The sequence below is a fragment of the Vanellus vanellus genome (genome assembly GCF_965231255.1).
Source record: "Vanellus vanellus genome assembly, chromosome: 18".
Lineage (NCBI taxonomy): Eukaryota > Metazoa > Chordata > Aves > Charadriiformes > Charadriidae > Vanellus > Vanellus vanellus.
In genome coordinates, this window is record NC_138923.1 from 9966587 (window position 1) to 10251469 (window position 284883).

At 45.7% G+C, this 284883-nt stretch overlaps 11 protein-coding genes and 1 long non-coding RNA gene across 15 annotated transcripts; 10 read left to right on the forward strand and 2 right to left on the reverse strand.

Moving 5' to 3' along the window:
* Positions 1–485: 485 nt before the first annotated feature.
* Positions 486–31111, forward strand: SEC16A (SEC16 homolog A, endoplasmic reticulum export factor). Its single transcript, XM_082492460.1, has 31 exons — positions 486–576; positions 4676–8551; positions 9129–9274; positions 12173–12258; positions 13211–13346; positions 14127–14325; positions 15490–15667; positions 16436–16578; positions 17056–17117; positions 17349–17487; positions 17743–17985; positions 18290–18387; positions 19106–19187; positions 19381–19498; positions 19741–19852; positions 20135–20240; positions 20706–20846; positions 20962–21075; positions 21795–21999; positions 22208–22456; positions 23152–23240; positions 24485–24643; positions 24883–24960; positions 25249–25305; positions 25997–26108; positions 26446–26583; positions 26949–27049; positions 27458–27532; positions 28155–28214; positions 29138–29212; positions 29458–31111. Exons 2-31 carry the CDS (start codon positions 4751–4753, stop codon positions 29524–29526), a joined length of 7371 nt encoding a protein of 2456 aa, XP_082348586.1. The 5' UTR covers positions 486–576; positions 4676–4750; the 3' UTR covers positions 29527–31111.
* Positions 31112–32805: 1694 nt separating this feature from the next.
* INPP5E (inositol polyphosphate-5-phosphatase E) lies at positions 32806–42966 on the forward strand (the record flags this gene model as incomplete). The annotated part of the gene is made up of 10 exons (XM_082492603.1): positions 32806–33662; positions 35471–35594; positions 36320–36417; positions 37114–37238; positions 37388–37507; positions 37907–38014; positions 38990–39151; positions 39727–39842; positions 40294–40430; positions 41561–42966. The coding sequence occupies 10 exons, from the start codon at positions 32806–32808 to the stop codon at positions 41691–41693; spliced, it is 1980 nt and encodes a 659-aa protein (XP_082348729.1). The 3' UTR covers positions 41694–42966.
* A 181-nt stretch (positions 42967–43147) lies between these two features.
* Positions 43148–49184, reverse strand: PMPCA (peptidase, mitochondrial processing subunit alpha). The gene is made up of 13 exons (XM_082492450.1): positions 49131–49184; positions 48816–49018; positions 48540–48619; positions 48116–48198; positions 47715–47809; positions 47471–47571; positions 46812–47075; positions 46480–46572; positions 46087–46205; positions 45508–45598; positions 45322–45384; positions 44961–45105; positions 43148–44681 (listed from the first exon to the last, which is right to left on the reverse strand). The coding sequence occupies exons 1-13, from the start codon at positions 49181–49183 to the stop codon at positions 44512–44514; spliced, it is 1560 nt and encodes a 519-aa protein (XP_082348576.1). The 5' UTR covers position 49184; the 3' UTR covers positions 43148–44511.
* A 224-nt stretch (positions 49185–49408) lies between these two features.
* ENTR1 (endosome associated trafficking regulator 1) lies at positions 49409–53444 on the forward strand. 2 transcript variants are annotated; one of them, XM_082492451.1, is made up of 7 exons: positions 49409–49580; positions 49676–49960; positions 50528–50601; positions 51374–51485; positions 52089–52151; positions 52679–52818; positions 53266–53444. In XM_082492451.1, exons 1-7 carry the CDS (start codon positions 49467–49469, stop codon positions 53357–53359), a joined length of 882 nt encoding a protein of 293 aa, XP_082348577.1. In that variant the 5' UTR covers positions 49409–49466; the 3' UTR covers positions 53360–53444. The 2 variants fall into 2 exon arrangements, with proteins under 2 accessions (XP_082348577.1, XP_082348578.1); XM_082492452.1 differs by lacking the exon at positions 50528–50601.
* On the forward strand, positions 53428–73207 carry SNAPC4 (small nuclear RNA activating complex polypeptide 4; the record flags this gene model as incomplete). The annotated part of the gene is given in 24 exon segments (XM_082492567.1): positions 53428–53703; positions 53705–53912; positions 54926–54966; positions 55947–56105; positions 56651–56776; positions 57635–57713; positions 58363–58444; positions 59344–59448; positions 60048–60120; positions 60435–60599; positions 60854–61001; positions 62001–62107; positions 62394–62488; positions 63155–63249; positions 63883–63968; positions 64684–65076; positions 66139–66228; positions 66455–66695; positions 66800–66870; positions 67196–67294; positions 67556–67583; positions 68225–70320; positions 71665–71795; positions 72699–73207. Coding segments are annotated over 23 exon segments (4983 nt in total), but the record flags the coding sequence as incomplete, so codon positions are not given.
* A 3813-nt stretch (positions 73208–77020) lies between these two features.
* Positions 77021–86015, forward strand: CARD9 (caspase recruitment domain family member 9). Of its 2 annotated transcripts, XM_082492444.1 has the most exons (12): positions 77021–77262; positions 78357–78494; positions 78936–79261; positions 79676–79855; positions 80054–80203; positions 80682–80807; positions 80931–81122; positions 81687–81728; positions 82349–82394; positions 83801–83871; positions 84659–84741; positions 85635–86015. In XM_082492444.1, exons 1-12 carry the CDS (start codon positions 77079–77081, stop codon positions 85729–85731), a joined length of 1635 nt encoding a protein of 544 aa, XP_082348570.1. In that variant the 5' UTR covers positions 77021–77078; the 3' UTR covers positions 85732–86015. The 2 variants fall into 2 exon arrangements, with proteins under 2 accessions (XP_082348570.1, XP_082348569.1); XM_082492443.1 differs by lacking the exon at positions 77021–77262 and having other exon boundaries at positions 78451–78494; positions 80051–80203.
* Positions 86016–86296: 281 nt separating this feature from the next.
* DNLZ (DNL-type zinc finger) lies at positions 86297–87871 on the forward strand (the record flags this gene model as incomplete). The annotated part of the gene is made up of 3 exons (XM_082492661.1): positions 86297–86476; positions 86794–86933; positions 87588–87871. The coding sequence occupies 3 exons, from the start codon at positions 86297–86299 to the stop codon at positions 87757–87759; spliced, it is 492 nt and encodes a 163-aa protein (XP_082348787.1). The 3' UTR covers positions 87760–87871.
* Positions 87872–90667: 2796 nt separating this feature from the next.
* On the forward strand, positions 90668–95035 carry LOC309679375. 2 transcript variants are annotated; one of them, XR_014269831.1, is made up of 4 exons: positions 90668–91682; positions 91837–92304; positions 93822–93963; positions 94775–95035. It is a non-coding gene; the product is annotated as an uncharacterized lncRNA (long non-coding RNA). The 2 variants fall into 2 exon arrangements; XR_014269830.1 differs by having other exon boundaries at positions 90668–92304.
* Positions 95036–95194: 159 nt separating this feature from the next.
* GPSM1 (G protein signaling modulator 1) lies at positions 95195–175606 on the reverse strand (the record flags this gene model as incomplete). Its single annotated transcript, XM_082492449.1, has 14 exons — positions 95195–95499; positions 95939–96147; positions 99389–99548; positions 121577–121756; positions 125288–125358; positions 139782–139908; positions 142865–142973; positions 144738–144893; positions 145168–145283; positions 146472–146595; positions 148102–148244; positions 148543–148678; positions 149202–149423; positions 175548–175606. The coding sequence occupies 14 exons, from the start codon at positions 175604–175606 to the stop codon at positions 95311–95313; spliced, it is 2001 nt and encodes a 666-aa protein (XP_082348575.1). The 3' UTR covers positions 95195–95310.
* Positions 175605–236520, forward strand: CCDC187 (coiled-coil domain containing 187; the record flags this gene model as incomplete). Its single annotated transcript, XM_082492568.1, is given in 35 exon segments — positions 175605–175683; positions 192844–192874; positions 194642–194723; positions 195523–195616; positions 196751–196820; positions 197291–197779; positions 199149–199212; positions 199216–199267; positions 199683–199775; positions 202739–202867; positions 203605–204344; positions 204712–204803; positions 205292–205962; positions 206774–206873; positions 211788–211978; positions 218457–218563; positions 218974–219084; positions 220023–220126; positions 220787–220920; positions 221440–221585; positions 221720–221907; positions 222542–222629; positions 223414–223590; positions 223686–223864; positions 227009–227193; positions 227754–227866; positions 228308–228476; positions 229422–229543; positions 229738–229865; positions 230036–230115; positions 230560–233447; positions 234303–234644; positions 235342–235485; positions 235936–236061; positions 236365–236520. Coding segments are annotated over 35 exon segments (8664 nt in total).
* Positions 236521–240241: 3721 nt separating this feature from the next.
* Positions 240242–265921, forward strand: QSOX2 (quiescin sulfhydryl oxidase 2; the record flags this gene model as incomplete). Its single annotated transcript, XM_082492445.1, has 12 exons — positions 240242–240476; positions 245140–245240; positions 246510–246558; positions 247692–247797; positions 247988–248078; positions 250464–250609; positions 251602–251745; positions 253922–254051; positions 256400–256522; positions 257785–257935; positions 262035–262223; positions 264751–265921. 12 exons carry the CDS (start codon positions 240242–240244, stop codon positions 265299–265301), a joined length of 2016 nt encoding a protein of 671 aa, XP_082348571.1. The 3' UTR covers positions 265302–265921.
* A 5968-nt stretch (positions 265922–271889) lies between these two features.
* Positions 271890–278329, forward strand: LHX3 (LIM homeobox 3; the record flags this gene model as incomplete). The annotated part of the gene is made up of 6 exons (XM_082492623.1): positions 271890–271959; positions 274868–275039; positions 275292–275494; positions 275702–275853; positions 275981–276152; positions 277911–278329. The coding sequence occupies 6 exons, from the start codon at positions 271890–271892 to the stop codon at positions 278327–278329; spliced, it is 1188 nt and encodes a 395-aa protein (XP_082348749.1).
* Between the last annotated feature and the right edge of the window lie 6554 nt (positions 278330–284883).

Sequence of the window (284883 nt, forward strand, 5' to 3'; positions counted from 1 at the left end):
GCCTTTCTCCGCGGGCCTCGCTCCGCCAAACCCCGGCCGGTAGGAGCGAGGCCTGCGGCGGACAGAGGCTCGGCAGAGTGGGTCCCCTCCGGGGAAAAGGGCCCCGCCGAGGGTACAGCCAGCAGCGCCGTGCCGACCCGGGGAGCCATGAAGACCCAGGCGGGACTCGAACCAGCGATTCCCGAGCCCAGAGCCACCCCAGCCAGGACGCGAACCGGCGACAGCCCAGTCCGGAGCCGCACTGCGCCTGCGCCGTGACGCTACAAGGCCGGCGCTATCGAGACCGCTTCCGCCCTTAGTGTTTGAGGTTTTTTTACCCTCTGACACTTCTGCCGTCCCCCTTTTCCTTTTAAAGGGACGCGGAAGACCGGGGAGGAAGGGGGAGGCGGCGGGAGAAAAACACAAACAAGCGCGCGCGGCCGTGGCGTCATCGCGCGACGCGGCGTGACACGTCGGCGGCGGCGGAACTCCCAGCCGGATGTTCCAAGATGGCGGCGAAGTGGGCCGGTGCTGCGGCCGTGAGGGGGGGCGGCGCCCACTGCTGAGGGGCCTCCGTCGGCGAGGGGGGGCTGCTAGGTACCGCGAGGGGTGGTTGAGGGAAGGGGGGGCACCGGGCCGGGGGTAGGCGGAGGGCTGGGGAATGCCGAGAGGGCTGCGTGAGGAGCGGCAGGGCCTGAGGTGCGGGCCCCGGGGCTGGAGCTGCCCGGTGCCGCCGTGCCTCAGCACGGGTGGGCCTCGGGGCAGGAAGGTGGAGGGTCGCTGGCGATCCCGGGACTCGGTCCCTGCTCCCGGTTGGAGCAAGGACCGCAAGGAGGGGCGAAGCGGTGGAACGGTGCCGTAGTCAGTAGGGCTGTGCTGCCGGGGCGGCTTTCCTGCGGGGTTTGGGTTGTTCGGGGTCGCCTTCAGTGCCGCGGTGGGACAGGAGCGCACGCTGCAGGCGTTCCGAGTAAGATTTCATGCGGGGGCTGGGAGGGGAGAGGGAGAGAAAAAGTGCTCCAAAAGTCAAAAGTATCGTCTGACGTTCGTTATCGTGTAGTTCCTTTGTCGAGACACAATACTTCTCGCGTCTCGGGGCTGTCTAGTTGTCAGGTGTCATAGGTGTGTGCTTTGCTGGAGTAGCAACTGGTGCTGACTCAGTAGTACGGCTGCCTGAGAGTGTTCAGGACCTGCTGGTGTGATGGGCTGGTAGTCAGTCTCCTTTACAAAACAAATGGGAATGTTTTATGCTGCCGCTCTCTATGAATCATCTTAAATTCAGTGATTTTGATTCCTAAAGAGCTATTTGTGCTGCATAACATTTGTAACTATTGTCGCCGTTTCTGAGAAAGCCGGTGGGAAGCCATCGGCAGTACTAAAGATGTAGTGCCATCCACATGTGTGCAGGTGTGCAGCTGTCTGCATAGGAAAAAAATGTCTGAAAAACTAGTGTCCCAGATACTGACTTTAAAGCTGCAAATCTTATTTTCCAGCTATTGTTGTCTTTGGGATCACAGTGGGTTTTTTTATTCACTTTGTTCTCGTTGTTAGGAATCTGTGATTCTTTGATTCTGTAACACGTTATCTGTTGTTTAGTATGTGCACGGGTGTGTGCAAACATGTGTGTATATATGGGCACACATGAAAATTAATATTAGTACTCTGTAACCTGCTTTGTGGGCATACTTATTCTTGTTTAAGAGTAATTTATTTATCTTATGTCCCTTGGAGATAGGATTAAATTAATCCCCCCCCCAATAAATTATTCTTTTATGCAGATAAATTTTCAGAGGAGTTTAAAACTAATCATGGCTATAGAGTCGTCAGGTGAAATTTATTGATGGTCTTGTATAGAGAGTGGTTTTAATCTTTTTTTTCCTCTTTGGTAACATTTTCTTGGCATGGTTGGAAACACCTTCTGCAATTGTTATTTCTGGTGACTAATGTTTAGCAGGCTGCTCTGCATTATCTACTAATAAACCTGCTGAAAGTTATGAATTTCCAAGCTAGATAAAGCAGAGATGGATTGCTATTAACTTACATAGTTATTTCTCGTTTGTAAACTTCTTAATACCAGCTTTTCTGTTAATATTGGATTGGGGGCAGGGAGAATCACTATCACCGAGTTGATATCTTCTGTTTAAATTACCTGACATGGGCACATTCATTTTATTTGGACTCAATTCTTCAAATCTTGCATGCTTTTACTACTGTGTGCAGTCTGTTAATATTAACTTTCCTTCTGTAAGGAATCTGATACCTTCGTATTGAACTTCTGTAATGCAACATTAGAGATCTTGTTATAGGAATGGCAAGCCAGCACTTTAAAGTAGAAGTCTACACTTATTCTAATTGGTTAATTACTGCTACTGGTTGTTACAAAAATGTGGTGAAGTATTAGGATTTTTTTCTTTGTGTACATCTGATAAGACTGTAAGGAATGAAGTCCACATTAGAAATTTGGAAGTGGATATTTGAGTTGTAAAAAGAGTTGGCTTTTGTGCTCAACTGTATTTCAGAAACAAGTTTTCTATTGAGAACAGAACTGCTAGGTAGATATCAACATTTTGTTCAGTTAAGTTAGTGCTTTCCAAGAGGTAACTGGCTTGACATGTGTTTCAATTACCTTTTTTTCCTCCCCACTTCACAGTATGTTGTATAAAAGCACTAGTTTATTTGGAGGGCAGGGAGGATTTTTTGCAGTTAGGTTAATACAGTAAAGAACATGGTGAAAAAATAAATGGGGATGTCCAGAACAGCCTGGGGTTTCTTAAGGATGTGGAAACCCAGGTGGGTGTTAAGGCAGGGTTTCCTGGTAACATGGTTGACAGTAAGCGTGGCCAGCTGGGAAACCTTCACCTCGGTATTGTATCGGGAGAACAGATTGCAAAGCACTAAAGCCTTTTTGTGAGTATTTCTTGATAGGAATTCAACAGGCAGCTGTGTTTTTAAAAAGAATGTTGAAGACAAATCCAAGTAATGCATGAAACTAAGGAAGCATTCCATTTAATGCTTTTCTGTTGAAGTCAGTTTCTGATGTTCTGTTTTAACAATACACAAATTTTAACAAATTTACAAAGTCTTAACTTAAGATATGGCTAGGAAATATATGGACATGGGGGAGAAATTGAGAGACACTGTCTCTCTTGGCTGGTACTTCAGGCTCTCTGAAGGAGGGACCTGGATTACACATAGGACTGTTGGGTTCTGCAGTGATGAGTAGAAGAAATTTTTCCCTAGGGTAAGTTGTACTGATGTCTGATAAAGTCTGTATAGATCATGCTGTGGTACTGGTCAGTATGCTTTTAGTTGGATTTTTTTGTTTATAAATCTTTATGAAATACATGTAGTTATTCAGTGTTCACTCAATATGTATTTTTTGTTAAGCAGAAGTGTTTTGCATTTGAAGTTCTCTATAGCCATTAGAATTTTGGCTTGATTTACAAACATCTGACTTTTCTGGTTTCCCATTTTATTACTCTTACTGAGAAGATGCTGAATCTTAAAAAAAAAGAACAAACTAAAAATTGCACAACTTTTGTCTGTCTTCTATAAACAGAAGTGTATCTGGTGTGAAACAATTGCTGTGGGTACTTTACGTGATAGAAACCATATTTGTTGTGTACTATTAGAAAACAAAACGTATCACATGTTGCTAAAGCTTCACTGAGCTGAACTAGACAATTACTGAACAAGAACTCTAGTTTTGTCAGCTTCCCTCCTCCCCAGATTGTTAAGGGGTGATAAAATTGAAAAATACATGTTCCTGAATAATTTGCTGAACTACGTACCAAATTCCTAACTGGTATTGTTTGGAGTTCTTGCTGGCAATGTTGGAATACTTCTATGCCTGTCCTTTCCACCCTGAAATACAGATGTAACTCTGATACTGTGCCCAAGTCCTACTAGTGTTGAAGCAAGAACATTGATTAATTAATAGGTGGATGGAGTTGATTGTCTTTTATATTCTTACATGCAGTTTTACTATTATGCAGCATTCATCTAGAAGAGAGAATATTTGTGATGAAAACCCAGTTACTTTTCTCAAAATAAATAATACTGTCCTACAGAATATTTTCTTTATTAAAACAAAAATGCCCTGTGTTCTGTTGAGGGGAATAACATCTGATGAATTCCTTCTTGAGATGCTTGCTTCTCATCTTGCCTGTAAAAAAAGGTCCATTCACACCGAGCAACAGTGCAACAGAGCCGAAGATCGTCTCTAACCGAATTGGTTATATAATAATCTCTCGACTCTTTGTAATTGAATTGAGCTTGCCATAGTGCTTGCAGGTTGTATTGTAGGCTGACTGATGCTGTGTCTTGTCTATGATGCATGCTTCTGCTTGGAACAAATTTGGGGAAATGTAACACTAATACCATTGGTGCTTTAACAGTCTGAGATTTTAACATTTGTACAGGACTGAACTGTGTTTAATTACTCTTACTTGAAGCTATTTGTTAATGCAGTTGTTAAATAGTGTGCATTGTTACCACATGACATTAAACTTCATTAATACCGGACTTGGATTTAGAAATGCAATGTTATATGTAAATTTCTTACGTATTCTGGAGAATAGAGAGACATTTTCCACTTCAAGTTATTTGAGTATTTTTTTTTCCTAAAATAATACATGCAGCACTTAAGCATTTTTTTGTGAGAAAGGAAACTGACTTCTTGTCTTTTTTGCTTTAACAGGGTGGAAGAAGGAATCTGTCTACAGCATCCACTACTAGTTTGTCATCTAGCATCTGACCCTGCTAGAAGGCCATCATGCAGCAGCCTCCACAGACTGTTGCAGCAGGAGCAGCAGCTCCACCTCCTGCAGGCATTGCTCGGAACATGTACTGGAGAAACAGCTCGCTCAGTAAACGAGCAAATGCAACAGCTGCCCCAGTGCAGCCTGTGACAGACCCTTTTGCATTTGGCAGACAAACTCCACAGAGTTCCCCTTTAGATAATCCATCCAAGGGCAATGCATTGGTTATGCAAAGTTCTTCCCCAGCAGTGTTTCCGCAGCCAGCTGTCATGCATACTTCTCCATCACGTGCAGGGGACAATCCTCATGGACCACATATGTCTTTATCAGCTCCTGTATCTCAACCAGGAATAAATACAAGTACGTTTTCTAATGTTCCGATTCCTTCGCCGTCCCCAGGATATGTTATAAATAGTAATACAGAAGTGCATCCAAATGCAGATCTTGGACTCCGTGGGCCTGCAGTACCATTGCATTATAATACAGGAGCAGCAGTTGAAAATTCTTTCAGTGTGCATCCTGGAACAGTGTCCACGTCAAACAAACCTGGAGGTAGACAAGATGTTGTTAGAGATCCAAATGATGTTCCTTCAGGACCCACTGCAACAGCACTCTTGCCTCCACCTCCTCAGCAGCCTATGTCTCAGTGGAGGCCTGTTCAAGGTAACCTGCAGTCTCCAGTTCGAAATTTTGTGCCCTATCCTGAGCCATCTTCTCAGATTGACGTTCATAATGTTTCTCAGTCTTCTGTTAGCGCTACTCATCCACCCCCACAGCAGGGCCCTGTACACCAAGGTATTCCACAAAATATCGTGCAAACGCCTTTATCCGTTGGTTGTGAAAAGAATGGGAAAAATGGCTCTGCAAATAGCAGTCATCATGTGAACAGCATCCAGCCTGGAAATGTGTTTAGGCAGAACACAGAAATGACTAACGCTTGGTTAAATCAACCTTACCAGGAACAGTTTTACCCACAGCCACCATTGCAAGACTCCAGTTTTGTCATTCCCACAGCTCAGGAAAATAACCCCAAAAACCAGTCTCCAGGTATGTCTGAAACATCAAATAGACCTATTCCCACAGATCGAGATTCAGGAACTCTCTCCATGTTTTTCAAAGGGGATGAGACAGAAAATGAAGAAATACTTTCAACTGAAAAAAATTACATAGTTGAGAAAACGGAGTTTGATGCTTCTCAGCCAAATTCAGCATCCTTGTATCACCAGCCAATGCATCCTCAGCGGGTTGCAGCTAGTGTTCTCTCTCAGGCGCAGATTGGTACAGGTTCAGCCAATGAGATGGTACAAAAAGGAATGGATGTCCAGTACTTTTCTAAAATTGTCAGTCAGCAGGAGACACAGGCTGCTAAGCACTCTATGTTTGTTAGTGATGACAAAGCATGTATAGGTGACACGTCTGGGAATGGTGGGTCACAGTATGAAAATGTTGAGAACCTGGAGTGCATTCAGAATCAAGAAGTGCTGCCAAGTGAACCTCAGAATCTCAGTGCTTCATCCCCTGCTGCTGGTCCCGATCTGTACAGATACGGATCGTTTCCAGGTCAGATGCTTCCAAAGAATGCTGTTGTGAGCCATGCTGAAGGAGGACCAAATTTGGAGGCACCTGATTCATTACCTCATCCTGTCCGACCAGATAGTGTATCTTCAAACTATAGCAACATTAGCCACAGGAGCACTTCTAGCTCAGCAAGACTTCAAGAGCAAGTCGGTACGTTTATTCAGCAAGAAAGTGGGAAGCCTGATGAAGAATCTTCGGCTAGCTTCTTTAAACAGATTGACTCCTCTCCTTTGGGAGGCGATTCAAGTGAGCTAAACCTGGGCAAGAACTACCACCACAGTAATCTATCCCAACCTCCAACTCCAAGTCCTCCGAAGCCTACAGGAGTATTTCAGACAAGTGCAAATAGTTCTTTCGAACCTGTGAGGTCCCATGGAGTTGGTATAAAACCTGCTGAGATTGATCAAGCAAAGATGGTGGTTGAATTAAGAGAGAATCACTCAAACCAAAAGAATATCAAGAAGAATGCAGCTGTACCAGCTGCATCTCCAGGTAATCTTGAACAGCCACCAGATAATCTGGAAACTATTTTCATGCCTCAGGTACACCCACTGCCTCTTGCAATCACTGGTGAAGCTGGAAATGTGTTGCACTCTGGACCTGTTATGGAAAACATACAGTCAATATCTGAGAGAAGGTCCTCAACAAGATCTCAGGGAGCAGTTAAGAAGTGTGATAGCCCAGCGACAACTCTGTGGGCTCATAATGAGTTACCTAATTTTGGGGGAAATGTTCTTCTAGCTCCTGCAGCTCCTGCAGTGTATGTACCTGCCAAACAAACTGTAGAAGTCATTCAGCCACCAGAAGAAGGCCTGTCTAATCAGCAGCCAAGTAAAGCAGGGACTATTGCTGTGCAGCTTTCCCAAGATGGAAATATATCTTCGGAAAATCTTGAGAATCCTCCCAAAATGGGAGAAGAGGAGGCTCTTCAGTCTCAGGCAAGTTCTGGTTATGCAAGTTTGTTGTCTTCTCCACCTACAGAGTCTTTGCAAAATCAACCTATCCTGATTGCTCAGCCTAATCAAAGCTATAACTTGGCTCAGCCAATTAATTTTTCTATTTCTCTATCTAATCAGCTAAGCAGCAATGAAAACAATCAGCCAATGAAGGACTCTGGAGTTGGGGACAAGCCTGCAATGGGTCCCCAAACTTCACATGCTAGTGGGATCATTTCTGGGGAAAACGTGCCATTACCTGTGATGCAAGTTGGATCTCTGTTAGTTAATGCACTTCCAAATACTAATCTTTTAAGACATAATTTATTACAGAGCCCTGTTAATTCCTCTGATACTGCTTCTAATCAGCCTGCAAACTTGCTCATGAAAACTCCGCTTAATTTGGCTCCAGAAGGGCAAAAGAATGTTAATATGGAAAGTTTTGTTCCTGAATTTGCTAGCAAGCCAGGGTCTAATTCATCTGTTTCTCCTGGGACGAGTCTCCCTAGTGGAAGTGCAAGTGCACTAGTATCCCCTGTTAATTCTGTAGTACAGGCTAATAATTCTGCAAATCATTCAAATAGCAAAGAAGAAGCTGCTGGAGTGCTTGACTTCACAGTGTCACGGATGTTGGAGAAAAGCAGTGCAAGTAATTCTGTACAGGTGCATAATCAGTCGCTTTCTGGTGGTCCAGTATATCCTCAACAGTCAGCTGGTAGTGCTGGTCAGGTGGGTCCTGAGATGCATGACAAACAAAATTTTTATCAACAGGTGACAAAAGATGTACAGCATCAGGCTCTCTCAGACAGAGCTGTACAGGGAGCGTTGCCATCTCAACCGCAAATGCAGGTAGCTCAAATGCAACAACCAACATCATCTGGGCAGTCCTCAGGTCCTTCGAACTACCAGATTGCCCCAGGGACTAAAGCCATGCAGGCGTCACAGCAGCGTGAGAACCAGGTGCTGAGTAACCATCCTCAACCTGTGGGTCCCCAAGAGGCAAGTTCAGCACAGCTGACAACAAGGTACGACCAGATGAGTCCTGATAAGCCACCGGCATCTGGACAGCCATCAGGTGCTCCGGCTTCCACAGCCCCTTCGACCACCACCAGTCAGTCAGTCATGCCAGGTGTGCAACAAGACCTGCAGCGTCCACCCCTGCCTCAGACTCCTCAGGATGCCTTTGGTCCACCCCAGAACCCTTACTACTACTATAGACATCCTTACGATGCTTACCAGCCTCCATATCCGCCACCTTATCCTCCTACAGACCCTAGAACAGCAGCTCATCTTTATTACATGGTAAGTTTTTCTTTTTCCCTTCCTCCCCCTTCAGAATGTATTAGTAATTTTCATCTTTGAATTAGGGGTTTAAACAGTTGTCATGATCAATGTTCAATATATCATTGATGTTATGTATTTAATTGTAGGGAAAATCTGGATAGCAGTAACAAAACTTACATTACAGAGATTATAAAAACTTAAAGTAGTTGCTAATACTAATTCCGGTTGGCACAGATGTTGGCTGATAGCAATTTATTTGGTTCTTTGGAAAAAGTTGGCAGTTATAACTGTTTTAGCTGTCCAGGTGTTAAAATTTGGTTCCCATCTGCTGCCTGAATTACTGACAGCTGAGCAGAGTGGCCGGTGTAGTGGTTGAACTGCCTTTAGTCCAGATGTAATCTTTTTTCTTAAGTTTAGGATATTAATAGACTTGAATATAACTTGCCACAACAGGTATCGAAAGGTATACTGTAGTCTGTCGATGTGTATCTCTTCAGGTATCACAGCTGTGGTGTGTATGGTGATTTGTTTGGTTTTAAAGGTTTATTCTTGGCGGTGGGAAGCCTCTTACCTTACATGTCAATCTCTCTTCTAGGAGGATAGCTACGGACAGTATGACCCACGGTACAGACACTATGATAGCACCGGCACTGCTTATATGGAACCAGGGAGCTATCGGTATTCTGAGCCTGAACGTCCTAGTTCTAGAGCTAGTCACTGCTCTGACAGGCCTCCTTCTAGGTATGCAATTCTTAAATTGAGTAAAGATCTGGTACACCCTGAAGCAGTGAGTGTAATGATGCCTGTTGAAGTTTTATAGCATAAGCCGCGGTGAGGAAGTTCAAAAACTCATTGTGTGCTGCCATAGGAACAGATGGTATCAAATGCAGTGTCTGAAAGGGATACGATTCTGCAGTCTTTTCTCTTGCTAAGGCTTTATTACTCCTTTCATTCAGTTCTCTCGGTGGTTGTTGGCTTTTCTGCCAGGCAGGAAGTCACCACAGTGGACTCGGTGCTGAGGTTAGCTCTTTTTCACATGTGCTGTGGAATAGCAGGCTATGGGTTTGTTAATCAATAGCAGTTTAGTTTCTGGCTAGCACTTAAGTAGTAGCCCCCAGTTCTGTTAATAAATGGCACTTTTGCACATTGTTCTGGGATTTGACTAGCAAGCGTAGCAGTACGTGTGGCCTACTGATAGACAGTGTTTCAGATGTTCAGAAGACAGAGATGGTGAATGAAGTGAACACATCCTGGTTCTGTGTCAGATTAGTATGTCTGATGATTACTTTAACTGTGTGGATAAGCTTTCTCATAAAACTCCCTAACAAACAGTGGTCCTTGTAGCAAAGGTGCACCGTGGGCATGTTTTGCCCACTGACTTCCCTACAGGTTTTGATGCAGGTAGCACACGAATTAGGAAAACTTGAAAGCCTTGGTCTGTCTGATTATATGAAATAAAAAATCTGAGAGAGGGAAATAATGTGTTCAGATGCTACTTGCAAATACTAAATAAAAAGCAGAAATATCTAATATTTCTCAAGCAAGAAGCAGCAAATTACCTTCCAGGGATTGCTGCTTTCTGATGATTATTGCATAAGTGATTTGTATGAACTTCAAATTAATGACAAAAGGTTACCATTGCGTTATATGGTGGGTGGGTTTGCAGGTTTCTGAGAGAGAACACCGGTTATCTGTCTGGAAATGATGAAATCTTTTGCAGTATTTGTTGTTGTTGGTAGTTCGCTCATAGAGCAGCCTTCAAATTAAAAATACAACATTTTGCTTACCACCTCTAGAAGGTGATAGGAAGTCTATATTGGCCTTGAGGAGTACAAAACAATGGCTGTAACTGCATGTGATAACTTTTGTCATCTTCTTAAGGGAATCTAAGTGCACTGTGAGATCGTGTAATGAGATATTAACCTCTAGTAGCACTTCCTGGTGTGTACTCTTCTTACATACTTTTTTTTTTTTAAAGGAGGTTACAATTCCTAGAGGTGGCATTGGGCAGATCAAAGCCTGTTATGAGTGGCTGTGTCAGTGGTGTGTGATGTGACAGTGGAGTCGGATGTGGACTGTGGTATGGTACTGCAGGGCAGCAGAGCCTAAGAGTAGCAAAGTCAGTGTGATAGCACCTCTGAAACTCACCCTTAGTGTACCAGTATTGATGATGCAGCTTTGTAAACTCTGTTTGGTGAGGGGAAGGGAGTAACATTTTTCTGAAGGAGACTGAGAAGATTGGTTGGTCAGATAAACCTGATCTGATAAGATCAAATCGCCTCCTCTGCAGAGGGAGATGCTGTGTTAGCAAGCTTCCGACATGTTCCAGGGAGGAGCATCACTTGACTGACTTGGTCACTTTGGAGTTTGTACGATCAGTTGTATGATCAGTTGTAGAGGAGCATGAAAGCTCCTGTCATTCCATGTTTGCGTTAAATATCTTTACCTCCTGTGCATGTGTGTGTATATATACGTGTGTTCGTGAGTCTATGCACACGTGTATATACAAATGTGTAGATATAAACATACATGTATGTGCATACACGTGTAGGTACACACATATATGTGTACAGACATGTATGTAGACACACTACATTTTTCATCTAACATTCATCTTCTAGCTTTTTTCAGAAATTGAGGGATGGTGTCCTAAAAATGGCATATAATAAAGGTTCATGATTTTTCAAGTAGTGGCCACATCTTTCTTTTTCCATCAAAAGTATTCTAATTATCTTTTGTATATATCTCTGCACCGACTTCGATAAGAAAAGGGCAATAACTTAGAAGATGCCTGGAATTAGTTGTGTAGTGATGTGCTGTGTTACAGTTGCATCTCAGCGCTATCTCGTTTATTCACTGAGGTATTAAATGTAAGGATGTGCTAACACTCGAAACATTGCTGCATCTGCTGAAAAGCTGAGATTGAGAAACAGACTGAGTGCAGAATTCAAATAAAGCACTGGGATTATGGTACTGCTAGCCCTACAATGTTAATATTCTGTGTGCCTGCCAGTCGCAGATCGGCATCAGCTCTGTGTTGAACAAGGCGGTACAGTATTGAGTTCTTTGGCCAGGTACCAAAGAAAGGTGTAGTGCATTTCAGTTTTGTTTCTTTTCTGGCTGTATTTAACACTGGTGACAGATGCGACAATGGCAGCCCTGGAGGATGAAATCTATTATCAGAATTATCTATGAGGGTGCTAGTTCATGTGTTGACCCGTTTTCATGACCTCTTCTCCAGACCATAGTCCTCTTTTCATCACCATAAGTTGTATAACAGAACACTGTTAAAGCAGAGGGAACAATTATTTCATTACTTCAGTTACTAACTTCTCTGTTGAGACAGCTCAAAGGATGCTAATTATAGCATTAGTTTTTGTGATAAATTGCCTATAAGTAATTAAACTTATCACCAAAGCAGTTCTCAAAAACGACTAGATTACTGTATAGTAAGGGCTGTTAGCTTTTTATGACACATAACAATTTAGCGATGCATTGGTTTGTAAAGTCTTAACTTTATGATTCCTTGATTTCCTCTAAATGCATTACTTTAAATATGAAACTCTACCTTGTGGCATAGTTCTTAGAAGAGGTTGAAGGACGAATAATAACTATTTATATCTATGCGCTTTCTTTCAGGCAAGAGTATACTGAAGATTATTATACAAAAAGTGGATGGAGTGATTATTATCCAGGGTATTACCCAAACTCATATGATTATGGAGGTAAGGTGTCAAAATGAACTCTGAATTTTTCTATAGAAAATTGCAGGTTTAAACAAAGATTTATGGGGAAGAGGAACTTTGAGATCGGAGAATTATTATATTTTTCCATGTAAATAAAACTGATATCCTTTCCACAATCAGCAAGAATAAAGTTATGCTTGCTGAAAATTGATCTTTGGGCCTACTTCAGTTCTTAATACCATGCCATCCTTCCTGTATGTTTTTTTATTCAGTAGAAGTAGTAAATAGAAAATAAATTGTTTTTTCCTCACTCCCAGCCTTCAGTCTGCCTTTCCATTGTGCAAGCACACCATTGTAAGTCTACAGAATAGTTTTATTCAATGTGTTGCAAGCCTGCCATTCACTGGGCTGTATCCTTGGTGTGTAACTTGCAGGCAGACTTCTAAAGTAAATCTTGGGTGTAAACAGAAATTGACTCGTGACTAGAATTTGGTTTTGTCCATAATTATCTGAATGCTCACAGAGACATACTGGCATCGGTAATCTGAAGCTAATTGCTTGTATAGTGCCTGGGAGGATTTTAAGCAACATCTGTCCACATCCTGAGACGTTTAGCACAACACTCTGAAGACTGATCACAAAGATTCTTTTAATATTTATTATTATCATATCATGTTATGATCAAGTTTTAAAGTGGTTAGAAAATATCTGTCTCTCTGATGGTAAACACTGTCCCTTCAAGAGTTTCTAGCTAGCTATAATACACGTGTTTCTTTGAAAGGTGTGCAAGTGATTCTTTTAGTTGTGTTTTTGTTTTGGCTTTTTTGTTAAGTAAAATTTAGTAGAGATATTTATGTAGCTTTAAGTACATTACTTTAGTTTTGCTATAAGCTTCAGGACCAAATCATCATGTAATTAAAGAGAAAGGAGTAGAAAAAGGTTATAGGCGATGGCTTCTGATACCTACACTATTTCTTTTAATTTTCCAAAGATCCAAGTCGCTGGGAACGTTACTCATCAGCATACGACCCCAGATACAGAGATCCTAGAAGTTATGATCAGAGGTATTGGTATGATGCTGAACACAACCTTTACCAGAAGAGAGAAGCTTATCCATATGGCAACAGGTTTGTCCATTTGATTCATGTTCCCTCAATGCTCTTTCCAGATGTAGGCCAGCACGGGGCCCAGGTGCTGATGATGATCAGAGAACTAGTGCGTATGTCTGAGTGAAGGCGGAGAACCTGGTATTGGTTTCTTCAGGGCTGAGCTCCTCCCACAGCCAGAAAATTAAGTTACGGCAGTGAGTGTTAAAACAAAGGCTGAGGCTTTGCTTGTGCACTAACAGCAATACTACTTTATTTGCTGAAGATCTGCCCAAAGCCTTCAAAAATTATGAGCTGTTGTGACAGTTGTACCAGGCATCAGAATTTTAGGGTATCGTGCAGCTTTGTAAATAAAATATTTAATATTCTGTAGGAATGCAGATGCATCCTGTAACAGACTATTGAAAAACAGTATTACACATATTTCACAGGTATATGTTGCTAGTCCTTTCTGTAGCTTCAACATAGATCATTGAGAAAAACCAAATGAGCTGTCGTGTCACCCTTAAGAAAAGGATTTAAGGCAGTAGGACTTGTTTTCAGATTGGGTGAACATTATGTGTGTTTTCCTGGAACAGACTCTGAGTGTGATGTTGGTCTTGATCTTGAATATTCTGGATGAACTTCTTGAAGAAATGTCAGTTTGTTTACTGTAATAAAAACCTCAATCTAGGTAATAATCTAAAAGCCCGTCTGAAGTTAGGTGCAGTTTTCTTCTTGACAGGTATGCAGCGAAGTCACTTCCCTCAGGAATAGGGGTGGCTATGTTAATTTTTGCTTGTGTGTTTCTTTGTTCTTCAGACATGATCGATATGAAGATAACTGGAGATATGATCCTCGTTTTACTGGAAGTTTTGATGATGAATCTGAACCCCATAGAGATCCTTATGGTGATGAATTTGATAGACGCAGTGTCCACAGTGAACATTCTGGGCATAGTCTCCGTAGCTCCCGCAGTGTTCACAGTCACCAGAGTAGTTTCAGCTCTCGCTCTCAACAAGTGAGTTTCAAATGGTCACATCAAGTATTCTTTCAGCTGAGCTGGGTCTTTTTCTATGTTACGGGTGGGTGAAACATTAGAAATGTGGAAATATGTCTGGGTTTAGCTTGGGGAATATGTATTTTGAAAACTCTTATTCTGTAAGTTAAGTTTGAATTTAGTTAGTTAAGTTAGTTTTGAATTTAATATTTATCACAGTTGTCAAGAGTACTTTAACCAAAATCAGCACTCAGCTGTGCAAGTTGCCACACACACAGAAATGGAAAATTTCCTCTCTTGAATCCATTCGCTGTTTGTGAGAACTTTGCCCTTACTGTGCTTGGCAGTAGTTGATAATGTGCCTGGCTTTCAGTATTAGGTTGTTTTTTCTCATCACAAGCATGAATGCTATTACTGAACTTGGGATCCATTAAAAGACTAACTACATATTTGTGTGATGTTATTTTGACTTTAAAAGCAAAACCCAAATCGAACTGACTGCTCATCTACTTGCGCCATAAGTACAAATACCTGAAAAACAAAGAGAATATTTGGGTAATGGTTGAGGTGCAATCTTTGGACTGTGTCAGTTCCAGTTGGAATGGAAAGCGTCATTTCAGCTGTAGTCTCATGTGTTGGTTCATCATGTTTCTTGGAAGCTTAATTGGAGTTCAGACTGGAAAACCACCTAATTTAGGAATATTGAAAATAGTACTGGAGATCACTTAGGCGTTAATCTTCAGGCACCTGAAGTCATTTAGGCATTCATCAGGTTTAATCAGGTGAGACTTTCTGTCAGTGTTACAGCAGAGGTGAACACTGATTCCAATCTGTATCAGCAACACTTGAATCGATAACACATTTTACAATGTTATTCTTCATACAAGCACATAGACATTCTGTTGTGAGAGAACTGAACATACTTGGATGGGAACAGATCAAATGGTACTAAAAACGCTGAGGAAGAACACTTAAAATTTATTTATTATCTTCTATAGCCTATTGCTGCAGGTGTCTTGCAGGATAGCTTTGTCAAATGTAGTGCTGGTAGTAAGCCTGGTTTACGAACAGTGTAAAGAATTGAAGCCGGGAGGAATGTTTACTGTCTTGAGTCATGCTTGCAGTATTGCTTGCTTTGTGTAACTTCATGCTCTCTGCTAACAATTACTAATACGATCTATTTAGAGCCAGCTGTATAGAAGTAATCATGATCTAACGGCTAATACGTATGAAACTACTGCGCAGGCAGTGTCGCTCCACACAGATTATCCATATGGCGGATATGCTGCTAATTTTGATGGACAACAGCCTTTTACAGATTATGGCTACCCGACCGAAACTGGATGGTCAGCTGTAGAACAAGGTATTGGCACAACTGGGGAAGGAGGAGGGAAGGCACTGTGCTCGTGAGGTTGTCTACCAGTAGTAGTTTGCACTTCTTTTAGCATTTGTAGTGTATGAGATGCCTTTCATGTATTCATTGAGCCTGTTAGCAGGGAAAAAAACGATGTTCTACAGTGTATGTACACGCGAACAAAGTCTTGTTTCCTTTTCAGTGTAAGGATAACTTGCTTACTGAAACCTGGGTATGTCACAGAACAGTAGCAGCTAGACAGTGTTTGCTATTAAATACTGCATACTCCCATTTCTAAATGTCTTTTTAGATAGATTTTTAACTACACTGCTTGTGCTTCATGGGGAATGATTAAACTTTAAGTTAAACTTCAGATTTTTCCATAAATTTTTCCTACCCTTTTGGTTTGGAACAAAACACTGTTTCTCTGGAAAAGCTTTTGAGTGTGTATGTTGAGGTGTATCATTAACTCTTCAAAGGTGTGTCCTATATTTATACATGGATCACAGAAATGTGTCCGATACAAACAATCAAAGCCCCTGCATTGGAAAAATGAGTGGATTTTAAAGTTCTATACTCTAGTTTTGTTCTTGTTGCAAATCTTCAGAAGATCTTTGGGACTATAATGGAACTGATTAATTGTTGCTTATAAGGTTTATCCAAATTAAATGGCAGGGTTTTTTCCACTGGTACTGCAGGATTACTGAACTGTATAAATATATCAGCAAGTTTACTTAGTTGCAAGACAGGTTACTTGTCCTTATTTTATCTTTTCAGCACCTTTAAGGCCCTCAACGCCCGAGAAGTTTTCAGTGCCTCATATCTGTGCTAGGTTTGGTCCTGGGGGCTTCTTAATAAAAGTGCTGCCAAATCTGCCTTCCGAAGGACAGCCAGCTCTGGTTGAAATACACAGTATGGAGGTAAAATTTAAAAGAAAAAGGGGAGTTGGTGGAATACAGGCCCTTCTTTTGGAAGGGGAGTAGAGAACTTAGATCAATACCTTCCTGACTGTTTTTTTTCTTAATATATCAGCACATGTATCCATATATTTATCTGTTTGGGCTGTAATCATAAGTAAAGCAGTAACTTTAAAATTTCTTTTCCTCTGAGAGATGATGTAGTAGATCATCTAGCTCCTTATAATTTTGTTCAGGTAAAATCCTCCTTATTAAGGAGATGTGAGCCACATTTTTCTATTTTGCTACAGAATGCCTTCCCGTGTGAAGTAAATTTTGTCATTTATTACCCTTGTGCATATTGCAAGTCACCATATGTATTTTGTTTAAGAGCAATAGGCTTAATTATGTTATAGACTATGTTGAGGTGTGGGGGTTTTATTGTTAAAAAGCAAAATTCATAGTTATAAGAGTTTCCTATGGTTTCTATTTGTGTTGTAGACTATGTTACAACATTCTCCAGAGCAAGAAGAGATGAGAGCATTTCCTGGTCCTCTTGCTAAGTATGTTCTTACAGATTTCAAAAATAACTTTCATTCTTTCAGACTTCATTTCTTCATCAAACTCTTACTTCTCTGCAAATTACAGTATTTAAACTGGCTCAAAATATTTATGGCTTTTCACCTGCTTTAAATAATACATGAGTTTTAAATTTATTCCTCATACTAATCACAATAATGATCCGAATGTTTACATTTATTACATTAAAAACTTCATGGTTGTTTTTTTTTCAGGGATGACACCCATAAAGTGGATGTTATTAATTTTGCACAAAATAAAGCTACACAGTGCTTTAAGAATGAAAATTTAATTGACAAAGAATCTGCAAGTCTGCTTTGGGACTTTATTGTGCTGTTGTGCAGGCAAAATGGGGTATGTCTCACTGCTTCAGTTTTTGTCTATCCTAAAATATTTTATACACAAAATGGTATTTATTTAAAAGACACTACTATGTGTATAGTGGCATATCTTGGAATAGTTCACAGATTCATAGAACAGGTAAACTGGTCACTTGTCCTCAGGTGCTCAGAGGTGCTGATATTCATGCATTGTTGTTGAAGTGACAGATAAAATGATGGCAATGTTGAAATAACGTTTTTTTTTTTTTTTTTTTCTTAACTCATATAGACTGTTGTGGGAACAGACCTGGCTGAACTTTTGCTCCGAGATCATAAAACAGTGTGGCTTCCGGGGAAGTCCCCTAATGAGGCAAATTTGATTGATTTCACTAATGAGGCTTTGGAACAAGTAGAAGAGGAATCTGGTGAAGCCCAACTCTCATTTCTCACTGATAGTCTTGTAACTGCCATTGACAGTCTTGAGAAAGAGACAGAGAGATTCAGAGAGTTGCTGCTTTATGGCCGCAAGAAGGTGAATGCTTATACTATTATTTTGTTTACTTAGTTTTCACAAATCTTAAAGCCCTACACAGCAGTTAAAATCATTTTTGCAACTTGCAGTGTGTATAATATTTCATGGCACTGTACTGCACTGATACGGAAAAATGTTGTGCCCTACAGTTTATAATATAAACCAAAATTATATTCATGTGCTAGCATTTGATCTAAACAATCATTTTTTTCATTCAGACAGAAAGTACTACTGTAAAACAATCATTGTTTATTGGACTAGTATGTTAAGCTATCCCCAGAAAACTGATTTCTGTATTAATTAGGATGCTTTGGAGTCTGCCATGAAGCATGGTTTATGGGGTCATGCTCTGCTACTTGCCAGCAAAATGGACAGCAGAACACATGCGAGAGTTATGACCAGGTACTCTTTTGCTTGTTGCTTATTAGTACATACAATGTGACTGTCTGTTCTGCTAATAAGGCAGAGTTGGAGCTCAGAAATCTTAACGCCAAAATCATGAGTTATCCTTAGTAGCTTATGCAAGAATTATGCCTTAATTTTACCTGTATATTCAGTTGTCATCTGTTGCTCTTTATTCTGGGGCCTTCTGGCTGTAAACTTAAACCTGAGAAGTTTTTCTATGCTACTTGTTCTATTTAAGGGGTATTTCAACATTATCATCTGTGGGCTGGCTTGAAAGGTGCAATTAGGCTTTCAAAACACTGCGCAGAAAACCAGCTGTCAACTTTGTTAAAGCCAAGAAACATTGTGGTACCTTTCATTCTCTTTGCCTTGAAGAAGCAGATGTGTTCATGCGTGCTTTGTCTATAGACAGGAAACCTTTCTCAGCTTCCCTGAGCTTGTGGTACCATGTCCTGAGTCTAGTCAGCTGGTATGGGGAGAATCCTGAGGTTTTTCCCAGCTTGGACTGACCTGTGTCAGAGTGGTGGATCCAGTTAACTAGTAACGTTTTGCTTTTTAACATTATCCACCGGACAATTGCTTATTCAGTGTAGTATTTTCAAATAGCATTTCCTTCTCTTAAACTAGGCGAGATTAACTGCTACTGAGTGTTCAAGTATATTTTAACTGCTTACCCCTTGCTTCTGTTTTGTTTTTCTGTGTAATGTCTCTGTAGATTTGCCAACAGCCTCCCAATTAATGACCCTCTGCAGACTGTTTACCAGCTCATGTCTGGAAGGATGCCAGCTGCATCCACGGTAAGATTCAAGTGTGAGATGCGCTTGAGACTTAAAGAGGTACTGCAGTGAGCAGCGTAATTCACAACAGTAATCTTTCCATGTACCTTTCCTAGAATGTCAGATAAGTTGTTTTGGTCCTTTTTTGGGTTGAAACACTTACCCATGCAGAGCTCCAGTCACTGATTTGACTAAGTAATTCTTCTAATTTTAGTGCTGTGGAGATGAGAAATGGGGAGACTGGAGGCCTCATCTAGCAATGGTGTTATCCAACTTGACCAATAATGTGGACTTGGAATCCAGGACCATTGCTACCATGGGAGACACTCTTGGTAACTCTTGGGGGATGAACAGGGTGATGACTGAAGGAAAAGCTTTCTGAAAGATTTAATTACTAAGCTCATTGTTTTGAAAACAAGCAATTGTTGCGTAAAATATAAAGCGGAACAGTTTTGTATGGATGTGTCTCTATTGTGAAGGTATTTGAATGAAAAGCCAAAACAATACGGGACACTGAATTACAATGTGCCACTGTGAGGAAATATCCAGAGCTCTGTCGCTTATTTCTCTACAGCTTCTAAGGGCCTGCTGGACGCTGCTCATTTTTGTTACCTTATGGCCCAAGTTGGTTTTGGAGTTTACACAAGGAAGACAACAAAGCTTGTCCTAATTGGATCAAATCATAGGTTTGGCTTTCCTTTTTTCTTTTTAACACAGCTTTTTAGATGCAAAAATGAAAGCTTAATGGCTTGAGAGACTGAATTGCACTGCTCCTCTTATCATCACTAGCCACAGCTGGTTTTGAGATAACTATCTGATGCCCTGTCCTTATTTGAGGAGTAGGAGTTATTGATACTGTGTCTAACAGAGCTATGTTTTTTACTTTATTTCTGATTTACAAATCTGTATTATGAGCATGTATAATCTCAATGTTTAAATAATATTTTTCCTCTCACATTCCCAAATAGCTTACCATTTTTGAAGTTTGCCACCAATGAAGCTATTCAAAGAACAGAAGCCTATGAATATGCACAGTCACTAGGAACTCAGCCTGGCTGCTTGCCCAATTTCCAGGTGAAGCATTGTTTCATCTTTTTTTTATTTTGGCAAGTTTTATGTGAGGTTTTCATCTCTTATGTGCTGTATTCAGCATAGCAAATATTTTATTCATTGTAACATGAAATATTCATAGATAACGTAGTGCAAGAGAGATTTTTTCCTGTTGTCACTTAAATCTCCTTTTTGCGTTTTGCATCTATGCGTTCTGAACTTCTGAATTATAAATTTTGTTGTTATTGTAACTCTATATTCTGAAAGAAAAATCCAGCAGAATTTGTTGGCACTAAGTGTAGACAAATAAATAACTTTTATTAGATAAGAGAATTGAATGCTTTTTCCCTAACTTTTTTTTTTCCTGCCTAATGTAGATGTGATAATGGGATATCTGAGGTTTCAACTGAAATGAGAGAGTGCCTTTTGTTTGATACTTCTAAGAATGTTCCGATCAGTTGGTTTATTTCACCTGCTTGCATTCTATAGGTTTTCAAATTCATCTATGCTTGCCGACTAGCTGAAATGGGACTTGCTGCTCAGGCTTTCCATTATTGTGAAGTGATTTCCAGAACTGTCCTTAAAGATCCACATTACTATTCACCCGTACTTATTGGCCAGCTAATCCAGGTAACATAAGGAAGAATTAAGTATTTGTGGCTTCATGTTGTCGGTGGTAAGCTGTGGCTAACATTGCCTTTTGTTGGATGGTTAAGTTAAACTTTACAATGATTCCTTTCTCTAGATGTCATCACAGCTACGCCTGTTTGACCCACAGATAAAAGAAAAACCAGAACAGGAATCTTTTATTGAACCTTCTTGGTTAGTAAGGCTTCGACATGTGGATGGACAGATCAAGGTACAGAATGTACTTTTCAACATGAAGTATTCTCTATTAAGGATTAGTGTAAATCCCATTTTTTTAAATGGTTTTGTTGATACTGCTAATTACAGAAACATAAGAAGTGACCTTATGATATATTTGTGTTGTAAAGTGCAAATGGTGTGATTTAAACCAAGGGAATTTACCACACTTCAGTGCCGTAGGATCAATGCAGAATACTTAAAGGGTGGTGTACATTGTATGAGATCAGGCTTTTCTTAGTACCGTAATGCAAGGAGAATTGCAAGGCTCATTAGGTTGCAGTAACTCTTGCCGTAAGCAGAGGATCTGCTTGCCAGAAAAAAAGTTGTGTGTGAATTAGTGTAGCTAGATTGTAACAGAGTGGAAATAATTGCCATTTATTTATAGAGATCTGTTAGAAATTTGAACCTTGAGCCAATTAACTAAGCTTCCATTAAAAAAAAAAAAAACAAAAAACAAACAACCCACAACAAAAACACTGAACAACAACAACAAAAAAAAAAAAACCAAGAAGCAAAACCAATAAAAAAAAACCAAACTGTTAAATGTTTTGATTGAACGTGGCTTGCAAATGGCTGACAGCTCATTTTTTGACAAAACACTAAAAAAAAAATATGTGCTATTTTTACTCTTAAGATCTCCTTTGCTGTATGTTCCCTTGGTTATGAACTTCACGTCTGCTACAGTTAATAAGTTCTTGCTTTTTTGTGCAGGAGGGTGCAATAGCTTATAACGCAGACAGATCCACCCCACCACCATATCCATGCAGTACACCTAGCTCTGAATTAGACCATGCTAGTCAATGTGATGGAGCGGGAGCTGGCCGTGACGTGGGTCCAGGTGCTGAAAATGCATTGTTAGCATCCTTATTACCCAATATGGCTCAACAGATGCAAAGTGTGCAGCTGATGCCTTCAGGTTAGTGTTTCATATCCTTCTTCATGACAGAGAGAAAATAAACGTTTCAGGTTTCTGGTATAAGAAACCACTTAAGAAGATGGTAGAAACAGTGAGATTTCACTTCTGCATTGTATCGTTTTATTCATAGGGTAAAAGGTTCACACACTGGAATTTCTGTTTAGTTATAACTCTTAACTTGGTTTGTTGTTCTTTTTGTGTGCTGCAGTACCTCAGGCTGTCCTTGATGGGTCAGCTGCTATGATTACTCCTGGTGACCAGGAAGCTGCCCGAAGTGTCCCTTTCTATTCAGTGGCTTCTCAGCCTATTGGTCCAGGACCTGGCTTTGCACCTCCAGGATTTTCAAATCCGTATGGAACTGAACCGTCACCACTGTATTTAGGGTCAGCGCTACCACCAGGAGGGCCACCACAAGAAGTTGAACCACGGTCAGAAGAGCAGACAAACCTAGAAACAGGTCTGGGATCATAGTAAACAACTTTCCTTCCTTAAAAGGGGAATGAAGTATTTTGGGAAATAATGCAAAATATCTCAATATTTAGAAAGTAGTAAGTCAAGGGTAATGAAACTTAAAAGCACCATGTAATAGTACAGAAACATCTGTGGAAAGTTACAGTATTCATCCTGCTTACTTGGCTTAGTTTAAAAGAGAGGTCAGGCTCAGCAGATTATGATTTAGACCCTAACAGGTAATCACTGAGTGCACTGGGATTGGCAGTTCTGTTTGCAAGGTCTGTGATTGGAGCTTCAGGGATTTCTGCCTCTAGACAGCAGCTTCTAGGACCCTGATAAGTCTTAATTCTGTGACAGTAGAACCTGACACGTGTAGGCAGGCATACACAAGTTTGGCAGAGCTGCGTTAGAGATGTGAAAAATCTTAAACTGCCCTGTACTGATGGTTGCATCCCTCAGCCTGCGCTGACCTGTGTTTAGAAAAAACAAAATACCCATGCAGGAGAAAAAAAAAAATCTAAGCAACTGCAGTTCACATTCTTTAAAAGACCGTGTTCTTTCTAGCACAAAACTCAATTAGTGAAAACTTTTGCCTTAAAAGTGGTATTGTGGTGGTTGTGGGCTTTTTGTTGTTGTTACTGTGTTGTGTGTCGTGTCCCCCCCCCCCCCCCGCTAACATAATCTAATTTGTTTTTTAAGGAATGCAGAGAATTGCCCCGGAGTCTCCTTCACAAAACTCTTTCCCTGAACAGAGAGAGGAGGATTTCTATGGCAGAATGGCTAGCATGGTATCTTGATTTCATACATCTCTTCAGCACGTGTCAGCTGCATTGCAGATCTTTGCAAGCACAAGAGTGTATTGGAGCTCTGTCTTGCTCTTCAGCAAGACTTGAAGCTTAGTTTTTCTTCCCCACTGTCCTTCCGCTTCAGTGGAATAAATAATGAAGAGCTAGTAGAAAATTTTAGCCATAATTTTCTTCTCTAAAAAGATTTTCTTTTTTAAAGTGGGAGGGGGATATCAGGCTGTTGTCTGAAGAGTTTAATTTATCTTTTTCTTCCCTATGTTCCTTTCCCATCTCCCAGAATGATTCTTCATAGCCAGAAGAGCTTGTAGCATACATCAGCAAGTGAGGCAAGCAGGCCCTAAAGAACAGTTCTGTGACTGAGCTTTAAAAGCATAGTATTGACTACCACTTAGTCATGACTGGAAACATGGAAGGTGTTTATCAAAATCCCAACCCCCTCTTTAAAATACGTAGTATTTTCACTGTTTAAGTATTACTGGAGTTGGTATCTCCTTGGAAGTTAATTTAGTCTCCTGAAGTGACAATTGTTTGAAAGAATTAATATAAACATCTTTAATAGGGATACATTTGGCAACTGGTAAAGGACAGGAAGATTTTTTTTTTAACTAGAAGTTAGCCAGACTTATAGAAAAAACAGTGAATTTTTGTTATGCTTGAGTTGCTATGCAAACATTAGAAGAACAACCTAATGTTGGAGGGGGGAAAAAATGCAGCAACCGCTCCTTTGTGCAGCGTTTTTACATCTTTCCTCTTGTGGGCTGGTTAAGGCTGCACAGCAGTGCCCTGATTTAACACTTTTTAATGGACCATTTACACGATAGTGCAATTACTTGGCCAGACTTCAGCTCTATTTCTGCACCTCCTACATGTTGGAGGAGATAGAAATACCCAAATAACCAGCTTGAATATCTCGAATTGTGTGGGAGTTTTTGATGAAGAGTGAATGTTGTGTCAGATATTTAGCTACTTGTTTGTTAAGCATGTCCTGGCTTTATATCTAACCAGGCACCAGGACGAAGATCCAGATCTGCATCTCAGTCTTCACATATGGTATGCCACGAGCAGGCTGTTTCTTTTGCTAAATCTTCATTCTTCTTTATTTTTATGTGCTTTTTATCTCTTCCTATTACTAACTTTTCAAAGAAGGAATTTGTTTAGCAAGATGAAATTTAATCTATCACTCCAGCAGTGACAACTTTGTACTTCCCTGTATATTTCTACTATAGGGCTATGGGCGAAGATCACGAACAACTTCAGAGTCCTCTGCTCATTCCGTGGGACGAGAGAGATCCAACTCTGCAGCAAAACAGCCCTCTCCTTCTCCCTCTGCTCCTGTAGGGAAAGAGACTAAAAAAGAAACAAAAAAGGAGCCAGCACCTAGAAAGGTAAACTTTCTAAGGCAGGCAGCTATAGCTAGAGGAGATTTGTTAGTATATGTGGTAACATCTGGTCCAGAGTACTGATTTAAGAGGTCCTGATGAAGCTGTTTGTTTCTGTTTATTAGGTGCAACTCTGGGCTCAGAGTTGAAGTCCCTAACAGAAAATGAACTGTTGCATGAATGTTTCTTGTAATCTGTAAAGACCGTGTTGAGAGAATTAACTGAATAGATGAATTTATTTTTAGACTGGTGCAAACTGGTTTCGCTGGCTGATGGGAAAAGGAAAGAATGAAGCTCACCTTCCAGATGACAAGAACAAATCAGTAAGGCCCCTAAATCACAAAAACCTTTATACATTTTAATCATTTTAATGTGTTCAAAATGTTCATTTGTCATCCAGGAAAATGTTTTGACAAGTAAACCAACGTGTGTAAAACTTTCAATATTATGCTTATTCCAAGACTGGCTTTTTAAAACAAGTGTTAAAGGGTTTTTGGTTTAGGGTTTGTTTTTGGTGGGGTGTGTGGGGGGTGGTTTTTTTTTTTTTTTTTTTTTTTTTGGATTAACAGCTTCGTTTGAACTCCTAATCTTTGACTGTGATTTCCTTGTAGATTGTTTGGGACGAGCAGAAGCAACGCTGGGTTAATCTAGATGAACCGGAAGAAGAGGTAAAAGTCTGAAGACTCATGGTTTCTCCAAGAGAAAAACCGAAATCTCTAGTGGCACACAATTTTCTTTAATCTGTTACTGGCTCTTAAGAGTTGCCTTTTACTGAATTTGGATTCAGATGTGCAATATCTTGAAACTAATACACAGGTTACATGTTCTTACAGTCTACATCCTTATGCAACCATTTGTATCTTTAGTTGCTGGTGTGAATCCAGTAATTGTAATGGAATTTACTAGGGAATTTGCTTTAAACTCTGTTTGGTCTATCTATTCATAGAGGTTGGCATCACCCAGACAATTGCTTGTTAATTGATTCACTGCAAACAGAATATAGAGGGGGGGAAAGGTAGGAAGAGTCTATAGTTCTGAAAACGTAATACACCATACAGCAAAGAAGATCACACATCCTGTCCGTCCTTGTCATTTAAGGATCTGTCTCAAAACACAAACAAATGATAAGAACCACCATTGTAAATGTTTCCTTTTAGAGTGAGTGTAGGTGGGTTGTAGAAATGCCCTGACATTAGTTATCGTATGGAAGATGAGGAATATCGGTCTACACTACAAGATGTATGTCTGTATACACAATTATATGTGCTCTGGAATAGGTGAGGAAAAGAAGTTAGACAGATACTTGGTTTTAAACTCTCAGTCAACGATATAGTTAGATTTTTTGTGTTCTCCCTGCAGAGTAAGCCTCCGCCACCACCTCCAACAGGATTTCCTAAAGTTCCTCAGACTGCTCCAACTGGACCTGGAGGCCCACCTAGTGCCCCTGTCAACATCTTCTCCAGAAGAGCAGGTAACAGACAACATTCATGCTTGAAGTATGGAAGACTTCAGTTTTTCTCCTACCTAAAATGTGAAGGCAGAAGTCTTGGCTTTTCTGGAGTTGTTTGGGAACAGTTGGCAACTCAGTGATACCGTGAAGCTGTGGCTATTGCTGGCCATGCTTGTGCCTAGCTTCTGCACTGTGATTGCTGCCGCAACTGTATCGTGACTTGGGTGTTATTGTTTGTATCCCTGGTGCATTATTTTCTGATTCTGAAAGATGGCTTAACCTGCAGACTGCTCAAAATAGATATGAGGATCACTAACACAAGGCTTATTTCTGTTATTTCTTGATTTTTCTGTTTTAGCTGGAAGCAGAGCCCGTTATGTTGATGTCCTGAATCCAGGTGGAACCAAGTCAAGCGGTGCTGTTCCTGCACCCTCAGACCTATTTGCCCCCTTGGCACCAATGCCAATTCCTGCAAATGTATTTGTTCCGAACTCAGGTGTGTCATGAGTGGATAAAATTGTAAGGAGGTTGTATGGTTATTTATGGTTCTGTGGTCATCGTAAGTCACTTTTGCCAGCGTGTATATTAAGTATCCTTTAATGGACATTTAAAAATGTTCAATCTCATTAACTCCAATTTGGTTTAGAAGTAGAATTAGTCTGGGAACTGCAGTAAAACAAATGGGTTAGTAAAGCCCAGCTCCGCGTGCTGAAAACAAAGGGGTTCTCTTTTTTTTGCCCCCTTTTTTCCCCCTTCTCTGTTGCAGAGCAGCTATGCCATACAAATAGCAAAATTTGAACTGTGGAGTATTCCTGTGTTGCACAGTATCTCATGTTTGGCTAAATCCCATTTCCTTTGTAGTTCCAGGGGAAGTCCAGCCGATGGAAGGGAGTGGTGCAGCAGAGCACACACCAGCTGCAAATCAAGCCAACACAGATCCTGCTGCAGCTGTTGAACCAGAGGTGGGTTAGAAAGAATATCTTGTATATGCAATTAAAGCTTCTGATTAAAAAACCCTCATTCTGAATGGTAGTTTCATAGCCACCATATGCACAAAGCATGTTGTTGTTGTTGGGACTTACGTTTGTGTATAACATTTTAGTTAAAGAACTGGAGAAGGGAAATGCAACTGGAAATGGAAGTGGGAAGCCCATGTAAAGTTGTGTTTCCTAATTTGGCAGGGCTGCAGGTTCTGTGGGTGCAGTATGTGTCAGGAAAGGGACCAAGAACGTGGGAACAGCCATACACTGCACGTTTCACCTGGCTTGATGTATTGTAGTGTTGTTTTGCTTTGGTGGGATCAATATAGCAGAAGAGTGAAATGGCATCATAGTAATGAAGATAAACAAAAGTGCATTGTTTTTCTTTAGTATTTAAACCCTGCAATCCTTCCTCCTGGATCTGGACTTCCTGTTTCTAACCCTGACGGCTCCCAATCAGGCGAGGTAAGGCTTGATTCAAAGTAGTTAGCTAATGACTTTTGCAGCATATTTTAACCATTAATTTGTAGTGGATTTAACATGGGCCATCTAAAACAACAAGTAACTGATTCAGTTGCTGATGACTAGCCAAGATGGAATCCTATGACTGCCTCCAAGATTGTACAGGAAAGACCTCTAAGCCCACACGAGAAGTTCAGTCTCTGTGTCCTACATTCTGTGGTGTGATCTCCTTTTTCTGTATAAGTAGACTTTTACAAGCCCTTTTCAGAGTAAAATGTCAATAGCAGTTTGAGGATCTCTTGTTGCCTCCATGCATGCGTATAATTTCACTAATATTAAGTGCAAGACACAATGAGGAGAACAGATTGCTATGTGCCAGGCAGAGTAACATTACCTTTGTTCCTACTAAATGTTTTCTATATCTACATAATTTTGTGCTTTAAGAAGTCCTTTTGATTTAAACTAACTTCTGGCTTTACATTTTTTTTTAACTTGAAGTTGGTTTAACCTTTGGCAGTGAGACTTTTAAATTTAAATAAAACAACTGAAAGCTTGGGGCAGTGACATGCATGACGACTTTTTTATTTGTGTTTTTTTGTATTTGTGTGTTCTTGCTGTTTTGTAGCTTTCGCGCTCTAGTTCAATGAGTTCATTATCACGTGAAGTAAGCCAGCATTTTAATCAGGTACATGTGGCTGGCCATTCTCATTTATGTTAACTTATTTACTTTTCCCCTCCTTTATTTTGCATTTGCTCAAATACTTACTAATGCTACTTTTAGTCATTTTCCCCTCTTCTCATTTCACAGAAATAACATTAAAAGTAACTAATGATGTAGTGTTCCTTTTAACACTCAAACAGGGTCTTCAGAGTTTTTTGTATTTATGAGAATGCATGTAATCCAGGCATGCTTTTTGTTTATGTTCATTTTCCTAAGAGATTCACTTGATAATTTTGATCAGCTCTTTCCTGGGGTACCAAAGTCAGTTGATTTTAAACAAACAAACAAAAAAAAACCCACAAAAAACCACAAACTGCAGTCTGAAAAAAAACTCCGAAAAAGTCTCCCACAAGCAAAACCTTGTCATTCTACTGCCAGTCTCAAATCTGTAATAATACCATTGCCTGTTTCACCTGCAAAAGCCCCTGTAGGAATTAAAGGAATGCTTCATCTCTGCTGTAAGTTCCAGTACTGTGGGGTCACCATAAAGGGGTGACAAACTCTTTCTGCTATTTCTTAGTAAAGCAAAACTTGACACAGAATATTTATTTTGGGGCAAGTCCTAAGGTCTACTAACCAAAGCAGAAGGTACTAATTCAATGAAGTCGCACTGGTGTCTTGTTTTGGTTTTGCATGCTTTGGATTTTTAGAGCTATTTACAGTTTATGCATGTGACATTGTTTTGCCAATTCCTACATTAAGCAAGTAATATTAAAGATATGGATGCAAACTGTACCAGCACTTTTTGCAGTCGTTACAATATGCTGCGCTGTCCGTATTGTTGGCATTATTACTGTGAATATTTGCTCTGTATGACTAAGCAAAACCCCATTTGAGAGGCAGTGAAGCTTTGCAGTTCTGTAACTTGAGTATTGCCTGCTTTCTAGCCTGCCGCTGTACCACCTTCGGGGGGACCTTCAGCAGGAGCAGTACCATTCTACAATCCTTCTCAATTTGCACAAGTGAGTAACGGCCTTCTCTTTACTTTGAACAAAACTGTGGAACAAAACCACATTTCTGTATTTTACTAGCTTGATCTGGACTGTTGTTGTGTGTAGAGCGTTAAATGTGCACGTAGACCAGTCTAGCACCTGTTTAAGTTAACAAGTTTGCGTTCAAAACTTTGTTGCCAACTTTTTGTATTCTGTCTCCAGTATGACATGTTTACAGAACGTTTTTTTTTTTTATTCCTGTTTTCCTTTTTCAGTCTCCTGCAGTCACTGGAAGTTCAAGACTGGGAAGAATTGGACAGAGGAAGTATCCAACGTTGAAGTAGAGTACAATGGCTTTGTATTTGGAATTCTCACTCGTGTTCTGAGCATATGAAGAACTATTCAATCTTAGGGCACATGGTATCAGTACTAGCTGCAGTTGACAGGACAGAAATTCAATGATGGGTGATTTTTTTTCATGGGTCTCCCTACTTGCACCTCATCTACGCAAATCATTACCAAACATGAAACACATGTAACTTTTCCTTTTAAAAAACCTGGCTAGAAATAGCTTTGCTGTGATACAGAATAGACACAAGGGAGGAAATAGTTGCTGTCTGTTACAAAAAACTATTTGTCAATTGCATAGGCAGTTTATTTTAAACCTACTAGCGTGACCTTGGAAGAAATAGTTTCAGGGATTCCTTAATTTCTGAAGGATGCTCCTCTCCCAGCGGGGGAAAAAACATGTCCACGTTGTAACATAATGCTCTGTGGCCTTAAGAGGACCATGCACAATTGTAATGCTTATCAAACAGGACTTGGGTTGTCAGTGTGTGAAATCGAGGTGTTCGTCTGGGAAATGCCTCGTGCTGGTGTGGTTTTTGAATGGGGAGGGGGCCACAGCTCATCCAAATAAGTTGACCTATATTGAATGAAAACTGTGACTGTAATCTAATACTAATTTGATTTGGATCTTACCTAGTATGTATGTAGTTTGTGGTTTAGACTACTTGTAAAGCAAATTGTATAGTCTGAAAGAAGCTCTCTGTATAATAGCCAATGCTGTACTATTTGACGAGTGAGTGTTCTTTTAAGTGCAATACGGTTACTTGCTTTCTCTCAAACTGCCGGCACTCTACAATTAAGGTGGTAACAGCTTGACAGTTGTTGAAGTTTTTTTTTTTCCTGTTGAGTGCCAGAATCAGCATAATACTCTGTTCTTGAATTTCCATTACTAAAAAAACCCAAGGTCTTAAATAGCTAACAGCTGAATTTCGAACATACTAAAAGTAGACGGATTAGACCTCTACCGCTGGACTTTAAACTCTTTAGGCTTAATATAAGAAATCTTGGAAACCATGATATGCAACATTCATATTCACTGAAGAATCTGAATTATCTGCAAAGAGAGAAATAAACTTTAAATATTTATTAAATCATTAGGCCATATTTTATTTAGAATTTGCCACCAAACTATTTTATTTTACTTGAATTTCTGCCCAGGAGTAGAAATAATGTGAATGTGAAATTCCAGTTTTGGTCCCCGATTGTTTTTTCTTTTCCTGCATAACGCTACCTTTCTGAGATCTCGATAGCCTTACGTATGTTCTAAAAGGTTTGTATGTAACTGAAGTAAAATGCTCCTTGGGGGGGATTAGAAACCTTTGCATAATGGTCCATACTCAATTCCAGACGTGGTCAGCAGCAGTCGGTGTGGTTTACTTTTCTATAATTGAAACTTAGTCAGACACTTGGCTTTCCTCTAGTTCAGCCCGGCTGCTGATGATTTTCTCCTTTCAGTAGAGACTGCCAAACAACTTCATTCAAGAAGGCTTCCTTTGAGCTGGGAGCGGCTATCTTTCCTAAGTGTAAGATTTGACACTGTAAATTCTTAAATAAAATATTTTGCGCTCTGGAGCACTTTCACATTTTGCTACTTCTTGTGGTTATTGCTTTAGCAAGCTGGGTGCAGGAGCCTCTCCTGGACCTTTGGAAGTAACCCGTTTCAAGGCAGGGAGCGGGAGCTGCCTGGGCATAGGTATCTTCGCTGCGAGGGTCAGAATTGAAGCTGTAGATGGAACATGAAGTGTAAAATGCTTTGCTTTAAACTGCTTATTTAAAAGCCGCCTTGATCTAGAATGGATTGCGACAGTCGTGGGTTTATACGATTGATTTATTTAATTATAAATTAAAAAAAAAAGGTGCTAGTGGGAGGTGTCCCTGCCTATGGCAGGGGGGGTTGAAACGAGATGATCTTCAAGGTCCCTTCCAACCCAAACCCTTCTGGGATTATCGGGACAACCTCCGGGACGGGTGCTGGTGGCGGGGTCCTCCGGCCGCCAGGGGGCGCTGCCGCCCCGCGCCGCCGCTGCCCGCGGGGCGGGCCCAGCCCGGCCCAGCGCCGCCGCCGTTGCTACGGCCGGGCCGCGGGGCTGGGGCGGCCTCCACCGCCGCCCGCTCGGCCTGCCCGCCCGCTCGCCGGGCCGGGCGGTGGCCCGCCCTGCCTCCGAGGGCCCGCGGGAAGAAGGGCGGCTGCGGCCGCGCCCGGGTGGAGCCGGCGGGACCCGGGCCGCGGCCCGCTGAAGTACCGCCGAGACCAGCGCAGCGGAGCCCGAGGGTCAGTGGTCTCTCGGGGGCGGCCGGTGCCCGCGGCCGTGGGGGGGTCGCGTCCGTCCGTCAGGGCCGTCGTGGCGAAGCGGGGCGGTGGGAAGGCGGCGGTGAGGAGGTGCCGGAGCCGTCCCTCCGGCCCGGGCCGCGGAGAGGGCGGGCGGCTCCGCTTCGGGTGCGAAAAGAGCGTTCTGGTGCGATTTAACAGGATTTGGCCTTTCTAGTGTAGAGCTGCTGAGCGTACCGCTGCAGGTGGGAAGTCTGGGTGGCAATAACAGCAGAATAACGGGGTGCTTCCCCCGCCTAAGTAGGAATTTGCCTTCAACCCCAATTCCGTATCCCTAAAACTACTCCTCGGGTGTTTTCTCGGTTCCAGCGGCAGGGGCCGGGGGTTGGCCCAGAGCGGCGATCTCCCTGCTCTGAGATCACGGTAGAAGCTGAGATCGCTGGAAATTTCCTGGCCTCTGGCTGTGGGCAGCCTGGAGGCTGGTCGTACCGGTGACTCAGTGCACGGCAAGGAGAGCAAGCTGTGGTTTATGTGCAGTTTTAATTTCCATTCATGCTAACAGCATACATACACAAGCTTTTCTTAAAGAAGTCTGTATACAGCCGTCCGTGATGCCTACAGCAGTGAGGAAGTCAGTTTGCTGCTCTGCTTGTGGAAACAAAAACCCCCGAAACGTTGGGTTTCTAACAAGGTCACATTAAGGTTTGGATTGTCCTAGAGGAAGGTCCTGTGAGGAGCTTGCTCTCTGATTGAGCAGCAGAGTTTGCAGCTCTATAACTTTTCATTCTTACGTGTTTCTCTTGGGGAAATCCAGGTATCCCACCTCTTGAAATTTTGCAGACAATGCATCCTCCTACGTATACACCTGCCCTTCATTCTCAACTAAAGACTGAGCCATCTCCAATTTCCATGTCTTTCTGGCTTGGTTAAAGCCCTGTGAACCTACAGGGTAAGCAAGGGAAGGAAACTATGCTGTGAGGAAGTTTTTGTACGGAGCAGCGGGAGAATGAGTGCTCCAAATGGCTTTCCGCAGCACCCAGGGGCGTGTGTTACTCGGAGCACGGAGGGTGGAGCAGTACAGGACCTGCACGCTAAAAAAGCTGTCAAAGCAGCAAAGAAGGAGGCTGGTGGCAGTGGGGTGCTTACCTTTGAAGATCCTCCAACTGTAGGCACCTCTTTAAATGAAACCTTAAAGCTTCTACCAGATGAACTCAAAGCTAATGTGAAAATTAAATCGGTCACTCCAAGGCCTCCTCGAAAACCCCGGCTGGAGCGTGCCGCATCTCTGGATGAGAAAAGCTGGAGGAGGTGGAGGCGGTTTAGAACAAGTCAGGAAAGTCTGACTGATCCCAATGAGACAAGTTCCTCGAATGGTTCTCTGCAGGAAGCATCCCTCAGCCCTCCTGTCAGGGGCAGGGCAAGCCCCTGCCATCAGTGCTGCCAGCAGAATTCCTTGCACAGTTCACCAGATGCCTCAGAAGCCAGTACCATGGGGAGGAGCAGAGGAAGCACCTCCGACCTGGGGAAACGAGCCTCCGAGATCTCCAGTGCCTTTGGTGGGCTTCTGCGGGCGAAAGCGTTTGCAGGCGGTAAACCCCGACTGTCTCAAATAATGCCGGCTCGACCTCTGCCACCCATGGAGCTCAATGTGGCCTCTCACACGCTGAGGACAGCTAATAGGATTGACTCAGATTGTATGGATTATCGACATTATTCTCAGCACAAGTTTGGGAGGGTAAGCAGCAGCTTGAGTGATACCAGGCTACACGGCAACGGGATGGTCTATGATAATTGCTCCACAGACTCCATGAAATCTACGTTCAGCCTGCTCACTCCCATTCGCTCCAAGGATGTTCGAAGCAGGTATGTCCTCCAGCTTCTCGTGGCAAAGTTTGGGGTTTGGTAGCGGGGAGCCAGCTGCCCCGCAGAATCCTGCTGGGCTGAGGCAGGGAACTGCAGGCGGATCAGTAAAACACAAAAGTTGTTCTGTGTTGTTTAACCTTCTGTGGAGGCTGGAAACTGGAGATGAAGAGATTAGTACAGATACTGTATATTTGCTTGTTTCAGCTAGGTATTGTTTTTCATAAATATAAGTGTGATTTGCTGTCAGCTTGCTTGTAATATTTAAGTAATCTGTTTTGAAAATTAAGAAACAGTAGCTGTGCATGCTATCAGTTGGGAAAAACTTTTTTTTTTTAATCTAAAAGTACATTGGGCTTGAACTGAAATGTTAAACGGCAGAAAAAAAACCCAAATAATTTAGCTTGAAACTATCTTGCAGTACATGCAGTACTACGACAATCCTGTAAGGTGCTGAGGGTCCTCTGCAGATGTTGAGCTTGTTTGGCTTCTGGCAGGATCAAATCACGTACTGTGAAGTGCTTCAGTGTCCCGCAGGAGCTCCTCTGCCCCAGCTTTTCCAGAAATCTCTTGAGGAAGGGTGTGATTCCACTCAGATCTCAACTTTCTCCAAGCGTGGCCCTGACCTCTTGCTCTGGTTGCTCATTTATCTTCATTCTTAGCTAAGTTTAGATTATTGGTTGGAGGGAGCTGAGGTGAGCATACTAATCTGCTGGCTGGTGTATCGGATCCCCTTGTGCTGGCAGCAGACCTTCGTTTGTGCAGACCTGCCAGCGCGCAGCGCAAACGCTGCAGTGAGTGTGATTGGTAATACTGCAGGTCAGGAAACATGTTAAGACGTAAAAGGTATCGAGTATTCAGCTGAAGGTTGTACATTATAGACATACAACAGTCTGCAAGACCTTGAGGGATAAATCTGACCACTGATCCAAGGAGTGGAAGTCGGTGTTACAGGGGAAAGTAATTCTGAGATAAATTTAAGTGTTACTAACTGGTAAAAAAGCCCCAAAGAAAGATTGTTACTTGTTTGCTGTGAGGGGTTTTCTTTCACTTCCCTCTCCAAAGCTGTTAGGGTCGCTGGCTAGACCAGTGGGTTGTGCAGCATTCCCTGGCATCACGCTGTCATCGTGATTTGCAGAGCTTAAGCAAGATTAAAAATGCTTATTCAACTTGCAGTCCTTTTGCCAATACCCCTTGCTTTTGTAAGCAGCCTGTTCTTTGGAGAGGCAGGTGGTGTGGGGCAGATCTGTCCTTTTCAAATATGATACTCTTTTAGACTAAAGACTCAATAAATCGTTTACTTGAAAGCTGATTTGATGAGCTGAATTGAAGGAAGAATGTGAGTTTGAATCCTCGATGAGGAGCAACTTGGTGCCAGAACAGCGGGAATGGTGGAGCTATTTTCAGGTTTTAAGTAAACTGACCTGCTTCAGGACGCTCAAATATCAAACCAATCTCTTCATTTTGTGTCTGCAGTAAGTAGTAGGGGGACTGAAGACTTTGGGTGGCTTCAGTCATCTCATCACAGAACCCGTGCAGCATCAGTCTTGCTGTCATACTCAGGTCCTGGCTTTAAAAAGGCTGGTTTATGACAATCGTTTTGTTTTCTCGCACGCGATCCACGAATTGTCTATAAGGGCTGGAACTTTATAAGGAACTTCAGGCAAGCAGAACAATATATGAATACTAAATGCAATTTTCTTAAGCTAAAGGTACGTTCTTGATTAACTTAAGATTCGAGTGTTACAAATCATTATTCCAACTTTCATGCCTTTTACTTAGACGCTTTTTTGTTGGTCTTCTGTTCACAGAAGCTATTTGGAAGGCAGCCTTCTGGCAAATGGTGCCTTGCTGGGAGCAGAAGAACTTAGCAGATATTTCCCTGATCGGAATATTGGAATTTTTGTGGCCACCTGGAACATGCAGGGTCAGAAGGTATGTGCACATAAGTCTCCACAGGTCTTTTGGCAGTGGTAAAGTTACCCCATCTTTGCTGCAAGGACTGGTGCGATGTTTTTTTTTCTGTTCGTGACTATGTTCCTCGTCAACCTGAATTCATTGTCTTTATCAAATTACAAGGTACTCTCATACATGTTCGCCTTAGCGAGAGAGTCATCGTGACGGGGTACCGCAGACACTAGCTATGAAAACAGTGAGCTTGCGAGTGCCACTCTGGCTTTTTGTGGCAGCTCCATTGCAATTAGGGTCACATGAAGATGACTCACGATTTAGTGCTTATGACGAGAACATCTCTGATAAAGAACACGGCCACCTGCCTACATCTTTACGTAGCCTAGGAGTTCGGGATTGATTCTGCCAGGAGACTGAGAAGCTGTGCTTGGAAGAACACAAGCAGCTCCTGGGGTGACCACTGAATAGCCTACGAGCTCGGTAAAAGGTATCACAGGAAATGAGAAACACCACATTACTGGCCTGCATGGCTGAACTGTGGAATTTTGGTTGCTGCTGGAGCAGCAGCAGGTGAAGTCTGCCTTTGGGAAGGAGAATTTTTAGTATTATCACTTAACCTATTTTTTGAAGCCTGAATTGTTTGCATATGCTGTGGACCTTGTAGCTTAACCTGGCCTTTTCTTGTACTTTTCTATTAAGTCTTTGCATAACTAGTATTGCTATTTTAACTTTTTTTTTTTTAATAATAGGAACTTCCTGTGAACCTGGATGACTTCTTATTACCAACAGATCCCGACTATGCCCAGGACATGTATGTCATCGGGGTTCAAGAAGGCTGTCCAGACAGGTAGCAAAAACAATGTAATGAACCATCCTCTTTTATTGTTAACTAATTACTTTGTTTATAATTAGTCTGGATACAGTCTCCATCTTATTAATATTTTTAAGAAACCCATTTAACAAGACTCTGAATTGCATTGCATGAGCATCAGGGGAAATGGGTTTTAGAGAAAAATGTCACAAAAATCTGTAAATACAGAACTTGGTCCTGTTGTCAGGGCAGCTAATAGCGCAGTCCTGTCTGGTTTCAGTGGGCAGGTTACCATAGATCCAGGCTGGCTGTGAGCTGCCTCACGGGCCGGCTGTTGGCGTTAGCAGCCACCTACTCATTAGCAGCACATTGCTGCAAATTTCTAGTCTGTCTGAGACTGACCGACCCTAGAAGAGCAGGCTGAAGCCTCCTGTCAGACTCTGCTTTTTTAGGGTGTCTTCCCAGTGGGACTCCCTCTTCCTCAGATTTGCAAGCCGCTGGGCGCAGTGGCAGTAATAGTCTCTCACCAACATGCAGAGCCTGCTGCGTGGCACGCGTGTGACACGTCAAACTGCCCAGCCTTCACTGCAGCATCGCTGTGGCACTGGAGGTTTTGCTTATGCTTACGTGACACTGGCAAAGCGATTGCTCTGTTTTCACAATGCTGATTTCCTTTCCTGGTTATTGTCTCTTGTACCGTCCGTGTGATCCAGCTGTTGTTCTTTCCTGCAGAAGAGAGTGGGAGATCCGCCTGCAGGAGACGTTAGGCCCCCACTACGTCATGCTCTACTCTGCTGCACACGGAGTGCTGTACATGTCGGTCTTCATTCGGAGGGACCTGATCTGGTTCTGCTCAGGTGTGTGGTCCAGTAAGAGCTGGAGACTGGGGAGAGGAAAGGATTGCTGCCATCGGGTGTCTTGTCCTTTCTCCAGGATCTCCCTCACCTCACTTCCTGCTCGCTGTCTCTAGAGGGTTTTCGGTAACAGCAGCTTTTTCTCCTTCCAGAAGTGGAGTATGCCACGGTGACAACTCGAATCGTATCTCAGATCAAAACCAAGGGAGCTCTGGGAATCTGCTTCACGTTTTTTGGGACCTCCTTTCTCTTCATCACCTCCCACTTCACATGTGAGACATTTACAGTCTTGTTAGAAGTGTCCTGATTGAGGGAGGAGAAGGGATTGCTTCACAAAGGTAAAAAAGCTGCAGGGGGATAGAGGAGCGGCACGGAGTGAAGTCGAAGCTCAGGATCGCTGAGCTGAGAACAGTAAGGGAGGGGGATTTTTTTTTTTTGTAGCAAATTTACCGAAGAACAGCGTTTAGAAAAACAAAAATTAACTCTGCACGTTTGTATCCCTTTTCCCACGCTTTCTGTCATTATTTTTCAGTCTGTATGCTCCCTGGGTCAGTGTTACATTTTACACGTGGGAAATGTCTGGTATCCCTTGGAAGCCGCTGTTGTAACTAAAAATGGTAATTGAATGAAAATGATGCATCATTGGCAGTAATGGGATTTCTGTCTTTCAGCTGGGGACAGTAAGGTGAATGAGAGAAAACTGGACTACAATAAAACCATTCAAGCCCTTACTCTTCCCAAGAACGTTCCGGACACGAACCCTTATCGATCCAGTTCTAGTAAGTGTGAAACCATGCTTGTGTGGGAGCCCAAATGAACAGAGTTTGTGCATTGTCTTTCAGTCTACATGAAGGAAGAGAGAATGAGAGCGCTAATTTGAGACGGTACGAAAAGAGACCGCAGGTTTTTTGTCTGAGGATGGTTATTATTCACATGATTATTTTTTTAGGTGGGTTGTAATTTTGGGGAGAATTTGAGAGAAGAAGTTGAAATGGAGGGGGAGAGAGAAAATTCGAAAGGAATTTTCATGTGAAGTATTTTTTCTCAGAGCAGCAATAAGATAATTTTGGTGTCATTTTTATCAATATTATGGATGCGTTTCACTTTCCAAGTGTTTTCTAGAACAAGTAGAAATTATTTCAAAACTTACGAGAAGGAACATTATTTCAATTTGCATATACACAGGTCAGCGTATTGTTTGCCAAATTCCATTATTGTTTCTTAATGCTGTGCTGTTAACATGACGTCTAGATGTATAGCTGAGCCCTTTTTCTAGAAAGATTAATTTACTCTTTATCTGCAGTGTAGTGTTCGGTTTTTGTGTTTATACTATTTTTAGCTCCTATAGATAGTTTGGTCTCTTCACAGCTTTTTCTATGATTTTTAAAAATTTCTGTTCTATTTTCTACTGGTTTTTTTATTACCACATTCTGTGATGGTCACAGGCAGAAAACATGCTCAAGTATTATATCTCCTGGTAGTAAAAAGAAATAATTTCTGCCTGTTTCTTGAACATATCTAGCAGCACTCTCAGTAAGCTATGCATCATACAGCTCTCGCTTAGAAAGAATTCAGTGAGTTTCATTTTAATGAGCGTGTAGCTACATCATATACTTTAATTTTCCTTAAAAGTCAAAAGGAGACTCAGGGAAGAAAAGTTTGGACTATTCTTTTTCTTTTTTTTTTTTTTTTTTACTTTCAGAACTTTTCAGGATATTTACCTTTATACTGACACTTCTGGCTTGAATTTGCAGATGATGTCACAACTCGGTTTGATGAAGTATTCTGGTTTGGTGACTTCAACTTCCGACTAAATAAGGATCGTGAGACCGTGGATTCCATCTTGAACCAGAACCCAGAAACAGACGTGTCCAAGCTACTGGCATATGACCAGCTTACTAGTGAAATGAGTAGGGGTGAGGGACAGCTGTTTTTCTCCCTGGTTTCCAGGAACAGAGATAGCTACACAGAGAAATAATTACAGCCAAATCCCTCTTTCCTAGAGACCTGTCCTGCTTTCTCTTGTTAAGTGCCCTAAAAAAGGAAGTCAGCAGTTGTCACATACAGGGGCAGTCTGTACAAGGGACTTTTTGCTATAGCATTTTGCTATATTTAGTGTAAACTCCCAAGCCATTTTCTGCTCTGTTTCATCTTACTCCTCTACAAAGTGGACATCATTCTGTCACAGTGTCTAGGGCATTTAGATTTGAATAGCATTTGCAAAGCATTGTGAGCTTTCAGTGGAAGGGAAAGTGCATGCACCAAGTGTTCTTTCCTTAAATAGCCACTGGCTATTTTTTATCCTCTCTACATAACAGCTTGAGCTTGCTCCCTTTCTGCACCTCAAGCCCAGGTTTTTCTACTCATGTATGTACATGGCTGGTGTTTCTACCCAGCAGTAGTTAAACAGTGTTGAATAAATGCAGAAAGCGTGCCAGGTTCTGAGGAAGGAGGAATTTGTTGTTCATGCTGTTCTCCCCTTCCCTTACAGGGTCTATTTTCAAAGGATTCCAAGAGGCTGATATTAATTTCCGTCCTTCCTACAAGTTCGACATAGGAAAGGACAGCTATGACACCACCTCCAAACAAAGGACTCCTTCCTACACGGTAAGGGATGATCTCAGAGCAGCGTGCTCAAAGGGCCGCTCAGCCTCATACCTGCCTCCAAAGGGGATTCTCACCTGCGAGAAAAAGCTGCCTTCCACAGTTGGGCTGCGTGAGATACAGTCGTGCTGAGATTTGTTGCTTAAGAGCAACAGGGCATGTGGAACTGGTTTGGAGGAAAGGATTGTTGAATCCACGAGCACAGGGAGTTTGGCAGAGGCTGCTAATCTTATTTTCCCTGCCTTATATCCTGTTCAGTGCATTCTCCCCTGTGCTCAGAGCTGGGAACAGAACCATTATTGGATGTTCTTCATGAATGTATCCCCGCCCAAGACACTTAATTTCTCCAAGTGTGATAAACAAATGGATTTGTCTCTTGTGAACCAGTGCTTCTTTCCAGGTTGGACGTGCAAAGGGAGTTACCATCAGTCTCCCCTTTCTCTCTGCCTCCCAGGATCGAGTCGTATACCGCAGTCGGTACAGAGATGACATCCATGCTGTCAAGTACTCATCTTGTCCTGTGATCAAAACTTCAGACCATCGGCCTGTGTTTGCCTTGTTTCGTGTGAGAGTGAGGCCTGGCAGAGACAAGTTAGTACCTCCTCAACCACCCTGTACGATTGCACCTGGCTCCAGCGATCCTGAGGATGTGCTCCTGTTGGGAGTTTGTCCTCTCAGGAGAGTTCCTAAAATAGAGTTTATCCCATGTAGCTCTCTGCAGCCTCTTTGTTTTTTACGCAATATATGCTCTTGGTGGTGAGAGCAGTAAGAGCGCTTAAACCTTGCGCTGACATCTGAAATCCCTGCTGCCAGGTCCTTAATCCTCCCGAGGGAGACAAATAGAGTCCATTGCAATTGAGTATAAGTCTGTGGTTTAGCTGAGATGCAGCTGTCTGTTTTTCCTGTCAGCATGGAGATCTTTCCTATTCTGTTCCTCTTTCCCTCTTTGGGATCAATGCTGTTTTCTCTCCCCAGTGGTGGCTGCATTTCAACATAGCTGTACATCAGTGAAGTATTTCGAAATCCTCCAAGTTTCTTAATGTCCCGCTGTGGACTGCCATGCTAGTAGAACTCCTTAGAAAATTTGGTTAAGTCACTGAAATTTTGTTACTCTTCTGTGAGTAGCGTGCTCGGGGATTTCAAGACCCAGGTATATAGAAAATGGTGATTTCTCAAAGCACTTGATCAACAGTACAATTAGAATTGGGATTTTTTTTGTTTGTTTGTTTTATTTATGGGTATTAAATACCCATTAAATAGAAGTATTGCAGAGTCTGTGCAGCTGGGCTGCTAGGGTTTCCTTCTCGTCTCTGTAGAACAGACCAAGGTAAGAACTCTTGTGCATGACCCATACCAGTGAATACACCAAGTTAACAGTAAGCTACTTTACCTTTTCAAATGAGTGGGTTTTGGGTTAGGGTCGTAAAGAATGTCCTCCATGTATGCCCCTTATGAATGCAGGCATATTCATGCTTAAATTGAAACTATATTTGTCTTTTACAACCAGTATTTTCTTCATTTAAATTTATCGTGAAAAACGTTAACTTGTTGCTGTGGAAGAACAACTTTTTTGCCCATTTTCTCCCACAGCAGTAGCTGAAAGCCTTAAGAAAGTAAAAAATAGCTTTCTGGCCTTTGTTGTATGAACTGGTTGGGAAATGTTGGGCAAACAAGAAGATTCTATTTGTGCCCTGATCTAATTGCTTGTGTTTATATTATAGCATTCCGCTTGCTGCAGGGCAGTTTGACAGAGAACTCTATTTAATCGGAATAAAGAGGCGCATTACAAGGGAACTTCAGAAACGTCAAGAGCAAAAGGACCAAAAATCCAGCAGCATATGTAGCATTTCCTGAGCTGAGGACTCTGCAATGCTCGTGTTAGAGGTGCCCGGAAAGAGGATTTCAGGCCACGGCAAACTCTTCAGGGAATTGTCTGCCTAAGCACCTCTGGCAGTCGCTGTGGCTTGTGAAGAATGTCTTAAACCTCATCCTCCATTTGCATGAGCTAATCCATGTAGCTCAAGTGCTTTTGCTGAAGAAAATGGAGTCAGTTATTTAGGACATCCATCCTGACAGATGTAATTGATTTATTTTCAACCATACTATCTTTGGAAGCAACCAGGTACAATCTCTTGTTTCTAAGATGACTCCACACAGGGAGCACAGCTTCTGGAATTGGCAGGACCAGGGGCAGGGGACCTAAGGAAAACCTGCAGAAAGGTGAAAATTTTTGTTCGTCTGTTTGATTTGATCTGGCTGGCTTACGTACGTTGTGGGGTTGTTTTGTTTTCTCCTTATCTGTAGCCAAGTGTACGGTATTCTGTAAGATGCGCAACAGGGACCAATTAGGGGACGGTTTTGTGTAAGGATGGTGCTCTGCGTTGGGCATTTTTGGTCCTGTACAGCAAGGTCTGTGTGAATGTACTCCTGTACATTTGAAGTGCAGAAACATTGCCTTTCAATAATTATTCTATAGGCCTTCTGTTACTAAGGGGGTAAATATCAGTCTCTCACACCATATATTTGGCTGTTGAGACTGCTTGAAACAATCCCTTCCTTAACTCACTTGCCCTCCCCAGGGGTGATAAAACACGACCTGCCTTCAGCAGCAGGACGCTCGAGTTGAAAATAATGGCCTAAGTACAGCTGCTGTGTAACGCTTCACCAAAGTGATTACAACGTCAAGCGAGTATCCTAGGGAAGTATGCAGAGAAACTGCAGCACGACAGATCAGCGCAGTTCCATTACCTCTGATTACAGTTAATTTGGTTTGGTTTTATTTTCCCATTTCAGTGAACTGTGAATAACTTGCTATTTTTGAAGTAGGGTTGTCTTAAGGCTAAGCATACTACATGGACCAGTATGGCACTGGTAAAATGTTAAGTACAGCTAATACTTAAAAACTCTTCCTGGGCACAGATCGGCTGGATCATTAATCACCTTAGTACATAAAACAGTGTGCAAACGACTTGGAGGAAGTGCTGCTAACTATGCAACCTGTCTTAAGACAGAGCTTCTGTTCTGCGGTACAAACATTTATGGCACTGACCTGTCTGTAGCCATCAGGTATTTGGATTTCCTTTCTTTTTAAAGGAATAAAAATAAATTAATGCAATACCTTAAATGAGAACCAGCTCTTATTGCAGGGTTGTCAGAACTGGAGTTATTTGACTGTGTGATGCATGCTAACTGTTCAGGTGACCTGAGCCATTTGTCTTCAGCTGGAAAAGCGGGACATTTCGCCTGCCAGTTCAAGAAACCCAGCCCATTAGCTGAAGAATTTCAGAACTCTTACTACTTGCTCCAGTCATTTAGAGGTCTCTTTATTTTCTTACAAACATACACAACAACTGAATAGGACTTTCATACTGCGGGTTCCACAAGAAGCGACGCAACGTGTTTTCCTCTAGTTGCGTGAGGAAAGGTATGGGGGTAAAGCAAGGAATAGCTGCCCCACAGTGTTCTGCTCCCAGTTTGATTGCTTCTTACAATGCACATTGAGCCAGTCAAGTGCTGCAATGCAGCTGTCTACACTTTTTAGCTCATATGTTAGGGGATTATGTAAATCAGATGTTTTATTTCCTTTCTGGTCGTCAGTATATCAAATGCATGGCACTTAGCTTTGTGTCGGTCACTTAAGAGCTCATGAGCTTTCTGAACATCATTTTGTTATCTTGACTCCTAGCTGAGCTCCATCTCTGCTCTGAGACTGAACATTATGTCTTCTTTTTACAAGGCCTTCAGTTCATCTGCATGACAATTTGAAGGAAGTAGGATGCAACAGCAACACCTTTGATAACTTCCTGTTTGTATACCAACTCTGGTGTAAAAGAACTTTTATTCTTTAGCATAGTTCACTTGCAAGTGAAAAACCTAAAGAATAGGATTGCTTTAATTCTACAATAAGTGTCCACGTAGGATTATATGCAGTATCTCTGTAGATGAACTCCACAGAAACTCAGTTATGCCATAGGTCTATTTTCCTCTGAGCTCTAGAAAAATTATGAAGTTATTTCCAGACATGTGACTTCTAGTAATACTACAGATGGTAAATTACGCTGATGAAATGGATCCATGATGCTTGTAACAAAACCTGGACTGCAGGAAACTTGTTGCCTAACTTCACATGGATAATAACTTGTATTTTCCTAATTCAGTTTGACCAAGTCTTTGTTCACCTTGGTAAGAGCTATAAATATTCTTTGAATTCAGATACGTAAGCCAAGCTCTTTAACGTGCCACCACATCCCCCAAGACGGGCACACGCCAGGGCCTCCAGTGTGACAGCCCCACCTCTACTGCTGGTATATGATTAAGTGGTAACACAGCAGTGACTTACTTCTTCTCAGATACGTGCTTTCAGTTGTAGTGATGAGTATTTTGGCTTGCTATGTTCTCCCCAATGCCAAGAGAAGGCTGTATACACCCATCTTCTCTTGTAACCTACTTGGAGGGTCAACGTACTCATCCAGAGCCAGGGTGGGCCTTTAAGCCCAACATAACGAGCTCTTCACAGTTCAGTGTTGTGAAACAGCTTTGTTCAGCTGTAGCGTAGCTCCATGGTTGCACAGTATGCCTGGAAAGACTGGGGGGGAGGGCTTGCAGCAATATTATAATCTCAAAAACATATTAAAAAAGCAGCAAGTCTGTCAGACGTGCAGGACGCACTGCTTTATCGAAAGAGCCGGTACATCCGAGGGAGTCGCCCATCCTTACTGGAAAGTGCTGCCTGGATGTGTTCGTAAGTGGGCAAATCTGTTAAGTCACCCAGTGCAGCCACAGCTGGTTTTTTATGAAGCATCTTAGTGACCACTCTCTTGATATCAGTAGATTTCACCTGGCCTGCAGGAAAAAATAAAAAAGCCAGAGCTATGACAACTGTCACTGAGTCTAGAACTTCCCTACCATGCTTCTGTTTTTTCCTTCCTTCTGACAAAAAATAAGCATTGTGCTAGCTTGCGAGCGAGTGAGAAGACCGGTTTGAAATACAGACCTGTAGTATTTATGCCCCTGTGCTTTCTAAAGCAATTCATCTGTGCTACAAGAGTATGTTGTAAGTTGCTCCCCCGCCCAATTGTACCTACAGTTCAGTCAAGGCAATGGAAAGCATTGTCTACTCACTGATCAGGTCACAGAGCTCATGAGGTAGCTTCCTTGTGTTTGTTGCCAACACTTGCCTTCCCACATCTTCAAAGATAACTGGCCGAGACTCAAGGTTCATCATGAGCATGGACTTCAGCTGCGTCTTCGCTCGCTCGAGTTCTACCTGTAAATGAGCAGCAAATACAAATAGATGTTTAAAATAGCCTGGCCACTGCTCTCTAATATAAGATGCCATGTAAGAGTTCTGGAAACACCTTCCTCTTTGTGAATATTCTTTTACAGAAATACTTAACATACTTATCTACAAAAATACATTCTAGCAAGGTCAGTGCAATGCAGTATTTTGGCTCAAAGGCTGTCTGCAAGTTAGGCTGCTGACCTCTCCTACTGCTCCTGCCATTAGGATGAATTCTCTTGTGATGATTTCCACCATCTCTCGAACCTAGGAAAAACAGATAATTGAAGGAAGATTAGAACAACGCTTATTCTGTTAACATTTCTGTCGGGTAATAAGTGATGTGATTACTTTTTAAGGACAGCTGTCTTTGAATACCAGACTATATACCTGTTTTGGATCTGCACTGGCATGTATACACAGGAGACCTGTATCCTCATAACTGTGGTGGTAAGAGGTTGCATTATACATCCAGTGGTGCCTGTGTGTATATAAGCAGTATTTAAAAATTTAAACAATAGGATTTAAATGTAAAAATTAAACAAACATGGACAGCGAGTCCCCTCCTAGCACACATTCAGGATTCTCAGCAGTGCCAATGAGAATTGTCAATTTCTGCCTCTGATGTAACTTCTGCATGTGCCATCTACTTCTTTCTCTCCACTTGCATCCTTGAGACCAAACCCAGAACAATACAGAGCAGTATTACTGGTACCTACTGCCAATTCTGTTCTTATCCCCTGACTAAAGGATGGATTGGGCCAGTAGAGGAAGACAGGATTCCTGGTCATGGCTGTCCTTTACTTTCACTGTCTCAGAACACCCACTGACGAATCAGTCACGCTTGTTTCAAGCGGAATAAGCTTATGTAAAACCTGGGGGTGTTTGCTTTCAAAAGATGAAGCCATCCATGCTAACCTGCTAGAGAAGACTGCTTCTGCTATCCCTTAAACAGAAAGGCAAACAAACCTGTTGAGCACATTGAGATACAGTCGGGTGAACATGCCCTTGCCAGGCCCTCCAGCTGAAAAAGAGCCACCGCCTCCCATCATCATGTTTAATACCGCAAAGGGAATGAAATCTTCCTCCTGAATTGCAATGAGAAATTCAGTCAGCTAATAGCAGAGCTCTCAACAGTCTGAGACGAGTAAAGAGGGAGAAAAAGAGCCAGAAAGAAACACGGCAGAAGAAGAGTGAAAAGGTCAGTGCCTTCATCAAACCGTGAGTGAAAAAGCTGCTTGTCTGTGCGTGCAGCATCAGCAGCAACAGTGCCGCTGTTTACATAACAGTATTTACAGATAGCATTCTGGAATTTGTCAAGAACAGGGCACCCAAAACAAAGGATTTTAGGTTGATACTTACTAAAAACGAGCAGCTTTCTAACCCAATCATGATGTGGGTAAGCTCTGGGATGGGAGTAGGGCCCAGACTCACATCTGACATATCTTTTTCAACCTGTGGGAAGGGCAGACAAATTCTTAGGAGCGATTTTCACCTCTGTGGTATCCATCTTGATACATTCCCAATAATTAGCCTGTCGCCCAGATCATGGCTCTCATGGCCAGTTTTGGCTCTCATTCATGAACAGTATGTAATTTTAAAAAAGCAAAGCCCATAGAGAAATCAGTTTAAGTCCAAATCTGCATCTCCAACATACAGGAAGAGGCACGATGCTGCCGCCGCCTTCCTTTTACCTTGACAATGCCTCCTGTGTACTGAGCCACTGATCTGTCCACGTCCTTGGTCTGCCCGCTGCCCCACACTGGCTCCACGCCAAGTAGATGTCTCCTCGCACACTCCACTAACTGCTCGTGCTCTATTCCCACCCCAGCAAGCACCATCCTGTCTGGCGTATAATAGTTGCGCAGGTACGAATGCAGGACTTCTCGATCAATTTTGTCAGTATTTTCCACTGGGCAGAACCTGTTCAGTCCAACTGTATTGTCTCTGTAGGCTGCCTAAAAGGAAACAGATCCATTAAAGTAGCAAATATTACTTCACGCCCCTCCATCTGAACCTTCTCTTTCTGTTTTAGAACTATGCCTACTTGTTTGAGACATGCGAGAGAGGAAAGGCCGAGCATTATTTCACTAATGTCAGCATAACTCAACAACACGCTGTCACCCATGTCAACAAAGATAAGTTATAGATAGATAGTTAAAATCTTTCATGTGTGTGGAACGCAGGGTTTCAAAGTGGAGGGACAGCAAAATTCTCACTCTCACCACTGAAATCTGAGTAACAGAAAAATCTGTTTTCGGAATATTCTAAAATAAACCCTGAAGTTGAGGAGGCGAATACAGCATGTCTCGTACAGGGCACTGCACGCAAGGTAGACTTTTCAGTGTTTTACCGCATGGATCATTTCTGTGAGGAGAGGCTCTGGATCAGGTCTCATATTCAAGTCTTCAAGCTCAAATCGTATAGCTGTTCGCGTCATCTCAATTTCCTCATCTGTAATAAGAGAGAAAGCAAGACAAAATACTCAATTGCTACATAATAACTGCTCGATGAGCACGATCTAATGAAGAATTCTGAAATCTAATAGCAAGTCCTGCGTTGTGAGTCTTTTTGGAGACAGACTTATGTTCCCAGACCTGATAACCTGGGCTGTAGCGCTACATCAGCCAGCAAGTTGACCACTGTGTCCAGGCCTTTGGCATCAGCAGAAACAGCGTACATTATGGTGTCCCTGGAACACAAGCAGACGGGTTCGGCCCTGAGAAGTCATATCTACGATCATTCACTGAACATGCATCAGGAAATCACAGATAAAGCTTCTTGACTATTATCATTAAAGGAAATCACAAAAGGAAACAGAACTGACTTTTATAACCCTTTCAGGTTCACTTTTGTGGCTTCTTAGCAGTTGCCACAGACAGATCTCTGCTTAGAAGCAAAAACTGGCTTTTACTGTCACACACCAGAAAAAGCAACTCAGACTACTATCAGTGTTATAACCACTCCAGTAATGGAGCACAGAGAAAGAGTGTCATACCTTGATGCCTGGCAGTCACAAATGCCCCCATGCTTTTCTAAGGTAAGGAGAATTTCATCTTTGCTGCCAAACTGAGCTGTGGACTAAGAATGAAGATACCAGTATTATGAATTGGTAAAACCATAATTTTATAATCTTTCAGTGTGACCCTGAACAAGCATCATCTTCTACATTCTTTAAGTCAAATGGTTTGCAAAATACTCACTGACCTTGGAGGTGAAAGCACAACAGACTTTCAAAATATAAGTATGGTCATAATGACCTGAAATACCTCCACCATCTATTTAAAAAGATCAGACCCACAGTGCCACTGTGAGGAACGGGCCCTGCCCTCGGCCTCTCTCTCGCTTCCCCTCACTGCCGTGCAGATTTACAGGGTTTCACACAGGCTCCGGGACCCTGTTAGGACAAGAACGGTACTCACAGAGAAGGCCAGCTTTTCCAAGAAGTGAGAGATGCCGCTGAGGTATTTCGCTTCATGTCTTGATCCCGAATTTACGAGAACTAGCATTAAGAAGAGAAAAAGTTAGCGTGACTTTTACCCCCCCAGGTCCTTACACACAGGCCAAGCACCCGCGGGAGGTGAAGTGTCACCTCCGTGTCCCCGGCCAGGCCCGCAGGGGCCGGTGTGGCTGTCCCCAGCTCAGGCCGGTTCCCGGGCCCAGCCCGGTGCCCGCCCCCCCTATTGCCGGGTACTCACGGCCCACGGTGCAGAACTGCCCGAACTTCTTCTGGGAGGCGACACGCAGCCCATTCTCCAGCACCGTCACCCTCGTCTCGAACCGCTCCCGGCCCTCGGCCGCCGCGAAGACCGCCTTGGGCACGCCGGGCAGCGGGCAGGTCAGCGACACGCTGGGGTAGGCGCCGCCGCCGCTGTAGCTCCGGCCGGCCGCCAGCCCGCACCTGCGGGACAGCGGGAGTTCCGTCAGGGAGGCCGAGCGCCCCAGCGGCACCTACCCTCACGGTCGGTACCGGGCGCTGCATCCCCTCCCTCCACTCCCCGCCCATTCCTCACCGCCGGGCCGGGCCCCAGGCACCCCGCCGCAGCCACGCCATGGCGGCCGCCATCTTGCCGTCACCTGGGAGCCTCGCTGCCGCCCAGCGCGGGGGGAAGTGGCACTGCGCAGCCGCGGTGACCTCGGGAGTGGGTGGGCGGGGTAAGAGGCGGGGCTGAGCCTCCGCCGGGGAGGCGGGACACGGAGGAGGTTGCAATTGGGTGACGGTATGGTGGCCCCTCGCTAATTGGTCCGCTCTGAGGAGAGGCGGGGCCCGCTCTGAGGTGAGGGCCCGCCCCGAGGCGAGGCCCGGCCCCGCGCTCTGTGGCCACCCGGCCTCGGCTCGCTCCGCGACTATGGCGGCGGGGGGGCTGCCGGCGGCGGGCTCGGCCGAACCTAATCCTTTCTCGTTCCATGAGTTTGTCCGCAGCAAGGCCCGGAGCGGCGAGGAGGCGGGCAGCGAACGCCAGGTAGGGCCCGGGCGGAGGCGCGGCTGGGCCCCGCCGCGCTGAGGCGCCTGTCCCGCGCTCACCTCAACCCCTCCGCTCCGCTCTCCCCTCTGCAGGCGGCGCGGCCCGGCCCGAGCCTCGGCCCCCTCTTATTCCCGGATCCGGTGCCGCCCGGAGAGGTGGAGGACGAGGACGAGGAGGAGGAGGAATGGAGCGGGAGCTACCAGCCCTTGGCCGTGGAGCAGGCCCACCTCGCCGCCGCGGGCCCCTCCTCGCCCTCCGCCGGCTCCTTCTTCTGCGAGGGCGCGGGGCTGGCAGGCGTTGAGAACCCGAGCGTGGCCACCCTCGGAGCCCCCCCGGGGCCGGGCTTTCACTCCCTGCGGCAGCCCAGCTACGAGGAGGTAAGCGCCTCGGCTGCTCTCCCGGCACCTTTCTCGGGGCGGATACAAACGCCGCCTGCGGGCTCCGTCTTCTGTCAAGCGAGCTCTGAGCTCGTGTATCAGGTTGTTATAGAAACTTGGTGTCAGCCTCCAGCGTTATTAAAGCGTGCTGTCAGCAAGAGCTGCGCGGTACGTGGTAGCTTGTTAAGAGACGCTTACGGAAGAGAAGTAGCTCTGAAAAACTCTGTAGCATGAGTCAGATCCACTACCTTGTCTGTCCTACTGCTTTTGGCATGACCCAGGTGACTTCCTCATGCTCTTGCGCCTTGAAGTCATATTAATTTAGAATTAACAGCATTTGACTAGTCATATCGGTGCTGGTTGCTTGCTGCCACGTTTCTGTGCTCCACTGGGTTAGTGAAGTTAAATGGTTTTGAGAGGGGAAAACTAGGTGTGAAAGTAAGCTTGAATTTAATAGAAAGTGCAAGCTCTAGAGTTAAAGCTGAGTATTTATTCTGGTACTGGTGTTGGAGTGTTAGTGTTGTGAAACTACACCCTCATTTCTAATGAGAATTTTTATTTTTTTAGCTGAAAGAAGAGAATGCCAGTTTGAGAAGCAAGATCAATAAGCTTCAGATTTTCTCTGAAACTCAAGCAGACAAGTGCGTAAGCCACAGTATGGGGGAAAGTAACTGCATAAGCAAGGAGTTGTCTTAGAAGAGGTGCTCACTTGAAACAGTCAACGTCTTTAAAGAAGAAAAAAGTAGTTGAAATCTATGCTATTTATTAAAAAGCTTTAACAAACCCGGGTTTCTTATTGAAAAAGGCTTGGAAAGTAAGTAGCAAGCTGACATCTGATGAATGTGCTCGTGTGGCTTACGCTTCATGCAGTGTAGGTGGCTAGTGAGAACGAGGGTAGGGCTTAACAGGATGCATTTCATAAAGCTTCAGACTAACAAAATAATGAATCTTTGTCTCTCTCCTTTGAAGCAAGAAATGCATTTTTATTTTTGCTGGCGAGCAGCTTGATATTGGGGGAGTTGAATTTCCTGAGGCTAAAGAACCCAGTGACCAATCCAGCGTGTCGATTTCTTAAGTTCCTCTGCACTGTGCTGCTCCTTGCAGTGAGGCAGCTGGTATTTCCATGGTGATGGGGTAACCGTTTGTTTCTAAATTGCCCTTATCTCGGCTGATCCTGAACGGCCCTGTTTTCTGTACAGCCTTTCTGTAGTCAGCTGTGTAGTTCCCATTAGTGCTAATGGATGTTGAACAAAGAAATCCCCTGAGCCACAACCTGGAATTGTAGTTCTGTGGGAAGGCTCAATTTTTTTTATAACATGAAGGAATAAGTTTCTTGATCCTTCCATAGAATTTTCTTACTAAGGTATTTAATGCTACAAGTGCTTACTGAACGTTGTCTTTTGTTTTTTTAAGGATGAGGAAGCTTGAAAGAAAGCTTGAGGAAAATAAAATTAAAGAAGAAAAAGAAGCACAGGATTTGGAAGCAATGGTGCAGCATGTGGAACAAAATCTCCAGCTGATGACTGTAAGTGTTGGCATTTGCCATAGTAGCAGAAGCTTGTGTGGAAGCTGTGTAGCTCCATTCCTGTTCCTTCCTCCCCCAGGAGCAAGGGAAGCTGAAGTGATTCCTTCACCCATGTGAGCGCTAAACAGCTCTGGCATGGGTTTGAACTTTTCCCTCGTAACAAGACTGCATCCCAGTCTAGAACTCCTTTTGTTACTAGAGTAAGGGAGATCTTTGCAGAAATACTGTTTTCGGATTCATCAACACCTTCAATTGCTTTTTTGCAGCCTTCTGTAAACTCCTGTATGAACTAAGGGTTGTTTTTCCTGCTTGCTTATTTATACTGAGTGCTGTCCCTCTCGTCCATGGAAAAGAATTAATGGCTGGAGGTGAGGACAGCACTTGAAGGTCTCAGAAAGGAAAAATGGGGAGTGGAGGAGAGAGCTGATCAGACGTGACTGGGGGTACCATCCCCGTTTAGTATAGCATTTTGAACACAAGGTGGTGTAACACAAACCGTATCACTTCCAGTTACATGCTGGAATCGTGCATTCCTATGTAGCTTAAACTGCCTGCTATGTCCAAAGCGCTGCTATGGTATAAATAATCTTTATTCTATTTCAGAAACGGGCTGTTAAAGCGGAAAACAATGCTACAAAACTGAAACAGGAAAATGCACTACTTCAGGTACGAAGCAGTATTCTTAAGACCTTGCTGAATGTACTGGGACCGAAAGCATATACCTTGAAGTTGAGCCTATAAAAAGGAGATTGAAAAATTTTAACTACGCCTCACATCCTGGCGAATGCTATAGAAGACGTTCTAGTCTGGAACACTTCATCTCTGCACAGATGGTTAACTTCATCTCTGCAACGTGTCTCGCTTATGGTTTTGCTGATGTTTCGTGTGATGTTCAAACGCTGTGCAATATTTGGGACCTGCGAATGCTGTAATGTAATAGGGCAAAGGGGGGTTTGCCTGCAGGAAGGTGCTGGCTGGGGTGAAAATGCTGTGGATGTTTTCAGCTTTAATAAAGGCTTCTGAGTTGTAGTTTTCGGTCAGAGATGGCTCTGCAGAGCCGGGAAGACATTCTCTCTGGGAAGTCTGGTTACGGGATCTGCTCATTCGTTGCTGTACCCCGCTTAAGAGAGTAAAGTATCTATTGGAGTTTTGTGGTTCTTTTCGTACGAAGTTTCAGTCTGTTGCCTCTCTAGGTGCAGCTGAAGAATTGCCAGACGGAGAATGAAGCCTTGAGGTCGGGGCAGTCAGCCAGCCTGGCCGTGGTGAAGCAGAACGCAGACCTTGCCTTGCAGAACCTGCTCACGGTCATAACAAACTCCCGCACTTCCATAAAGTGAGTTGTGTTAAGATGACCCCCCCCTTACACTATCCCAGATGTTTGTCAGAGGTCACAACTAAATGTCCTCAGTGTTTTTTTAGGGTTGAAACTTGTGTTCTTGTATTCTGTGTGCCAGATGAGCTCGTCCATGTTCTTACTCACCTGACAGGTATTTTTCTCCAAGTTTAGGTAATAAAAATAACCAGAATTTGCAAGTCTTATTTTTTTACTTACTGTAAAATTGCTATACTTAGACTCTATAAGTCTCTTATGCTTTATTTCTCTACAACTCTTCCACCACTTCACTTCAAGTATTGAAGTCTGTGGTCCAGATAAGCAGCTTCTTGAAAAATCTTGGGTTATTTTTTTTTTATTTTTATTTTTTTAAAAACACCACCAAATGCTGCTGACTGCGTTGTCCTCTCCTCCTCGATCTAACGCTGTCTCTCTCCCCCACTCCAGGCAGCTGGTCTCCGGAGCGGAATCCCTGCAGCTGGTCGCCGATCTCCTGAAATCCATAGACAGGATTTCTGAGCTGTCGGAAGATGGACAGTGACTCAAACAAAACGGACTCAAAACGGACAACTTCGCTTTCATGCAGAAATTATTACTTAAAAGTTAATTTCTGATATATTCAATCTCCGGAAGCGGTCTGTAGTCCTGGTCCCGGGCGCTGTAACGGGTTTCGTGGCGCCTTTAAAGGGGGCGGTGCGGCCGGTGAGCGTGGACCAGGGACCCGGGGGAGCCCTCTTGGCAGCCCCGCCCCGCGGCGTCGGCGGCGGGCTCGATTGGCTGGGCGGTGTCACGTGCGAAGTGGCCCAGCTGACGGAAGTGCTCAGCAGTGATTGGGCGGAGGCAGAGGGGGCGGGCCCTGCGGCAGGGCTGTGCGGCCCGGGCCCGGGGAGTCTGCTGCGCCGCCATGTCCCGCTGGCCGGGCCCGGCCGGGGCCCGCCGCCTCCCCGGCACTGAGGCCGCGTTGTCCTCTGCGGCTCTCGACCTTAACGCGCAGCGGGAGAAGATCCGACGGGAGATCGAGGAGCTGGAGCGGAGCCTGGAGCCCGGCGGGGCCGGCATCGAGGTGGCTGTGTCTGACTCCAGCCTCAGCTCCGGTACGGCGGGGCGCGGGCTCGCCTCTCTTCAACCTCCCCCGGTGCTTCTGGTCCTGCACTGAGTTACTGCTCTGGCTCTTGAGATGCGCGCCTGGCCTGGCGGGGGAGAGGGTCGCCTCGTTTTAGTGTTAACCCCCCCATTTCTGCCAGGCCCTGCTGGCAACGAATTCTGGAGGACTTGAGGCGAGGCGTCACCTCGAGGCTTTCCTTAGCAAGCGTCCTTGCAGGAGAAGCCTCTTGCACCAGTGTTTTGCATATTTTCATGATGAAACCCACGGCAAGCTAGCGGGGAAGGTTGAGAGAGCCATCACGCTCCTGATGGAGGTCTCTTGTCAGAGCAGGTGGCGATGAGCTGACTCATAAAACGCAACAGTCCACCAAATACTATCAATAGTTAGTCGCAGCCGTTTGTTTCCACGCTGTTTGAATGCACAACACAGACTCTGCTGTGTGAGCCACTCCAGTTTGCAGCCTGCCTGTGCTTCCAAAAATTAATTTTTCAAAGCAAAGAGGGGGTAGTAATAGTTTGGGTGTTTATGGTGGCTGTCACAGTCACTTCGTCCACCTGTGTTTTGATCATGCGAGGCCAAATAATGTATGTCAGAACTCTGCAGCCACATTGAATGTAAAACCAAATATTGCTGAAGAGCGTGGAAGGTCTGTTAGGTGCTTACAAAGTTTACGGGTTTTACTGGGTTGGGGCGTTTACTTGGCTGCGTACACTGGAGACTATTTTACCAAGGCATGTAGGACCAAGGTGCAGCTTGATTATTGCTGTAGTTATCAGAAGCTGATTTTTTTTCCTACTCTAGAACAAAAATGTGCATATATGCAGTATAACTAAACATAATTTTTACTGGACAGTATTGGCAATACCTGAAACCTCTAATGGTCATGTCTAAGATAATATGTGGTGCTTTATTCTGTATGCTTCAATTGAAAATACCTTGGTTTTGAAGCTTGCTCTTTTTTTATCCCACCACTGTCAGCATTTTTTTTTTTTTTTCTAACAGATGATGGTGAAGATGATGACTCAGATTCTCATGCTGAAATGGTAACCATTTTCTCTTTAAGCGTATCTTTCCATCTGGCTATTGAAGGGAGTAGGAGGAAGGGGGATTTCACTCTGTTCTGGGGACATCTAGGCAGCTAGCTTGACTCTGTACCTTGGGAAAGATTAATAATACACCTGGAAGTTTGGTTATTCCTACCCAGGACTTTGTTATTTGCATGTAATAGAGAGGCTTCTTTTGGGTGAAAATAAATGACAGGGATCAGAGACCTCACTGCTCTAGTGCTTGCTGATCTCTGTCACTGGAAACACACCAGCTTCAGGGGAGGTCGCAGAGCAGTTGTTCATGAGAAAGAGATCATCAGCTTTTGATCAAGAAATCTTTTATTGCTTTGTACCTGAAGACTACTGAGTTTTGTATGTGAGAGGAAAATTACTTCTAAGACTTTTTCAAACCTGTTTACTTTGGTGTTGTTTTAAACGTAATATTTTCTCAGACTTGTATAAAAATATTCAGCAGAGAAATATTTTAGCAGCTGTACAGCACAGGAAAGGAGAAGCTAGTTTGTGAGGACAAATCTGCTGGTGCAGACTGGACACAGGTGCAGAGCACTTTCATGAAATGGTCCGAGCCCTGCTTTGTGTCCTCACGTAAGGGAAGAATTGCTTCAGTAGAAGGACAAATGAGGTGGAAATTTGAAGGGGTGGTTCTAAAGTACTGATTTAGCAGCTCAAAGAGCTGCAGTGTAAAGTACTTCTATTTTGCAGTTTACTTACAGGTTTTCAGTGGATGGCACAAGACCAGGTGTTGGCAAGATTTGGAGTCAGACTTGCAGTCTTGTTTGGTTCAAATAGCAGCAGGGCGAAGGGGAGGTAGGCGAGGCCGGTAACTGCCTCTGAGAGCATTCAAAACAACTGCCAGGGAGAGAGAAAGTTATGTGCCTCCAATTCTTTTGCAAATCAGTTTTGTAAGCAACTTTCTCTTTTCCCTCCTCCCTCTAAAATGCCTTATTTGCTTTAAGGAGATGGAACGAGAAGATGACAGTAGTGATGATGATATTGAAAGTAGCCTGCCACAGGATCCTGAAACATGTCTGCAGATGAACCACGTGTACCAGGAAGTTATCCAGGAAAAGATAGAGGAAGTCGAGCTTCTCATTGCACAAAACAAAGAACAGCAGGTGAGGGAAATAGGAGTAAAATGTTCATTCCTGTGCTTTTCTGGGTTGCTGTTTGCCATCTTCCCCTGCCGATCAAGCCCAGCAAAACTTTCCAGGACATCACAGGTACCAGTGGAATCAGCTGCAGCAGTCATAGTCCCTTATTCATATGCTGGTGTGGTGCTCAGCTTGCTTGGCCAGGAACCAGGTTCATTTTCTTCACGGCAGTTCAAACCGTTGTCACTTGACTGGCCTTTTGAATGGGTTATTTGACTGATGTTTCCGTGCTTTCTTATCAACAAAAACGCTACCGCTAGGGTATTCTGTATCTTTTATTTTAGCTTGTTGTAGCAAGTTAGTATTTTATTATTTTATTTTGTCATCTAGAGTGTACTATACAAACTTAGGAAGTTCCTAATCCTGTCTTTAACATGTACACTGATTTACAGTCTGGTGCTGCAAATTTGAACCCTGCCTGGGGTGTTTGTGATGGCTCAGCCACTGCTTTCTGAAATGAGGAATTTGAAGGAGACGCTGACACTATTTAATTAATTCTTGTATTGCAGAAGGAAATCCTCTGTGAGCTTGGTGGTCCAAAAATAGCAAAGGCAGGAGACGGTAGAAATCTACCAGCGAATCTATTTTTGGGTCATTTTATGAAGCCATACTTTAAGGATAAAACAACAGGAATTGTAAGTAAATATAACTAGGTTACATACTGATTTGTCTTGCAATGATAGATTTAAATTCTAACTGTGTTACATTTTAACTGTGTAACTGTGAATGTTACTCCTCAGTTTGAAACCTTTTTTTTTTTTTTTTTTTTTCCTCACTTGTTGCTTGGTTACCCTCTTTTGGAAAAGTTTGTTCAACTGGTGTCTGGCTGTGATGTCTGAAAGTGAGTTCTGAGGAGTGGCATTCCATCCATGGGGCACTTGGACATTCTTGTTTTCAACTTAGATTGTTTATCTTCATGTCCACAATCTAATTCCATCCTGTTGTTTAAAGTACTCATTGAAATCTGATTGTCTTTGAAACTGAGTTTTCTGAGACAAATGTTACTACTTTTATTCATGAGTTTTTAAAGGGTTGCTAGCAAAAAGAGATCTTGACTTTTTGTGTAGCTAAGATGTCAACTGTCACCATACATATTTAATACAATATTCAAGCAATGACTGGTAACTTTTCTATTAAATCCTACCCAAGTTGGTAGTGCATCTTAAATAGGTACAAACATGCGTAATATGTGTTCCCATGTTCAAAGTGCTTCTTCAACCGTCAGCTAATTGCGAGCAGGCCTGGCTTTGAGCTGAGGATGTGCTGTGTAACCATGGACAAACTTACTTGCTTGAAGTTTCTGTTTGTATTTGTTTTCTTATGTCTTCTGATGTATCTGTGAGCTAGTGCTAATAAAGGTGACTGTGACGTGTGACAGTTTGTACAAGTTTGAGTTCCCAGTCTTTTTTTTTAGCAGCTCATGCTAGAGTTCTAAGAAGAAAGGGCATTTTTTTTGTGTATCTGACTTTTCCAATGTATCTAATCTTCATTAGGGCCCTCCTTCCAATGAAGATGCCAAGGAAAAGGCAGCTCAGGGCATAAAATCCTTTGAACAACTGATTTCAACAAAATGTAAGAAACTGTATTTGCTGTTCAGTGTTCTATAAGAGCTATAACAAATGTGTATATTCATATTGTTAGGTGCCCCCCACCATTTTCAGTTAAACATCAACACTTCTGATATTTAATAATTGACTCTACAAAAGAGAGTAGTTAAAAGTAAAAGGGATGCTCTGTAAATTGTTTCATTGAGTGATTAACAACTTGCTGCTTTCATTTTCATTTGTTCTGATGCATCATATAACTCCTGTGAGCACTCCAAAACCGAATGAGATTGTGCAAGGGTATAGCGCTCAGATGAGAGAAGTTCAAGGGACTCTTACAGCTCTAGATAGATACAGACACCCAGGTGATGATCTTTATTGAGGTCTCTCTGGAACTAAAACTGAGAAAGAGGCTGCAACTTGCCCAAGTCAGACGTGACATTAGTCATTTTGGTGGAGGACAGAATCAATTTACCTAGCCTCTGTTAGCTGCTTTGCCTAACAAAATTGTGTAGCTAATGAAGATGAACTGTTATTGAAGACCTGAGGGACACTTTTAACAGTGGTATTGAAAGCAGTGGATATATCTTTTTTTTTTTTTTTTTTTTTTTTTCTCTCCTTCCTTGGCAGTGGTTTTGCACTAATGTCTGAATGCTCAATTACCCTCTTTTGTCTAGGGAAAAGCAGAGAGAAGACATTATTGCAGAAATCGGTAGTAAGTGACCGCTTGCAGCGCCTGCTTCAGCCAAAGTTACTGAAGTAAGTACTGTGCAAAAATCTTTCTCCTGGTGAGAACATTATATATGGAGGAAGGAGAGAATAGATGTGGAGAGAATATATGTGGAGATTCCACCTTCCTTCAGCAAGTTCTTGCATTAACTGTTTGCAAATCAGTAAGGTTACAAAACACAGCAGAGATACTTAGACTGTCACCGTTGGGCATGGTAGAGCCACTCTGTGAATCACAGCAGTGGTCCTCAAACTCCCCTGTTCTGTGGGCACCAGTGCAGAAAATGACACTGTTGTAGGTAGCAGTGTATTGCATTCTCTGTTGATATCTGTATTATCTGGGCGCGCACGTGGTACTGAAGGGTATTGGACTGCAATGCTCTGATCATAAGGAAGAGGTTACAGCATTCGAATTGGGTTGTAAATGCTTGATGATTGTTTTGTGGGTACCTGGCAGGTGGAGTGGTTTTGTTTTGGAGGTATTGTGGCATTTTATGGCCATTTATTTCTTCCCATTGACACAGTGGTATAACTTAAAATAGTCTACAGGGCTTGAAACTGTAATTGTAATGGGCAGTGAGTCATACTGGTGTGTCCAGCGAGAGATTTTAGTGCCTGGAGCTGGTACAGTCTGTCTGTGGTGTTGTTGCAGCAACTGTTGGTTCTCTCTGTAAATACCAAAACGATTAATCCGAGACCTATTCTGGGTCAATGATTTGCACTGAAGGGGCAAAAATACGACAATGAGTGTGCTGTGTGAGGAAAACCTAGAAGAACAACAGCTTTGTGTAGCGTGGAAATTGAAGGAAAGAATGATGGACTTGAATGAAAGCCTGCTGGGGAAATCATCTTTGCCCTATGTCTTCTGATGCCATTGACCTCATTCCCATCTAGTCATATTAAGTAATGATAAAAATGTCATTGAACAGGATGAATTATTGGAATCAGAAACTGGAAAAAGTCAAGACTGAAATGGAGAAACAGATCTTGGAAAAACAAATCAAAGAATTGGAGCAAGAAATAGACGCAATTAAGTAAGTCATCTTTTTCTGTTCTTGTTGAAAATCAAAGTCTGTTCTTGGAGTTTACCTCTTAAAATTCCCTCCTTTCTCTAGTACTTCTAGATATGGTGTTTGAAGACAGCTTTATTTGTGTTCGCTTGCAAAAAATTAAGTGCTGTTCAAACTTTGTAGAGCTCTCATCTCTACAGTTGTTTACTAGGAATTGTGTTTTGGGTCCTGATATACAAATGTAGTGTCTATATTGTGTATAGAGGTGCTATTTCAAATAGTTCTTGATTTATCAATAAGGCAACAGAGCTCAGTAGTTCTGAGCTTTTGCTCATTAACGTGTTTGGAGCAATGTATTTTGATGTTGGATTTATTGTTTCCCCTGCTAAACTAACATCATTTTGTAGGGGACTGTTTTTCAAGAAGAAATATCTTTTGGGGCAAAGTTACTATGCTAAAGAGCCTGATGCTTTGAGATAGTACGTGTTCAGTTCTTCCAGAAATCAGTAACAGGTGGGGAGGAGTAAGATGGAGTAAGATAAAGCAAGATCAGGAAGACAAAGTGGCTGTTGGATTAGCCATTTAATGTGGTTATTTCTTTCTCTTTGTACCTTCTGCTTTAGCCAACTCCCAGAAAGTGATTTGTTAGGAAACAGATTCGATGAGCATGACTGGGAGAAAATTTCAAACATCCACGTAAGTTGGGAGATCAGCTGTTTTATTACTTCAGATATCTGTGTCCCTTCTCTTGAGAATTAAATGACCTGGACTAGTTTGCATCCACTGTTCCCATCATGCGTTTCTCAAAGTTGACTGTTCTGTGATATCAACTTGATAGGCACAGAAGCACTGAAAATTTGATGTTACTGGTTTAATTTGATGATTTAATTCTGGAAAACTTAGTAATAAGACATCTGGAATGCAAAATATATTCCTTGTATCAGTGTTCCTGCCTGTCCAGATGTTTGTCCCAGCTACAATAGAAAACAGACTTTTGCTTGCTCTTTCAGTTTGATGGACAACGTAGTGCAGAAGAACTGAGGAAGTTTTGGCAAAATTGGGAGCATCCAAGCATCAACAAAAAGGAATGGACTGAAGAGGAAATAGAGAGGCTTAAGAAGATAGCTGCTAAACATGGTTATCTGGACTGGCAGACAATAGCCCAGGAGTTGGGGGTAAGGTCTTCTGAGCTCAGAAACAAGAGGTAACAAATCAGTTAATTCTGACTTAACTGTGTCTCATGTCAGTTTTCAGAAAATTACATTAATGTTAATTCATTGTTTATATATGCTTTGCTGTTTACATAATGCTTTTCTGAGAGGCGTTCAAGAACAGTACCAAAAAAGTTTGGTACTTCAGCTTTTTCCTCTTGCTTTTTGTCTCCGTGAATAACCAGGTATCTGCATATCTCTGTTTTCATTGTATTAAGACCAACAGAACACCTTTCCAGTGCTTGCAGAAGTATCAAGTCTATAACAAAGATTTGAAAAGGAAAGAATGGACCAAAGGTGAAGACCAGATGCTTTTAGAGCTTGTTCAAGAGATGAGAGTCGGAAGTCATATCCCATACAAGAAAAGTAAGTGACCTACAAGTGAAAATGCCTTCCATTCACCTGTACCTCTTTTTTCATTCTGCCAGGTTTATGTCTGTTAATGTTTCTGCATACAAGAGCACCCAGCCTGCTCTGATTCAAGGAATTAATGAAGTTTTATTTCCTATGAATGTTTCCATTTCCAGGATAGTCACAGTTCTGTGTTTTCACCTTACCGTTCTAGCCTGTGATCTAGACAGGACACAGCAGTGCTGTGGCTCATCTGAATCTGCAGATGTACGGATTTCTAAAAACCCCATGTTGGGGAGATGAATGAAAGAGAAAGGTTGAGTTTTCCCTCTCTTTCCTTGGTGGGAACAGTGACAAATGCCTTTTGTGTACCTACCTGGAAGCTACCAGCAAGAACTTAGTATCTCTTGGAACCTTTATCCATCTTTGAAATTTGGTTGAAACTGGCAGAGTTATTAACAAGTACTTACGGTTGTGTGAGCTTTCTTTCTTGTAGCAAAATCACCACAATTTTTCCCTAGAAAGCCTGTATTCATTCGTGCCCAGCTCTTTTGGCAGTTTTTGGTGCTGTGCCCAGAAGCCTTTTCTAGGGGGTCGGTACTGCTGCTTCTGTTCCTCAGAAGTGTGGGAGGCAGTATGACTAGTGAGGAGTAGAGCTGAGAATAGTGACCAAGTATCTGGGGTCCTAAATCCAAGCCTGTTAGTATAACATGTAGTGTCGTGAACCTGTCAGATGTATATTGGAGCTGAAATCTTTCCTAGTAGTTCTCTGTTGTAGCAAGGTGGGTTGTTGGGCCATCATGTGTCTAATATGGATAATGCCATTATAAATAGTAACATTTTGTGTATGCCACGCTCTTTCAATTCTTGTTGGGTACCTTTGCTTAAGTATTTAAACTGAGATTTAAATGCTTCTTATGGGGATCCACTGTTTAAAAATATCCCAGGTATAATGTAAGTAAAGGAAGAAACACTGTTTGCAACAGATTTTAAAATGCAACATTGCATTTCTAGTTGCTTATTACATGGAAGGAAGAGATTCTGCTCAGCTGATTTACCGATGGACAAAGAGCGTGGATCCCAGTTTGAAGAAAGGACCCTGGACACCAGAGGAAGATGCTGTAAGCTCCGTTCTCTGATGCCTAGAATTGCGGGGTGCAGAACGTGGGAAGGTTAGACTGTTGAGATGTTGCATGGCTCTATACATCTGAGCTTTAACAGTGGCCCAAAGGAATGTAAAATGGATCAAGACGGACAGTTTGCAAGTCAAGAGGGCTTAGAAGCTCTTAGACGCTTCTGTTCAGAGATTTACAACACAGTGGAAACAAATATAACTGCTTCTGTTTGAGGCCTATTAGGATTATTACTGATGAGAATTTCAACTCTTGCTTTATCCGATTAACATAGATGCTGTTGGCTGCAGTTAAGAAGTATGGAGAGCGTGACTGGTATAAAATTCGGACAGAAGTGCCAGGGAGGAGCGATGCTCAGTGCAGAGATCGGTAAGTACGCTAAATGTAGCAGCTGTGCTTTCAAGTTTATTACATAGAGCTGAGATGCAACTTATTTTACAAATATGTCTGATTTACTTAAGCTAGTGTCACCTTAAGGGCTGTTTTGTAAAAGTGGTTATCGTCTAAATATAGTCGCTAACGTTGTCTCCACATAACCCTGCATTTGCAGTTACAGAAATCAAAAAGTTGAAATAGAGTTTAACAGAGAACAGTGCATTGTTGCCTGTGGCGTGCTGCTCCCTCAGTATAGTTGTCTGTTAGCAGAAGTTGGGAAGGACGTTGTTCAAAATAAAGCAAAAGGGGTCACTAAACTTGAATGAGTGAATGTAGGGAGGGAAGGTTGTCATCCACTTATTGTCTATCAGCCTTGAACCCAACTTCAGGAGATTTAAGAGTACAGTATGTCCTAATTTCAGTGACCCGTTTTACAGCCGCTTGTTGTAATTCTTAATCGTGTGGCCTGATACTTTTGAGAACAAAGAGGTTGTAGCTGTGCTGTATTAAGGGAGTAGGGGTGGGACCCCTTAGAAAAAGGAAAGATCTGATAAGGAATGCTGATTTTGTTCAGCCTCAGAGTACACTGTGATGATCGGAACATACAAAGCAGGATTCCTTTGTTCCTAAGTTCCTTACTTTAATGTTTTCATTTTGAAGGTACTTAAAAGCATTGCACTGTGATGTAAAGAAAGGCAAGTGGAGTTTAGAGGAAGAGGAGCAGCTAATTGAACTGGTTCAAAAGCATGGCCTGGGTAAGTGTTTCTGTGGCTTAATCTTTAGAAGTTTAGAGAAGTAAGTATTATTAAGGAATTTATCATTGAAGTTTTCTCCCCTTTTATTTTAATCCCTGCAGCTGACAATAGCAGGTTCTGCTTTGTACTGATGACTGCAACCTTCCTTATATTGTGTAGTCTGTTCCTGGAGATTTGGCTATTGAGGGATTGTGTAGTGAAGAGTTCTGTAGCTGTGTTAGGAAAGTGTCAGAGCTATAACAGTTTAGAGGGGTGAGTTTCCCTCTAAACAGCCTGTGAAAGAGTTCTCTTATTTTCTTTAAGACAACTTTCCGTAACAAATAAAAGCTTTTCAGAATTCTGTTTAAGCTTTCTTCTAAGTGCTCTTATTACTGCTGCAAGGGAGTGTGTAGTTCTGCTAGGGTTTTCATCACCAGTTCATTTGTTGTAGTTTCTAACTTTAGCTGAGTGTATAGTGGTGCAAAGCCTGATTGAAGTAAGCAAATGAGTATTAAGGTTTTGAGATCCATTCGTACAGTAACTCCCTCTTATACGAGGAAATGTATAATATGTGTATGAAGTTCTGCACCAAAAAGGCCAAAAATGCTCAGTTTGTTGCATTAATAGGTATGCTCTATTCTGCATCCTTTTTAGGTCACTGGAGTAAAATAGCTTCTGAATTGCCACATCGGACTGGCTCCCAATGTCTAAGCAAGTGGAAACTCATGATTGGGTCTAAGGTATTGTACGAAATCCTGCTATGTCACAGTCCCATCTCTTTAATTAAAGATTTTCTAAATTTAAAGCAACATTCTATGAAATGAATGCAAAAATTGACATTGATTTCACATAATCAAGATTTTGTCATGGATGTTCATGGTCTAATTTTTTTATGTCTTAAAGCAGCCTTTGTTCTGAAGGTCTGAAGTTAATTTGCTATATATTTGTAAAATAACCGGAATTTCTTTTTTGCATTGAATGCCTGTAAGGATGGGATATACCTAAGTTTTCATGTATGTACCTCATGAGTTGCCAGTTTTGGTACCAGGCACTCCAGAAATTCTGGCTGCTTCAGACCATATTAAAGATAGTTTTGTTTCCATTGGCAAAGCACCTGCCCTAGGGAAGGGTTCATGGAAACTCGAATGTGTCGAGATGGGGCACCGTACTTAGTTTGTACTTCCATGTGCACCAGTTCTTAACACAAACTTGTCTCTGTAGCTTTTCCTTTGTGTGCAAGAATCTAAACCAATAAAAATCTGTGTCCAAAGGCAATTGTCTGTTGTACTGGATTTAGTTAATCTTAGCAGAAGTAAAGCAGAACTATCCATTTGGAAGTCACACCTTACTGGTAGGATACTGCCTCAAAACTTTTTAACTTACTGATTTGAGAGATTTGCAAATCAAGGGTGAATGCTGGCTATAACTTGTCTGTGCTTTTTTTTGACTGAGAAGAAAAGATCTAGGCCAACAAAACGTCGACACGTGCAAGAGAGTTCCAGCTCATCAGAGAGTAGCAGTGAAGACATAGAACTGGACTTGGCAGACAGTTCAGAGGAGGAGCCGACAAGCAAGGAAGAGCGTGGATTTCCCAGCATTGATTTGTGGATACCAACACGGACATATACAGAGGAGTCAAACCAAGGAAGATACCAAACTCCATCCCTTTTCTCACCTGTGAGTGCTGATGCAAAGAACAGTAGCAGTGAAGTTCCAAGTGCACTGTGTGATGGAGACAAGGACAGAGTTGCTGATAAATCATCAGAGTTGAACACTCTCCTGAGAGGCATTGCACGTCCACATTCAACGGACATCATTGTGAAGAATCCAGTAGAAGTAATGAACAAGGTGAATCCTGGGATTCTCAGTCTGTTCTTGATGGGATTGGAGCTTAGATAAGAAATGACCAGGAAGTGCAGTTGCTGCAGTAAAGAGAGTATGTGATGAGTTAAATGGCAAAATCTTTTTTGCGCCTCTGTTGGCTGCTTTCTCACTATGCCATTGGGGGGTGCTGTTGGAAACTGAGCTGTGGGATTAAACAGAAATTTCTAGCACTGCCTCCCAGAATATTCCCTGGAAAACAGCTGTGTTCTTTCCTACCCATAGTGTCACAGAAACAAAACTTTGTTTGGATCTTCATGAAGCAGAATTGTCCGGTGAATTGTGGTGTCTGTGTACCCTGGTGACTAGGGCATAGTGGCTGAGAGTTTGGAAGAATCAAGTTACCTATACATCTGTATCTGATTCTGAGCTGGGTTTTCACTCCAGGTCAGGTACTGAAACAGTACAAACCCTCCTAGGACGTTTTTGCAGAAAGATACTCCTTAGCAAAATACTAAATGTCTAAATTACTATTTAAGTTCATGTAAGCAAAATTGTTCTGACTCGTGTGCTAAGAATTGCACACGTGCCATAGACTGTGGGACCGATGGCACCAATGACAAGTTTGTTGGTTATAGAAGTGGTGTGATCTGGGGGTTATGGTATGCAAGGGTTGTAAGTGCTTATCTGGTGTAATGGGTCTTTAATTTTGATTACAGATACAGCATTATTTTACTAGTAGAAGTTTAGGGAAGAGTAAGTGGCTTTTCCAAACTTCTTCCTGTTCCTTCCAAACCTCTTCCTGTTAAGCCAAAAAATACAAAGAGAATCATCCAATAAATTCTGACCCTCAGTGTGGGTTTTTGTAGATACTTCACGCAAAGACTTTTATGAAATAGATATTTGGTGTTGTGGTAATGCACAAAAATATAAGGTCAATGACTGCACTTCAGGGCTGATTTCATTTAATAAGATACGTTCAACAGCAGGAACATTGAAAACTTTTGGACCTTCTGTGTATAATCAGTGCAAGTAATTTTCTGTGAGGTACTTTCCCTTTTATCTTTTCTTGTATGCTTTTGTTTTAAGGCTTCCAGATGTGGAAAGCAAGTGCTACGGGTTAGCCTGGAGAATGTGAGAAGAGCATTAAGATACAACACGTGCTTTCAGAGGAAACTTGTAGGTGCCTCTTCTGTCTTGTTTGCTCTTTTGATGCGAGTACTGCTAGGCTGTATTTAGTGGGAAATGGTTTTTGATAGAATTACATACTTTCTTGCACTGTGTTCCCACGAGGAAAAGCTCATGATTGTTTTTTCATAAGTACCCCATGAATAGTTTGTCCTGGGACTGATTATGGTAGAACCTTCCTAATTGGAACTCTAATAATGTATTTTTTCATGCACAGCAATCAAAGATACTAAAACCTTCTGCCACCGTTTTAACAAAAATATCTGGAGTTAGTACGTCTGGACAGAAGATTCAGGAGCTGCAGAACATCACAGAGAAAACTTACCGTCAAGAGAGAGAGCGTTTAAGAAGACTGAACCTTGACAGAAAGCTTCTAATGGCAGTGACACCTTGGGTGGGCAACGTGCTACTGCCTTGCACCTTGCAAACTGGGAAGATGGCTTTTCATCAGACAAAAGGTAGTGGTGACCCATCAGGGATAGTACTTCTTACTTTTTGTCCCTACTTTCTGATATCTTGTAAGTGAATGTCCAGCTGATTTTGATGTTGGACTTTTTTCTAGCTGATTCTATTCAAGAGAAGATTAAGTCAGTCAGTCTCACGAGCACTCCACTGTTCACGCTTTTCATTCAGGTGGGTTCTACTGTCTTAGTAGCATTATCTGCTTTCAAAGAGCGGTAATCTTTATTTCTGTATTTAATGCTTAAATAAATGGTTTATCTTTGTTTCTTAAAGTAAACATCTAATTACTGGATTATTCTGACCCCATGGCTTGCATGTGATGTTTCTTAAATAAATCCTGCATTCAAAATCTAATATTGTCAGGATTTTTTCTGTAAGTGTAAAAATGTCCCCAGAATCTTGCATGTGATGCCTCTCCCATCCGTCTTGTAGAGAAGTGACAGTACCAGAACATTTTTGTTCTTGATCAAATTTTAATGAAATTCGCATCTTGCAGCTCTTTCAGATTGATACCCAAGGCTGCATGAAGGTTATTCGTGAGAGAAGGCTAAGGCAGTCAGAGCTTCTTAGGGCGAATGCAAGAAAGCCTCAGCAGGTATTGTACATGGTCTGTTTCTAAGCTTTTCCCACTGAAGTCTTGACTAAAGTAGAGATTTTTCATTGCGTGTGGCCAGTGGTGCTGTTTGTGTGTGTGTGTGTTAGTTACCAGTTTCTTTTAGTTCAGAAGCATAATAAAATGCTGGCTGTGTGACCACTTGTATCAGGTCTTGGCAGATGTGGGTTTGATTCACATCTGTGCTGTTTTAATGATCTTTAGATATCTCAGAAGTATAATTTAATATAATTTTCTTGGCAGGCTTCCCAAAATATGGAGACTTCTTCAGGTACCTACCAGAACACTTATTTTTATGATGTGCAAGAACTTTCACTTAATTCATCACCGTTACATTAATGACCAATTTATCTGAAGGAGAACTTCTGGAACAAAACTACATTGTCATACTTATTTTTGCTAGCTCTTGGATCTTTCAGTTATTGGCTAAATGTGTTACCCTTTGGTAAGGACTGGAAAAAATACTGAAGGGCTGGGGAACCAGTAGCACTGGGCCACCAGTTCTGTAGACTATCACTGTTACGCTTTTCTACAGCAAGGTGCTGCCTGTAGTGAACATGCTGGCGCTCACCAAAACCCATTTGTTGTTGTCATCATGACTGGTGTGAATTGCCTGTGTGGTACTGATCAGTACAATTACTTGTGCATGTTGTTAAGGTCTGTTCCTGGCCCATCTGTGATTTCTGGGTAAATTACATCATTGCTGAACAAGTGGTAACCTACTGCATCAGAGTTATCTGAAGGATATCAGGATGGGGCTTGATTTAATCAAGACTATAGTGTTGTAGGAACTCTCACAAACGGGAATTTTGCTACTTCTTGTACAGGGTACTTGATACTTAATAGCTAAGGAATGGCTTTTGAAAAGACTGTCCAATCTTTTAATATTTTTTTATTACCCCTCCTCTATAGGCAATTCATCACAACCTTGTACTCAGAGGAACTCCCGAAGGGGTGTACCAAGGAATGCTGTCAGGAGACCTGTTGCCTTAAAAGCAAGGGAGACTGCTGCTGCTGTCTTTGAGAGCAGCACTCCTGCCATACCGGCAGCTCTTCCAGCCCAAGGGCAAAGGCAGAAGCCGAAAACTGTCTCAGAATTACTGAGAGAGAAGCGGCTAAGAGAATCACAGGCTAAGAAACCTATGCAGAGAACAGTATTTGTTGCCCCACAGATGCTGGTTTCGGGGCCTCTGATAATCCAGCATCCACCACAGCAAATCATTCCTTCTGCACAAGCAGGGAACAAACCTGCAGCAGTTAGTTGTACAAATAGTCAAGTACAGTGTGCACCAGCTCAGTTGCCAGCATTTACTTCTGGTGCAGGTTTAAATTCTGCTGCTATTGTGCTTGAAAACCATTCCTCATCAGTGCCAGAAACTGGGGAAAGCCCTGGTTCCTCACAAGGGACGGAACTACAATCCAATAAGCAACAAAAAGAGCAACCTTTGGAAAGTAGCCCTGAAGGAGGAGTTTTACCAGCTGCAGCAGAGAAGGCCCCAAATCAGGGAGGGTGCAATGGTCAGGTCCTAGCTGGTAGCTCAGCTTCAGTAGTGTTGCAAAACCAAGCTTTTGTGCCACATCAGATTACAGTGGTGCCTGTTGGTGTTGAGTCTGGAACCAACAGCTTGTCTCTTTCCACACCAGTTACCTGTGAGCTGAATAGTAATGGGCCACAACAGGGGCCAGTCAATCTGTTGCCTGCTCTTGTAGCTCCACAAGCTGGTTCGCATTTGATTCCCAACAGCATACTGCCTTTCACGTGGGTCGTAACGCCACAGGCTTTACTCCCCACCACTGTACAAACTGTGGTAGGTGTTCCCCAAGGACTGCCAGCTGGTGCTGTGAGAAGTCAATGTCAGACAACTGTGACTTCCAATGGCAATGTCTCTAGCTTAGGAGCGCCTTCTCTACCAGCTGGAGCAAATATGCCTCAGCCCAGCAGTGCAGAGACAAAAGCACCAAGTGCCCAGTTAGTAGAAGGAGTACCTCTGGGAAAGGCAGCTAACCATTCCACAATTCTCTTGCCTGTGACCTCAGCGAGTCCTGGGTGCACCACATCCAGCGTTTCTTCTGCAACATGTGCACGTTCAGATGGCTTCTCCAAGGCTTCTGACTCCTCTGCAGCTCAGACTCCTCTAGCTGATGGACCAACTGTGCATGCTGTGCTGCTGCCCCAAACACAGCTACCTGCAAGCACTCAAGCGTCTGATTCCCAACACATGTCAAGTCTCACTAGCTTGGGAAAGAGCCATGACTCCATTGCAACAAATGGATCACCTGCCAATCCAAGCGTCATCATGAAAGGGCTTGTTCTCCAGCCGGGAGATCCAGTTCCCCACAATAATGTCCCAAACAACTCTGATTGCTTTGCTGCAAGAGCATTGAAAAATAGACCTATTGCTTCCAAACCTCCAACTACACAGCCTGCTGACAGTCCCCCACAGCCAACGACTTCCAGTGCAGAAAAGAATCTACTTGACTTTAGCCTGATTTCCCTTGAAGATGAGGGGCTAGTGAAGGAGTGGCTGAATGGGAAGCAAGGTGTCCAGGTACCATCATTGCAAACTAAGTTGCCTTATTTGCCACCTTTTCTGTGCAACTTAAAAACCCTCTCAAAGCTACTTCTGCAGAAAGCAGCTCTAGAAGAGCAAGCGGCATGTCTTCTGCCTTCTGATGCCAGTCAGGATGAGGGCACTGGGGTTGACTTGCACGCTATCACAGAACTGGTGCAGCAGAAACTCGGCGATAACCCTGCTTACCTCCTACTGAAAGCCAGATTCCTAGCAGCCTTTACACTCCCAGCTGTACTAGCAACTCTGCCTCCCCCAAAAGTGACAACAACTCTGTCAGCCAGCAGGAAGCAATATGAAGAGAGTGATGAAGAGGAGTGGCAGAGTGAGAAGGAAGAGTCTGAAGAAGAGAGTTGTGGGAATGAATTAACAGGTGTATGGTTGGATGGGACGGTTGGTGATGAGCCTGAAGACAAAGATGCTGATTTACTAAATCAGGTAAAACAGAGGTACCAGGGACTAAAAGCAGACAGTTACTGCCAGCTAAATATTGCTCCCACTGGAATCCAGGGTGAAACTGCCACTGTTCTTAAGCGTAGCAGAAATTTGGTCCTTTTGAATAAGCATAGTTTTGCAGCTGATTAAAAAGCTCTCTAGCTCAGCTGGAAGCACTTAGTCCTCTCAAGGGTAAAAGCCTATGGTTTATGTAGCACGTTAAACTTGATATGATAGTTTCCAGAAGTGGGTATCAGAGCTCCCTTCCTCTTACAGTTTATAATCTGTTGCACTGACTCCTGTATTTTTGAAATCAGGTCCTTGTTTTTCATTGTATGTTGTCTTTAAACCCTGTTAATACCAAGGGAATTGTGTATGTTTGCTCCTACTTCCATTTAAAGTCTTCATACCAAATTGTTTTATATGACTAGAGATTATTAGAGTATATGCATCAATAACGTTAACCTAAAATTGGTCTCTAATTTTTAAGCTAAATCCATTAGTACCCAGCACTGTTTCTTACAGAGTATGCCAGGAAGTTGTGTAGCTCAAACTTGTCTTTCAGTTCATTGTGGCTTCAAAGTAAATAAACAAACCACTAATGAAGATGAATAAACAAGGTAACTGGCTCTTTCTACAGAAAGATGGCGAAGCTGCCTAAAAATCGGAGCTTTCCAGTAGTAAAAGCCAGCAGTTATCTTTCTATTCTGGCTCTGACTTCTAGGTCTGGGCCAAGTTCAATGTACTTTGGACTGCGAGCAGGTCGTCAGCAATTCTTTGCCACCTTATAGCCTTACTGCCAACCTCTGTCCTGTGTCATCTTCCACCAGGCTCCCTCCAACTCCTTTTATTAACGCTGTAGCCAGATTGTTTTCCTGGTGCTTTTCAGTGAAAAGTTTGTGGTAGGGATATGTTTCATGAGAAATCACAAGTTTGTGTTGACCTTTGTTGTTTGGGGCATTGTCTGGCTCCAGCAGTGAAAGCTAAAGCACCAATTGAGGCAGGCACGCTACCTCTCTAACGAACAGTTGTGCCCACAACATCTCTAATGAACAGTTGTGCCCAGACAGAAGCTACAGCAGGAATTTAGCTAGTTTGGTAGCAGTAGTAGAAGCGTACGTTGCAGGAAGAAATGCCAGTATTGGCTGAAGGTTTCACTCTGAAAAGTTTATGTTTGTGATGGTGCTTGCTGTGACATTGTTAATAGAATGTTGTTGTCCCATGCTTAATTTTGAAGATAAATGGAAATCTTGCTGAGCTCCCTAAAATAAAAAGATGGCTGAAGGGGTTCTTTTGCAATTATGCCAGCTCTCCTGGTGTTTATAGCCTCTTCTGCTTATGTTGCAGGGCATAGGAGCTGAAGAGATTGCTGCACAATCTGTCTTGGACTCCTGCACTGAGGTGACTGATGCCAGTGCTCCTCAAATCAGGAGAAGTGCCCGCTTCAGGAAAAGGAGGAGGCTGTGAGAAGGAAACGTGTTAGTAGCTACTCAGTGAATCTTGTATTTCTTGCCTGAGAAGAGAACCTGAAACGCTGTCTGTGGTAGAGCTTAGACAATGAATCATGATCCTAGGAGAGGACTGAAGTTATCTTGACTTTTGTTCCTGTAGGTCACAGAGTTCTACAATCACCCATTAATCACTACAATCACCCATTAATCACAGACTAAGGCTAATACCTTGACTTTCAGGGGGAGGGAAAGTTGATGTCTGCATGATAAAATTATATTCAAAAGTCATGAATTTCAAACATCTGGCAGCCTACTGGTATTATACCTAGTTGGTAGCACTCTACGGGCTTGGCTGCTAAAATGAGACTAGTTTAGTAATAGAGGGTCATAATTTGTGGGACAGCAAAGCCTGGGCAGCTACTATTGAAGAGAGGGTTTGTGTGTGTGAGTGCTAAACACGTGAAACAGAAGCCGAAGTAAATCCTTGCTGCAGGTTCCAGCAAGCTGGTGGGAAGATGTCCTTGCTCTGGGTTGTCAGGCAGTCCTCTAGATCCTGGACAAGTAGTGGCAGCTCTTTGTGTAGTTTGCCCTCTGTAGCCTGGCTTGTGAATCTTGAAGTAAAGAATAGTATTAAAAACTGGTGGGAAGCTGGTGCTTAAGATCAGTGGTACTTCATTAGAGTTTGTCTTTAACGCTTTATCTTTGAACAACTTTGTGGTATTCCCCCCCCCCGTATGGCTTCATTTCTATACATGTGTAACGGGACAGCTTCTATAGGGTACAGTTGTGTGATGTCTTAATATAAATTGCGTTTGATTTGCACAGTTGTCAGGCTGGTTTTTTCTTTAAAATTCATTTTAGCAACTCCAAAACAGCAGCTTCCCTATAAAAATGCTGTGACTGATAGGAGTTGTTTGTGCTTTGTTACAGGAGTCACTTGAATGAGGTCTGCCTTCCTACACAGCAGTAGGAGACACTCTTTGCACTATTCACTTTTAACACTTCCAACAAACTGACCAGATGGACCTGGGGAAGAAAGGAAAATGGCTGGACTGGTTTTCCCATTGCATAGCAAAGTATACATCTTTAGCCAAGTTGCAAAAAATGAAACAATGGCTGGAGGGAAGTCTTTCAGACCAATTCTGTTGCTTTTCAAACTAGCAGCTGCCATAGATGCTGAGGGAGAAGATTGCTGGAGATTTGGGGAAACCAGCAATGATGGTTATTTATTTCCTTTTTGTGATACCCCCTATTTATGTGAATGTTTATCCATGTTCAGAATATGTTGTTCATTGGGTGTTTTTTTTAGTGCTGTGACAGTGGTTTTGCTTGATAGCTAACTGACTGAGTACTGCTGAATAAGCAGCAGATTAATTTTGTATCAAAATGAGTCTTGAGTATTTGTTGAAATACAGATGTTTTATTTTTCTCAAAAATTACTGATGTATTCTGTGTGTGTGTTTTTTCTGGTAAATAGTGCTTTTAATAATGTGTGTATGAGTGTGATTGCTAATGAGAAAAATGAAGCCTGCAAGCTGCATGAAAACCAGGGAGAATTTGGAAAATGAATATGCATGTGACTAAAACTGAAGAACTGAATTGGGATTGGATTCTTTCTTGATTCTTTCACAGTTTGCCCCATACAGACATTAGCAAATCACTTAACAAAAACTTGTTTCTTCATTCATAAAACAGCAATTTCTGTCTTACAGAGAGGTACAAAGCTAGCTGAGTCAAAGCTGATAAAATCTAGTGGGAAAGTGCTGCAGAAAGCTTCATTCCGTTGCACTGGCAAAGCTTTCCAAGAGTGTAGCGGTGAGTTTAGAGCACTGTGAGTTGCAACTCTTCTAATGAGGGCCCTTTAGGCAGAGATGAGGTCAGGGGTCAGTGGGTACCAATGTTGCTGTAATTGTAATTGTGTGAAGACATTATGGAGCAACAGGAGTGATTTTGAAATGGCTTTCCTCTTGCAGTTTACTCTGTTTTCCATAAGCCAGTATAGATAACATTTTTTTCCAAGAAATTCAGATGTGGCAGAAGCTCTGCCGTACAGTTCTGTGTGCTGTTCACCACAGGGCTGTTACCGTGAGGAACTGGTAGTAAATGTGATCTGTGCTAGAGCTCACATTTGATTGTTGGCCTTTGCAAATGCTGCTCAAGATGCAGATGCTGCTCAATGCCCTTATAATCTTACTGCTTGTGGAAAAACTTTGTATAACTATATGAAGAAGCTGTCTTTGTTCTTTTTCAGGATTAAATTGATTTGTTACTATAGAACAAAAACTCCTAAGGCTAGATTGGTCAATTAGCAGACATTCTGATTACCTTCAGCAAGGGCACAGCTAATAGAGGTGCTGTATTTTTTTTAGTGTAAAGCTTATTTAATGCCTAACAAGAAGCACAGGCTTAAAGAATCTCTGAGCATCTCTGCCCTACTCTTAATGATAAGATGGAGAAACTCTCCAGAAACTTAGAAAGCAGAACAAAGAGTAGAGTGGGAAGCTAATGAGAAAATGTGTCATGCTGCCATGGTATCAGAGCGTGTATGTTCTTGAGACTTTTTTAAAACAGACTGTTAGTGAGGTCTTGTTGCAGCTACAGTTCTAGGACTGTGGGAAGGCGGGGAGGCAGTCAAAGGTATGATGTTGGTGCTTCACATCATCACAATGCTGCTTGCTGTGCTGCTCCTTTAATTACTGTTAGAGCCACAGCCTGTAATTTGGGAATCGTGGGTTATGTTCCTTGCTTTGCCAAGACTTGACTCCCTTTCCCTCAAAATACTGAGTTGTCATAATTATGCTTGAAGCTTAAGGACATCCAAAATTAGAGACATCGTTATAGAAATCATCCTTTTCAGCTGAACTCTAAACAAGAGAGTTCTTGCTGCCACCTGCTTTCCTGTATCAAGATATTATGTTAACAGCTGAAAGACTATTTGAAGACCCTCTTTCTTGTACCTCTAGTTTGTTTTGTCCCCTGAAATCAGCTGGACAGACCTATGCTTGTGACCTTCACTCTTTTTAGTCTTTCTGATGACTACACAAATAAACTTTCTGGACCCTAGCTGGTACTTCAGTGGTACAGATTGGAAAAGAAAGCCAGAATGAGTCTAAAATTACTGCATATGTAATGCTGCTGACTTGCAATGTGACTAACGTTTTTCTCCTCCCCCATCACCCATTCTGGCTTCCCCTTTTTTTTCAATCTTACCCCCCCCCCCCCTTCCATTTCCTGTTCCAGAGTGTAGCTGAGTAGTTCCCCCTTTTCTTCTCTTAAACCAGTTTTGCTCCTGGAATGATCTTTACTCTAGCCAGAATATAAAAGGAAGCTGCATCTAAGACAAGTTTTCTCAGAGACGGGACACAGACGAGCATTGCTAGACCAGGAGAGGAAACAAGGAGGCTTTTGACTGCACAGACTCAGGTTTGTCCATGTAATGCAGAACGGTTTATATTAACAGGGATTTTTTTTTAATTTATTTTACAGCTCTGAAGTAAGGTGTTTATCAACAGGGGAATGCATTTCTTGTAACCTGCTGGGCTTGTCTTGATGTAGCAGAGTATTTTCTCCATGATAATAATACCTAGTTCTGTGTCAGTCCAGCTCATTAAAGTTAACAGACAGTGTAATGTGTAACAAGTATGCGCTGAAGATGTTTGGAGTCTTTCTCTGTGCTGGAGCAGAAAAACAATGAAGGTTTGAGATGACCTTGGAGAGAGATGCAGAAAGATGTGTGTGAAATATCAGCCCCTGTATAGCTGCTGATGGTCAGAACTTTGTTCCCACTCTCCCTGCCCCCAAATAAGATGACTGAAAACGTGAAGGTTAGGGTTTCTGGCAGCCTTTCTGAGCCACTGGAAATGGCAATGGCTACTGCAGTCAACTCATACGTGTGATATGAGCATAGTAATTAATGACTGGGGTTTCAGAAGGTACTCATTATGGAACAGTCTGACCACAAAGGGGCAAAGAAAAATAATGCCAGTTTCTTGTTTGAAAGGCAAAGAAGCCTAGGCATATAAGTGTTGGGTTTTCTGCATCTGTTTACCTGCACACTTCCCAACTGATAAGACGTGGTTTTCGTAGTTAATAGCAGTTTCTTGTCAGGAAACGGGTAACTGGTAACTTCGGAGTACAGCTGCTGCAGGGGAGCACCACAGCAAGCTCCCACCAAACAAACACAGAAGCACTTTTCATCAACGGGAATGCTTCCACAGCCTCTCAGTCTGTCTCTGTTAGTTATGCAGTTGGTGTTTGTGAGCTCAAATTACCGATGCTGCACAGGTGGAATCAGTGAGGTGGCTGTGAGAGGCAGCTGACTTCATGGTTTCTTGGTGCATGATTTGCACCTCTGTTTACGGTGAAAATCATATACAGCTGTATGTTCTCCTTCCTTGCATGTGGATAAAGTCCAGCATGCAGAAAAACAGCTTTTGTATGATTACAGCTGAATGCAGTTGAAGGCTATCGCTATTGGGGGTTTTCGTAGAGCTTTTTGTGGGTGTTAGATTTAGTGACTGTGTGGTCAGATAGAATACAGGGATCTCTTGGATGCTGGGAGGTGGAGGAGGAAGACTGTGAACTGTTGGTAAAGCAGAGGTAACAGCTAATTAGGAGAGTTTTAAAGATGTTTTCACTTCTTCAGAGGATGCTTCATTTCAAACGAGAAAGTTGCAGTTTGCCCTCAGCTTATCCTGTGTTGTGTTCTACCCTTTTTATATTGTTTATGGGGATTAAAGATTTAATTCTAAGCATAGCTGAGCAGTCAGTGAGATTCGACAGCACTTTCCTGGGGTACGCTGTTGGCAGTCTAGAGTTAGTTGGATTTTCTGCTATTCGTGGGGCTCTCAATGACTGCATATCACCAGTGGACCTGTTGCTAAATAGTTTCACTTTCCTCTTGCAGTGAGATCTGGGAGATGTTCAGCTGGTTGGAGGGAGATCATCAAGCTGCTTTGACTTCTGTTTTCTCAGAATTTCATGCTAGCTCTCCTTCACGTATGTGTCAGCAGCATTTGCGCTAGCCTCGCAGCTGCTGATTTCTCCAGTCTGGTACCACACTGTTCTTTCAGGTATGACTGTAGTGTATCACCATGTTCTGCAGGTGATTTGCAAGCGCTGAGTTAAAGACTACATGGGAGATGTGTTGCTGTATCTAAAAGACACTTTTCCATTCTCAGTCTGTTACCGTACTTGGTCTTACCACGCCACCCCCTTACTCTAGGGAGCTTAGAGTCCACTTGTTTGTTTTCTGGTTTTGTTTTTTCAAGACAGGACAACACTGGTCACTAATACTCCTCACTCACCAACATGTTGGAAGAAGATAATGATGAGACATGTTGGAATAATCTGGAGAGCTTCCGGGTGAAGCTGATCTCTGTGATAGATCCTTCCCGTATAACACCCTATCTTCGCCAGTGCAAAGTGATTAGCCATGATGATGAGGAACAAGTTCTTAATGACCCCAGCCTGGTCATGCGCAAACGAAAGGCAGGTGGGTGAAGTGCAGCCGTCTACTCTTGGGAGCAGATTGGAACAGAGTGCTAATGGACCGGGCCCGAAGGAATGCATCGCTTCTATGATACCATCTGCCTGTGTTTAGACACAAACGTTGTAGGCACTGCTGTACAGCCCCTTTCCCCTCCCTTTCCCCAGCATGTCACTGTGGGGAGAGGAGGAATGGAGATGGCTCTATCGATGCATTCCCGAGATGTGTGATGGGAGCGCAGAGGGTGTGCGGCCTTTCGGTGTTCTGGATCTCGAGATTAGCATAAGGGAGGGAGTTTCTTGGCTTTGACCCACAAGGCTATTCTTGTGTAATAATGTTGCAGGAGGAGATTTCCAAGATTAATTCAGCGTATATTGTCCCTCGTTCCTATCTTCTGGTGTTTGAGGGAATGCTTGGCAGCACATTCAGTAAAGTCTTCGTGACTGTTCTGTACGTTCCTAGTCTTGTTCTAACCAGAGAGAGTGACAGAATTCATTGTGCTATTAGTGCATCTTTTGGATTGGATTAACTCTTATTGATGAATTACTGAGGGTCATTGAAAAAAAAAAAAAATATTGTTTTCCCTGTTTTCCAGATTGGGAAACTACACAACACAGAAGAGAAACTCCCTGGGATTGATTTGGTACAGAGTATTTCTAGGCAAAGTAGAGAACTGAGCTCAAAGTCTTTTTAGTCCAGGCTCCCTCAGTCTTGTCCCTGCTACCTCTCTCGTTAGCGCAGTATTCTTACACTAGTGGCCCTTTTTTTCCTGTATTTGCCTCTGGTACTCGGAAGTGGAGCCTCAAGCTGCAGAAACTGCCATGGTGCTTTGTTTTAACTTGCTTTTTCTGTAATTATCAGCAGGATAACATAAAGTGCTCTGAGATCTGCTTTTTGCAGCCACTGTAGTAGGAGCTAGGTACAACAGTTAATTTTTAATGGTTCCTTCACAGTTAAAACACTTTTGTATAGTTACTGGGTGATTGACTGGGGGATTTGATCCTGGGGACTTGTGGAGAAAGTGGAGCAATTTTTTGTTACGTTAGAAATAGGTAAAGAGATAAATAAATGAATAGAATATCCTGTTGCTATTATTTCAGGTGTTCTTCTGGACATTCTTCAGCGGACAGGACACAAGGGCTTTGAGGCATTTCTGGAGAGTCTTGAGCTTTATTATCCACAACTGTATAAGAAAATAACTGGCAAGGAGCCCAGCAGGGTTTTCTCTATGATTATAGGTAAAGTTTGTGTTCTGAAAAAAACAGCTCTTTATTTGGTGTTGCTGTGCAGATTAAGGGGGGATTCACCTTTGCTTTTGCCTCTCCCCAGCTTCGGTGAGCACAGTTGGAAGCGTTCCCTGGCTTGCTCCCTGTGTGCTTTGGAAGGGTTCTGGCAAAAATGGCCCTGCTGTCTGGTGTCCCAGGCTGGACCTGGGAAGGGTAGAGGAGGAAGCAGAAGGATTAATACTTCCTTCTGCCTGTTCTGTCAGTGACACTGTGGTGTAGAAAGGCTCAGAGCAGGGGAGAAACAGCAGGGATTATTTGATCATACATCTCTTCAGGCTTGTCTGTGGCATGTGATGACCTCGAGCTGCAGTGATAAGTGGGTGGGAACCTGTGCTGTATGTGTGTTTGGGGCGCAGACAGGACAGCAGTGGCTGATGCCTGCCCACCAAACAGACACCGCTGGGGAATCTGGCCTAAGCCAGCTCCTGATGAACGAGATCATGAAGCTGCAGAGCACTGTGCAGGAAGAGAGGCGGAAAGCCCAGGAGCTTACCATGTGGCTGCAATCCAAAGAGGACACAATCAAAGAGATGTGGGTGAGGGACAGCCTGCTCCGCAAGCACCAAGAGCGGGCACAGAAGATGAAGGAGGAGAGGGACAGCCTGAGCAAGGAGCTGCGGAAGTGCAAGGATGAGAACTACAATCTGGCCATGAGCTATGCCAAACAGAGTGAGGAGAAGAGCACTGCCCTCATGAAGAACCGGGACCTGATCCTAGAGGTCAGTCACCCTTTTCTAAAGCTTCTCTCTTCTTACCTGATCCCTGGAAGGCTGTGCTGTACACCAGACTTGTCTTTGCCCAGGATGGTCTGGACCAGTCCCACGTGAGGTTCTGTGCATCTTCTCTAGCGGGTGGCATGTCTTGGTAGTCCCTACCTCAGCCCAGCAGTATTACATGTTATGCTGTGTAGAATTAACTGTCTTCCCCTCATTCAAGACTGGCCCTCTCACCAGAGCAACATGTTGTATCTGTTTAGCACACAGGCAGGACTCTGGTCCCCAGAGCACCAAGCATCCTGAGGAAAACAAAGCTTGGGAGAAGTTTGCCCCATGTTTGTCTGGGGAATGGAGTAAGAACTGCTTTTACAGGCCAGTTTTCTCTTTGTTACTGATGAGCTCTGAACCTTCTTGTAGATCGATCACTTGAAGCACAGCCTCATGAAGGCTGAGGATGACTGCAAACTGGAGCGTAAGCACACAATGAAACTGAAGCACGCCATAGAGCAGCGTCCAAGCCACGAGGTGATGTGGGAGATCCAGCAAGAGAAGGAGTTGCTCTTGGCCAAGAACCAGGAGCTGGAGAACACTCTCCAGGTTGGTGGGGGTGGTTGAATATGGACTCCTGAGAAGTTATTACTTGTAGCAGCGAGGGCAGCAATGGAGCTGCACTGAAGATTGTGTGGGTCAGCTGTGGCCTTGTTCTCCCAAGTCAAATAGAGCACATAGGTCTGTGGGAAGAGAGGTAGTATGGAGTTAGATGGTTGCTGTATCTCACTTTTTTTTGTCCAGCAGGTTGCCAGGGAACAGAATTTGGAGAAGAGCCTCTCCAATGAGACTCTGGAGAATGACTGTAGCCAGATACTAGAAGAACGCCGGGAGCTGATGAATACCATTTACAGCCTTCGCAAGGAGCTGCGGCAAGCCGAGGTGCTCCAAGACAAAGTACGTGATGCATTGCATATTCCTGCTGAGAGTCTGTCGGTAAGATGGGTAGATGAAGCACCTGCAACGTCCTGCCTATGGAGCAGAGGAGCTGCTTGGCAGCAATTCTTGCTGCTCCTACTTTAATGTCTGTGTTATAATTTGTTGAAAAAAGGCACGCTAATATTTTAGCATTCTGTGGCATTAACTGTTACCTGATAATGCCTGTGTTAATTAACAGTGCCTGCCTCAGCCTGGAGGGTAATGGGAGCTTTTATCATGATTGGCAGCTCAGGTACACGCAAATCCATCATGTTAGCTCTCCTACTAGTCATGTTGACCAACATTCTGGTTGCCATTGCTCCAACTGGACAGTCTGGCTGAACTTGGACATTGAATGGAGGTCTGGCCATAGCAATCTCTGGCACCGAGCAGAAGTGGTGAGAGTCTAGCTCGGGCCTTGCCTGCAAGCATGGTGCTTTTGACCTTGTCTCAACAGTATGCAGAGGAAAAAGAGATGCTTGAACTACAGTGCACGTCACTGAGGAAGGACTCCCAGATGTATAAAAAAAGGATTGAAGCTGTCTTGCAGCAGATGGAAGAAGTGGCTTCAGAAAGAGACCAGGTAATGAAACATCCCTCTTGGAGCTGCTGTTAATCCCTGCTTCCCTACTTGAAGTGGGCAGATGCCGTAACTCTGAATGTACTGTTGTGTGACATGCCTGCGGCACGTTGTCCCTTACACCAGGCGCTCCTGACCAGAGAACAGTTCTATACACAGTACTCCAAGAACCTGGTTGAGAGGGACACTTACCGCAAGCAGATTCGGGAACTGGGAGAGCGATGTGACGAAATGCAACTGCAGCTCTTCCAAAAGGAGAGTCAGTTACTGGCTACTGAAGCCAAGCTGAAAAGGTTGCAACTGGAGCTGCCCACACTGGTATGTCTGTGGGGTTGTCATCCATGAGATGGGTTGGGAAGCCAAGTATAAGGCCAGAGCGTGGCTGTTCCGAGGCTGTTGCACCTAACCAGTTGGAATTCTGCAGCCAGTGGCCACCTGCACACGTAACCATTTCCATGCAGATGCTGTTTATAAAAATGAAAGACGTGTTGGTTGCTATTACCTCACCCTGGTTCCAGGCATGGATAAGCTGGACTGATGCAAGCTGAGGGCTTCTGTGTTTGTGTTCGGAGCATGTCCAAAAATGATGAGGACATCCTCAACCACCAAAGAGTGAACTCTATGTAGAGACTATGTACAAGCCATTTGGATGAAATGAGAGCAGGGTGTAAGGGTGCTAAACTTTCTGGAATGAAATCAGATATACAAGGGCTTTTAATTAATGTGGCATCTTGTGTACTTTCTCCAAGTGGTCAGACAGGAGTGTAGGAGGGGGGAAGTTCACACTTCTCTGTTTTCTGGAGTTTTCAGTCTCCTTTATGTTCCCTTACTACCACTTCCTTGCTTATGAGGAATGATTAATTTATACTGGTTTTATTTCAGACCTCTGACCTGGACGATACCTCCTCCAGAGATTCCCAGGAAGTGAGTACGGTGCCTTGTTTACCTTTTAATTTCTTCTGGGATGGTTTCAAATTCCTCACTTGTGCTCAGTTCCCTGAGTAATAGCAGTTTTCAATCCACAGCTCAGGCTTATTTCAGTGATACCAAAAAGTACAGAGGCAGCAAAACAGACCAGTGACAAAATCTCCATGTCCTGAGATTTCAAAGTGTAGGACACAATTACGGCATTAGCCAGCAACATTTATTGAGTCTAAGCAAATCAGGGGAATTGAATTATTTTGAGTTGTTTCTAATTGGCTCTCTTGTGGAAGAACAGGCAAAAATAAGTCTTACCCCCAGGGCATCTGTAGTAAAGGGTTTTCACTTAGTTCATAACTTCAGTGTGGAAGTGATTGTCACATTTTCTGGAGGCTAAAAGTATAAATGAAGCCAAAGGAACTGGATCTATTCATGGAGGATAAATCCATGAGTAGATCTGTAACTTCTGGCTCAGTCTCCTGTTCTGCTGACAGGAAGATGCACTAGGGAAAGGTCGGTTCTATGCGTGTCCTGTTTCTTATATTCCTCCATCTGTTCCTAGCTGCTATGTGAGACAGAATAAGGGGCAATTCTCATGTTCTTGCTTTGTTTTTGTCCCATAGCTTACTCTTCATGGTCATCTAGATGAAGATACACAGCCAACTAAAAGTAAGGCTTTTCTTGGGAAAACATAGAGTAGAATTCTTGAGTGTTTCAAAGGGACATGAAAAGACATTGCTGGGTTTTATTTTTAGTGAAGAACAGGTAGTCTGACTGGGGACTCAGTTTGTGAAAGATGCTTCTCAGTGGAGTGTGCTTGGCACCCTGAGTAAGACCTCCTTGAGATGACCTAGAATAGGTACCCATAAATCAAGGCATTCTGCTGTACCACCATCCTTCTCACCTGTAAAGAAGAGAACAGTGAATGCTTATAAAGCTTTTTTGAGAGAAAAAGCTCCACAGGTTCTCTTTACTACATGATCTCTGAAAGGGTCTTCCATGTAGCTGAATAACCTGGGAAAAGTGTTATCATTAGACCATCCTAGGACCTTGAGTCTTTTTTTTTTATAGGTAGTCTGTATACTGAATTTGTCCAGGAAAAATCACGTGGTACCTGGTGCCTTTGAGAAATAGCTCCTGGGTGCCTGGGAAAACCCCCACTCCTCTTGCATTTCTGGCAGAGCTGAGAACAGAACAAACATCCTTCTACTTCAGCTGGACCATGTGGCTTTCTCCAGGGATTTTTCCCTCCCCTCTTCCCTTTTGTGTTGCAGGCTATTTTCACAAAAGCAGAACCATGTAGTTAATGCTGTCACTGGTTCTGTTTCTGTGGCATCCCCAGTGGAAATGACTCAGCAGTGTGGAAAGAAATTAATAGGCTCCTCTAAGAACTTGAAATTCTCTTTCAAAACCTGCTGAGAAAGGAAGGAAACTAGCACGGTAGAAGCAATTTTCTGTTTTGATCTCCTGGAAGATCTAAATGATCTTTTCATTCATTGAGATGGGAGATTTGTCACAAAAGCTAAACAACGCTGATCCAAAAAGCCTTTTATTATTCTACCGTGCTCAGTTCAAAAACATCTATCACGATACCTGATCACTACATAAGGAGTTTCACTAAAATATAGTCTGATGTGAAGTGCCTTGATGTGCACAACTTAGTTGTTGGGGAACAGGAACAAATTATGGTTAAAATAATGATCAACATGTTAGAGGTCACCATGAGAAATCTTTTTTTTTTTTTAATGATGCTAAGCAGAGGTGCTGCTTTGCAAATATTCATTTTGCTCCAGCATAAGCAGAAACTAGAAAGTTGCTGTCTCTTTCTGAGCCTGATGGGGAACTCCATCATCCTAAGCAAGATTCAAGATTCAAGTAAAACGAGAAGTGACGTGTGCATTGATCACAGGACTGAATCCTGAATGTTTTGAGGCTTGGTTTCAGTTCTGCTGTTGACTCTGTGTAGTGCTGGGCAGCTGTTACATTAAAACTATTGTTGTTTGATGAACTGGGGGAAGGAGACGTCACTTCACAATCGCAACTATGACTAAAGCTGTGATTTTTCCTTCTCTTAGAAGATTGCCCTGAAGGACAAAACCAGCAGTTTAGCACTCTGGAGAGCAGTCTGCCTACAAAGTCATCCAGTGTAAGAGAATCTTTGTGGGCTCTTCTTTACTGCGACTGGGGTTTGTGATCTTTAATGTTCTCGTTAATGATGGATTTACCTGGTTTGAGAAGCATGTAAGCAGCCAGTGCTTTTCCAAAATATGAGCACTTTGTGCACAATTCCCCCTCCAAAAAGGGTGAGCTCTGAACAGCAGAACACTTACGGTGGTTATTTCTCCATCTGTCCCGAGAAACTTCTTCTAATTACCTTCTGGCCTTCATCTCTGGGTATGAACATTTTCCAGTTTAATTGTCTGCAGTATTACTGTTGGTACAGGAAGCAGAATCCCAAATTTACAAATGGAAGAGAATAAAGATGGTAAAACTATGTGAAACAGCTGTGTTACCATCCTGCACACAGAACAGTGGACAGCCCAGAAATGAACATGCTGTATTTCATTCTGCAGGCCCAAGCAGATGCAGGAAGCTGGCGGTACACAGTGGACTGCTTTCCTGGTGGGGGGTTTTGGTAGTGAACAGCTGTTCTTGGTCATCTGAAGGCATAGGTTCCCATTTTTTTTCTCCTTCATTTAAATGTAAACTGATTCATTGCACAAACAAGTCTGAGAGGAGAAATGACCAAGCTTATTTGGGTGGTCTGCAGCCTTTTACCATGCAGAGGTCAGATGCAGTACATCAGCCTCAAAACCAGCCACCTTTGCAGAGCAGGTTTGCACCACCTGGTGCTAACATTGAGCTGATCTTCAGAGGAATCCAGTTCGTATTCGGTTTTTGGTTTGGGTTTTTTTTTTTTTTTTTTCCCCCAGTTCAAGGAGTGTGGCTTAGCCAATGAGGAACTGGCAGAAAAGGAGCGGAGGAGGATGAAGGACTGCTTTGAGCGTTACCGAAGGTCTGGACTTTAGTAAGCAGGACTAATTTAGACATACCCATGTGACTTAACTGATTAGCTTGTTTTATGTATTTCCTATTTTCTGTCCATCCTGTCCTCAAGCTTGATTCATGGAGGGCATAAATTCATTACTGATCTGATCTTCAGAGGCTTATGCTTCTAGTTGAACTGGTTGAGACTCCTGCTTTAGTACCAGAGGTAGCCAAGATAGCAATGATTGCATTTGCTCTGGACCATGCAGATGGTTCTACAGCAGGGAGTAGAGGGTGCTCCAAAGAATTGCTAGGTTAATAAGTTTGATAGATTTCTCCCATGCAAGTGAAATCTGTCTGACCTTCACTGTCTGTCTGACTGACATACTGCTGACATTCAAGACCAAGCTCCCACGACTGTGAAAGGGAGCAGATTTCCACCCTCTGTCATCTTCAAATGCTCGTTTGAAGGCCTGTTCTCCAAATCCTTGGTGTCTTCCCTGATCACTGCCTTTGTGGGACATGAGACCAATGAAAACCTTGTAAAACAGGGACCTTAGTTCTAGCATTAGATAGAAGTGCTCCTACTGGCACTGTAAACTACTCTTCTGTTGACAGTACTATTTTTATTAAAGAAAGAACTTTGGGTAGGATTTCTTGGCTTTTTCAACTGAGCACCAACAATACACCACATTTCAAGAAATGAAGAATGTCTTTATCAATTTAGATGAATTCTCTCTACCCTATGTTTGCTATCAGTCACAGCTATATGTTGTGCGTGTAAGCAAACGGCTGTGTTCAATTAAACACTGAATGAATTGATACACACTGAACCTCTCCCCTGAACCCCCCAAAGCATTCAAATGCCACTTGTTTGCAGAAAACACCTTCTAAAAATGAAACGTATGGTCTTGTTTTCAGAAAAAGAGCCATGCGAAGGGTTCCGACGGACCGACACCATGAGGCTGACTGGGAGAACACCACCGGCAGTGACAACACCGACACCGAAGGCTCCTGAGAGCGGCAGCCGCCCTGCCAGGGGGACACCAGCCTGGTCTGGGGGCTGCCATGCGTATTTCTCTCTCAACGGACTTAAATGTTTGTTTAGACAGGTTTTAAAATCTATCAAAATTCAATGTTTGTAAGGGGACTGTTGTCCCGTTGTCCCCTTGTCCCCCTCTCTCTTGAACATCCATCTCTCTCCCCTGACGTCCCCTCATCTGTCTGTTAGAAATCCAGTGATGCCAGAGGTGTGCGGTGCACAAATAAAAGATAACAGAAACAGGCTTTAAGGGCCCAAAGCCCCGAGGCTCCGTGTGTGGTGGTTGTATGGTGCCTGACCAGGCCCGGGCCGCGCTGTTCTGGAAGTCAAGGCAGGTCGCTGTTGCGACGCCCCTGCAGAAGGGCAGGCCCTGTCCCTGCGGGCTGAAGGCCGGGCCTGTGCAGGGCGGAGACCCACCGACCCACGGGCCGGAAGTGCTTCCCGGCCCCAGGCCTCCCGCAGCGGGGCCGGCGCCTGCCCGCCCCCGACATGGCCGCCGCCGCCTCAGCGCCTGCCCCCTCCGCGCGCCTGCGCCAGCGCCATGCAGCGCGCGGCGCGGCCTTTGCTGTGGGCCCTGCTCCGCGCCGCGCCGCCATGGCGGCCCCGCCGCCACCCGCCCGCCCCGCCGCTCCGCCTCCCGCCGCTCCGCCGCCCCTTCTGCAGCGCCGCCGCCCCGGGGCCGCCGCCGGCCGCGAGCTACCGCCTGGTGTACACCTGCAAGGTTGGTGGCGGCGGGCCCGGGGGGGCGCGGGCGGGGCGGCGTGTGAGGGCCGGGGCGGCGGCGGGCTGAGGTAAAGAGCTCTTCCCAGAGACGGGTCCCGTCCGGGGGGCGGCGGGCGGGCGGGCGGGCCTCCGCCGGGGTCCGGCCCCTGGGGCGCGTTGGTGCAAAGCTGTGCGGCGTCGTGTTACGGTGTCAGTAGTTAGAGATAAGACAGGGGGAAAGAAACCTTTTAATCGGGTAAATAAAGTGGTTTTCTCTTAAAACGTCCAGAAGCTGCAGTTACCCTGGTCGTAAAAGCCCTTTTGTTTGCTCTGTAGGTCTGCCAGACCCGATCAGCAAAAACCATTTCCAAATTGGCCTACCATAAGGGGGTGGTGATCGTGACATGCCCCGGCTGCGGGAACCACCACGTCATGGCCGATAACCTGGGATGGTTTTCAGACCTGGAGGGGAAGAGGTAGGTGTGCCAGCAGCGCTCTTGTGTAGGAGGGGAACGGACTGCTGAGCTGTAACGGGATCCTCCTGAGATGATACGTTATTTCTTTGAAGCTTTTAAAACACGGTTCAGAGAAAACCAAAGTTTTTGCTGGGTATAATTCTGTTTCATCCAGTTCCTTAAAGCACACAAACTGAGCTTTGCAATCGCCTGTAACTTGGCCATCGCTATCTAGGGTCCAAATAAATGGCATAAAGCTGCAGTAATGTGACACAAAGTTATCCTTGTTGGTGCCAGCAGGTGAATTACTGCCTGTGGGGTTCTTCTGTGCTCCCTCAGGCTTTATCAAATCACCGCTAGGTTTCCCTGCCTAAGTGTTTCAAACGTGTAGACCCATCTGCTGCTGCATTTCAGTGATTTCTAACTCCCTGAGATATCTTTAAAAATTTCTCTTTAGCTGTAATTGCTAAATTATTGATCCTAATGGATGAAAATAGTCCCAGAAGGTTTGGGTGGTTTTATCTGCTTCCCAAACTGCTTATGGAGAAATACCGTGGTAGTACTCACGTGTGATTTGCTGCGTAGTGTTAATCCTGAGAGCAAAGTGTGAGTGAACTTGCGCCTGACTCCAGCCTTTGCCGTGGTGTCACTGTTGGTTTTCAAATCGCTGTTAAGGAATATCGAGGAAATCCTGGCAGCCAAAGGGGAGAAGGTGAGACGTGTGGCTGGTGAGGAAGCCTTGGAACTGCTTCTGGAAAGCTCAGCAGATACCGGGTCTCAAGGTCAGTCCACAGATGGAGAAAGCGGGGAAGCCCCCCCAGAGACTGGCGGCAAGGGACAGACATGATGAATGGGATTTGTGGTGTTCTGCAGGTGGCAAGAGAGACTCTTAATCTTTATTCCTTGATTTCAGTGGGAAATTTCTGTGTTTAAAATAAACTCGGGCACTGGTCTTTGTCTGTTGTGTGTCTTTGTCTTGCATAATTTTGCCTTTGATCAAGCTAATGTTTTTAGAGATGAGTGCGGATATTTTTCCTGGTACTGTTTTTCCTGGGTTTTAGGCAACTCTCCATGCTTCAGCAGTGTCAGGAGCCCTGCTTTGTTTTCTGCTGAGAGGGAGCTAGTAATTCTTTGTCCGTGTGCTTTGGCCTAGGGAGGTGCAGCAGCAGCTGGAGGTTTTAGCGATGTCTCCTGGCCTGGCCCAGGTGTTGCATGGCAGCAGCTGATTGCAGAGCTGGTGGAGGCACATCCCAGGGCAGAGCAGCTGAGCAGAAGAGGCAACTGATACCACCTGAGGAGATGTGCCCCAACCCCATGTGAGTTCACAAAGCCAAAACGACCCTGCAGGAGGGTCACATCACTAGCGCTTACTGAAGTCACGTGCTGCTTTTTTCTCTCCCTTGCCATCTTCCAGAGTTTCGCCTCTGTACTCCTTGCATCAGGGCTGAAAGGCTTCTGTCTTTGTGGGTTTTGGCATGAGCTGCCCTGTGGGAGCGTCTGCCCTCGTGCTCGGGGTGATGCGTCGGCGAGCAGCTCCTGGCTTTGGGGTTGTGCAACTTCCTTGTTGGTGAGGGGGAGGATGGGTGTGGAGGCAAAATTAATATTTGTGAAGTGTGTTGGAGATAAGTAGAGCACCTAGAAAGTTGTCTTAGAGTTTCTTGACAGATATTGAGGTGCTTATTAAAGCTATTGCTGCATGTTAAGATCAGTTAGAAGAAAAAATAATTTAATAAATGAAAAATGTAGGTGTTTACGCGCATATAACAGGTAGTGATGAATCAGGCAGTGAGGTGATCGTGTTGCACTTTGTTAGGGCTTACTTTCTCTGTCTGCATGAAAGTTTTAAGTTCTCTTGAGGTCCATTAGCCTGAAGTACAGTGAAATATCTGCTTTCTTATGGTTTTAAATTTGCAATCAAAGAACAATTCAGGTTGGAAGAGACCTCTGGGGGTTTCTTGTCCAACCCTCTTGTTCAGAGGAGGATGCTCAGGGTCTTGTCTTGGATATCTCTGAGGATGGAGATCCCACAACCTCTTTGGACACCTCTTCTGGTATTTGACCAATCCCATAGTGAAAAAAAAAAAACCACCACCTAACTGAAATGTCCTGTATTTCAGCTTGGACCCATTACCTTCTTTCCAATCACTGTGCACTTCTGAGGAGAGCCCATCTTTGTTCTCTACATCCTCTCATTAGCGAGCTACAGAAAGCAGTAGAACCCCTCATAGCCTTTCTGTCTCCGGTCTGAACAAACCCAGTTCTTTCAGCCAAGTGTGTCAGCTTGCAGTCCTTAATCAGACAAGTATTCAGTGAGGGCATCACATGTATTAATGAGTATTGAGGAGTTTACTTGGTTCATATGAAGTAATTTATACTTGTTATGTTATAAGCATGGATCAGGGCGACAGGAAAGTAGTCGTGTTTTCCTGTTGGTACATAAGTTCAAAGTGATGAAACAGCATTGAGAGGCAGGAACTTCATCCATCAGCCAGCTTGTGCATGTTCAGATCCTAGTGAAATACAGCCCTGAAACGACTAGATGCTAGAGTGATCCATGTATTAATTAAGAAACAGGAGTCTTGCATCTTGGAACGTTGCTGGGTGTTCACCCTGTTGTGAGTTGTTGGCACGTACTAGCACCCTGCTGGAAGAGTGGTTATTTTATTACCCTTTGCCTGAAAGTCAGCATTCTGCTTCCATTGTGCTAATGCCTTTGATGAGGTGGAACAGAGCAGCTGTTGCAGGATCTGCATTGCCTTGGAAACAGTTAATTTACAACCTGACTTTTTTTATACTGTTTCCTTACCTGTTACTGTGCCCTAGCTACGGAAAGGTGGTGCTAGTTTTTGCTGCGTTACAGTAAAAACTGTAGCAAAAAGTCTGTCTGTGCTCGCTCTTACTAGATTTTAGTGTTTTCTCGAGCCAGTGTCCTCTGGCACGAGGTGCTGTGGGGACAGGACAGTGTGCCTGGCTCTGCCGCACCCAGATCTGAGGGCGGAGGGTGGTGAGTTTTTGCTGGTGGTCTTTGGGTTCAGGCCAACATCACGGACAGAACAGGAGGCAGTGGATTACAGGGGGTTGGGCAGATCTTCAGGGTGAGGTGCTGGCATGGAGCTCAGAGAGCTTGCTGCCCACCATTGCCTGTGCAAGGTCTGCAGCAGGCAGGGTGTGTGTGGCATGGTTAGCACCAAGCACTGAGGCTGCAGTATGCAACAGTGCAGGAAATCGGTGCTTCTCATGACAAAAGATTCTGGGGCTTTTGGCTGGGAGAGGAGAGGGTTGCAGTTAAGTGGGGGAATTTGCATGTAATGCAGAAGGTTTTGCTGCTAATAGCTTGCAGGTAAAAGGGAATGTTGTGCTCCCCCTTTGAAGGTTTTTTTTCTGAAAAATGTTGTGTCACAGGGAAATGTGTCTGTTCTTGAAAGAGGACACAGGTGAGCACGCTTTGTCTAAGAGGACCCCAGCAGACCGTGCTTTAGCCAAAGACGAGGGAGGGGGAAGAAGAGAAGCAGCCTTTCTCCTGAAATGGAGGTGTGTCACGATGGGAAAAAAGTGCTATGAAGGCCTGGTGTAGTAGAGCAGAGGAGAGCGGCTGAAGGTGCAGCCAACCAGGGTAAGTCTTTGTGGCACAGAGGAGAGGTGGTGTGTTTTTTTTTTCGGGGGGGGGGGTCAAAGCAGCATTCACAGGATGGGTGGCAAACGTAAAGCTGTTTGCACATTCCTTGAATCATTTCACTATGGCTGTTAAGAGATCCTGTTCCTGAATCCTGTCCCATGAGCACTTTTCTGCAAAATGGCAAATACGTTGCCTCTTGTTTTCTGCCTCTGAGCAAATCCTCCTTTTGTAGTGCAGCCAAATTCCTGGTTAATCCAGCCGGCGTGGGACTCTGGAGAGTCCCATCTGTTAGCTGCAGGGGTTACTGGTGTTCTGGCCCGTGCTCAGCAGGAAGGCAGTGGTGTTTGGTGAAGGTAGATGAGATGGGGCTGGGAATCGAGCAGTGATGGGACTTGCTGAGGGAAGGTCTTTGCATGGGCCCAAACCAGAGGGCGGCTGGGGTGCAGTGGTTCGTTTGCTGGGGCTACCTGACATAACCCCCTGCTGCTTTTTGCTGCCAGTGTGCATGAATGTGTTGTGTGTGCTGCACGGGACTGGGCCTCCGGCTGCCTTACACAGAAATGGCAGTTCTAAACCCCGCCACGCTTGGGTGTGCTGTGGGGGGGCTCAGCTGTACCGAGGAGCCACTTGGGAGCCTCTCTGGGGACTTTGTCTGCCCACTGAAGTGGTGATTGGGCAGGTGTGTTTCTTTTCTGATAGTGGCAGTGAGGAGGGGCACTGAGGGCTGTGAAATGAATCACTGCTTATTTGTGCTGCTTCTATAGGGTCTAATGTAGGTGGGTTCTGGGCCTCCAGGTCCTACTGTAGTGTGAGTAGAGAGGCACAGTGAGGCTGGGTGAGCCTGTCACTTAAAACCCTGCATGTGCGTGTCTCCGCTGGGTCCTTGGACTGAGCTATTTGGTGCAGGGATGGCCCTGCCTTACTGCAAAGCCACACAGGAGTTAACTTAGCCCACAGCCGTGTCCTGGCCCCATGGGGTCTCAGGAGATTGCTATGGAGAGCTGCTGAAAGCTGTCCAACTCCAGACTGAAATTTACAGTGCCTGGGTGTGCTGGGCCAGCATATCCCTTCCTGCAGGCTGAGAGCCTTTCCAGCCAGATGAAGATCAATGATGGCTGGAGCAGTAACAGCACGAGGCTCTGGGGAGGAGTGAGGTAAGTGCGGAGCCTCAAGTCCTGACGTGACTTGGCAGATGAGCAATACAAAAGTCTCCATGGGTCTGACATCAGCCCCCTCTCCCAAGTGCCTCTCAGGGCATGTGTACAGCTGAGGAGGAATCAGTGTCTTGCTTTTCTGCTGGTTTTTTAGAATTCCTCATCACCTCCAGCCCTGCATCAGGGGTAGTACCCTGCTCTGTAGTAACTCACGCTTCACAGCTGCTGCAGCAGCGCTCGGCAGTCCAGAGCTGAACACCAAGTCGGTCCGCGTTAGCGCTGCACCAGCCCCAGCAATCCCGCGTCTCTCCAGCGGGTGTCAGCATCGGAGAGCACTTCCCTACGTCAGAACAAGCTCTGCGGGCCTGGGTGCCTTGGCGGCATGGGAGAAGGGAGCGCTGGCGTTGGACACTGGCACACTGCTCTCTGCTACTGCCGGGTACAGCAGAGCACAGCAGAGCAGCAACCGATTGCAGGCTGTGAGCCGCTCTGGCAATTCGGTTGTAGCCATTGCCTTCCGCACACAGGGGCTCTCTTTCTGTTTGGTAGGTGCTCTGAGGGAGAACATTTACTGGCGAACATGTGATCCCTTCTCCAGCTGCTAAGGACAGAGAGACCACAGGTGAGACCCCATCCCTCACTTACAGGGATTTCACCTGTTCCTGGGAATCCAAGCCTCTGGGGCACGGTTCTGTCCCCAAGTCACACACAGAGACTTCTAGATGCCTGATGAGAACAAGCTGGTGGCTCTTCATTAGTCTTTGATCAGGACTGGCAGTGGCCAGCACAAGTTAGCCAGGTGTGGAAAGACCAGCTGTGTCTTGGCTTTATCCTCACCACAGCTCAGGATCCAAAATCTGCTCTCAGGCCCACTTTCTAGTGAAGTCTAATGGCCTGCTCACTCCGGCTGCGTTGGAATGAGCTAGTGCCGCTGCCTGCTGCTTTGTGAGTGTCTTCACTGAGGGCTGATGCCAGGGCTTTGCACAGCACTCGCTGCCCTTTTCCTCTGGTAGCTGCTGCTGGGGAAACAAGACACAGCTTTTGGGCCAGGCGCCGAGAAGGCACCAAGACAGGGCTGAGCTGGAGCCCCGAGGCAGGGCCTGAAAGGAAAGGCTCAGCCACATTCCTAGAGGAGGGCTCAAGCTGACTGAGAAAAGCTGGTCTTTTCTCAGCCACTGCAGGGCTGTTTGTCAGCCCTGTTGTCCTGGTAACTTTTGGGCTGATGCTCTGGCCAGGGAATGCTCAGGGCTTTGTGTCTCCCTCCACAGCCACACAGTCAGAGCGACGCTGTGCATTTAAGGCAGGCAGAGCTGGGGATGGTGGCTGCTGCCCAAGAGACCTGTGTGCTCTTATCCTAAAGGGATGTGTAGGGGGGTGTATACACCCTTTTCTTAACACTTGCATGTGGTGGTGTCTGCCACAAGAGACCACCAGCCACCCCCACCCCATTCCAAAGGGCCCGCATTAGCTCTGCTGTCAGCAGAGCAGGCAAGCTGGCCAAGAAATAATGAAAATTAATTTTTGTCACTGAAGCTTAGACACAAATATTTATTAAGCACAACCTCCCTTCCTCTTGAGCTGTATTCATTTCTAATATATTAATTCATTTGGCAGATTATTTTTTAGAAAAAAAAGTACCTGTGGGTTGGAAATTCCCCATTAAAATGACATTAGCAAATGCACATGTAAAAAATAAATAAGCTCATACATTCAAGTATATGGCAAATAATTAACACCTCTGAAAGCTTAACGATCAGATTCCAGTTCACCACCTGGCTGAGAGCTGCACAGGCCCGAGCCTGCAGCTGGTCAAGTCATCGTCATCTTCCATGTTTTCCTCCTCTTTACAAATGCAAGCTGGGTCGGTACGTAGGTGGCTGGGCAGCTCCTCCTGTCCCTTCTCCAGAGCTCTGAGCAGCCCCAGGAAGGGGGCCGAGCCTGGGCCGAGCAGTCCTTTGAGCAGTGTAGCAGGCGAGTGCTCCCTGGTAGCAGGTGAAATGCAACTACCTCTCCACATGGTCAGTGCAGGCAGGTTAAATGCCCAATGAGCAGCATCACTGGTCTAAAAATCTTACTGCTGGTTGGAAATGCTTCCATCAAATGCATTTCAAATAGAAAGTGCTGATTTGTTCTCTACAGGAACATATCTGCTTTGGCAGAACTCATTACTGGAGTTTCTGAAGTCCAAGATAGCCTGTCTGGTCAAGCAAAGAAAAAATACTCCACCTCCTGAAGTTAGATCCCTGCTCCCTGGGCTTGCTTTTCCAAATGTTCCAACAGGGTAAGGAATGAAAGTAAATGTCAACCCTTGCGCTTGCGTGTGGGTTGGAACTGACTTCCCAGCCAACACCCCAGTCTGGAGCTCTCATGAGGCTCCATTTATTGGAGCCAGATTGGGCAAAACCGGAGTGCCTCACCGAGAGCAGCTCTGCCAGGGCCCACAGGGACAGGGAGAAGCTCAGCACTGATTTGGGGAGAAACAAGGGGAGGCAATGGCTATTACCCCTGACTGCTGTGGGACACAAAAGGGAGGAGGGGATAGTTCCACTTGCTTTTCTGACAAGCCGTGGACAGAAAACTGCTGGCTCGTGAAGCAGGTCATTGCCAAATGCAGGCTTCTGCCTCGGGCACACTCACCTGCACGCAGGACAATGCTGCACGAGACTTCTGGCTCGGTGGCACCAGAAGCGATGAGTTGCCCACGTTTGCCTTGTGCTGAACAGATGGGCAGAGATTTCCTTCCTCCCTTCCCAGGCACAGGCCCTGTCTCGGGCCTGCAGTGCAGGCGGCGCAGCTGGCAGCTGCCTCCCAGGCTGAAGCTGCTCTTTGCTGCATGGCTGTTCTCTAGAGGTAACTAAATCCCACTAAAGCTCAGGGCGAGCAAGGCTTTGCTCCTGCTCGGGAGGTCCCAGTGCAGCTCTGCACAGGACTGCGGCTGGGGAAGCAGAGGGGGTGTCACAGGGCTCACTGCAGAGTCCTCAGCAAACCTAAAATAAACTTTAAGGTGTGGGGGACCATGACTGCGGCTGGGGTGGGGGTGAGGCTTAAAAGGACCGGTGTAGTCTCTGACTTGGGCTCATTTCCTCCTGTAGAAAGAACAAAGCTGAGCAAGACGTTCCAGGGAGGGATCCAGAGGAATTTGTGTCACCTCGTGATGCAGGCAAGACAGGAGGACTTCAAAATGGAAAAGGTGCTCTTCCCTACCCCCATTAAATTAAAAGTGTTGTGGAAAAAAAGGACATCAAGGCTAGAGTTAGTTAATTACCCACTCTGGGCTCTTCCTTTGGCCAACAGCACAAGTTCCTGGATTTTTAGGTGATAAGCAAAGGGGCTGCCAAAGTTGTCTTCCCTCGTGCGCTGCCCAGTGTTACAGTGGCCATATGACCTAAAAAACCCCCCTTTTTTTAAAAACGATCTCCCATCTGCTGGCCCTTCCTGTAACACTGCTTCCACAGAGCAGCCAGGTGCAATGCAATGGAGGTGCAGCTCCTCGTGTCCCTGGGGTGGCTCCTGGGAGAAGTCTGTGGGAGCACGAGAGCACTCAGGTTTGAAACCACCTACACTTTTTTTTTTTCTTAAAAAACAAAATGAAACCAAAACCAACCCCCCCAAAACCAAACCCCAGTTCTTAGCTGGAACCAGGCTTCTGCTGCTCCTCTGCTGCCTCCTCCTGTGCTGAGGCCAAATCTACCCGCTGCTCGTCCATGCGTTTGGCCTGGACACGCTGAATGAGGCTGAAGAAGTCTTCATCCGGCATCGTGGGACCACGGGGAATGGAGTCTGGTGGTGCACAGCGCTGGTCATCTATCCTGGAGGACTGCACAGAGAGGAGAACAGGCATTAGGACTGAGTACTGACAAGACAGTTGTGTCATGGAAGTAAAGGGCTGGGAGTGGTGCCCAAGAGGGGCCCATGCGCTCCCCGTCCCGGGGCCCAGGGCAGCAGGACCAGCAGTGCTGTGGGCTCCAGTGTAAGGGAAGAGCAGTGACCCAATGCAGGGCTGTAGGCACTGCATGGAAGGTGGGTTCTCCAGCCACCCTCTCACTTGTAGAGCGGTGACAAAGCACAGCCCTCAGTACAGGGTAAAAAGAAGGACCTGGAGGCAAAGACAAGTACCTGCCTAGGTGCCCAGGGCTGCGGGTGGGCAGCTGCTGGCCACAGCCCCTCCCAGCAGGGCAGGGGATGGCGTTTGCCTGTGTGGGAAAAGCTAGTGTCCCCCCTCTGGCTCGGCAGCCCACTCAGCCCCACTGCGGTACCTGACACTTCATGAGCATGTTGAAGAACTCGTCCCCGGGCTCCTGGGCGTCTCCCTCCACCCGCAGGTGCCCCAGGTTGTTGTGTGTTATCCGGAGGCCTGGCAGGTTGCCCACATTGGCCCGCTGGTCATCCAGCCGTCTGCTCTGGGAGCTGGCGATGAGGTCGAAGAACTCCTCCGTCTGCGGAGACGCCATTAGGGAGGACTGTGCTGTGAGTGGGGAGAGGAGCACACGCTGGGGTCACAGCTCTGTCTGCTCCTGCCTGAGCTGCAGCTCCGCTGTCTGCATAAAGCCCAAATCCTCATCACCAAACCGCTGTTCGACCAGCTGGGCTGCAGCTGAGCCTTACACAGTGCCCCCGAGGGACAGGAGCTGGCTGTACAGCCAGGCCGCTGGGGCTGAGCCAGGTAGGATGCTGGCTTCTTGTGTGACCATCAGCATCTCCTGCCACCCTGCACTGGGGACCTGGAACAATGCCAGTGCTGGCAACACAAGTCAGCAAAAACCTACCATCAAACCAACAAGTGTCATGGGGAGCGAACTCCCATCTCACAACCACTTGCTCCCCTTTCTGAAGGGTGGTGCTATAGCAAGGCCCACGCTTCCCAAAAAGGCCTCCCCGGAGCTGCCCTGCACGAAGGGTGAGCAGGACCGGCTGCAAGAACCCTGCCTGCATGTGGCTCCTGACCCAGCAGCCTTCGGCAGGACCCTCCGCCCTGCCTTCCCCAGGGGAAGCAGAAAAGCTCCGGTTCAGCAGAGCTGTGCTTCCCATGTCCAGCTGGAGTGCAGCTCCCCTGAGGGCTGTGCACGCCACCTCCAGCACGCTCCCTGGCCAACAAACTTCTGAAATGAACACATCCAGTTTTTGGGGCTGAGCTGTGAAAACAGTACGGTACACCCCAGAGCAGAGCACACCTCCCACAACGAGCCCGCACAAACCCATCAGGCAGCAAAGGGGGAAAGTAGGTGCCTCGGGAGGGTAAAGAGCAGAACCTCACGTACACATCTCCCACTGCTGAGCCTCCCACGAGGGGGCCAGCTCCTGGAGGACACCAAAGATGCCACCTCAGTCCAGAAGATCTAGTGCCCCGATATTAACCATTGCCTGTGAGCGATCACTTATTTCCAGCACAACAACGAGCAGCTTCCACTGCTGCTTCCACTCTGGTTTTCACCTTGAGCCAAGAGGCACCACGGCACAAGGGCCAACCCACACCTCGCTTGGGGCACGGGGCTGGGCAGGCACCAGCCATTACAGGTGAGCACAGAGTTCCTTGGCACTTGTGTGACGGGCACCGCGCAGTCCGGAGGGCCGGGTATAATTACAGGCGGGTAATGGGCAGAGCCCAGGCCTGGCTAAGCCGCTCACCTGACAGCATGTCCTTCGCAGGCCCCCCAGCAGCGCGGCCTCAAGTAGAGGCGCTGCCGAGGTGAGCCTTGCAGACGCTCGGGCTGTGACGAGCTGCAGGACCTGCGTCACAGCACGTGTGAGGAAAACACTCGTGGGGTCTGGTTCTTCTCATCACGCTGAGCAGAGCCAGCCTGGGCTCAGCCTGCCGGGAGGGGGCTGGCACGAGCTGGTGACGCAGGGTCCCAGCCCAGAACTTACACAGATCACCTATACATATAAACCCTGAGGGGGAGCATCCCACCCAGACACCCAACATCCCTGCTGCTTTCTAGCCATGGGGGAGCAGCACCGGAGGAGCCGTTGGCCCCGCTCGGTCGGGACGCAGCCGCCCCCAGCCTTGGCATGCCTCTGGGTGGCACCACTTTGGCACCATTGAGGGGCTTGCGTGGGGCAGAGCAACTACAGGACAAAGGGAGGATTTTCAAACACAGCACATGAGCAATGCCTGGACCTCAGTAAAGAGCGAGTCAGTCCCCAGCCCTGGAAACGCCTCTCGGGCAGTGCTCAATGGAAAGGGCCGGTTGGCTTCTGGCAGCTGCTGGGCAGCGAAACGCTCCCAAACAACAGGCACGGCGCTTGGGACAGGGACGAGCAAGAGAAAACTGTAAGAAACCCAGCCCGATTGGTGTTACTGTCCCAGTGAGCACAAAGCACTTGAGCAGAGGGTGCCCTGAGCCTCCCGACACGACGTGTTCTTTTTAGAGCCCCAGCTCATGGAGTTGCAGAAACATATAAAAATCTCAGCACTGATGCAAAGACGAGTTTCTTCCCCTTCAGCTCACAATGAAACCTGGAAAATAACACGTCCGAAAGGCTCAGAGACCAAATGGGAGCTGAACAGAATGTGTGCCTACTTGTACATTCTTTATAAAGCTTCATATTTTAAACTCAGTCTCCTAAATTACACAGCTGTTACAGCCAAATGCACTTCTGTATCAGAAATGTGTATCTTGAAAAAGTGATGTTCATTTCCACCCTATTTTTAGAAGCTTAAAAACCTGTTCAGCTCACAGCCAACCTGCCTTCCTGCCGCTGCCTGACCTTCTCCGCACCGCTCCACTCTCGTTGCCGCTTCAGCCCCCGGCTCCTGGCACCTGCTTCTCCCAGTAGTCTTGTGCTGCGGCTCTTGCTGCACTCGGAGGGATGTCAGGGGTCTCCTCCGCTCCTCTTTGTACTTCATGTTCATTTGGAAACTGATAAACAAATCCATCAGTTCAAACAAAGTGTTTGGAGCCCTTTGTGATGGCGCAGAAGCATGGAAGTGTGACCTGCACATTTTAGTGCTTCTCTCCAGCTTGGTTTACACAAAGGACCTCAACATCGTATCATAAAAAAAGCCACGAAACCAAAGTGCAAACACAGACCTGTCCTGCCTTTCCTGTCCCGTCTATTTGTCAGACGGCTTCCTCAATTTATCCCTCTTCTTCCTATGGGTGAGCTAGCTGTCTGCCTGCCGGACCTCCCTATTGTTTATCCATCCTTCTGGCTTCTCTGCTCTTACACAGCACCTATCACCGCAGCATCCAAGAACTGTACAAAACCCAGAAGTTTTTCCTCCATGGCAACGCTATGAGAGAAACTGGCAATACTCGAACTTGCCTGTGAGAGTCCGCCCCAGCCCTCTGCATGCCCCGGCTCTCCAGGCCCTTACAGGGCTCCTTCAGTAACGACCATCAGCATCCTCCTCCTGGAGACGCTGGCAGAGGCAGAAGCCCTCGTGCCAACCTCACTGTTCAGAGAGCAGGACTTTCTAAAGATCCAGAATGAAAAAATCCAAGTATATTTTGCATTTCTCTGGCTCATTTACTCTCTAAGCCTTAGTTCACATTCTCCAGCCTTTACCTCAGCAACCATTAACATAAGAATGTTTCTTCCTTCCTTAAATAATGACAGAGATTGCCAAAGTACTGCTAAGTTCAGAGGACTAAGGCTTGGGGAAAACATCACAAGATTCACAGTAAAACCACAACAGCTGGCCACACCACGGGCGCAGCATCACTCCCATAGTAACAGTGACTTATAAATGCCTCGGTGCTTACATATCCGTTCTTCCAGGGCAGGGACTGGTGTGGCTGCTGCCTCTGCAGCCTCCGACGGGCATTCTTCCAACGGGCAGCGCTGATCATCCATCCGGTTGCTCTGGAACTTGCTCAGCAGGTCAAAGAAGCATTCCTCATCTGAAGGGGTCCGGTTGATTTTCTGGAAAGACAGTAAAATACAGAAGAGAGTCAGAACGCCCCAAACAACTCCCCGTGTCCAATCGCTCCGTCTGGCGCGGCCTCGGCGACGCGTCGTGCCCTCTCCTGGTCTGTTCCGAGGCCAGCTCCTGGCTGTGCCCACAGCATGCCAAGTCCCGCAGCCTGGAGCCTGCCGGGGGTCACTGCCACTTGGTCCTCTGTCCTCCTGGCTCTGAAATAACCTCTCCCTTTTTCTCTTGCCAGCCTTCGGTGTGGACAATCTAATGCCATCCTCCTAAAGGAGGCCACAGGCCTCCTGAAGGACCCTTCTCCTGCTGGGACCCCCATGTGGAAGCGGGACGAAGAGCTGCTCTGCGAAATGGGGCATCCGTGGAGAGCTGCTGCCCCTCTAACAGGTCACTCGCGCTGGGGCTGACCCGAGGCTCTGGGCACTTCTGCAGCCCAAACCAGAGCCAGGCTCCTACCAGCGAGCAGAGGAGCCTCACACAGAGCAGCCTCCGTTGCTGCAGAGCATCTTGAGTGCTCAGAACCAACTGGAGGCTGGAAGGGACAGAGGGGAGGGAAGGGGGACAGCGTTCACCCTGGCACAGCTCCGCAGGGGAGAGGAGCTTCTGGACTGGCAAAGGGCTGGGCTCAGAGAGGGACCGCGGTCAGGAGCGCGAGGGATGAGGGGGAACCGTGCGGACGCCCTGGCTGAAGTGTCGTCGTGTGCCCAGCTCAGGCTCAGCTCCAGCTCAGGCTCAGCTCCAGCTCAGGCACACCAGCACTCAGCCATCCTTCCTAAGCAGCTAAATTTAACCTTTGCAGGCCACTGCCCCCTGCTCTCCCAACGCTTCCTTTTGGTGCTCCCGTGTCCTCAGCACACCGCTTGTTCCAACAGTCACTGAGCTCCAAATGCCACAAAATTATAGTTTTTCGGGAAAACAGTCCTTGCACAAGAGCCTCAAATAAGCACCTTGCACTAGACAGGGATATATTTAAGTCGCGCTGCAGAAGGGTTGATGTTGGAGGCAGCCTCTCCAACGCGCTGCGCTGTGTCCAGTTCCAGCGCAGAGAGGGGCTGCGTGCCCCGTGCCGGGACAGCGAACGCACAGCCCGGCTCCGCAGCGGCCGGCGCCGTAGGAACGGCAGATCTCTCTGAGGAGCCACTCGGAACGGGATGTAAAATTAGACAGCGATAAGAGGGGCATCTGCCGCTCAGGAAGCCTGTGTGCTGAGCTGGTCCCACCAGATGCTGGGAAAAATACCACAACAGAAAGCAACCCAAAACTCCTGCAACTGGGTCTGCCTGTGCTGAGCCATTTCCCAGCACGGGGTTGGGGAGGGCCACTCTGGGAAGGGGCACCGTGTCCCTCCTGGGGAGCAGCACATCCCGCCGGAGAGAGCACAGGGAGAGCCGGACGGCAGCGCCAAGCCTTTCAGCGGAGAAAGGGATCTCTCCTCGGCCATTCACGAAGCAAAGTCCCTCTCCCAGCTCTGCCGGTGGCCATCCCGGGAGCGCTCTCTCTCCTGCCACGCACTGTGCTGTTCCCGTCACCGGGACAGAGGCACCCGAAGCCCTTCAAGGGAGGTCTGGGCTGGGGACAGCCTTGTGCTGACAGGGTTAAAGCCGCAAGTTGGATTCAGTAAATGAAGGGAAACAATTTTCCCGTATGCTAAGCGAAGCAGATGAGATACACTCAGCTTCTATTTAGGGCAGCGTCAAAATTAGCAGCGGGCCAGAGAGGAACATTAGCAATGTGGGAGCTGATCGGGGAGGGGAAAAACCCCTCTCACCTCTTTCCACGTGCCGATCCGCTAATGAAACAGTGGCTCAGGTGGTCCCTCTGAACCATCAACAGTTGCACCTTGGAAATCAAAGCTTGCTTGGGCTGGAACCGAGGATGACCCACATCTCTCACAGCTCCGCTATGTTTGCTTGCGTGACCCAAATTTCAGGCTAGAGGAGGAAGCCGGCTCATTCACACCAAACCTCCCTCTAGCTTCCCTGCAACCACGTGGAGTAAATCAGAGCAGTCGCGGGTCCGCAGGAGAAGTTTTGCCTTGCAGGGAGCAGCCGGGCAGCGCGTTGGTCAGAGCCCCCAGCTCAGCGCTTCCCCCCCAGCACAGACCAGTTCCCCCGGGGCACGTCCTGCCATGGACCCTCCACTTTCCCGTGTCAGGATCTCTGCTCAAAACATGCCCGGGAGAGGAAAGGATGCTCCGAATCAGTAGGAAGAGCCGCCAGTGCATGCGAAGTCTGGGACGGAGCCGGCTGCATGCCCGGGCACCGCCTGGTGTGGTGGCACCCGGAGGGGCAGGAGGCCGGTGCCCGCGCTCGGGCTTGCACGGGCTGCGCCAGCCGGGACGTGGGGTGCTGCAGGGCCCGTGGCAGCACCCGCTGACACCAGGCTCCCTCCAGCGCTGCCCCAGCCAAATCGCGCCCCAGGCCTGCACCTCTCTAATTAAAATGCCCAAATATGACACGGCGCCGAGCGCTTGGCTCCCTCCGCTCACAGTCTGCTCCTGGCCCCGAGGAAGGAGCCATGAGGGCAGATGGATGCGCATTCACACCCTGGGGCCCACCATCTGCTACCGAGCTCTGCTTGCCCAGGGCTTGGCACATCCAGGATGGTCAGGAGGCTTCCCGAGAGCCAGGGCATCCCCTAATGGGGCTCAGCAACAGTCCTGCGACAGCACAGACACACATCCACCGGCCACCACAGGCCCAAGTCCCAGAGCCTTAAATGGTTCCTGGGCAGCAGCTTTGGTTTCCAGCCCCAAGACCACTTCTCACCCCATGGCTGGTGTCCCTGCCTGGACTCATCTCCCATCCTCCGCCTCTAGCACCATAACTGCCCAAATTCTGCCAACTGTTACTTTCCCCCGGCCAGCCAGCCTCCATCACGGGCAAAGAGGTGAACCAACCCCGTTTGCCCTGGGCAGAGGGACCTGGGGCTTTTGCTGGCACTGCAGAGATCACCCCCGGGCAGCTTTGGCTGCCAATACGCTTGTCCTCAGCACTGGCGCAGAGACACACGCGCCTCCACCCGCACGGGGACAAGGACAAGAGCCTCTGCTCCTCCTGCTCCCTGACCTCGGGCAGGACAGGGATGGCCACCGCCTCAGGCAGGTGGAGGTCCTGTACGTGGTGGGGTCAGAGCTTTGTTCCCATTTTCTGTGAGTGGTATTTCCACCTGGACACTGCCGGCTCATCGGAGAGCTGAGCGACCTGGCTAAGGACAGCCCGGGAGCAGGACTCGCTCACCTGAAACAGGTCTCCCTCACTGGAAGGCATCCAGGCTTTTCCATACATTTATTTGCTGGCGGATGAGCAGGCTGCCTAACCTGCCAGGTTGGATCCAGGACGTGTAAAACGCAGCTGAGGTGTTGGAAAGGCAGCGAAGAGCAGCTGCGGTGAGTGACGGGGTACCTGCTGCCGCTCTCCCCTCTCCCTGCAGCGACGTCGCCCCAGGGAGCCCCTCTGCTTGGCCGGGACCGGGGAGCCCGGTGCTGGGGCTGCCCCAAGCCCCTGCCTCTCCCAGGCTGCAGGTCGCTGCCCTGCGGAGCACAAATGCACCCTTATTTCCTCTCTGATAAACTCTCACTCGTGCTAAATAAAACCTTTCACAATCTCTGGCCGAGAAGGTGCTGGGGTGCCCAGCTCTGCGCCCCGGGCACAGGAGTGCGGGGACCAGACCAGCATCTCATGGGGAAATCCCTCAGACTGGCCGCTCTGGGGGCGCGGGTGAGGCCAAGGCTGAAGCGATCACCAGCAAAGCAAAACAAAGTCAGAACAGACACCTGTGCCTAAACCCCCTTGGCCATTTCCACTCAGATTCAGGAAAGTCATTAAACAAATGTCAAAAGCCTAATTGCAAGAACTAAACCACTTTCCAGCTCCCAACACCCAAAGCCACAGCCCACAAATGCCCCACAGGGTTTCCACCCTTGGACGCCACTGCCCGCCGGGGTGTCTGCGGAGAAGAGCCTTTCTCTGACACGTTCCTCAGCCCCATCCCGGGATCGGCAGAGGACATTTTAATTATCTCTGTGCTACTTTCACATGGTGTTCCCACGCCTGAGGTCCCCATGGAGCAGGACATGGCGCTCCCTGGCAGGCAGATGAGGGGGGTCCTCGTGCCCGGCCCACACACACATCCCAGGCCAGAAGGAGTAAGTCTTTGGCCGAAGCAGGGCAATGCCACCAGCACTGTGGCTTGGGCTTTCTGCTTCATGACGCTGCTCCAGCTCCCGGGCAGCACCCTGTCCCCAGTCCTGTTTCGGCACCCAAACAGCACATACCCACCGCTGGCTCCGGCTGCGCTCCCCCACCGCAAACCTGCTGTTAGAAATACCCTCAACCCAACGGCTCCGGTGGCGGTGGCTTCTCCCACAGCTTCCTGCTGCCCCCACAGGGTTTCAAGTCAGCTCGGGCAGAGCTGGAGGGTTCCCCGGGCAGCAGCGGCAGCCAGGGCGGGATGCAGCTCTCCCCCTGCCTTCGCTGCTGAGACCCACAAAAAGCCGATCACAGCTGTGTGACAACACACTCCCAGGTTGCTCTGGGACAGGGCTCCTGAGGACCCCAAGGACCACGGCAGATGATCTCTGTGCTGGCAGAGTCCCCCAGTGACTCCTGCCACTGCTATGTGCCAAAAGCACCCACTGTACCACGCACGGGTGAAACGTCCCCTTCGCAGGGAGCGCTGCCCAGCAGACCAAACTGCAGATGCTCTCATGAGCTACCCAAAGGGCCAAACCCTTGTTCCTCCATCAGATCAGCTTCTCTTTTCGCAGCCAGTGTCCCCACAGGGCGCTGGCCTGCCTTCGGTCCCCTCCTCTCCTCCAGACTCAACTTCTTGCAGACCTGCCTCAGTGCAGCAAGGACTTATCGCGCTCGAGGACTGCTCGCTCCAGCTTCGCCCAGTCCTCCGAGGGGGCTGGCGCTGCCCTACCTGCAGGCAGAACCCACTGCCCAGTGGCCGATGGATCCTGGCGGGTCGGGCAGAGGGATCCGGCTCAGGAGGTGCTGCTCGATGGCGGTCTGGCTCTGGTGCGTGAGCCAGGTCAGCGACGAGGTGAGGACAGCAGCAGGTTCAGGGATAACGCAGCAGTTTCACCGCTCCTCCCACAGCAGCCCCTCGGAGAGCACTGCCTTGGCATTTAAACATGTCCACCAACGATTCCTCCTCCTCACCTTATTTCACTGAGGAGACAGCCTGGAGGTGAAGTGACTTGACCATGCCCTGCAGTGACGCAGTGGCAGAGCTGGGACAGGACCCAGCAATCTGTCCCCAGGGCCAAGCTCTCGAGTGGACGTTTCTTGGAAAAATTGTGCCCCTTGTTCTGGCAGGCAGTTATCTGCCCAGGGCCTGGCAGATATTCATCCCAACACATCTATGCCCACGTGCTATGCCTTATCTTCCTCTCCCTTTATAAACCAGATGCATCACAACTGCTTACCTACTCTCTTTTCAAGGCAGTCAACCCCAAAATCACCAGGCAGGAGCAGGGCTGAGGTGGCGGGGGTGACTGCCAGTGCTGGGAACACTTTATCCCGGGCTGCCCTGCTGCCTGCCAGTCCCCTGCACGGGGCTTTGCTTTATCCCTGCATCACCCCAGCACCGCAGGCACGGCCACAACCCCCCTCACCTCGCAGGTGCATCGGGCACTGAGCTAACTTCCCCACCTCATCACTTCACCTGCTGGAAGGCACCAGAGAAGAGGTTTGGAGAGAGTCTCCTGGAAGGTGAGGGGAGGTTGGAGGAAAGCAGCAGAAGGAAACCCCTCGCCAAAAGCCTCAGCCTCTTTTACCGAGAGGTGAAATGTCTGGAGCATCGTCCCTGGGCTTGGGAGGGGGGCTCTCCCAGTCCACGGCCACCAACAGCTCAGTGCTGGCTGGATTCTCCACTCCTTGATGAGACCATCATCTTCAGAGTCAGAAAAGCTGTTGAACTCGTCCAGTCTTTGCTGAGGACAGCACTTCCCTTTCAATGCCGATCCCCAAGCACTGCTGCCACACTCCCTCCCAGCCGGCAGACACCCCGTCCTCCCCCAGTGAGCACAGTCAGGCACAGAGAACCACCAACCGCACTCGCCACGCTCCGCTGTAAGACATCGGCAGACACCCGAGCAGCCTGTGCATTGCTTGCATCTATTTCCCATAAAGTTGCAAAAATATTAATAACAAAAAGTTCAAACTGAAGCTATCTGAAAGCTTTAAAAAAACAAGCACACACAGGTAATATCCAAACCCTGGCTCGAGCAAACTCCTCTTCTGTTTCTCTGTATCTACCTCCTTTTCTTGCTGCCGCTCTAGCCTCTCATTTCAGAGGATGGAAGGGAAACACAAACAAAACCAGAGTTTTACTCACTGACCTCAGCAGCCAGCTCTTCCCCAGGCTCCAGCTTTTACATGTCCACGGGCAAGAGGGCCCTCACGTCGCAGGGCAGAGCCCGGTGATGCGGGGCTGCCGCTACGATGCTCTTCAGCTACCGCTAACAGCCAGAGAGAGAGAGAGAGAGAGAGAGCTCTCCCCAGCTCCGCTCCGGCTGCCGGAGCAGAGATTTATGCGGAGTGCACAGCCATGTGAAGAACGTCGCCAGCACCGATGACCCGCTGGGTGTGAGATGCAGCTTAAAGCGACAGCCCTGCTCGCCACGCTCCTCCCGGGGTCACTCCTGTGCCCTTGTGCCGGGGGTGGTGGACTCCAGCGAAGCGCTCCTCTCTCCCTCACCTCGCTGCCACGATCCCAGCGTTATTAGATGATGCTCTTAAACACACAGTGGAGCTATGTGAATATTTAGCTTTCCTTCCACCTCCTCACCTCCTACCCACCACACACACTTTACCTTAAAAATAGATTGGGATCAATTTTCCTAAACTACATCTGCAAACACACTCAGCTCTACAGGCACACGCACCACGACAGTAAATGCACTGTGCACATACAGACACAATATGATCACTCAGATTTAAAGCACCAAAATATTGAAGGACCATTTTTAGCTCCTGATAGTCCTCCTGCTCCTCATATTATTAGATATGTGATTTTTTTTTTTTTTTGTCCTATTGCAAGATCCAAAGATGCTCAGCCATAAGCGTCTCTTAAATTAAATGTACCACTGTTTAACAGAGGGGAAATTTCTCATTGCAACAAGATTTTAAACATGGAAAGATGGAAATGCTACACAACAGCCAAAGAGCTGTTCTTACCTCCCATTTGTGAAATGTGAGTGGGAAATGGGAATTTCAGACAGCGAAATGGGAAATTCTGACAGTGAAATGGGTCACTGGAAAGAGGAGCAGCTTGCCAAAGGCCACCTGGCAGGGCAGTGGCAAAATGGGGACAGAGCCCCATTGGCACTCTCGGCTCTCTGTCCACACTGTCTTACACTTCACTATCATTTTTCATTGCCGAAGTAGGGAATTTCTTTGTCCTGAACAAATGCACCTTTTGAGGACTGTCCATGACTTTCCATACCGGTAAATCTTTCCAGGAGTCACACAGCAATTGGAAACACGGACACTGTGTGGGTCCCGAGATGAGGACTCCTGGCTCGGTACCTGGCCCCGGCCGAGGCCAGGCTGCGCGCAGGGCACAGCAGGACTCAGCCCCCAGAGCCCTCCTATCCCTAAGAGGGGCTGTGAAGCCTCACTGGGCTTCACAACGATCCGGGACCCAAGGGCAAGGCATCAGGGACGCATAAAGCATCTCCAGAAGAGCAGCAGCGGGGCTGGGACGGCCATGATCCATGAACCCGCGGTGCCCACGAGGCTGACGGGGACGGCGTCAGGGGCAAACACAAGCTCTGAAGCAACGAGTGATAAAATGCCCTGTCCTGGTGAGACGTGGGGATGCTGCAGACATGCAAGATGGATGACCCCCCCCCACAGAGCACCAGCGATGCCGGCCGGGATCTGTCCTGTGGGGCTGCCCCATCTGTCCTGTGCCGGGAGAAGCCAACTCTCCATCACCCAGAACCTTGCAAAAACCTAATGTCGGGACAGAGCGGGCAAAAGGCATTGACTCTGCATCTATTTTGTGCTGGTGCCACGGGCTATGGAAGGCAAGAGACCATTGGGAACCGGCCTCAAACTAAGCGGCTGCCTGGGGAGCTCACACACTAAACCGCAATTTAGTTTGTGACTTAATTTTTAACAACGCTACAGCGATGGAGGAGGGAAAGAAGGGGTGAGGAAGGGCAAGGGGCAGGGCAGAGCCGACCTGCCTGCTGGCATGCAGGGTGCAAGGACACCGACGCTGCCGCAGCTTGTGTGAGCTGAACGTCCCTGCTGCGGCCTCTGCTTCCCTGCGCGAGCTACGGGGATACTCCGGTGGAGAGGGGTGAGAAGGGAACGGACCAGAACTGAGACTGTGCCGCTCGTCTGAAGAGATGAGTCGACTTGGGACAGCTATGAAAGGGGGCATCTGAATGTATTGAGGGTGAAATGCAAAAGATGGATATAACAGAGAAACAGAGCCCCCCCACAAGAGGTGGGTGCTTGGAACAGTAAGAGGAAACGACTTTTTGCATCTGGGTTTAGGATGCAGCAAAGGAGATTGAGTGACACATCCATGACCTGCAACTTCGGACCCCAGCTCTGCCACCAGGGAGCTGCGAGTGTGCACCCAAATGTGCCCGTGGCACGCGTGTGCCCTTCAGCATGTTTGGCAAACTGCACAGCCTGGTGCAGACCATACACACCCCGCTCCGACACACGACGTGCGCACCGCGCTTCCCTTGTAGGATGAAATTATCGCCCTTACTTGGACTGTTTTCAAAGATTTTTTTTTTTCCCCTTTAAACAACTCGCCCACTCATCCCTATAAACGCCAGTGCTAAAAGCTGGTTCTGTTGTTAAGATTTCAAATAACTTGGGCTTTATTGTTTCAAACAAAATCAAAATAACTCACCCACGCTCCCTCCTTCCCTAACACATTAACTGCTGACCCGTCGGGAGCACGCCCCACTGCCCCACGTGGCTGATATCCGCGCCTTTGGATCAATAGCAGGTGACAATACCGTTCTTGCTTTTATTTTGAGACGGAGCGTGGCGTGCCTGTGTGGGTGTCTGGCTGCAGTGTTACTGACACTTCTGCTACTGTCAGTGCCCAGTGCCCATCCGACTGCCGGAAAGCTGGTGCAAACGCGCCCAGATTTGGCCACTTTGTGCAACAACCTTATTAATCCTGGGTTTTCGCTTTTTCCCCAGCTATGCTGCCATCTACCCTGAAATCACAGGTCAGGTCGCCAGCCCTCACTGCTGAGACCACTGCATCCTTAGCGTGGAAATTACTTTTGCCTTCTCTTTGGGAGGGAATATATTAGTCAGCGTATTCAAACAGTCCTCAAAGAGCTGCAGCAATACGCTGTAGTTAATGCAGCGACTTTTCCACATAGGTTTTGACAGCATTTACCATGCCAGGCTGGGTCTCCCTGTCACCATTTAGCAGAAACACACAAGCCTAGATTTAGCACCTAAAGCTTAAATTACTAACCAAGGAGACAAGTTCGAAGCACTGTCATTTCAGGTCAGTCTCTCCAGTTTATGGGACAAGATGGGAAGCTCCAGAGGCCAATTTGGCCCATCAAAAACCTGGAGTGTCCCTTAAAATAGCAGAAGCGGGAGCAGACCTGAACTACTTACTCAAAACAATGCAGGTTATAGGCAGATGCCAGCGAGCAGTAAGGACCTGGAGCGTAACCGATGCTCACCCTCACCCAGCGCCGCGGGATCGCGCCCCGCACGCCGTAGCACACCCCAGCAGCAAAGCACGAGGTTTTAGCCGAAGCTGGTTGCAGTGATTTACTTTGCAGTTGGAGGGGGGTGGAACTAGGACCACGCTCAGCTGTTGAGTCTCAGCTGAGCAGCAGTAATTTGCTAAACCGAAATAACTCCATCACTTTAAACAATAACCCATATTCTTGATTAATTAGCACAGAAGCCAAGGTTAATACACAGTGCTCAACTCCCAGTCACCTACTCTACCCACCAGACCGCACCACCTCCCCGCTTCCAGCCCTCCCGAGGAGTAGGTGGTGATGGAGGAGACAGGTGCCTATAAGCCTGCTGCCAGCGAAGGACATGCTCCTCTCCAGCGATGGAAACGATCCAACGCTCCCCCAGCAGCAGATATGCCCTCCTCCCCACCATACACTGCGCTCGGAGCATCTGAAACGGGAACCTACTGACAATTTGCTTTGAAAACGCTTTGCAAAAAAAGCCTCCTTTTCTCTGGATTGCCAAAATTGTGCTGCTTTCTTGAAACGTACTTTTATTTAGACACCTACTTGCTCTTAGCACAGCGCTGTTTTAAAAAGCAGCTGAACAGAGGCAGCACCTTTACCAGGGGTGGCGATGACGGGGCGAAGTTAGTCGGTGGATCCGCACACACCCATCGGCATTAGCGCCCATAACGCCCATCTAACTTTCACAGAAACACCCTTTCACTGCAGCAAACGCCCAAATCTTAATTATTATTTACTCATATTCCAGTAACGCCTGAAGGCCGCGTTCAAGATCAAGGTCTCGTTATGCAAGGCACCCCACAAAACACGAAATCCTGGCCCTGCTGGGGCAGGGAGGGTCCTGGGGCCGGTACCTGTGGGTTTACCATTTCAGCGATGGTCAGACACAGCCCTCCTCAGAAGAGCTTAAACAGGTATGACAAAAATCGCATGCAAACACGGGAACAGCTTCTCCTATCAGCACACAAAGCAGCTCTTGCTCAGGCACGCGCTGTTGAAAAGGGCACGATGAAACTGCGCCCCGCTTGGGGAAGGCACAGACGGGGAGGCTGAATTGCTCCACGTGACAGTGCCCAGAGAATACGAGGATGCAAATGGCTTCAGATACAGGCAAAAAATCCTCCAGGGACTTTTCTGAACCTCTCGGAGGACTTGCACCTCCTGCACCCAAGCCTATTCAGTGGTGTTGCTCTTTGCGGGCTCTCAAGAGAGGGCTGCACCGACCTGCAGGAGCTGGTTCCCCCTCGACTCCAGCATAACGAACACCGCAGGGAACTGCAACTCTCTCTGCGGCACAGACGCCACGATGCAGGACGGAAAAGCTGGATCCATGGCATCGTTAGGAGCCCTTGCCTAATTGCACATCTCCCCCAGAAGCTTCCCCAGCAGTCCCTGCACACGAAGTGCTGAACTGGGCTCAGGTCTCTGCCAGGTTCGGGCTGCAGTCTTCTGGGGCCGCACGGGGAACAAGAAGGAGCCGGGGCCTCTGCAAAACCATTATTTAGGCTTTTTTAGATTAATTGGTGTTAATTGCTTTGGGAGGCTCGAAAATAGCACGGCTAATGGGAAACGTGGATGCAGGCTGAAGGTGAGGTGTGAGCAGAGGCTCGTGATTGCCACATTAACCCCGCACACAGGTTGTGCCCTGCCCAGTGGGCAGCCACTGCCGAAAGCAAGGAGACCTTCTCCTGTCCAGCTGGGACTTGCCTGCCTGCACCTCTGACCCCAACAGCCCCCGTCACACTCATACAGGGACAGAAGGAGCCCTCCTGCTGCCACGACAGTCCTTCATCACAAAAGCTCCAAGAAACAGCACCCGAACCTTCCGCATTTCAGGTTCCTTTGATTTACAGATTCACATCCTTCTCCTTACTCCCGCAACCGTGGAGGACCCTCAGCCAGCTCCCAGGAGCCTCAGTTTCCTGCACCTCATCCAAGCACAGACACAAGGACAGCCCAGAGAGACCCAAAACCTCCACTCACCCCAAGGCTGTCCTAAATCCAGAAGAGAGGTTTGGCATTGGATGGGACCACGTCTATCCCTAAGCAGCAGGTTAGAGAACAAACTTCTACCAGGGGAGGTTACTGCCCATCACTGGGTGGTTGAACTCTCCCGCCTGACGGCAAACGAATGCTGGGGACAGAGCGGCGCTGGTGATGAATGATGGCAGCAGGGTGGCCTCTGGGCAGGATGCCCAAGTGACCATACAGGACAAGCCGCCCACAGGCTGTGACCTGGCCTCCCCAAAGCTGGGCAATAACAGACAGAAGACAAACTTGTCCCAAGGTTGTGCTGTTTGTGTTTTCTGGGAGAGCCTGCAGCACAGCAGCCCTGTCCAGCAGCTGGTAACAGCCGCTATCAACGATAAAATACAGACAAAACTGGTCTGATTATACAGGCTCCTGCACTGCTACAGGTCTCTCCTTAAATGAAACCCAAACCCCATATTATCAGGGTGCATTTCACTGCTTTTAAATATAGTTCATATAAAGAGAAACACAAGTTACTGGTACAGAAGAGATAATCTACATAGAGCCAGCAAGCAATGGAAGAGCTGACAGCACAGCTCCAGCAAGCACAGCCACACCACGCTCCCTCCCCTGCCTCGGTCCGCGCGCAGAGCCCGGCTGGGTCCATCGGGTGCTCCCTTACACGCCAGATCCCACCAGCCATGAGCTGGCCGCTCGGCCCCCGGCGCTGGCACGGATACAGGGCGCTGCTGGCACCCCAGCAGAACGCCGGCATAGCCACACCACCCCCTGCACTCGTGTTTGTTGGAGCAAGAGATACTCACATGAGAAAACCAAACAAAATCCCCAGTCACTGGAGACCCCTGTGTCATCTGGTGTCATCGTAGCTCCAGTGATTTAAGCAGAGTCATACTGATTTACATCCAAAGAGAACCTGGACTATGATTTTTTTTTTTTTTTTTAAAGCTCTTCTGGCATGTGCAGTTTATTAAATTCGAGCGGCCGGAACTGCGAATGTACAAAGTGCCCCAGGCACAGCAGAGACCCAAGAAATGAATGAAGAGTTCCAGATTTTGAGAGAAGTCAAACATTTGGAGTTTTATTGCTCTGGGTCTGGCTTCGATTCGTCCCTCTTTTTAGTATTGTTCTCTTTAAAGTGACAGCTTCTAGGAAATGGTGAGTGTAACATCCCTCTTACTGTCTCACACCACTTGATGGCTGACAATTTGCCGGGAGAAAGGTTGTGCAAGGAGGAAAGCAGACCTCAATTATGGCTTCAAAGCACCAATAACTGAAAACTCAGTTACAATGAGTCAGGGGAAGAAGAATGTATTTCGGTAGCTTGGTTAGTCAGCTCCCGTCTGGACCACTGGACTGGCCAGTCTGCAGACCTTCTGTTGTAACCTCCAACACAGGCCTGCTGGGGGACCCTGGACGACCCGTTCAGATTTTACCTCCTTCCTAGAGCAGGTTCCTCTGCTGAGAGGCTCTTTCTTACAGTTTTCTAGCTCCGAGACTGGCCTCCACACTTAGCCAGTTATGGATGGAATATGGGGTTCTCAGATGTGCTTTCATACATTCCCCTGATCCTCAGCCCAAGGGATGTGAGAAGCATCCAGACCTTGGGAGTCCTTGGTGCAGCTTCTGCACAGCGGAGGCCTTGGACAGCCATCCTGCACATGGGGCAGCCATTACGTCCCTTTTGCTGCACGCGGTTGGTGCACAAGCCCAGGCTTGTGTTAAAGCCTGCCTCCTTATCTCCCTTCCACAGCACAGCTTTGATTCGCAACCTGACCTCAGTCTGGGAGGAGGAGGAACAAGGGACAGGCGTAGTGGGAAGGAGCAGAAAGGGGGTGTACCAGTAACAAGAATATCCTGAAGACAGCAAGATAAGGAATTCAGCTTTACCTCTGGGACCTTAAGTGCTGAAGTGTGTCACCAAGGACAAAGCCTAGGGGCTGACACCAAGGCATGGAGGCAGCAATACATCTGCCTTGCTTCTGTTCAGAGCAAAATGTGGGCAGGACACGGCAAGGACCAGCCCTGAGCAAGCAGTCCTCAACCCATCACCGCCCCAGATAAAGGATACTGATCAAGCTGTGGCCCATACAGATACCATCTGCCCTGCCAACATCAGTCCTGTCCTACAGAACACGTGGGTGTCATCTGCCTCTTAAGTGGTGACGGGTTCTCTTTTCTAGTTAGCTTTTGTCCTCCATATCATCTGCAGGACAAAGGAGAGAGAATAGCTAACACTTGTCCTGTGCTGTGCTTGTAGGGGTCATTTCTCCTGCTTCAGCACCCAAAAGGGTCAAATATTCACAGGTGACCCAGAGATCACAGTCTGGCCTTTTTCTGGCTTAAATTAAGAACTGTCAAAACCATTCATTGCACCTTCAGGGGCTCCATAGCAGAGTGGTCATTTTTCCAAAATGAAAACAGCATCAACAGAGAGTGTCCTCGGTGCTGGAAAGCCCATTGCTCTGAGCAGAGACACCCCTGGGACCTGTCTGCAAAGGGTGGTTCAAGTACCCTTCTCATAAGTGCCCGTATCCTTCTCATAAGCAAAAGCTGCAGGCACAAGAGATGATTGCTTCTGCTCAAATCAAGCCAGGCAGCCGTCCGCTCTGCACCCAAGGCATCTAAGGCAGAGTCTCTGGATTCCCGTTTTTGGACTCTGCAGGGCAGAAGCCTCTTCTGGCCACCCAGACAACAAGGCAGAGGATGCAAAGGAAAAGCCTTGGAATGGCACAACATGGACTGTTGTGCAGAGCGCGGGGAACCACGCACGGCTCCTTGAAGGCAGCCGGTCTCTCACAGAACCAAACCTCAAGCCACAGAGTTGCCTGAAATGCGGGTGCCATCCCCAGCAAGGAGGGGGTTGCCCCGAGAGAGGCAAGCGCAGCATTCGGCCCCAGTGCTCCGGAGGACCAGGAGAGCACCTCTCCCTGCCAGGGACCCTGCTCCCTCCCAAGCACACCTCACCAGGACCAGCTTCTCCTCCCCGGGATGCCAAGGAGCCTGGCAGGTAATTCTGGCTTTCAGTCCCTCTGCAGATGCTGGCCTATCTCCCAAACCCGCCCCTCTGCATGAGAAAAAGTAACTTAATGAAGGATCGTAAACCCATAAGCCCTATGTAGGTGCTTGCGCAGCCCCAGCCCCACACACCGCTCCAGTCCCCCAGGCACGACATTTGCCTGCAGCAGAGCCTGCCGTGCCTCCCTCTCACTCACATGCTCTCATTGGATAATTACAGAGAAAACCAAGGCAAATCCCAATTTTAGTGCTATTATAAAACAGAGAGGGGGAATTCATTACCTGGCAGCTGTTAATATTTAAGGAAGAAACTGATAATTTACCTCTGAGGCAATGAATGCGGCAGAGGCAGTGCAAGCCAGAAAACGCTGCTGCCTCCCCCCATCCTCTCTGCGCAGTTACTTTGCAGAGATTTTCTATCTACCCATTTATTTCCCTGCTTCCCATGCTAGCACCAAAGTCCCAGCGAGGAACAGCGTGTGCCAGGGCTCCGCACTGCAAAACTCGTGAGAGTCCTGGGCTCTGGCTCTGCTGCACCTCTGGATTTGGGAGAGTAGTTTTTTTTTAAACCTCTCCTGGCTCACGCAGCATCTGTGCAACCAGCCCACCTGAGTCAGAGAAGAGGAGCTCAAGAAAAGAAGGGCCCTAGAGCTTAACAAAAAGATTCATATGGAAAGAAAGGTCAGACAGCTTAAGATGGCACCGGGGAAGCAACCAGATCACCGGCTGCTTCTCCCAGCAGCCCAAATCCCTGGAAAAGTCTCCTGATACCTGTCACACTTGGCCCTCCAGAAAGTTTTCCGGTGCATGCTGCCTCCAAGCTAGGAAACATCTCAGCCTCTCACCCAGGTCTGCGTCTGCACGAAGCACTACAGAAGATCCCACAAACTGAACAGGAAGATAAAGCATTACACGGCTCAGTGTTTACCTGCTCAGTTCCAACAGGACCGACACCAGCACAGCAGCCTCCAGGTGTCATAGGAACAGTCTTAAATTTAGCAGCAGTCGCCTCCCCTCTCCCCGACTCTGGCTTCTCTCTTCCTCTCCATCCCCCTCCCTCTCGGATTCTTGGAGCACGTTTACACCAGAAAGTCTGACCAATGATAATGGCATAATTATACCCATGCAGTTAAACAAAACATAACGACTGTGGGATAAAGGAGGGCGTGCGTTTGCACTGCCCTCGCATTGTGGTAGTTTACACATCAATAAGACAAAGAGGCTGCCTCATCTTGAACGAGAGGGAAGATGCACAGACAGCCACCCAAGAGCAGCAGAGGCTGCCTGGTGCAACCCCCCATGTTGAAGCTCCTGAGGGACTGCAAGGAAGCACCAGCTTAATCTTCTCTCAAACAATACAAGACAACCAGGGAAAGAAGCTTTGGGGCCAGAGCGGGAGAGCCTGGGAGGAAGCCGCCGAGGCTGCATTTATCTTTGCACCCGAGCATCCTTCTGGCCAATTCTGAAGTCCACGGTGAAGTCACAGGGGATGGATAGGGGTACCTGACATCCCAGCGCTGCCTGGACAACACATGACTCAGCAGGGACAGGCAGGACCTCCCTGCCCAGCTCCGCCACGGACCCCACGCTGCCCTCCAGCTCTGCTCCCGCCCAGGGACAGCAGGAACTGAACTCTCACACTTGGAGGTCAACCACGAGCACCGGCTCTGTGCATCCCTCCTGCGACCTGACAAGCCACTAGTAAATCATGAGAGAGAAAACCATCAAAAGAGCTCTGGCAACCTGCCTCTGGGGCAGGGGGGGTATGATCTACAAATTTTTCCCTTCTTTTATGGTTGCTTCTCACCGTAATCATAAAAAAGGTCTTATAAAAACATTTGTCCTAGGGAATGCTTGGCGACGCAGCGTGCTTGCAAATTGTTCAGTGTCTAAATACATCAGCAACCCATCTCTGCAAGTCGTCACTGCAATCAAACACGGCTCCTCTTTCTCTTGACTATAAATGGTCTTTGCTGAGGACAGGGTGGATGACAGGTTTGAAGAGCAAGGAAGCGCTCCCTCGAGCTGATGCACTCCCCTGGGAAGAGGAGAGCCAGATGAACGGGACCATTTCTAGAGCATGGATGCCCAAGGAGAAGAGAGGACTGGGTTCGACCCTTACCTCTCTCCATGGTTTTTGCTCCAGCTGTTGGACCTTGACACAATAAAGTGCTTTAGCCCTTGAACTCTGGCACATGCACAGTCCCATTGACCTCAGAGACCGTAGCCCAGCGTTGACCTCAAACGCAAGGCTCAAAATTGGGGCTGGTCCCCAGCCCCTCCTCAGTCTTTCCAAGAACACACAGCCCCTTTCTTCCATGGGCCCTCTCCTTTTTCCACGGTAGTTGAGGGACACACAACCTCTGATATTTCTGAAGTGTTAGAAAAATCCCATCCTTCTAGTAACCCTCTCAAATACAGCTGTTACCAAATCAAGAGCTGGAGCGTTATGACCTTCTCCACAGAGGAGCAGAGGGGTTAAATTTATGAGCAAGCCTTTGATGTCTGCAAGCCTCATGCGGTGCAAAACCTTCTGCTTTGATGTTACTTTTAAAAAAGAGGAAACTCAGAAGGTGTGCGGTGCACGAGTCCCAAGGAGCAATCAGATCCGGCCGCTCGCAAGTGCAGGCACAGGGACTGAGCTCTAACATGGCTACTTTTGCTCAAGGCTCTGCCGTGACAGACAGAAAACGTGACCAAACATGTCTCACCCTCACTAGCTTCTCCCCAGATCAAACCCACCTTTGCTCTGCCTGTGGAGAATCAGGTACTTACTGCCCCGAGACTTCCCACAGGAGCTCCAGACCTGACCTCAAAGGAGAAGACGACCCTGCCTTTCTTTGCCCATCCCCCAGACCCAGGCAGTCCCAGTCCCTCTCCTCCCAGCGACCACCAGCCATGGCTGGGAAATTCCCCACCTTCACACGCCGACGGGAAGGGTGAGGAAGCCCGCCTCTCCGCCCCACCAGTGCTGCAACCCTCCTGCACGAGCTCTCCATCATGTGCAACACCAGCATCTCGCACCGCAGTGGCAGGAAGGTCTCAGCCGCGGGCGCTGGCATGTTCTCCTACCTTACGCAGCACCTGGGCCATGGCTTCTCCTATCCATCCCAGCATCCCCACGGCTTTGCTAACTGGCTGAGCCCTTCTCCCAGGGCCCGACAGAGCTGCCAGCAGGGACAGGCTCCTCTCCATCCCCGAGATCACTTCGCCTCCCTTCACTTTTCCCTGCCTCCCCTCCCCTCTCCCGCCTCCTCCCATGGGGAGTTTCCCAGCAGTTCAGTAATTAGCATCATCATCACCAATGCTAATAACACCACCACAGCTCCTGCCATCCAAAGCTCAAACAACTTTACAGCCATCATCACGCCTCTGTAACCTCCCCAGGGTAGGCAGGGAAGCAGCATTACCCCATCACGCAGACGGGGAAGAGGGAGGTAAACAAGAGGCAGAGATGGACATCAGACCTGGGAGCTCTGACTCAGGCACTGCATCCGCAGGACACCCCTGTCCCAGGGACCTGTTCCCTGCGGTGAAGCCCCTTTGGAAGGGGGTCAGCGGCTGTGTCGACAGCAGGACTTATCCAGAGATTACATCACTCAGCTCAGGGCCTGGGAGTCCCGGGATGAGTTTTTTTCCCGGGCAACCCCGTGCACAGCCTCAGTTCCCCTCCGTAAAACGACTGTGGGAGAGCAGCGCACAGGGCTGCGTGCACAGCCTGAGTTAGTGTCTTCTGATGGGACAGCGGGTATTGTGGCATCCCATAAAAGCACCTTAAATCAGCCATTAGAACTCACCTCTAGTTAAGAACTTGTTTTATACTGATGGATTAAAGAGGATTTTTGCTTTGAGCATTCACAAAAATGAGGAATCGGGAGGGATTCTTGTCTGAACAGCTTGACCATGGAAAGCTGCTCTCCCACCTTGGGTGGAGTATACTACATTTGATTTAAAAAGTCTCACATGGATCAGAATTACAGCTTTTCAAAAACGCCCACCCACATTCCCCATACAACAGACCAACGTGGCCCTGGTAGCTCCCTGACAGACGGGAACAAAGGCAGAAAGAACACAAGGCAATGGGTTACTTCGCTTTTGGCAAGTACCTGCAAGCTGACGTTGACATTTAAAGTTCTGAGGTCTGGTCTATGCTACAAAGTCAGGCTGGTGTAACTGTCAGCTGGGAGCACCAACACTAAACAAAATTCACCTGAAGCGACCCAGCCTCCTCCACCAGAACATACTGCAGAGAAGTTCTCCTGGCAAAAGAGCCCTTTCTGGAGGGTATGGCATGTGTGGCGGGGCACAGTTTGAGGACAACCAGCTGGCGTAAGCCATGTGCCAGCGAGGCTCTGCTGCATGCAACAGGGCTAACGGAGCATTTGTTCCTATGCCTGGGCAAACAGCACACACAGTGCCGCCAGGCACCCCAATTTTAAATGCTTCTTGAGCCTCTCCAGCTCTGGCTTCTGAGGAGCTCCTGGATTTCTGAGGGTCTTTCACAAAACTTTAGGAAAGCGGATACAAATACAGCTGCATTCACTTTGTGGGTGCACAGGCAGGGGCAAAATCCGGTTAGGAGCTCTGGCCTCCTTGGCAAGGAAGGATGGCAGGATGCCCTGCCGAGAGCAACGCTGGGAGGCTTCGGTGTCCCACCTGCGTTTTGCCAAGCAAACTCCCCTCTGCCATTCGGAGCTTTTGCCTACAAAGACCGCAAACCCGATCATGCTACGTAACTCTAGAGCTACTGGCCTGAAGAAAAACCCAATAAAACACTTGTCACTGTCATTTTTATGGGATCTGGTCTATGGTCCATTAGACACCAAATAAGGGGCATTCCTTAAAACATAAGACAGGCAGTCGCCCTTCTCCTCCAGCCACGAGCACCGTTGCGTGCATTGACCTATTCTCTCTTGAGGTAAAATGGAAGATGTTTAGCGTCTGCAAGGAGGAAGGTGTCATTTTTTTCTCCCCACGTCCCGCTGCTCTGTGTATCCCGTTGAATTCACTCTATGCTGTTTCACTACCACGTGCACCAGGCATGCCTGGGAAACGAACTGAAAATGGACTCTCGAGGCTCAGCTCACAAAGCCAGAGCAAGCGAGGAGCTGACACACACACAGCAAAGTTGGGGCACGCAGGGAAGAGGCCTTGGGTGAGCAGCCGGTGAAAGAATCAGACCGCAGCAGGCAGGGAGAGCCTGAGCCAGCCTCTGCAAGAGCAAACCCTGGGCTTTGCAGCCCTGCTGCGCGGTCCCCCGTACCCTGAAGGGCGGCATGTCCCTCGCCTGCTCGCACCTTCCGCCAGTCAGGAACCAGCGTGTACCTGAAAGACACCTCCTGTGACCGGAGTGCGTATGTCTACACTTGCTCTTTCATGGACGTTCACCAAAACCCCATGTGCACTGTCATGAGGTCACTGGTGGTTGGCAATGTCCCATAGGGCCTTTTCTTAGACACAGCCTACGTACTCACAACCACACTCCTGAGTTATGCTTTTTCCCTTGCTTTTGATGGAGCGTGACTTTTGTTTGGTTTCTGGCTGAACGTCTGAGTTAAAAATACAAGGCTATTTCTGGCAGAAGTGAGGTTTTTTCTGCCTTTGTATTGCCTTGGATGCCCCCGTGCTGCTGTCTCCTTTCTGGCTCAGATGAGCTTTGTTTTCCTTCTCAATGATCATGTTTGCACCGGTGAGCAGTAGGAAATGCTTTTGCTATTAGAACATTTCCACGAGCACTGTTGGGAATGAAGAATGAGCTCAGAGAAGTCAAAAAAAAAAAACCCACAAAACCAAAACCCAACAACCAGTTGGTGTAAAGATCCCGTCCCCAGTGGCCAGAGAACTGAAAATCAGGAACGTCTGTGATCAGAAAGGGGTGTGTATGTGCGCACATGCACTCAGGTACAGCAGGATATGTTCTCCCGTGACCTGCAGACCAGGAACAAACAACTCAGTGCTAAAAACACTTTCAAGCATCCCCACTGTAGACGTCAGGCTTCATCCGAGTTCTGCAACTCAGACCCTTTCTTACCCAGCACAAAAATATTTTATTTTGCTTTTCTTAAATGCCAAGAAAAAAATAGGCCTACCTTTCCTGGCTTAGGTTTATTCCATCTAGAATCACTACATGATCATAGGACTGCGATAGCGTGGTACGGCATCTGTATAAAGCAGGAGCCCAAATACTTTCAAACACCCATTGTCATCATTAAATCTTTGCTGTTACACTCCATCTCTTGGCAACAACAAGGTGAGGACTTGGGGCTTCTCGCTTGAGAGCACTGAGTTCAAGTATTTCTAAGCCCCCTCCCACAATCCAGGAACATGCCATCGTTTGTGGGTGTGATCCCTGACTCCAAGACCGAGAACAAAACCAATACAGCTGCAGGAAGCCTCCCCAGTACGTTGTATTTGCCACACGCCACAACAAACATGAACATAACTGGAAGATAACGGTCTAACAAACAGCCCAACTGTTCAGGCAAAGACATCAAAAAGGTACGTGGAGAGCTTTCCAGGGCACAGGTCCCCACCACCTTCTGGGGAGCCAAACACAGACGGAATCAAAGCTCTTCAACTCTCAACACAAGACTTGCTGCATGCCAGTAACCCATAAATCACTGACATCAGGGCCAGCTCCTCTTGCCAGCTTCTGCTCTTTAGGAAGCACGCTCCACCTAACTTGCTTCCAAAGAGAAGCTCCTAGATAATGATTTTCTATCATCTCTGCCTAATGATTGATGAATTCGGAGACCATTCTGCCCATTTCCACTCTGGAGATCATCAATGTGATTAAGAGACAAGATGGAACAGGACCTAAGGTCCCACATTTGGCAAAAGCAACCAGCATTTTTGGTTGTTCAAAAACCTGAAAAGGGCTCTCTTTCTTGAAGGCAACAAGCCCACTCCTCACGAACCCTGGGAGGCGGATCAAGTCAGGCTCCACAAAGCAAGGGATCCAAATTGCTGTGTTCTTCTGGAATTCAAGGCATCACATCCTGACAGTCCCAAACTCAGGAAAGTTTGGGTCTAGACTACCATCCCTCAAGAGAAGGTTACCAATACCACCACTAAATACCAAGCTCTCATAAACCAGTTCATGATGGAGGTTGGTACCGTTGTATTTGCCTACAGTTGCCCAAACAGTCAACAGCAGAGCTATACGTAGACTCTGTTTTCCAGCCAAGAGGCCACACTGCCACCCGCATACCAGGCTGGAAATGAGGTAAGAACAAACATGCTATAAGAAACTCCCAGATCAGTACTGGAGGAAAAAAATCATCTTCCTACCGACTGTGACACCTGGACTCGGACTTCGCTGGTATCCAGTGGTGATGTACTTGACCCCTGGGACTTTCTCTCTGAACTGGATTGGTGCTCCCGGTATTTCTTTGACCTCGCGGGTAATGACAAGAACTCTTTTCCTGAGATCTTCAGGTCTCCCACATGATGGCTGTCCCCATTCTGGTCCTTGGGAAAGCAAGAAACAGTCATTGCACAAATTGCCTGCCTCAGGTTTACATGGAGATCTGTTAGCAAACATCCACAGAACAGGAGACGCAAGGAAGTAAGAGTTAATGTGGAGTTTAGGTGGTGTGAGTTGCCACTCGTCGTGCAGGGTCAAACGAGGACATTCTGTCTGTCTCTGCAGCGTGTGATTTTAATGAGTGGAGAGGAAGCATCACCCAAACAACGCACAGTAGTCAACTTCTCCACAGGGAGAAGTAGCATCTTCTTAAGAAAAAGAGGTAGAAGTATGGCTGGTTTATTTACAGACATAGGGAACGACAGATGAAAGTCACTGCTGCTAGCGATTTATGGCAACCGCACTCATAAAAACCTCTTCCAAACAGAGTGACAAGCTCATCTTGCCCAGGACACCAAACCCTTGGCACAAGTCCCTCTACTTGCTGTATCTGCACTCCCTCCCAGCACCCAGCTGTGCCGCAGCTCACACCAAACCATGGATGACCCAACCATGCCCCAGGGAACGTGGCTATGCTAGAGGTTCCACAGCATTTCCCACCTCTAGAATTTGGCTCCCAGCACAGATGGAGCACTGGCTGCCTCAGTGTATCCCGCTGTCTTTAGCAAGAAGCGTCCTTAACCCAACGGTTTCCTCAAAGGCAGGTTAACATGAATGGTTGGAGTCCCATTCAGCTATTTTGCCAACCCCCATGCTCCCAGAAGCCCATGGGAACTACAGGGTAACACAACTAACTACAGCAGATGGTTAGAGGCGGTCCCCTGCTCTGTCACTGCTGTCCTCCTTTGCTCTCACAAATCCTCGTGCTCAGTGTTCCCATAGACATATAAAAATATAGGATTATCACCCCTGTGTAATGCATGGGGAAACTGAGGTGACGGAGATTACACATCTCTTGAAGTTTTTGTCCCTTCTCACTTCAGCTCCTCACTTTCCCAGGCCCTGCCCCATGCCTGGCTCCTCCGTTCTCACCCCCTTCCCGTGAGACGCACACAACTCTATCCCTTCTCTGTCAAAAAAGTTATTATCATAACAGCCTCATTACTGCTGTCACACAGATGAGACCTTTGTACAGAAGCACCAGCAGAAGTATTCAGCGTTTAGCTCTGAAGACACTTATTAAAGGCACCAGGCACTTTACGTGTAACCAGTGGGAACTGAGTGCCTAAACCCGCTTGACGCTTTGGGCTTCAGTGTTTCTGGACTGCAAACCACCTCTTTACCACACATAAAGCACTGAGGGCACTCCCCAGGCTGTCCTACTGCAGCAACCTGCAGGTGAAAGGAGCTCGAGCGCAGGTCAGGAGATGACCCAAGGGCCCACGAGGTTGGGATTTAAGGGCACATAGACCCAAAAGCCCAGGATACCGGACAGGATCTGAAGTCACAGCACACCGACAGCACAGTGGGATGCCGTAGCCAAAATGACTTCCATTCCTTGCAATACAAACAGGAATAGCGAGAACAAGGAGAGATTCATTTCCCTAGGTGCTGTTGATGGGACCAACTGCAGCCAGGCTGCTGTACACATTTTGAAAAGCAGCCACAAAATTGGATTTCAGAACTGGAAAGAAACTGCCTTAAAATGCCTTACTGCCTTAGTTAGAGCCCTCAAACTGTTCAGTTCATGACAAAAAGAATAGATGACTCAATTACAGCACATAAGCACCTTCAGGGTAAAAACCAGCATGTGATAAAGAGATTTTCAGTCTGGTAGAGAGAGGCATAAACAAGAACCAACGGCTGGGAGCTAAAACCAGAGAAGCTCAAAACAAGGAATAAGGCACAAGTTGGAGAGAGCAGGATAATCAGGGAAGCAGCGTTCCGGCTATCTGCTGGGACATTCAGAGCTGCCGTGGGTGCTTTCCAAAAGATACGCTCTGCCCAGACACACGACTGCGCACAGAGGCGTCGGACGAGAGTCCCTGGCCTGCGCGGTACCAGGGTCCCTGCTGACTGCGAAGGCTGTCTCTGGCAGAGATGAAGGGCAGAGGGGGTGAGACAGTAACGAGAGGGTGCCGGAGAGATCACAGTTCACTCCACTGATTTATTCGTTACAATCTTATCACCCTCACCATAGCAAGCTTGAAGCAAACAACCCTCTCCCATGACTGTAAGCACCTCTCCCTGGGAGCTGCGGCAGGAGAGAGGAAGGGGAATTGCATCCAAAACTCTCTCGCCAGGAGAGGTGAACTTGCACACGCCCCACGGGACCACTGCAGGGGGAATGGGGCTACTCACGTCTGACTCCACAGTTACAGACTACCCACAGCTCCCATTTACTCCATCCATCCCATACCCCTGCCTGAATTATTGAATGAGGTTCAGCTTTTACACTAAAGAGTAGCAAACCAACAGCATGAGCAGCAAATCACACTTCAGCAAAACTCTCCCTCCTGACAGTCCTCTGGGCCACGCTGCTCCGATGGGGACACGCAGTCGCACGTCCTGACATCAGGCAGCGCTATCGCTGCTATCAGCACCCCAGAGTCGGAGTCGCAGCGGTTAAAGCGGGTAGGAGCAAAAATGGCCAGTGGGCAGTTGGGGGAATTAATAAAAATACAGAAGTGCATTTGGCGTTTAACTCCCAAAGAGAGTTAATTCTGGGAGGAGCTTTTGTCTGGTCCTCCCAGTGCTTACTGGGATGTTTAGGCACTCAAATGGTTTTGCAAGCTGGAGGTTGCTTCCCATTGACCGTCTGCACCTACCTTGCCACTTGGGAGAGTTTTTTTTCTATCTGTGACGCTTCTGTAAAAGGGAAAATGCTCCCTGGGATGCTCGGGATAGCTGTGCCTGCAAAGTGCTGGATGAATGTAAATTATTTGTGCCGCAGACATTCCAAAAAGGCAGAGCCGGACTGCCTGTGTGGCCACCTCCTCTGGGAACGGGCATGACTGAGCCCCATGGCAGCACGAGTGCCTGCCGCTGGGCAGACCCAGCGATCCTGTGCAGGATTTTCTGAGAAACTTAAACGATCCCTGTAGGTGGAAAGGCTCAGTGCCTCCCAGCTGACCGTAGAAACAGCCTTTGCCCTGGGGAGACTGAGAAAACGCTGATCTGCTCAGATCTGACGTTTCCAGCAGCGAAGCGGAGCAGAGACAATCCTTAGAGCTCCTTGCAACAAAACCCTCCGCCTCCTGCAACACACCGTCTCCTGCTTCTGACCTCTCCTTCCCCACTTGTGCCAAACGCAGCACGCCGCTGGGCTGATACGGCACCGAGATTTGCCACCAGCCACTATAGGGGCTAAAACGCTAATGATCACCCCTCTCGATAAAGGGCTGTTTGTTTCAAAAAAGCATAGAAGTGGCTTTTTCAGCTTTCAGTTGTTAAGTGCCTTTTTAGTTAGAGCAGCTGTTCCTCTCCTCAAAGCTCTCTAGAAGCCCTCTTTGGTTAATCCCATCAACTCCAATGATATCTGCTAATTGCATACTTCCCTGCAAGCGAAGCCAGTCAACAAGCCGTTACAGATTCCTACCGATATTTAATCTTTGAGGCCAGACATCTTTGCTTACCTTTTCAGAAGGGAACTTCAGGAGGTCTAAGCTGTCCATGCTGTTCCTTTGGAGTCTCTTTGGCCTGGCTCCTGCAAAACAACGCACTCTCGCATCAGGAGGGTGTCACTCACCGGCAGCACTAATGTCACACAGATAAAATTCAAACCAGGGCAGACCCTCCGCTCCTCTTAACTACAAAGTCAAAAGGACGGGATGCTGCAGCTGTGCTGCCCTTGAGATTCGAATGCATTTTTTCCCTCTGTTGTTTTGGGTCTTTTTCAAAACACTATCACAGCACAGTTGGCAACAACTAGGGCTGCACGAAGCTCTTGCTATCAAACCAGAGGCTAGGTCACACTACGACCCTGATCTCAACTGAGGTCTCTGGAATTTGGGAGTTAGAAACCCCACTCTAAACAATAGTCCGGGGACTGACATTGAGAAAAATCATAACAAAAATATAGTTTAATAGATGTGTAGATTTGTTGCTTTATCTTCATGTTTTTAACTTAAAGAATGCATCTGGGATGCAGCTTTGAGCTTTTCTCTACAGTCACAAGGGCTGGAAAACTAAGTCAAGGAGCAAATATTTTCTATCTCAGGCCCAGCCTTAAGGGGAGCAAAACCTTGTCCTGAAGCTGACGGAGAAATCAGAAAATTTGGCAGCATTCATTATATTTATTTGAGATTTCATAAAATTCCTTTTAACATAATATTCTAGCAGTAACAGAGTGGATGAAACACAGCTCAGCTGTGACTCCTGCTTTCCAAACTCTACCTCCACGTCCAACCTGCTTCCAGCTCCCATTGCCTGGCTCACTAACACAGCCAGGATTTACAAAACAGCCCAGGGATGCCTTCGCCACATCTGGGAAAACTCCTGCCCTTTCACTCTCCTGCTCCCCTTCCCTCATCTTTCCTGAAAGTTCAGTTTAGCTGGGCACCACATGACATCCCACACCACCAACACCAAGGCAGGCAGAGATGAAAGCTTTGGACTCAAGGTCCCGTGACAACTTCCAAGCTTCAGGGAAATCCTCAGGGAGGGCGCATGAATGTATGTGAACTGAAACCCATCCCCGTCCTGAGCCCTGAGAACGGAAACCACTGAGCTTTGTGTGGTTCCTGCAACAGCAAACTCACCAAACCTAAAGATTCCCTGGTTTCCCACCACCACCTGACAGCACCGTTGCTTCTGTTACGGCATAACTATGTTTACAGCAGCTCCCTCGGACCCTGTTCAAACCCAGGGTGTCACTGAGCCGCTCAGAGGACAAACTTAGGAGAAGGCACAAAATTCATAAACCAGTTCAAGACCGACTATAAGCAGAATATGGTCATTAAACGGAAAAAACCACCAGGTAGCAGAGACTTCTGCATTAGCATGTGTCCAGCTCTGCCAGGGCTCCAGATGTGACCAAAGTTGTCTCTAAACTGCAGCAACTCTAAAGACACTGCTGCTTTCAAAAGTTCAATCTCGCTCAGCTGCAAGACAAGCTCAGATCAGCTGGGGCTTCACTAGGAGTCATACACATATATTGTGTCTTATACATAACCTAAAGTTAATTTCACTGCTCCTCGCTACCCTAAAGTGATTTACTTCTTGCAGTGATAAAATATTTCTGCACGTTTCTCTCTCTCTTGTCCAAAAAGCACATCAGCACCAACTTCGTTTTAAGGTGGCTCCATCGCTAGGGTTTGAGTTCCAAAGGGACTGACATCAGCATTAGCAAAAAGGTGCAGAACATATATTGATGTGAATACAGAGAGCAAAGAAAACGCGCAATGATTAAGCAGTCGTCATTTCTACCAAACTCTACCCTCTTCTGCACTGCCAAGCCAGTGGATTCGATCCCGACCGTCAGCGATTGCCGCTGACGAGGGCTCAGACACGGGGCTGCCCTTCCTTTGGAGCGGGCAGGAAAAAGGGACTTTGCTGCCCTTGACAGAGCAGGCAGAACTCTTGATTTTACCATTTTTATTCCAGCTTTTGCCTATATTTACTAAGATATCTTATGTTCGCTAATGTACCTTAAACACCTCCTGGGAGCAGGTCGGGAAAGGCTCATGCTGTTGGATACCAATGAAACCATACAGTCATTTGGTAGCTGAACACATCTGTCATCACAGCCTGGATGTGCACTCAGCCATGAAGAAAACTGAAACCATCAAGCTTGAGCCTCCTCCCACCATAAGGTGGAGTGAGCTGCACCACTCTGGGTGGGCAGGAACAACCCACCACCCCACAGAGCCACCAGTTCACTCCATACAGGATTCCCCTTCCATGTGCCAGATGCTACCCAAGCTTACACTCCCCCAGGGCACCAGTGACACCAGTTTTCAGCTGAGGGGACCCAGAGCTCTTAAACAAAGCCAAGGTCCTGTACCAACTCAGTCGGAGGCACAAGACACCCCACACGCAGCTCCCATCGCTCCACCACACTCCCACCAGCAACCTGTGGGCATGGGCAGGGAGGAGGTGGCCGTGCAGCAGCAGGGTGGCTACCACTGGCCCCAGGTCTCCCCCCCTGCTGCTAAATGAGCAAAGGGGCTTTTGGCTGCTGCCACCTCAGTCAGGCAGGAGCCCAGTGAGGGGAAGGCAGTGGTGGGTTGTGCCCGGTGGCTCCTGGTTACGCACGATGACATTCTGGACATCGCTATGGCTGCTCACGGCTCTCAGCTTCCCTCAGAATAACCTACAGTCTTATTTGTGGAGCAGCGAGGTGGGTCTGGCATAAAAGACACCTACAAACACTTAATCAGAAGGCACATTTGGGTTTCAAAGCAATGCCCAAGAGGCGAGGCCAGCATCTGGAAGTGAGCGTGCGTCACAGCGGCTTTTAGCAGCCACTTCCAGGAAAGCAAGAAAGGAGCGAAGTGTGTCTGATTAGATAAACACACATCATTTCCAACAGCCTAAAGAGTCGTTAATTATACACCTCCGTCCTCAGGTGCTTTTGTACATTTGCAATAGCATTAAACTGCTGGCCAGAAACCATTAATCTCTGATCTGAGAAAACCTGCCTTCCCCTTTGTTAATTTAATATACGTAGTCAGCTGAGACTACCCCAGCAATTAGGGCACGCAGAACAATTTGTCTTTTTCAGTTGTTTTGATGCTGGTGTTCCTCTGTTACCATGTGGATTTCACATCCAGTTGAGCTGAGAGAGGAAGCAGCCAGGCGTTACAGCCTCGACTCCAGAGCCGTCCAACTCAGCTATTTTCTTCCAGAAGAAGACGCAGCCAGCGCCGGGGCCAGACGCTGGCCTCTCAAAAAGCCCACGGTTCCGCCATCCCCACTCACCGCGAGCTGTCCCGCAGGTGGAGCAAGCAGCACCATTAAAACCAGCAGATAGAGGAATTAAGAGGCTACCTAGCGGTCAGGGCTATCGTAAACCAGATCGACACAGGCAGCAATTCCAACCACCCGTGAGGGAGCTTCTCCCCTTTACGCCACAGCGGACAGGCTCGGTAGCCTGCACATACTCAACTTCCAGTAGAGCAGAGAGATTTCGGTACTCACAAGCACCCCACGACAAAAGGAGTCCCGTTAGCTTTCTTTCTCCGACAAGGACATTCCCTCAGATGGCTCCAGACGTAACTTTCGGTCTCTTCCAAGTCATTTCTCCCAGAAATACCTTCAGCACCACTTAATACTCAGCAAAAGTTCAACTCTGCCTCTTTCTCCCCAGTGCCGATCAACAGCAGCAACAGCCGCCGTGGATGCAAGAGGTTGAGCAGCTGAAAACCCGGGTCTGTTCCTCTGGAAGGTTTTTTCCTCTCTCTCCAGTATTTATTGGCATGTTTACCGAGCCTACTGCAGAGTAACGGAAAACCTCAGGGGCATTTCTAAATGCTGGCTCTGTCTTTAAGGTTTACTGAGGTCTCTAATAGAGCAAGTTGAAACCTTCTTGTGAACATCAGCTGAGCGACGCTACTGACTGGCTGTATTCATACCTTGTTTTTCTGGAGCTCCTCAGATGTTGTTCTTTTCACTGCTCAGGCTCAGAGTTGTTGTTTCTTTTTTAAATATTTTTTTTCAAAAATCTCCCCTCCCCCCACCCCCCCCAATCTACACACCACCACAAACTAGGACTTTTTTTTTTTTACTTTTTGCTTTTGCAATTTGGTTCCTGAGGCAAGTTTAACGGTTTTCACATTCTTGTATTTTAAAAGTCGGTGAAGCAGTCACCTCCCTCCCGGAGGAGAGGCAATGGACTCCGGGGAGAGGGAAGCTCACTACAACAGAGCAGAGGGCGATGCTCGCGTGCTTGCCTGCGTGCATAGGAGCCATTCTTGCTTCCCCTGGCTCCTTCGCATCCCCCATCTCACAAATACTCCCTATTCTTCCATCTTTGGGACACTAACCCAATACATCCATGTCAGATACCCACCCAGACCCATCTTCTTTTCTCGCTCACATCCCCACCCTGCAGAGATGGGGACGGCCCCTCTGCACATCCTTGTCCTACCTGGGATGACATGGATACAGGAACCTTTATCTACAATATCTTTCACAGCCAGAAGTTTGGTAGTGCATCCTCCCCCCTCTCCTCGGGCTTTTTAAGCTGATCAGTGTAGAGCTACACTGCACCCTGCATGTCTGACGGAGAGGCTAAAGCAGAGCTGACATGGCGCACGCAGCAAGCGCAGCATCTTCCCCCATTCTTCTCCTATGCCCTTAGGTATCTGCCACCAGCTCCACACGGTCTGGAAGGGCAGGATCAGTATGGTCTCCACAGGGAAGGAGTCTCCCCGCGCCCCAGGCAGGGCCTCCAACAGGCAAGTCTTTGGTTTTCAGGGTGCAATTGGAGAAGAAATGCTCACACAGCAGAAATTCTCCAGCAGTACCTCGCTACAAAGGGAGATGTGGCCACAGAAAACACAAGGAAGTGTTTTATTGTAGGATGGTGATGGGATCATCCCATGTAAATTTGGAGTAGGGCAAAGCCGGGTAGACAGTTTGGGCAGAGTTTTGTTCCTATACGGACAGTCTCCATATCCAACTGGCACTCCTGAGATGTCAGAGTTGACAAGATCGAGCAGAACATGTGTAGCAGCGACTCAGGGAGCCCTGCCAGGAGCTCTCATCAAGCTGACATGCACTTTGATAACTCCTAGGCTCTCCCCCATCTCCAGCAGCTTGGAGAGCTGCCTACTCCATCCCTCTTTGAGACGAAGCAAACCCCCCTGACGCAGATCGAGGGACAGTTCTATTTGCAGGCCGGGAATGCGCCGTAGCCCCCTGGGGTGGCTGTACCAGAGGAAGCAGAATTAAACCTGACAGTGGACTCCACAGAAGACCAACAGGGAAAGGTTGTACAGCCAACTTCGTCCACCCTCTGCCTCCAGCACTCCCGGCTGAGCAGCAGCACAGCTGAGCAGGAACAGTTACCCCATGGAGCACAAGCTTTGCACCCCAAAAACCACAACAAATCTTGCCATAAGCACTTGCTGCGTTTTCATGAAAAGGTCATTTCTCTCTGTACCTGTATTAACTGAGATACTGACTTGTCTTTTGGGTGAGTTCTTCCAGCCCAGGACAGTGCCTCCCCACGTTTGCACAGATCCCAGCATTTCAGAACCTTGATTTTGGCAGACAACTCTAAATATTGTTCAATATGGTTAAATTAGACCAGCCAGCGAGTCAGTCAGTCGTTTGGGGTGCAAGACTGGTCTTGTAAACCCAACCAAGCTCAGAAGTGACCATGGAGATAGGCTCACCGAGCATCTCAAATCATATGCTTCTGACATCTAATCAGGAAAGCTCTGTCAAGCTCGTGCTCCGTTATTACAGCAAACTCTTCAAGGAGGAAAGGCGGGGGGTGGGGAGGAAGCATGCACAGCAGCAAGGAAGAAAAAAAAAAAAAAAAGGGAGAGAAAAAAAATAGCAGTCTGGTAGGACAAGCATCTCATTTAAAGCTTTAATTAGTCTTCAAACACATAATGGGTTCTGGCACTATAAATCCACTTGACCTCTATTATTGCCAGCACTTGAATGATAAATGCTGGTATTTGTTTTCCCAGTTGTTACTGGGACAGAACAATACTTTTCTCTAAATAGAGAAACCAAATAATATCAGTTATTTACGACTGTGCCATAAGATGCTGGCACCAAGCTGTGGTGTGCTGATCCATGGGAAGGACCATCTGCTTACCCCCCAATCCTTTTGACAGGAAAGGACCAGGGGAACCCTGACAGCTCCGCCCCTTCCGTGTCCGAGAATACAGCTAGGTGGGCAAAACAGCATTTTTCTCCCTGTCAGTTTTTTGAGGGCTTTTCTGGCTGCACGGCGTAGACAAAAGCCAAGAGCAGGTATGGCTTACAACAGAAAGGATAGTAAATGTGAAAATAATAAAGCCAATCCATAGCTAAGGGCCAGGGAAAGCTGTGGGGAGGCTGTTTTCTATGTGGTGTCACATCAGACTTCCTCAGGAACGCGTTGGTCCCATGGCCCTCCATCCTCAGCTCTCCATTGTCAGAACCGGGAGCGAGGAGGACAGGAATGAAACCTCTTCTGCTGGGAAGATCGGGCTCCAGTGTGTTTGCTCTGACATGCTGTATTCATTGGCACACAGACAGCACACAGCTGAGCAAATATCAACCTTCCAGACAGATCCTGAGCACTACAAAAAACTTCTCCAGAATAACAATTTTGCAGTTTTTTTTCCCCTGTGGCAAAACTGTTCCTTTTTTTAAAAAAAAAGTACATACAATATGCGGTAATAAAAAAGTTACTTTTGAATCAAGATGCTCATCTGCCTGATTTGGCAGAAGATGCTTTGCGTATGTGTCACCCGAGTTTTGCATCCTCCAGGATCCAGTCTGACAGCTGAACAACTGGCTGAAAATAACAGCAATATTGCACATCTACACGGTACCCAGGAGCCCCTTGACATTTGGCTGACTGCGTGCAGGGTGAGCAGCTAGCACAGAGCCTTCTCAGATGGGGAGAGGGAATAAGGAGACGCTCTGGACCGCGTGCCAGAAGAGCCTTCAAATTCACATGGAAGAGGTAAGACTTGGAGGAAAAGTCCTCCTTGGAGATAGCGATGGCACAAGGGAGCTACTTTCCCCCAGTGGGGGCAAAACCAAGGTAGCTCAGGAAAGCTGCAGTCTTTGAGTAAGAAGGTCATCTTACATCTTGTGGCCATACAAACTATTACTAATTGCCATGATGTTGGGCGCATCTTTGACTCCCGTTTTCCCCCACATGTGCAATGTGCATTAGCTTTTCTCTAACTGAGCAAGGCAGAAACAAAGCTTATTTGCAAAAACAAGTGTTGGCAATTTAGGCCAAAGAATGAAGTATTTTGGTACGTATTTGCAGGATCTGGAAAATGCTGAGCACCTAATCACACACCACCTAACAGATAGTCAAATACAAGCCTTGGAGCTTGTGGGAAGCTTGGAGCCATGTGTTAGAGGAGGCCTCCTATAACCATCATCTCCCCGAGGCAATGGTCTGCTTAATAGAATAACAGTTGTGGGGACAGGAGGATTTTCTGGGAGATAAACTGAGCTGGGTGGAGCAGGTTGGGAGGAGGCATGTAACCTCGGGGCTAATTTAAGAACAGCCATGAAAGGCTTGGCAGGAACACCTGGCTTTCTTCTAAGAGCAGGATTTTCTCTGCCAGTGCCTAGCAGAGCCTCATGACCTCCCATCTTCCGTTATCAGCTTGTGTTGAACAAGCAGAGATCAAAAAGAAACTCAGTTTGAGCTAGCAAGTGACACACGGCGATTAACACAGGCAACATCTCCAGCAGCTAGACAAGCCCAATTACTGCAGCTGTGTCCTAAACACTGACTCAGGGAGGGCAAGACAAAGAGCAACACACATGTCAGAGCATTGCAGTGATCAAACGCTCACAGTAAAATCCTCTAAAAAGAGGGGCAATGTACTTGATCCCTCCTCCTGGATGCTGTTGTGAATCAGTCACAAGCTTGCCGAAGCCAAGCACTTTCCAGCTACCGGAATATGGCTGGCCACACTGGATGGACATGGAATTCATGAGCTTTGCCTCCACAAGCTGCCAGGTCTCTGCTAAGCAAAGGTCTGCTGTCTGGGTGCTTGTCCCTGCCAGGCTAGGGGCCAGGCTTGCTGCTGAGCAAAGGAGTATGGTTCCTAAGGGCAGTCAAGAGATGATGGTGACTCATGCTGAGGGTCTTGCTTTGCTCAGTGAAGTGCCAAAGCAGACCATGGCCATCCATACAAAAAAAATTTTAAGAGATAAGAAGTCATTCTAGCTGGGTGAGAATTTTCTTCTTCTCGGTCCCTTTCTTCCTCTGTGCTCCAAGAAAATGCAGTAAGCAGAAGCATCTTGTTCCTAATAGTAATACTGTACTTTTAGAGAGAAGATCATCATAACCATAGGCATTTCCCACATGTTGGCTACCAAAGGAAACTGTCTGTGGAAACTGCATCGGGGAACCAGACAGCACACCCCAGAGCTGGGATGGCTGCAGGAGCCTGGAACTGCAGCCAAAGAGAACTTCAGGCTTCCCAGCCCGGAGCAAGCATTTACGTAAGGAACTGACAATTGCCAAAAAGTAGCTCTCCCACAACAAGAGGTACCTTGACTTAATGGATGGCTTTGCCAAAAGCCACGTTGTACCTTCTCTGCCTCATCGTCCTTTCCAGCACTTGCAGTCTCCCCTGGCATCGAGATAACACAAGCACCTGAGTTTCATTAGCACAACATCCCCTCCTCCAGTCCTGGAGCATTTCCTCTGCTGGGAGCTGAGAAGTCTTGCTGTACATTACATTGACACTGGGAAGGAGACTCGCGTACAGAGCAAGATGAGAGAAGAACATTAAATACTTCTTAACGCTTTGAGAAGAATATTTTAAAGCTTCATAAAGCCAATACTGGGGCAGTCTGAACTGAGTGCTAAATTACTCAGTTTAAATCCAAATGACTCAGAGGTTCATCCCCCCATAAGTGCTGCTGGAATGATTTACCAGCTGTAATAGCAGAGGTTACTCAGATTTGGAAAAGACTCATTACAAAGATAATGAAGAGGCTTCCTTAGAAGTCCTAAATCTTCACCCAAGAAGCGCCCCCCTCCATGCAATTGGCACTCCTGTCCTTCCTGTCCTGCTCCCTTAAGCATCACAGTAAGGACCACCACAGACTCAGGTCTTTTTGGACGCCGTCCTGCAGGTGCCTTACTGGGACGCACGTGGGAACGTTTGCGCTAGCACTCCTCTGAGCTCGGAAGCTAAAGCTCCACTGAGCATCCGTTAGAGCACAATAAAGCAACCAGACCACTTCGCGTTCTGCCTTCCACTTGGCCAAAAGCTACTCTGCTTCAGTCAACAACCTCATCCATCAAAACCCTGCATAAGCAGGTACAGTTAAGCAGCATGGCCTCAGGCTTTCATTTTCAGAAAGAAAAAAGGCTGGGCTGCAGCCCATCAGCTCTTGGGAAAAATCAAATATAGCTGAAGATACTTAATATTAAGCAATTTCAATTGCTGCTATGCTTACTCAGTCTGACCGATAAGAACAGGGCAGGTTCCATGCCCAAGCCGTTAGCGATGTGACCCCCTGTCCTCATCTGCCAAGTGAAAGGCAAATGCGACACCGAAACTGCAGTCACAGTGAGCAGGGTTGTCCCACTATCAGAAGGACACTGGTCTCCGAGAGCCACATCTCTCAGCTGTCACCCAGCGCAGTCCTTCGCAGAAGGGTCGAGCAAACCACGGAGAAGGAACCTCCCCATCCCTGGGCAGCGTCCCAGGCTGGCATGGGTTAGCAGCACTGCCCCCTCCCTGCTTCGCATCAACAGAGGGCTGGTCACTCTAGCATGTTTCGGCAGCCCTAAACACTTCTTAGATACTTCAAAGATATTTAAAGCAAGGAAACAAACAAAACCAAACAGGCTGGGAAACATAAAAGCGGGTTTCTTCTATCCCTGTCTAATTGATCCAAGGGTTCAAAGATTCCTGTGAAGAAGGCAAGCTCAAAACCGCACCGAGGATGCAAAGACCCATATTCAAAGCCACACAGAGCTGACTACTGCTGAGGAAGAAGAGGGGTCTCACGCCCACCCAGGCTCAGCTGCCTCTCACGCAGGGGTGAGCAGGACCCCGCGCAGAAGCTCCCGAACACCAAAGCAGCAGACTCGCCCTGTGCCTGCCCTTTTCCAGCAGAAGGTGTGCAGAGAGCAGGGGGAGTCAGGCTCACGGCCGAGCCCTCTCCTGCCCTCAGAGCTTGTTAAGCACAGCCGGGCAGCAGTGTCTGCGTACAGCAAACAGCACAGAAGCCATGCCAGGAACCAGCTTACAATGCTCTGAAAGCACCTACGTGCCAACGCCTTCTGGATACATCTGCATCCCTCCCCACCTACACCCAGCTGCCAGGAGAGGTGTTGCTCAGTGTTTCCTAACGCTACCGATGCCATCGGAGACGGCGGCTGAGGCTGACGCACCGCTGAGAGTGGAAGAAAAGCAGCCTAGAGTCAGTTTTCCCTTTGGAGAGGCACAAAGGCTGGCTGGGGCTGCTCTCTGCCTTCTGTCCAGCACCCCCACCCCCTTGGTGGTGGGGGACTCCCTTCCCCACGCTCCCTCCCAGCGGGAGGCTGGCAGGCTGCCCTGGCCAGTGCCAGCCTCCAGAGGGGAGAGCTGACGAGGAATAATTGAGGAGGGGAACGCTGCAAGGCTGCGGTCTGTTCAGGGTACACCAGAGACCCAGGGACAGCCCAGGCAGGCACTGCCACCGGGCTCGGGCTAGGAAGGGCTCAGCTCCGTGCTCCCGATTCACTGCTACCCCCGAGCACTCGGCACAGCCAACTCCTTGCTGAGCAGATGCCGCAACCTCAGCCCAAATTAATTGATCTAGAAAAGGGCAGCCAGCGCTCCCACCCCGCAGCCGGCAGCTGTGCCAAGGGCAGAGCCGGCTGTTTGCACCGTGGGGCATCTCCCAGCACCAGGCAGCACTTCTTGTTCACGAGGCCCATGGCAGGGGGGATAAACTAGATGATCTTTAAGGTCCCTTCCAACCTAAACTAGTCTATGATTGCCTTTGCCCCTGCAAAACAACTCCCTTCTAGGCACAGCGAGTTCCCTTACTTCCCTTCAAAGGCAAAAGCCAACCAGTACTCAATGCTTAACTTGTGGTGTGTGAAAGAGGGCAAGACCAGTTTTCAGGGCCACATTTTTGGGTGTTTGGAGAAACAGACACAGCCTCTGTTTATTTGGTTCATGTTTTAGCTGCTCTCTAGCTTCTTTTAGTTTGTTGCTTTAAGCTCTCTGTGTTTGCGTTTCGTGACAAGGTCGTTGCTTTCACAAGACTTTTGCAGCACTGCCCCACTTCCCCGGCCTCCAGCTTTGTCTTCTGACGTCCAACGGCTCTCAGAATATTAATTAAAATCACAAAAAGCTCAGGAAGAGGAGCCAAAACAGCATAGGAAAACATCAGACACTCCTTCCTCCTCCAGGCCCCCAGCGGAGGGCAATGCCCAAGACTTAGAAGCAGAAGTAACCTGTGAAGGACATCACAGTCTGATGGGTCTGGCTCACAGTTTCTCAGCCAACGGTACAGATTTTCCCAGAACTCAAGTTTGCTGTGAAACCTTATTCTACCTGCTTGATGAAATTAACGTGTTTTATAACATGCTTGCCCCATCAGATGATTTTAGCATCCTTATGAATATGCATTTTCTAACCTTAAGCAGGGAAAATAATCTGAACAGAAAAAAAAAAAAAATAAAATTGCAAGCTCTCCTCGCCATGAGATTTGTTGACATTGAAAGGCACTCTGGTTCAGAAGTCAACTTGAATCTCAATTCTCTCACCTGCTTCCTATTACAGAAGCAGATGTTCCTCTTGCTGCAAATTGCTGCTATTAATAATATAAATAATTATGCTTTTCTAATCATTTAATAGGTGCACAGAAGGGTACTAAAGTTCCTGGCAGCCATTAAATACATCTCCCTTCTTCTCAAGGGCTCAGAGACATGTTGGTAGCCTCTCTTATCCTCCACTGAAGTTCAGAATAAGAGAACTGAAGCCAGAATAAAAGCTAAGGAGAAACCAAGTGAGCCTGGCTCCTCTCTGCAGGCTGCCGTGCAGCCCCGTCCTCTCTCCAAATCTCTACATGACAGGGACAGCACCTTTCCCACCTGAGATTCATGCTTCAGAGCCCGCACGTGGCTAAGCACTGCAACACTCGTGCTCCCTTCCTTGCGCAAGATGCTGCTGCACAGCCCCAGCTGATTTTTACCTCCCCGGCAGGTTCCCAGGACCCAGCGAGGGGCAGCACCCCCCATGTCCCGCTGGCTGGGGAAGCCCCAGTCTGAAGGGAACCTGCCCCGGGCACTGTGGTCCCTCCCTCCCTGCGCTGCAAACTTCAGTCACTTGCTGGTTTTCCTCCAGAGAACACTTTATCCTTCTGCTGACAACAGCCCCAGCCTTGGGAACGTGAGCAATGACACCACAGATTAACGAGGTCACTGCAACCTCCAGCAAACACTGCCCAATTACAGCTGCTCACCCCCCCCCCCCCCCTTCCACCCTCCAGCGACCACGCACGCAGGCCGGAATGGCTCCGGCTCTGTCAGATGAGAGAAAAATCACTACTGGCTCCAGATGTTAACATAGCACAGGCACATCTGGATCACCGGAGGGCAGTGAGCGGCCCGTGGGCCACACGCTGGCTCTGCCTTGCCCTGCCTCACCTTCCGCGTTAAGCCCAGTGACCGACCAGGCTTGCCACGTGCCTTCAGCAAAAAAACCCCAACCCTTCAGCGCCACGCGCTCTCCCGGTATCATGCGGTTGGTGGGATTGTGACAGGGGGGTAGTGGGGCTGTGTCACCGCCCGGGTGGGGGACACTGCCACAAGCCAGGCTTGGCTCTCCTTGGACCAAGACCCTCCCTGACCCCCAAGTTACACTGTCCCACCTGCAGTGGGACACCAGACCCGTCCATAGCAGGTTGCATTCAAGCTGAGATTCAATGGGGAGCGTGTTATGAGAGCAGAGACTCCCTTTGCTTTACTTTTTAAAAATTATTTCCGGCTAAGAAAAGGCTGAGCGCTCCTGGCCGTGCAATGTGGTCAGAGCCCCTCTCCCAGATAAACCTGGCCCAACTCCTTCCCATTGCAACTCTTCCACCGAATATGCCCGCGCAGCCCGTCAAAGGTGTCTCGGCATGCAGTGCTCTCATGCCCAGGCAGCCCTTGGCACCCTCCTGCACCCCTCCGTTCCCCAGCCCCGGGGACCTGGCACCCTGTCAGCTCGTTTCCTCCACGCTTCACTGTCCGAGGAGCAGCAGCGACATCAAGGTTAATTTCCTGTTCCCTTTTCAGAGCGAAATAATTGGCCAAAAGGAAGCCCCTAACGAGGTGCCAGGAATGAACAGAAGGCCCGAGCTAATAAGTTTCCCAGCAGTTATAAAGATGGACCTGACGTGCAGAAGGAGGCTGGGGCAGCCGTTGTGGTCCACGCGGCCTTTGAGGAGACAGCTCAGGTCCAGTGCAGCACCCGGTGGGGCACGGCAGGGCACGCCGGCTCCCTCGCCTGCAGCTCCGCTTCTCAGGAAGAGATTTAGCACTGACGTAGCCTGCTACACCTTCAACATCAATACAGAGAGCAAACGCACGCAGACAGCCTTTCTCCCGCCCGGAACACCGTGCCTCAACCCCAGCATCATCTTCTCTACGCCAGTTCTACCAACAGGAAAGAGAACGCACCGCCTGAGAAAACACATTTGCGCTAAACAAGGTCATATTTAATCAGCCGACACCTCCCGGGATGCAGTTTCGTCTGTGAGAATTAATAAGTCTGTCCACAGCGACAGAGCAACCAGCTGGAAGTGCCCCGTGCCAGGCACCCACAAATGTCTGCAGTGGGCAGTTCCAGGACAGGCAGACGGTCCCCGCGCTGGGGACACACGTCAGGCTGGCAGGGTGACCGCGCTGTGGCGAGAACCCAGCTGTGCTCTCCTGCTCCCTGGGGAGCAGAGGCAGAACGACCTGGGTCCCAGTGCGGCGTGTAACCAAGTCTTGCCACATCTTGGTTTCCTAGTTGGGCATCACTGCAGGTCTTCCGGGGGTGCCACAGCACCCAGCGTGCTCATGCTCACAACCTGCCTTCAAGCCCGTGCTGCATGCTTGTTCCTTGGGTGCTAATCAGAACAAGAGCAGCCAAAAATTGCTGCCAGTCACCTTTTGAAAGCTTGCTTTATCAGTCAAATCAGTTAAAAGGGCCCTGCAGAGCTTTAAAAGAGACAAAAGCCGATTTGCTGCTTGGCACATGGAATTTCATTCCCAATGCAGATTAATTCCATTAACTCATTCTGGGCCCTTTTTGGGGCGGATCCTTCCCTGCAGCTTGTGGAAAGCACAGAGCAAACATACCATAGTCTTTCTGGTAAAGGTACTCGATAGCTTCATCTTGCTCTGACATTCATATTTCCTCCCGTGTTGCCCACACCTCCCCCTCCCCATGCACCATACCGCATCTTTCATGGGACCTTTCAATGCCAGCAAAAGCCCCCGAAACTCACCTTGTGCTTCATAGCCAGAGCAGTGATGAGCTGAACCCGTGTCCTCATCCCCGGGGCCCAAACCGAGGGCCGACTTGAGCTGGGCCATGTTCACCTGTGCTGTCAGCTCACCGTTCCGGTCCCCGATCTACAGAGTGAGCCAACAGGGCAGCTGGTTAAAAGACAGCATACTTTAAGCAAACGGCCCCTAGCAAAGGGTTTGCCAGTCCCATATCAAAGCAAACACGCAGCCAGCCAGAAGAGAGCCTGGAGACACCCTGAGAGACCATACAGCTCAGCTTCCAACGCCAAAGCAAATGTCCAAACTATTCTTCAGTGGTAATTTGGGAGAGGGTCCATGCATGCTGTGCTACGTACTGGCAGCACCTCAAAACGCATTTCTGCGGAGTTTGGCACAAGGAATTGAGGGGGCACAGCTCGCCCACTGCTGCAGAGCTGCAGAGGTAAACGTGGACATCTGGTCTGTCCTGTAGCCTCATAAGGCTTGGCAGAGAGCCCCAAAACTCTCAACCCCCTTCCTCAATATTTCCATAGTTCCTGAGCACCCGCCAGCCACACTACTATCAGCCACGTGGGCAGTGTCACACTTAGGGCTTGGATGTTCTGAAAGCCCGTCTCTCCTGGCTCAGGTCCACACAGCTTTGAGTTGTTCCTAGTGATCTACCCACACAAGACTCCAAAAAAATCTTTTGGAGTCCAAGTTTTTCCAAATTCCCATCTCTCACTGAGCCTGAGAAAGACTATGTTACATGTTCAGGAAGAGATCTTTCCAGTGGCTCCTGCTACTTAAAATAGGGACTTAAAAGACATGCTGTTGGGCCATCTTCAAAGTTTAACCAGACAAGAAAATTACTGTGCTATCACCAGCGAGCACAGAGAGGTCACTCAGAAACAGCCTCTAATCTCTAGAGGAACAGCAGCCTCTGTTACAGAGGAAGACCTTGGCCGTTCCCTTGCAGCAGCCTGACTCCCCATTAACCACCTTGCAACAGCTCTTCTGTGGTCCTTCGAGATAGACTGCAGGGTGAGCCACCCTAGAACAGAATCATAAATCCCCACATTATTTACGATGAAGCCCCAAGAGCTAGTAAAGGGAGGCAGATCAAACAGCTTATCATCAGGCATAAATCCCCCGCCAATTACAAGAGATTTGCTGTTCGCATCATCTCCAGAGAAATTACTATGTCCTGGTTAGGTCTCGCAGTCCTTGATGCTCTGTTCAATGCTGCTGACTCCCACTCATTCCAGATCCTCTCCAAGGCCCCATTATCATCAGAGGAGTACCCTGGCAGGACCTACCACACACACCATAGCAGAGCCCTGTCTTCTGCCACACGCAGGGATGGGAAAGGCATTCCAGAGCAGTGTCAGAGCTGGGGCAGGTTTTTAGGTATACATCCCTCACTCCAGCTGTTTCAGAAGAAATTTTTCAGTAACCTCAGATCGGCCTGCAGCAGCTTCCAAATGTGCTTATACCCTGTGCAGATTTCATTTGGATTCAAATATAACCATCAGATTTATGTCAGGGTAGAAGGGGGAAAGGGCGATGGGAAGGGAGCCAAATGCATTAGCGTGCAAAGGTTTAACTTCACTAGGCTTTTCCTTGGCAAAACGCTGGTGCTCGCCACAACAGGACAAGGAGCTCACTTGGTTCCCAAGGCTGAAATAAAACCAGCTTTAGAACAGAATCACTAGCTGCTAGCAGCTAATGCAGGCTCTCCTCACAAGCGGACAGTCTCTGTACTGCTCCGTAATTAACGATGGGGAAAAGTTTATTAGCCACCTGCCATGAGGAACCCACTCCTGACGTGCCCTGTAATCACAGCCATCACCCCAGAATGGGAACACCGCTGTGAACCCCCATCCTGTCGGGTTTCCCCTCCACCCCCAGAAGCCACCAGGACCACTACGGCTCCTGTCCTCTCATCACCCCTCATCTGCACTGCACACTGCCGAGCTGCCATCTGGTTCCGAGTAATCAGCCCCACGCTGCAACAGTCCTAGCAGACTAAAGCTGGAAAAGTTAATTTGTCCTAAAATGTACAGGGCCAGAGAACAGTATTTCTTCTGCATGTCTGATAAGTATAATTAAATACATAATAAGGCTGGTATGTCAGCCCTACCCCAAGATTTAGCCAACCTAATAGACAGGCAGGAGAACACACAAAGCATTTGCATCTGGTGATTTCAATTAGTGCTTCAATAGGGCAATTTCTTCATCTGGAGAAGACTAAAGAGGCCACGGCTGATTTCCTCATAATACACTGCAAAGAGCAAACAATGGCATTCTTGCTTTCTGTGCTTCTGAGCCACCTAAAAATGCCATGTTTTTGCACTGGGAAAGCTGCAGCTCGCTGGGCAAGCGCATCTGCAGAAACCAGGAGCTGCACGCACGAAACCCGGAATGGTGCGGCAGCAGTACAGGGCTTGAGGCTGTGCTTGCCCAGCACCTGCAATCCATTGCAGTAGAACAATGCAAGAGTTTACCACCTCACAGCTGGGACCCCCCGCCAGCTTCACTGAGAAGAAATAACTTGTCAGAGGAACACTCTGTTGCAGTACAGAGCATAGCAGGTTCAGAGCACCCAACCACTACGTAGAAGCTGGCCTTGTTTTCTCCAGGTAATTAACTTGCCAGCAAACTGAGTCAGACTACAGCTGGAATCACAAGGTCCATCTCAGTCAGGATCTCACAGCCTTTTGCTCAGGAAAGGGGGGTCTTACTAACAGAGTGGACACCAAGAAGTATCCCAGTTCCTTCACAGCAGCTGGGCACACACCACCTTGGCCAGCAGACGAGACAACTAGTCCCCAGGTTTTTCCTCACCCAGGAATATCAGTTAAGAGCAGTGTACAGCAAATGTAGTAGCTGTAATTAAGGGGAAGGCTGGGAGCCTCCCATAAAAAGAATATTTTCCAGCCAGGCTCTGCAGTTCTTAAAGACACCATTGAAACAGCACATAGATAAGGGCTTCCCAGAGCAGTCAGAGCAAGAGAACTACAGTAATATAACTTATATGACATAAAATAAAGTGTCTCAACAGGGGGACTGGTTCCCTCTGATCTGAACCAGCTTCTCTTACCTCTTGGGAGATTTCAAGATGTTTCCTTGCAAAGTGCAAAGCTTGTTCATGGCTCCCCAGGGAGACATAGGCATTTCCCAGACTCCAGCAGGCTCTTCCTTCTCCCACCCTGAAAAACAGGAAACTCTCAACCACAGAAATGCTGGGCAAAACCCAACCCAGCAGCACAGCCGCCCGCTCAGGGCCTCCTCGAGAGCGCCGACGGCCAGGCCTCCTAGCGATGCTTGCACCTACAGGAGTGTTCTACAAAGGAAAATTAAACACAGCGTACATCTTTAAAACCCTTCTTATGCTGAGGTCAGTAAGATCAGGGGATGAGAAGTGTACCTGCACCCACAGTGGCAAAAAGCTGAGCAGCATAGCAACAGCCCAGAATGGTTTGGCTTCATTTGCGAGCACCGCCCGAGAGCAGCAGCCAGAACTCCTGTCCAGCTTCCACCGCGCACAGCACGGACTCCTCTCCGGAGATGCACAGTGCATCAAGAGGACGTGTACCATCCAGCCCTTTAGTTCCACAACAGCCCAGAGCTAAATTGGCAAGAAGATGGCAAGGAGAGACCGTGGCAGGCATGCAACGTTCTCCTGCTGAACACCAGCATAGCATCACCCGGGACGCATGCACAAACCAAAACCGCGTGCAACAGCCAAGCAAATCTTGACCTGTTTCTACAATGCCTCCAGGCTGCTGCTTCTTGTTTTCAGAAGCCAGAGAAAGCGGGCGAATGTGAAACCTGCCCTGGGCATCCCTCGCCCCCGGCCCCCGAGCGCAGCCCACCCCAGCCAGACACCCGGGTGCCTCCGGAGCAGGTTCCACCACTTGTTTGCAGAAGCAGGCAGGGACCTACCGCTCATCAGAGCCTGCTCAGCTCTGCAAGCGAGCAGATGTGGGGGGCGATGGGATAAAAAAAGCACATGGGGGCGCAGGGGGAGGTTCAGCGTGACTGCAACTCCCTTTTCAGAGGTTTGGGCGGGTTGATCAGCATTTAAACATTTTTCTTGTCACCCTGTTGAATACCTTCTGCTCATAGGGTGTGTTCCCAGAAATGCAGGAGCCCACAGGCCTGCACCCCCACAGCATGATTCACCCTTGGGTGGGATTATACCTTCTCTGAGCAGATACTGCCCAGATAGTGGCACAGAGCTCCCATTTTAGTCTCTCTGCTCCATCTAGTGGAGGACACCCAGCTTCTCGAGTGTCATCAGCAGTACCACTGAACCAGGTGCCTGTAAAGTCACTTAAACTGCAAGAAGGCTCCAGGATCACAGAGGCTGTATCCAGGAGAAAAGAACCAACATCTCAAAAAAAAAAAAAAAAAAAAAAAAAAAAGAGGCCAAGCCTCCTAATGCAGGAACGAGGCCAAGAAGCAAAATATATCAGCTTCCCATGCTCTAGGTGACATCATTTGTTTCTACATGTACGTTTCCAGCATCATCCTCATGTAAGAGGACAAAGCGGCACGTATGTATGCGTGCATGCCCTAACCACACGCTTTCTAAGGAAGACACAATTTTTATGAACTTGAGAGAGTTTTAGAGGGGCCCTTCTGGGGTAAAACAGCAGGAGCCTCATGGCAAAGCACTGAATACAATGCATTTTCTTGAAGTACCTCTTATTAGAAATCTCACTCAGCCCACACAGACATAGCTTTAAGGGCACAATCTCCAGGTCTGAACGACATGATAAAGGTGTCAATCATGTTATGTTTTTGACACGTGACTGGACTAAGCCCTGTGTTCTGAGAGATTTCTAAAGACTTTTAAGAATATGCGTCATTGCTCTTCAGCCCCAGCAGTAGAGAATAAATCAACAGGGAAGGGTCAATGCTCTGAGCCCACCAGAGCAGAAACGCCGTCTCCTGAGGCAGCCCCTTACCTGTCTCCCAGCTCCTGGGCTATCACCAGGTGTTTCAGATGGTACTCAATCGCTCTTTCGTAGTCTTGAAGCAGCGTGTATGTGTTTCCAAGACTGTAGCAAGCCTGAGCTTCCACTGCTTGGTCTTTGAGTTGTCTGGAGAGCTGGAGGGTTTTCCTGCATGGCACAGGTAGAAATGAAGAAACCTGGTCACTGCAGGGCACTTCTGCACGACAACAGGAAAATCACCGCTTTGGCATGCACTGAAGTTGATGCCTGTAACACGCTGCAGGCTGTCGGGTGGCTGCATTACTCGCCACTGCTGAGCACCAGACATGCAACTGTCCTCCAGGTCCCTTGTTGCATCCCCCTGAGCTTATGAATTCACTGCAATAGGTCAAGATTTCCAGGCAACACGTGCCCTGAGTCTGCCTTAGCCCCTGGCACTTACTTGTAGTACTCAGCAGAGATGTCAAACCTCCCAAGGAAGATGTGTGCATTGCCCAGGTTGCTGTACGCTCTCCGCTCGGCTGCCTTGTCCCCAAACTCCTTAGCAATAGCAAGGCGCTGCAGCAGACACAGATTAGTGAGTACAGGCTGGCCATTGCCAGGTTTCTGTTACACAGCAACTTTTCTGGGTTTGCAAAGGTCCCACCCAGCAAGGTGGTGGTGCACATGCCTATCGGGGCTGGACGCAGCAGGAAATCTCTCCCTCTCTTGCAATTCAGGATCAAGAAGGGCTTTTGAAAAAGTGGAAGTAACATCGCATCCTCCCCTGACTCCCACTCCAGCCTGGTCAGTACACATCTCCTTAGGCAAAGTGCAAAAGGAGTTATGCGCATACTTCAACAGCTGAATAGAGAGGTGAACGGAGAGCTGCCGGTCAGGCTGTGAAGGGATGCAGCTGATCAGCCGACTAACGTGCAGGAACAAGGCTGTCGCTGTGCGCGGTGCCATGGCACAGAATGAACACGCACGTGTGTGCACTCCATCTCCCCGTCCGCACTGCAGCCGCTCGCCAGACCCCTGCCCTGCCCCCTCAGCCCTGCCTCTCCTCCCGCCTCCCCCTGCTCCCCACGCTCCCCCCCACCTCTCACTCTCCACTTCGCAGCACCCACTCATGGTCCCAAATTCTGCACAGGGTTTTTCTGCCCCTTTCCAAGCCCATTCTCCCAAAGCACTGCTGGCTGCTGTCCTCCAGCATTTAAAAAAAATCAGAAGAGCTGTGACAGGGCTGACTTCCCAAGGTGCTGAGCACCTTCCGCTGCAAGGAAACCGATTATACTCTGAACGAGAAGCTGAATTGGATCTGAATTGGGGCAGGGACTGCATCACCTCACCCCTCTGTGAAGCTTTACAGAAAGTCATTATGTTCTACAAGCAGCATTTATTCCTGATCAACAGCTCTTTCAGCAGCTTAATTAAATTCATGGCTTGCATTTATTAAAACCTAGACCGCTACAAATTAAGAGCGGAAAAGCTTTGCTGGGCCCAGCTGCAGTTTGCCCCGAGATATCTCCTTTATTTTCCAAGCCAACAGCACCCTTCCATCAAACCGCTCTTAGGTGCTGATGGTGCTTGGAGCACAGCATGAGTTCGTACAACAGGGCCAGAGCCCCCAGGTACACACGGGAGGGAGAACAGCTGAGGGCAAACATCTCGCCACAGCCCAGCAAGTACAGGGAGAAGAAAAGCTGCTCCCCAATGGCTAGTCTCAGCCCTTGGCCCCAAAAAGAAGGCACAGAGGTTTCCTACCTCCTTGTGGAAGGCTATAGCTTCGCTGAAGTTGCCAAGTAAGTACTGGGTGTTGCCGAGGTTGCCATAAGCACGGCCCTGCGCAGCTCTGTCCCCCAGCTCCTTCACCAGGGATAGGTTCCTCCTGAAAGGAGTCAGAGCAGTACATCTGGTGAGACACAGCCAAGAGACTCGCACCGTAAAGACAGCAGAGCTAACCCTGGAGAAGGCATTCCCCCTCCCCAACCGCCTGTCCCGTGCATCCCTTGGCAGGCGAAGGTCTGGTGATCCATGCGAGCTGCAGCTCCAAGAGCTCGTGCAGATCCAATGGTGTAAGTCCCTGCTGCTCTCTCAACCTCAGGCAACCTGCAGCCGTGTACAGGACCTGCTCACACACCGGCGGTCTGACAGGATCCCACATTACCTAAGAAAGGGTCACCTCACTCTACAAGGGAGAACCAGGAGCATCAGAGAACGGAGATTACCTACAGCAGGACAGGGAGAGGGGCAAGATCCACAGTCCCGTGCCAGGGCTCTGCTCATGGAGCTTCCCAGCATTTCTTTACTGTGTTTTCCCCCCTTTACACATACAGCACACACAGGGAAACCTAACACTTAGTATGCTACACTGAACTGTAGCATACTACACGCACCATTCTTTGGAAAAAGGATGGTGAGCTATATATGAGCTATCACATCCTCAGACATGCGAAGACTGATATAAGATCTTGTCACTCTTCGTTTAAAAAGGCTACTTAAAAAAATGCATTATCGAAACAAAACGCTGAAATACAAAGAGAAAAACATTAGCCCAAAAACCTAGTGACAACCTTCCTGTATGAGACATCAGAGTGATCTTTGAAACTATTTAGGAAAGGGAAGGATGTTACAAGCAAGATAAACTACAGATGCAGGAGAAGGACAACCAGAACTTCAAGGGAAAGCCTCTTCCCTTGAGCGAAGGAGAGTCTCTGTTGGTGGCCCGGCAATGGAGACACGCAGGGATCCTTCCCATCAAGGCCAGCAGAGAGCAGCAGGGGCTACAGGAGCTAATAGTTTAGCTTCCAAATACAGCTCTGAGATGGAGCAGACTATTGAACTTAATTGCGTTGATCATACTTCAAACTACACTGAGTTTTACCAAGGCAATGCCAGGATGAATTTTAGCTCTAATTTTATAAAAGCTTGCAGTCCTTCTCCCACCTTCCTTGAGATTAATTTGCCATGATATCTCAGCATCTCAAGGGAATATTCCTAATTCATTACAACATGAAAAAATCTCACTCGGTGGCCTGATTTTCAACAACGCTGAGCCCACAGTCTCATTCTTTGCGACAAATATCTTCCAGAGCTCCCACATCCTCAGTGGCCCAGGAAACAAATCCCCCCTATGAGAAATGCTTCCAAAAGGACTCGGTAAAAATTGTTGTCTTGCACCCCATACAGCTGTCATTAGCCTAATGGTTACCAGAGCTCAGCTAACCCGCAGACCCTGAAAGCTGCCAGCAGAACAGGAATATCACAAATACAGATTATGATCTGAGCCGGATGAGCTCAGCAAAGGTGTATCTATGTGCATTTTAGCAATTGCTGATGCCTGACCATCCCTGTTCCCTGCAGGAGGAAGGGTTGGCCAAGCTTGAATACTTACTCATAATATTCTGAAGCTTTCTGCAGCGTCTCCTTGACTTCTTGAGGCAGGTAGCCTGGGTCCTGGGCCATGTTCCAAGATAAGTGCTTTCCCTTTGCATGGTAAACATTTCCTATGTTATAGAGTGCTCTGGCTTCACCTACCTAAAAGGGATGAAGAACAGGGAACAGCAAGGTATTACACCTCACATCCCAGTATGGACCTTTCCGTTGCTGGGCAGAGTTGGCCAAAGCCAGGATGCCCACATTTTTCTTTCCCATCCTTCACTGTCATGGCAGCTGTTAGTGGCAGCAGCACAAGACTTGCGATGCAGTCAGAAGGGAGAACTTTACGCTCCACCTCCTTCCAAAACCCACCTTTACCCTATCACGCTTACTGATTTGCAAACAGATTATTTTAAAGCTAGGAAATGTTTCCTGTTGGATGCCATGAACCAATTACCTTGTCTCCCTGCTCCTGAGAAATGTCCAAGTGTCTCTGGCAACAAACGACAGCTTCATCAAACTGCCCAAGTATTTTCAACGTATTCCCGAGGTTGCCACTTGCCTTGGCTTCTCCAATGCGGTCCCCAATGGTTCTACAAGATGACCGGAGGAAGGAAGAGAGGTGTTAAAGAGCTCACAGACTATTATTCACCAACTGTTGGAGGCAGAATTCAAGCTGCAGTGAGCACTGGGGGTATGTACACCACATCCAGCAGTTCCCAGCACACACACCTGACTGGAGTGCTTCAGACAAGCTCTCTCAATTTTAGAGACAGGTTCTTGTGTTTTGCTGTCTCAGGCAAGCTGCTCTAATGACTTCAGGTGTACTTACAATGAGTACCTGGGGACAGGAGAACCGGACACTGCCCTGCTCTTGTTCCAAGCACCCTCCTCACACCCTTTCTTCACCTCCCCACTCTGAAGGTGCTTGGCCCATTCTTGTTGCCTCCCAAGTTCTCCACAAGACAGTCAGCCCATGCCTCAGGGCTAGTTTTGGATGCTTATTTCTGGGGCAGATTCCTTCAGGCTGCCAGGTTCAGACCCCATAGGACTTGCCTTCACTCGAGCCCTGACAGGTTGTGTCTGATTAGGAAGAAGCACCACTGACAAGCTTACCTGGCCAGGGTAAGGTCATGTTTATGGTACTCCAGGGCCTTGGAGTACTCCTTTAGGTAGAAATAGGCATTGCCCAGCTGACTGTAGATGGCACTGAGAGTCTTCAAGTCTTCTGTCCCCACCTGCACCGCTGCTTCAAAGAAGGCTGCCCCAGCTTTGAAGTCCCCAGCCTTGCACAAGCGCTCTCCTTCCAGGGCCAGTTCCAGGCAGGATGCCTCCATTCTGCCAAAAGCAAGACCATCATTTCTAGAGGAGTTAGACTGCACTGCACCCACGCTGCTATGCAATGGTTAAAAAGTTTACTTCACTGTACACCTTTAATTACTCGCAGTACTAGAAGAAAACTCCAAAAAAGAACCAAAATTGGAGGGAGCCCCCCTCCAGGCAGCAGCTGCCTCTCTGCATTCAGCCCCAAGCACCAGCCCCAGGTCAAACACTGGGCAATAACAACTCTGGGACACGCAGCTGGCACACCTCAGCGCTGTGGACACCAGCTTTCAGTGGACATGGGGGGCACTCAGCCCCTCTGAGAAACCAGCCCCCTAGGCATGAGACACAGGAGCAAGTGGCCAAAGGGAGCCCCTGGGTTCCCAGTAGGAATTTGGAGAACCACCTCAGGGCTGCCAGCTCTCAAACCCCACATTCGCATCGCAAGAGTAACACGGCATCTGTTTGTCTTCCAGGTGGTGCACAGCGCAGAAGCCACGTACCCAGGCTATTCACGCCTGCACCGCTTCCCCTGGGGTAACAGAGAGGGTAGCCAAATTCTAACACATTTTTATTGGACACCAGAGAAAACCCTGGACTGTGCAGAATTTCTTGGCTGAGCAGCTTCCAGCGCTCGATGTCTGCTTTTCATTAACTCTCCTGCTGTCACTTTTTCCACTCAGGGCGCTCTGCACGTTAGCCTCCAGGCTAGCTTTCGTGCATTTCTTGACACCTTTGGCACACGCCGTGTTGTCAGTGCGAGCACTTTGTGAGCCAGCAGAGAGGAGCAAGACCAGCGGTACTGCTTCAAGAGAAAGGAACGGTGCTCCTTTGAGTGCTCCACCAAGCCCTCTCTAAGTTACAGCTGTCCCTGTTAGGCCATGTGTAGCCAAAGCTCTCAGAAGGGACAGAGCAGCCGTTTGAAAGCTTACATGCGGAACTGTCTTGGCTGCTGCCAAGTCAGCCCCTTCACGAGGCAAATGGACACAGCATGTTCCTGCTCCTCTATTCAGATGCTTTCCTTTGCTCTTTTGGGCTTTTTCCTTTCTGCTCAATGTATTTTTAAAAGGCAAATCTATCTAGATCAAAGGTGGACGTCTGCTCAGAAAAAACATAGCTCACTTGTCCAGAGTTAGAGAAGTAAGGGTCAGACAAGAGATACTACATGGCCAAATGGGGTTTCTATTCTGTTCTCAGGCAAAGAGCACTTGCCAGAAGTTTAACTGTGGTACCCAGACCAAGAGAACAACTCGTTCATCCTCACTGCAACAGCAGCACCCCAGCTGACATCTCCCGTAGCGCTTTCCTGCTGAGCCCTAGAAGATGTTTCCCCCGAAGCCACCCTTGCGATGGCCCCTGCAACCGGGGTCTCAGCAGACCAAGGCTGAGGTGTGCCAGCCAAGCCGGGGCGCTCCGCGCTGCTCCAGCTTCTCTCCCCGAGGACACTACCTGCCACCACGCACCCACACGTGCCCCGCATGCACTGATTTCAGGGCAGAGATCCTCCTGCTCCAAATCTGTGCTCCAGTATCTTCTGCCCAAGTCTGCATGCAGCACTCACCTCCCCCTGCCACGAAGGGGCACGGGGAGCTGCGTGTATGAAATACCAACCCTGATACGTTTTTCCTACAAACAGGCAGAATGGCGCTTTCTCAGCTGCCAGGAAACAAAGCCAGTTCCCTCTATGAGCAGCACATAAACTATCTAAAAATCCAACCCTATTTGCCTGGCAGTCTCCCTGCTGAGTTGGCTCCGTATGGCTCCAAACACCCAACGCTTGGCAGCCCAACGGCACATCCTCCAAAGCCGGACAACCCACAAGGGCTGTCCAAATGAAAAACAAAACAAAAGAAGGGCAAAATAGCTGGTTTCAGACTCTCCCTCCAAACACACTTGTGACTTCTCCTGTCTCACTGTTCATTTGTCCCCAAAACCACCAAGTAACAAGAGGGAGAACAGGATTGTGAAGCAGTTCATTTGAGCTCCCACCTCAAACTCCCACACAAATATTTGATTTCAAGCTCACTGCAAAGCCCGCATTGGAGTGGCTATTTCACTGGCGCAAGAAGGCTGCTTGTGGTGCCAGTGCAGCATCAGTCACTGCCTCAACGTCTGTTTCATAGGGAAATAAAAACATTAAGACTGTGAATACTAAAAACCTTTAGCTTCTCTCTACTGATCTTCTTGCTGGACCACACGAAAATTAGCAAGAACGAGCTTCTGCTACAGCATGTTGAATTAGAGACACACATTTAGGGATCATACCAAACTTCCATCAGTCCCAAGGCTGGTTTGTGGATCACTAGAGTGGTTATCTAGTGTCATCATCAGGTATTGACACGTCTCCGCCAGTACATCCCAAACAGCTGAAAGAAAGTTTGAGACTGAAGAAAGACAAGGAACACCTTATACTCAAATAGCAAGATTAAATTCGGGCAGCCTAGCAGTGATGAATCTTGAAAGGACTTGAAATGCAGGAATGAGCCACTATCGCAGGACTTAATGTTGGATTCCAGTTAGAAGACGGGAGAGACAGAAGCAAATGTCAGAATAATTTCAGTTCAAATTTCAATACAAAACTCCCCCCAATATCCAGGTTTGCTTTAAGAAACTGAGTTCACCAACTGTAAACAGTCTAAAAACTGAGCTGGAAACCAATTTCCCTAATTCATGGCGTTGTAGTCTAGCTCAGATCAAACTTGTGTGATTTGAATAGCTTGAAGTGAGGTTGCCCATGCCCTCAACACAGAAAATCCTACAGCAACAAAACCCTACTACACACTCCAAGGGTGGCATCTTGCTCAGGCCACATTTGCCAGCGGAACATAACCTGAAGTGAAATTTGTGCCTCGGGGGCTGCGTTCTGATACACTCGCACACACTTGCACACGCTCACAGGCTCTGGGTGCTTTCCCGGTGTTCCCATAGTAACTGTTCAGGCACGATGCAGTGACATGACCTTCCCGTGTGCAGAGCCTTTAATTAAAATCTGTTTGTCCTTGAACAGGCTGCTTTGCAGAGTATCTGACTTATCTAATTAACATCACTGCTCTGTTTGGGACCTAAGCAAACAAGGGGAAGGGAGAGGAGGCTTTTTCTCTCCATCGCACTCCGCCAAGCCCATACTGCCTTTACATAAAGGGACAAGAGTCAAGGAGAGCAATTATGAATAGAAACACAACCCGCTTCTAAAACCCACCTGCCCTTCCCACCCACATCCTCCGGGCCCCACTGCCAGAGCTAGTTCTGGGAAGCAACTCTGCATGCAGTTCAGTCACCGCAGGCGTAAAAGCACTCAGAAACACAATGCCAAGGGCAGAGGAACCAACTAAAGGTCAACAAACTCAAGCATGCTAAAACACTACATGTACAACAGCTTCCAAAGGCCATAGCTCAACTGTCCATAAGAAAAGACCAGAAGGGCGATTTAGACAGAAGATAGAAATCTGCTGTTCAAGAGACCCAACGTGAACCACCCTGAGAGAATGGCAAAAGAAGGGCAAAACGGTGAATAAAGACAGACTCAAGTTACATCCCCGGTTCCTCCCACAGCACACGCCTGAGCCCTCCCCTACCTCTTCTTCTGCAGGTTACGCATTTTCTGCACATAAACCCAGAGCTCCAAGCTCACAGGCAGAAGGAAGCAGCGGGTCTGAGGTCTGCTTGGAACAATTTTGCACACAGGTCTCTCTGTTAAGTTCACAGGTAGGATCCAGGGTTCTGAAGATGCTGATGGCATCTTTATGTCCGTACAACGTGCACTGCTCTCCAGTTTTCACTCCATCTGCTTGGGCAATGCTACCAGTAAGTTGCTGGAATCTTGAACTTTGTTTATCTGGGACACTTCTTTTTCTCTCCGTATGCTGCCCTTGAAAGGGAAGGTGTAGAGAGCATTGCTTTTGTTTCCAGAGACCTAGACAAAGTAATGTCCTCTTTCCTCTAAGAAATATAATATCCTTCATCCACTGTTGGTTTCAGGTATGAGATAGGCGAGTTCACAGCTGAAATCCAGAAACAAGAGAGCATCTTGTTTCATTCACATACTTTCATTGCTGCTCAAAGAAGAAAAAGGGCCCTAGAGTCCATGAGATTGCCAGAGTCGAAGGCAAGCAGCTCCTGCCTTTCCGAATTGGTCTCTTCCCAAAGCCCTTTGGCTCTGTAGTCACATCAGCTATTCCTGTTGGTGCCTCTTTGCTCCAACAGCAGAAGGACTTCTGCTGCTATGAACCTCTCCTTGTCAGTTGAGGAGCTCAGGGTTCCTCCAAAAGATGGTCATCTTTGGGCAGAAACACACATTAGTTTGAGGGGCTCCAAAGGGGCCTCATCTGTCTGCCACCCAGGAAAGCTTTGCAAGTTCCAGAAACGATCTGAGCAGTTCCCAGACTGGGGAAAAGCAGGAGAAGGCAGAGCACATCCCTGTCCATTTAAATGGGCTCTGAAACATCCCCATCTGGGAAGACACAGCCCTCTACCCCCCAGGTATTAAGTTTCTCCTCTGCTGACACACAGGCAACACGCCTGGGCCTGTACCACCTCAGCAAGCACCTACTATTCATGTCTTAATACCAGAAAAGAAGATTCAGTCCCTCCTGAGCCAGCAAATTCCTGCTGACAAGCTGAAGGTGCCGGGCTTGGCCATATGGTGTGGTTCAGAAGAGAGACGCTGCAGAATATGAGCTGCTTTTCTTACTTCCACAGCTAAGTTGCTAGAGCTCGTTAATGCAACTCCCCCTCAATTCCCCCACCACTCAACCTTGTAGCTAACAGCATGGTATGTCCCTGCCTGTGGGGGACACAGGGAGGGGGGGTTGCTCACTTGGAGTGACCCCTGTTCATAAGCCTTGCCCTAAATCAGTGCAAACCACTCATACAGATTTGAATGTTCCTCCAGGTTGGCAGGATTTCCAAGCATTGCCCAAAGTCACATCCCAGACTCCAGGCCCACCACAAGCAGCCAGGAAGATCTGACAACCTTCCCAGACAATCAAGTCCCAGATCAAACCAAGACTACAGTACGTAGAGCAAAGCGTTTTCTTCTGAATGCATGGAGATGACAGACCATGACAAGTCTGGCCAGGTAAGAATAAAGTTTTTGAACACACCGGAATAAAGGGCTTTTTTGTGTCTACAGCAAAGAGTCCCACTATCAGTTCCCAACTGGAGCACTCAGCAAGTCCCACAGCCCCTCCGCACCTTGGGTTATGTACGCATCTGTAAAACAGCAATGAAGGCGGCTCTCAGAGCACTTCAAGATCCTTTTGCAAAAGGTACTTCAAAAAGGGCAATATACGTGTTTAAGAAAAAACAACAAAAAGAAAAAAAATTAAAAGCAGTAAGAGGCCAAATATAACCCAATGTTTGGCCACAAATGAGTTAGGCAATCTGCACAGCGTTCTGCCAGGGGAATGAGTGAGTGGCACAACGCTGGCAGATCACTCGGCCCCCATCAATGTGACAGCCGTGAATTTCAAACCCAGGAATGATGTTGCTTCTGACACTCCTATGAGGCAGAAAAGGGTGACCTTCCACCGTGCAATGACAGGGATGAGGAAGTCTCTTCCCAATCTAACACAGGGCAGGGTCATCCTCCCTCCTCCTCAACTTCTTTGAAAGACAACTGATCTGAAGGCAGGAAGAGCTGAGAAGAATAGGAAGAGCAGATCTTGTTGTTAAAGGCAACATTTCCCAGGGTCATCCATCACTGTCAGACAGTGGCTAATGATGATCTGTATCACAGATTGCCTTTTGGCTGCCTTGCCTTAAGAGCAAAAATGCTCCTTTACAAAAGGTGCACAGGCAAAACGCAAGGGCGCTCACACATCAAATGTTTTCAAGCAACACAGCAATACGGAGAAGGCAGTGAGGGTCCCCAGAGCACTGAGGGTGCCAAGAACACTGCCAAGTACGAAACAAAGCAAACACCACAAGGTGTTACCAGTGCCATTAACAATGATCACCACGACTGCTGTCAAAACAGCACTATAATTAGGACTTGGGTGATGATACAGGTCCCCAGCGTGGGAACACTACTCGTGTGTTCAGAAGCTTGGAGCTACAGTCAGACCTCCCAACACCCCGCTTTCCCCCAAATCTTTGCGCCTCCCTTGCCAAATATTCCAAGAAAATAACATTACATGGACAACATCACACTTTTCCAGCCAAGCAGGGGGAGGACAACAACAGTGCAGAGCACCTTTAGCCAAGAGCTCTTCTGCAGGATCATGGGCCACGACCTGAAGCTCAGGGCTGCTGCAGCTCCTGGAGATACGGCCACAGAAGCCAGAGTGGGACACAGCCACATCCCACCTCTCAGGTCTGTACCTCAGCCCCACATCCGCTCCAGGCAAGCGGAAAGAGTGGAGACCATACAGTGTCCAGCAATTAAACTTGTCTTGCTCCAACCCTCCCCGTCACATTCGGGGCTGCCTTGTTTGGACTGTCTTGCTCACAGCACTTACCCTGCTGACAACAAACCCATCAAGCTACGCAGAAGATAATCATGCCATAAAACAGAGCTAGGAGACAGTTGTCTGCTGCCTTAAATATTGTTAATCTCGCAGGGCAAGAGAACATCTTCCTGCCTGCAAGGTGAAACGGCCTTTTAAAAAAAAAAAAAAAATTATAGGTATTTGATTCATATTAGTGGGGGTGATTGCAAAACACATTCCCAATCAGAGCTGCTGTAGTTCTGAAGTCAAGAATAAAACCCAAGCAGAAAAACTCACCAAAAACATCAACAGTAGTAAAAAAAAAAACCCACACCCTTAGTATATCTATTGATATGAATTAATGAAGCAACAGATTTTAGCATCTTACTTGCAATTTGATTGAATTTTATACAAAAATAAATGTAATTTCAGAGCACTGATGATGACAAGGGCAATTAAACATTTTTTCCCCCATCAAAAAGAGATCGAGTGTATCAGGTGCTCAGTGTAAATGTATATTCACTGGCTTAACTAACTAAATATGCATTTAAATAATTAACCGGCAGTACCTCCTTAAAGAAAGTAATCAAGCTGGGAATTATTCCCCTTTAGTAATTTCCTTTTGCAGCCTTCGCACAGCTCCTGTACCTGAAAAGCAGCCGATGACTCTGAACCACCAGGTGACGCAGCCGGGTAGGAGCTGCTCTAACTCCCCAGGGACGGTTCCCCTTCACTGCGCGGGGACACGATGGAGGCAGCTCATGTCCCACGTGAACAAGTTCATGCTTCTCCTGTGCCAAACAGAGCCCAATGCTGCACTTGACGAAGGGTCTGACTATTTTCGTGGGCTTCCCTACACAAGGAAAGCTATCCCAGATCCTCCTGACACACAGCCCAAATTTATTCACAGGGAGTTTATACCCGTTTAGCCTCGGGCCAGCACTGCCAGCTGGTCTAGACTGCTCTTCTCTGCCTGAGGCGCTCTGACAACGTGTTTGGGGCAGTTTCTCCCTGGCTGCTCTGCCCCAGGGAGGGTCCTTGCTCCTCATCAAGCAAGGCTTTCCTCACAGCAGGCTGGGGGCTCACGTCATCCTATCACCAGCGCATACACGGCTGCATCTCTCTCTCGCTCCCGAAAGATGAGCTCCCCATCTCCGAGAAGAAAATCTTATTACTAGCTCCTAAGTACACATGCTTGCAACTTCATACCATTAAATATCAGCACATTGCCATGACACCAGACCTATCAATCATTCCGTTCCTCCTATTCAACGCTCGTCCTCCCCTGCACTGCTCATACCTCAACACATCAACACACCCATCAGCGACCCGCTCTGTTTTGTAGGCAGGGCACCAACAAAGCGCGCAGTTAGCTCACTCCCAAGACCAGTTCTTGTGCAACGGGGCCCGCAATGCTTCTCCCCCCTGCCGACAGCTCTCCTTGCGGCACGGCCCCTCGCTTCCCACCCACGTGGCAACTCAAGCGCTAATCCCCTCCTGACAAGCAGTTTCCCCACAAGGCGCCGTATCAAACACAGGCTGGCAGGGAAGGGTGACAAGCGCATCGAGATACACGTGAAATTAGCCTGACTCAAAACTCCTTTTGGTAGTTTGAAACCAACACATGGAAGCTGGTTTCCCTCCAGTCAATGGAGGGCAGAACCTCTGGGGCACTTTGACCTACATGTCACTTTATTAGTGAAGGGAAGAAAACAAAAGCTCTTGTTTTGTTTGGAGAGGAAAGGCCAAAGATGAAACAATAAATGCTGCATCCCGTCCTTCCCAGCTCCTGAATCTGTTCCAAACGTCGGGGCAGTTTCCTTCACACCCCCTGAAGCACATGAGGTGCCACCAGCACATCTGGAGGGCAGAAGGTTCCACTCCACACACTTTCACTGGCAGTAGTATTGCAGCAAGTCCTTTCAGTGACCCCCAAACTGAAAATAATAAAATAACACACACACACACACTTAACTGCTGCTTGAGAAATGTTTGCTCAAGCTGAAGCTCCGGGGAGTACCAAGATGAAGCGGTTTTCACTGCAGTCTTTTGATAAGGGCATGAAACAGAGAATCCAGAGGGGAAAACTACAGGGAGTTCTGGAAGCCGCTGGGTCTGTGTGCTGGCTCCAGATTTCCTCTTCCACTCACTGATGGTAGCATCAGTGCTCAACAGTAGTCATTTCAGTTAATTGCTATCTACCATTAGCTGCAGAGTACTTACAAGGGATTCAATTCCACTGCATATTTGCTAATAAATACCAAATGACAGCAAGGAAGACAGCTGTATTTAGTTGCATTTACCCTCTTATTAGCAGAGCTGAATAAGACCCCATTTCGATTCATAATGGCTCCAACAAGCTGCGTCATTGTCAGAAATTCAAATTCAAACTCCCCATTGCCTGCTTGAAAGCAAAAGTCATCCAGCACTCCCCTGTGGCCGCACACAACTCTCCATTTGACCAAGGACCATGCAGAACCACTACCTCTGTGGCTTTGATTCACAGGGATGGTGACAACTGAGAGCAGATAGGCATTATTTGCCAGTTTAGTAGCATTTTGTGAAGCATCTTATGATGCTGGACTGGTACACGTAGAAACATTTCAACCTAAGGACCACAAAATATTTTGCAAAGGTGTGAGGGTAGCTATTACCCATTTTGTAAAAAGGAAGCCAAGATACAGCAAGACATAACTTGCCCGCAGTAAGTCGGCTGCAGAGAATGGAAGGGAACCCAGGAGCCCTGGCTTCCAGCACCTCTGCCAGGTCCTGCCTGGCAAGCACCAAGTGAACCACTCAAAGTAGGGCTGCTCTCTTGGGGGATGAGGTGAAGCATTTTTCATCCAGGCAACGATGCTCGCTCAGCTCGTGCCACCAGCTCAACATGATGCCAAAAAGTCACTGAAGATCTAACCCTGTCCAAAGAGATGCCCTCAACTCCCAAAGCCTAAGATACTCAAAACCTCTGGAAACCTGCTCTACACCTGGAAGGATTGGGCTCTCAATAAATTATATACTGGTAATAGTTATCTTGAATCCATATACCAAATCGTTCCCACAAATACAGCTTAATCCATAGCAAGAACAGAGAACACAATGAAATTTTCCTGTGCCATCTAAGGAGCAAAATCTCTAAAAAGCAACGAGCACAAATTTAAGCCTTTGTGCTCTGAAATTACTCAAATATCAAAGGATCATAATGGGATGTAATTAACTTGCACCATTTGAGAAAGCTCAGATGGGATTAAGGTGCAAATGTGAATTTCATCTCATCCTGGTTAACCACTTCACTTGATTCCCAGTTTCAAAGCACTTAAATTATAAGATGCAAATACCTTCCAGGGTCTAAGGAAATTATGATTACGGAGATACCAATTTGAAAATTAATTCATAAGAACATGTTCTGACTCCTGAATAAAAAACAATAAACAATCCAAACATATGAACTGATCAAGATGCCTCAGAAGAGGGACTGCGCAGGAGAACCCACTTTCAAGACGACTGAGCATAAAACCTTCTGAAGAGCCTGGAACGTAATCTCTGTGCGTGGCTCATCAGCAGGATATAAACCCAACTGCCACCACCTGCCATTTGAGCTAAAGGAAAATAAATGTAGAGGCCAGCAGCACTAGCTTGCCAAAATCTAGTGGACTAATAATGCTCATGTCTGAGGCAGCTTTTTCGTCCTCAGGAGGCACAAAGGAGGGTGCTCAATCAGTGATGTCAGTAGTTCGTCTCACCCCTGTACGGGTGAGATCACGGTCAAAGGTAACAGCTCTAACGTCTGAAACCTGCCACGCAGAGCAGTAAGCAAGCTGGCGCCTGCATCAGGATGAATTTTTAGGCATTCAGATTTTGTCACTGAGGATACTTGAACTCGGTGGTTTCGGCACAACAAGGGAAACTTCCTGATTTTTTCAAAAGCATTTTGCTTTCTTGTACAATGCTGGTGCCTTCAGTGAAATTAATCCATCATGCTGCAATGAAACAACACTCTTGGGATGACTTCACCAGAAGTGAAGTGATATTTCCTTCAGTCACTTCCAGAAACCAGAGGGCAAGAGAGGACGTGCAACCTGAATGGCTTTTCATTATAACATTCCTTTGGCAATTAGGTCAACACGTTCTCTCACTAAAATATATGCTGTGATTTAAATCAGCATACTGCTCCTGCTACAAAATACATTGGGTTACGATTACGATGTACATTAGAAAAACAAATAGTCAGCTTATCAGCAGCTATACAATGAAAACAGCCAATTTATTTATTACCCATTTTATTTATGCTATTCGACTTCTATTACCCACCAAAGTACAGGGGTTCATCCATGCCAAACTTGTTACAGAAAAATGGTTGGCTTCTGGTTTGGGGCATTATCTTTCTAAATTCAGAAGCACTGTAAATGAGACGATATATGTCCAGCCTCAGACACCTCTTCTCCACAACTGCCCCACACCTGCCTCCCACCGGGGGCTCAGCAGGCAGCTCCCATGGGGCCAGCCTGGACCCCAGCCCAGCTGCTGTCCCCCCCATCCTCTTCATCAGAGTAGGGGATAAGTCCTGGGGACAAGTCCTGGTGGACCACCGTGGAGCTACAACGCAGTGGTGCCAGCCCAGGTTAGACGAAGTGAGTGTGCAGCCTGGGACTCAGGCTACGAGGCGGCTTTGAGCACAAGGCACCACAGCCTCCCCCCAATTCCTGCCCCTGGATCCTATCACCCCCCAGCTGCTGGCAGGGTCCAGCTCAGCCCCACAAATGCCACCCAGCACAATCGCTCCACAATTTCTTGTGCTATATAATTGCACAGGGGTCTTGTGAGATTTCCTTTCCTGCACACCCAGACTGTTTTTCTGAAGCCACGTGAAAGCAAGTCTTGCCTTCCCAGAAACACAGAGGCCACAGGCTCAAGTCAGTTCGAGCTGCCTGGAAACCCCTCCAACTGCAGCCCCCCCTTCTCCTTCCTCTCTCAACTGCTCCTGCCTCGGAGCATGGACCTGCAGCAGGAAAACACACTGCCAAGTCCCAGCAAAAGTAAGGACAATACAATGCTTAACCCCAGCCAAAGGAAGCCACCTCTGCCTGTCCCAGCCAGCCAGCCCCTTGCCCATGGCCCCTCCACATCCATGGCCTCATCCCAAACCTCCCCGGCATCTGCCCAAGCCGGCAGTGGCAGAGGCTGCACACACTCCCTGCCCTCTGCCTCCTTCCTACCCGTGTGCCCACCCAAACCACCGATCCCCACCTGGGGCACGGCAAATGGAAGTCATCGTGATGAGGGGTAAAAGGCAACGATGACAAAGTTCACACCACAGTTTTTCCACTGGATCCTCAGCAACCAACAGCCGATTTGGTTCCCTTCCCTTCCTGTCTCATCTACTTCCCTTCAGCCCCAGGCCAAGTATTTAAAGCCAAGAGAGAGGCCTTTGGGATCCGTCTGAAAACACACACCCCAGATCTCGTGCTCCTGGGCCATCCAGGCTTTGAGCCAGGGAGATGCTGAGCGATTGCAGCTCACCAGGAGATGGCTCAGGACGCTCTGCACCAACACTCACACTTGAAAGGGATTTGGATGTGATTTTAGTGACAGCAACAGCATGAACCTGGCCCTCCTTTACTTTCTGCAGAACTCATGAAAAAGCAATTAGCAGGAAGGAACCAACTGATCAAGTCCAGCAAATCCAAACAAGCAGCAACTCCTTTTTCAAACTTCCATTTGGTAAAGCCAGTAAAGAGGGCAACATCAAGCCAGAGCACACCAGCGAGAGCCCATGATAGTTCCTCCCTCTGTGATTACAGTCCTCTGTACCCAAACCAGAGAAAGCCACAAAGGAAAAGGGACATGGTGGTTCTCCGAGGTCGCAAAGAGCAGATGGGCAGAGCTTGCATCCAGGCTGGAAGCGACGCCAGACACCAGGACAAAGCTGTAGCAGAGCAGATTGCACTAATTCTGCATTGTTCTTCTGCAGCTGTCTCATGCTCTGAGGGTTGTAAAAAACATTGTCGTGCTCTCCCTGAAAATTTCAGGGGTGCTAAAAATCGCAAGTCAGCCCAGACAGAGGCAAGCATTTGAGAGGCTGCCTTGGCAAACAGTGTGAGAGCTCAGGTGCAGGACACTGCTCTTCTCCCTGGCTCTTGGACAGCCACAGGGCACCCCTCTGGATTTTATAAAGATAATATTCTGCATCTGTCTTAAAAAAAACAGGAAACGGAGGCTCCCCAAGAGCTCAGGTATCAGCCAGGGGTGCTCAGCGTCTCTAGACACAGTTTCTGCAGCTCCTCTGTGCAAACCCAGACTCAGCAGAACAGCAGCAAAAGTGCTTTTGGGTTCCTTCATGGCATTATGGAAAAAAAAAAAAAATAAAAAAAAAAATCTGTGTGCACCATCAAATTAATCTGGAAGCCTATAAATCAGAGGGTGGCAAGATTCCCAGAAGGCGAGGCCATCACTGCACAGCAACGTCGCTCGCATGCAAGGTGAGGATTACGCTCCGCTTTGCTGCCGGAGAACAGACCCACCGTCTAGCGCTGCGCAGCACAGCCTGCGGTGGGTGTCTGCTGCCTCTGCGGGAAATCCTGGAGCTCCAGCATCCTGCAAGCTGGCTTCGCTTCTTCCGGAGGATTGTGTGGCTTAGTCCTCCACCGCATTTTCCCAAATTTTTAGCACTTCTGTTCTAGTATAGCTCCACGGATAACATCTACCCTGGAAACGCTTGGCACTGCTGCACTGAATGTCTGTACGGATCCAGTGCACAGAGGCGAGTCCCCACTCCAGCGCCACATCAGGTTTTGCTCCCACACTGTGGTATTAGCGTAACTCAATCACACGTGTAAATAGCAGACAAGCACATATTGCAATACAAGTTTGCCACATAGATCAAAGCACAGTACATCTTTGCATCTGCTAAATGGACTCTGGTCCTGTTCTTCCATTGGAGGAATTTCTATAACCATCATGTTTCTTGGAAGTCTTCCTGGATACAGCAAGAACACTAACACTCTCCCTAATATTTTTCTCATTGCTATCACAAAATCATGAGTTAATCCATATAAAGATTTGCTTTTTAAGCGAATTGCAAAACTTTTGGAAAAAAAAAAAAAACAAACCAAAATTATGTTCTTTTATGTGTTTCTTGGAATTGAGCCTTTGGTAACGGGAATAAAAGGGTGAAGCATCAGATTTTTAAGCTTTTCTGTGCGAAAGTCTCCTCTATTTTTCTTACAAAGCAGGGTAAAGGCCTGCAGCACGTCTAACTACAGCAAAATAGCCTAGACTCCCTCCAAACCTCGGCACTTCTCTCTCCACACCTCGGCACTTCTCTCTCCACTGTGACGCAACAGCTACTGTTATGCCACAGCAGACGCTCTCCCACCCTCAGGACACCAGGTGAGGCTTCCAGTCCGGCTGAGAGCAGGAGCAGGTCCTCGGCTTACCGGGATGTTCTGCCTTCACTGTACATAGCAGCAACCGGGCACGCAGCTGTACCGCCCCTATGGCCGTGCCTGCTGGGTCAGAGGCAGAGCACAATACCCTCTGGAAAGGGGACACCCTTTCCAAATCAAGCTTCCTAAGGCCATATCCTTCATGGCTTTAACTTCCAATTCCTTTTTTCTTTCCCCCCCCCCATCCTCCATATTTCTTTCTCACCCTCACCTTCCCTGCGGCTGCACAGTCCCCCTTGGCACAGAGAGTATAACTGTGAACGTAGGAAGGATGAAGCCAAAAGTTTAATGTTGTATCATGTATTACCTGCCTGATGGAAACACATGGTTAAGGAAACAGAACGAGCAGGAATGCATAGTGGAGACCTCGCCACAGATCTATTTTAGGTTTAGGTTACCTCCTTGTTACAACGTCAGAGATATTGCAATGGCTTTATACAGAACACAGGCTGCTCTGCAGCACTGGAAGAATTCACTGCTCCCCTCCTCCCTACGCTGGTGAAGGAAGGGAGGATATAGCATCAGGGTTACCCACATGCCCAAATCAAGGGAGTTTATTTATCCTGACTACTGAATAATGCATGTCTTCCGAAAAAAAAGAAAATCTCCATTCCTTCATAGAGGCATCATCATCTCGCAGCAAAAGAAAGACACGGCACAACAGCAGGCTGTGTGGAGAAACGCACTTCAGGAGCACAGGCAGCAGCGACAGTGTGGACGAGACAGGCAACGAGACAGCTCCTTACCTTAACCCGTAAGGGTGGTGGGCTGTGGAAGCTGCTGACATGCAGGAACGACACTGCTTCCACACGGATTTCGCGTGCTGGAGAAGCCTGCCTGTTTTAATCCAGGGCATTATGGAGTAGCTGTATTTGTGCTGTACAAACAGCCTCTACGAGACTTTCAGGAGCAGTTACATCCTCCAACACACATGGCTTTAATTGGGAATTTTATTTTTTTTTTTTTATTTTAATTCCAGTCACATGTTTTGAGCTGCTACTTTTCCCTCCTCTGTGTGTGTATATAGATAGACAGATTATTACGTCTCCTGTCTGTGTGCCATGTTAGCCTCAGGCAACCGGCTCTGGGAGAGAGCCATCAGCCTTGACAAATGACTCAGTTCTCCTTTGGAGTCAGGTCTGTACAGCGTCTCCTTCCTTCCCTTCCTAAGGCTGCTGTTAGCACAGCTACCCTGGCTCTGGGCGAGCGAGCTCTGCCCATGGGATGGGAGCTTCACCAAGCACAGCTGGAGTCTGATCCCACTTCACCAAACCTGAAAGGGCCCCCTGAAATTGCACTGATGAGACCCTCAACCTAGGGTCCTTCAAGAAGCAGAGAGATTTCCACCTCAGCAGAACGTCATTTTGTTCAGTGGTGGGGAGCCAAGGGCAGGTCAGTTTTCTCTGCTTGCTCCTCTCATCCTTATGTCACTGCATGTCTGGCTTTAAAACAGGGACAAGGAGAATCCTGGATGCCGGGGCCAGGACCCATCCAGCCACAGAGATCACAGACCGTGTAACGGAGGACACCTGGTGAGCCGACACGCTCACCGGCCACGCAGCAGGACAGGGCCATGGCACACAGCCCCGGCGCTCCTTCCTGCCGACATACGGCACAGTGGGACACCTGCGTTTGAGGCCAGTGTCACAGACACCCCTGCAAGTTTCACAGGCTTTCTTTTTCTGCCACTGATCTCACACCTCGCTGCAAAATGCTCATTCAATGGCGTGACTGATGACAACTTTCTGCCAAAAGCACTGATGCCAAAGAATGGCATTATTGAAGGAAATGCACATTTTTGCAGAGCGAGTTTTCATTTTCTTCCAGAACAGCAGGAAAAAGTGGGTATTTTCAGCCATTTCATTGTTAACTCCTTCGACACCTGAACAGATTGTCAAAGCTCCCTGTCAAACACAATCTCCTCACGGAGCCTGTGGCATTTGCTGGCGCGCTTTCGCTGTGCACGGTCCCAGTGGTGCACGTGAAAGGGACGAAGGCAGATAACACGACAGCCTCCCTTTCTCCAGCGCCTTTACCCAGGAAAGCGCCAAACCACAGACCTCAGTCAACCAACTAGCTCGTGCTTGCAGGTTGCTGGATTACCGCCCTGATGGAAGCAATCGATACAAGAGCTGGCCAAGGGCCACAGCCTTAAAATCCTGGGCGCGTCGCAGTGAACTCGTATGTTTTATTATTTAGACCAGTGCAGGAGCTCAGACACTCGGCTGAACTCAGAGGCCAGGAAATGCCGAGGCACATGTGGAGTCTTCGTGATTCCAAGACGTTCATCTGTGTTTATGTACGTAAGTCCCTGTTCCCTCGCCATGAGATGTTGGCCCACGGGTTTCCCGAGCAAACTACTCCTCGCTGACATCAGAAGGGCTTATTTGTCAGAAAGGGAAGAGTAACACAGACTGCTTATGTTGTTATATATTTTCATTTGTTTACTCACAGGTGATTCGTATTCCTGCCTTCATGCTGCAGAAGGCTCGGCCAGTAAACAAGTCAGATCTGACGGCCTCTGTGCTTTGCAGCAAGATACAATCCCCAACGCCATTTTCTCAATACAAATCTCTGAAGGCAGTTGCTAAAAAGAGGGTCTGCTTTCTGATGCAGTATCAGCGGTGATATAACAACTTTACAGGAGCACAGTAATGACAGGACCCTCCCCAAAGCACTGGCATCCACTGCCCATCCCAAAAGCTTCCCGCCCTACTGTAAAACTGAGATGGGTGTTTTTCTCTCTCCATCTTTCACCATACTCCAAAGACAACCACCCCTCAAGGCAGGGCACCCAGGAACTCCACTCAGTTCTTATGTGATTGAACTTGCAGGCGATTTTCTGTCAGGAAACATTTTTCTCTGTGTCCCTCTCTCCCTTTTTAAATTAACTGCTCTCTTCTCCAAAGCCTGACAGACAGATAACTCTGCAGAGTCACAAGTGCCTGAGCACTCTGACAACCTGGGGCTGTTCTCCGGCTTTCTTCAAGCCAATACCTGGAGTTGGGCTCTTCCTGGTGACCAGACCCCATAGCCACCCAGGCTGCTCCTCTTCCTCTCCTGGGGCCTGCGGTTTGCAGCGTTCCCACCACATTTGCAAGGCACACCTTGCAAAGGGGCAGAGCCTGGTATTTAATCCACCAGCTGGTAACTTCCTTCTAAACAACCTTTTGCGCCCTCCCACGTGAAGCAGAACAGCAGAACCATTGTAGTATCGTGCAATGCAAGTGCTGCAGCTGCCCTGCACAGTTCAGTAAAAGATGAAGCCAAGGTCTCCTCTTCAATTCACAATTATTCTCACTGTGACACGGGTAAGGACGCACTGAGAGGAAGGAGTGGGAGATAGGACATTCAGCTCCCAGCTTTGCCACCTATATTCTCTTTCACCCTAAAGACTATAAAATTTCTCACCCTTGAAAAAAGAAACAATATTTCCCAGAAAGGCTGCAATAAAATACTGATGTTTACCAAGCACTCTGAAACCCTGGAACAGATAGAACCTTTCCAGGATCCGCTCAGTTTGGCACAGCAGCTTGGGACACCAGGCAGTATCGTAATACAAACCACGAATAACAGTAATTAACAAATAGCCCAAGAGGTACGACTAGTAATCAGCACTTTCCAGTTGTCCTCGGGCATGAATGGATACTCCACAGACGGAGCGCACAAAGAACAAGTTCAAATCTGCAGTGTGGATCACAGGAGAAACCTGCCCCATACCTAATTTGCAGTCAAGCTGCTCCAAGCCAGAGCACAGAAAATCATAGCAATTTACACCAAAGTGCCCAGGGAGGTACCACTGGCCGAGCCCCTGCGTGCTGTACCGGGCGAACGCTCGGGAAAGGCACCTGCTGAGATACCCACCAAAGAGCAAATACAGCCTGGTGCTCTGCAAAAATCACAGAAGCATCAAGAAAGTCCCAGAAACATATAACCTGGCAAAGCCATTTGGTGCAGCAAACCATCCATTCTACCTGCAAATATGCACAGCTTTTTTTAATCAAGACGTGGAGAAACTCCACTGCATACACATGGACCGCTTGCCTGTCCCAGCGGCATGCTGAAGTTCCCCTTGGGAACTCAACACAACTAGGAATTATTTGTGTTGCCACAAAACTTGCAAGCCCCACGGCAAAGCTGGTCTCACTGTGCTGAGTCTGCTGCAATCCCATAGCAGTCATTGTCCCTCCACAGGCTAGATGGGGCAGAAAAGCACAAGCGAGGCTGCAAATCACAAAACTTGCCCCAGGTCTCATCACGGATCAGCAGCCGGACTTGCCTCCCCAGTAAGCTCTGCACAGTGTCCAGAAAAGGGGCCAAGAAGGGCGATGCTTCGCTGTCATGAGCCATCTCCGTCTGCTCCCTGGCAGCCCGAGCACGGGAGGGAAAGGGAGCTGGATCCCCAGGGCAGGAAAGGAGCCGAGCCGCGCAGTTCGCACTCAAAGCTGCCTCCCAGGAGCACCACGCAGCCGTCATTTTCTGCAGCTCAGAGAGCACACTGCATATATCAACTGACAGCACCAAGTTTTATCCATACATTTTTAAAAAGCAGCTTCCAAGACAAAACATCTGGTCTCAGGTGGAGCCAGGGCTCAACATGAAATGGCTTCTACACTGAGTTATATTAGTATAACATAGGTGTTTACCCCATTTTAAACCCATTTTTTTAATCTTTCTCCTGCAGCATCTGGAGGAAAGATGCACTAGCCCAAAATTCCCAGAGAAGAACCCCTCTGGCTGATCCATGGGGTGTAAATGCAAAGGGTCACAGAAAAGCACAAGGGGAGATAAGACAATCCAATATTCTTCATTCAAAATTCCTTCAGTTTTAGCAGCTGCACAGAGCTACTGACTCACAGCAGAGGATGAAGCTTCTTTAGGTATATCATTCCTAATCTCAGAGTCAGAAAGGCGTGCAATTCCAGTGCCTGTAATTCTTGGGCAAAATCGTCTTGCCGAAAGAAAACTGGGAATAGCAGAAGACTTAAGCTATTTATTTCTACCCTGAATGCAGTGATCAGATAGCAGCACTGCCTTCCAGGTAATCTATTCGGGGTTTGTGTTGCTGCTCCAATGTCTAGGGCATCCTCCTTGCAGAGGAGTCTTTTTATTGCTTCCACTGAAATAAGGAAGAGCAATCAGATACCAATGACATGCTTCAGCACGTGCTTTCTCCCCCTTTCCCAGGCATCCACGGGCCAGGGATCAGTCAGGCACTCGCAAGATCGGCCCATAACACTGGTGTGGGGTTTGGCTGCCCACTCTGAGGGCTCTCAGCCCAATGCTTCAGACTCAGTTCTAAAAAGATCCTGTATTTGCTCCACTCCTGGTGAGGCCATGGCAACTGCCCTTACCAGCCCTGTCATTTTATCCCAGAGAAGTCAGTGAAGTCAGTTAAGTACGGGGTTGGGCGGCAATTTGCTCATTTAATATTGCCCTTGAAACTGCATTGTAATGATAAATTTTCACTTCCTTCCCATGGCCGTTGCATAACATCGCTGGGCATTGTTTAGAGAGCTGCTGCGCTCCAAGCTACAGGCAGCTGGTGTCCCTGTCCCCTTCTCCTCACCAAGTGCTGGCAGGACTTTACCTTCCTGGTTGGGGGTGGGGGTGCTGGTGTGGTGTGTGTTTGTGGTTGTGTTTGGTTTGTTTTTTTTTTAAAACACGCTTGTTAGCTTACTACATTAAACAACAGGTTGTCGCGACTCTAAACGCAAGTAGCCTTCCAACAAGATTATTCTGACTTTCTTCAGCTTTCAGTGGGGGGAAAAAATAATCCCATTTATACCAGTTAAATCTAAGCCAGTTAGAAAGTCATATCTGGCAAATAACATTCAATTAAAAGTATCTTTAGGAGGGAGCAGCTCAGTCAATGGAGAGCTTTCCCACTGAGAGTATAAATAACCCAGAATTCAACAGCCCCACTTTGTGGTCAGGCTACGCAGCCTGCATGCACAGACACAGGAGGAATTTCTGTTTCGTGGCTTTGGTTGGCATAATTTTTTTTTTATAACAGGGAAGTGGCTTTGAATTCTGGAAGCTGGGCTGGCTGATTGAAGCTATACACAGAGCATCCCTCCCGGGAGGGAGGGGAAAGTTAGGTATACTTGAGAAGCAATTTGGAGATAAAATTGCTCTTAAAGCAGGACAACATTAAGAGTTAAATAAGATACAACCCTCCACTTCAGGAAACTTGCTGCTGGTGGCTTCTTGCAGCATAAGACCTGACAGAATTCAAACTTGTTCTTCAAGCAAGACTGAAAGCCAGTTTGGACATCAGCTAAAGCGCAAAAATACAAGACAGCAAAAAAGCAGCCACACCGGCACAAACCCCGCAGTTTATATCCTCTGGTGACAGAAGGCCTGATCTGGAGGAGACAAGGCAGCCCTGAGTAGAAAACAGGGCTGGAACGCAATAGTACAGGGAGATGAAGCTTGTGACATACCAGTATTTGCTCTAGGGAGAACACAAACTGCACGTGGTTATGGTGCCAGTAGCAAAGTTCTGCCCTGGAGACACTTCAAAAGAGCAGGGATGCCATAGGACAAGTTAGGAAGTCACTGGCTGTGCAGGGGACCCAAGACACAAGCCAGGGTCACCCCAGATTCACCTTGGACCAGGATGAGGAGGGCTGGGCAGGTGGCAGCAGGGTGGCAAGGGAAGGTCTGCCCTGCCCCAGGACTGCCATCTCCCCACTGCCTTTCCTCTGTCCTCAGCTCAAGCTCCAAACACATCTCCAGCTGAAAGCACCAGCGACATCTCCAGCTAGATGCAGGGAACCAGGAGCGGCCATGTCACCCCTCAGGGCAGTCAGCCTTCAGGACTGGAGGCATCTTGCTCTGATGGGAACATGCACACACTCTACTGGTTTGACTCCAGGCAGGATCTTCCATCCTGGTGAGCTTCATTTAAAAAAAACAAGTCATTCTATTAGCCTAAGTCCATAAAAAAATATCCCTTCCTATGTGCACAGCGTGCTGCAGATGTTTTGTTCCAAGTCTGCAGGCCTCGATCAGTGGGGAAAGAAACTGATTCTCTAGCTTTTTTACTAACTTATCCAATTTTAAGCCTTCCTGCTGCTGGCTGTGCTTTTGCTCATCCTCAAGGCACATACCAAGGAAAGGCTTTTCCCTGTGGTTTATGTAATATATTAGGAATAAACCCAATGTCTGGGACACTCTCATCACTGAACTGGAGGAGGGGAATGCCAACAGCCCACTCCTGTCTCCTTCAGCCAGGTATTTCTAGTTTCCCATCACCTCCTAAGTCTCTGCTATCGTCACCAGAGTGGTCATGGTTCAGCTGCATTCAGCTGAAGAGAAGCATGGCCACAAAGGAATTTAAAAATCACTCTTCTATAACAAATCAATTTCTCAGCTTCATAAAGAATTTTCATCCTTTGGTGTAATAGGCACTGCACCCCTAACTTACTTTGAAAATAAAAGGCAGCAGATCCCTAATTAGTTACATCCACCAGGAAAACAGAAATTAATTACACACAAGATTTTCACGTGGCATAAACAAACCATGATGCAGACACCAGCCAAAGACCTGGATTCAGTAGGAGCCAGAATGGGACCCACCACCCATACAGGCAGATAAATTGCACCAACAGGTCACCACGAGCCAACTGTGATCCAGTGGTAAGAGGTCCTTGTTACCACTACAAACCCCGAGGAATTTCTTCATCCTTAAGACTGCCCCAGCTAGGCCCCCACCAATCTCCTGGTTACCAGAACCCTTTCCAGACAGTCTCTCCCCTGTTGCCACGAGCTCTTTCAGATACTTTCCCAGGAGGGATGCCTCTGATGACTAATACAACAGCTAGCAAAAGGCACCTTGGTAGCTAGTGCTGGAGCCCTGGGTAGCACGGCTCACTCCTGCTTCACAGACAATATCCCAACCGGGAAGGGTCAAGGGCTCCCTCACTCCCTCTCTCCATTCAATTATGCCCTGGGGGGACCTAACAGTGCTACTGTTCATCTCACTGGCTGCAAGGGGTGCCCTCAGGTCACACAAGCATGAGTCACGTAAGCTTATTTGACTTCAGCTGACACAGTAGCAAACACCGTATTACCCATGAACATGTGGCCAATGCACAAAGTTCTCTTCCTAGTCTGCTTGGCACAAATGCCTCGCACAACGCAAAGTATTTCAGGATAAAGAATCCAGAGGGACAGCTCTCACTCCAGAAGCACGAGGCACAACAAGCAGGAGGTCTGGCATAACTTGAGCCAGCGAAGTGCAAGTCAGTATATGGGAAAAAAAAAAAAACAAACAGCATGGCAGCTCCACTTCATCTACACATGCACATACAAGTCAAATTAACATCCTGAAGACAACAATTGTTTGTATTGCAGCAGCACCTAGAGGTCAGAAGCAAGATGAAGATCACACTGTGCTAGGCACCGTGCAGGCACAAGGCACATCCTCTACCCATTTAACATCAGAGACCAAAGGGAGAAGTAAAGGAGAGCCTCCGTCCCTGCATCCCACAAGGTGAAACACAGAAAAATCAAAGAGGATGCCCAAGGCCCTGGGGAAACCTGCAGCAAAGCCAGACGCTGATTCCCAGTCCAAGACCCAACCAGCAAGGGTCCCCCCTCTCCCTGCTGCGGTGGAGACTAAATGTTCCGCTTGGCTCCACTTTGGGGTGACCACATTACTCGCAAATGCTGAAACTAAGAGCGAGTTGTTCAAAATGTCCCAAAACAGATGTCAACAAAACCAATACTGCGTGCTAAGCTATCATATAATTTTTGCTCAGGCCACCTATTATGCAGCACAGCTATTTTAGAAATGTTTGTCCTGTTTTTCATATCCTTCTGCCTAATGCAGACTGACTGCCTAGGCCAGAAGAAAAATTGTAATCTTTTAGAAACCTCTAGAACTGCATTCTCAAATGTAATCATCAAGCAAGTTCAGGTTTGATCTATGGAGTAAAAAGGGTCATTTCCAGCTTTCAGGTGGTGCAAAACACCACATTTTCACCGTGATGCCTATTAATCCCCACTTTGCAAGCCTGCCCATCCAGGACAGACCACCTTCTGTCACAGCACATGCAACACTGTCATTTTCAGCAGGAAAATGAAAAGGCAACACTGCTTTTAGGATTACATAAAGTGCAGACTTACAAAGTTTTGAAAGTTTACTTTACAAGTACTACCAGCTGGAGAAATGATGGAATATTTCATGGTGCTGTGATCCCTTGGATATGTGTAAAACAAACAGGAACCATTCCAGAGAGAGGTCCACCCCAACAGTGGACTTTCTTCCCAATTTGCTTTGCAAACACCAGTTTATTCTGCCTTAACCACCATGCTGAGTTATGCCCTCTGTCGCTGCCTTCCATGTCAGAAGGCCAACAATTCTTCCATCTCAGTTTTCCCATCAGAATAGGAGAAAGTTGCCTTCTCTAGAAAGATCCGTGGTGCTCCGAGAGTGTGCTCTAATTGCCCGATGTGCATTCAGGTCAGGTACCCACTGTAGTGACATTAATGAGTGAGATGGAGACTGTTTATGACACAATCAAGAGAAGTTAGTAAACATTACAAAAGCCAACAGCTCTACTGAAAATATTTAGCACTGCAAGAGAACACAGAGCAAGGGAGAGAAAGGGCGGCCCAGGAGGGAGGACCAAGACATGTTTTTATCTGAGTTTTCATGTCAGATTTATACATTTCTGGCCCGATTGCAGCATTATCTAATGTTCGTTCTGTGTGGGATCAATGATGTCTCCACGATGTCAATGCAGTACAGTGATGGTTTCCCCAGAACATGCCCATACCTCACTCCCAGACTTGGAAATCTCCAGAGTGGCCTTTTAAAAGCAAAGGGCCAAATCCAGTGGAGCTCTCTGGGCACTGGTGAACTTGTCCCCAGCACAAGTTTGACACACACTCAGGAACCACGGTCCAGGGGAATCACTTGGTGGGCTTGGTGCTTCCAAATGGTTCAAGGTCAACCAGCTAGCACAAAAAGGTAAGTGAGACTGTATCTGCAGCAGCAAAGAGAAGGGCACCCACTGCAAGCAGGTATGTCACAGTTCCCACAGCCCGGATTCTGTCCAACAGAAGTCCTCAGAGGTTACACACAGCTGAACTGAATGCACTTAAATTAGTACAAGAGCAAAACCCCATGGAAGGTAAAGTGCCTCAAGATCATGTAATACTTGCTCAACTCAAGTTTGTGGAGCATGATCACAGAGCTCCACGTTTCCAACCAGCCCTGGTCAGAGATCCTACGTTCAATACCAGAAGCTGGACACCACAGACGCACCAGCCCTGTAGAGAGTCACAACGGCTGAACTGCCTCCAAAGCCCTGTACTTCCAACAAGTCTCCCTCGAGACTAACAGTCCTGCTGTAGCAACAGTAATGGAATAAATGGTATCAGAAAGGTTAGCCAGAGCTGACGAAAATTGCTGCACAGGGCCTATTTTCAAAAATGCATATGGTGCATTATTGCTGTAGCAGAGATACTTCCGACTTTGGTCTCTCTAAAGAGAGGAGTTCGGCCCAGTCAGCACAGATTGTCTGCTGCGCGCACAACAACAGAACAGATGCCTTTATTTAGGATGGGTTGAAATTGGGGAAATACCAAGGGATGTAGTAAAACGATCAAACACTTTCATTTCATTTGTGGCGTGCTTCCTTCCACCCCATCCCTCTTCCTAGAAGGAATGTACCTCCCCCAGTGCGCCCCCCCCCCCCCCCCCAGATAAGGGCTCTGGCACTCCCTGCCTGCACAGGCACCTTCCGCAGTTCTTACAGCTGAGTTACTGCTCCCAGGACAAAAAACAAACAAACAAACAAACAAAACCACACAGAGAAAGACTTTGATACCAGTCATTATGGCTTTACCACCTGAACAGTCACCAGAGATTCTACCCATCCCGCCAGATACCCCTACTGGATGGAGTTTAGAGTCATTTACTTCAAGGTAGAAGTTTCTACACGGTGATACAAGTGAAGTTAAGGAAGAAACTCTAAGTTACAACTCCAGTTAACAGTGCAGTAGAGACAGAGACACGTACTGTCAAGGCCTGAAGAGCACTGCAAGGAACTTTAACACCACATGCTCTACCAGAGCCACCACAGGAGAGGTGACTCCCATTTCTCTTCTATTCTCTCTTCACTAAACAGCTGGTAGCAGCATTTGTGGTGCTGGACAGGCACATTAGTGGTACACAGTCCCACACTAGGTTTTCCTTCACATAAATGACCAAAGTCGATTCCCCAAAAAGTTTTCAAGAAAAACAAAAGAGAAAGAAAAAAATATCTGGTCTGATTAAAAGCCAGCGTGTTTCTCTGCAGCTCCAGCTCCACCAGGGTAGGCAGAGCAATGGTTTTAACTCTGAACTCTCTTTTCATTTTCCCAGGAGTTGCTATACAATACAATGAAAACAAGAAACACCTGCCGTCCTAATGAACCAATACTCATTAAACTCGATAACCCACTAGCTGCCATACTAATTATTGCAAAGCATGCAAAGAGAATTGATGAAAAGCTACTATATTGTATGTACTTCAAGCATTCTATTTTTTTGCCCTGTAGTTCAGATACAGCATTACCTCCACTTCTGACTGCTAGAGGAGAAATAAAACACAATGAGGATGAACAGCATAAACAACAATGCTCCAAGCAATGCCGTAAGGCCTCAAATTGACTCCAGCTCACATTTTTATTTTTGATCTAAATGGAAAGAACGGGCAAGGTACGGTATCTTTATGAACACCAGAAAACCTGAAGCTATTTTCTTCCCAGCCTTGTGTGAATTTCTGTAGCGCTTAATTTTAAAGCTGAGACTTAAAGTCTCCGCAGTGCAACCAAGAGCCTCCCATGCAAACGCCCAGCACAGACGAGGTTTCAGCGTCAGCCTCCTTAACAGAAGGAGCTGATCACTCCGGGCTAGTGCCAAGGAAAACCACAGTTTCCCTCTCAGCAACCTCAGCACCCACCATCCCGTACGCGAAGCAAGAGCTGCCCCATAGAGGAAACACCACGTCCTTCCCCTCCGGCTTCTCTCACTCTACTCTTGCTGGGTCCCCAGGCGTGCAACAGCCTCTCGCTTCCCACGGACGAGCCCTCCATCCCCCCACCGCCCCGGACAACGCGCGGCCACCAGCCCCCCGCTCCCTCCCTCCCCGCCGGCGAGGGGCCGCGGGGCTCTGCGGGACTCGCTGCCCGCAAGAGCAGCTCCAGGGCCGGCCGGGAGGGTCCGGAGCCGGGTTCTCCCGAGGCCGAGCGCCCGCCCCGGCCCCGCTCACCTCGAGTAGAACCGGCGGGCGGCGGAGCCGGGGCTGTCCCCGCCGGGCGGGCACGCCATGGGCGCCGGCCCCGCCGAGCCGAGCCGCCCGCCGCGGCGGAGGCAGGCGCGGCTGCAGCCCGGCACCGGGCAGCGGAGTATGGCAGCGGCGGGAAGTGATGCACCGAGCAAAGAAACTCGCGGGGAGGCCCCTCCTCCGGCTGATGTCAGCCCCGCGGCGGGCAGCGGCCCTTCCTCCTCCTCCTCCTCCTCCTCCGCCCGGCCCGCCGCCTGCCCCGGGGACCGGAGGGGGAGCGCGGGACAGAGCACCCCCCTCCCGGGGCTGCGCACCCTGCCGCCCGGGGCTGCCCTCGCCATCAGCCCTCCAGCCCGAGACACAGCGTAGGGGAGCATCACGGCAGCCGTGACAGCAGGGTGGGCCCCAGGTCACGCGTGTCCCCTGTGTTTAACGTGACATAGCAGCGCCTCAACGCTTACCTTCAGAGCTACCACAGCAGGGAAAGACAGAGCCACAGTGGTCCCATACACACGCAGGCTCCATACCAGCCCATTGACACAAAAAGAGGTTACACTAATTTAAATAAAAATTACTATACTATAAAAATTTTAAATAAAAATTACTAATTTCTGACCCACACCACACATAGCCACTTCATTCTATGCTAGGAACTCTCTAGTTTTGCTTAGCCAAAGCCCTTTTGTCCTAGAAAGTAAATGCCTGCACCTGGAGGCAGTTGGGACGAGCAGCAGAGAGCAGGACCTGGCACAGCTGTGTCCACGTTAGGTGAGCCAGGAGGGGTCTGCCACAGGCAGACCTGGCCACAAAGTGAAGTCTGGCTACTATCTTTGGTAATAAGGAATTCACCAGGAAAAGGGATGTTTCCCTCCAGCCCACTAGCAGCTTGCTTTCTGTGTTAACTCTGTTCTGTTGAAGCTTGGGGCCTTTACTGTTTATTGTCAATGGAATGTCTCGAGGTGGATGCAGGTCATCCTCAAACGCTGCATCCAACTCCCTCTGTTTTCCGAGGCTTGAGGTGCTCCTGTAAAAGGTAGTGAGCTGGTCCCTCAGCAGAAGCCTGTCTGTAAGTTAGTGCCACTTAATCCAGCAACACCAAATTAAACATCATTATTGTCACAGACATCCTAAAGAAGTACAGGTATAAATTGTGGCTTTCAGCAGGTTCTAGCAGCTTGTTCTGCAAACACGAGAACCCTGTGGTCAGAGGGAATCCAGAGCTGTGCCCTACTTACTGGACTGTTTCCCCCTGGGGACCTGGACGAAAGCCCCTCTCAAGTGCAAGTAGAACTCCTGCTCAGGAAAAAGCATCATCAATAACACCCCACTAGCAAACCACAGAAGCCTCTTTCCTCAGAGCTAATTGATTGGGCATTTAAATCCAAAAAAAAAAAAACCATAAACAAACCTGTATCTGTGTCCTAGCTTAGGAATGGTCTCGATTCTGTAGATAAACCACAGCACAGAAAGCTGAAACCATCCTGCCAACATCTGCCTCCTTGCCCAGGGAGGTGTGCCGGTGTCCTGTGTACGTGCCATGCCGCTCAACAAAAAGGGAACCCCTCTGCACCCCCAAGCAACCAGCTACAGAAGGGACTGGAGGCGAACCTGCGGGCCAGGCTGGGACACTGTGCCTCACACCAGCCAGTTTTTACCCAGGTTTGTGGTTTCACTGAGAGCAACAACCATCCTGGCGCAAGCAGCTTGTCACAGGCATGTGGAAACAAGCAACTGTTCACCCCTAAGAGATTTTGGTATTTCCAGGGGGTGTGCTTGTCCACGTCCCCCCACCCCAACCCCTCTTCGAGGCAAGAATGCTAGTGGAAAAGATGAAAACCAGCTGCTGTTTCCGCTGGCTGCAGCCCTTCCTCAACCGCAGGAGACAGAGGGTGCTTTGCTGCACCAGGCCCACAGCGCTGGGTCGGCATCTAATGAATGTGGGCAGAGAGAGTAATTGCCCTATGGAGAAACAATGCTGGAAAGGGGAGCAAAAGAAAAGAGGGTGGAGGCCAGCTTCCAGTTTGGGCTCCAGCCAGATATATGGTATTCCACAGAGCTCCGGGCAAACGGGTCACCCACACATTAATGACACAGGAATCACTGGGTCAAATTCCACGGTCTGGGTTATGCAGGAGGTCAGACTAAGATGAGCATAATAGTCCCCTTTGGCCTTAAAATTCATGAATTTGCAATGGATAATTTATCATCTGACAAACTCAGCTTCTTTTTCTTCTTGTAGAAGTGGCAAATGGGTCACAATAGATTTGAATTCATTAGATGAAATAATTCAATTACTTTGCTGTGGGTTGGGTTTGGTTAACCCTACAGATTCATGCCAAGAAGCTCCCTGCAAGTACTTGCCTAAGCCACAACTCAGATCCATTGCTCAGCTGCAATGAAACAGGCAAATTACAAGAGTACAGATAGAAAGAAACCCCAATACTTTAAAAATGCCACTAATTCAGCTGGTGAATTGTGTCCACATTGTGTCATGTGTTGGGAAGGACGTGGAGCAATTAGAAAGACTCCAGATGAATGTGACAAGTGCGGCCTACCAGAAAAAGGTAAAAGAAATTGATTTGTTCAGTTCAGATGAGATCAAGAGGAAGCGGAGTAGTAATCCACTCCTCCATGATGATGAAAAGGACTGCTACAAAGAGTGGCAAAAGGGAGAGATGGATCATGAAAAGGGGATAGGATACAAAATAGTCATGCTAGAATCCATCACAGAACATGGAGGGGTCATGTTAGATAGTCAGACGTCACATACCTCTGCACCTCCAACAGCTTTTTGTTCCTGCAATCTTAAGGCACCACTGATTCCTAGTGAAGAGCTAGACTTATCAAATTACCTGTATCATCTTGTTCCTCCTAGTTACCAGATGTCTCTATGTCTTCACTTATAAACAAAGGCAGAATCACAATGCTAAGCAATAGCATTGCAGGATCCTTAAAACTCCTTGAGCAGCTTTTAATATTTCTTTAAAAAATTGATCTCCAAAGCTATCACAACACAATATGAAAGAGCTCTAACTATTGTCATGTTTCCCACCACCTGGAAGAGACAACCATGTAAGCAACAAGAAAGCTGAGGGTAAGACAGCAACACAGAACTGTGATATGGTAGTCAACCAGCAAATTTTGCCAATCATTTAAGGATTGCTAGGACATAGGAATGTTCCTCCACTGCCTTGATGTCTTCATCATCCAGACACACTAAGGAATCAGGCACTCCCTCCAAATCACAAAGATCTCTCTTAAGTAGCATGGAAGCTTTCCTTCAGCTCATGAAATGGATTGCTGGTGGCCTCTGCTGGGGTTTATGTGCAAAAAGAGCACTGTAATTCAGATTCCCGAAGCTGACAGACCCCAGCTGAAATCATTACTGAACTGGCACTATAATTGTCAACTCTTACTGGCAAAAGCTGTAATTTACCACCACCACCACCTTGCACTGTCTTTTTTTTTTTTTTTTTCAAACTGGCAGGTTCTGAAAGCACCTTGCTATTGTCCACTGTACTGGAAAGTTTGCCATTTTCTAAATTCCTTTAAACATATCCTGCAAGGAAAAGCACGCTATGGTGTCTGTTTCTGTGGATGTAGAACTGAATATTTTTTTCTTGTGCTCTTTTTGGTGTGAAAGAAGGCACAGGTGATCCTTGTCTATGGGCAGGTGCATCCAATTTCTGCCTCTTCCCCACTGACAGTCATTTAACTCCTAACTCTCTTTCATCAAGTTTAGCAGAAAAACAAGGGTTTTGAAGATAGAGGGTCCCTATGAAGTTCTTGAAAATATTAGGATGAGGATACCTGTTACTGTCCCAACCAAGAGAAGGGGGCAATGATAACTCCAATGTTGTTACATGGCTGAAGACGTTAGTAGGCAGGTAGCAGCACAGGGCTTGCTCATACTCAACTAAGAGTCTCATAACGAGACAAATCCACAGGAAAAGAGCCTTTCAGCAGCAGCACTTGCAAAAAGATCATGAAGCTATTAGCAAGGCTGAAAGTTGGCCACTATCAGACTGGAGAAGGATAGGGAGGCTGTCAGTCAGACAAAGGAGACAAACCAGAACAGTGTGGGGATGGGAATAATTTCCCTATCCCCTTCCTTCCCATTTTAGGCAGCTCGATGATCTCAGTCTGCAGACAGAATAGTACAAGTTTAAAGCAGTCTAAAAAGAATCACACCGTGAAACTCAGGAAACTTTGTCTTGGCTTATATCAGATGATTTTACAGCTGTGAATTTAGACGGAGATAAACATATCTTTGAGGAAGTTTGCACCTTTTTAATATCAAAGTACCCCGGTGGATGTGACTTCCTTTTGTGTGCAGGCTTCTAAATGCTAGCTCGAGTTGCAGGAAGTGTAGGGGGGGGGATAGTTGCAAATTTATAATTAGCAGAATTCCTTTAAACCCAACAATAGTAGTTTACAGTGAGTAGAGGTGAATAAGCAAGCAAGCAACAATGGCTGTCAAAAGCAGTTCTATGGTAAAGGCAAAAACTGAAGAGAGAAAAACCTGTGGAGACAGGATAAATCAGGCTGGTGCACGTGCTCTTTCTTTTCAGAAAAACTAATATGCATGTCTTGTGTTGTTGTTTGGATTTTAACGTTAAATATAAAGTAAAAAATCCATAGATATCAAAAAGCCTTGACATAACGAACAAGAGAGTTTTCTTGTTCCAAGTACAGATTTATATCTACACCACCTCTGCTCTTCTTGGTCACAGAGCAAGGCTGTGCCACCAGGCGGGTCATTCAACCTTTCAAACTTTGTTTTGATCTCGCTAAGCCGGTAAAGCTTCCTCTCTTTCTCCTAGGCTGTGCCTGTGGCTCCTGAGCACTGTTCCAGCACAAGTGTTCTTGTGGCCGCACACTGAACTGAAGCAGAGAACTAATCCAAGTGCAAAGTGCTCCACACGTGCATACTCAGTGGGTATTTTTAGCTAGATCCATTTCTTCCCCAGTTTGTTGGGCACAGATACAGGCAGTAGACGAAGAACACAGGACTGGAAGGGAGGGGACGATGGGCAGCATAGCCCTGGCCAGGGCTTCTTTCTTGTGAAACATCACTGTTAGTGCTGCCATGTGCTGGTTTGTAAAGTGGAGATAACAAAAAAACTTCTACCTACAAAATGACTTCTATCTGTCCCTCCTGGGGAAGGAATAAGCATTGATGTCTGAAGATCTTAAATATATTACTGAGCTGCGAGCAAAGTAGTTTGAATAAGCCTGAAACCAGTGTGAAGATGGGTAAGAGAGGAGTTAGCCTTGTTAAAGAAAGAAAGAAAGAAAAAGGGAATAATAGAAAGGGCCCTGGAGGGTGTGAAGGCTGGTGTGCAAATTGGGGCCACACACAGCCTGTCTGAACCAGGAACATTTGATTTGGCTTTGGGATTTTCATAAAACATAATTACATGGGTTGCAACAATCGCCTTAGAATAGCCCAGAGCCACGCAGGAAACTCGGGAGGGGACAGGGATGGGTTTCAGCAGGAGCGCTTAGCCATTCCTGTTATTTAAAACAACATATTAAGAACAAGGTTCAACATCTTTCTTTGGGGAACAGAACCCTGCATGCATCTGGAAGATTTAATAGGTCTAAATAAAATTGCTGTGCTGCACAGTTTCTGTAAGGATCTGGAAAGGAATTACAGTTTTCAAGGGCTGTTGCAGTCCTTCTTTCCACTGAATCTGGTGCTAAGGCAACAAAACTCCTCTGTTCAGAGGGTGGCACTCAGTGAGGAACCATTATTTCCTCTCCAAAATAGAAGCACAAAAGTTTATTACAATCTCCAGATAACCTGTAATAGAGACTCACAGCCAGGAATATAATTCATACCTGAAATTAGGAGGATCATCTGAGAGGGAAGAGTTGCTTTGCTGACTGTGAATGTCTCTTTTAAAACCTCTTGGAGTACAGAGACCCAGGAAAAGCTCCGAGTAACGAGCAGCTCTGAATAATTTAGCTGTGTGTATGCATGCCTGAAACGGCCACAGCTGCTGAGCAGAGAGACCCTCTCTGGGGCTCACATTCACACCCAGAGCTCCGCTGCCTGGGTTAGCCCGTGGCGTGGGGGGTGAGATGCCTGTTGGGCAGTAAAGCTGGATGCAACCCCCTTCCCAGAACCTGGGTAGTAACAGAGCAAGTGCGCTCGTAGCTTGCCTCCCCTACCCAGCACGAGCCCCTCATGCCTACCCCTGTCTTCTTCTGGTACAGCATGAAAACACACATCGAGACCTTAACAGTTTTCACAGGTTACATTCCTTTGTGTTTGGCTGCACACAGCAGTTGAAGATTTGGCCTTTCCAGCATTGTGCGTGTTTATACATCTTCTGTCTCTGATGTCCCTGAGTTTCCTTTTCATTAATACTCCTCTCGGCCTCAGAAGAGGCAAACAAAGAGGCAGAACTCATCCGCTTCCTTTAGCTTTCAAGCTGGACTGAAAATGCTTCATTAAATAAATAGCAAAAGACCCTTAAAATTCGCTTGCCCTCAACCTGGTAGCTTGTTTGATGCAATGGAACCCTATGGCCTGGCATTGGCCTCCTTGGGAGACGGGGATTTTTTAGGCAAAGCCAAAGAGGACTACCTTAACTTCTTTGTGCTAATGTCATGTATGCCCTGTATCCAAAAAGCCAACACCTCCTCTTCAGCCAAAATCATACTCTTTACCTCAGAGCAGAATGACCGGGATTCCGTGGAAGGTTTTTGGACTCAGCAGGTTTCAAGCACAGGCAACTGATGCATGCTGTAACAGCGTTCTCCGTCACGCCAACCTCCTCCTCTGCCCTGGCATGGCTCGCTCTGGAGGCAGCTTGCCCTGGCACTGCAGTCTCAGCGCTGTTCTGGCCCCAGCACGGGGTGCTGCAGACACACTCTTCTTCCTCGTCTGGAGTCAAAACTGGCTGCTGGTGTGGTCTGTGTTTCAGCTTGAGTTCGCCATGGCCATGAATTCCCTGAGACCCAGTCTGACTAATGGGCCTAGAGGGAAAGCTGGAGCTGACTGTAATATCCAAGATGGATGATACTTGAAAACCAGCTCGTTAACAGCCTTGGCATTATTAATTGCCTCTCACACGTGCCCCCACGCATCTCAGCGGTGTTTGCAGCAAGCTGGACATGCTGGAGCAACATGTGGATTTCTGCTTCCTTTCCATCTCTTGGTAAATTCCCATTGCTTCTCACTCCTTGGGGCACGTGCTCTGTCGAGCATGGTCCCTGCCCACTCGCTGTTCCTGCAGGAGAATTTAACAGCCTGCAAGGTGCCTACTTCAAGACGTCTTCTTAGGACTTCAACCAAAACCCCAAGAGGGTGATGGGAGTCTTTCTGTGGTTCATCAGAAATATGGCGGCTTTTTTATGGGCTTGGAAGACTTGAATGGCAGTAACAGGGAGCTTTTCTTGGAGGCACTTTATCAGAGCTTTATTGCTCAGGCAAATACCCCAGAGTTCCTGGTTAACAGGACACGGACCTGTTGGAGTGGAGCCAGAGGAGGCCCCGGAGATGCTGGGAGGGCTGGAGCCCCTCTGCTGGGAGGACAGGCTGTGAGAGGTGGGGGGGTTCAGCCTGGAGAAGAGAAGGCTCCGGGGAGACCTCAGAGCCCTTTCCAGTGCCTAAAGGGGCTCCAGGAGAGCTGAGGGGGTACTCTGGATTGGGGAGGGGAGTGATGGGACGAGGGGGAATGGTTTTACACTGGAAGAGGGGAGATTTAGGTGAGATATTGTGAAGAAATTCTTGTCTGTGGGGGCGGTGAACCCCTGGCGCAGGGTGCCCCGAGAAGCTGTGGCTGCCCCATCCCTGGGGGTGGTCAAGGCCGGGTTGGACGGGGCTGGGGGCAACCTGGGCTGGGGGGAGGTGGCCCTGCCCAGGGCAGGGAAGTTGGAACTAAATGATCTTTAAGGTCCTTCCAACTCTAACCATTCTATGACTCTATGATGATCCGCTCATATTTACAATGGTGGCAATGGGTTTGTTTAACCAACTTCAGTTTCCAATAGTCAACAGACAAAAACCCAATTTCTCCTGCTGTAAGTCTGGGAAAACCTCCTGTTAGCAGTAACTAAAATAAGAAGTAATCTTTTGTTAAACCTGAAAGCCCAAGGGAAAAATACACATTTTCACCTTTGAAGGGGGTTTTATTTCCTTTATAAATTGTAACTGTTGGTAATGACATCAATTACAAGCAAGCACGTTCGGGTTTGTTTTTAAAACAGATTGCCAAGAGTTACACTTCAACGCGTTCTTTAGTCAAGCTTCTGCAAGTGCTTACCAAATGCTCCCCATGCAACTAACAGGGTTTATTTCTATTTAACTAACCAACAGCTCAGAGAATCAGAAGGAGCAGAGGGAGCAGGCGAAGTGACTCTGTCACCAACCCCACCGCAAGGTCACGGAGGCTCCTGCAGTAGCACCAGACTGCATCTCCCCTCGTGTCCCCAAGCCAGCCCTTTGTGACAGGAAGCACATTCTGGTTATAACCTAAGCTGCAGCCTAACCACACAGGCTCAGGTCTAAACCCATCAATTTCTTAATCAGCAATGAAAGCCAATGCAAAAATGTCACCACTTACAGCCCAACTCTGCTAAATGTTTATGGCAGAATATACTTTTTTTTTCTACATTTCTTCCACTTGAAGATAAGTCTGCTCTTATCATTCTAATAGAATATTAGGACAATAGTATAGCAACATTAAGAAGCATTTTTTAAAAGTAGTAATTCTCATTTTAGGACTGAAAACTGGCACACAGCACATTCTCTGCACCATTAATGCTGATTTCCGAGCAAATAACAGAACACAAGGAAAGTCTCAAAGGTCTGAAAAGAGACTAATAGGGGAATGAAATATTTTAGAAAAGTGACCCAAGCAACTTTTGCCTCATTAGACCAATACTGTTGCCATGCAAATATAGGACACAATCAAAAGAGCCATGAAATATCAATCCATTGCTCCAGAAAACCACACATCAAACAATCTTTCTTTTGTGGAGATTATAAACTCAGTTAATCAAGGTAATTCTGCTGACATAATAGACTTAGACTTCTGCAACGCAGTCAACTTAATCGTGCATGACATTCTGTTAAAAATAGTATCCAACAAAATCAATGTAGCTTATATTAAATGGATGGAAAATTTGGTAGCATGCATCTAAAAGTAATTATCTGATGGAGGAATTTCTGGTGTGTCCAAAAGGATTTACTCTTGGTACAGTGTTTTTATCAATGATCTAGAAAATAAGTATTTACTCTCGGTACATTTTTATCAATGATCTAGAGAAAAAGTATAAAGACATTATTGCTAAAGTTTGTGTTAAAAAATGAAATTTAGAAGAACAGTAACAATTAATGGGAGAGGTGGGATTGGATCGTTTGGTAGGGTGGGAGGCTTTGGAGCACACATTGCGGCACAGCCAAACATTGCTGCATTTACAGTCCCGATGACAAGAGCAAGATGAAACGAAGGGGCTGTGAAGAGGCTATCGGGGTCCGGGGGGTTAACAAACCAGCGTGAGACCGCAAAGCAACACTGTGGCAAAGACCATAAATGACAGTTACAGGAGTGATGCAAAATTAGCAGGTCAATTGAAGGTGTGACTTAATCTTAGGTGACAGTTAACTACATAGACAAGAAAATTTCTGGGAATAGAAAGCTTTTTAGCCTAGTAGAAAGTGGCACATCCAGAACTTGCATCTAGGAAAATTCAGACTGGAAATAAGGTGTGGTGTTTACATGTAGGTAATTAAACAGTGGAACAGCTAACTTCTTAGGAACCGAGTGCACCCTCCATTAGCTGTTATCGGGAAGAATGGTGTTTAAATATGCTGCAGTTCAAACACAAGTTCTGGGTCTGATGCAGCATTCGCCGAGAGGGTTTGCGTTATGTCAGAACTCTAATTAGACAATCTGCTCTGTTATCTGTAAAACCACTCTTCTTGTTTTATCTATTGATCAGTTTTATCTATGGATATTTGATATTTTTCCTGGGCTGGCCAATTTCAACATTACGGTTGACATGACAGTCATGTTTTTAGTGTAACACATACTGCAGTATCGATCACACTATGTGATTAACAGCCTGTATTGCCTCAGGGACAAAATGAATATTAACATTTGCTCAAGTTGTCTATTGAGATCAAATATTTGTGCCCTTTGTTGATTGCAGCCTGCAGGCTGTGTTGGCCTCTTGGAAAAGAACAGAGCCCTGATTCCGAATGAAAGGTTTGGGAGTGGAGAAGCACAGTGTTGGTCTACATTTATAATCCCATCCCCTCACTTTTCCTTGGAAAAGCAAGGTAGTGGCTCAGCTCCTAAGAACAGTGTGTCTACCTCCTGGCTGCTGCTTTTGACTTTCACTTGAGAGCTGCTGAATGATGTTGTCACAGAAACATAAAAGGGGCATCTGGGAACCTTTCCAGTCTGGGCTACGCGCAGGACAGCACAATTCACTCACATGTATCTAGGTCTCAAAGAACTTACTACCTTTCTACCAGACAGCACGATTAGCCAAGTCCAGGTTTTCTTACCAAATTCTTGCATAGCGGTAGTAGTCCTTGCTCACAGGAGCTCAGCCCCTAAATAACCATCATTTCCAGGTGTGCAGCATCTGTTCTTTCTCTCAGTGAAGTTACACGCCCACCAACTTCACTGCAAGCAAACAGAAATTCCTCAGGGTCAGCTTCTCTACTTACATAAACTGGGATAGCTCTATTTACTGGCACAGGGCTACGCCACTTTACATCAGCAGAGAATTTAGCCTTCAGACATATGCTATGTTAATTTTCCATTGGAGATGGGTATGCAGCTAGTATCTATTTTCCTTTGCACTTAGCTCCATATAGATTAATTTTTTCAATAATAAGGCAATATTTTTGCTGGTTTACATTATTATCTGAAGAGACAGAAAAAAAAAAAAAGCCCAGACAAACGAATTCCAGTCACAGTTGTAAATGATCTCGGGTTAAATGACCGTGCTGTCTAGCATCCCAGGGGATAGCAGCAATGAAACTCCGGCAAATCTGAGGGCAACCTGACTTGACAGAGCATAACAAGGCAAAAGACAGTCTGTTGTGTTAGTTTACCCTGCTGCTTCTCCATTGACAATATTTGGGATTGGCACTTAGTGGTAAAGCAAATATAATCAAGGGGAAATAGGGTGAATTTACGAGCAGAGCGACAATAGCCCCAGGGACTGTTCTTAGTAAGTGCGATATATAAAGCTCTTCTGCTCTCGTGACCTCTTGTAGTCACCCGTACTGGTGTCCCAACCGGGACTGAGCAGATCAGCTCTGATGCAAGACAGATGTTGTGCATCAGAGATGAGGTGTCACGGTGCATCTGCACACACCGCAATGTACTAGCCTGCCCTAGAGTTTTTACCTAGGTAATTAGATGAGCTTCTTCTCCCTATGTCATTTGCAAATGATGCAGGTCTGATATTAGTGGCCTGCAAATCCCTAAGTGGAGACACAGAACTGAAAGGTGGCAGGAGGGATTTTGAAAGCTGCTGAAGGTCCAAGGAAAGCACTAAGGAGAGGAAAACATGCAAAAGGGGAGTGGAAGCTCGGGCTCGCAGCATCTGCTGTGTGGGCAGGACTCGACGGCAAAGAAACAGGCAGCAGCAGAGGAGGACAGGAGGACCCAATTCCCAGATTCTGATTAGAGATTTGGGATTTTGAAGATAAAACTCTTTTTGAAGGAAGAGGCTGAAATCTTGCCATTCTTGGTAGCTGTTTGATGCTTTGTTGAAAGGTTGAAGCAGAGCAAAGTAACATTTGAAGAAAAAATTGTGGAGCAGAGTAAAACACACTTATAGAGTGTACAGAGCTTTGAGTCTTTGCTGCCAAGGACACTGTATTCTCCAGCTCAAAAGGAATTTTCCTTCTTGTATTTAATCACACAAATATACCCAGGTGTGTACTAAACTGCATATTTAAATCCAGTCACACTAAGCCCAGGACAAATGGTAAGTCAGGAGATTTTGAGCTCCGTTACTAGATGTGACAACAAGGCAAGTTACTTAAGCACACGCAGTTCTGCAGGAGGTAATGACCACACTGGCCCCATGATGGTTCCACATAAGTAAGATTTAACCATTGCCCTTAGCTGGGAGCCGGATCAGACAGGCGTGCGGTGTCTGATCCAGGAGAAGACTATGTGGCACTGTCACTCAGGTCTTAGTAATATATGGTGATGAAGGCAGCACTGCAAAAATAATGTTGTTGCTGTCTCATACCACTCCATATATCACCATGCTTGAATGTCAATAAGCGGGAGAATCTGAAAACAGTAAATCATTCCCCACCATCTGATCCCTTGTTACAGAAGCACTGTTCGTGGCTTACAGTGCACTTTGTCTCCCTTATAGGAGTAACAAGCTGGTCTGGGGGTCTTTACCAGACAGTCTCTTTCTCTCCAAACCAGCTCCAAACCAAAAGCACAAACCGGGCAGCATTCCTGAGCTGCAGGATCTACCCCCTGCAGAGTTGTGCAAGCAGGGAATAGACTCTGCTTCTCCTCTCTCTGAGTTTCTCGGGCACAGGTAAGATACCTCCTTGTGCCTACTGCTCTATTTTGGTGCACAGGGAACATATCCCTGCTCGCTGTATGCCTGGTCCAGCCCCCACGAAAACCCACAAGAATCTTTGCATCAGCTTCTGTGGGTTTTAGGTCAGGCTTTAAGACACCTCACAACTTTGTACTCCTGTAATTCTCCCCACCCACCTACTCTTTATTTTCAATTTTACCGTGCACAGAGACAATGTGCAAAGAAATGATGTGCCATTTTACCTGCAGATCGTTGATTTAAATTGCCTAGTCCCAGCCTGGTGCTATAAATCCTCTCCTGCAGCTGGAGAGCCCTGTTTACTATAGCGGGTTTCCATGGCAATCCTGCACTCTCCCACGTTCAGCTGCACAGTGCAGGGAGCTCCCCTGTCCCCCCGCCCTTCTTCACTTCAGATTCCATTCACATAGTCTCCTATTGATAGAAAAAAAGCCCCAAATGGGCCATGGTGGCCATGGATAGCTATTTCCTATGTTAACACACTTTCCCCCAATAACTGGATGATATAGATGTATTTTAGCACATAAAGAGAACACTTGCCCTTCTCCAGACATCATTTGGCATGCAGCATAACATCTAGATATTCTGAAGGTCTAGTTCTTTCCTGACACACATTACTCTCATTATTTTTGGACATCAATAGGAAAATACCAGCTTAATATTTCCTTGTGTTTCTGGCTGTAATGACTGCAAAGGAAATGTATCTCTCTATTGCAGCAAATCCCGCCCCAGCCTTGGGGCAGCTTCACGGTAGCCTCTCACCTGCATTTGAGCGGTTCTCTGTACAGTGCTCAGTACAACTCAGTAACTGAGTGTATGGCACAGACCATGGGAAAAATATCTGCTTATTCCTAACAACAAGAGAAACAGCATGAGCTGCTAGGATTAAAAAAAAAAAAAAAAAAAAAAAAGATCAGTGGTACCAGCAAAAATTCTGCAGCCAGGGTCACTCCTCCCTCTGTATCTCAGAGTGCTTTACATGCATATTGCTATTTTACAGCATTACCTGTGGAGGAATAAATTTGTGTCTTATCTCAGGAACTGTGACAAAGCATCGTCAATGGGGCAGCCCATTTATCTCAGTCTTACTACGTTGCTGATTTGAGAGACGATAAGTACCCTTAAGAATTACTTCAATATGTAGTGGTCAACCCTAAGCTTTGCAGGTTCAAATCAAACCCCAATTTATTAAGTGTCTTTATCTTTGTCCCTTTTAACTTCAGCTTATGTTTTGCTACAGATCTCAGTGGGTGCAATATTGGGCCCTTGGCTGTCAGACTTCAGATCAGTACTTTTTTTTTTTTTATCAGCTGTCTCTTCCCACCATATGCTTACTACAAAATTCATGTCACATCCAGCTTGCAATAGAAGTCTAGATTTGTGCTTTGATTGTTTGCTAACTGAGAATTGCTGTGAAAAGTGGTTTACAATGTAAATTTCTTAGCCAGGCACTGTAAAAAAAAACAACAACCCAAAACCAAACAAGTACCATTTCCTTTCCTTTTAGCTGGACATATTTCCCAAAAGTGAGGGGACTCACAACCCTCTCACAAAGCTAGGCACACACAGCAAACCAACGAGAGAATAAAAGCAGTGTGTCTGCCAAGGCTGCGAATTATTTTTTATAAGATCCTTGGGGTATATCTGGTGGACACAAAAGTATAGCTGCACGATACGCAGCTGTTTCAAAACGCAGAGACTTAGGAGGAATTTCTGGTGTTTGTTCACATACATATGCACTTCCTGAATTTTGCTAGGCCTTGTGGGTTGTTGGTTTAAATATTTCCTAAACAGTGACAATGCACAACAGCGGAAACTGAAGCCTCCGGGAGGTGAGCCTGCAGCCTCAACGATGTCAAACGAACCTCCAGACTCCAAACAGCCTCGTACAGGGTTGAGCAATTACCAAGCCCACTTGCCTTTGCCTTGCAAAACCACCAGAAAGCCACGCTGAAGGTCAGAGTGCTGCAGTGTGGCAGAGCTGGGCACTTCTTGTCCCACTTCATCATTGGGCATGCAAGCCTAACGGTAGGAGAAACTGCTGGCTGGGAAAAGGCAGAGACTCGTATCTGAACAATAGGCTCTCTGTGGGATAATCCCACGCGATGGGATAGCAGCATCTCTCATGGCAGATTCCTAGCTGCAAGAAATTTTGCAATATCCTTTCAGAAAAACCCTAAAATGGCTTTTGTAAAACCTCCACTGGGTATGCGATAGCCTGTAGTTTAATTTGCTAAAACTCGTAGGTGGCAGCATGAGTACCTCTGTAGGGGAAATTCAGTGTTTGAGGGCTGATGCATCATAAATGCCATATGAGTGAAAACACGGGGGCTAATTCTGTCTTAGGTCCATGAGACAGGAGCTGTGGAGCCAGCAGGCCAGAACCATACACCATGGGCTCGTTTTGCTTACACAGATTTAAAATACAAACCCAAATGGATTTACTCCTATCTGCCTCAGCTCACACTTGGCTCCCTGACTTGGGAGTTTCACACGCTGTAGAAGCGGGATTTGGCCCAACGATAGGTTTCACTTCATCTCTCAGCAGATTTGTGGTCTAACACTCCAAGATGTGCAGCATAACACACTGGCAATCTGTCACTCTCCTGGCTCTCGTCAGCTCCAACAGCTTGCTGAGAAAAAATGGTGCCAAAATAGATGCCAGTCCGACCTGAGGGACTTGAGAAGCATCTCCTGCATGCAGCCGAAAGCTCTGCCTGTCACAGCACGTGCATTCCTGCTCCACTTGGCTCCTCCATCAACCCGGCAGGCTGGGACCAGCCCTGGGCTTTCCTGGTGCCTGTCACAGTTTCCCATCTTAACAAATCTTCACTGAAAGTTGTCCTCCCACTGCTGAGGTTTCACATTACTGTTCTCTCCTCTCTCTTCGGTGGACCAGTTCACTTGGCACGGTGGCTACCCGTCAACCCCAAGACTGCAAGTAGGGCTCTTATCATTTGCGTACCCTGAATAGCTGTGGCTCCCCTCTTGGACAAGCTCTGCATTCCTAACTCTGAAACCTCTAATCAGGCCAAAACTTCGGCTTGGAACAGCTTGAAATGGGAACTTCGTGACTCCAGTCAGCAGCTCAGGAATTCCTTGTTTGGTTAGACTTGAAAAGCTGAAATGCTGGGGCTATCTGAGCACAGACTGCAGTGACACTTATTAGATTAGCAGTCTGAGTCTGTTTCTTCAAGAGAACTTCTCTAGAGACCACAGGGATTCATGTACATGAAAGGACGCGGTGTCGGTATCTCGCCTCATCATCCAAGTACTTTCCAGTAATAACGAACACTTACAATAGTGACATTGCTACTTAAAGCAAATCCGTAGAATTATAAAGCATGAACAAGTAATTGAGGACATAAACCAGAAAAAGAGAGCCAGATTCAATATAAACCAAAATGCTGATGAAATAGTACGTCTCCTCTGCTCTGCAGTAAGGTGGGACCTAGAAGAGGATACAAAGCTTTTTCTCGGGGTACCTAGCGAAATTCAACCCATGACAGCAGTAAGTGATGGCCGCTGCTGTAGGGTAACAAGAAACGTGTTTTATCCCTTTTTGTTTGTCGTTATTGTATTCACATGCCTGCCATGAATATCCGAGCATAGCCTTGGGACCTGCAGAATTTCAGCACATATGAGAGGATATTTGTGGGATGCAAATGTACAATTCAGAAATGGAAAAATTTCACAAGAAACCAATGTCTAAGGACCCTCCAACCAAGGAAGAGAAGCAGCATTGAATGATCAGCCTAGTCTTGGCCATTATATGTTGATTGTAGTAGTTTTTGTTGGAACCACAGATCCTGGAATTAGCTGTGAGTAACTCTGGGGCAAAGAGCTGTTGAAACCAAGTCTCCCAAAGCAATGCATGGGCAGCATGCAAACAGAAGGCAAATTCAACATTGCCTTAAGGGCTGCTTGGCCATCTGCAGCTATAATCTTGGGATGGTTTAAGAAATGCAATGGCAAGCCTCTTTCCAGGATGTCACTGCCCATTGAAGCCCATCAGAAAGATGCTCTGTGAAATATCTGAGTATGAAAATGAAGAGGAGCGTGAATCACTGCTATAGCAAGAGTTTTTCTGCTGCTACTCATTCCCGGTTGTCTTTGACCAAGGTGACAACTGCCGTTCTCCTGGGTTGTCCTGGCAGAAACTGGGGCCCGGAGCCTCCCAGCACTGCGAGTGCTTCATCTCCCGTCTGCGAGCTGAGTTTGCCCTCTGCTGTTTGTTGAACAAACTGTTCCCTCTGCTTAATCCAAAATGGGAGGGTAAGAACAGCAAGACCTGAAGAACCAGAATGGTTACCCCCAGATTTCAAATACTTAAACTTAAAACCCATGACATTTAAAAATGTGACACCCACAAAGGTGGAAAAGCCTTATCTGAGACTTTAGTATACACTTCATATTCCAAAGGTTTTCTTTGTAATTACAAAGACCAGAAATGCCTTTTTTTTTTTTAAATTCATTTCCCCCTAAATAAAAGCCAATACTCAGAATTAAGCCCCCCGCTCTCCTGAGACCAGGGATTCAGGTGTGACAGAGAGTGCTGCTGAGAAATGGATCAAAGCCCACAGCAGAAGGAGTGAGGAGAGGTGCCCTGGGATGACAAGATGTGCCTGCAATCAGGAGAGGTGCCCTGTGAGGAGGACTCAGATAGGTCTGCTTTCTCCCCCTCTTCTGGCACCGTATTCTCTCTCCATCCCAGAACTGCAGACCTACTTCCACCTGGGCCCCAGGTTGGTCGCTGCCCTCCTGCCCTCTCCTCTGCAGCCATCCAGCCCTGGGAGCAGTCGTCGCCAGGATGCCAGACGCCCTGGAAAGGACGCAAGGGCTTGTCAAGAAAGCTGCTGGCATCTTGCCACATGTTTGCAAACTGAGATCAGCCTTCAGGCTCCTCTTGTTGCTGTTTGTTTTCCCCTCTGTTCCTAACAGCCTCTCCCTGTGCTGTCGCTACTGTCGCCCTGCAGAGTGGGGCTCAAACAAAGGTGTGGTGACAGTTGATGGCTGGCTGGGCTGGTGGAACTCCTCTGGACATCCTCCTGTGCCTCCCAGCTCTCATGGGCAGGGCAGGGACTGACTTGGTGCTTGTTTCAGAGGAACTTCTACATTCCCAGCAGATGCCAGGGAGCTGGTGCCTGCGGATGGCTCAGCCCAGGGCAGGAGCACTGACTGGGATGTTCAGTGCTGAGATCTTTCTCACACCTCCCTTTGGAAGTGGCTTCTGGGATTAGCCACTGTAGAAAAGACTGCAACCCTCCCACAGATCATCTCTAAAACACTTCTCTAGGTGTTTTTGCACAGCTCATAAGTGGACACTTTGCATGGATGAGGCTTCAAAAGGTAAGCGTTAACCAGGCAGTAACAGGGGGACATGGGAGGGAGCTGACTTTCTTGACTCTTCGATCATAGCCATTGCCTCAAGTGAGCGTGCTCAAGTCCTGAGCACCCAGGGCAGTTCTTCAGGGTGTATTGACCCAGAGCAGGACATTTACCAACCGTGTCATATCCCTGTCTCTCCCCAAGACTCCCTCACTAGGCTGAGAAAATTAATAGTAACAAGTAACATTTGCAAACACCACAGAAATGTAAATGATGAGGGTCTTTATGGGCAGTCAGAATCATAGATGAGAAAAAATATATGTAGGCATGAAAATGACCTAGGCTGTTCTCAAAGGGCAGCAATGACTAGTCCTTTTGCATGGTTATTTCAGATATGGATATCAAGTAAGCAGAACTCTAGCACAACTGAAAGATGGATAACAGTTTTGCATCTGGAGAATCAGATCCTCTTTCTGGTACGTGGATAATGAGCTTCCATTTTCCTCTGTACGGTCATAGCAGAGACTTGGATAACTTTATTTTAAACCACGGATTTATCTCCTACTGAAAGACTTTAGTGCTTAGTTTAATCTGGATTGCATGACTTCAGACACAATGGAGCAAATATTTTGAAGTTTGGGGAGTGCTGGACAGTTTTGTAACTGTGTTTGTAGTTCTTACAGCAACACCAAAACTCCCCATTTCCTGCTGCTTTGTAACAGAAACCTGCTCTATGAATCTTCTTCAGTCTGAAGTCAAGACACAATCACTGTTGAATGTATGCACTAAGTTCACGCTGGAAGCTTCTGTCTGATGTGTCGCTTTGTTTCTTCTGTAGGATGGCACAAGCTATTCTTACTCTCACAAGTAATCCTGTATGGTGGGTTTTTTTTCTGTAAGTAGCTACTACCAAATAGGACCGGATTGGGAAATTCAGCTCAGTCTTTCTTAAATACATGCAAAACTACCAGCCAATATGAGTAAGGCTTTTGCTGAATAAGCACTAACATAGCTCAAAGAGCATTAGCTATGACAGAACTAAGCACACGTTGAAAACAAGCCGCATATAAAAGCAGTCTAGACACTATTTTTCAGGAGCAGTTCTGGGTTTCAGCCACCAGCTCTATAACCTGTTCTGGCTCGGGCACGAGGGGAAATTGTCTGTAGTGAAGCCACGTGTGAAGAGATGCTAAAATATATCTTTCATCTCTTGCTTCTGCAGATGTGGCCTTGGCTTGGAAGAGTATTCAGAAAGCCAAAGTAGTGGTACGTGCGGTTCAGGGAACACTTGCTGTCACATATCTTTATCGCTCTGTCAGGTACCTGTGCATCACATCCACAGAGTTTTCTTTCATGGATATATGCAAACATACCATTTTGTTTGCTCTTTTGCAATGAAGCAAACATTTAAGCATTTGCTAAATGAGAAAAAGAGGATAAGGAGAAAAGCAAGGAGTCACACCAAATTTCACAACGCACTTCAAAATTAATGACGAGAACAGATAAAGGTTTGCCTTGCTTGTGGTTATAAAGCCCTGAGCAGAATAATAGCTGCCACTCACTGAGCTGGGACATCCTCTGAATTCGCCCTGTCTAATTGTCCTCTTCGTAGGAAACATAATAGTGTTTATATCAGGCACAGCAGCTGCAATCATAACAGTGAAATTACTCGGATGAAGGCATAATATTATCTAAATGCATGCAGCGTTGCTTGCGCAGTCAAGGCCTGACACTCGTATCACACTGTTGAAGTTGCTATCGGCTGGGGTTACTTCCAGCTTATGCTGTTTTTGAAAACATCAGAGCAGCTCTGGTAAAAATCTGAGGCGCACATACATACAAAGTGTAAATAATGGAGAGAGGTGATTTCATCTCTTATCTTCCCAGTCAATTGCATTCTCTCCAACTGTAGGAAATAGCACATGGAACATGCTCAGACATGCCAGTATTTACAGAGTAACTAGGAGCTGCAAAATTAATCAGAGAAGCAGTGTATGCCAGCAAAAGGCTACCACGGAAAAAAAACATATGTCTCCTTTCAAAAGAAAAATCTGCCTTTTCACAGCTACAAAGGATTGAAAACAAATTTTATCATCAAACGTGGAGTTGTGCCAAATCACAGGCAGCCAGAAGAAAGCTTTGGCATGAAAAAAGCTTTGGTGAGTTCTGAGTTACTGGGAAACTGCTGAGACGGGGGACTGCTTTGGTGCTGGAGGGAAGGGAAGGCAATAAAAGGTGGTGAAAGGCCCTCTTCCATTGAAGAAAGTGCATATTTTCATCAGCAATCTACTAATGCTCCCAGAAGAATTTCACATGCGCAAGGAGTCACACCTTGCTGGAGAGAGTTCAGGCAAAAGATGCAGCATTAATACGCACCAGCTATGGAAAAGTAAAAGCTACTTGTGCCTGACCTCTGAGTTTTTTCCCCCAGAGATAACTGAAGTGAAGTAAATATAGAAATTTGTTCATTTACTTTTGCAGGAAATACATAATATGTTTTAAACCACCTCTAAAAGACGAAGTGGGATAAGAAAAAAGCAGGAAATTGAACAAAATTACACGAGACACTTAAAAACTAATGACAAGAACAGACTTCACTTGTTTTTATTTTTGCATCTGCTGGGTATTTGGTTTTGAGATGGCTTATTGGCTGGGAACAGTTTAAGCTGCCAGCCTTTAATATTTATGGACTCTTTCCTCTCTAAGCATCAGGGCTTTGTGCCATGCTCCTGGAGACAGCTCACTGCCTGGGCCCCAGTCTCAGGAACAAGGATAGCAAGAGAGGTGTGTTGAGTTGATCTGTCAGAAGCTTTGCTGAAGCTTGTGGTTTTACGTGTGAATCTTTTTCCCTGCTCCCAAGCCATTTGAGCAAGGGAAGGAAAGATGAGACGAATGTTTGTCATTGGGTTTAAATGACAGGGCCACAATGTGACCTGGTGGAGCACACTTTAACACCATGTACTATGGCACTCAGGTAGCTGGGACACAGGGTACCCAAGGTAGCACGGGTTCCTGTGCAAGCCGGTAACCAAATCCTCAGGCTGCCCTGCAGACCTGGGTGACACGGAGACAGTGAGCACAGATATTTTTACACCAAAGGACAAACTCTCACTTTTCCATCCCAAAACTGCAATGCTGGCAGGCTCATTACTGAGTATGAAGGAAATTGTACTCAGGTGTCCAAAGGGCCAGGTTTGGTTGGGGAATAGTCCCCAGTAAAATGAACTGGTTTAATTTAATGGTTAAGGAACCTCTTGACACTTTGACATTGACATGGTTTTGCTACACTGTAGGTGGAGAGATGAGCAGAGATGAAACAGCTTTGAATGAGAAAAAGAGCAATGAGATTCCTCCAGCCTGCAGGTAAATAATAACCTTAACGTACAGCACTTGGTGGATGAGGAGGCAAAGGCACACATAAAAGGATTTAAAAATCTGGGATACAGAACTTTAGAAAAAGTTTAGCGCCTTACTAGTTTAGTTTGCCTAGTTAGTTTGTCTGCCCGTGCTTGTAGTAACTCTTATCAGAGCACAGTTCGCTTTGCACTTTCCCAATATTATCTTCGTTTGCCAAATTGTTGGTAACCGGCAAAATGCTGATCTTGTGGAGACACTGAGATCACCATCGGAGCATGTTCTAGAAACTCAACTGTCATTCATATTAGCAGTCTATTGAGTAATTTAATAATACACTCCACATATACAGTCTTGTTTTTCTTTTTCTTAAGAAAGGGAAACTGTGCTGCTCTCTCCCCTGCTTGGTCACAGACCTGTTTACTTGGGAGCCCTGCCGTGAGCTCTGGACCATGCAGAATGAGCCCCCTGTCCCCCAGGGGAGACCCCTGCTCGGCACCTTGCAGCCCTGCCAGGAGGGAGGCTGCAGAAGGCAGAGGCACACCTGGAACACGATATCCTGCAAAGAGCCTGTACGGACCAAGAAGGGACAATTTCAGGGAGCAGGCAGATTCAAGAGGTCACACAGTAGAAGAGAAAAAACCTCCCAGCTGTCTGCATCACCCACACGGCAGCTGGAGCAACGCTCCCATGCCCACGACTGTCCTGTTTCCTACACACCACCTTCCATCAGCCAGTGGGCCCAGTGATCAGAAGCCAGAAGAGTTGTGGAAAAAATCACCCCAAAAGAAGTTAGAGCAACTCAAGAAGAGAATCCAGGAGCAGAAGCAAAAGCAGCAAGCAGCATCTCAGGAGCAGAAGTGTCTGATTTCTGCCTATGTTAAAGAGCCACTGCAAAAGAGACCCCTGAAGAGAAAGGTGTGCAAAGTGGCATCTGCTCCTCCTGCTCCAGTTTACAGAGGTCAGTAGTAGTGTGGCATCTACAGAGAAAGTCTGAAGCTGTGGATTACCTAGCAGTGCTTTGTCACAGCTGAAAAACTAACCACACAGCTTCCACCTCACACTTTGGTTTATGATAGGCAGCAACCATGTTCATGTGAGAAATTCATTTACTTCTGCAGCCCTTGGGGGAGCTGTAATCCCCCCTGTGCTATACACATCAACCTGCTTACTGAGTTCACTTCTTCACTGGATTTACTCATCAGCGTACACAAATTTATAAGTTTCTTTCCACAAAACAGGAAAGAATTTGCTGCAAATAGATTCTTTTCTCCCACATTCTTCCTTTTGCCAGATATAAAGCATGACATGGGAAATAGCAGCACAGTAGCGCAGAGAGGCATCACAGGTATCTAAAGCAGGAATTGTGTAGTTCAGAGGCATTACAGGGGATTTAACAGTTCATTCTGTGGAAGCAGTGTGGATCTGAAAGCACATATTATTAGACTTCCTTATCCTGCTTTGATGCTAAATTTGGGTCTGAAGTACCATTCATCTACACCTGTCACTTTAGTTTAGTGTGATTTAAGATCTCAGGTTGCTGTGAGTAACACATGGACTCGAGAGCAAGGACTGCCTGCGGCTAGCCCAGTTAGCCTGCCCGCTTGGCAATCTTTTCAGCCAACGGGGGATTACTGGGGTATAACAGACTAGAGAAGACGAGCTGAAAAGCTGTACATAATAAATCTTATTGCTATAATAGCATTAGTGTTAATTCATTGGGCACTACGATCCCTGTCACACACCACCAACTACTATGGGCATTTCCCTTAGATTTGCTCCAAATCACCCTTTACGATGATGTATGGAAGCATTTTATGGTGCTCACCTTGGGTCTGTGGGAGCACAAGTCTGTGCTGCCATCTCCCCCTTTCAGCTGAATCAGGCAGCGCTTTCAGTCACCGCTGTGCAGCATTACCCCTCCTAATACCCAGAAGCCAAAGCCACAATCCCTGCTGAGCCTCTTTTGAACATTCTCAGGGGGAAGGCTAGTTTAGTTTGTTTTCAACCCAGATCATTTTACATAACTGAGTTAGGGGAATGCCAGACAAACAGTTCAACTTGCAGAACAGAGGCAGCCTCTGAGGCTGAAGATGACCAGCTCCAGACGCTTGGTTCAGATGCAGCTTGTTTGTTTGTCTGACTGTACTTTACCATTGAAAAAAGTGTGTCACAGACGCTTTGCCAGATATTACCTCTGTCAGGTATCTGCAGTCTGGCCTAGGAAACCTGCTTCTGCCTTGCACACTTACAGGAGCCCAGTGCCATCAGATACCAGCATTTGCACTGCTCCTTGTAGCCTAACAGCTTCCAAATACCTGTTTGTCTAGGTTTTAGTGCTGTGAACCTGAGGTCTGCTCTCTCCTTGCCTGGTGAAGAGCACAGAATACTGGGCAGAGAATAATTTACTATCCCTGGTCAAGGGAGGGATTATAAGAAAGCCCCCAAGATCCCAGGTTAGCAATGCTGTATCCTTAACAGTTTGTTATGGGCGAGTCACCCAAGCACGCAGTGTTTATGTACTCTGCAGAGAAAGGTTAGTCTGGATCTCCAGAGACGCCCCAAGGGGAAAGGTGTCCCATTGCTCCCACTGGGTGTGCCAGTTAGGTGAGGGCTGTTGGCACGTTACCATAGGGTCATGGATGTAGCCTCAGGGATGCAGGCCAGTGCTTGCTTTGCTGGGACATCTCCAGCAAAAAAGGAGTCCTGCTGGTTCCGTGACCAGTGTCATTAGAGATACCCCCACTTTTGCATTCCGAGGGAATGGGACTGGGTTTGGTTTGTTGGTGACAGCAGTCATGTCTGCAGTTTGATTTTAGCTGCATACTAATTCTTTTCTGTGGGTTTTTTTTTTTTTCCTTCTGATTAAAGACCAAAGAGAGAGAAGCTCAACATGGAGAATTCAAACACAGAGACAGCCTTCACCCAAGTCCTCTGCTCTGGAGAGAGCAGCGACAGGTAAACATAAGGATGAAAATCATGAGAAGTTACAGAAATTGATGGACAAAACTACTGGAGGTCAGTAGCATCTGAGCACTCACCTGCCAAAATCTTTGACTGATTATTAAAATAATACCAAACCCTAGGGTCTGCAGTGAAGGGCCAGAGCCTAGGTATACCCAGCAGGTAACAAAGAAAACCACTGAGGGAACAGACAAAAATCAGCATTTGTTCAAGGAGACAGAAGATGACCACCAGCAGCACAAGGCCACAAGGCTTAATTTCTTGGTTAGCTGCTGGTGAATCGTGCTGAGGCTCCTGGGATGGGGTATCAGACTGGCCACCTGATACCACTTTCTGTCACTGAAAAATATGCCATATGTCCTGGATGGGAAGAGCTGTCTGTCACCTACTCAGTTCTGTGTTTCCTAATGAATTCAGAGTGCCACCAAAAGGCAGGGATTGCCTGGCCTGCAAAATAGGGACTGAAGCAAAGTAGTGAGAAGTCAGATGAATTATCCACAGCCCTACTACAAAGTCAACAGCAGTAACAGGAGTCCCAATCACTAGTTCTCAGTTTTCTTTCACTGGTATGTCTAAGTGGAGATTTTAATTACTGGAGCAATTTTACCCATTTAATGCCATTATGTTGCATTGGAAATAGTTGCATTCGGACTTTGTAGGGAACAAGGCAAACAGTGGAAACGCCATGGGCACTACTCACTCAAAGCAGTTGTATTTTACACTAGCCGTGGTAGTAGATATGTAACTTGTGTGAACCTGAAAGAAAAACAACCCAAGCGATGTCATACTGTGCAGGTGAAATTATGAGCATAGTGGCATCATGTGCTCTGCTACCTAAGTACTATTTAAAATGCATGAAATATATAATAATTTCCTTCTCCCTCCTTTTTTTTTTTTTTTGTTTTAATGGATTGTTTGAAAAATGGCTTGATCTTCCTCTGAGAGTGGGTCATAATAAGACCATGCCACATGAAGCATTCATCATTGTAACTGCCAGTGTCATGGTGTCTTTATTGGCTATTAGTTTCTGTCAGTGAAAGAGCCAAGGCAGGGCTACAAAGAGATGAATGAGGGGCAGAGGTCAGAGCCAGAGTACTCAGGAATTTGATGAATTATAAATTTGCTGTAGTTAACAAAAAATTAAGTCACAACAGCTATAAAATATTCATCTGTTCATAGGTAGAAAAAAACAGGAGGATTTTTAAATAAAAAAATTTCCTTCCAGCAAGTGTTTTCATCAGAAATGCAGACTGCTCATGAACTTTAGCATAGCAGTTTCTGTAGTTAATAAACACTGTGCAGATAAAAAAAAGATTCAATTGACAGCAGACAACGTGGTGAAGTGAAGACTGTTAGATCTACATATTAATTTGTCAGCTGCATTCAGAGAAACTAAGACAGAATAAAAATAAATACATCCTGCATTTTTAATACTCCTAAACTGGAAAACACAGTAATACAGCAAAGTGTTTCATTAAAAACTGCTATCTCAGCTGTCCCAAGTCCAACAAATTTTGGCAATTCCATTAGTGGTTCCTGCTGTCAGACACTGAACTGCATAGATCTAGTGAATAATTCCTCTGAAGGCTTCCCAAGTAAGTCCACGTGATTATAGGAAGTGACTTCACACACACACAGAGTGAAGCTATTCCTTGTCTGAAAAACATAATTTCTCTTGTGACACGACTGAAACGACATAACTAAGATGAGCCTCCAGAACATCTCAGAGGCTGCTGCAGATTCTGCTGCTGTAGGTGGCTGTGACTCCATCCGTAGCCATGGTACGGAGCCCAGGGCTGTTAGCCGGGAGGAGATGTTGCCCTATAGCTCTTTTTCACAAAGCAAAGGGGAATCTCAGGACAGTCCCATGAACAGTCAGTCTCTGAAAGTGCTTCATGTCCAACAAATGATTCTCAGAGGTGCTGCACAGTCAGCTCAGCCCACAGACAAGTTTACTGCACAGAAGCTAGAAAAGTCTGACTCAGTCAGTTGACTGAGTACTGAACCACATCTTTGAACTGAGGCCGGTACTGATTAAAGAGTAAAATCTTTTCTTTGAAAAAGAAGCTTGAATATTTTCATTGGGGGAGAATTTGGTGGGGAGGATTTCCATGCAAAAACCTGTTTAGTCACCTTCTGCTGGAAAAGTGTTTGCAATAAATACATAATTATGCCAGTGCAAGTATTGGCATGCTGTGAATGCAATCTGAAATTATGAAGTAAAACAGTGATAAATGTTGTCTATTATGTGACACCACCTATTAAGCAAGAATAATTTGTTTGTGCTGCATACACTATCGTTTATTTTTGCATTCTACATTGTCCCTTGTCCTGTATTGTTCATTGATTCTTCCACACCGCATCCTGCTGATTCTCACCAGTTTAAAAATTAATTACTCCAGTGAGTTTGAAGTAATCACAAGGAAAATCATATTTTCCTTATCCCCCTCCCTCTAGTTCTCAAATCTGCTGGTACCCAGTAAGTACCAGCTGTCTGCAGCTGCCATCATAGAAGGATGCTCTCAGATGCCCTCAGGCCAGCATCCCGACCTCCTCTTAGTGTTCTCGAGGACTCTGTGAGTCAATGGTTTCTGAGTTAAACTTGTAAAAACTGTGTGAACAGGCTACAACTGTTAAATTATTTAAATGTTAATGGTAAAACCTTAGGAAATCATTGAAACTTCATGTGTTGCCCTCATCTGATTCATGAACCAGCTCTCAGTCAGTGAATAGATGCTAGCAGAGTGACAGCCTCCAAAGTCTGAGTGCTTTAAAAACATTTTTTTATCAAAGTAGAATCAACTTTTTTTTTAAAACCTGCTCTGAGTGAAACCTTTTAGATCTCCCCACACCTTGAGTGCGATCCCTGGAAATCACCATTAAAAAGAATTATAATAGAGTTACAATTTTCTTTCAAAGAACATATGAGGGCTTAATAATTAAATACAAATCCTCTGTTTCAGGTGCAAAGCTACCTGGTGCTTCTGCATGGAGAGAAGGTCAGAAGTTAGCTAGAAAGTTGCTTGGTCCACCTCCTACATTTCCAAATCTGAGGAGCACAGCTGAAGAGCAGACCACAGCAGATATCTTTGGTACAGTTGCCTCTTTATGGCACTAGTGGTTTTGGCACACAAACAAAAAAGTGTTTTATTAAAACTATTTGAAACAAAAGGTTTCAAGGCCCTTCTGAGCACCTGTCTTTAATGACTCTTGTGGTAACTCACTTGTCAGGTTAACAACCACCCTGAACAATTACTAAAGCTGTTGTCCGTGGTCAGCTGGCACAATGAATCCACCGTGGTTTTGAAGAGACAATGCAAATGCACTGTGTCCTTAACATAAGACATGTCTGGATCATGACACAGGCTATATCTCCCTAGCAGAGATACAGCATCAGCTCCGTGTCCTGCACATAGTAGCATGCTCTGCTCTTTAGCTGGGCCGGTTTGCCAGACACAGCTGTAGAGCTTCCCCGGGTCTACCAACAGCTGAGGCTGGCCACTGTGTTCCCATTGTGCTACACTGACAAGCATAAGAGCTTTATGAGAGAAAGTGTTTCACTGCTCATCTATATTAAATTCTATTTATACTGAAGGGCCACAAACTACACATCATTTGTCCAATTGGCTACTGCAACTTCAAATTTTGCACTTACAGATTTGTCTTCTCCTTAGAACATTGCAGATTTTATGACAGATGTACAAGCCTGGGCTACACATGCAAATAGTCCTCAGGCCTCTAACAGGAGGAGGTTTTGAGATGCAGGATACAGGAATTGATATATGTCTCAAGTAATAACACCACTGCTTTTTCAAAATGCTTTCCACAGAACCTGGTAGAGGATTTGTAGCAACGGAAAAGAGCTTCAGAGAAAAGGGAAATGAACCTGTGGGGAAAACCCCTAAATTCAAAAGCTGCTTGGTACCCCCCAGCAAGCCTATTGAAAGGGGCAGCAACGCACCAACCAAGGATACCAAACAAATACTCAGGAACCTGCATTTGCAAAGCCAGTATCATGATGAACACAGACAGGCCAGGCTCCCAAAAGACTCTGCAAGAGGAAAGGTAGAAGTTCTGCAGCGATACCTAGGGATCCATTCTCCTTCACCTGGACCTTGGGTCAAAACTCCCTCGTCCTTCAGTGGGGAAAAGACACAATCTTCATTAATGAAAGATGGAGCCAAGCCCAGCGGCTCAGGAAACTGCAGCAGAGGAAGAAGCACATCTCCTCAGAGCCAGAAAGGCTCAAGCAGCCCTGCACAGAAAGGGTCTGAGAAAGAAAACCTCAAGCATCCTTCAAAGAGGAGGGTAAACATTAAAAAACCTCACCCCTACAGCCCTGAAATTGTTCAGGAATTTATGTATCGAAAGAATGAAGAAAGAAAGAAAAAAAGTCTAGAAGAGAAAAGGTCTTTGGTGCAGGCCATGGAGATGAGAAATAAGAGATTGCAAGAAGTATACAGGAAACAGAAAGAAGCTATTAGGAAGAAAACGAGTTCTGACCAGCTGTGCAAGCTCATTGCGGAAACAGCGGCTGCAAAAGAAAGTCCTCAGTGTAAACTTGAGCAAGTAAGTCATAAAGGAGTGACAGATTGAAAACCCTCCAGTCTTGATTAGAACAGCACCATGTAGGAGATGAAACACTTCATACAAATGCTTTGAAATGTCAGGGAGAAAAAGTTTTATCTGGAAAAATAGAGCAATTAACTGCTAATTATGGCAAGCACTGCTGTGCTCATTAGTAAGGCTGGAACCCTTGACTTCAGGGTCAAAAGCCTGGAAATCTCCATTGCTTGAGTTAAAAGAACAGGATTGTTGTTTGGTGCATGCCGTTTTCCAGATACACGAACCAATTATTAAGTGGAGCAAAAGCCAAATCTTCCCCTCCTGTTGCCTAGCTATTTAGTGCTTACACTAATGGTCACTTCCGTTTCAGGACCAAACCAATGGTGGAATCCTGGAGAGGAGTTTCATGGCCTGGGTGGATAAAACACCGTGTACTCTGTTAAGTAAAGATCACAGAAGCAGGTACTCAGGCATAAAAAGCATCCTAGAAAGCATCTTTCTTGGCACGCACTGCAGACTTTTAATAGTATTCTGTTGTAAACTATAAAAAACAGAGCAATGGACTACTGTACTGTCTTATGTCATCTTAAAATCAGCCTCACTGCACCCTACTCCAGAGCAGTTACAGTACCTGGGAGCATCTTGGACTGCTTTTGAGCATGGAAGGACACGGATGCTCTGGATCTCCAGATTGAGGCAAACTTTTCATCCTACTTTTATGCTTTGTATTTTTAAATAATAATTATCCCTTGCCAGCCCCAGGCTGATTCCTCTCCGCATCTGTCAGCAGTTCATGCTCCATCCTGAATCTCTCATTTGACAAATGTACCTATAGACAAGGAAATCTGTTTCTCTTTTGTGAAGCGCTTTAGCTGAAGATAGCGGTCTGTGCAGAAAGCTACTGTTACTTTGTCTTTATAATGTGACATTTCTCCTTTTCCTTTAAATAGGAATCAACTTCTAGATGCACTTCAATCACCTAAGAAAAGAGCAGCATTAACTTCTCCAGCAGCACTGGAAACCGAATGCTGGTTTCTCAGTCCTCTGAAATGGGAAGACTTGAGGGACTGCTCTCCTCCAGCTCTGCATACGCCTCCTCTGAGCTTTTCCCTTCCTCAGAAAGATGCAGGATATTACCCCAAGGAGTTGACTTCTGGTCTTTCTCCATATAGAAGTAAACGGGATCGAGTGAAAGCCATACATAGTTTATCCAAGGAACTTGCAGAAAAGATTGATATGGCAACTAGGAGGCTGAATGCAGCAAGCTGGGTTAAAGCCTCTGCTGACAAAACATTGACAGAAACAAGTTTGGACCTTTACCATGAGTTGTCTTCTGTCCCAGAGCCTGAGACATCCAAGGACAGGACAATGACTATACAAATGCTCTTGGATGCCCCAGATCCTGATGTGTTACGTGTGTCATCACATAGGGAATTTCATAGACAGGGCAGGATTAGCCTTGTGGGTACCACTGAGGGAGCAACAGCCCTGGACAAGCAGAAGGAAATACCCACCGCTTTGCCTGGCGGGAGTGCTGCAAGCAAAGAGTTACCATGGATCACTCATAGCACAGGACAGAGGCACCTCGACACCGGGGAAGACCTGAGCAACACATATCAAGGTAGATCATATTGACACGACGCAACAGTGAGGCTCAGATGCCATAGCCCAAGTCTTTCAAAGCGACAAAGCAGTGTTTAAGCCTGATCCCCCCTTGGAAGTGTCATGTCTTGGAAAATCCCTGAGCAGTAGGTCCTCTAGGCTGTATCCACATTGCTCAGAGGGAGCAATCGCTGGAGCCTTGAGTGTTTGCAGGCTTGCTCTCTGCACAGCTCACAAATCCAACACCAAGAAGTGTCACAGGTGCCCGCAGCGAGCAGCACAGGCAGCCTAGGGACCCCCTGGCAGCAGCAAGTACGAGCACAGCTCGTTCAGTATCTTTAGATCAGTAAGGCAGAACCATGAAATTTCAGCAAATCTCCTCAGATCAGAAGGTTGCCAGAATGTCAGTAGTGACTGACTTTTGTTCTACATCTGTTTGATTAGCACTGAAAAGTCCATCAGTCCCCCTATGAGAGGAGAGGTGGGACTGAAGTAGAGGCTATCACATTAAGAAGTAATGATCTAACTTAGGTAATGATCCAATTATTTTCTTCTCCTCTGATTACACCTGTGAAATTACATCTCTTAATTTTATCTGTGGCTTTACCATTGATTTTGGACACATCATTTCACCTTCTGGTGCCGAGGCTTTCCCAGAAGTAAGAAAGGAATTATAAGCCTAACCCCGCATACTTAAATCTGGATAAGAAGAGCTATATGGAAGTTAAGTGCTCACACATAAATAGGCAGAGAATAGATGCCAAAGCTTGGGTCATTTCATTTCTACAAAGAGCATATTTATTAAATGCCTTCATTTGTCTTTTTAAAAGGTTTTCCTGTGAATAAGGGCTCCGAGGTGGACATAAGCCTATTGCATGAAAAGCCAATAACCGGCCCAGCCTCTCCATCTCACAGATTCCTTGCTAGAAGGTAAACAAATTTGGATATATTATTCTCTGCTAAATGCACTACACACACACGTGGTTAAAATAAATAGCACCAATTCAGCATGGAGCCAGACTGCTCTTTGCTCCTTACCCAGCGAATTGCCAAGTAGGCAGGTTTTGACACAAGATATACTGCAAGAGGGAACCACCTATTTGTAGAGAGCTGGAAGGTCAACAAGAAAGGTTCAGCTGGGGTTTTGGGGGGAGAGATGGATCTCCCCTACAGGAGTTTTGCCCTAGGTGCAACCTCCCAGCGGCGTGAGGAGACTGGAAGCTGCGGGGGGGGCCCCACGCAGCCAAGTCCTGCCTCGGCTGTCCGGGGGAGCGCTGCCTTTGCCCCCGCTGCGGAGCAGGGGCAGCCCCCGGGAGGAGGCGGGGGTGCCCCGGGAAGAGGCGGGTGGGGGCCGCCGGAGGAGGCTGAGGGTGCCCCCGGGAAGACGCGGTGGGTGCCGCGGGAGGAGGCGGGAGTGTCCCGGGGGGGGGCGGCACCGGGACTGTCCGCCAGGTGGCTCCCCGACCCCGCCGCCCCGGGGACGCCGCCAACCGCGCGCGCCGCTGCGCGCCCGCGGGGCCGCGCGGTCTCCCGCGTCATCCCCGCGCGTTCGGGAAGGGACACGGAGCTGCCGCCTCCCTCCGCGCCCCGGTAAAATAACCCCCTCGGTATTTTAACATATGGCACGGGCAGAAGAATGAATTGATTATCTTTCCGAGTGCCTGGTTAAATCTCCACTGATCTCCTTTTTGCAGGGGATTAAAGAGTGATTTAATGAACTGAACACTATAAATTCATTTTTAGTAATTGTTTTCACTCACTTTACTCCAAAAGTGGGCGAAAAATTCTGATTACTACAGCTCTCCTGGTTGTGGGTGTGTGGAGCAGCACCTACTCACAAACATTGTTTCCTTGGACAGGACAAATGTCGGAGCGTCGTAATGATTATGGAAAACAGGTTTTGAAACAGGAAGCTTAGAAAAAAGGATTATATTAGCGTAGGTTGTTTTCAGTCAGCTTACGTCAATTAAATGTTTAATGTAGATGGCAGTCGATAGAAAACCCTCTGCGTTTAGCCTGTATCTTAGAGAGCAAAGACATATTTGTGTTACTGCCCCAGGTGGGTCATGCCTGGTGACAGGGAGGACCAGGAAGGGACCTGTTAGTTCAGACGCAATGGCTAACTGCAGACCAGACCCTGCCCCTGTCCAGCCACCACGAAGGACAAAGCCAGAGTCCCCACAGGGGACACACAGCTCTGCAGAGAGGTCTTCCCTGAGAGAGTAAATCCCCTGAGCCCTAGAAGATTAAATGTGACCTGGACAGGCATTACCAAAGAAAGGACATATGTGCAGCAAACTGGCCACCACGTCCCCAACTTCCCATTCAGAGGGAGGATGAGGTGTTGGTGCCGCAGTCCCTGCGCACGCGCGATGGCACGGCACTGCTGAAGAGGCAGTTCACTGGTGCCAGGACCGAGTTGGCTGTGCCAATGTACCACAGCAAAACTGCCAAAAACTCTAGCTGGAAGAAGAGCAGTTTTGTTAAGTAAAGGCACAGCATTCTTTTTAAGAAGATTGTTTACAGCTTTACAGTGCAAAGTAAACAAGAGGAAAATGAAAATCGGAGAGATAAGTCCAGACAGCTCATCTTACCAAAGTTATGAACAGTAATTACTGGAATTACTGAGAGTTAAAACCCTGCTCTTTGTGCGCAACTACCGCATTCACGAAGGTTGGGCTGATTTCTGCTCCGAGAGATCAGTTACAAGGATTATGGAGCTGTTCTGTCACAGAAGATGGCAAATGTATAAAACATAAGCACTTGGCACTCAGAGTGTGCAGTGAAGAGAGTCAGAGCTGCGTATGCACTGCACCTTAGAGAGCACGGCCCACCAGGCTGAACCAAGCGGCGGGGTCCATTACTCTTGTCTCGATGCGTGTGTGGTTATATGCAGCTCTAATTCGCAGTAATGGAAGGTAGGTGCAGAACCCCCGTGGGCCCCAAAGGGAATAGCCCCTCAGCTGTAATGGACAAGCATCAGACAAAGTAGAAATAAGACAGATTGCACTGATCTCCTGAACAATGCAATTACTGAGAAAGCAAAGCTCCTGTGTGTTTGAGCAGCGAGTCAAACAAAGTCCTCAGAGCACCACAGAAAAAAAACCCCACCAATAAAACCTCTCAAACAATAAATCACAACCCTGTTGCAAGTGCTGTTTCAAAAGATGAGGACAGCTACTTGCAGATAAAATATCACTGTATTTAGAGATTAGAAGTGGAAAGTGTTGCTATGTTGTGAATGACTCCAGACTCATTTCCTTGTGGGTTGAGAGCTCCCTCTGATGCAGAAGTAGTGACAGTAAGGGGACAATATAAAGGAAAGACCATCCCATGTCTAACCCTTTCTTAGCTACGGGTAATGTAGATAACACAAAGGTTCAGAGCAAAAGGCTGTCTTTGAATTGTCCTCAGCTTTTATTTGCATATGATCTAGATTCCAATTTTGCACCTAGTCCTGTTGCCTACACACTCACTCACAGGAAGCAAAAGCGGATGAGAGTCCTTCTGCACACACCAGTGGGCAGCACACACCAGTAAGGACAATGTGAGGGTCTCATGATCTAGCTATTCCTGAAGTTGCTCCAGTATCAACCGATTCACATGCCTGTTGAGGGCATACGGCTGCGATCCGATCAGCCAGAAAGCCAATGGTAAAGGAGCACCGGTGCGTTAAGGAGGTGACTGAGGAACACACTTTCCAGAGTCATAATTTCTTCTGCTCCAGACACATTTGCACTGTGAGTGCAGGAACTCTGTACGGGGGAGTGTTAGTAGGGAGTGAAGGCAGCCTGGCTCTTGATGAGCATACAGAACTTTACAGGACTCTGCTAACAGGCAGGGATAGTGCTGTGTTCTTAGCCCTTGGTAACCCCATGCCTGTATAGCTCACCACCAATCCAGCTGGAGTCGGGTTAGAAAATGTGACAGTAAAAGCAGATGAATTGGCTCTATGCTCTGACTTCCACTGTTGCTACCAGTGATAATGAGTCTGCAGTTGGCTACAATAGATACTCTTCAAGGGTTCATCTAAACAAAGCCACCTGTTAAAAACTGACTGTTTGCCAGCCTCATTCACAAATACAAAACATCCAGCGTTACAAAATCAGCGCTCTTGAACATGATCTTATCCACAGCCAGTTTCAACAGCACAGTTTTGTGTTTACATGTTTAATTGTAGCTGTGAAAACAGTGACTCATGTTCATGCAAGAAATCCTGCAGGTGCCTCTTTCCATAAGCAATGTTCCCATTTCATGCCCGGCTGCTCTGCACTCCACAGGGGCGGCTGACAGAGATTTGTTGCTAATGCAAATGACTCACTGATGGGAATTCTGCAAACCGCCAGAAAATGTGTATGCAATTTCATCCTTATCTTGATTCAGTTACCTATATAAGTGGCTTTCTGTTGCATTCTTGAGAGTCAAAAAGATCATAACACTTTTGCCGTAAGTTCAGTTTTGAAGGTGTGTGGGGCAGCCTCACGGGCCAGGGCAGAGCAAGCAGCCGCCAGGCAGAGCCCTGACGTCCTCAGCTCTTAGATCACAGCTCCTGCTGTGGACCCAGTAGTGCTTTCTCTTTAGCTGGTGCAAATGCAAAGAGCCTCATCTGGGAATTGCGATGGTTTATGCCCGCTGCAGAGCTGGTTGCATCTGGTAGAGAGTGGTTGCTGACCGCTCCTGTTAATCCCAGTATTTTCTGTAGAATCTTCATTGACTTCCACTGATGTTGGCAGTGGCCTTTCCTAGAAATGGGCAGGGTTGGATTTGGACTTTGGCATCAGCCTTTTCAAACAGGAGTAGGCATTTCTCAAGAGCCAAAGGAAACAGTGGCATTGACTAAAAAAATAACACCACACAAATGCAGAGACAATACTCTGTGCATTTGCCCAACAAATATTAGAACTGCTTTTTAAGAGATCCTTGTTACCTCTTCTCTTTCTCTCTCATCCACCTTTGCTCCCACTTTCTGAAGACTACATCCAAGACGCGTTAGTGGAAGCTGTTCTAATCGTTTTAGCAGTTTCTGGGTCATGAAAAACAAAGAAAAGCTTATTAATGAGAAAAATGAAATGAGATTTCCCTAAGCTGATTGCCGATAAAAAAAATAATTTCCACGTTCATTTTTTTTTTGTATAAAAAAGGAAACATCTGTCACTGTTTCAATGTGTCTCAGTGTTCCTGCCTGTGTCTCAGCTGAGGCTTGATCAATAAATGCCCATTTTCACACCTTCCTTCCTAATCTTTTTAGTTAAGCTCAGATAGTTACAGATCAAAACAAAGTAAAACCAGTTATCTGAGATCTTCGTCAGGACTGTGGGACCTGGTGCTGACATTGTTTTGAAATATTAAAGTATATATAGCAAATCTAGTTGGGCCACAGCCATGCTCAGCACATGTCCCAGAAACGCTGGAACAGAGATCAGTACTTTGTGTTTCTCAAAAGATTTCAGAAAACTTTGCCAAGGTTCAGAGCTAGATTGTGCAACCAAGCCCTAACAATGGCACGGATTGTACAATGCAGCCCTCATAAATTAAGCTTCAAACGGCAAGGTTGTTGTTTCTATTTTTTACCAGATTGAAAAATATCCAGCTCTTTCAGAGCAGTATTTAGAGTAGGTAAAGACGAATGTTGTTAGCTTTCCTGACAACATCAAGATACAAGAAAGGGGATTTTGTACATCTGCAGGTATGACTTTTCAGTGAGTCTTTTGTTTCCATTTAACAAAATTGAACCAATTATAGCTTTGTTAAAATGAAATAACTTTTTTTGTTGTTCAAAAGATTGCTTATACTCGTGCACAGTCTCAAAAACTCTGAGTAATTGTTGTTGTTACCTTGACACAGTCCGCAGAGAGAACTCACAGCTCAGAGGAATCACTACCAGTGTGAGACTATTTTCAAAGTTCAGAATCAAGAGGAAATTGCCAACCGGTCTCCCAGAGAGAGCCTGAGGACAGCGGACAGCCTCAGGCTACAGCCCTCTGCCACTCTGAGCCCTGGAGCTGAGACTCACCACGGCTTTGAGCAGGACTTTGGTAAGGTGGCATTTCCCAAAGTGTCAGCACACGGTGGTTACTCAGTGCCCTCCCAAGGTACTTCTTATACTATTGCAAAAGAATGAATAGTCCTTTATTGCAGGAGAATTCTTCCTAATGGTTCTGACTAGGACTGAAAAAACTTTTAGGGTGAGGGGGAATTTGAAATAGCTGGTTCATGTTCCAGATTTAAAAAGTGAAGAATGAATATACGAAAAAGTGTTCCCTCAGCATTTATGTCCAATTTAACAGATAAACCCCAGTAAAAAATGAGATAGAAAAACTTTGTCTTTTCCATGTGGTGCTGTGGTGTCTCACAGGTGTGAAGTCACCAGCGTGTCACCTCACAGGTTGCTCCTGTGCTGAGTGACACAGCGACAGCTACGGACAGTCCCCGATGGAAAAAACCCATTCAGACCAGAGCCATTTTCAGCACCTTGCAGCTTCAACTGAAGGTCTCAAGGAGTTTTACAATTAATTCTTCATAATTACCACATCCGATAAGTGCGGGATATTATCCTACTTGTACAGCAAGAGACATCAAAGCATGGCGCATTGACAGGGGTTAACAAAGGCTGAACAGAGAGATGCGCTCAGGGTTCCTGCGGGGCTGGCCAAGGCAAGGGTGGGGTGCAGGGCATCGCCGCTGCTGCTCAGAACAAATGTTTGCATAGAAACAAGGGAAAGTTTGTGGCCGAAAGGGTTAAATGGCAAACAGTAGCAGGAAGGCCGCTCTGTCTGAGGAGATCTCTGCTTGCTTCCACCAAACAGTAGCAGATGGTGCATTGTTTTAAGGGCTTTTCTGAGACAAAAGAACAAGATCAGATAACCTTTCCTCAAAGAGGGTACTTACAGAAAGCTTTTGCTCTTATTAAGGATTCTTCATTGTTTCCCCACAAAATTTTATATGTAATATTGGATTTTGAGGTGGTGGAGAAGCCAACATTGTTTACTATGCTTCTCCCCATCCCCCAGAGACTAGGAGGGCATCTTACATGATTGGACAGTAAGTCTGTTGTCTAAAGTGTTTACCATAAGCGAAAGACAATGTATTTATTTAATATTAATAACTAAAGGCCCCAATTCTGGAAACTATCCAGCAAAAAGACCCAGACATCCACTATTCACCACGTGAACAATAGGAACTGCTGCCTGGTGTCTATGCCAGGAGAAACCTTAGCATTTGCAGGAGCTGACAGCGTTTGAGTGAGATCAAGCCGCAGGTTTGACTGTAAGCCAGCAGTGCCACTACGGGCCATGCTGCTGCAGATGAGGCACGGAACTGTCACGCTGAAGACAATGTGGTTTTGAAATATGGGTCACAAGTGGATCTGTTCACCAGTCTTATCAGGAAAAGGGCATTCAGACGCAGGGCTGTATTGTCTGCTATAATGCATCACACCAACAGTTGATCCTTTCACAGAACACAGAAGTCACCGTGCACATACAGCATAATGATATGTAACTATACAACTGCTGCAAAATATAAGTATTTACCTTTAAAAGATACATGCCTCACCTAACTGCTAGTTGCTATGCCAAAGACATGAAAAAATTTCTGTAGTAAACGTACTTGGCAAAATGACAAATTTCATTTTCAAACATAAAAACCCACAGTATAAGAAGCAGCTATTCACAAAATATTTGTAATTACTGCTTGGAGTAAGACAGTGAACCTGTCCCAAACTGCTGAATTTTCTTTTTAAACACAGCCAGTATAAAATCCAGAACTGCAAATGCTGTAAGCACGTGCTGTGATGAACAGAAATCGTCTCCACAGGGATCACTGGGCAGTATTTCACACAGCTTTTATATATATCTCTAACCAGTTTAGGCACAAAACTTGCTATAACCAAACGAGCTGACGAGGAAGTGGTTTGCGCATTCTGCTTCTCTCAGAGACACAACTACATAAAGTCTCTCCATCATTCCTGCGAGACCACCAGGTCTCTTCCACAGGGAGCTGAGAAGATGAGCTGTACTTTTCTTGATACTGCAGCACACCCTCTGAATACAGCCCACAGTAGCCAAGTTTCTATATCGTTATTAAATAAGGGAACAAGGAGATTTAAAAAAACGTTTTCCCTGTGCCCCGTCCCGCAGCCTTGTGATTGGACTATGAGCCAGGTTGGATTAAATGAGCCAGAAAACTCATTTCATTGGACCAGACTCTTCTTTCCTTGTTTTTATTTTGTATTTGAGAGATAACAAGATTTATGCTGAAATTAATTGTTAGAAAAGTATTTTCTAAACGTTGACGCTTAAACATAGCTACTGGCTTAAAGTAGTTGGCATTAAGAAAGCAAATGGAATGCTGTCCCTTATTCTTAAAATGCAAAATTTTAACCTGGATTACAAAGAGAAGATATTCATAAGCAACATCTTTCCCCTTAACTGCTGATTGACATATTTTCTGATGTCACTAGAGGGAGCTGCCTTCTTGCTTGTAGCAGAGGGAGAAATGATTAAATTGGTGGAATCAGCAAAGTGTAACAGCATGTTTTCAGCTAATTGCTCTCTGATTGATAGCTTTGCAATAAGACAGCTTTTCACGTTTTGCTTCAAAATCCTACACTGTCTTCTGTATTTTGCAAAGAGCTTCTGCCCAGTGAAGCTTCAGTGAGCTCCATCATCAGCCTTCAAACATCTCTAAAGTAGTCTGCAATGATGGCAGTGTTGAAGCATAGCATGCTTCTTGACTCTGTGACCTGCAACATGAGAATTGCTCTCACTTCCTTTGATACCGGTTTTCTCCCTCTGAACTAGTTTCTTGCCATACCCACAGAGACTGTATTTGCACTGCTTATTAGCTGGCTGATAAATCATCCTATAGCCTCTGTGTGCACAAGAAGTCGGGATTTTGTCCCTCTCTGTGCTACTACCCCATAGTTTGCTGTTACTTGTAAAATGCCACTGCAAAGCAGGTGGACACGTGTGTGCGTTTCTTGCTCTGTGGAGTCCAGTGTTGCTTTGCCATACAGGTTCGGGCTCTGGTATCCATACTGCAGGTGTAGTGGGTTGAGGGAATTTAGTATAATTGATGAGTAGTAGAAGGAACATTCCATGGAAATTCAGGATTCTGGTTAGGTCCGGATTCAGGTCCAGCTCTTCCTTGCCAGCCTGTGGCAGGAGCTGCTCTGCTGCTCTGTATGTGACATGCCTCACGTGGAAGGGTCAGCAGCGGGGTGAGGTATTGCCATGTGCTGCAACATCTGGCTGGAAGCTGAACTCTGGCCAACCTCCGCACTAGAGGATTTAGATATAAACACAAAATATGCAGAGGACAGGAGCAGCACAGGCCACATTAATCCCCTTGTCTAGCAAGCGGCTACTCTTCAATGACAAGTGGGATACCAGACATATTTATAGAAGAGAGAAGATACTGATTCAGCAGGCGTGGAAATACAGACTCTCCGAGGTACTCAGGAATGCAGATGAGCCCGTTGATTTTCCAGCATAAACAAGTGTAGCCTTCAAGTTTAGAGTCTCTTGCTTAGGTATTGCTCTTGGCTCACGGGTCTTGCTGAAGAAGAGCTAAACAGCCATCCGTTCGCCTGTGCTGCACATCTCAGTCGTGATCAGGAGTTAGCAAACCTCTTTTCTGCATCTCCATTACCTGTCATCACCACAGTTCAGTTCTTGCATGCTAACAAAGTACTGAAATGCCTGAGTGGTATTTCAGCTGTCCCTTCCCTTACCCGAAGAGCATCCCAAAATAATAAAGCAACTGAGCTATCACAGTTATTTCGGAGAGGGGAAGGATTGCCCTGACCTGGGTATCAAATGGGGCAATTCCTTCCAGATCTGTTGCTCCATTCCACTGCAGCCTTTCGGGATGCTTTACACCCCATCTTCATACACCTCCAGGCAACAATTTAGTCAAAGTTATGCTTACATCTATGCAAGTACATATTTTTGTCATAACTGGTTTGGACTGATTGCTGACATGGGCAGAAAGAGAAAAAGCTGTCCTTGAGTAAAGCAGCAGTAAGTGCTTCTGCCTAGCTTCAAGTGATTAGAAAAATGAGACTTTTAGCCCAGCTTTTTTAATTATATGTCACAGAGATTCTACAGGGCTTTACTGAGATTCTGCAAGTGCAGCGGAAAGTGATTTAATAAATAGCATTTTTTTAAAAAGACTGAGTGTATGTACATTGAAGCTATCTGGGTATGCAGTAAAATGCCATTCATCATAACATAAGAGGACGTGAAGTTTAGCCAGATGGTATTTTCTTTAACGCAGGATGTTGCCACACAAGAAATGCATCTGGAAATAGCCACAATTAGGAAAATTATGTTCAAAAGGAGTGAAAACAGGTCAGGAGACACTTTTATTCACTTTGAGATCAGTACTATTGCTCAGACTTTGAGCAGAACAACAATAACATTGTTCTGTTTGAGGCCCAAAGTTAAAATACTTCCCAGTTTTAAACTGTATCCTAATAGACACCCATACTTCAGAATGGCCCAGATGTTAGTATTAAATGCTACTCAGACAAATTAGCATCAGTAAATTTACCTTGTAATTTATTTTTTTTTATAAAAAGACCTTATTTGTTAGTATTGAAGGAGGCATCCTCATCTGGCTTTTGAAAGCGATGAGCTGTCTGTATACCTGCTGAAGAACTATTCACTTGTCTTTTTTCTATTACATTGCTTAAAACCAGTAATAAAACTTCCCTGTAGAAACAGCAGCTCTTACACCCACAGGATTTTCCTAAATATACTGTTTCGCAAAATCATCTCTGGTAACTATAAGTATTACAAAGTCTGAATCAGTCCTCAAAATTAGAAAGATTGGGGTAAAACTAAAAATCCTTTTAAAAGGATGAACTTTTTATTTGGCATGTAATTTCTAGGTAATTCAGTATGATTCTGCCTTTTCAAACAACACTCCAGAACCAGGAAATATGCATTACTGAAACAAAAGAAAAGATTTTCATCCAGTCTTTTGATTCTGAAAAGTAGGGGGTTAAGAAAAGCCTCCTACAGTAACACTGTAAACTGAAATTTGCAATCAAGCTGTTTATAAAAACAAAGCAGCATTCTAATAGAAAACCTGCATCAGGCTTGAAGCACTGACATTTTATTTCACTCACATAATGTAAACACAAAAAGCATCTTGGCATGCCAAGAAGCCCACGTCTCTGTTCCTTCCATATTAAAGATCCTTCAGTATTTAAAGCAAAACCAAACCCTGCATGTTGTGGGCTTATCCTGAGGCATGGGGTAATTTGGATTCAGAAAATCTGGATAGAGATACAGATTTTATCTCAAGTTTTCAAGTCAAACCTATTTCCATTTATGACCTACACTTAATTCATTTATGACTCTGGTTGCTGTGACAGTGGCACAGCACAGAGTAAACACGCAACCTGTTTGCATAAGCTTCGCAATTCATCTGAGAAGCTCAAAGCAGCCAAGAACATAGCACTGGTAAACATTACATCACCTGTACTGTAAAAGACAGACATGAGAGTTACAATAAGGAAGTAGCAGTGAAGTAGGTGCACCTGAAACAAGAGTTGTTTTCCCCACTTAAAAGTGAAAGCTTTTTTCCACAGGCTTGTCTCCCCCTGCAACCAAAGAGAGAAATCAAACCTGCACCCCCATACAGGGAGAAGCTGCACAGAGGGGGCACGTGCGATGCTGCTGGAGATCCCAAAGAGGCGACCAGGCTGGGAAGCTTTTCTTCTTTTGTAATTAGTGGGTCTGATCCTGTTGGTGCAGCAAAGGATCAGTGGGAACAAGAGTGGCCACAACCCACGCTCTGGACTTTGGGCTTAGAATGGGAATTTCTCCCCAGTCCTTCTTCTTCCCGGCATAGGCCCTCTTGAGTCCTACCTCTTCCCCTCTCCACTGTACTTGCAGGACTTTATGCTAACAGATTTATTGACAGGATGTAGGTAGTGACATTTTCCTTCTTCAGATGTGGTAGAAGAAGTAAATGTATGCAGAGAAGTTATTCCGGGAATAGAGGCAGATGTCAGATTTGGGAGGCTTCCAAAAATAGGCCCAGGGAGGATTCAAAGGAGAAACACAGTTAGGAACAATGTACACATCCCCCCTTCCCCTTTTGGCAATCCCCTGTTTAAATCTATGTATTAGGACTTGGGCATGTTTTGAGAAGTACAGCCAGGTCTGAAATATAGCAGAGCTGAGAAGCAGGTGCCCTGGTGCCCCACTGAAAATATGATGCTGTTAGATTATTTACAAGGTGTACTGACCTCAACACTGACCCAGCAATCCAGCCCCAATGACAAAACACTTAGCAAATGCTTAAATCCCCATGGACTTTGGCAGTGTAGAAACACAGTTTTGGAGCAGCATCCAACTGGAATCTGAAGGGAATCTGCTTCCCCTGCCTCCCTCTGGTAAACTCTGATGCTTTCTTCAGCTGGCACCTATTAAATGGAGCACAGATTTTTTCAATTTTTTTTAATTAACAAATAGTGACTGTTACCATCTCTTTCCTAAGCTTCTGCACGTAAGGGAGACCCTAGCTCCACAGAATTGGAAGAGAAACACAGGAGCCATCTGGACAATTTGAGGCAAACCTCCCTACTACTGGCTCACAAACTGAAGGTACAGTAAGTGACCTATGAAACAAGCAAAGAGCAATTCCAGTTCTCCTATCCCAGGAAAAAAAGGTGCTAGCTATCCCCAGGTTCAGGTGTGTTTAGACTATAATCAGTTGGCATCAGCTGACTCCAGATCAGGTTTATAAACCCCATGTAGGTGTCAAGGAAAGTTACCAGGCTTAATTTGCTATTTTGAGATCTTGTTTTAGCACTGGCAGGCAAGAATGCATCACTATGCTGCAGCCAAAGTGAGCATTTTTACTGCCTTCCAAAAGCAGCAGGATGCGACAAGAGTTGGCTGCACAATACCTGTGCTGCCTTCTCTTGGAGTTTGCTGCCCTTTGCCCCTCAGCTCTGAGGAATCAGGTGACTTGGTTAAAAATATCATTTACAGCATGTCATTTCCTAACACAGGTCCATCAGCTCCAGCAGAAGCAGCAGCTTACAGTGCTGAGGGAGCAAGCAAGGCTAGAGGTTCAAGAAAGCCAGAGGTTTTTGAGGGACCTGCTGCAGCACAATTCAGAGGTAAGTTATCATTTCAGATCCTGTGCTACTGCTTCTGGATTCAGCAAAATGTTTCTCCAACCCTCACTGGGTTTTTTCTCACTTTAAGCCCCTTAATCAAAAGTGGGTTTTTAACTGATAAAAACTGTAGATCTGGGTAACTTTTTTGGAAGTGCTGAGGTTTCTCTTAACGGAATCCCTTAGGCAGCCATTTGGATTGTTGATCTGAAATCACTTAGGTACTGCAGCTTTTGGTGTCTATGTCTGGCTTTGCTGTAAAATCAAGAGAAGGGTTTTAAAGTCCTCAAGAGCTAATTACTGTGATACTTGCTCAGATGTGAGAGCCTCGCGAGACACTAATATTGACCAAAAAATATCCTTTCAAAAATAAACTTGGCATACTGTTTATTTGTATCCTCAGATTCTGAAGTCAGCCAGGAGCTGATGGACTTCAGTGTCTATTTGTTAGAATAAGAATTTCACTCCACATGCATAAACACAAGCTCAGACCTTATGTGCAATTCCAAGCTCTTGTTGTGTTGTTGAGAATATTTGCTTTGGAGGATACTTCAGTTCAATTAATGTTTCTCAATATGTTTGAACAGCTCAGACAGAAGTGATCTCTGTATGTTTTATTGTTTGGTTGTTGTTCTGTTTTTTTTTTTTTTTTTTAAAGCCCTTAGGACAAACATAGTACCCTGACTCCTGTGAAAGCAGCTCTAAATACACAGCAGTTTGTGAGCTGTTATACTACCTTACTTCCATATGCCCACACAATTATTTCACTGTGAGTAATATCCAGCTCATTAGTTAATCTAACCCTTTAGGAATTATTGGCATATGAAAAGCATTATCTACAATGAAGGGTAGATCCTCCCAAGAGGATGAGAGAAGGCGGCTTAAAAGTTCTGCATTTCAAGTAGATCATGCAGGTCTATGGACAACTTCTGTGTTTGCAGGAGTGCAGTAGCTCCAAAGGCAGTTATTCTTCTGCGCCAAGGTTGGACCATGCAGGGCAGATGTGGAGAGGATACCAGTTGGAAGGTGACAATGCAGCTGGCAGGTACAGAAGGCAGCATACAATGAGGCACTCTGGTGGTTTAGCCTGTGGTTTGACTATATGAATGACTTGGGGCTCTAGAGCGTTTGCACTGTGCATGGGTTCTAAAATGAATGTTCATTTCAAGTCATTTATGAAGAGCTAACATGGCTGTCACAGTATCTTTAAGACTACAGCCTCACTATTTTATTCATTCATATCTCTACTGTGAAGTATCCATCTTTGCAATACAGTCTTTCTACTCTGATTTATGTACAAACCATAGGATAAACACATTTGAATGTTGTAGATGATCTTGCGTTTGGGTTTTTTTTTTTTTTAATTAGAAGCCCCTTTGAAACTTGTGGGGAAAATATAATTTTCCTCATTTTGCTTTGCCATCATATACCTCAGTGTGAATGGGAATATTTTATGTGTACATTTTTATGTTCCTTTTAAGTGGCATATATTAAAGACTTGAGAATTGCTTCTAGAGTCTTACAGGTAACAATTACCAGAAAGGCACCTTTGCACAGATAAAACTTCCAATATTGTGTAAAAATGAGCACCATGTGAGTTCAAAAAAGATTCAGACTCCACAGAGGACTTGGGTATGAAAGCTAGGGATTGAAATAGTATCTCTGACTGCAATAAGAACATATTTCCTTTCTTTCTTACCATCAGTAATCAAGAAACACATGCACTGAAACAATCTGCATTGAAGATAGAAAGAGACCACAGTCCAGTGGATCCCAAAACGGTGGGAGAAAGAAAACCTCTGCGAGGAAGGGGTTCATATTGCTCAGGGCTTCAAGAAGGTGAACACAAAGTTAAAGGATTTGGTGGTATTAGGCAAATGACAATGCTTTCTAGCATGGCATGAGAAACAGCGCAGCATCCAGGGGCTGGAACACGTAATCACAAATTTCACTAATTTTCCAACTGATTTTGAAAATTTTGACCTAAATACTTATATTCATTATGCATATTTAAACCATAGAAATCTCCCTTTGTACTCCTGACCCTTCTACACAAGATAATCTTGGAGGTTGAGTGTTATTTACCCTGTTTATAGGCCCCTTTTTTTTTTTTATTTTTGCCTGTTTACCATGATTTCCCTTGAAAGTGAGGCTAGTATTGATAACTCACTCCTGTAAGTGACTGGCTGTGGGGTGACTCTCCTCAGGCTCCAGCTCTGGGCTGCCGAGCCTTTGCAAAGGTGTCCTGAATCCAGGATTGGACATTAATGCATGTACTATGGCAACCATTTTGGTTTGCTGCTTTTCTTTTTTTTTTTTTTTCTTCTTTCATTTCACTACTTAAAATCTCCTCCTTAGGATCCCTGCTGGCAGAGCATGGGGGGCTGCTGCATGACCATCAAACCTTGAATCCGTTGTCACCTCCGGTGAATCTGCCTCATGGGGGAACCTGTGCAGGGGACAGCCCTGGAGAGAGCAGTGAACAGGCTGACTCCGACAGCTGGGTAACGCCAGATCTTGTACCAGTGGGGGGGGCGTTTGGTTTTTGGTGGGTTTTCTTTGGCTTTTAGTCCCAATGTCAAACTCATCACCTGCATGGCACATCTCCAATAAACGTGGTGCTCTGCTCTGTCCCCAGTGGAGTGATGTCGGCCAGCACTATGGAGGCTCCAGCACCTTCTGCCGCTTCAGCTTGGCCATAGCGGAGCAGTGTCTGAGGGGAGAAGAGCTGCGAGCTCGACACCAGGCTGCCCTCCTCAACCTCCGCAAAAAAGCTCTCCGGGAGAAAGCCAGGGCCGAGCTGGCCTGGCTGGGCCACCAGAAACGGTGAGGGGGAGATGTCGCAGGCAGGACGCCACAGGCCTGCCCTGACTAGGACAGGACCCTCAGCAGGAGGTGGAGGTGCAGCTGCCTGCTCAAAGGAACAAAAACTGTCCCTTCTCAGGGGAAGCAAATATAAAATCCTTCTCTTATGGAGTAAGTGCAGGTAAAGCAGAAGGAGAGGAGTCTGCACAGTTTTATTCTTCCCAGAGCACCATCAAGCTCCCTACTACAGCCTCCTTTAGGCGTGAGGTGAGCCCCTCTTCAGCACTGACTGGGCTGAGGGGCTGTTGGAGACAGTGTGAGCCCCTGGTGTGAGGTGTCCCTCAGCGCTGACTGGTCTGGGGCACCGTGAGGTACAGTGTGACACACTCCCCCTGCCCCCCAGTGCATGGCATCCCTCACCAGTCGGTGTCCTGTCCTGAGCGCTCAGGGAAATCTGGTGCCTCAGGAGAGGCCCACGTGAGGTGGGCCCAAGGTGGTGAGATGTCCTCCAAGTCTAGCAGAACTTTCTGCAGAGCCTTCCGTAGCTACTGCTGCTTTTACAGCTGCTTTGAGAAGAGCTTTTCTTCTCTGAAGAGCATTAAACTCATGACATTTAATTATCTGACTGTGATCCCCATTCTTCTATGGTCTCCAGCTGCCTGGAAAACCTGCAAGATAGTGAGGGAGCCTCTGTCGTGGCTGCAAAGCAGCACAAAATCCTAATGGAGCTGAAACAGGAGCAGGTAATACTGCAGCCTGAGGAGCTGGATTTCATCTTATAAACAGTGGGAAGATGCAACACAGGGAGGTGGCTGGAGCTGCTGGGGCAAGTGGGGTTTGTTTTTTAACAAAAGTCACAGATGTCATTTCACATATGTTTTTCTGCTTTGCTTCCTACATTCAGTGAGGTGGTTTTTGTGCCAAAGCCTGTAAATCTTAGAGATAACACTTTTTTTTTTTTTTTTTTTCTGCTCCACTGTAACTGTGGATTTTTCTATTTGTGCCATAACAAACAAGTCATAATAATGTAGGTTTCCACTGATTTATGCAGATTTATCCTTCTGATGTTGAAATAGATTAATTTAAACTGACAGCTAATTTTATAGTCTCAGTTCCCCTGCTACTGAGAGCAATGCTGGGCTCATAATTACACTTGGTAATCAGAAAATTTCTGTCCTACTCATGTAGTACAAGCCTCTCCTCTGCTTCAAAGAATTCCTGTGCAAACCACAAGCATCCTGTAGCTTTAAATGACCTGAAGATAATTCATTTCCAAAGGTCTCACCTCAGACACCCCATCTCCCAGGCAGTGAAATATCCCCTTACCTGTCATTCGTTTTCACAGGTAACCCCCAGTCAGCATTAGTGAAAAATAAAACTGCAAAATTTTTTTACAAAACAAAGCAACAAAACCTGCATATTGAATTTTCAGGATGCTTTGTGTTAAGAAAGACTATACACAATTTTAAGTAGGTCTCTTTTCTGTTATCTTATCCCTCAGGCTCTTTCTTTTTCTGCTTTGCGTAGGCAGAAATCCAGCACCTGCAAAACATCTACAGGGCAGCCCATCAAGAAAGAAAGCTTTTATTAAAGCAGCAAAGAGAAATCCTAATGATGCGGCATTCCACAGCACAACTCCAGGAAAAGCTGCATAATTTGGCTGGGAAGCCAGAGGTTATTAAGTCACAGTCACTTGATGTCTCGGTGGGTTTTTTTTGAGTGGATAATAAGTGAAGTCAGTGCTGACGCTACAGGTAAGGAACCCAGGTGAAACCTTATGTATTATAATTTCCTTTTAGCTCACAAGGAGCCCAGCAACTGAAGAAGCAATAAAGCTGAAGACAGTGAGACTTATTTCTAGCCCGAAGTTGTACTCCTCCTCAGCAGAGTCTACAGCCCACCCAGAAAGCCCTAATCTATCAGGAAATAAGGAGACTTGTGTCCAGCTAAAGAATAAACAATGCAAGAAATATGAGGGGTAAGTCCAAACCCTTTCCACAGCGATAGCTGACAATAAGAACCAATCCAGTGGAGAAGATGGAAGCAGTTATGTCCTAGATAACTATGTTAGCTTTAAGTGCTCCCAAGAGGGAGGTTTATAATAATAAGTTTCAAAAACCTCTGTGTTCAAGCAGTTGATGCATCAAGATCACTGCTTATCATTCTGACCAATACTACCTCACTGTTTATTTGTGTGTCCTCCATATGTCCAACTTACTGTCTTATGTCCAAAATAGTAAGTTCCTCAGGGCAGGGACCAGCTTATTGTGAGGTATGTGAACAGCATCAAGTAAATTAAGGTGTCTGGATCTATAACTGGATATCCTTTCCATACCACTTTCTAAATTCTTAATACATTACATATTTAGTATGTATTACATACTAAATACGTTAATCACTTCAATATATCAATAAGAAACACTATTTATTTGAGATTTTCCCATTGTTTAAAAAGAAGTACCTTTCTGTGCAGTCACAAATATTAAGTCCTTCAACAGAACAACCTAAATCTGAGCCTTAATCCTGAAATTTAGAGAGTCAGTGTATATGTATATATCTGTTTGTGTCTATATACATACATATGTAATCATGTAGTACTGTGATTTGGATTTATCATTAGAAGTTGGACAAGTCTTTTTCATGCTGAAAAGAGCCATGTTGTTCTGCCATCATAAGCTTATTGCACATGAAGCGGCTGCACTGCCTAATAACCTATTTAATCCTGTGTGCAAAAGGTGGAGTAATATTTGTTTCCAAGGCAGTTGAGCTTTCATTAGAATGGCTCCATGCTTCTGCAGTCACTGTTATAATCCTCTGTGCTTTAAGAAAGCCAGTCCTTGCAGGCTTTATATATTAATTTTAAACTGTGCATTTTTGTGTGAGCAGGTAAACATATTTCACTGTGATTATCTGCACTATAGAATGTTAAGGGGTGTTATTGAAGTCTGTGGGACTGGGGCCTGTCACTGCAATATTAGGAACAACTGCAGCTGTGACATCAGGCCTAGGCAAGTTAATTTACATGGCATTAATAACCAGGATATTTTTAAATTGTGCTGCACAACTACTAATGATAATTCACATTTTCATGATGGCTTTTAACTACAAACTCAAAACACTTTGCAACTATCTGTTAATTAAACTTCAAAACACCCATATGGAATGAGTAGAAATGTATTGATTTAATTGGCAAAATTCCTTCCTTTGTCATCTTCTGGCTCTAATCCTGTGTATCACTTAACCCCTCAGAGCAGGTTTGTGTTTCACTTAGGATTTAACCACAGAAACCTTTTGTGCTACACAGGGCTTAATTTTATGCTTAAACTAAAGCATAGAGGGGTCATGTGAAATACCCACAGCCAAAGGTAATTCAGGAGTTCAGTCACACTGTTCTGAGAAAGCACTGGGCTCCCTTCCCCAGGCACTGTATCCCCAGCATCCCCGTTTGAGTCCTGCTGAGCAGTGCAGATGAGGACCCAGCAGTAACAGCACCGCTCAGAATAGCGGTCTTCCAAAGCAGCTGCAGATGAACGAAAATCTAGTTTGCTTCAGGAAAAAAAACAAATGCAGTTAAAGACATGTATATCTATATGAATGAAAAAAAGCCCCTTTCATTCAGTGTTACCCAGACCTTTAGCAGACTGGTGAGTCAGGTTTGTGCATTTACTTAAGTTCCCACAGGGAAAGGCTTTCAAATAAATCCCTGCATAGAACTGATCTATAATTCATGGTGTTATTGATTACAAGTCACAGAAATCTTTAAAAGGTTTCTTGGCTGTGCTTTCACTTCTTATTACTGACAAGCCTGCTCATAGGAGAACAGTGAATATTAACGTCAGTCTAGAGCAGACAGGGCCTGGCAGAACTCGCAATGCACCCAATCTCTGGCTGCTGTGTGATTGTGTATAGATCTCTTTCCTATGCAAGAGTGCAGAGTGGTAATTATGCTATCTATCCACCAGTGCAGGTATGTTCATATTTTATACTGATCAGGAAGAGAGTTAATAACCAGGGCTGTAAGGGATGGAAAGGGTTGGGAAATACTTCTAAAAATGAAAGCAAACTGAAATAATAAATAAATTACCAACACGTGGAAAAAGCTGCTGGTTTGGGGGTGTATTAATGGATATTAAATAATAGAACCAAGGAATAGAGAAACTTGTAATTATTATAAATGGACAAGCTTTTAGCTAAGAATTGGGAATATATCTTCTGAATTCAGATACTTATTTTGAAGTCCTTAAACATTAGCGGTGTTGAATACTCCATAGGTCTGCTTTTTTTCATGTTAAAAAAAAAAATACAGATTTGGCTTCTAGACACTGTTATATTGTTAATTGTAATATATTTAAGAATATATTTAACTTCTTAGACTGTTATTGGAGTAAAAAAAAAAAAAAAAACAACCTACAAACCAAAAACCCCACCTGTATATCACTTTTGTGTTGTGTTTTTTTTTTTTTTTTTTCTGGACTGAATAACTTCCTCAACCTTGTATTCTAGAATGCGTACCACTAATGGAAAATATGAATGGTGTCCCTGCCTGTGGCAGGGGGGTTGGAACTAGGTGATCGTTAAGGTCCCTTCCAACTTAAACCATTCTATGAATTGTGTTACCTTGTGCTTTTGCAGTAAGGAGACTGTTTAGACAGTTCAAAGTCACCATTGCAATCAGTATTTGATGTCCCAAATGTCAATAAATTTGTGGTGCTATATTTGAAGTGGTAAATTTAGAGAGACCTGTTGGAATCTGATAAAGTATCATGGATTGTAAGTGGAGGAGGCATTCAGCTTCAGATTTTGATCCTAGTTTTGCCTTTTCAGTGCTGATGATTTCTTCAGTCTTCTCCTATTTTTGCCTATGAAGATTAGAAACCTGATTTTATAAAATACAGTATCGAGTGAGAGGAATGGGGAGATAAATACACTATTCAGAGTGCTTCTGGCTTTACTAACTTGCTGTTTTATAAACACACGTGCATGTGAGCGCTCTACAGGTACCATCAAGCACTACCAGAAGCATTTAATTCATACTTCATTGACTTCATATAGATTTGTCATGATTAACTTGGGAACATGAAAACAACTCCCAATCACTAATTCCTTGTCTAATTGTTTACAGCTTTTCTACTGAGAACCAGAAAACACTGGTACAGTACCAGAAACAGGCAGAGGAGTCCCCAGGTTTGGAGCAGTCCCTTGGTGTGCAATGTCCTGATGCATCTGAAACAGTGGCCGAGAAAGTCTGTAGTGCTACCAGCCAAACCATAGGCTCGGTCTTTATGATTAAAGATTGCATAAACACAGGTACCCAATAAAGAAGGCTTCTGTAGCAAGCCATGTTTGTGACCACTTAGTCAAACTGAATGACTTAGCTCAGAGTTCAATTTTTGTCCTGTTCTTTGGAGCAGTTCAAATAATCTTTTGGAAGAGGACTGTCAAGCTAATTAGCCCATGAGAGAGAACTTGTGATGTTGATCTGTCCTTGGTTACCTCCAGCGTGAGTTTTGCTACCAGGATCTGTTCAGGATTAGCGAGAAGAAAATGTAACAAGGGTGTAAGATGGTTTGTTGAGGTAGCAGCTATGCATAGATGAAGAAAGTGTAGAAATTTCTGGAAGTGGGATTTACAGTTGCTACCATGTAACTAAATGATATGTAAGGTGATGATTGGCTAAATAAGGTCACTGGTCCTTTCAGCTTCTTTTGGTGTGACAAGGAACGTGTAGGGCAAAACTAAGTTAGTTAAACTATAAATACCTTTAAATAAGCCTTCTTGACTGAACTAAACAAAAAATCTATAGTCAAGTTACTCATGGAAAAAAGTGCAGCATTTCAAAAGTTGTAACTTAATGTTGTACCTTTCAGACCTTAATGCTCAAGATCACATTTTATTACCTCGGGAACATACAAATTCAGCTAGAATGGATGAGCCTATATCCACACCCATTACAAGAGAAGGCAGAAAGTGTGCATTTCCGGTAAGGATCACCTCTGGAATTCTGTTTCTGCCTACAGAAATGTGCACTTCAGCTAAAGGCAAAATTTTAACATGGACTGGTATACCACAACTTTCCTGCCCCTTCCTTTTTCTCTATATTGTTAACTACTGACGATGTGTTTAAGCCATCTCCTATGGGTAAGCGCTGTGCTGCTCCAGGAGAAACTAAACCTGTTCCTGGAAGAGTAAACTGTTATTGGCCCATAGCAGCTGCAGAGACTAACTAGTCCCTTTCCTGTGTCCTGCATCAGTGACACAGCCCCAGTGTGGGTATATATATGCACAGGAGTCTGTATACACTTATATATCTTGGTGTGAACACGGAGATTTAATCTCTGATCTCTTAACTATTTTTTATGCCAACAGCAAAGTCCTTTTCTCTAAAGATGTTAACTCTGCCTCTTAAATATCTACATTCTAGGAATCTCTGCTGAAGGAAAAAGCATTTATTACAAACTCAAAGACAGATCCTAAAGACAATGAAGATATTAATCCATGCAACAGCAAGTACGCAGTGAAAGGCTTGGGGATGCTTTCTACTTTGTGTAACTTATGCCTAGTTCAGGCGGAAAATACTCTTCAAGGAACTGGTAAATCATATTTAATGTTATTATGTCCAATCTGTTTAAACCACTTCAATCAAATTTTAATCCAGACAGAAAGTGAGACAATATTCTCATTTATTACCTAAGTGTCTTGTTCACTATACCCAAAGTATAAATCATTGCTAGGCAAGATGAGAGAGATCTCTCAAAGGTTTATTATGAGATATGATTACACTGCTTCCTCAGAACAAAATCATAACTTATTCTTTGTCATTAACAATTTACTCTCTTTTGAGGCATTTTTTAAATAATTTAAGGGTGTCCTTTTTTTATAAGGACATAGATCAGTTGAAGATAGACTTCGACAGGACATGCTGGAGTTATTTTTGTTTCCAGGTTTTATCCTCAGTTCATATTTCTTGCCCTCAGTAAGCTGTATAAAAAATAAAACTGGCTGTTTATATATGAGCCAGTTATATCATTTATATAGTTCTGGGTATGCATAATCTCTGTATTATAAATATTTACATATTGTGGCAATATTTTGTATTTGTGTTATTTTTGTAATGAACTACCTTTCTGCATTTACTTCTAGATACTGTAGTGAGGGAGACTATAGATTTGTGTAATTAAGACTTAGTAACAGTGTTCTTGATGATAGAAGTTTGGCATAGGCTGCACCTTAACTAGATTCTCAAGCCTAGCCTTGAGCATGTGGACATCAAATTGTCTGAGATAAATCCTGCCCCTCGGGCAAAGAGAATTTCTTCCATGGGCTTCAGTGGACCACAATTTCACCATTAGTGTTTTGACTTCATTTTTCATATTTGGCAAGGAGTCTTGTGCTGTCTCATAACCTAGAACGTCAGTTCATAGGCACTGGCATAAACTCCAGTAGCAAGCCTTAGATTCTTGTAGTCATGGCTATTTTGTGGGACTGAGGAAGAACCCTGTATTTGCCTTCTGTGCTGAATGATCTATGTATTTCAGATGATGCTACATCAACCTTGGAAGACCTAGAGAAAGAATCTCTCATAGTGGAGAAAGCATACAAGGACCAGAGAAGTAATAAAACTCTAAGAGAAGAGCAGGACCTCTGCAGTCCATTTCAGGCATGTGGCAAGCTTAAAATATAAGATATTGTGCTTGGAACTCAGCTTGCAGGCAGAGAAGCTAAAGTTGTGTTGAGGTTTTGTTGTACTGTGTTAAAATATTGCCCTTAAGTCTGGGGGAAGTCCAGTAGCAATTCACTTGTGTTCTTTAGGTTTCTTGTATATTCAGTGATTCTTGATCACACTCTTTGCAGGCTGGAAAAAGGAAGAAAGATCTTTCTTCTGATGATGAAGATGGGAAAAGAAGATCAGCGCTGATTTCAGATGAAGCTACATTAGTGAAAACCCAGTTAAGAAAAGAAAGGTCATCAGAAGAGCAGAGGTACTGTGTCTGTCAAGGCCAAGGCATTTACGCTGTAAATTATGTATTACGCTGTCTGTAGGTAGAAAGTAGATCCAATGAAATTTAGTGGTCTACTCGACATTTTTGAATGACAGTGTGTATCATACACTTCATAATTCCAGTTTAATCCAATTATGTTGTATTTTCAGGGTTAGCACAGACTCCGAGAGAAAATCAGAAATCCTACATATAGACAAAAAAGCACCTTCTGAAATCCCTTTGTCAGAAGGTAAGAAATACCTTTTTCCAATAGGGTTTCTATGGTTATTTAACAATACAGCCTGAGTATTAGCTCTTCCCGGAGTTAGTCCATACAGGATAACAGCATACTTCTTGTACCACATCCTGAAGCTACTTATTGGGCTAAAATAATAGACACCTTAATGAAAATCCTGTAATCAAACTCTTCTGATCAACTATATTGGACACTATTGTATTTGTTTACTGCATTACTGAGTTCCTCATCTTTATTTGGTAAGCCCTTTTTAGAAAATTATATTCAAAATAGTTCTAATCTTGACTCTGTATTTAATGCTACTGTCTTTTGAATGCAATTTACAGCTGAGGATCACTGGATTTGAATCCTAAATTACCTGTCAGCAACCTCTACTATAAAATAAAAATATTTTCCTGAAATGCTGATTATTTTTTTTTTTTAATGTTCCAGTTAAAGAAGTAGAAGTACCTGTCCCTTATGAGATCCATCAGGTGGACGGTATTCAGTGTTTGAAGCATTTGGACCATATTTGTCATGAAGCTTCTGATGAAGAACTAAATTTAAAAGCATTTTCTGAAGGACTAGGTTCTGCTGAGTCATCATCCAAGTCAAACAACTTTGCTCTGAGATGTGAAAGTGCCAAATCAAACTCTTCACTCCCAGAATTTCAGAAAGTGTCTGCAGTCTGGATTGACATCTCAGAAAGCTTCATGTCAGACTCTGAATTAGAGCTGAAAAATGGAGAGGACACAGATGTCAGTATCCCAGAAGAGTTTGTCTATGACAATGGTGATGCATTTCTTAATGTTTCAGAAGAGATGCTAATAGCAATAAGTAACAGAAAGGAAACGTTGCCTAGTGACAAACATGATGAACGTGAAGTGCCCACAGGTGATAACACTGAGACTTCATCACACTCCCAGAAATACCCTGGCGATGTTTCAGAACATAGCTGCACTGATAACTTGCTTTCTTTCATTCCATCAGGCAAAGCAAATGCCTCCCAAACAAAGTCAGCACATTCCTTCCAATCTGATAACCCTGCCAAGGAAATGGATGTGCCACATCTGGATGCCTCAGAAAACTACAGTAGAAGCAAAACCTGTTCTCAGGAGATCACAAAACAGGGTAAAGATGCAGTTCCCAGCTCTTCATGCAGTGATGGTATTTACTCACCTGAGATCTATGAACACCAGAAACCTAGTTCTCCAACTAGTGGAGTGAAAAAGGACAGTGGAATTAACAGTTTATTTGTGGATCAAAATAAAGACCTAATGAGGTTTCTGCTGACAGGTTCTTTGCAATGTCTAGATTTGGTTAATGACCAATTTAGTAGCACTCTTCCACCTGACAAAGATATTACAAATGATAAATTATTAGCATGTTCATCTTCAAGAAACTTATCAGTTTCAGAAGGTGAAAATAATCACGTACAGCTTTTGAACAAGAGACTTGCATCCACCAAACTCAGTAAGATTGTATCTCCGTCCACATCCATGCCAGAAATTTCTAAGGAAGTCCATACAGAAACCCCTTCATTAGAGTCTTTGCGCAGAGTGGCCACAGGAAATCAAAATAACACAACTGAAAGGCAAGCCATGAAGGAAGAGAGGAGGGAACAGTTTTCTTCTGTCTCCTCAAAAACCCAATCGTTTCAAGTCAAGAACTGCTCTTCCAAAGGTGAAGATGATACAATTCTTATTAGTAATGAGGGTCTCCCTCCAACCAATGAGGATACGTTGTCAGAAATACTGTCTCCTGTTGATGAAGTATTGTCCTATGGAAGTGCTGACTTGCCATCCTCTAATAAAAAGGATTTGTCATTTCCAAGTGAAGATCTTCCTCCTCCCCCTTTAGGTGCAGATGCAATGACAAATGATGATCCTAGCTTCAGTGTGGATGATTTCCCATCTCCACCAGAACAAATGACAGTCTTGGAGACTAGACAATGTATGGATGAAGATATATCACTGAAAATGGATGCATTACCCCCATTACCTGATAACACTGTGCCTGAAGAATTTCCCCTGCTCATTCAAGAGGCAACTGATGCTTTTTCAACTCAGGATGGTAGCCTCTCAGAACAATCTTTAACTAAAGATATTTCCAGTGCAAAGGAGGGCTTATTAAAATACCAACAAGGAGAACATGAGACACCTTTGCAGCATTTGGAGTTTCTGCCTCTATCAAATCCTATTTCTTCTGGGCAGCTCAGTAAAAGTCCTGACTCCATGATGAAACAATGTGAAACATATTTACCACTGCCCAAAGCTGAGGAGGACAGTGATGACCCATTATTATCATTTGAAATTGGGGACAGAGTGTTAGTAAAGCAGACCCAACCTGGAACCCTAATGTTCAAAGGACGGACTTATTTTGATAGTGGCCACTGGGCTGGTGTTGCACTTGACAAAGCTCAAGGTGATAATGCTGGAACTTACAAAGGGGTGAAGTATTTTGAGTGTGCTCAGCACTGTGGTATCTTTGTCAGACCTGATGAGATTTCACACCTGTTGGGGGCTAACAAAAATGGTTCCAATTCCACTGGGGATGAAGACTCTGGTTCCTCTGATGATGAATCCTTCAAAGGAGATTTCAAATACTCTGAAGATGATAAGCAGGGAAGAGGGCTTACGGAGCAGAAAGCAGAAGACACAAACAGTGCAGGAGGATCGGAAGTGAAAGAAAACCGGTCTAGGTTGTGCATTGACTTGCTGTCTAGAAAAGGACAAAAGCTTCCACATTCTGACCAATGTAAGCGTAATGAATTCCTCTGTCAAAATAACTTAATGTGCTTGGGATCAGATAAAGAAAAAACAGAACTGACACAAATAAAACAAAGGATACATGCAGATGTGCTTCCAGTGAAAAGTAAGACCAGTAACACAGGTGAGGTAAAACCAAGCGAAAATACTTGTTGCATAGTAGAGGATCAGAAAAGAAATAAACTTGCTGATGATATTGCAAGGGGACTTGGTAAAAAACTTCTGTTTGACATTTTAATTGCATTTTCTGAAACAGCTCAACACAAATATAAAAGTGGCTTTGAAAAAGATGTGATGAATTATGGCAAAGGCTTAAGACAAGACAACAATCAGAAACTGATTCTCCTCAAAGAAAATTCAGTTTCTATTTTATCTGAACAATCAGCAAAGGTTTCTGATGTTTTACTCTGTGATTTAGATATGCTTAGCATTCATGGTTGTCACACAGTAGCAGAAAGAATTGTAACTAAATTTGTAGATGATGCAGTTAAAGAATATATGAAGATTAAAAGAAAACATGGACCAAAAGTAGACAAGATATTTCATTCATCTTCAGAGACTTCTCCAACCACCTTGCCAGTAAGTAAAGTCAGAAAGTTTTTCTCTATTTAAGTGTTGGATATGAAATTGGGTCTACATGTTTGTGTTGCCCAGTTGCTTTTTATCATCCATAAAAACTACATCATGTCAACATTTGGAACCAGATTGCTCAGTTAATCTGACCCATTCCTTATTTAAGAAATTATTCTGCAGGCAGTGGATAGCATTGGTATGAAGGTGACAAAGATGAGCTGAGCATGGGGGTAATAACTACGGTTACTCCAAACAAAACAAATGGAACTCTTTTTTTTTTTTTTTTTTTTTGGGGGGGGGGGGGAGGGAGAGAGGGGAGGGGGGATTTGTCAGTTGGTCAAAACTGACAAATCTGCACAAACTTCAATTTTTATTAATTTCAGAGCAAACCTGGACATCTGTCAGCTCATCTGCCTAACTCCTTTACAGGTCCTGGCTGTGACACCTTCAGCTTTCTAATTCTGTATTAGCTCTACAGGCAGCTGCTAGCAAAGTCAAGACTCTCAGAGCTGCCAGACTCTCACTTTTCGTTTACCCCCTGGGAGACTGGAACCCCAATTGCTTTGGAGGGGTGGGGAGAGTAGTCCCAATTCAGAATAAAAATATTCTGGAATGTCAAAAGCTTCGATAGATCTCCAAATATGTGATTCTTGTAATTCTGAATTCTGCCAAATACAGTTAAAATAGGTATTTTTTTATCACACAGTGGTAAGCCTTTCTTTCAGCCCATGAGTAAGAATATGGCCTTAAGCGTAACCTTAATCAGTTAATAACAAGCACAATACCTCTAAAAATTGTAGGGGGGGGGGGGGGGGGGAAATGGAGTATGTCACCTGGCTTTTCTCTTTCTCTCCACTAAAGTTCCTTATAAAAATCCTTGATGCTGGTGTTTTTGGAAGCTCTGAAGACTTTGATCAGCCTAATTCTGACCAACATATGCCAGTGAGACAAACACGAAAGCAATACTTGTACAAATTAGATCAGTGGCGCTCAGCTCCTTGGAAGAAAACTGTGGAAATTCCTCTTGTGGTACCACATTACAGTTCATATGTTAAGAAATTGTCTGCATATGCTGTAGAAGAATTATGCACCCCAGAAAACATATATTCAAATTTCAGGAAAATCAGTGTGCCAAAACACTTCAAATGTAATGATCTCCCAGGGAACGATTTGGAAACAGAAAGCAAGAGGATGTATAATCAGGTATTTGTAAAGCACTAACTGTTATTAAACTTTTCTAGTATTCTGTAGGCTGACTCATATTAGCTAGTACTTAATATTATTCCAGCTGTTAAAACTAAATATACCTAAAGGAACACTGAAAGAGGTATTGCAAAATACTGTTTCTGGCAATTTACTGCAAAATAATTCTACTAGAATAGATGTCCTTGCTGTGATACAAGTCTTTTGCTAGACCTCTTCAGGCATAAGGCCTTGGACACCTAGCCCAGTGTCTGGTTTGGGTCTGCTCAGAAAAAGCCAAGCTTCTTGGAAAGCTGTAGTTTAAAGAGTCCAAGACTCCTGCCTTGGATATCCTGCTGAGTTTGGACAGATCTTCATGTTCCTCAGCATCCTGAAACTACTGAGATTCATGGACCTCTGTCTACACAAGGGGATTAAAGGATCCCATCAGGGCCTCTTGTATAAGCCATCCATACTTAGCAGAAGATATCGGACAGTAATGTATGAACTGTGCGGGTTTACATGCTCTGTAGGTAATAGTCATCATGACATCAGCTATAGGAACATCAGTGATGCAGGAGAAGTTAGGAAATTTTGCACTGAGATGCAAACCTCTGCTGTCACCAGCTTAACATCCTTTGGAAGTGCTAAGAAAACTTTTGAAAGGACATCAGTGAAGGATTCACTGTACTGTAGTACTGTGCTTTTGTTGTTACAGGTTATATTTGATTTGACCCATGAGTTGCTATGTGCAGAATATCAAATGACTGCAAATCCAAATACATTTCCGTGGATGAAAGAAAACTTGGGATCTCACTGTTCCAGGCATCTTTGCAGAAGAACAGATGTCAATGAGGTCAAGGTACATCCTGGAAATGTAAAGTGTACAATAACAAGAGTCAGCGAAGAGAGCAGACTATTGCAATGGCAAAAAGAGAAAAATGTGAAATTTAGGAATATAAAGGTAGTGTAACTGAGGTGATTAGAGAAGGAAACAGCGTTCTGAAATGCTTGAATAAATGCAGACTGAGCTATCAGTCTAAATATTCCAAGCGTATGGAGTTCTGTAGAGGAATGGGAATTGGGCTTCTAAATCTCCCTGGTTATGACTGTCTTGGGTGTAACCTCTAAAGTAATCATATGTTTAAAATGTGTTAGCTGGCCAGTATTGATCAGCTACTTCTAGATCAGTTCCCTAAACTCTTCTAGATTTAAAGCTGGATCTTCACGCTGGCACTTGTCACTCATTTGCAACCTGCACAGTGACAGAATTCCTATGAAACAATTCTTTTCAGCCTTTTTTATTTTGTAGATGTTTGTCCAGGGTGAAATTATTAAAATAATGAACCTGGAAAAGAATGACTTAAAAATGAAAAGAAAATTCCATAATATGACAAAGTATGGAAACTGTAAGAGAGACAGAGTGGACCTTATTCTGGTAAGCAGACTTCCAAATGGAGATTGGTATACTTTCTCTAGGTTTAAACGAGAAATTCTCATGCTTTTGTGAGAATCATATTTACTTAAGAACCTCAGAATTTCAAGTTATTGCCTTCCTTGTCAGTACACTTGAAATAATAATCCAGTATTTCTAGTTCTTGTAGGTGGTTTAAAAGAAACAAATTAAATTAACAATGCATATATAAAGTTGTTGGATTAGTACAACAGTATCTTAGTACCTTTCAGAACAGACCCTGCTCTTATTCTTGAAGTCAACATTCATATCCATGTTACTTTTTAGATTCAGGAGCTCTGCAAAGAAGAATTTCAGTGGACTTACTATGATGATGATGAATTAACAGTGAAGATGAGAATGACTGAAGACATATTTGATAGCTTGATCCTTGATACAATCAAAGTTCTTAATAATATTTATCTGAGAAAAGCCTGTGATTAGAAGTTTTCCCCAAAAGGCTCTAATGGAGGAATTTTAATCGCTGTTTTTTTTAGGCAAGAAACACACCATTTAAGAATTTTAATTCTGAACTTGTACCAAATACCAGTGTGGCCTTGGCCTAATTTATATGTTCTTGTTTACAATGAAAGGATACAAACAGAGACTTAAGCAGATAGAAAAATATTACACAAAATATTCACCTTGTGTTTTGTACTTTGGGAATGCTCATTAAGATCAATGTTCTTAGACTGATGTCACACAGAATCCAAAGGCTGGAAATTTTATTCTTGTATGTGCTTTTTTGGTCAAGAGAGCGCTTTATTTGCTTATGTATTTTAAGAGCACATGTTTTAAAATTGAATACAAGTCAGGGTTCAAAACAACTTACTCTTTGTTATCGTGTTCAGGTTGTGAATTATGACAGGTGAATCATATTTTGAAAATAACGTTCAGAAAATCATAGATGACTGTCTTAACGTAAACGTGCAGATGGAATTAAATCTCCCAGGAACTGAATTGCTGTGGACCTCTGTTGTTTGGAATAAGTTCCTCTAACTGGAACAAGTCTAAAACTTTTCCTGATGGGTACAGCAGAGTTACAAAGGTGACTGCACCATTTTTTATACACTGCACAACTGTTTAAAAGTAGCCTGGAGATGGCTTCAGAGATGTGGCATATGGAATGATCTTGCCCTGGCAGGATCTAAAGCCAGACATTCAGTTTAATGTTGATAACTTTATGTAAATGAGACAAATACTGATGTAATGCACTTTAAATGGGATACTTTGCTATCAGTAACTTTAATTTCTGAAAATTAAATATGTGCATGTGATTAGGTTATTTATCATGCCATTCACATGAGCCCTTTGAATTCTTACATCTAAACATAGGGTGCTGAGGGTGGACTTCTATTGGCAAAACAGATGAAATCAATAATCCTATTTTGTATTAGCAAAATTAGAAAATTAGAGATTTTAACAAAGGAATAGAAGCATGCTAATTGTTCACTATGTATCTGCTGTGATCCCACCTATTTTGCATTAAAAGAAGACCAATGATAATTTTTTATTTGTTAGTTTTTTTAAATAAATACTATGCAAATATTTCTTACTAGAATTCAGAAACTGTTTGTTATTGAATGATTAAATGCAAGTGGATCTGAATTATTCAAATCCCACTCAGTGTTTCGCAAATAAAATGAAAAGCAGGGCAATCAAATATAAGCTATATATAAACTCTCATTTAAAATCACAATATGTACTTATTTATGTTTATACTCTTAAATACTGATGGCTTAACTCTTTTCATACCGAATTGTTTGTTTTCTGAATAAACAAAATAAACCCTATGTATCTCACTTTTATATGGTGCTATTCTCATGAGCAAATGGGAGTAGTTTTCTTGTTTTGCACACAGTTCCTGGGGGCGTTAAAAAGCCCTGTCCTGCTAGTTGCCATATGAACAGAAATAAAAAGGCAACTTCTGCATTAACTGCTGATCTTATCCTGCAAACTATTTTCATGTCCCTAGTGGTACATTTCCTTAAGTCTCTGACTTTTATCCTTATTGATTAATTAATCCAGACAAGTTACTTGTTCTAAGATTAATGTTTTCTTGCTGTCAGTTTATAGTAGAATTTAGCTCTTTTTTTTTTTTTTTTTTTTCTCCTAGACTTATAGATGAATTGCTGGATACAATGACAAATCTATATATTGAAGCACTACAGTTTTTCAGTCTATTGTCACTATGGTTTTGCACCAGCAGCAGGATCCTTGTGTTTGGAATGAAAGCTGTTAAAAATACTGCTTATGTATGTGAATGAATAGATGAAAGACTCATTTTATTTCAGACTGGTGCCTTATGTTACGCTATATGTTATACTGGAGGAAGATGACCATTATATTTGCAATTAGGTTTGTGAGTGAAGACTAAACCCTTGCAAGATGCTATATACAGAAGGACATAGCTATAAAGTAACTACTGATGATGAGAATAAACAGTGTGTACATAGAACATGTCAGACACATTTAATGTCTCCCACCATTCTGTGTTCAAAATCTTACATTCTGGCACCCGGATATATTGACCTGTTCAGTCAGTGGCAAGACTTCAATATCAAGATTACTTTCCTTCAAGGTCTAATATTTTGTTTGCCTTGGTTTTGATCAATGTTAACCTCCTGGGTCAATAAATCTTGATACTAGCCTCAAGAGGAGTCATTATCTTTCATAGAAAATGATTATTTCTCAGTTAAACCCTACATTTAATTTTCCTGTAATCCATCTCTTTCATCTTCATGCATTTAACAATTCTTCTGAATAAAATGTACTCTGAAATATCGTAGGCACTGCAGATTTTAAAATCCTAATTAGCAGCTGCCACAAGATTTTTCAGTTCTTTGAAGTAGTTGGATTCCACTATTGTAACCACCTAATTTTGTTGCTTACAGTCCCCAGGAAAAAAAAAAGAGACAGAAGCAACTGCATAACTTACAGCTGTGGATATGGATGCAAAAAATCTGTGACTGAACCACTTCAGATATTACTGGTCAAGAAAATAAGATCAGGAAAAGAAAAGGCAAAGGTGGCAGAACCTGTTACTCAGTTCTCAGAGGAGAGGATTTTTACTGTATGCAAGATTCCCACCCTTGAACCCTATGTGGATTACTGGCCAGCAACAACAATAAACTAGATCCTACCCTCTGAATTTACACCTGTGGGCCTGAAGTAAGAATTGGACCCATTTGTTTCCTACTTGTTTTTGAAGGATTGAAAAAAGCATTTGTGAGTAACAGAAGCCAGTATTATCTTTTCAGGGACCTCAGTCTTTCATTACCTGAGTTTTAAACTCCTCTGAAGTCATCCTCTGGGGATGTTTTCTCTGTTGGTTTTCTGCCTCTGTTAATGTAATGACAATTCTTGAGCCTGTATTTACAAGTGAAAGGAGACTTTCATGCTGTGGCTACAGCTATAAAAGGTGCCAAAATCCATTACTAGCGTGCGATCAAACTGAATTTACTAAAAGAATAGCGTTTCTAACATCCTCTTCATAGCTCACAGCATCCTGCCTGCAGCCTTTTGTCCCATCTTCAGTTTTAAGGAGAAACAGCTCTTTCCTGCCGAGTGATGTACTTTGGGATGAAACCGTTTTTGACCCAAAGGCCAAGCTGTTTTAGTCTCTCCTCAGTGAGAAGCTTTGTCAAGTTGAAACTTGGTTCTATAGCAGATTGCCCCATAAAATCAGCCACCAGGCTGTTGTTTTAACCTCAGTAGTTTTACTTTTTTCCTTAGACAGTCCCCCTGAGGGAAACGTGGCTCTAAACACAGCGGCAAAGGGTTTATTGGCGGTGTGTCCCTGTCACCAGGGTTTGGTAACGCACTTGGGCGAGGAAGGAAGGAGGCACCCCACCACCTCCCTCGCCCTGCACCTCCTGGGCCGGCGGGGGGGGGGGGGGCTGCCAACAGGTGCGTCTCCACCCGGGGAAAGGCCGTGTCGCCCTCTACGGCCGGTGTGGCGTTGGGGGCAGCGATCAGCGCCGCCCCGCTCTCTTTGACAGGGGGACGACGACACCCCGCTTTCCTCAAACGGCGAAGCGCGGCCGGGCCTCCCCCTCAGGCCGCCGAGGCGGGACGGGCCGCGCTAGGCCGCGTCGCCAGGGCCGGCGCGTTGCTATGGCGCCGCCCCGCCCCGCCCCTCGCCGCGCGCCGCTAGCGTCCCAACATGGCGGCGGCGGGCGGCGGCGGGCTGCTGGCGTTGCTGGCTTTGCTGCTGGCGGCGGCGGCGGCGCGGCTGTACCGGGCCGGGGAGGACCCGCTGACCGTGCTAGCGGCCGGCTCGGTGCGGCAGGCGCTGCTCAATTCCTCGGCCGCCTGGGTGGTGCAGTTCTACAGCTCGTCCTGCGGCCACTGCATCGCCTTCGCCCCCACCTGGCGGGCCCTGGCGGGGGACGTTAAAGGTGAGGCGCCGCCGCTGCCGCCCCCTCCGCCGCGGGCTCCGGCCGGGCCCCCGCACCCGGGGAGCGGTCACCGCCGCCGCCCGGTTCTCCACAGCCCCGCCCGGCCTGAGGCCAGGCTGCGGCGGGCCTGACCCGCCGCCCCCGCGGCCTCTGTGCGGGCCCGCGGCCGTCAGTCCCCCGTGTCGGTGCCGGGACCGGGGCGCCCGTGTGGGCCGCAGCGGGGCCTCGGCGTGTGTGGTCACCCGTGGGGCGCTGGGCTGCGGCGGGGCCTCGGCACGCGTGGGGGGGCAGCGGGGCCTCGGCTCACCGTGTCACCCGTGGGCTTGGCGGTGCCGTGCCTGGGGGGTCACCCCTCTTCTCCCATCCCGGGTGGCGGGCACGGCCCTTGCCACGCTGCCGGAATGGCACAGAGGACGAGGTGAGGGGTGGATGAGAGTAGCAAGTCTCCAAATTAAAAGTTTTCATAGGAATCCAGGGATGAAACACCCTGACACACAACACAGAGCGATCCAGCTGCCCGGCATCTGTGTGCCTGCAAGTGGGTGTGCTGAGGCACAGGTGGTGTGTTTGGGCTAAAACTCTTTGAGGCAAGATCTGTATCTTCTGTTTTGTAAAGAGACTAGCCTGTTTTAGAAGCTAAATGAAAAATAAATATTGTGGTACTGGAGAGACCATGCATGATTAATTATTCTTGCAAATTCAATATAGTGTGAATGGACTAGAAGCCGGGGGGAAAGGACCGCCAGGAAATAATACAAAAATAAAACTGAGAGTCAGATTTTCAGGTTTATCAAATAGTGACTTTAAAAGAAATGGTGGCCTCCACAGTTGATACTGAGGGAGACTTGCATAGCTCTGTCTTAGTCTGCTCAGGTGTTTTTGCAGGTGCTGAAGTGTTTTACTCTGTAGATCTAAAGTAAGGAAACAAACACGCCCCTTCAGGTGTCGGTTAAATTCAATACCTCTGGTTGGGAGAAGACTTGAGATCAGATTTGTAGGAAATGTTATGCTTAATATAGTGGTGTTAAAGGCTTTTAAACTACTCTTAATTTAGCATTTGACGTTCATTCTGTCCATTTGAATGGAGACAGGGGTTCAAGTGCTTTCATATGGTTTCAATTTGAGAGGGAGCAAAGAGCTCCGGCTTTTCTCTGGCAGCCTTGTATGTGAAAAGTGTTGATAATTAACATGAAATGTAGGTGCTGTATTAGCTGTACGTGGTTGTAGATATATGGAAATGGAGGCCTAACCAAAAATAGGTCCTGATGAACTCGTCACATGCTGAGGATTGCTGACTGATGAGCAGAAACTCAAAAACTGAGAAACAGAGCAGTAATGGTTTCAGAGCATTCCAAATGCTCCTTATTGCATTTTTGTTTGTTATTGTTAGCTTTTTTCTGTTTTATTTGCATAAGTTTGTGTAACATTTTCACCTTCTGATGTGATTTGGTTGTGGCCAAAATAGTATTAGATTTTCTTGTTTTTTGAAGAAAAGTAAGAACAAGGAGGTGTTTGAACACTGCAGTGAAGATCACAAAGAACCTGGACTGAGCAGAGCTTTTGTGCAAATAAGACAGGGACATGTTATATATTACTACAGCAGCATGACACCTTTGCAGGCAATATTTTTTGTAACTTGTAATGATTTCTTCAAATGTATATTTTTTTCTCATCTGCAGTCATGATAACTTCAAATGATGTTATACACTTGTATTACTATAACCAGATAAAGGCCTATCTACTCTTTAATCCATTGAGTTTTTATGAAGACTCTCATTTAAAAAGTGGATTTTTATGTTTGTGGACATTGGCACTACCAGCAAATGCAATTGGCTTCTGGTTTTATTTGTCAGCAAAATGTTTCTGTTTGAAAGTTGGAATGAATGGATTTTAGTGGGAGACTAAGAACAGTCAAGCTTTTTGTTGGTAGCTTCATCAAAAAAAACCCCAAACGTTTCACCCACTTAGGCTGTCTCAACATTTATTTTTAAAAAATATTTATTCATCTACTAGGATATTACAGCTATCTTCAAGGATGCTGACTCATCTACATTAGACAGCTCCTAGATTACTGTGCTAATTTGGTATAGTTCAGTTAAATTGGTGCAACTACTTTGTCCATAAAAAGCTTGTGCTAATATACTTAATTTTTATTTCTTTTGTTGAATCTTGGTAGTACTGTCATTGCAAACTTCATAGCAGAAGGTAATCCTTCTGAAAAATAGGAGCAGTGCTTTTGTGTAATTTACATTTTGAATTTGATACTGCCTCTTCTCTCAGAACAGGCTTTAAGCTTAGAGTCATTGCTGCTGCATTCCTAATCACGCATTTAGTTTTATTATGGTAGTGTCCAAAGTGGCCATTATGGTTAATTGTACTTTTTCTGTCTTAAAAGATGATTGAATCTATCCACCAAAATGCCTATGGGCTGGAATTATGTGTAGTAGTTTTCTGTGTGGTAGTAACAAACCCTTGGAAATCTCATATACAGCAACCCTTGAATTATATGCAGAAGCAATCTACTCCTCTGGATTTGGAACAACTGGTCCAAATCTACCAATTGTTGTTCCACATCTACCGATAACAATTTCCTTCTAGAAATTGTTCTTTAAACACGTTTGGTGGGGAACTGCAGAAACCTTGTTATTATTGGGGAAGCAGCCTATGTGTTAAAATACGTAACTCTCAAGTAGCACACAGGGAGAGGTTCCTCGTGATGCATCTCTTGTCTCCCTGACTGAAACTTCACAAAGGAAAATAACACAGGGCTTTGTATCTGCCTGCTGGAGGGAATACACAGGGTTTATGCAAAGACAGTATCTTCCTCATAATACATGATGGGTGGTGTGGGGGTATTCTGTAGCATTTCTGAGGTGGGAGGTTTGACCAACCTGCTGGATTTCCAGTTAGTCCAATACATTCATGTCCTTCACTGGAACTTCTTTAGCATAAAGAGAATCAGTGTTGGTTAATGTGAGATTACTCATCTACCCCTTTCAGATAGTTTTTGAGTTGGTATTTGAAAAATACTAATGCTAATTAAAAATTCTTCAGCATTAACAAAAAAAAAAAAAAAAAACCCAAACACAAAACAATCCAGACTACAGTGCCACAGTAAACTTACAGAGTCTAGGCTGTGCACTCCAGCAACTTTGGCATCCTTTAGAAAGGAAAAGCTCCTTTTTAAGCAGGAGCAAATGCAAAGCAGCACACATCCCAGCTGGTGCTCTTTAACCCAAGTATTTAGCTAGAGATGGGTTTGCATTGTTGTGAGTTGGCTATTTGCATGAGGTTCATAGTGCTTCCATTCATTGCATGGAGGAGGATCGAGACAGGTGGAAAAAGGAGGCGGAGTGGTGAAAGTTGAATGAGATAGATACCCAGAAGGCAAACTTTTTTTTTTTATTTTGCGTTTTATTTGGTGAAATAGACTGTTGTATCTTTTGTGCTCCTGTGAATGCATGCCCATCTGCTCTTGCCTGCTTGTAGTTACTCCTGGTGCCGGTTCAGCACAACTGAAATTCTCCATCAGCTGCCCTGTCCTCCTCCAAAGACAAATAAAGGTCAAGCTAAATTTCAAAAGCAGCGAGGCCTGCAACTGTCAATCAGATCTTGAACTTGATGAAGCTTTCATGCTCTTTGCTGTAAAAGCAAGTTTAATTTTAGTGCTTTTTAAATTTTATTGATACTTGGGAATTGTGGTGTACCTTCAAATTCTGCCCACAGCTGTTTTAATTTAGCTTAGCTTTAAAAAGTAACTGTCTGAGGACTCTCTTGGAGTGGTTCTTCCTTAAAGTGATTACTGCGGTGGAGCGTGGCTCAAAAAGATGAGTTCTGAGCAAAACGAGAAGGAAAAAACTATAAATGAGTTGAAAGCTTTTATTGAAGTTATATAAGCATATTTATAGAAATACTTGAACTCTTGTGGGTTTTGCTATGAAACATTTATAAAGGAAACTTACAGTGATGTTCAAATTCAACTGTTTAGCACTCTGGTTAAAACTCGGATATTTTTTGAGGTATATCTAATGTATTCCTGAGCAGTACTAAAAGATAAAGACAGCTTTCAGTAGACAGTAGTGTCTTGGGTTGTGTGCAATTCTGGAGGCCCTGGAGAAAATTGTAAGTTTGGTAAATAGTGAGTCCTCCTTAAAACAGCTATAACACAAGATGCATCAACTTTATGGTTTTGTAATTGACAGGCATGTGGATGAGTAGCTGTTGGATTAATTTTATTCAGTTATATATATTATACATGCTTTATTTTATGAGCTTAGCTAATGCGAAAGGCTAGGGAATACAATCCGGTATCTTGCAAGTGTTGGGTTGGCCTCTATTTCATCTTCCTGGGTTCAATAAAATGTCTTCATCCCTGGAAGTGCTACATTGTGTGTTGGGATTCTTTTTTATTTAAGTGGTTTGAAAATAATGATGCAGCTAAGAAAAAAAAAAAAGGGATGTTTTAGTTATTTTAAAAATCAGTAGATTGTATTACACTTGAGGATAGAAATGAATAGCAAATGAGAATCGACTGTGGGCTCAATTTTTATGCCACTGGAATCTATCGGAGTGCTGTTGTTGACTTCCATGGGAAGCAGGGCAATCCATCAGCTGGGATCCGTGATCGCTTCTGCTGAAAATTGAAAGATATCTTTGTTTTCAGAGTGGGAATCTGCAATTAGAGTTGGTGTGCTGGATTGTGGGGAAGAGGAGAACTATGAGACGTGCAAAGAATATGGTATTCACTATTACCCGACTTTTAGGGTAAGTGGCACAATATATTGCCTTAGATAAATAATGCATGCTTTATAGTAACTAAAACCATAACAAACTTGCTTGCGCAGTCTTACATGTAACTAGTTGTTCTTTAGCTGGACTTTTTCTTTGCTTTTGCTGAGAAAGCTGCAGGGTTGATAAAAGATTTATTTGAGTTGTTCTTGCTGAATGCAGTAGCTGATGCAGTTATTTACAGCAGTAATTCAGTCCTCAGTTCTGAATCTGAAAACTTCTTATTTAAAGAGGATGCCATTCTAGAAAGTGCTATGTTGTTAACTTATATAACACCTAGTTGTAATATAGTTGTTAGATAATAACAATTTGTATAAATATTTTTCGAATTCAAGTGTTCATCATGTGGTTTTAGTGGTTTGAGTTTTGGTATGTGAAAGTAAAGATAATATATTTAAATTGCATCATGAAATCATCTGATTTCATGACCAGTTAAAAGTTTACTCTTGATTAATCCTTCACAATTTTTCTAATTAATTTCATAATTTGCTTAAACTGTTTTTTAAAAGGGATCCTGTGTTTGCCAAAAGTATCTACCTTTGTTCATTTTCAGGTCTAAGTGCAATTTTTAACTTCTCTGTCTTTGTCAATCCGTATAATCACATTATTAACCGTAAGTGTGAGCAGAATGTGATAGATGGAGAGGATTGAAGAAACCATGTTTGTTATGACAGGAGAGAGAACAGGAGACATTTCACTGTGGAATTTTTAATGTTCTACCTTAATAGGAAGAACAATTTTTATTTCTTTTTGTCTTTAAAGTTTTGAGTGTAAATTGGAATGCGCTCAATTTTTTTATAGCAGAAAGCAGTCAAGCTCCATTATATATCACGTTTAACCACTGGAGGGAGTTGAGAAAATGTGAATAGTGTTCTAAGTATATACACAGTTGTTAGTACTGATTTGGTAGTTAATTTGTATTTGGGTTAGTGTTTGCAGTAATGGATTAATATACAGTATTGAATTGTGTGTTACGGTATTTTTCCTCTTGGCTTTATTGTATATCAGAGCTTCAACTGGTACATATGAGCCACCCTTGTATAGTTGAGAAGCAAGGCTTGGGAACTCATAGGCTAAGAGGGAAAACTGTCTCCTGAACGGACAGATAAAAATGTTTTGTAATTAGAGCTGTAAAAAGTAAAAACTCTTGAAAGCCATTTTTGTTTTTAAACTGAGCTTTTGTCTGATGTAGTAAGTTATTTTCAAAGTAATAATTCTTTTTTTTTTTTTTTCCCTCCTGCATAGTACTTCAAAGCATTTACAAAGCAGTTTACTACTGGAGAAAATTACAAAGGTAAGAATATGCTAGTGTAAGAAATCCCCAAAACAGTTATCCTGTCAGCCAGGAACATGTCATATAATAAGCAAAATCCCTTTACCTGTCAATTAGTTTAGACAGCTAGAGATGGGATGGACAGTAAATAGCTGTTTATGATATTACAAGTACTGTATGAAAATGGAATACCAGGCAGGATTATAGTCGGGCAAAACATCTGTTCAAGAACTTAGGGCTCACATTCCTCATTTTTTTGAAATGTAGTTCTTCATTTTTCACAAATGGCTGGATAATTTTTTAAAATTCCTTTTTTCAACCACACCCCTCATGAGATCCAATTTGCTGGATCCTGGCTCTGGTGCTTTTTGATCCCTCGGCCACTTTCCAGGCATCCTGAATCTCACTGGGAGAACCCCTATTCAGATGTTGACTAACTGAAAACAGGCTGATCCTGTGTCTGACAGGATCACAGCTTGAGGTGGTTTGTCTGGGGACAAAAGTAATGTTGTCTTTTTCAATGGATTAACATTTAAAAGGCCAGAGGTCAGAAGAGAGACCACCTGCACCATTAACCCTTCACACAGAAGCAGACTGTAGTTGCACCTGTTACTTCTTGGCATTTGTGAGAGCTTCTGCTTTTCAATTTATTTCTTTTAAAGCAAATAAAATATCCTCACACATCAGTTATTTCCTCATGTTGTTATGTGGCTTTGTAACCTCACCTGGCCCGTTTAGTAAGAATGGTACATCTTTGCAGTTTTTCATACGTGATGAATATACTTACTGCAGAAAAGCTATTGAAGTTGCCCACGCCAACTATTGTGAAAATGAGCACAGATTTAGAGTGAAGTGTTTAAAGAGAAAATCAGCAAGGCAGGCAGATGGATAGATTTGGAGAAGTCTTGAGGCTTTATTAATTTTGGGGTGGGATGACAGCTTTTAAATATAATGCCATCTCAACGTTAAAATGAAATCCTACAACTAAATCCTTGGTCCCTGTTCTTCAGCCAAATAGTATTCTGGTTTTTAAGTTCAAATTTAAAACAAAAACCTGACACGGAAAAGTGTGAGAATGTATGAAAACCTGCATGTGAGTACTTTTTTCCCAGTTTTGTGAAGTGTATTTTTTTTTCTTAACCTGTACTCAGCAGGAGCAGATCGAGAGCTGCAAACAGTTCGTCAGATGATGATTGACTTCTTACAGAACCATTCCCAAGAGTTGAGACCGCCCGCTTGCCCGCCATTGGATCCAGTTTCGTAAGTTCCTAGTATAAAATACAGCTGGTGTATGCTTCCTATGTTAATTAAATAAAATGTAGACGGTCCTATTAAAGATGAAGTAAACTTTTTTTCCTTATTATCAGTTCTGCTATGAGATCATAAAAGGAAATTCTGTCAGTGGGTGCATTGCATTTTACCTGTGCTAAATAACTTTTCTTTTTAAAAGGGCCAGTGATATTGCTTCTCTTTTTGACAAGAACAGCCATCATTATACTGCCATTGTGTTTGAAAGTAATAACTCCTATGTTGGACGAGAGGTAACGTATGACTTACGAATGACATAATGAATATGAATGAATGTTATCATAACACAGCTGAGTTTTATGTTATTTAGCCAAGCAACACAATTTCTGATTATGTGACTGAATTAAAGGGTTATAAAGGGCAGGTTGTGCATATTTGAGATATCACAAAGTCAAGGAATTCTATAGGGCTGTTGTATTTAGTCACACAGAGGAACTTGCTTACAAATGAGTGTGATGTCATTTTAACTTCTTCCATTCATGTTTTAGTGGAAGATTAATTTATCAATTTCATTGTTAGCACAATTCTCTTGTCTTTCAAGATTACAACAAAAATATTGTTAGATGATGTTATTGTGTTGTTACTGCTAGAGAACCATTCATAATATTCATTCTTCTGGGCAACTTTCGTAATTTCAACTGTTTATAATAATCTAAATGCTCTGGTTCTCTTTCTTCACATATAGGTTTTAGGAAATTATGTTCTGAATTAGGATGATAGCATAAAATTTTCACAGATCTGAGGCGCTGAGGAAGTGGAAGTCTTTGGTTTTTTGCTTTCCCCGCCCACTCCCCCCAATAAAATATTTGATTTGGCATCATTTCACCACCTAATGAGCCTGCTGTTAGCTTAGACAACTGTTACTTTTCTCTTCCTGCCAAGATTTAGGATAAGTAAAGAAAATAAATTGCATAATTATCCAGGCATAATTTGTGTAGAAACATCCAATGTCTGTGAAATGTTTCTAATTAGATTTGATGCTGAGATGGCCCAGTTGCATAAGTGGAGGAGAGTGTGCTGCCAAAAGCGAGAATCCCTTTGAGAAGCAGGCTGCTTCCAGGCATTTGTTTTCTGGAGGCTGCTGTGTTGAAACAAGTGGGCATTACTGAAGAGAAGAAAGGTGATGGTTATAAAGTTCTGCAGTGTTTTATCACACTCGCTTTAATTTGATTACCTGGCTGTTACAGGGAAAGACCGAGCGTCATCTGATTAACAGAAAGTGGAGTCTGCTTTCAGAAGAAAAGAATATTTGCTAATGTTATAGAGTATTTTAGCTGTATAGAATAGTTTAGTGAAATAGAAAGTAACATTGTTTTCAAGTTTACAGTTTAAGACAATATGGAAAAATCTAATAGGAGTCACAAGAGCTGAAGAAAGGAAGGCTGTGCATTTATCACTGCTGGAAGGAAGGAAGGATCTCTTAAATTACAAATTTGAAAGTGAGGGCAAACATAGTGAGGATAATAGTCACCTGAAATGGTATAGTGGAAACTGTGAAACTAACAACATAGAAGAGAAATAGAAGAAGCAGAGAAGGATAAAAGTAAAAGAATGACAAGTAGAAATATAAGGAGAGTCGGAAACATGGAAGGTCTTGTAGGTAAGAATGGAACATTTGAAATGGTGGCATAAGAGCATAGGCTAATGGAAGGATGTGAGGAGTGTGGTCATTAGAATGGCAAAGAGGATGCCTTTAACAGTGGGATCTTGAAGGATTTAAGAAGGGAAGAAATGAGTATTTAAGCTTTTTTAAAAGGGCAAATTTTCATTACTTGTGATTGAGTCATCATATTCGTACGTGCAACTTCCGCTTTAGTTGGCAAAGTTGAGTCCTGGCAAATCTTTGAGGCACCCTGATCTTACCACCTTCTGCCTCCTCTACCCTTTGCTGAAGAAATTGCAAAGAAATTTGTGCCCACTCCCAGCTGCTCTAGTGCGAAAGCCCAGCATCAGGTTTAAACAGCTGGTGAAGGTTGGTTTGAGCTAAAACACTGGACTGTGAACTAGAACTTTGGAGATATAGGTGTTGATCCCTATATGGAGTCTTTGCTGTGGGGTTGGTAAACAGAGCTGAACAGCCAGCTGGGTGCTGTGACACCATAGGCTACACAGCTTGATTTGGCAGGGCTCGCCAGGCAAAGCCTTAACTCCTGTAAGCCCTTAATTCTTTTCTAAGTCATGGACTTTGACATCAGAATTCCCTAAAGTGGTGGGACCAAATAAATGTGTTTTCACTATCTGAAAATTTGCCTTTAGACTCTTAAACATATAACATGAAACGTAAACCTGTTGGTGCCTTTTGAATATCATCTGGGCTATTTTGAGGTTTATGAGGACATTTTATCATTCATTCTTACGTTTTCTTCAGATGTTAGACTTCAAAGGGAAAAGATCGGGATAGACCAAGAAAAAAGTGGAAGATAGGAGTAAATAATTTCCAGAGAAGAGTAAATCTTCTTTAACTGAAATTGTTAGTGTCCACAGAATACTCGTACGTGTACTTCCTTGGTGAGCAGCTTAATGATACCCTTAAAGCTCTTCACCTATTTATATGGCTTGTCCTACAAATGGCTATTCCTTGAACAATGTATAATTCATGTCATCTTTTCATTATCCAGGTTATCCTAGACTTGATCCAGTATGAAAACATTGTTGTAAAGAGAGCATTGAATTTTGATAAGCCTTTTCTGGAGAAACTTGGTATTACCTCAGTCCCTTCCTGCTATCTGATGCATCCAAATGGGTCCCATGGATTAATTAACATGTAAGTAGTTATCTGTATGAGGAATATGGGGAGGTTCACTTAAGCTGTAAAAAGAGTTTCCATAGCTTCCTTTCATAGAAAGTAAATTATCCTGTAACCTTCTTTTGCATGTATATAATGACACTGTGTCCTGGCATGTAATCCCTACGTTGTATTGACTGAAGTTGTGTTCCTTTTCTTTGTTTGAAAATTGCCTGTCTTGAGTACTCTCTAGCAATTTTTAAAAAATCTGGTGTTCTTGTTTACTCTTTGTGAGTGCTTGTAATACACAGACATGGGTTATGCCAGTGGAAGTTAGATTTCATCGTATAGTAGGGGAGATCAGCCAAAATGATGTGGTAGCTAATTATAACCTTTGTGATGTGTGACTACAATAACAAGTTTATACTGCTGACAGAACTCACTTGTGAAGTAGATGACTTGGAGTGTTTCCGACTGGAAATAAAAGCTCTAATACAATGTTTTACAGAGTTTGATATGCTGAGAGCAACGAGCTGCTTGTTCTTAATGAACCGTTTAATAGTTACCTCTATTTTTTTAAAAAGAGGCCTAATATTACTTTTGCTGACCACTTTTGCTTATTTATAGCTTTAACTTATAACTATGATACTTCTGAAATGAAAACACTTCTGAATAAAAGTGGAAAAAAAATTAACGAAGCATGAAAGTTCTTAAAGAAAAAAAACTTGCTTCTAAGTCAAAATGCTTGTTCCATGTGAACATCACCTGTGTAAGGTGAACAGAAATCTTGATGAACATGACGTGTTCTTATTTTGAATGGAATTTCAAACCACTAATCCAAATGATTGCTATTACTATTCCTAAATTGAACATTATTTCATTTCACTTTGTATCAAAACATAACATTTTGCACTAGAACTGTAAAACATAAACCAAAGTGAATATCTTATTTTATAAATATACTAATTTGCTTTGGATATTCATTTAGTTTGAGATTAAAAGTAATCCTTACTTTGTCCATTTATATGCAGTTTGAAGCCTCTACGGTCTTTCTTTTCTTCGTATTTAAAGTCACTGCCAGGCGTAAGAAAAAAACTTCTCTTGCCACTTCAGCTACCTGCTCAAGAAAACAAAGAGGAGAATACAGAAATCAAAGTGTGGAAAGAATTCGATAAGTAAGTGATACCTTTGATTTTCAGATCAGTGATTGGTTATTAATATTTGCTTGCAGTTTTTTCTTGCCACATGGGAAGCTGTGCTGTTATTTATTGTAAAATCCTAATGTAGTTCAAAATTTTACTTCATTCCGTCCCAGGTGACGCACCTTGAGTTGAACAGGTTGGTCACTACTGAATGATCTGCACTCTTCTGCCAAGTAAAATTAAAGGCGTTCATGCTTAATACAGGAGAAATTACGGCATCGGAGCTGAAAGAACTGCTTTCAGCTGTTGCTTCAACTTCATCCATTTCTCAGTATATTCGAGTAACACTTGCGAATTAGTTTAATTCCAGCATCAAGGTTACAACTTCTTTCCAATTGTGAGCAGTGTTTCAAACAATTCAGAGGTGAAATTATTGAGAACTGCCAGTATTTGGCTTTTAGCAGCAAGCATCTACACTGCTATGGAAGGAATGTTTTTCTCCAAAAGTATTGCTTAATAGTTAATTGATACCCAGGACTCATCACCTATTACCTGAAGTATATAGATCACTGGCTTGAATTGTTGGAAGACTTCAGCAAGTAATTGTTATCATTGAAAAAATAAGTACTAAAATAACAAGCTGTAACATGCTGTAGAAAACGAGAATTCTCTGTGTGTGTAATAGTGAAGCAGTGCCTGCTAAAAAGTGCTTGTCAAATCCAAGTACAGTAGAAAATACTAAAGTCACTGTAAAAGATGTTTATCGTACAAAATCTGGTAAGGTTTATCTTCACCCTCTTTCCCTCTTTGTTTGAGAGAAGGATGCAAAGGCTTTGCAGAGAGATAATCCCTCAGCATCTTTAGATGGAAAAGATGTAGGGCTGAGTGCTTTCATTTTGTACTTATTTTCCTTTTGTAGATGCTATTAGTGTCATCCTCTTTCAATGACTCTTATAAAATACTTTATATGAAACATTCTGTTATCAAAACAACTTACTTAAATTGAGCTGCTTTCCAGCAAGACAAAATCTCATTGATGTGAATCTCCAGTCCGAGTATCTTCTAAATAAGATCCTTTGGGAGAACCTCATGCATTCATATGGATGTCTCTTTATTTAAGAAACTTGAAGCAGAATTTTGCTGTTTTTTAAAATTTAAGTGAGTATGTTATTAAGGAGATAAATTCAGAATAAGTCTGGAGTTTGAGTTGTTAAGAATATAGTTTATTCTGCATTTCAATGTGTTATTTCCTGCATTTTATTTAGGAGGTGGGGCCAGCCAGTTTCTTGAATGATTGTTTTTCTAATTCTCTTTGGTTTTAGAAATAATACTGCTACTGAACTCTTACAAGAAGCGTTAACTCTTTTAACTACGTAAACTTCTGTGTGTTCAGTTACATTGCTTTGTATCATACTGCCTAAAGTTTGGACTCTGAAAGTATTGAAAAGTAGGGTGGGTTACGTGATGCATTTGTACTTGGTGGGGTTTTTTGTTGTTATGAAAGTATTTGGTTCTGAGAAGGAACTCTTAAAATCTTTGATTAGTTTTACATGTTTTACTTATACCTGTCATACCTAATTCTGTCTTAAGAGCTGGTGTGATTAAAATTGACTGTTAAACTTGTGTGCAAAGAACCTACAGTAAAACTACTGCATTTGGGAGAGGATTTCTGGATTCAGTCCTTTCCATTGACCTTTTTTAGTGTTGTTTGCACTCCTGCTCTGTGTATAATCTAATTTTGTTCAACAAAAGTCGCCCTTTTTTCATAGCATGTCATTTTTTCTATTTGTGGTCAATCCTGAAGAGAAGCTATAATTTCTTTACACTAGCTATTTCCTTGCTGACAATGTCAGGGTTATAATTTCATTACAAGGTAAAGCTGGCTGGGAGGCAAAGCGTTCAGTCAAATAGAAAAGAAATGCTTATGTGTGGTTATGCTTCATTCGTCTAAACTCTGAACCAAATGACATAAAATTACTCTTTTTAGAGAGTACGGTGAAACTCATTGAACTTGACATTCACCATAGCGAGCACCTGAAGTAACTGCTGTGTCTTCCCATACTGGTGTAGGATATACTGCAATCACTGTGGAGTGGCAAATGTTGAGGTTTTAATGACACCCACTATATATCAATTTTACCTTCGTGACTGGTGAGAAAATGAGCGAAAGAAACCTGCCACTTTATAACATTATATATGTGTCTTTCAGATCTAAGCTGTACATGGCTGACCTTGAATCGGGATTGCATTACCTGCTCAGGGTAGAGCTTGCTACGCACAAGACACTTGAGGGAGCTGAGCTAAAGACCTTCAAGGATTTTGTTACCGTCTCTGCCAAGGTATAGACTTCTAGTCTTTGATTATTTGTAAGAATAAAGTGACTCTAACATAAAATTTATTATGTGACATAAGTCTCTCAAAATGTCTTTCAGAATGTTTAAATATATGCTTCCTCACTAGCTTAAAGAAATAGTTTTGTGGGTTTCTTTAAATGTTATTTTTGAGTTATTGTATGCTGTTCTGACATACTTATAGGGCTGAAATGCATTTTAATTTAATCTTAAAGGGCTCAAAATTAAATAAAGCTTAAGTATTCTGCGGCATATTGCACAGACACTGTAAATATAGTCCATTTATCAGATTTTCAGGATAAGTAGCTATTGTAACTGAGTGGGATTAAAAAAACCTTTGTTTTTCATTCTTGACTTTTGGATTTTATTAATGCATACTTGACAAATGGTGTGCTATTTAGAGTTACTAGTAACTTCAGTCTAAACTTTTAATATAATTGAGGTATTGAGTTTAATTGGGTATTTCAAAGTAATTGAGGTATTGAATATAATTGAGTATTTAAAAAATAAAGATGCTTACGTATTACATTTGAGTGAAGGGAAAGTATGTGTAATATGTGATATGATGTGAAAAAATTTGAAATAATTTAACTTCATAATGTCAGCCTACTGAAATGACAGTCTCTTTAAGATTTACTTCCTGAGCAGCTAAAGCTTTGTTTTATTTTAAAGAAAGTGAATCAATAGCTATTTAAGGGAATAATAAAGCCTATATGAACTATTTCCAAATATTTGTGTTTATCTGAAAATCAGACAGACTGTTTCTTACCCCCACCCCACTCCCCGCAGCCATCAGAGGTCAGAAATCTCTAGCTGGCCTCATTTCTTTAAGAAAGTGTAGTGGTAATCTTTCCATCATATTATCCCTAAAACATCCTCTGTTCTTCCTGATGGCTCCTGGCCAGCTGATGTCATTTGCTTCCTTGGCTATTAGTGCATAAATAGGGAATGCTCTCTTTTAGTTGCATGCTCATCTCCAGACTGGCAGTGTACAAGTGGGGACTGCTGTCCTTTATTTGTGTTCTTGTGTTGTGTAACACTTTCCTCGTAGTTCTCATTGATGATTCTCACGTTTTCCCGTTAGGATACTTTTTATACTATCCTCCTGTGTAACAGTATTTATAGTGATGGTAAATCCTAAGTCACAGAGGTTTCTGGTTCCCTACTCAGGGAATTTTCATTGTTGTAGAATTAGGTTTTTTGGCAATCGGTGCAGAAGTCCATTGTTTTTTTTTGAATCCTCAATGAGACTGATACCTACCTGAGATACTATTGTAGTACCTCAGTATTGTATTTTAGGTAGTAATGCATGATAATCTGGGGCTTCTACAGCAGTGAATGTAATTATAGTATGCAGTCAGTAGTGCAGAGGTGTGCTGGTTTTTTACAGGCTATTTAAGAGTTGTCTTTGAACGCAAACAATGGGCACAGCCCCTTGGGTTAGATACAAAACAGACAGCCAAAGGGAGCTTATGCCCATTAGATTTGCATGGTATCAAGTAAGCAGTCTATGAATTAGATATGTTATCATATCTAATGGTTGGACAACGGCTGCGGAATGACTAGCATACGTATAGCATGTTCTGTCATAAATTGCTTTATTTAATGTATTTAATGTAGCAGATACAGGGATTTTATTTCCCCATCTGTTGAAATACTGCTCCCTCTGGAAGGGTACTTAGAGGATGGTATGTGTACTCTACTTTAAATTCTATAGTATTTACGACCATCACGAAAGCAAGACACCATTTCTAGTGTAAAATAATGGCATTATCTCTGATTTCATCTGCCTGACTTCTTTAAGTTGCAAGTTAAGGAAGTCACTATTTCCAAATCACTTTGGTAATCACTATCACACATCTGAAAAGGAAAATGCAGTTCTAGATAACTGTCGTCATGTACATTTACAGAAATCTGAACAAATATTTTATAATAACTAATTTCTGTGATTAATATTCTAAAAGTGAGAAGGATTTCAGCCTCTCTGATTCACATAGGTCTTATGCTCCTTTCTGAGCTGAATTACCTTAATGCGAAATTCTATGTCATCTTGTCAAAAGTTGTTCTGTAGCATTTCTGCCTGCTGTTGAGTAGCTTCATTTTACTGGTTAACATTTTGTGCATGCAATTTGCTACATTTTGTAAGCAAGAGTTAGTGTGAGATGGCTTTTTATTGAAAGCAGAACAAGTAATTAATTTGATTATAACAAAAGAAAATCTGAAGTGTTTTAAAGACGTGAAAAACGCATTTAGATAAAGATAAAAGTGTCTTGCTGCTAATGAGATTTGTGCTTTAAAGTATGGGTATTTTTGTCTTTTTTTTTTTTTCCCCTCAGCTTTTTCCTGGCCGTCAGCCTGTGGTAAAGTTGTTAGAGACCTTGCAAGAGTGGCTGGTGAGCCTTCCATTAGACAAAATCCCTTATGATGCTATCCTAGATCTGGTCAACAACAAAATGCGGGTAAGCTGTTAGTTTCCAGCATAAAATACGGCATTAGTAAAGGATAAGATTCTATGTAAATCTAAGACATCACTTACTGATGGTCCCTCAGTCGTAATGGAATTATAAGAAGGTTAAAAGGGAAAGTAAAGTGAATTCATTACCAGAACAAAAAATCCACATGTAGGCATTGAAATGAGAGAATCAAAATACACAATCCTGTCACAGTTTTATAATGAGCAAGCAATTGCTAACATATATGTGTTCCCAAATGTCAGCTTCAAATGACGCAAGATTCCCAGCAGATATATTTGAGTTGCCTTTGCTTGCCGTGCCCGCTATCAGCAGGATTCTCTTGAAGGTCAGAGTTTGGGTGATGGGAAATTTACCCATTGAAACGGGCATTATTCCTGAAGAGTTTCCCAAAATACTTTTTAATTTCTTGGCACAGTAAGGCCTTGCTAGGAATCCCATCTCACTTCGGTAAGGCAGAACCCTGTGATAGAGCCATCTTTGTACAGAAGTTAGCATGAGTCAGTCTTCCTGTGAAATGGGATCGCTCTCTGACACTTGGAAACCTGTGTGTTTTAGGAAGCAGAGAGATAAGTCTCAGAAAGTAAAATCTTGCACTGGATTTTAGGTATAATGAATAAGTAATGTTTTAAGAAGAAATAGTAATGAATTCTACATCTTTGCCTGTTAAGATTTACTACTGTAAGTCTTGCTGAGTGATATGGAATTTTTAATGTGCCCAGGGAAACTAGCTCTGTCGGAGTTTACAGTAGTATTTGTGTGTGTTGTGTTCATACTGTGCTCAAAAAAACAACTCTACAAGTTAAGCTACTTAATGTATTCTGTCAGACTAATTAGACATTTGTGATGTGCACTTTAGTAGATTTGACATCAGTGATGGTATGTTGCATATCATGAAATATGTTTGCAAGAGGGATGAGTTTTATAATGGTGCACCAGAGTATCTCAGACTTAAGGATTGTTACAAGTTTAAAATTTGTTTGCCTTTAAGGCATGAATTCATTAGCAAAATGCAGAGTCATTTACTATATTTTATTCTTGGATCACCTCAATTTCAAGGTAGGATCAACTGTGACTGCTGTTATGTTCAGTAGTGAATTTAGGCTGCATGTATCGTAAATATAAATACTTCTTAAATACTTAATAATTAAAATGCTTAATAATTCATCATACTTAATAATTAAATAATAAATAATACTTAATAATTAAAAATACTTAAATAATTCTTAAATACTTTTTTTTTTTTCCAGATTTCTGGGATATTTCTCACTAAGAAAGTTCAGTGGGTCGGATGTCAGGGCAGCAGACCGGAGCTGAGAGGTTATACCTGTTCGCTTTGGAAGCTGTTCCATACCCTGACTGTTCAAGCTGCGCTTAGACCGAAAGCTTTGATAAATACAGGTAAGCACAGTTATGTGAGACATTTGACAGACAAGACAAATATGTGCAGCAGTTCTGCTATGCAATATAAAAAGTAATGGATTAGAGGATTTTGTGTGTGTAAATACTCAACTAATACGTTGGTGGCGGACAGTGGCTTTCGAGGCTCAGCTTTCAGGTTCATACCAGCAGGGGTCAGAGCATAGCTTTACTGCAGCGGGAAGGCTTTGAAAGAAAGCGTGTCAATTTGTCCTTGTAAATACAGTATGTGGCCTTAAAGATGTGAGCAATAAAGCAGAAAAAGGAGAGAATTTCAAGTGAAGAAATTTTGAACTACCTGAAGAGGGATGAAGATTGTTCAGGTTACCTGAGGTTGCACTGTTAATTTAATTTGAGAATAATGAGATTTAACTGTACAGTTTAGTAGCTATAAAAGCTGTACAAACGTTAGCCAGTCTTGTAATTTTATTTCTTAAATACTGAATGTTGTGACTGGGTTTTTTTCAGCTGAATGTACCTAGTGTCCATTAATCTGTGCAGCAATACACTAATTTGCAAGCACTCTGTAAAATTGCTTATTTTTAGACTTGCAGCATCTTGTGAAGCAGAGTGTTAATATTCTGGTGATGATTCCTATCTAAGAAATGTGCTGGATATATAATCTATTTTCCTTGCACAAAGGAATTATTAATGCTAAAATATTGCCCTTCATATGTTTTTATTCTTGCCATGATGGTGCTTATAGTTCTATTTAGTTTTCATTTAAATCCTTTGTAATGTCTTTTCCAAGAATACAAGAATGCTAGACAGAATGCTACTAGATCATAAAACTCAGAAATTTGCAATTTTTCAGTTGCTGATGGTATGTTAAAAAAATATTTTATTATTTCAAATTATGGATACATATATTTGTTCGGCATGACTTGCAATGACAGTGAAAACCTCTCAATTCTTAATATTGAATATCCTGCAGAATAGGGATTATTTTTTTGATAGCTAATCATCCTGTTGTTGATTTTTGTTTCTCTTTGTTTTGTCTTGTTTTGTTTGTTATTTGTGGGACAGTACCTTGAGTCCCTTTAATTTAGTGCTGTGCTCTGCCTGGCGAGGTTGGGGTTTTTTGTACTGGATATTATATCAGCTGTTCAACAGCATCATGCGTAAGTGTAATTTCCCCTTTTGTCCCAATTGCCAAAAGCGTTCTAATTAAAAGTAAAAATGTTCTTAATATTTAACTATACAAAATTGCATCTTAAATTGCTCCCATGTTTCAGGCATGAGCTCTAGTCAATCTGAAGTTAAAAATACATTGTAGAACCTGAAAACTCTTTGGCACACTTAACCATTGATTTAAATCGGGACAGATATGTGATGATCACTTCTTATGGCGAAAGAATTGGGTCAGTCTGAGACTGTCGGATTATGTCTTGGGAGGTTTTCCTCTCCTTATTGCTTGTTTAAATCCCATCTACTAAAAAGCATGATGTACTCCCTAATCCTTCCCACCACAGGTAGGGTTTTATGGTTCTTGTCCACTTTAAAGATTAGGGTTACCCTGAATTGCAGTAGTTTGGGAGGAAAGAGAAAAGGAGGATTACACGATGATACATGGCAGATGTTAATAGAAGATTCATCTCTGGGCTGATAAAAGAAAAACAAACAAAATGAGCCATTTTGCAATTGTTTGTTTTCTTTTTAAATCAACTGTATTTTTCTTGATAGTTTCCTCTACTTGCAGAGTCTAGCAGTCAGTGTGAATTTGCTATGGCTTTCTTGATAGAATGTTTTTATTGGTTTATATTTGATGTGTTTTAATGTTGAACAGTGTGGTTTGAACCTGCAGTGGGATCTGCATAAGGGAATCCAAAGGAACTCTGAACAGAACTGCTCACATCAGAGGGTATATGAAATCACTGTAGAAATCTTAATTATGTGAAATGTGGGGTTTGGTAATAGGATCTATTGGTGTGAATAAGACAGGCTTGTGGATTTTATAAAAAAATTATCTGAATTCTTTTTAATCTGTTGCTGAATTTGAAAGATGTCCCCACAAAAGTAGTGGAGTATAGCATTACACAGGAGAACAGATATAATGAAATTTGTGCATGAATCTTGTTTCTTCCATAAAGAGGTTGTTGGCTAGTAGTTACTTTTGTTGTGTTTGTTGTGTTTTTTTTTTAAATACGTGTTTTAGTATACATTGTAAAACTGTTTTGCTTGAAATTCGTTTCAACTTTACAAAATTATTTTTTAGCCTTTCTTTTAATACTGTAATTTAATCTGTTTTAATCTCATAGCTTTTATTTATACATGCCTATCCAATCACAGATATTGAATGCCTGAGTAGAAATTTTTTGCTTTTTATTTCTTTTTTGCTTTAAAGACTCTTTTTTTGCTGCCATGTTTAAGAATGTAATGTTGTTCTAAATAAAGGTGTTTATGACAACATGCATTTCTTGTATACGTAACAATTAAGTACTCTGATAGTTTTGAACAGGTTTTGTTGAGGATTTTTTTTTCAAAGGAACAATGCATGTACAGAGGGCATATGTGCTACCAAACTGTTTGTTATTCGCTACCAGAATAGGACGGCAAGCAAAGCGCCATAACCCTTTACTACAGAACCTACAAAACCGCCATTGTAAATTACTCGTGGTAGAGGTGTTCAACTGCAGGAGTCGGTAATTTGATCAATCTGCATCATAAAATGTGTTTCATTTGACAAGTGTGTGTTTGTGGTAACGTAGAGTACATTTGTAAGTACATTTTGGCATAATTTACTAGGTCAATTAAGCACGAATCAGAAAATCTGTGAGACAGAGATGAAACCATTAGGATTTTAATGAATTATATCAGGTTTTCAAGCCACTTATAGATGTAGGGACTACCTGCTGTCACAAGAAAGGCCCAGGACAAAGAGCTTGGCTTACTTCTGAATAAAATAATAATTTTTTTTTGCAGTATCTTTAGTGTAAAAGTGTGAATGTTATAGAAAGAATAATGTGTTTGTATATATTTTAGGAGGGATTCCTGAGTTACTTTTGAAAGTCCAAATGTTGCTAAGTAGCTATTATGTGTATGCATTCAGTGCCTGCCAAAAAAAAGCTGTGGCATTAATAACTGTAATGAGATTCTGGTATTCTGTAATGCCTGAGAGTTACGAAGTAACAAACAGGTACCACAGGCACCTTGTGAAATACTTATCAGAGGGGTTTTGACTCTTGGGTTTTTTAGTAGCAAGGTCACCATAACCTAGTGTCTGAGCCTAAATGTAGTGGTGAATGTATAACATAGATACTCATTTAGTTAATGGGCAAGGTGTTGGAGAAAGTATGTGCTTCCAGAAGAATTGTGTGAAACGTAGACAGCGCAAGACTTTGCGTGTTTTAACAACTTCAAAATGTACTCTCGTAATGGACTTCTGAAAAAAAATTTAATGTCTGATTTTCATTTAGCTAAGTTTGTTTCCCCCCTCAAATTATAAGATATCCTTTGAAAGGAGAAATTTCACTGTAAAGAACACTTGACCTTTAACTTGTCTTTTAGTGTACTGTTCAGGGTAACTTTGAAGGCAATTGTGTAGTCTAAATAGGTTAGTATGTATTGGTATAAATAGCTACTTTGCATTTTTAATAACACTATTGCTTCCCTGGCATTTTTTGAACCTTAGTGTGTTTAAAATAATTCCTTTGTAGTTGTGTCTGATATCCCAGACAACCTTTCAGAACAGTAGGTTTTGAAATGTACTGTCTGAGATCACTTTAAACTCTACATTAGAAACCAAATTATTTGGCAATTAATAAATAGATGTCTCACCTCAGCTACTTAGTAGTATATGTATTTTGTTGGGGAGTGATATTCCTTCTAAAAAACTGAAGCTTTTAATCCCTCTAATGTCTTTGACTTACTGAGGTATAGGTTCTGTGTGATGGTACATGTCCTGTGGATATCTTTAAAATATACAAGTGGCTAGTTCCTTGTAGCTAAAGTGGAGGTGTAAATTTGCATGGAACAAGAAGGTTGCAATATTTTCTTTCCTTTGCCCACGGTACGCTTTTAGGTATGTTGAAGCTATGTTTGTCCAGGTGGTGCTAAATGCATCTATCCTCTGTCTTCCTAGGTCTTGAAGACAATCCTCAAATAGTCCTTCAGATCATGCGGAGATACATTCACCACTTTTTTGGATGTAAGGCTTGTGCTCAGCATTTTGAAGAAATGGCTAAAGAGTCCATGGATTCCGTTAAAACCTTAGACAAGGCTGTTCTCTGGCTCTGGGAGAAACACAACGTAGTGAATAACAGGCTCGCAGGTATGGAAGACCTGGCATAGCGAAACCCACCAAAGGTAGCTGTGTCTGAAAGACAAGGCTATGGCACGTTATACAGCGTGGTTTACGTTGAACAAAGAAATGCAAATTTGGCTCTGTAACATGAGTTTAAAACAACAGTAACTCTTGTTCCAGCTTGGCATTCCTTTATTAAATGCTGACTTCAAAAGAGGAACTCCACAATTACATTGGTGTACAAGAAAGGGTACTCATGTATAGAGCAAAACCTAGAGAATCCCAATCAACTGTAACTCTAAATACCAGCATGGTAATCTTTGCATGAGTGAGAAATATATGCTATCCTCCATATATCCTCTTATAATATATAATGAAAAAACTTCATAATTCTCAAAGGTACTGTTTCTTCTGAGATTTCACCTGTTGCTTGATAAGAGGATCTTTCTGGAGTACAAATCAAAGCCTTTTCAAAAGGGAGCAATACAGTTCAGCTACTTATTGGTGGATAAAACATAATTGAATTTCTTTCTGTAACAGTTTAAACAGATGTTAAAACCTGTCTTCATTTTCTTCTGGAGAGATGCTGTATAGAAAGTGATGATAATTGAACAGGAGACTTTCTCAGGATAAAAGAGCCTAAACTATTAGCAGATCAGCAACTGAATAAAATAAAATTACTGTATGAAGAAAATCTGTTCCCCCGCTAGATTGCTATGTTTTCAGTTAGACTAAAAGTACCATTAAAATACTGGTTGTATTTAATCTGTTCTGTTATGGGGATATCAAGTAACTAAAGCACTAAAGAAAATTGGTTTCTCTTTGCACTTAATCCCTGTCTGCTGTTATGGATCTGTGTAATGTAGCATTAGTTACAATTTAAATATGCTATATTGTGTTTATATTATGGTTATGCCGAATTCCCAAGATTTATGAAGTATTAAATACTGCTGTGACTATAAGCAGTTTGTCTCTCTTCTCCAAGGAGAAAAAAGTAAATGAAGAGGTATTAAATAAAAACATCCCCTAATATTTGTTACTATTGCCAGGTTGAACATGGGAAAAGGTGGTCCTGTTGACTTGAAGTTGCTAAGTAGTGGAGCAGTATACTTATTTAGAACATTAAGTTATTGGAAAACTTGCATGGATATTGATTTAGATGATGCAACAGCTGGCTAAAATACGCTTTTAGTAATAAGTATAAACATACCAGAATAAATAATAATGTTAAATTATGCTTTTTAAGTTTGCTAAAATTTCTCTTTGGGACAGTGACTTATTTGATCCTTAAAAGCTGCATGTGTATTTCTGGTAATATATATAGCTTTCAATGTGAAATTATGTTTGACAGGTCAATGAGAACGCCTTGGCACAGCCCTCAAGCATGGGTCATGAGATTGCTGTATATGGCTCTGCCCTGCTTATTCCTTTCCTCTTGCTTTTGAATGTACTTTTCTGTTTGTAATCGTACCATAAGATGTTTTGTTTCTCTTTCTCTACTGAAACAAATTGATGACTGAGTGATCTTTATTTAAGACACCTGAAAGGCAAACTTGTTCTCTTACTTGTAAATATCAAGGAGACAAATATTTTTAAGTATCCTTTGAATCCCTCAACAATATTTTGCTCAAAATCATGGGGAAGTTTGCTGCCTTATAAAGGATAAAAACAATAAAATAAGAATCTATATTTATTTCGGAAATACTTAAAGCGTTAGTGTACTAATAACAATCAGCTAAATAAATTAGCTTTTTTTACCAGGTAGAGATTTTTGTTCTAAAAATTCTCTCCATCCATATTTTAAAGTGTTATTTTTTGAAGCAAAGTGCAACATAAACTACAGCCTTCAGCTCTTTGCTATAAAGACAGAAAGGTGGGCAGAGCTATGAGCAACAGAAATGATAAAATTGGATCTAGTTCAAGGCAGCGTTATATGTTTAAATGCTAAAAAGCAAGCTGAAAAACACATCTTAAATATGATAATGGTTTTTAAAGCACTGACAATAGTTTGCTGTAACGCAAGCTATGAAACAGCAAGCTTAGGATTTAATGGTTCACGATATGGAAACATGAAAATATCTGCAACTCTTTGGCCTTGAAACCGCTCGCTGCAAACCAAGCTTCAGGATTAAAGAGTATTGAGTGCAAAAGAGCAGTTTTTTTGAACCATAATTCAAGTTAACCCCTGAAAGGCCCAGATGCTGGTGTTTTCATGGCTTCTAAAAACATAGCAATTGTAGTATCTATTTGTATTAGAATTTGAAGGCTACAGCATTTACTGAGAGAAAATGAAAATAATTAGGACTCGGTGTTTGTATTTTCAAAGAGGAAGCAATACATTGGAACATAATTGATGCATTCATAAGGAAACTTACGAATTTCCAAATGTATTCATGATTGTCTTCAGTTTAATACAAACTTTATTGTACTGTGGGCTTTTTTCCAGCCTCACTATTTATAAGTGGAAAATGCTCTCTGCAGTTTCCAGTGAAGTGTCTGATGTTCAGCTTTCCCACTTCATTCACTTCTGATTTTTTTTTCTCCCCCCAATTAGGTGATTTGACTGAAGATCCAAAATTTCCAAAAGTTCAGTGGCCAACTCCAGACATTTGTCCTGCATGTCATGAAGAAATTAAAGGATTACACAGCTGGAATGAAGCCCAAGTTCTACAGTTCATGAAGTATCACTATAACAGTGAAAATATTCTATATAAATACACTGAAAGCCAGACTGACTCCAGTGAAACTGAACAGGGAGATACACGGGAGCTGAAAGACAAAAGCCTACTGAAGAAACCAAGTGTAAACAGAGAAAATAAGATCCAAGATAAAGAAAACTCACTAGATTCAAAATCTAAGGCGTTAGATAAGCTAATAGCAAATCATGGAGCCATCAAAGATAGCGGTAAAAGCGCAGCTGAATCAGCTAACCTTAAAGAGACGAAGCAGGCTGTGTCGTTCTTAGGGATTGGATTTTCAAACATAGACATGAGTCTGTGTGTCATACTGTACGTAGCATCATCCTTATTTTTAATGATAATGTACTTTTTTTTTCGAATGAGATCTAAACGGTGGAAAGTGAAGTATTATCGTTCATCTGTATAGGAGTTTAAATCGGAAGCAAAGTCTTCATTGCGTGTGGCTGTTCAGTACCAGATACAGCTTTAATATTTATGATCAGGGATTTTATATACAGTATTCCTTGTTTAAAACCCCTTTGTTCCCAAGTCATTTCACAAGTGTTCTAGCTTAATATGTGGAGCTCGCTGTAAGGACCTTAATCTTTAACTGAGGCACATAGTGCTATCAGAAAATGTCCAGTGAAGTAAGCGTTGCATTTCTCAGTTAAGATTTTTCCATGACTTACCACCTACATCCTTTACTCATTTTTAGAGTAAACATTACATTATGCAATCAACTGTGCCTGGGTTTAGAAGGAAATTGGATATCGTTTTGTGTACTTCAAGTCAGTTTTGGGGTTTTTTTTAATTTATCCAGAGCTGACTTTACCTACCAGAGTACTGAACAGTTATGCTGTTGCCTTGGCTGCTTCATTTGGAGAAGCAAGAATTCTGATTATTTTTTTTTGTTTTTCAGGAAACAAGAGTTCTCTTCTGATTAAATCAATTCTAAACCTATGTGACTTTCTGAAATATTATTTACACTGCATATTTAAAGTAGAAAGCATTACATGTTCAAATAAGTCTTCCATTCTCCCATGCATTCTAGCCAAGGATGTGTATGTCTCTGCTGTGAGGAGATTTTTGGAGTGGTTTGTATCTCAATTAGCAGCCCGATTCCGATTGCTAATGCTGTCATCTGTTTTCATGGAGTTTAGGTGTAAGCAAGGACAGACTTGGACCCAGTGCTTTACTTTTGCTCCTCTAGTGGATGTGTTAATGGGGCGTTAAATGACTCGCCTCACTCATTTATGAACCAGAAAAATAGCTGAGTAATTATTGTGTTATCCAGATGGAAGCCGATTCTGATGAACTCCAGTAAAGGGAAACACCATTTTTAGTGAAGGACAGGGAGACTCCACTTGCATCAACAGGCCAGAACAAATTTACAGATCTGGACATACTAAGTTTCTTATGATGTTCGATAACTCCTTTACAATATAGTCATTTTTCTTCTTGTAAAGTGGGGTAAACACTTCACTTGATATTTCCAGTTCTGAGCTCTCAGAGAATATCACCTGCTAGCTGTAAAGTCATCTGTACGGTACTTAAAAAAGCTCATTTCTCTTGCCCTTCTGCTGGAGTGAGGGCTGTTCTGTTCTGGGATGTGGCAGCAATTGGGAATATGGCTGTTTCCTTTATGGACCTGTCTGGGGTCCTGGCTGTCAGCAATTAGAAGAAATCATGAAAACAGTTATAAAATTACCATTTGGAATGGGAGTTCCTTTCTGATCCTAGCTGTGGGGGATAATTCACGTCCTGGATAGTGAAGTTTATAATCCTATCCAATGTAATTGAGCATGTTCTAGTTATCCATTACCTAATCTTTAGTTAATCCTAATAGGTTTTGGCCTCAATGTTTTCTTGTGGCAGTGAGTTCTACAGATTAATTATGTTATATAAAAAGGCTTTTCCTTTCAATTCTACATTTGCAACTTTTAATTTAATTGAACATTTGCTAGCTCTTCTGTTACGCGAGAAGGAATAAATAGTCCCCGGCCAATTTGTTTGAGTTATACTGTTAGAGTGTCCTCTTATTTCCATCATAAGCCCTAGCATAAAAAGTTTAAAGCCTAGTGACAAGAATGGTCTAAAAGCACAAAAACTCATCAGGGATGTTTTCTCATAATCAAATCTTGTTTGTTCGCAAAACTGAACATTTGCGACATGACTTTCTGCAGCATCCAATTGGAATAACAAAATTGAGCTTCAAAGATTTACTGTCCCTTGTTCCTGAAGTTTATCAGAGTAACATACACATAAAGTAACAACCTTCTGTAGTTATTGTAAACATGTCAGAGGAAAAAAAAAAGTCTCCATTCACATGGCACTGTTAGTCTGATGTACTTAGAGGCGCGTTATCTGTGTTTTTTCTTAAGCCATGGTCACTGTTTATTGTATTCACCCCACAGCTCTTGCTCCGATGTGAGAAACTCAACTCTGTGCTCTCCCGGTGAAGCCGGGGGCCAGCTACGCACGGCCTCCGCAGAGCTGCTGGGAGCACCTGTGGGCAACTGCTGCTGCCTGTGGTCTAACATGAAAACGTCTCTCCTTAATGCCGCAGACTTAATGTCAAAATTAAGTCATTCGGTGCTTTTTAAGGACCCTCACTGTTCAAGAGTTCTGCCACAAGGTGCAGTTGAGGGTCTCTCTTCTTTAGGAATTTATAAGAGTCCCTATAATTATCTTTCTAGCATCTGGGCTTTTTAATATTAAAACAACTTGTAAGCGACTAGAAAGATAGTGAGTGAGTGGTGGAAGGCGGTCCAGGCTGGCTTGTTGGTACCACTTGCTTTGAGCTGGAATCCAGTGGGACGTCCCAGGAGGAGGCTCGTTAACAGGAAAGCCCAGAGTTTCTAAATTTAGTTTTGAAAATCCAACAACTTTTAAGTGGCCTAATCTGGGGAGATGTTGATATCAACCAATGAGCAATGACATTTAAGCTTCTCAAAAACAAAACAAAACAAACAAACAAAAAAAACCCAACCCAAAACAAAACAAAAAAAACAAAACAAAACAACAACAACAACAAAAAAAAAACTGCAGCAGAGCAAGTATTGGATCTGGGAAATGTGGCCAGTTTCTGTGGGACTGTTGAATTTCCTGTTGTCCATATTGTTGCACATTTTGAAGTTGAAAATCAGTCATTTCTGCTGTTGTTTAGGAGTCTACCCAATATATAGACCTGAGTTGGTTGGCTTTGACTCATCCTGCTTATTTTCATCTGCACATGAAAACAGAAGGCTTTGAAGGTTTGTAGGGGTGCGTTTGCCGTTAAACCAGCAGCAAATGTGGTTTTGAATAAGGTATTTTTTTTATTGCTATACACCATTAACTTTCACGTTGCTGTGACCCTGCTGGAAACATGACAAAATGAACTGGTGCTCAGACCTCCAGAGTTCCTTTTTTGTTTCTTAAAAGTGTAAAAGCACGAAATTGGGATGTTGATTATCCCTGTTGGTGCCCTAACTCTTGTTGCCAAGTTAACTGGCCAAGGCTTTCCCTTTAATTGCTAGTAGTGACCTCAGCTGGAAAAGTTTTCTTGGCTTCGAATTCAGTTGTGTAAATCTTGGTTTACTTGTTGTTCTTTTCTACCTTCATAATGACAAATTACATCCTTTTCTGTACTCTGACTGTAAAGATGTATTATGTCTGCTGGGGAATGTGTGATGCTGCTTTGCCGTGGTGCATTATCGGTGGGTGAGTTACAAAAAAGTGTTTCCTTTTTAGAAATCCCCTCAAAGCACCTTCTCCTCAGTCCTGGAGGTTTTATTTGTGTATTGTGTTGTACCACAGAAATTTCTGCGATGGCGTTTTCATTTGTGGATCACACCATGCTGGCAGCAGTCATTTCTGAGAAGGATTTCGTGGCTCTTCGTAATTCGCGGAGCCGCCTTTGCTGTTCAGATATTTTTAAAGAGGAAATATTAAACCTGCATAGAAAATAAAAGGAGTACTGTGGAATGTGCCAGGAGAGAAACAAAAGCTGCAAGTGCTAAAGAAACCTAATGATGTTATTCCCGAGAACTCTTCCAGCAGTGCTATTCCTGCTCAGAACTGGATGAGAGGTGCCACCTCTGCCAGAGGCCCAAGGTGGGCTGTCTCCGTCTGTGCATTGCATATGAGGTGTTGAAAATAGTGACTATAACAGTTCAGTAATTTAAATGTTTTATTTATTTTAATTCAATAACTTGACATTTTCAAGTCTATTCTGTTTTGGCTTGCTTGGTTTTTTACTCAGTCTCATCCCTCTCTAGGAAGGAAAAGTGACTGTTTTGTACTAAATTGTAAACTAATGTGCTTGTTTAAAATAAATTGCGAACATTTGGGCAAAGTGGTGCGTTTTGGCTTTTTACCTGTATTTTCAAGTTCTTTTTAGCTAAACTGTATCGCAAGGGTAGCTTGTGTACACGGCCATTTCAAACCATATTGGTCATTTTATGTAGGTACTTAATTTTGAAAAGTACCAGGAACAGGTAAACTTTCACTCCGTTTCTTTCAGTTATCCCGTAACTTTATAAATGTCAGTGAATGTTTGCAGGAGCGATGGGAAAACTGGCCGGTTTTGACCAGTTGCTTGCATGTTACCTCTCTCTGTACCCACATACACGAATCTTCCTTTCACTTAAACCTGAACACCTCTTCTTTGGCCAGGATGGTGCTAACCTCCACAGGAGCTTTGGAGTCTTTCTGCGCCTGCTGCTGGCATCTGCGGTGCTGCTGAGGGGGTGGGATGGGTCACTTGTTAAAAATATTGATTATCTACCTGCAAAAGTACTCCAAGAACTTTTTAGAAATCAATAAGGTTTCTAATCCTGTAGATAAGGTTCTTTGAAGTTTGGCACTGCAACTCACTTATCCACGGAAATGTGTTTCCTTGCTGGCCTGTGACCTTGCCTGGAAAACAGTGACGTTCCTCTGGGGAACCTGAAAGTTAACCCAAAGTTAATATGTCTCCTGCCTCCTTTTAAAGAGGTGCAGGGTCTGGCGCCTGCTACAGCCTGAGCAGGAGGGCACAAGAGTGTGCAGAGGTCATCCAAAGGGGCATCACCTGCTGAGATGGTGCCGCAGAGGTCATCCAAAGGGGCATCACCTGCTGACATGGTGCCACAGAGCACCTGTGGGGCTGAAAACATGAGGCTGCGCAGGGCTGGCATGTGCCGTTGGTGGTCCTGAGGAAGACATTGGCCACTGCCCTCCATCCTGCACAGCCACAGCCCTGCACTATGCGCCAGGGAACAGCCACCACCACATACACACACACTTTCTTAAACTGCTTCCTTAGAGGATCAGACAAAAAGTCCACTTATAAAACTGAGCTTAAAAGAGTCCACGTGGATCATCACCTGCCCCCCCCCAGAAGCTGTTCATGGCCCTGGTGAGGGTCGAGGTGCCCAAGTGCAGCCAGTGCTGGTGGTACCCAGCAGGACGCAGCGCAGTACCCGGCATTACTGCGGCACAGTACTGGTGAGGCTCCACCAGTGCTGTACCCATGCTCCAGCTGTACTCCAGCCTGACATTTCTAGGTCCTTTAGTTGGGAACTGCTCCCCAAAATGTCTCCCTGCATTATTTTCCAACTGTATGGGTCTGAGCTTTCCCCTAGGCTGAGACCGCTCCTCCAGCCAGACGAACCATCAGAGGGGACAGTCCTGACCCAGCCGTTGGCCCCCGCAGCCCTGCACCATGCAGGATCCGGAGCAGGCAGGAAGGCAGCCTGGTGCCCCGGGGGTGCTCAGTAGCAGCGTGGGGCCAATGCACGCGCTGCCAGGTCGGGGCTCTCAGGGGCTCGGTGCTGGGCCCGCTCCCCGGCTGCCCCCATGGGCGGGCGAAAGTCCCCGTGCTGCCGTCCGGCAGGAACATATGTGTGTTTGGAGGCTCCCGCCCCTAAGCTGCTTTTATTAATTTGTAATCCCCTGTGAGCAGGAGGTAAAGGGATTCAGGGGATTAACGGGCTCACAGTAACAACCACAATTATCAGCTCCGGCTGCCTGGGGCAAGCGGTGCACACATGCACATGGGGCTGTCCACCCCGGCACAGACATGCACAAGCACACAGACACGTGCCCACACCCCTCTGCACACACGCCAACACCTCTGTTCACACAGACACACAAACGCCCATGGAACAGAGCACAAGCACACAGGTACAGACACACAGGCACACACACCTGTGTGCACACAGAAACCAGCACACTCCTACTTGCACACCCACCCGGATACACGTGGCACACACACCCTTGTACGCACAATCACAGACACACAAATTGCATACAAACGAGCGCACACCCATGCACGCACACACAACTACACCTGCAGCCCTGCATGTGCGCACCACTGCACCCCGTGTGCACACGTGTGCTCCTGCACACACACACGAGCCCATGAAAATAGACACCAGCCCCGTCCTCAGTTAGTGCAATTAACCTCCGCCAGCCGCAGGGCGCTGATTGCCGTGGGTCAGGCACGAGTCCTCACCCGTTACCCCTCCGCGCTCATTAACTAATTAGTGGAGGGGGACGAATCTCCCCCGCTCCTCACGGGCGGCGTCGGGGGACACCCGCGCCGCGGGGCCAAACGAAATCCGGGCGCGGGAGCGGCCGGGGGGCGGCCGGTCCCGGGGTGAGGCTCCCCCCGACGGCGACTCCCTCGCCCCGCGGTGTGCCGCCGTCGGGGGCTTTGCGGGGGGCTCGGGGCCGCTTTGCACCCGAGAGCGGCGGCTGCAGCCTTGAGCCCACGCGTCGGGCGCGGCGACCCCGGCCACGCGTGGGACAAGGGGGGACAGTGCCCCCCCTCCCCTTCCCGCTTTTGTGATGCTAAAGAGCCCCGCGGTGAACCGCGGCCCAGCTGCGGCCCGGCCCGACGGCGCGGTGCCGCCCCCGGCCCGCCCCGCTCCGCCCCGGGCGGCGGCCGTCCCCCGCGCCGCTCCCTGCGCTCCCCCCCGCGCCGCTCCGCCACTCCTCCGCAGCCACCCGCGCACCTCGGACGGCGCCCGGCGCGCCCGCGGAAGCCGCGATGTTGCTGGAGCGGGTCCGCGCCGGCTCGGAAAAGGCAGCGGAGCTCTGCCCCTTCCCGCGGAGCCCAGGTGAGGTGGGGGAGCGCTCAAACCTCCGCGTCCCCCCCCCGCGGAGGCACAGGTAGCGGCTCTGGGAGCCCCGACGGGAGCGGGCCCGCCTGTTCCGCGCTTCCCGGGGCACCGTCGGGGCCGCTGTCGGAGCTGCTGGGGGGAGGGCGGGCGGCCCGACGGCACCGGGGGATCCATCCCGTTCGCTCCTGCCTCGTCCCCGACATCAGAGAGCACCCTGCTGCCCTCCGCACCCCGCGGCTCCGGCCCCTCGCCCGTTTGGGTCCCGTTTGGGTCTCGACCGAAGGTCCCCAGACGCTCCGGGGGCAAACGCAGCGGCTGCCCCGGGCTCCCCCCGTCCCCAGCACCGGCGGGAGCTCTGTCCCGCACCGTGGAGCGGCGGCTTCTGCCCCGGGGTCCCGCCGCTCCCCGCGTAACGATGGCAGGAACAAAACGGAGAGTTTCTGCCCGCCGGTTCCCCCACGACGGCGGGCACCCCCTGCGCCACCCCACCCGGCTCCGACCCGGCTCTTCTCCCCTCTGGAAAAACTCCCGTTAATTCCTTTCCTAAATGTTTTGTTTGGTTGGTTTGGGTTTTTTTGTTGTTGTTGTTTGTTTCCTCCTGTTTAACGAACGGAGACAGCACTGTCGGGGCGGGGAGAACGGGGCCGCGCTCCCCTGGCGTGTCCGGGACGCCGGGGCTCTTACCGGGGGCGGCACAGCCAGGTCCGGGGCAGCGGGTCCGGCCCCGGTGCGGACCCGTCCCGGGTCTCGCCGGCATCGACCGCGGTCGTTGGGGGCTTAAAACCAAATCAACGAGGAGCCGGGGCGGGGGACCCGCCGGTGTGCGGGGACGAAGTGTCAGCAGAAGCGGGACCTGCCGGGCAGCCCGCCAGCCCCCCGCCGTCGGGCCGGTGCCCCGGGTGCTGCCCTGCGCTTGGCTCTCGGTTTGTCTTCTGTAGCTTTCCGCGGTGCCGTCACCGCAGCCGCGGTAGTTGCGCGTTTGACCCGGCAATCAGGAGGCACTTTTGCTATCGGGGAGAGGAGGCGACACCGCCGAAAGCGAACCCCCGATAGAAGGAACGACGCGAAAACGTCGTTTTTCAGCAGGACGCGACGCCCGTTCATGGCCCCGCGGTCCCCGCCCGGGCTCCGTCGGGGCCCCGGGGGACAGCGGGAAGGGAGCGGCGGGGCTTACCCCGGCGGAGGGCCGGGGCAGCGCGGCGGCAGGGCCGGGCCCGGCGGGGGTTTCGTACCGCCGGAGGGGTCGAGCCGCGCGGTGCTTTGCCCGGGCCGAGGGCAGATCCCGGGGGTTGCGGCTCGCAACGAGCTCGGGGCAGCGGCCGGCGCTGCCCCCCCCACCCCGTATCCCAACGGCTCGGCCCCCCGTCCGCCCCGGCCCCGTCCGGGGGCGGCCCCGCCCGGGTTTTGTTTCCCGGCGCCCCGGAGCCGTCGCCCTCCCGCCGTGCCCCGCCGGGAAGGGGCGGCGGGAGGGGATGTGCCGCCGGCCCCGGGCGGGGGGGGGGGGATTAAATACAGCGCGCCGCGATGCCCTGACCGGCGCTTCCGACCGGCACCGGCGGGGAGGGCCGGCAGCTAAAAATAACCCGCTTTAGCGAATTAAATCGCCGGCGCTGCGGGGGTGGCAGAGGCCGGGGGGGAAGGGGGGAGCAACGGCCGCCGTGATTTGGGGAGCCCGGGGAGGGCCGGTGGGGGGGAGCGCGTCGGTTCCGCACCCCGGCCCGGCCTCGGCAGCGACGGGGCGGGGGGCGGCGACGGCTGCGCCCGCGCCCCGCGGAAGATGAGCCAGTGCCCGCGGCCCGCCTGAGGGATCGGCGCTGCCGCGGCCCGCGGAGTCGCCATGCAGCGTAAGAGCCGCGGGCCGGGACCGGACCGGGCTGTACCGAGACCTTGCGGGGCTGTGCCGTGTTACCATGCCCGGGGCTGTCCCAGGCTGTGCCGTGTCACCGTGCCGGTGCCGGTGCCCGAGCCGAGCCCTCCCTGGGCAGCCCGGGGCCGGGGCCGCTGCCTTTAGTTTGGACGCGGTGATTTGTAGAGGAGACGATTATACCTATAACGATATCATCTCCACCTTTACCCTTACCCGCACCTATACATCTCTGTATATCTATATACACTTATCTTTACATATAGATACTCTTATGTCCGCAACGATCTGTATCAATGCAGCCGTGTCTATATATCTCTCCGTTTGTATCTATACCGATATATCTATATTTATGTACCTCTGTATCCACATTTTTACGTACCTATCTATATCTACACCTATATACTGATATCTATATATTTATGTCTGGATATCTGTACGTTTTCGTTCTCTATCTACTGTACCTGTTTATTTTTATATCTCTATTTCTCTGTATCTGTGTCATTCTGTCATCTCTTTCTATATCATCTCTGTCAGTATCTAACGGGCTACGGGACAAGCCTACCGCGTTTTTATTTTCACTGCAATTTTCATCATTTTTGGCAGTTTCTCTCCCCACCCCGTCCGGGCTACCCTGCCGTTATTTGCAGGTGAATTTTGGAAGTGTATGAAAAGGCAAAAAAGAGCCTGGAATAATTGCGTTGCGACTTTGCCGGCGGCTCGGCCCGGGGATTAATTCCGTTCCCATCTCTTCCCTTCTCGTTTTCCCCGGTGCCCCCGGCCGCTTCCTCCGATGTATGCGGCTTGGGGGTCCTTGCTCTCCGTGGCGCAGGGAAAGGCTCACACGGCGCCGCGCCAACGAATTTGAACGAACGCTTATTTTTTTCGGGCCGTTCCCCGGACCAGCCCCGGGTCCGCCGTCGGGCGGCGGCAACCCCGGGGGCGGCGAGCCGGTCCGAGCCGGTCCCGGGCGGCGGCGGGAGACAGCGGGGCCGTCGGGGCGGCGGCTGACGGGGGCTGACGGGGGCTGCCTCCCCGCAGAGATCCCGCTGTGCGCCGGCTGCAACCAGCACATCGTGGACAGGTTCATCCTCAAGGTCTTAGACCGGCACTGGCACAGCAAGTGCCTGAAATGCTCCGACTGCCAGACGCAGCTGGCCGAGAAGTGCTTCAGCCGCGGGGACGGCGTCTACTGCAAGGAGGACTTCTTCAAGTGCGTGGGGACGGGACGGGGACGGGACGGGACGGGATGGGAAGAAGCCGGGGGGGGTGGGGGGGGTGTGACAGCGCGGTGGGGGGTGTCAGCACCGCGGGCGTCGGGGCACACGGGCACGCGTGGGGTTCAGCACCGCGGACAGCGGCGCGGCGGGCGCGCTCAGCACCGCGGACAGCGCCGGGCGGACAGCCGCCTCCCTCTCTTCCCCCGCCGCGCTCAGCGGCCGCCGCTTGTCCCCCCCCCGCTCAGGCGCTTCGGGACGAAGTGTGCCGCCTGCCAGCAGGGCATCCCCCCGACCCAGGTGGTACGTCGGGCCCAGGACTTCGTTTACCACCTGCACTGCTTCGCCTGCATCGTCTGCAAACGGCAGCTGGCCACCGGCGACGAGTTCTACCTCATGGAGGACAGCAGGCTGGTCTGCAAGGCAGACTACGAGACGGCCAAGCAGAGAGGTACCCCTTGCCCCGTCCCTCCCATCCCCCAAGGGCAGGACAGAGGCGGCCCGGGGCCCTCCTGCCCTCCGGGACACGCTCATGCAGCGGGCGGGAGGGGTGCCGGGAGCATCTGTCGTCAAAGGGTGGCTGGAGGGAGGACGGGGATCCCATGACCCCGGGGACACAGGGTGGTAATTTCGCCTCTAACTCGCACCGTGTCGGCAGAGGCTGAGTCCACGGCCAAGCGGCCCCGCACCACCATCACGGCCAAGCAGCTGGAAACCCTCAAAAACGCTTACAACAACTCGCCCAAACCGGCGCGGCACGTCCGGGAGCAGCTTTCCTCGGAGACGGGGCTGGACATGCGGGTGGTGCAGGTGAGCCGGGGCGGCCCTGGCCCCCCCGCAACCCCCTCGCCGGGTCTGGCCGGGCCTCGGGGCGGCGGGCGGCGGGGAAGGAGCCGGTCCCGCAGAGAGGGAGCTCCCCGGCGTGCCCTGTTTGCAGGTCTGGTTCCAGAACCGCAGGGCCAAGGAGAAAAGGCTGAAGAAGGACGCGGGGAGGCAGCGGTGGGGTCAGTACTTCAGGAACATGAAGCGCTCCCGGGGGACCTCCAAGTCCGACAAGGACAGCATCCAGGAGGAGGGACCCGACAGCGACGCCGAGGTCTCCTTCACAGGTCGGTGCCCGGAGCCCCGTTCCCGGCCGGGGCTTTGCTGAGGGCGCTCTTCGTGTCTACGCTCCTTTCATCTCCCTCGGTGCCGCGTTAATAATTTTCAACCATAACATAACGAGTGAAAACAAGTGCCCCAGGCGGGAGATGTGCTGAGCTGCGGGATTTACCGCGGTGCGGCTCCGTCTGCCCGGTCCCGGCGGGGCTGCGGTGGGATGAACCGGAGCCGCGGCAGCGAGGGGCAGCGGTGGCTGAGGAACTGCAGGGGACACTCCGCTCTCCCTCCGGTGGGGCTGTGTCAGGTCCAAAAAGGTGCAGGGAGAACTCCCCGGGCAGGCGCTGCGAGAATTAGAGCCGCTGCTCACATACAGCCTTTTCAAGGGACTCTTGGAAATACAAAAAACACAGTCTGGACGCAACGTTTCTATGGGGAAGTTATGTAGATTTTTTTTTTTTTTTTTCATCCTATTTAAGGGTGGTTTTATTTGCGTAGTTACTAGTTGGGACTCCTTTCCCAGTTCTGTGGGAGCTGTTACCTCCTCGCTGTGCTGCGTGTTAGGAGGCTTCTGCATCGGAGGGTCCCATTTTTGGAGCAGAGATTTCTGTTGATAAACCCAGGGTCGTATCTACACTAACTGTTGTCCTACATAGCCTCATCCCGCGGTCTCCAGACCCAGGGCACCTGCTGCAGGAGCAGGATACGGCCCTGTGCCGGTTGAGGGGGGATTGGTGCCCGTAGCGCTGCGTGGGGACACGTTCTGCACAGCCCCAACTCCGGCCCAGAGCTGCCCCAGCACCAAGTGGATTTTGCTGGCGTTATCTGGTCTGTGCTACTGCAGTGTCCGAACCTGCCTCTCTGTGTGGTGGTATTGTTTTTAGGAATACAGGAGAGAAGCTGAGATGCAAAACTCTGTACATATTTACACAGACGTATGTCTGTAAGGCACGTATGTTTATACACACACAGCTTTGCCTCTCAGCTTCTCTCCCATATTCCTAAAAACTATTTGATTTTCAGGTCTGTTTATCCACACTGTGCATCAGCATCATTAAATATGAATATACTATAAATAATAACTAAAAAATGTTGAACAATTATTGATAGCTTGATGCCACAAACAGGTTTGTATCCTAGGCAACAGAGCAGCTCTCGCAGTCCATAAAGCCTCTAACGAATGCAAACAATTTTTGCTGGTAACTTAAAAAATATTGCTCATTTTTCAGAAGTGTTTTTAAGTCATACAAATACATTTCATTAGCCTGTACTGGAGCAGACAAATACTGCTGAGATTTAATTTGGTTTTTTGTTTTTTTTTTTTTTTTTTCCCTGAGCAATGGAGAGTTTTTCTTGCATCGGTGAATGTTCAGGTAGCTCTTAAAAATTATATAAAAATTCCAGATAAAGCTCAAAGCCAAATAGAAATGCAGAACAAAAGGTGGAAAGACATTGAACTCACATTCGCCTTTAAAGGATTATTTTGAAATCACAGTCTGATATTTTACTATGTACTTTTAATGCATATTTTTAAAATCCAAAATGTATTAGATGTTCGTACTAAAAAAAAAGAAATAAATCCCGTGGCCTTCTATGAAGACCCATCACCAAGGACAGGAATAATAAGGACTTACAAGTGGCAAGTGTGTGGCTACTCAGCTTCCATTCCATCTAATCTATTTAAACTCAGAGCTTGCAGGAGGTCCCATGCAACTGCTGCTAGCCGTGGCCCTTGCTCTCCCAGTAAAACCAGTCTATTTCCCTTTCAGATGAGCCCTCTATGTCTGAGATGAGCCATTCCAATGGGATTTACAGCAATCTCAGTGAAGCATCCCCTGCTTTGGGGAGACAGGCTGGGACCAACGGGAGCTTTGCTCTGGATCACAGTGGCATCCCAGCTCAGGACCAGTACCACGACCTGCGATCCAACAGCCCCTACGGGATACCCCAGTCACCAGCTTCTTTGCAAGCACTGCCAGGCCACCAGCCTTTAATCTCTAGCTTGGTTTACCCAGACAACGGCTTGGGCATCATGGGACAAAGTGGACAAGGGGTGCCCCAGTCCATGAGGGTCCTGGCCGGGAACGGACCCAGCTCCGACCTCTCCACCGGCAGCAGCGGGGGATACCCAGATTTCCCTGCCAGCCCGGCCTCTTGGCTGGATGAAGTCGACCACGCTCAATTTTGATACAGGGTCCCCCAATGTGCAGCGGGGAGGGAAAGGACTCGGTGCTGCTAAACATCATCTATTCTTGGAAATAAAGGAGGGACAAACGGTGACTGCTGAGCGGGGCAGGGAAGCGTGACGACACGGAGGGAGCGGACGTGCTTTTGGAGGGTGACCCAGCGGCGGGTCGGCAGAGGACGGTGGGCAAAAGCAGCCACCCCGCAGTGATTAGCATACGGAGCGTCCAAACGAAACTGATTATTGTGTCTTTACTAAACACCAAGACTTGTGCTTTACAGATTTGATATAAGGTATTTCGCTTTTTGTTGTCAGTGCATTCTCCAAAGCAAGGACTTGCTTCATCACCCATCCACACCGAAACCTTTTTAAGAGAAAATAAAGTCCTCATCCATGGTAAAAGGTGTGACAATGTCTATATTTCTATAGGAGAAATGTTAATAGTGAATCACTTCAGAAATCCATGGTAGAAAACTTCTCTGTTCTTCCAGCAGATTTTTTAAAAAGCGCACCGATGCGGTATGTTTTGTTTTATTTTGAATTTACATTAACTTTTCTAAAACAAAATGCTCTTTAATATGCCAATCATTTATCAACAGCCCTTTTCCTTTGTAAAATGAAAATAGTACATTACTTCTGCTTCTCATCTTCTTAATTTGTAGATTGCTAGCTTTATTCTTCCATATAAGCATTAAACCGTGAATAGATGTATTTATTACCAAATAACTACACTTTTATCACGAGGTCAAGAGGTGATTTTTCTTGACCCAGGAACACTAGTGGCTCTGGGTTGTGAATCTTATGCTTTTCTTTCAAATTCCTTTGCAACAGTTTTACTGCAAAGTGTCTCAAAAATCACCCTGATGTCTTGTTGCCAAATACCTTCTTGGGGGGTCTCTCAGCAGAGGGGTTCAGCTGGTTTAGTTCCAGCCGTCCTCCAGGCACCGCTGGGAGCGCGTCGGAGCGAGCGCACGCTTTCCTGGTGACACTTCTCTGTTCCAGGCGTTTGTGTATTTCTGCAGATACAGCGCGAGCTGATTGTGAGGAAAGGCAAGACAATATGTATATTGTTCTCTGTAAAAAATTATGGAATTAACCGTAGATTATGTGAATGTCCAGTGTCTTTTATTTATATTCTCGCTTTCTCTCTGATGATCAAATACTTCAAGATTACAAATAAATTTGTCAGCTAAACTTTAAATAGTCTTTTGCTAAATTCACGTCGAAGGCATCAATGCAATAACTGAAACTAAAAGGAAAAGCCCTCAAAACTACATGTCATGACTCAACGAAGTGTTGAAATACACTCTTCCCTTTAAATACAGGAGCAAACCCACCGATGTAAAAATGCTTTGATAAGCTGAAGCAAAATAACGACAGCTTTGGAGGCTGGCAATCCTTGGGAGATCTGACCAGAACTGCTCTGTGCGTGCACAGGCTTTGATGGCGGTCAAGCTGGTTTTGATGGGTCACGGTTATTTTTCAGCATTCGTCGCAAAGGTGTAAGCAGCAATCTGCTGCTAAAGCAACAGAAAACAGCAGAGTCTGATATTGTCTGTGAACAGAAAGTTGTGCACATGAAACACTGAAAGTCAGATATTGGAATATTTCAAAGAGAAGTCAGAAAGAAAAAGAAAAAGACCCCTAAGGAACGACGGAACGTACGCATCCCCTGCGTGTGTACCCACACGGGAGGCGCGTGCACGCACATATCTTCACGCACAAACGCCCGTGGTGCCGCTCCTCAGAGCGGAGCGAAGCACTTTGCTGAAGCCTCTGATTTAAGAATCAGCTGAGAGACGCTTTTTAAAGCACGCGGGCTCCGAGCCTCTCGCTCCCCTGGGAGGCTGGGGAATATTTGCCCCAGGGTCTTCCGCGTATCGGGCGTCTTCGAGAGCGTGTGAATTGGAGACCAGCAGCACACGCCGGTGGGGGCAGCGCGGGGGTCGGGGGTGCAGCTGCCTCCGGCCCCGGCCCCGTGGGCGCTGCTCCGGCACACGCATCCCGCGCTTTGTAGGGGACCCCCGGGAAGAGCTGCGCTGTCCCCGGGAGGCTGCCGGCACCCCGGCACGGTGCGCATTGCCCCGGGGACTCACCAGATGTCAGGCGGCGACGCTTGGTGAGTCCAGGCTTTTATTCCTTACCTTTTCTAAAGGACACATCGCCACTGCTGGAACAGGGTGACATTGTCTCGGGTCTCTTACTATCATCGCGCTCGCTGTTGTGCCACTGCGGGGGGACGTGTGCTTGCCGTAACACGCGGCCATCGCTCCCTGCTTCCTGGGCCTTCGCCCGGCGAGGGTGGGACACTGACGTCTCCAGAAGTGAGCAGGTATTGGGAATATCTGCGGAAAGATTTAGGTTTGCAAAATCCTCGTTAACCACCAGCACTGTGTAAGCATCTTTACAGCTTTTTCCCCCTCCTGTTACACATCCATTGCACCCGAGGAAAAGAAACATGCCCAGTTTCTGCTCTCCCTGACCTAGCAGAAGCCTGCCCAAAGCAGAGCGGGTACGTGCACACTGCCCTAGCGCTCCAGTACTCACTCAAGAGAAAAACTCACTCTTTTTTCAGGACGCCCAGTCCAAGAGCTACAGCAGGGAAGTGAGAACCCCCCCTTGAGTGACACCGTGGAGCTTTTGGTGTAAAAACACCACATCAGCTTGGACCTGGGGGTGATCTGTGCAAATCTGCTTTGTGTCTCTGCTCCTGGGGGATTTTTCAGACGGGTGAAGCTGCCTCTGCTGCAGCCAAGGCAGGAATTTGCCTGAGTGGGGTTTGAGCTCTCAAGTCTGAGCCCAGAGCCGGGCTCGGCAGCACGAGCCTGGAGCTGCTTTTTCTTCCTTCTCCAGAACTGAGTAATAAAGAGACAACTGTTGCTGCCAGCCCATAGGTACGTCGCAAGGACAATGAAACTTTTGAAGTAATTAGAAAAATACGGCATTTTTAAAAGCAAATTACAAAACTTCACCCAAACAGAAAACAAGGGTTTGTGTTTCCAGGAACTCTGGCATTTCTTTTCTCTTGCCCCGTGATCTGGAAACACCCCCACCAAATCTGGGTGAGTGTTTTGCATCAAAACATTTTGGCAGTTCAAGTATAAATAACATTTTCCTACAAAAGACTAAAAAAGACTATAAAAGACTCTTATTTCCTAAAAAAAGAAGGAAATAAACCCCAAAAGACAGAAATGTAGTTGATTTTAGGATAGTGATGCCATTATAAAATTACTGTCTAGAAACTGTAGTAATTGAACCTGTATGTTATAGATCTTTTCTTCACCGTTTCCCTCCCAGCAAATAACGGGCGCTGTGGTTCCTCTCGCCCTGGGAATTCCCAGCGGACGGCGGAATTTAAGAAAGGAAGAAATGCAAATTTCCCCCTCTGCCTTTGTGCTTTGCTCTGAAAGGCAGAACGGGCTGAAAGTTGCCGGTGCTTGTGCTCGTCTGAACATGGAGAAGAGGTCCCCAAACGTCCTGATATAAAATTCAGGGATCGCATTTCAGCCTCTCCTTTCAGGGCTGAGGCTCGGCGCTTCCATTAATATAAATGCTTTCTTCCCCTTAAAAAGAAAACCAATTTGAAAGAAGCAAATAAAACTAACACTATCCAACTGACTGACAGCTTGTAAAACCCAAACAGAATTAGGGAGAAGGGTTTTGCATTGCGCAGTTTGCAGGTGAGCTTTACAACCTCCGCTGATTTGTGTGAGTGCATGACATGGGAGGCGGGAAAGTTTTTGTGCTCTCAGTGAGGAAAATTTGACGTATGAATCTTTTTTTCCGAACAGCATATTCATCTTTAAGAAGCAGTCGTGCCTAAACTTGCATTCCTTATAGACACAGGAAATGATTCGATTTTGTGTCAAACAGTAGAAATAACTTATTTTTTTCTCATTTTGATTTCCTGCATGAGGCCGATGAAAGCAAACCCCTCACGCTAGGAGGGAGAGACACCGCCTCACTGTTAAATATTTCCTGCGGCTTCCGCGGGGGGGGTCAGCTCCGCAAGGGAACCCATCCATCGCAGGGGCCGCGGCTGCCGGCGCTGGCAGCGGGCAGTAACCCAACGCCCGTGAACCCGGCCGGGAGCGGCGAGGCAGCGGGAGCCACGTGCCGGGAGGACGGCTAATCCGCCCCGCTCCGCTCGCACAGCTTCTGCGGGAGCTACAACTTGCGGGGCCGGTGCGAGCCGAGCCAAGCAGCGCCAGGGCGCGCGGGCTTTATCCAGCCTCACCCAGGGGAAGGAGGTGGCGAAAGGGGGGTGTCCCCAGCTGGAGTCCCCGGGGCACAGGGCTTGGGGACCTTAGTGCCGCTTTGGGGATATTAGTGCCCTTTCGGGGACATTAGTGCCCTTTTGGGGACATGGGCCAGGTGAAACCCCTCGCCCACGGGGAGCAGGGAAGGTGTCTGGAGCCGGGTCATCCTCAGGGTCCCCCTCCGGTGGCTTCTCCCAGATGTGTCAGAGCATCCGAGCGAAGGTGTTCTCACCGCCCCGCACATCCCGCTGTGCCTCTCCTGCCAGCACCAAGGCCTGCGGGAACAAGGCAGGAAAGCAAGGATCTCCCTGATTTATACACCGAAATAACATTTAAAAGCAGCAAACGACTTTGTTAAAACCTGTCGCGAAAACCAGCAAAAATATGCCAAGAAAAAAAGCAAAGGTGTTTAAATTAGTTTTTTTTTCTTTCCTTTCTGACATCTTTATTATGCGTCTAGGTGGGAGTGCATTTTGCATTAAAGCACACGTGCAGGCGTGTTTGTTGGCACACGGGTGTTGTTGATAGGGAACAGAGCCACGGGGAAAAAATGCTGATTTAGGATGCAGAAAGCACTGCTTTTGTGCTCAGCATTCTGCAATCTGGGGATAAAAATTAATTTAATAGCCAAATATGCAAGGCTTCTGGATTTAAATGAACATTTCCATGTTAGAACACAGTCAATTTCTGCATATTATTTCTCTTGCAGGATACACACACACATATATGTGTGTGAGTGGAGTGTCAGGAAGGTATGTGTGCTGCCTACAGAAAACACAGACCGTGATCGCCTGCCAGAAGATGCTGTTTAAATGGTCTTTCTTTGGTTTATAAGTAGAAACTGCGTATTGGGTAGCAAAATGTTTTGTCTTCTTTCCACTTTGAGTGAAGACTCAGGGAATTTCTAACAAATGAATAAAAGAGACCTGGTGCAGCCCTGGGGCTCTGGGACCAGCACTGGCCGAGGCACCCCGGCTGCCGTTTTGGGGCTCTGGGAACAGCGATGCTCCCGAGGGAGGAGTATCCGAATGGAGGGGACCTGTGTCCCTTCTCCTTCTGACCAATTTTCTGTGTGTGAAGCACTGAGATTCTTGCTCCAAACTCAGGGAAAACACAGAGAAAAGCTAACAAATGGCTCAGTCCTGACTTCCCAGAGATGTTTTTTGGCACTTACGTATGACCCGGACTAGGCTGAAGGAGAGATCCCAGAGATTTGGACTCAGCAAATATTCCAGCAGAGATGCTGGATTTTTTAACAGGCAACTTGGGTCACCAGCAGCCCCCCAGTTCAGACAAAAAACCAAACTCCACACCTTTTTTTAGCTCCCTGGTTATTTTTCCACTGTGGTCAGAAGAGCGCCTCTCTCCCCCCGGGGAGGGCAGAGCCACTTGCTGCCCGTATCTGCCTGGACACACGTCCCGCGTCCCGCTCCCAGCCGGGCGCCGGCCTCTTCCAGCTCCTACGCGGGAGCCTGTAAAAAGTCCCCGAGTCAGCTGGAGGCGAGTAAATCATTCCTGACAGCTACATCTCTACAGGGCAGTTAGAATTAATGTAACAATTTGGCGTTTAATGAAGCAACAACATGCTGGGCTGCGGAGAATAGCTGGGACCTGCTGCAGTCGTATTATAATCCCTGAGGGACCCAAACGGCAGCGACTTCATCAGATGCCGACTTGTTAGGCTGAGCAAAGCGCCATGTGGGAGGAAAGCGGCACGGCCGGGAGCCGGCAGCCCCCTCCAGCTGGGAGACAGCCAGCGTGGGCCAGCTGAGCGCGGCTCGCAGGGACCAACCTGCGGCTCCCAGCCCGAAACCATGTGGCCTCGTGCCTCCGGGATGGGCATCGCTCTAAACAGAAGGAGCAGCCCAGGGGATGCCCGGGCACGTCGGCCGCGCGTTGCCCGCCCCGCTCTGCGTGCCGAGGGTCGCAGGGAGCCCTCGTCCCAAGGCAGGTCACAGAGATGCTGAATCAGTGTTGGTTGTGTGAAAAAAAATAATCTTCTGAAGCTTGTTGGAAGAGTAGAGAAAATAAATCAGCGCTGGAGGTGCTGGGCTGGGGGGAACTGGCAGAACAATATGTTTTGTAAATGAAAACCAGCTCGATGAGGTGCTCTGCACCCAGAAGTCTGATTTCTGCAGAAGTTGCAGGTATTCCAGCCGTCTCCGGGATAAGGCCTTTTAAAAACACTCACTGTGCGAGGGAGGGAGGGAGGAAGGGAGGGGACAAATGCAAATGATGTCGGAGACAATCTCCCATTTCCCATGTATATACATATGCTCTCAAAGCATTGCAGTTTGC

Coding starts and splice junctions, on each gene's coding strand:
- CARD9 (XM_082492444.1), top strand. CDS start 77,079: ATGTTGGAAGAAGATAATGATGAGACATGTTGGAATAATCTGGAGAGC. Junction 77,263..78,356: donor CATGCGCAAACGAAAGGCAG/GTGGGTGAAGTG, acceptor CTATTATTTCAG/GTGTTCTTCTGGACATTCTT. Junction 79,262..79,675: donor ACCGGGACCTGATCCTAGAG/GTCAGTCACCCT, acceptor ACCTTCTTGTAG/ATCGATCACTTGAAGCACAG.
- ENTR1 (XM_082492451.1), top strand. CDS start 49,467: ATGGCGGCGGGGGGGCTGCCGGCGGCGGGCTCGGCCGAACCTAATCCT. Junction 49,581..49,675: donor AGGCGGGCAGCGAACGCCAG/GTAGGGCCCGGG, acceptor TCCCCTCTGCAG/GCGGCGCGGCCCGGCCCGAG. Junction 49,961..50,527: donor GGCAGCCCAGCTACGAGGAG/GTAAGCGCCTCG, acceptor TTATTTTTTTAG/CTGAAAGAAGAGAATGCCAG.
- SEC16A (XM_082492460.1), top strand. CDS start 4,751: ATGCAGCAGCCTCCACAGACTGTTGCAGCAGGAGCAGCAGCTCCACCT. Junction 18,388..19,105: donor CATGCGAGAGTTATGACCAG/GTACTCTTTTGC, acceptor ATGTCTCTGTAG/ATTTGCCAACAGCCTCCCAA. Junction 23,241..24,484: donor ATGGCAGAATGGCTAGCATG/GTATCTTGATTT, acceptor TTTCTACTATAG/GGCTATGGGCGAAGATCACG.
- PMPCA (XM_082492450.1), bottom strand. CDS start 49,183: ATGGCGGCCGCCATGGCGTGGCTGCGGCGGGGTGCCTGGGGCCCGGCC. Junction 49,019..49,130: donor GCCTGGGGCCCGGCCCGGCG/GTGAGGAATGGG, acceptor GCTGTCCCGCAG/GTGCGGGCTGGCGGCCGGCC. Junction 45,106..45,321: donor TGGCAGGAGCAGTAGGAGAG/GTCAGCAGCCTA, acceptor GCTCATTTACAG/GTAGAACTCGAGCGAGCGAA.